Source organism: Camarhynchus parvulus, chromosome 3, assembly GCF_901933205.1.
Source record: "Camarhynchus parvulus chromosome 3, STF_HiC, whole genome shotgun sequence".
NCBI lineage: Eukaryota > Metazoa > Chordata > Aves > Passeriformes > Thraupidae > Camarhynchus > Camarhynchus parvulus.
Window position 1 is genome coordinate 27457973 of NC_044573.1, and position 288358 is coordinate 27746330.

At 39.3% G+C, this 288358-nt stretch overlaps 3 protein-coding genes across 5 annotated transcripts; 1 reads left to right on the plus strand and 2 right to left on the minus strand.

Moving 5' to 3' along the window:
- Positions 1 to 696: 696 nt before the first annotated feature.
- BABAM2 (BRISC and BRCA1 A complex member 2) lies at positions 697 to 162426 on the minus strand. Of its 3 annotated transcripts, none has more exons than XM_030945386.1 (12): positions 162251 to 162426; positions 158294 to 158453; positions 141024 to 141100; positions 128361 to 128455; positions 111747 to 111941; positions 107924 to 107998; positions 73995 to 74104; positions 38416 to 38515; positions 36400 to 36470; positions 34863 to 34945; positions 20271 to 20424; positions 697 to 1976 (listed from the first exon to the last, which is right to left on the minus strand). In XM_030945386.1, exons 2-12 carry the CDS (start codon positions 158419 to 158421, stop codon positions 1913 to 1915), a joined length of 1152 nt encoding a protein of 383 aa, XP_030801246.1. In that variant the 5' UTR covers positions 158422 to 158453; positions 162251 to 162426; the 3' UTR covers positions 697 to 1912. The 3 variants fall into 3 exon arrangements, with proteins under 3 accessions (XP_030801246.1, XP_030801245.1, XP_030801243.1); XM_030945385.1 differs by having other exon boundaries at positions 162235 to 162426; XM_030945383.1 differs by lacking the exon at positions 162251 to 162426 and adding an exon at positions 161786 to 161889.
- Positions 162046 to 235018, plus strand: RBKS (ribokinase). The gene is made up of 8 exons (XM_030945387.1): positions 162046 to 162242; positions 181653 to 181785; positions 187039 to 187102; positions 189903 to 189965; positions 197169 to 197333; positions 202984 to 203075; positions 213180 to 213368; positions 233798 to 235018. The coding sequence occupies exons 1-8, from the start codon at positions 162193 to 162195 to the stop codon at positions 233969 to 233971; spliced, it is 930 nt and encodes a 309-aa protein (XP_030801247.1). The 5' UTR covers positions 162046 to 162192; the 3' UTR covers positions 233972 to 235018.
- MRPL33 (mitochondrial ribosomal protein L33) lies at positions 234935 to 241009 on the minus strand. The gene is made up of 4 exons (XM_030945388.1): positions 240959 to 241009; positions 240005 to 240023; positions 237337 to 237443; positions 234935 to 235249 (listed from the first exon to the last, which is right to left on the minus strand). The coding sequence occupies exons 1-4, from the start codon at positions 240978 to 240980 to the stop codon at positions 235200 to 235202; spliced, it is 198 nt and encodes a 65-aa protein (XP_030801248.1). The 5' UTR covers positions 240981 to 241009; the 3' UTR covers positions 234935 to 235199.
- Between the last annotated feature and the right edge of the window lie 47349 nt (positions 241010 to 288358).

Here is a 288358-nt window from a genome sequence, read left to right on the forward strand (position 1 = left end):
ACTTTTAAAATAAGTTACAATATTAAGTTCTTAATCTGCTTAAGATGTGAACTAATAACATCTTCCCACTGTCATAACCATGTAATGGAACTAATGCTAAAAAATAAAACAACTCAAACCGCATTCTAACAATGCCATCCTATTTGTAATTTGTACATAGCCCCCAACCAGTGATAACCTCCCACATCTGCTCTAAGCACGCAAAAGCCTCATGCAGTGTCACCACAGAGGGAATTCAGGCTCAGACCTTTGAAACTGTTGACAGTGCTCAGATAATGCACGGAGAATCACAAAGGGGTGGGTCACAGGACAGAATATGCCTTCTCTGAAGACTTACAATAAAACTTCTTATTCTTTTATTTATTCTTACAATACAGATTTTATTTGCAGCCTAATTTTCAGCCAAGAACTTCAGTATTAAACATAAATTAAATTTTGCTCACAAACTAGCTAAAAATACTTGTAGTTTCTAGAGGCAAATTATTTGCATAATCCTTAATTATTAAGCTTCACAACGCAAACCCCATCTGTATTTCCTAGGTGAATATAAACCCTGAAAAGCACTACTTTTCATGCCAAATAACAAGTTGTAGGAAGGGTAGGAGAATACTGCCAATCAAGCAGCTTGACGAGACCTCCTTGCATGTGATGCTATAGTGTATAATTTAAAATAAAATGTTTTCCAGTTCCACTGTATCATCTGCATACTATTCATTTAGTTCCTTGTATTTAGCAGAAGTAGGGCACATTTTCCAGATACCATTTATAAGCCAACATACTCTGTTAATTTTATTCCTTACTGGAAAGTACCTTGGTCTATTCACAAATTAATTGGGGAAGTGACACTGTGACCATTAGTCCCAACTGGTGTGCCTGACACAAGCAGGAAAGAAAGGATGAATAGGCAGGATTTTCCACTTGGTATGTCAGAATTAGGGGAGGTAATGTTTCCACTTATATACACTTAAAAATATTTTCTGAGAAGATATGCTGAACTTAAGCATTAAGCTAAATACCTATAGCCCTACATTATTTCATCAGCTATCTTCCAAGACATCATTCATTCCTTTGTTGAAAGTTTGCCTCTTAACAGTATTTATCTTATTTGGAAAAATTACAGGTCTATGAAAGAGCTTTATTTTGTTATACTGGTTTATATAACTAGTTACTTGCATGTTGGTACTAAAGAAATAGAACTTTTTTGTAGTGGCAAGGGGCACTCATTAGGAAAACACCAAAATTGTACAACTGGAAATGAAAAGAAAGCATAAAAACCTAACATTTCACATAAAATGAGCTTTCAACAGAAGTATTAGAAAAACCACCAAACCTCAAACACCTTGCCATATTAACTTCAGACCAACTGTAAAGGCACTGAGAATTGAAGTGTGCAACTCATATCCATACCTGTGAGAGTAACAACCACAGTGAGACTCAAACCTCTGAGGCAGAATATGGCACTGTACAGTCCATTAGGCATTCCTGGTACATACGGCAGTTCTGTATTTCCTTAGGATGAGCTGAAAATGTTAACTAAATGTACACATTACAGCATATTTCCATGGGGAAGAGCAGTCCAATTTAGACCATCTGAAGATGAGGAAACAAGGCATAACATACAGGACACTGTTGGCACAAGAAAGTGTTATCAATACAAACCTTTTTAAATTTAATCCAGTAGGTATATAAAGGAATGGTGGTGGCAGAGGCAAAGGGGCAGGACTAATATCAAATATTCAGTTCTAAGCATGCTAGTGAGGTCTTTGTTTCAAAAACTGAAGCTACCAAAACCAGTTCAGAGGCAAGAAAGCACTTATCAAGACAGTCCAACCCATTTCCAGGCATCCTTCTTCTGGGCTGACATGTGCAGACTGAAGGATCTGTCCAGTGTAGTTTCCAAGCCCAAAGCTGTCTAAAGCTTCCCATTAGCAAATGCTGCCTCCTGGAACTGAGGGACAAATGTCTTGAAATATGTCCTAGTGGAAAGAACAGAAAATATATGATTAGGAAGTAGTGATCTTAAAAGCATGAATTGCAGCACTTGATGTTTCCCATGTTTTCTATTTCCCCTGTGTGGAGAAGGCTTCACATATGGTACAAAAGGTCCAAAGACAGACAAGGCAATGGAGCAGGAAAATAGTGAGAAGTCAGAATACATGTAGGAGATAAGCTCTTTATCTGTCTCAGAAACCTTGACACAATACTGTCACTGCTGATGGCAGCAGTTTACATGAAATGCATCAAACAAATACTAACAACATTATATGAATGGTAAGTCCTTTTATTAAACTTCAACATTTATAGGATAATGCTCTTTTTTAAAGTGTGCTTTGTATATTTTGGGTCTTAGTCTATCTGCTTTGCAAAGGATCAAGTGACTCATAAATCCATAAAATGAGCTAATCCTACATATCCAAAATTGAGTTAGAACTGTAGCTTTGAGATTTTTTTTGCTGAGATACTCAACCGTGTAATAATGGTGTTTTACACGTCCCAGGGATGCCCTTTACTTGCCACTTATATTAGAAGTTGCTTTATCATTCTGCCTTTGATTTTGCACCAAACTTTCCATTTCTCTATTTTTTTAAATTTTGTTTTCTATTTCTATCACTGGTCTCTATAAATTTCTCTCCTGTTAGAAGAAATCTAAAGTGAGACTAGCTGCAATGTCATTTATTAGATTCCTGATCTCTCAGCTGGTTTACCTCCTGAAGCAAACACACATTCATCAGCTTCACAATCATAATGTGTTTCATAACTGCAGTAGAAGCTTTGGCAACCACTGGACAGCAACCATACTTCCTCACACCTAAAAACGTTGCAAGACCATGAAGGGAATGCTCCTCTCTCTTTGTGAAGTTGTGCCTGGCAAATTAATGAACAGATAGCTGCAGTCAGCTTTTGTGCACAAGATATAAATACATATGAGATGCTGTCCAAAGGTTAAAAGAGCAATGGAAAGTAAAAGCATTTCTGGACTGAGGAGCTGATCCCAGAAATGGAAACAACCATAATAAAGAGGACAACCAGCACACACATTTTATAGCATATACAGATTGTGCTGTGTATTTACAGAAGACACTTTGGTTTATTGAAGCAAAGTTCAGAAAACAACCCTCATAATCATGCCTGCAAAAGTGATTGTTCATGCTGGCACACACACGAACATAAACCAGCTGAGAAGGTCTGCCTGTCTCCTGATCTCAACAGCTGAGTGACATTTCTGTATCTGCTTTTTCTACCATACCTTTGAAATTGTAGCTTTTTAAAGTCCTGTTTAATTCTATGTGTTTTGCTAGCTCATGGAGTACCTCCTGCATGTTGTCAAAGTCAGGACCTATCCCTTTTACTTGTCCTTGCTTTATCTGTCCTAACATTTAATTATGCTGCTCTGCTTGCTTATTTTAAACAGCTTCCTCCTTCCCCTTTGATACCTTCTCTGCAGACTCTCTTCCATGCACGTGATCTTAATTGACTTGATAAATGTTACTTAAAACTTCCCTCTTCCAAAACTGTAGAAATTCTTAACCATTAAATAGGATACAATCAGAATTATTTTCCTACATTTTATTTCTTTTTCTTTATAGCATTTCTGTGCTTTGTATTAAACCTACACTTAGTGCATTATATGCAGTAATTATATATGCCTTTTCTGTTAGGTAAATTCCAGAATGAATGCTTATGATACCACAAACATCCTCCCACACTAACTTTATCTACACTTGCATCCTTTCTTTTCACTGATTCCTGCAGGAGAGCTTGTATCCATTCCTGCAAAACCAAGTTTAACACCTCCCTATATTCTGATCAGATGCACTGTTTCAAAGAAGATGTTATTTCACTGGTAGTTCATATGAACCTCTTGGCAATGTTCCATACACTACAAAAATTCCTTTAGTACATCATCATTTTAAATGGCTGCTTTTTTTCTTTTTATACCTTAAAGTACATGCTTAAAGTTGCCCTTATAATTTTGGTCTTCTCCAGACTGAAGCAAATGCAGTACCACAAGTGTACTCAGGTTATGTTCCTCCATTTCTGTCCCTCTCCCACACACCTTAAATATCTCAGATGAAACAAAATCAGAAATAATTATGGTTCATCACACCTACCACAAAAAACAATTAATTAACACTGCTCCCTTAACCCCCCCAAACCAAACCAAACCAAACCAAACCAAACCAAACCAAACCAAACCAAACCAAACCAAACCAAACCAAACCAAACCAAACCAAACCAAACCAAACCAAACCAAACCAAACCAAACCAAACCAGGCCCTGCTAAGAGATCCAAAAGCCCAGTGTGCCTGATAGGACTGTCTCAGCTACAGCACATTTAGGAGATTGAGAAGGAAAGATAGGGAAATAGGAGAAGGTAAGTGAAACTCCTTAATGAACACTGGAAACTTTTTTCTAAACAACTTCTTTTTGTTCAAAGTTTGGGACAAAATTATGTATTAAAATACCCGAATTTCCTGTGGAATGGAAATGACAAGATTTTAATTACAACAATCTCTGCAGAGGTCACCAGCAAGGAGGAAAAGAAGCAGCAATCACCTTCTGAGTAAGTTTAATCTATTGACCATCTGGCATTGAAGTCAAAGTTCACATGTTTCTGCCCAAATAGGACCATGACACAAAATATTATGTCACAAAAGATAACATGAAACAATTTTAAGAGAAATTGAAAAATTTTTGAAGGACAATACTCTGCTATGGACTGCATGGTAAAGGCATCTTTCACATGCAATGCTATTCCCTATAAGAAGACTTTAAATCAAGAGACGACACCCATGGTCAAGCATCCTGTACATACAGGCATAGAGAAACAGTGAATATAAACATGAACTTTGGAAAAAGATACATTCCTCATACTCTATTCATATTAACACACTGACATGAATTTACACCCTCAATAACTATGATCTGTGCTATACCATAGGGATTCATATAAAAGTATCTGAAAGTTGTTGTTTTTCTTTTTCAGAAACTTTGCCGCATTATATTCTTAAGTTATCTCCAAACTATTTTGAAATTATTACTTTTATATACACTAGATATGTTTTTCAGCTCTGGAGAACTGTTATTAAAAAAAATACAACAACAGTAATTTAGGTAGCTGTTGAATAACACTGAAGATGAAGAAAGGTAATTTGACCTATGGTGTCTCAGGGCTCTGTCAAATGGCAGAAATCGGCTTTTGATCAATGGCTTTTCTCCTTTCTGGGAAAGATGGAGATCCTTCTTTCTCCAGCTTTCATCTACCACGTTCTTGGTGGGTCTGTATCACACTGACCTTATAGCAATCTCAGAAGACCTGCATAAATTCTCCTCTAAGTACAGGGAAACTCATTTGTACAAAGTTACAAATGAGTGATATTCTCACATGAGTGTTGAGTACAATCAACACTCACGTTAACACACGTTGAGTGTTGCATCCTTGTCACAATGGTTTTGATTCCAGCTTAAACAGTGTTTCAAAAGTTGCTTTCTTTTCAGCCTAGAGTGGGTGCCAATCTTCATACACTTATGGGCACATGTCTAACACTTTGTTGAGCTTCTTATAAGACTCCATTGTTTTTTGTCTATTCATTTTTATTCCCTCAAATGGTCATTTTCCAAGTTCAAGGTAGTAAGTTATGAGGTTTCTATGGAAATTTTTCTTCATCACTCCAGAAAACAACACATTTTGCTGTAGTTAACCACTATATATACTTGACACAGTACAATGAATTCCAGGTGCTACGCTCAAGGACATCTGTTGAGAGTAAAGCACTTCTCTTTCCTTCACTTTATTATCCAGTGGAAAGAAAGTCTTGCTATAATTGCAAGTGGTAAGTATCTAAAAGAAGGCAGAATTGGTTCACCTGCTGTTTACATATTTCCCAGTGATATGAAACCTGAGTGTGGTACAAGGTCTCCAGAAGCCCGTACATGTCTAAATCCCAGGGTGTGGGTTTCCTGTGCTTAAAACATACTTGACTCAGAATTCACATGATTTTGTGAAATTTCATTCTAATTGTACTGTTCCCAGGGTAATTTAGTGCTGGGTTTTTTAAATGCAGTTGGTAGAAAATCTGCACTGACCACTTGATAATACCTTTTGCTTTCACATATCTATGCTGAAAATCTGCAAAGATTTTAAATTATGTAGCTGCAATCTCCCATCAAACAACGCTTCCCATATATTTATGGTGATAGCATTCTAACACCAACACACTGATTTCTGCTGTTGCTTTTGCTGGACTGGTACTATAGCCAGCTATACAGTTGTGTTCTAGTTACTGCTGCTGGTGTAATAAAGTTAAAAGGGTTGCTTAGGTGTTTCTATTTCTCTTAAAATCTTCATGCGGTAAATTCAGAGCAGAAGATCAAGACTCAAACTCCATGAGGAAAAAAGCATACAATGTGTTGTATCAATGAGATTTCTGCTTTTTATGTCTGGGACAACGGCAATCATCATAGGGTGATGAATCATCTTCCCAAGTCATTCACAAAATATATTCCCCTTAAACTCCTCAGTTTGTAACTTCCAAGATTTCCAGCACGCTGATCTCAAATTCACCCATGCTAGCCTTATTTGCACTCATGTTTTATTTGTTTCAGCTCAAGATGTGGGACTTTCAAGTGCTTTTTCCATCAAGAGATGATTTGAGGAAAATAAAGGGGATGAAATCATCATGATGATCCACATCAAGAACAGACTTAGCAGTACAGCAACACTTCTACTACCAGCACATTGTCCTTACTGGCAAGTTAAAGCCCTTGAGCAACAATCTTCATCTTTTCACAAAGACATAGAGACCTTCTCTCACTGCATCAGGCACACGTGCTGTGCTCCTTCTCCTCTGAAGGCAGACTCACATTTGGATTTTTCTACTACTGGCTTTGAGAGCAAACTTTGTCCTTAAATACTACCCATTATTTCAATATTTTAGTTAATTCCTGTAAAATATTTTAGTAAGTACTGCAACAGATATTTAATTCTGTAAATATCTGGCTCTAATTATAGACCCTTAGTGTATTCAAAATCATAGTACCCAGTGTATTTGACAAATACATCAATTTTCTCCTACTCTAGCCAAGGCATACATAAAATGTATGAATTATTTTCTAAAATTTTTCAAGTTAATAGATCTGACTTGGGCAGGCACTCCTGTAGTCATGGTGATCTCTGAATAGTTCTACTTAATCCTTCCAAGTCTTCTGGACTAAGGTCTGTATTTAGTACCCCATTCTCCTCAGTAGTTCTCTATTGTCTGAACTGTCCAGCAGGTAAACTGAGTTTGTTTGAATAATCCTGGGACTGAGGTAAGGACTGAATTTTATCCTGTCCAGCTGCATGAGATACAACCAAGAATCCCAGGCAGCTGTCCCAACAGTTGTCCACTTCTTTTAAAGGAATTGTACCTCTAGGATTTACATCATTTTGTATCCCGTATTTCTTTCCTGCTGTACCTTAGAAGAACTGGTTCAAGACATCTACAAGTTTCTTCAAATCCACTGAATCCTGACAGAACAACTTCAACTCTATAGATGACTGATCTTCATAAATTAGCTAGAACAGCAATGTTCTCCCCTCTTTCAATCAAATTTGGTGAAAACAGGAATTAAGAAGGGTATAGGTCAGAGTGAAGGACAGACTGAGGCTTCTTGAGTTTTTTGACCTATTCCTTCCAGTCTAGTATTATTATGCTGACACTTTGCAATAAAATCTTGTTATATAAACTATTTCAACACTATAGACATATTAGAATTATAAAAGAGTTTCTTCAGGCTTTATCAACATCACCTGATTACTCACTTTCTGAAGTACCAAGTATTTTTGCATGGATCATACATACATATGTAGTGTGCCTTTGTATTTTTGTGTTCCTGTCGAAACTTGTTTTGACACAGTGAAAACTTGTTTTGAAAATACTGAACACCTATAACAATACCTTCTGGATGCCAGATGAGAGGATTTGTCCTCCCATGACCACACAGGCACATCCAGCTGATTTGGTTCATGTAACCCCTAAAAATTCATCTCCTGTACAGAAGGTATTTACCATAATTACCAAAACTTTCTCAGATTTCCTGATTGTTTCTGGCAGAACAAAATCAAAGATGCCAACCAGTCTTTTTTTACAGATGTAAGTTTTCTTTCTAAATTCCTTTTGTCAGGAGCTACCTAATTCAATATGATTACCACTAATTAACAAAAGGAACTTCAATTAATAAATTGGTGCATTAATTCCAACAGTGGGTATGTATTTAGGTCATATTCCATACGACTGCTCATTATGTCCTTAACCCCTGCTCATGCCCTCCTCCAGCATCTTGCACTGAGCGAGGGCTCAACACAAAAGTGTGGACATCTACTGAGAGCCCATTCTTTTCACAGGCCTCATGCCAATGTTTGAGGGGTAGCTTTTAAACACAGACACAAGACATGTAAACCTTTTTGCTATTTTCATCATATATAATGCATTAAAAACATATTTCCATTGGGTGAACCATGTTGTCTATTTATTCATAGGCACTTCCACAGCATTCCTCACCAGGCTAAAGATACATGAGCACTCATAGCAAAGCTGAATCAGCCCAACTCCTGCTTTGGGATAACTATGGGGTAACAGGACAGTAACTCTACCGCAGACACTCTGTGACACCTCTGTTAGGAGAAAATGATCACTGTATCATTGTCTCCACATCTAAGATGTTACAAAAACTGAAGTGAGAAACAGTTCTCAGCACTGTAACTTTGGATTGCCCAGCTGGAACTGGGCTGTAGCAGGCAGGCCCACAACAGGGCCAGGTGCCAAGTGGCAAAGGCTCAGGAGCTAATGAAAATCAGGACTATTATGGAATGCACAAGGCACTCAGGAGACAGCAGCATTTCTAAATCACCATTCAAATCTGAACATCACAAAAACTTATCCAAGCACAGCAGGAGAACAAAATAGGTACCTTCCAGGATTTCTTTCTCACTTCAAATATACACAACGATACTTGGCATGTATTCATGTTTCTAAACTAAGCTTCTTGATGGTATGCTCTTTGGGATGTGGTTTAGAATTTCCTTACTAGGCAGCTTTATCTATAGCAAATATTTTGCTTTTATGTGAAACACAATGTCTACACAGTTCTCCATTTTATACATCTCCAGAACTGGTGATGCCAAGCAAACATCTGAAGTGTTTATACAACAGTAAGACAATAGTTCTTACATTACTGCTACTGTAACTGGCTAAACACACAAATGTACAAAGGAGTAAGTGCACAACGCCATTAAGCTGCTAGCAATTTTTTTCCTGTGCGCCAAGAAAAAAAGAAGCATCACAATCCCTCTTCCTCTTCTAATATTTCTCTCTGTCTACCTCCTTTTATTGTGAATTACCCACAAGGAGATTAGTAAACTTTTTTGCCTGTTTCTACCTGCCAGTCCATGCAAGGCACTGACTGTGCAGCCAGGCTCATGGACAGACGGAACAGTGATCAAGCAACCAACAGATCTGGAGATCTGCAGTGGGCAGCCACTAAAATGCAAATTTTTAAGAAACACAGCCGTTTTCAGCTCAGTTTATTATACTGCACAACAGAAACCTGTCTCCAAAATTACAAACAAACCAAAACTGTAACAGGAAATAGAAGTGGCAGAACTAGTGAAACCAAGTACATATCAGAAGTTTCAACATTAATATTCACTCACGTCCAAAAGCTGTTTTCTGAATTTTACTAACAATATCTTTTTCCTCCAGAAGTTCTTTGTGCAGATACTGCCATTTCTGATTCAAGTCACACAGAAAGGTACAAAAAATTGTTATATTTAGACATGTTTTTCAACAGTTTGCTGATTGCAGAATTGACAGGTACCTTTAATCCATATGAAGCAAAGAGAAATAAAAATTATATTTTCATTTCATTTCCAAAAACCTATGGTATCAACTGATTTTATAAATAAAGTGAAGAATTCAACATTGGTGTGCTGTAAAAATTAAGATGACTTTGCTGCCCAACTTACCATAAAGGAAAACGAATTTTGACAATCTGTTCAAAGCACGAAACAACCATAAATATAACAACCCGACTAAAAGCAAAATATAAAGGAAGGGAGTTCTAGGGAACTGCTGTGGAGCCAAGATTGCAGATCATCATGTAGGCTGGCAATTAATGTTTATTTTAAAGCAGCAGCATAAGTAGGGTTATCACTTTGTAAAAGATGCTAATTTTGATTCCAAGAATATATGTCCTCCAAATGCATGGACCTTTACTGACAATAACAGATAAAAATTACAGCTACTGGACATAATCAGTTCATACAGACCAAGACCAGTAACTATGAAAGCAACTTTTTAAAACCACCTGGAACTCAAGACTCTGGTATTTAATGTCTCACAGATTTCTGATATAGATATTTAAAAATTTACAAAGGTGTATTGCACAGACACAGCGAATCTAAGTATTCCAAAGCACACACAGAAAAATGAACTTCTCATTTTCAAACAGTTTAATCAATGCCTTCTGCTTGACAGTCAGTTGAAGAGATAAAACACTTCACTTCCTTCACCTTCTCCACAACGTACATAAACAGACGTACTTCAGCCAGATGAAGGTTTGTGGTCTTAGATCATAGCAAATTTTGCTTCTGCTTTCTTAACTTCCATTTTCCCCACAGGGTAGTAGGTGTCTGTGAAGGGTGCACTGGAATATCTCGGTCACAGCATGGTCACCCTCTTTCCTTATCAGTGGATCATGTGAATGATATTCCAAGGCCATCATGGAAAAACTCAATCTTCATAGAGTCTTTTAAAATATATTGTTAACTTGCAGGAAATTTCCAGTCCTATGAGCTACAGCATGACAAGTCTGCTCTATTTTTCCTAGTTGCTGAAGTGCCATAGCCATATTTTCCCACTCCAGGTAAAGGTTAATTTCTTAAAGAGATAGTGTTTATCCAAGGAACATATTATTTCCTCTTATCTAGGCTGTGTAAATGCACAATGAGCTCTGCTGTTGAAGAGCAATTATTTAACAAACTTTTTATTAGATTTGAAGGAGAGAGTCAATATGAGATGAGATGCAACTAGGAACCTCTTCAAAGCCTAAAAGACAGGGTAAAGAATGTGTGAAAGTAGTGATAAGTAGCAAGAGAAAGCAGAAAAGACTGGGCAAGAATACGTTCAGGATTCACTTGTAAGGAAAGACAAGTGTAGAGATTCAAGAAGAGAGGAGCTCACAGTAGTAATAATAGAATTTGAATGAATTTTAAGAGATTATTGAATCCCTTAATTGTAGTTCAGAGGCAGAAATGAAGAGTTACACCACAGACGCATCCATAACGACTCTGACAATCAGCATCCCTGAAAACAAAGTTTGCTTGCAGGTGAAAGGACTGATTTCATCATGCCATCCGCTTTGCTTTGCCAGATTGCTTATCAACAGGGGCCGAAGGCAACATACCAAACCATAAAAGAAACCTCCTTGGATATTCATTAGGACAAACCAGTCAGAAGGAAACAGATGAGACGCCACACATCTGTGATTATATAAAACATATGAAAGCACTTGTTTCTTTTTGCTATTCAAAGGATATATACTTGCTATTAGAAGTAAAAGTAAATGCTCAAAAGATTGGAGATCCATCCAAAGGGGAAAACCAGACAGAAATAAACCTTTATCCTAACAGGTAAAAGCAGAATATAACAAATAGAAAATTAATTTGAGGAACAAATTAGCTGCGACCCTCGAAATAAACACTTGTCAAACAATGCAAAATGTAGTCAAAAGTAAAAATACTCAGAAGAAATAAAGTCACAAAGAATAAATGAAATGGAGGTGCTTACAGATGTTGCCATACCAGAATCTGGCCCTCCAAGAGATGTACCAAGAGATTCAACTCATGCATATATGTCAGCCAAAAAGGAAATGAACAAATGAACAAAACGCAACCAAATCAGCAGCCCCAGATTACATTCACACCCAAGTTCCAAAGAAACTCAAGTGTGAGAAAGTTAAACTCTTAAATAGCTTGTAGCCTCCTGCTTAAAACAGCTTGGTACCAGAGAAGTGTGATGTCAATTAAAAAAAGGTCTGGAGGTCTGGGAGGATAGAAGGAGCTATGACTCAATGAATCTCATGTCCATACATTACAAATTGGTAGAGACTGCTAATAGAAATTATTATAAAAATTCATAAATGAAGTCCAAAATTAGTGGACTTCAGTAAATATGATATACTGGGTAGGTGCCAAACTTGTGCTTCTCAAGTCTCCTATTTTCTTAAGATATCAAAACCACATGGACAAGAAAAATTCAAGTGACACACACTGCTCAACTTACCTACAGGTATTTGGGAAGGTTTTTCAAAGACATAAAAACCCCTGAATTACCACAGAAGGAGAAAAGATCCATGAGTAGATAAACAGCAGGCCAAGATACAAAGAAAAGGACAGGAACAAATGATGAATACCATTAGGGGGAAGTCACCTGAGAAATGCACAGAAATGGGTGTTCTGACCTGTGTTGTTCATATTCCTACATGATATGAAGAAGTGAGCAATGGAAGATGGAAAGGTCTGTTAGTGTTAACAATGTAGTCAGGGAAGGAAAAATAAGGCACAATTATGAGGAACTGCAGATAGTTCTTACAGTACTAGGAGACTGGGAGATAACATACCAGGTGGAATAACTGGGAGATAACATACCAGGTTTGTCAGTGTTGACAAACATGAAAGGAGAAATATGTGAGGAAAAAGACATAATTTTACTGCCACAAAAAACACAGGCTATGAAAAACAGATAGAAAGGAGATGTTGGTGCTAAAATGACACTGTAACTAGCCTTCATCTGTATGCAAAAAACAAAATCAGATGCTGTTAGAAGCAGAATAAAGAGTAAATCAGACAATACCACTTCACCACCACATAAATGCATGGTGAGTAACAGAAAAGGAAACAGAAGGAAAATCACAGAAACAGTAAACGGAGAAAGAAGCAGGACAAGGGTGACCAGAAAGATGGAGAGGTTCTAGAGAAGGAAGGAGTGAGCAGAGCAAGAGAAAAGGAGGACCATAAAACAAAAGTTATGGAGGGGATCAGTAGATTAACTATTTGCTGCCTCTCTTTATACAAGAGGTAGAGCTAGGAGGAGGCAGGAATGCAAAAAGCCAACAGAGTTTGTTATTCACACCACACCTGTGTGAGCCCTTGCCACAGAATTTCATGATGTTATGCTGTTGGTTCAAAAAGCAAGTGAATAGAAGGAAAGCCAGGTAAGATTACTTAACAGAAATGCACCAGTACTGGATAAAGAAATCCTTGAGGATGGTACAACATACAATGGAAATATGACTACATGCTCTGCATGCTTTCTAAAGGCATCCACTACTACCTATTGAAACAGACATGACAGTGGGCTAAATGAATGCAGAGTTTTACCTAGCTTAATGGAACAATTATGAGTATTACTGAAAAGACAAGACTATGGACCTCACTTCCTATTTTTATTTAGTTGTTTATTTTGTAACTGATCAAGCAACAGTATTTATCTGAGTTATTAAATCTCAGCTCCTTCCAAAATCATGCATTTCTCTCTACCCTTTTCTTTCGAGAAAGGGAGGACATTTTTTGCGTAAGTTCCTAACTGTAATTTCATGTTCTAATATAGAACTAGCAGCTTTCATAAATGTATAATGGAGTTCTCTAATAAAGCCAAATCAGACAGTGACTGTGTTTCACAGTATTTCTAGAACGCCACTTAATCCCAGTTATCCAAGAACCACCTACATTAAATTCTAACCTTTCATTCCTACAAAGCAGTTGTCTTCCAGCAAAGTGCTATTATACTCCACTTATACCATGCCAACTTCTCCAATCTCTTCTGTGCATTTCTCTTGTCAATATCCGAGAATACTTTTTTGCAGAAAGAATATTTACTATGTATCAAATTGCACATATGTACAGTTCACACATATGCAGAGTATCTATACAAAATCACAGAAAAACTAATTGCCTAACAGATTTTATTTCTATGCACTTCCTATAGCACCTATACTCCTCATCTTTAAATAGTTGTTTTTCTTTCCTACAGTCAAAGCTTTAATGAGAAGTGACCAGAAACAAATACCCAGGCCCTTCTGTCTTGGCTGAAATCCACATAATGCATGACAGCACTGAAGATCCCTGGCAGGCACCTGTCAGAAACTAACATACCATAACTTAAGAGTCAGACTTAATTATCCAGGGAGACATTTAAAGAAAACTACATGAAAAATAAGACTCAAGAAGTGCAACTATCATGATATGTACTGTATTCTGTACTGTATGGAGAAGAACTATGTAAAAATAAAGGAATGTACTGGGAAAATTCTAATTAAAAGCCCTATCTAGTTCACCTGTTATCTCTTACAATCAAAGTAATTTTGTTATTAAGTTTTGCTGGTAAATCAACTGCAGAATACACTACAAGGACAAGTGCAATCACAAAGTATTTTAACAAAACGTAGCTTTTTCCATTTTCCTTTCTATTGTTCCCATATAATTCTGATCAGCTGACACTCCCACAGAAAATCAGTTTTGATTTAATGGTGTATAAAATTAAATTAACTTCTTGGTAAGCTTCACACGCCTGGGTCGCCACATCTCCTCTCGTTCTGGCTGTCACAGTGTATTGGCCCTTTCCTGCTCTGAGGAGCGGCCCACCAGCGGCAACAAAACGTCAGCTTTACTCCATTTCAGGCTAGGAAATCATTTCTGTTCAGTTTCTGATGCAAAACTATCAAAAACCAGAGCTAAACAAGCGAGCCAGCTCACCACCTCAGCCTTTAGCTGTACCTATGGTGGCGTTCTTCCTCAGAAAGAATCCTCTGAGCCTTGCAAATGTCTGAACACATGCACACACACCTAGAGAAGAATGATGTCCCTGGCTTTTATACTTCTGTTCCTTACTCTCATTTTTATGAATTTCATTGTAAGTTTAAGATAACATGCAACAGAGACAAAGACAGTGATGCAAAAAGCTTTGTAAGGTGAATATATGTCATGCCAATAAGTTAGTTTTTGGAAAACTGCTCTTTAAAGATGACTAATGTGCATGAAAAATCACATAATACGGGCAAAGACAACTTGATAGTTCTACAAATAAGCAAAAAAAAAAGTTAAATACAACCCAAAGAAAAAAAAAATATTACCTTAATTACACCTATCAAGTAGAGAAGATATACAAAGGCTGCAACATTTACATGTAAATTTTATAGTGAGATTCATGGGAGCATAGCTGGAACTCAGAAGTTTCATGAAAATTGTGAAACATGCTATTTTTTAAGAATTTGAAATACAGTTATAAATATTCTGCCTAAAATGTGAAAGAAATCTGAATAATAAAAAAAATGGATGAGTTGAAACTGGTTAATGTCAAAATACTAAAAAAAATCATTAGGGCACACAAATTTACTGAATAGAACAGCAAGCCTTTGACATACTACAACTGATATGTCTAAACAGCAACACAACAACTGTCCCTTTTTCTTTTCAAATATCCTTTTATTAGACTAAGAAATGCAATATTTTACTCTGTAAATGTAATAATAGAATCACAGAACTGTTAAGGTTGGAAAAGACCTTCAGGTTCATCAAGTCCAGCCATTAACCCATCACTGCCAAGCCCAGCACTAAACCATGTCCTAAGTGCCACATCCACACATCTTTGAAATACCTGTAGGGGTGGTGACTTCATTATCTCCTGGGCAGCCTGGCTTGACAATTCTTTTGGGGAATAAATTTTTCTAAATATCCAAACCAGACCTCTCCAGGCGCAACTTGCAGCCATTTGCTCTTGTCCTATCACCCGTTATCTGGGAGAAGAGGCCAATCCCCACCTGGCTACACTGCTCTTCAGGCAGCTGTGGAGAGTGACAGTGTCACACCTGAGACACCTTTTCTCCAGCCTAAGCACCCGCAGCTCCCTCAGCCATGCCTCATAGCACTTGTGCTCCAGACCCTTCACCACTCCATTGCCCTTCTCTGGACATGCTCCAGCACCTCAAGGTCTTCCTTCTAGTGGGGGCCTCAATCATACACACGACAGACATCATCAATTTGCTGATACTGAGGGAGAAGCTGTGGCTGAGGCTGAAAACGCTATGGCTCAGTTCACCAGCCTGACACTTCTAACCATGGCACTCTTGTGCTGAGCACAAACAGAAGCTGCAGCTGTGGCTTGCACAAGATGCACCTGCACATAATCTGAAGATGCACTTGACCTCATGGTAGAGCAACAGCCAATATAAAGTTGAGAGCACTTGAGCTCTTTGATGCTTTCACCCTCTGAATGCCCTAAGGGATATATAAAATTTACACCGCATTCGGCAAACACCAATGAATGGTCAGGGATAACATTGTCATTCAGAAACCTGTTTTGTCAGCCACCTTGGAAAAAAAAGGGAATATGAGCCCTTGGAACAACTTCTTATTGTGATACCAGTGTTCCATGCTCCTGCTATTTTTAATGATGAGTAGGTGGATTTATGTAGGATAAAAGAATAAACTGAGTTTTAACTTACTCTCTTCTGAAGTATAATCTAAGTCGACAGAGCAGCACTGGGTCAGACGGAATTTGGGCCAGAGTGCATCTAAGAACTGAATTTCATTTGTATAAACAAACAAGCTTTATTTACAGTATTCCTTCATAAAATCCCAGGCTTCAAGTCAGCACGTTCTTTAAAGACTCCATTTATGTACACTTGAATGCCTATTTAAGCAAAAAGACAAGAAAGCTTTCCCATGGAAACTGCACAGAGATGTTTTACTTCACACGTACACCACAAACAAGGCTGCTAACTTTCCATAATTTACTGTATTTTCTTAGGCTTGCCATTGTATTTTAGGACCAAAACTTTTGGAGAAGCTGCTTACGCAGGAGGCCACAGACATATAAATAAATGACCTACAAGACGCAAAGCCTGAGATACCAACTGAGAGGAAATGGCATCTCAGCAGCTTGTAAGAAAATTCTTGTTATCGGTTTCCCTGTTTCTAGCTGGAGGAACAGGTTAAAATTTTGTGTTAGCTGAGAAACAAGCAATCTGGAGGCAATTGAAATCACATTATTACATCAGGACTTGATTCATCCTTCAAAATTAAATAAGGCCAGAGGGCAACCCCTGGGCTAAGACAATAGCAAACTTCAGTTACCAGATGCTATCTGTCACTGAGGAATCTAAATCAGTGGGCTGCAATGGAGCCCAGTGATTTTAAAATCTGCCTAAGAGGACACAGAAAAGAGGTTTGACTTCATTAACTTTATGACACAGATATAAATTGGTCCAATAACTTCAGCAAGAACATGGGCAGTTTTTCACTCTGAATAAAAAAGATCCAGCTAAAGTGATACTCTGATATGAGAATTTGCCTTTTAGATTTAGGTGATATGTCTTTAGGTGTGAATGCATACAAGCTACTTTTATATGTATGCATTTTAGGGAACTAATTTTGCTCCTGCCTATAGTTACTACTGATTGTCTCAGGCTACAGCAAAGGGTTAAGTCCTAACTTCAAAAGAGATGCCTACTTCTGCTGGGGGCCACAGAGATAAGCAAGGATACCAAGACTTTCAAGTTTAGTCCCTGCACCGAAGGAACTAGATGGGCTCATCTGGTTGGGGAAAAAAAAAATCAACAACCCACACCAAAACAACCTTGGGAGAAGGCTGGGCACAGAATCAAAGTCCCTTTGGAATGAACTTATGACAGCTCTGCCCATGAATAAACAGGCTGTGTTGAGTTGCTGAAAACAGAGACAGGGCTTGCCAAAATTGAGGATGAGGAAAGCTGTGACTGATGCCATTTCAAACTTGATGATGCTCCTACAGTTGGTGCAAGAGCAAGCAAAAGCTATCCCCGATGGTGTCTTTAGCCCCAGTGAGGAAGACAGAGTACATTGATTCCTGAAGTCTGAGAAGAAGGGTGGAGAACTTGGTCAAATACTGGAATATCAAGTGGGAGATCCTGCAGCCCTAGAGCAATGGTCAGGAAGATAAACAGAGATGTTTTGTCTCAAAGAATGCTGAGCACTTGGGAGACAATTTTGCTAAGAGGGAAAAAGACTATATATAAGCAAACCCTAATTGACAGTATTTAGAAACACAAACAAGTTGTCTGTGATTTAACTAGGGCTAAATTTACTTCAGCAGAGTAGAATGACATTGTTTCTAGAGGGTAAATAATGTGTTCTTTTTTTTCCTGTTTTTATTTGGGAAGTTTTTATGTGTTGTTTGAACTAATACGTCTCATTAGAATGCTTTCCCACATATCAACATATATTCCCATATACTTGGTCCATAACAAGTCTGTGGTAAAAAATAAGTAGAATAAGAAGTTATTTGGTTATGTTAAAACACACTAACCTATTCTAAGAAGCCCTAGCAAATATTTTAAACACTGTTTACATAAGATGCTCAATTGTGTTCAAAATCTTTCTTAAAATATGCTCACATGTATCATAACATCATATTTTCCTTGATGCAGATTTATTTATGGTACCTACTGAGGAATCACTAGCTGTTCCTGCAAGCGAAGCGCTTTTAAGTGGAGCAGTTTGTGTCTCTGAGCAGCTCAGTGATTGCTATTTCAGACATCTCAGCACACTGCCTTCCCCCGCTTCTCATCATCCCTCTCCCATTACGCAGCTAGGGTAAAGCTTCAGTGCAGAGCCTCCAACGTAAGAGTGAATAACCTCACCAAACGTACATGTGATAGTAAGTGTACACATTTAGTGCTTTTAAAGAGAACTGTTGTCATACCTCTAAATTTCAAGTGCAGGGCAGTGTATTGTATACACCCACTCATAAGCGAATGTACTTAGCAGACAGCACATAGGTACTTGTAAGCTTTCAGCTACAAAAGAAATGCATTTTGTAGTATGGTCATAAAAAAAAGCCAAGCCACAGTAATGCTTCCAGTTATTGTTCTTCTTGCTTTTTTTTTTTAAGTAAACAAAATACTCATCCTGCTAAAGAAAAGAAGAAAGTCCATACACACAAAAAATCATAGTTGATTAAGAAATGGTGCTCCTATAAACAGTATGGTGGCAAAACCAAATACCACCAAAAAATTTTTATTACAATGCATATTAAAATTCCAAATCAAATCTTACTTGATGTTTTCCATAGAATTTAAATTAGTATAAAATCTACAAATGCATCAGTCAATTGCTGTTTGCTTCCATTATTTCCAAATTACAGTCTCTGACCATGCCACTCATTTGATTTACTCAGCTTGAACTATTTTTGTTTCAACTCTTCTTTCTGCATATTTGCTGATTTAATTTAATCTTCTGACTGTCATTCAAAATGTTCATCCCAATACGCCTTGTGATTTATGCAGTTTGATGCTTTTACATGCTGAACAACTGATAATCAGCCTGCTTAAATCTCTTGCTGTTCTAACATTTTTACACTTTGCAAAATTAAAACACTGCAGCAAGCCTGCTGCCTTAACCTCCCCATTCAGGTAAAATCTGTTCTGCTTCATGAGAAGACAGGGACAACATCTAGCTTTGGGGGCACCACTGCCTATGGCAGCTTGCCCTTGTAACAGAACCTCTCTGTGAGACTGCCCTGTCATCGTTAACTAAAGGGGTACACAGATTGAAGTGATCTCTCCTCAGCCCAAAATGAGAGCTAGCAGAAAAAAATGCAGAGGAAGAAGACAGCAATTCTCTGTTTCCATCCAACAAAAAAGCAATAAAGCAAGAGATATTCAGTTTTTCAGATAACTTTCTCAAGATCTGATAGGGCTGCCTCCTATGCTGGAATGGTGGTTTGCACTACCTCCTCTTGTTCTTCCATGCCTTTTCATTACAGCCTAATTCCAGATCTTTCAGGTTTTTCTTCCTTGCTCTCTCCATCTCACATGCTTCCCTTCAGGGTCCCCCAACACCCACACAATCCCAGGGAGTTACCTTGACTGACTGCTACCATGCAGGTTACTCCTGCTGGGGGCTATCTCATCTACTTAGGCTGGAAGCTCTCTGGAGCAGAGACTGTCACCATTCCATGCCATACAAAGCCTGGCAGAAAGAGCCTTCTTTTGTTCAGTCCTCTGGCACTAATGCAAGAAGCATGATTAGTATCTGTCTACACTCATCTACGGGAACACCAGGACTGTATGAGAACAAGAACAGGTTCAGCTTTTGTAACCCTGAAAATGCACAGTTACATCCATGAAATTTCTACCCACCAAAGACCATGAAACAAATGGAATGCTTAGTAGGAAACAGCAATCTGACTTACTTTGCTCTCTTGGCCATTTCATTGCCATCCCATCTGGGGCTGTATGGGTAATTCTTCTGGGCTTGGGAGTACAGCTGGCCACTGTTAGTGAAGTGGTAGACAGACTGAAATGTTAGGGTTGGTTGGTCTCGAGGAAAGTAGAGGGGTAGGTCAACTGCAATTCAAAAGGAAAAAAAGAGTTATAAAAATATGCTAATGTATTTTTTCCTTTTTGCTTAGTGGGAATATATCAGACCATTCTATTAGTTTAAAGGCGTCAGAAAAGGAGAAACTGATGGTTAGTTCTAGAACATCCTTCTGCATTTCTTATAAGTAATGATTCCAACCTATTGCAGTATGGGACACTTTGCTTTACCAAGGCACTTTTGTAAAGTACATGATTTTAAAAAAGTTTAGCTAGTGTATTGCTATGTTAATCATAAAATTTTCACCAGGGTTATTTAGTTATTCTAAAAAAAGTTACTTTTATAGAGAAATCTTCCCTTTCAAAAATTCACAAAATACATTCTGTTTTGCTTTTCATTAAAAAACCAAATTCATCTTTATCTGCTTTAACCAATATATTTTAGTGTCCTCATGGACATCAAAAGCATTATCATCCTCATTTTACAGCTGTCCGTCCTAAAGCATCCAAATGAGTTGATATAGAATATAGAAAGATTCAGTCATATGAGCTGGAAAAGATTTCAGCTTGCTGTCATTTGCTAGACAAGAAAACACCCACAAAACTAAAAACACACCACAAAGTCATTATGACCCAAAATATCCCACTAAAAATAAAAATCAGAACCTCTTAGTTCCCTTTGCTTATCACTGTCTCATGATCAGCTACGTCTGGTGAAAAATAAAATAGTCTACAACAGTTAGAAACTGTGTATGTTTTCATGGTCAGAACTAGTTTTTAACTTAACTTTTTCATTGTTAGAATTATAGTTTGTATTTTCTTGGTCTACTTCTTATTTCAGGAGGCTTCAGAAATCTGTAGCTAAACTGAGTTATGACAACAGACTTGAATTAGTAATATTAAATGTCTAATCTAACACCCAAATTAACAGAAGAATGATAATTTCTTTTAAAGGGGTAGGCTTCCTTTATAAAGCACCTAAACCCATACTTTTTGATATTTTCCAAATGACATTTTAAAAATTCTGTACAGTGAAAGAACACTGCAATGGAATTGTATTTTAAATATTTCCAGAGATTCCAGCACCTCCTGTGAAATCTCTGCTAAAACACTGAGGAATCAGTGTAACACACGTTTTATTTTCCAAATTCCATGCTATCATCCTGCTAGTTCCTTCATTTTTCAGTTTATCTAATCACACCTAAATACTCAGATGTGCATCAGCTACGCCCTATCTCTTTGCTCTAAAGGACCCTCCGAGCTCTAGGAGTAGAAGCATTTACAGCCATGAAGAACACTAAATCAAATGTACTATAGCAGCCACAGTCCCAAAATACAACAAATGCTCCTGTGGAGGACAGTGCTGGCTCAGTTCATGACCCAGTGTCTGAGCCACACGTGACAACTCCCGGAGCCCGGGTGACTCAGCCCACACAGCAGCTCCCAGCAGATATTTAAGCAGTAATGACATGGGCAGAGTTCTGCTAATTTGAGGGCAGATCATTGCTTTAACAAAGGTTAGATGCAAAGATTGCTCTGTCGAATTCCTCTTTATAACGTGATTACTAAATAACAACCCTGAAAACCACTGGTGTGACCTGGCCATTTATCAGCAAGCACGCTGTCTCCTCCCCTCACAAATGATGTGTGCACCTTGGTCTCTGAAGGACTCCACCATGGAAAAGCATAAAGAATCAAGAAGATTGATTCTCTATTTTAATCTTATAAATATAATACTTCAGCTCTGAGTGCTTAAACTGTTTCTCTAGTGTATCTTTTTCATTCTTAAGTACCAACTCCTTAAGAGAAACCAAGTTTGTATACTTTTATATTTTATCACTTATTTTATTTGTGTGAGAGGAATAACAAACTTTAGCAAAGCATTCAAATAATAATTTAGTCCTTATACTCGACTTTCTAGCTGAGAATTTCTACCTTCCATTAACTTCCCCTTTAAAATTGCCATCTACATAACACACACAATCAGCAATAGTTTTTTTCCCCTGTAACTACAACTAAAGGTGGGCTCTCAGGGCAAAGTACCTAGTGCTAGAAATGCTGTTTAAAATGGATAATCAAGGCAGTGCTCTCACTACAGGGACACCTGCATTTGTTATGACAAGGTACCACCAAAATATATTCTATTAACCAAAATCTGTATAGGAATTTCAGGAATTACATTATAAACTGATCACATAAATCAGATAATCAAACTAGATTCAAAACTGTGCATCCCACATCTGGACAGCAGCAGCATTACCCTGAACTGCAAGTAGAGTTTTGAAAAATTTAAACTGCTTTTGATTTATAATAATACCCTTCATGTGAAATTGCCAAACTTCCAGTTTTCTAACCCAAGTGTTTCCTTAATACAAGGTGTGGATGAGTCCAGACCAAGTAAAAAAACCTGTCCCTAATTCTGGAACACAACCACACCTAAAAGGCCAGTAAACAGGAAATAGCCTTGAGTTTAAAGTGTTATACATATCTCAAGGTAGCCAGCTATTATTTCAGCAATAGGAAAGGAAGGCAAGAACTTGCTTCCGTCCCAGTGGAGGCCTGTGCATTGACACTGTTAGTGCACGGAATGAAAAAAATAAGCAAATACCACTGGCAATTAATGCTGGCAAAGTGTGTTGGACATGAAAGGTCAAATTCTGCTCATAATCACATATGGCTTGCTAAAGAAAATATTTCTTTTTACCTGGTTGTGTGTAGGCAGTCTGACTCTCAATCTGTACTTAATACAAAATGAGGTCTGCCTTCATGCAATATCTAATGACAAAGATGTTACTGTAATTACATGCAAGACAACCATTCACACTTTGCCATGAAAAATGCATCACAGTTAAGAACAACACATCAGTTTATAAACAACACATCAGTTTTGTAAATTAACACCTGAACTAGGCAAACTGTAAAAGCCTGTGCTGGTTTGGCATGCTAGTTACCTAAGAACTACAAAAACGTATTCATGTTGAATACAAGTACTATTCCCAAATAACAGCTGACTCACAAAGTACCCTGGTGATATGTCTGCAGAAAATAAGCAGATGACTCATGTCTGTAAATTCCTGAAAGTACCAATAGACCCCTTGCTTAGTCATCTTTTGCTTGGATGCTGGGTTCACGAGCTCTGTAAACTATAATGAGAGATCTAGCTCTTAGTAGGACTCTCTCTCCCTTTTTTCCTCCCTTCTAAACAGTGCAAATTATCTCCCTAAAAATAACTTCATCTGCGTAAGTGAGTCATTTCAACTAGCAAGCTTATACAAGTCATGCAGTTAAGCAGTAATATTTGGTTATGAAGGTAAAAATGCTGCTGTCAAACTCAAGATCTAAAATGAAAATTATGTCAGAGGAAGTCCCATTTATCCCTTCTCTCGCAGAAATAGAAACATTTCCTTTGGAAAATTTAAACAATTAGCTCACTCAGGAAAGTAAAGCTTTCTAATTTAGTTCCATGCTCAAAGTAATTTAAATCTGATGATTTCTTACTTTGGCTCTCCTAAGCATCATACTGTTAATGTAAGAGGAACTTAAAGAAGCAGACTGGAGAAGGAATCCAGTAAAACATTGCTTTCTCCTACATTACAATTTACAGATCATTCTTTAAAAGTCAAATTTTAGACAGCCATAGAGTGGGGAAAATAATCTCTTTATGCAAGCACTACATGAGCAGAACTTGGAGGGCTGTTTATGGGTAATTAAGCATTGAGTAAATTCTTCACTGATTGAACCCTAATTTTCCCACACAGTTCATAAGAAAGCAAAAGAAAAAGGACTTGCTTGTTGAGAATGAGTCACGTTGTAAAGAAACTTAATTACAGTTTATAAATAGTTGAAGTTGCTCTCTTTTTCAAACATAAGAAACTATCTAGAAGTAACACACAAATTTGCTTCTTTTGACTTAGTATTTAATGCGTCGATATATTAAAAACATAGCCACCTTAAAGCCAAAATCTTGGTTTATTAATAACTAACAAACTGGGCAATGCATCTGTATGGTTGAATTGTTTTCTTTAAAAACAGCAATCTGAAGCCTGGAACAGGTTACCTAGTTTGTTAAGCTTATGTCAACAACTACAGAGTTGATTCTGACTATCCTGTAACTTTAAAATAGTATCTTCAGCATCTAATTTTATGACTTGTTCAACAGGATATGAAATATGGAAGGAATGTCTCAGAAAAAGCATGTACCAGTGCTGCTACAGGTTTTCTGAAGGAAAAATCCTCAGAAGAAAAGGGCAGCTTTACCAAAGTGCCCTCTTTTCCACCTTTAAGCACTGAAGAAAAGAGATGGGAAAACAAAACAATGCTTGAAACGCTTGGTGACCATTAATATATTTCAAAGCACTCAGTAACATTTAAAAAAATTTCCATATACTGTTCCCCCGTTCTAGGGAAAAGGTTTATCTATCCTTCATGTGGCACTGGATAAATCCAGATAATTGTTTTCACAAAAGCCAACATTTACTCACTGGATACATCACTTAAATCCTTGGATGCTGCCATACTGGTTATCTTACTAACCTTTGGGATGCTTGATTCTGCAGCAGTTTATTGCATCTGAAATTTGTTTTGCACTCACGAACACTGAGTGATCTGGATATTTTATTGTTGAGATTTCTACTTTGACAAGATTTTATGGCCTGCACAACCTTAGTTCAATCCGTACTTGCTTTATGGAGCTGCCTTCAAACAGAAGATAACACATTGTGGTTTCCAGTTCTAAACAGTTCTAGGCTGCACCGAGCCGGCCAAAGGAGACACTGTTCTGGCTTCCCCCCTCTGCATTTATTTACTGCACAACACTGAAATCTTGCTCCAATTATATGTGTTCATTTCTGCATGAGCTTTTCAATGTGATGGTTCTAATCATCATAAGAATGATGTTAAATATTTAAAAAACAGTTTCACAGCACATTCATGAATTGAGAGGTTCTTTAGGGATTCCAGATCAGGAATGAAGGAACAAGGAAAGAACAGTCAACCTGCCTGCTGATGCTAAGTACCAGCCTGTGGGATGCAATTCTTCTGAGACTTACTAGTAGAAAATACTTTATACAGCCAAACACAAGTCCTTCCAATGCTGACTGCCATAGTACATACTTCAGAATCCACAATTACTGGACATGTGAGAGGTTTTGTTACAATTATTTCACCAGAAAACCAAGAAGGATATGCCAAACTCAAATCTCCAGAGAACACTGAAGATTCTTAGCCTGACACTAGCTGTTCTCTTCCCAAACTTCCCTGACTCACTCCTTACTTATCATCCAGCTTTGGCAAGAGACTGCCTCTACACTCAAGTACTTCTGATGAAGTAAGTAATGGAAACAGGAAACACATATTCCAAGCTCCAGAACTGCATTTCTGTCTCTTATTAGTACATATTCATCATCTTTCTGCCTGTTCTTTTTTTGGTTCACTGAATTTCACATTCTCTCTGCCTTACTTGCAATTGAGCTCACACTGCCGGGAAAAACAGTGGATTTGAATGCATGGCCTCAAACTGAAAAGCTCCTTGAACTCAGAGTTCTGCAGTTTTCCTGTGATGATGCGGATGAGAGACACATGTGAATTTTCAGTGCAACTCCATGGCAATACATATACCATATCACTTACACATCTCTCAAGCCCTGTTTTAAAAGAAAATTTGTACTATATTTTTTGACATGACCTCCCCTATGAGACAGGTGATTCAGACAGCCCATACAATGGGTGAAAAATCTTTACCTAACTTCAAGGAAAAAGAGCTTTCTTCAGTTTTTAGATAAAAATTGCAGTGCAGAAGGCCTTTCAGGATTCATATTGATCATAGTTCCTATGGAGAAGGTCTAAATAGATTTAGCCACAAGCATTCTGGGGGCTGTAGTGTCTAGCACAAAGCTCCTCAGGGCAGATTTCAGGCTGCTTTCCCTAGTGAATCTTTCCTGGACTCGCGTGTGCTGAAGGTCTTTGGCCTACATTCTACTGGCAAAAAATGAACGGGGAAACTTGGCTTAAAATACACAAAAATTACTGAATGCCACAGCTATCCTGCTTTGGTGTGTGATGATTTATTCTTGCAGGAATGAGAAAGCAAGGATGACAAATAACATATCAATGGCATTAGTGTGGGACTTTAGGTTAACAGAGCGCAGTCACAGGAATTTGAATTTGTTAAATATTATTAGGGCTGACATCTCTTCTGGAGAAAATGAGTTTTTTTTGCAGGAAGATGCTATTTTGAAATCAACATTTCAAAATTTCAAATCTGAAAGGGAAAGCTGTTTACGGAATTTTAGCTGAGACACTTATGGCATTCTGGGTGTGCTGGTAATCACAGCTGGTTTTGAAATAATTAGGTCTGCCCTTGCTACGGGAAATATCCACTCCATTGGCAAAGTCAACACTTGTATAGTTAATGAGTAAGATGACTTATGTACGAAATACTTTCAAATAAATACTACAGAAATACAAGTAAATACTCCAAAAAAAGAGGAACAACTTTTTTATTAACAGAATATAAAATACTAAACAATAAAAGACAAACCACTGTAGGCAAAATGGAAACAATGAATTGTGATGGATTAAACTATTCTGACACATTGCAGAGTAGATCTGTTTAATTAGCTTTCTTTGTTTTGGTTTGTTAGTTGGTTTTGTCTGTTTGGGTCTCTTTAAATAAAATGTAACTCATTTTTATTTATGGAGGAGGACTGCACGACATTTCTGTATTCACCTTGGGGTTCTCCTTCCACTGATAGTGGGAACTATAATACAATCTAGGCACCAGTGGCAACTAGATTTACGATTACAATTGTTTTGATTTTCTTTCAACACAGGCATATTATATGCCTTTATTATAACCTGCAACTTTTTTTAAGTACTCCATCCTTCATATAAACCAGCATTTTCAAAAAAAGTGATAAAAATATTTTGTATGACTGAAGTTACAGTCACGTGCTGCACACAGAGTATCTAACTATTGGTTTAATTTTACAGAGGAACTAAGTAACAGATCAAATCAAGATATTCTTCAAGCAGTTTCCAGCTATGTGGTCCAAGACCATGCTATAGAGCTATAACATAATCTGAAAACAGCTTCATAACATCTTCTTGCTTTTTGAGTGTCATTGCCCACCCCACCTATGTCATACTTTTATTGGATTTCTCTTACTGGAAAGCAAGACTGGACTACCTCCTGTGGAATACCTCACAATCCTATATTGATCCAAAAGAAATGGCATAATGGCCTTACAGGTCTTTTCCTTCTCTAATTTCTGTAATCATATCTATCTTAATTAAGAAAAAGGCTTCTTATTACCAGTTTCAGCTACTTACTTGTACTTCGTTTTATTTTTACTTCAAATTCTCAAAGATCTTCATTCCCTCCTCCTTCCGTTTTTATTTCCTTTTATTGTTTCTGCTGTTACAGTTTCTATAGTAACTTCTGGAAGTGCTGATGAGATTGGTGTGACTAAAAGCTGTCTCTTCTCCATCTGAATTGTTTGAAGCTTGAAACTTAAATACAGTTGCAGTTGTTATGGGTGTAAAAAGCAAGACATGCCCTTCCTTGGCACAGGCAGGATCACTGCAAAAAATACTCCTCTGCTTTCTGAGCAGAAATACACTGATAGATGCTGAGAAGTTTTATGTTACTTTCCAACTGGACAGGAAGACTTCTAAACCATGTTTTCACCTGAAAAGCAGATGTGCAAAACCATTGTCTTCTCTCACCAATATTTTATTAAAATTACAAGGCTTGCAAATAAATTGGGTTTTTTTCTGTTTTAAATGCTTCCTGGGATTTGAAAGAAAATTCTTTTACTTCACTCTCATCTGTAGTCAGTGTGACATTATCCTGCAGGTCAAGAGGACCCTGTGCTGCCACACCTGCTATCCTGTTCTTCTAACCTTTGCTGCTTGCAGGCTGGCAGCTTTCAAAACCCGAGCCAGTGTAATCCCATCTGGCCCACACAGCCAACTAAGCCACTCCAGGTATTTTTAACTGCAGTACAGGCCCACTGCATCTTCCCACTCCTGAACATCACAATTACCACTTTTACTCTTCAGGCCACCTTACACAGTACTAAAAGCTTATCCCTCTATTGCTTTTTGACCTGAACAGCTGCTTTTTGGAACACACTTTTATGACATGCTTTTTAGATCACCAGCCATTTCTGGTGCATTTTGTGAATCATCATTTGAGGATGATGCAAGACAAACATCAGGATCACACCCCTAAGCTTCAGGGAGCAGACTTCAGGCTGTTCAGGGATCTTGCTCCTCCCATGGAAGACTCCTATGGGATAATGGTCCTGGTGAGAAGATGGGTCCATGATTACATTCTCCAAGCTCAAGAACAGAGCAGAAAGGCAAACACTACCAGCAGGAGGCCTACATGGATGAGCAAGGAACTGATAAAACTCAAGCATAGAAAGGAATCACAGGAGATGTGGACACTCCCTGAGCATGCAGAGACAGGACTGGGAACGTCAGAGCTGACCTAGAATTGAATCTGGCAATGTGAGTTAAGGACAGCAAGATGGGCTGCTACAGGAACAGCAAAGTCTGAGTAGGGAAAAGATAGGACTGCTGCTGAATGAGGCAGGGGGAGTGCTGACAAAGAAGACAGAAAAGCAGCTTAAGCACTCCCTCCTCCCATTTTGAAATTTATGCATCTTTGTGACCAGTTTCATCTCTAAACTAAGGTGTATTCCTTATTATTCCAAAATGAATTATATTTCTATTTCATAAAAGGTATTCAGCACTTGCCTCTGTGTGCTATTGCTGTCACATATAGATTCTTAGAAAAAATTTATTTTGGTGACAAAGTGATTGTCATTACATAGAAGGAGGAAAGAGAGGGAAGAGTGATTTAGAAAATGTTTCTTATCTTGATGCAGCTCTTATTTCTAGAAATTTCATATCTCTAATAATCCTGTGGTGCTGTGCATCATCCTGTTTCTTTTCTGAAAGCATTACCTGGTATTGAACCCAGGACTCATCCACGAAACCCCTGCTCATCAACTCTTTCTGGACTAAAAACAAGATATTTGCTTCCTACTTGCTATTATGAGCAATTTTGTACTTGATGTATTTCACACCTTTAAAGCAGTTCTCATCTTAGAGAAAAACTATCTGTGAGTTACCAAAGCATGCAGACACAAACCAGACACGGACTAAGAAGAATAAGCACCACAACCTGTACTCAAGTCCTGCCCCAGTCAATTACTTTTTGTGACCTAATTATTTCTTTTCAAAAACTGAGTGGATAAAATAGGATTATATCCTTTTTCCATGGCGGATACCTTTCGTGAGAATTTTAGTTATCGGTCATATACTTCGGGCACATAGTAGTCATACTCTAGATATATATATATATATAAATTAAAAAGAACCAACAGTTCACTTTTCTGAAAAGTGCAATTTTGTAAGAAGTTATTACAAAACCTTTCAGTCCATTTGTTAAAGTGCTTGTAGTTGCTGGAAGACCGTCAATTAATGTCTGCAGCAATACACTACAGTTTTAAAAGTGTGGCAAACACACATGTTTCTCAGAAATTAAAAAAGTAATATCCACAGCAAAATGACATTTTAAAATACCTTGCCAGTCCACCCACATCAGGCCATCTATAAGATTCCTATAAAGCCTAATTAGTATCGCAACTGTTGCTTCCTGTTTGTTGCTGTCCATACCAAGTTTTATGAGCTTTCTGCTGTCCATTCTCCCTTTTTCTGTAATTACAAATAGGAACCTACAACTAGCTTATTCTGAGTGACATGAAAACAAAATGAACCCAGAGAAACAGAAAAAAAGGAAAAGAAAACCACTTTTCAGATTCACTTGCATCCATTATGAATACCTATATAAAAAAAAGTCTCATTTGGCTCACATACAAGTAAATAGCCAAGGTGGAATCAAAGGAACAAAATGTTTAAAGCACTCTTAATGTCAAAAATAAAATTACCAGCTTTCAATAAAAATTTCAAACTAAATCTACTTGGCAGTATCACTTAGAAAAAAAGGAAAAAAATACACCATGGAGAAAAATGATCAGCAAAGCACTCATTAATTTTCCAAATGCTACAATTGAATCCTGTGATTAGCCCCTGCCTAAGCCCATGCCTAGTTTAGTGCAGAACCGTGTGCCTGTGACTCAGGCTACTTTTCCATCACACTGCCTGTCCACAGCTCTGCAGCGTACCTGCAGTTTTCACTGACTTCAGTAAGCAAGAGACACCTCACTACACAGGAAATGGCCCAGAGAATGCTTTGCTCTGAGGGACTGGAACAATGTACAAAGTTTTGAAGAAACCTGGTCATTTCAGGGTATATTTTGCTGTAGGCAGAACATGCTTTCAGAAACTCTCAAGACAAAATTCAAAGAAATACATGGAACCAACTACAATACTGAGTCAGAGGAGAAGACCATCAAAAAGAAAGACACTTCTTCCCAAGCATAAGGTCCAAGATTTTCTCTAGCCACTTTTACATCACTGGGGCTTTGTTAATCTACAGTTTCTCATTTAAGAATGAAATGACAGTCTTATACAATATTTACAGATTGTTTTGATAAGCATTGAACTTCTCATTCTAGACTCCTGAAACATTTATTTTGTTACGCTTGGCATTTCTGCTGAACTATCCTGCTTTCCTGACAGGACCAGATATCACCTTGTTATTCACGCAGTCATGTTCTCTTTTTACCTTCTTCAGTTTTCAGAGTCATAAATTCCCATTTTCATTTAAGGAACAATGAGAAGAATAAAATAACAGCACTATATAAGAAAGTTAAAACACCTCATTAGATAAAAACTCATAGAAACAATCTAATGCAAATATTCCACTTAATACTTGGCCTATTTTTTTAGGACACGGTTCAGGCAGACAAGGGTTTTTTTCTCATAAGTTTTCTTGAAAAGACTGACAAACGTGTGCAGACAGCAATATTCAAACAAGAATGCATCAGAAGCTGGTCTTGGTAACATCCACCAAAAACCCCTGAATCCAGAAGCAGGTGCCTACCCAAAGCCTGACACTCATAAGGTATAGTCTCCCTTTAGCAAACTAATGCTTTAGGTCCCTTGCTTGCTTGCTTCTCTCTTGTTTCAAAACTTTCTTCTTGCTGGGATGCTGTCTGTTTCTGATCTATCCTCTACCAGAGACAACCACCTAACTGCACAGACAAGTTAAAGGGTAGACAAAAAGCTACTTATGTTGGCATTCCCATAGCAAGAAAAATCACCATTTAAACTCAATCTTTTACATGCCCAGCACTTTGGAAATCCTGGGTCAGTGGCATTATCCACACAGAAACTGAAATTCCTTACAGTTAGCCAAGGTCATTTACAGCAAATGTTCCTAACCAACTTCACTTTGACTGAGATCCCAAACAAACTGGAAATATAAATGCTTTCAGCCTTCAACATTCTCTACCCCCTAAAATATTGTTCAGTGAAACAAACCCTTTTTAGTTTAATGTTTGTCCTTTTCAAGACATCTTAAACAGCCACTAACACAAGCAGTGTTTCATTTGCTACTGCATATTGGTCCAGCTTCTGTCCTGCTCTTTAGTGCTGATAAGCTAAAGATATTGCAAGATAAAAATTAATCTTTGAAAAGCCCAAATACAGGTTGCTTCAGAGTTCTACTTTTGTGTTTATAACAATAATGCTACTTAAATTCTTAATTATGCACAGATAATGTAACTTGTGTTTTCATCTAATATTGATGGTTATTGCATCAATGGTCAGACTTGATCTTAAAGATCTTTTCCAACACAAATGACACTATAATTTATATATGGTATAAGTACATAAACTGTATACAAGAACAAGAATACAAGGAAATATCTGTCTCCAAAAACTAATCATAGCTGATTTATAAACAAGAAGAGAAAGTCTATTGAAAAGTGAGCAGTCTACTGAAGTTTACTTACAAAGATTCATACTGGGACTTACTCATAAACATTATCAGTATCAAAAGCAGTAAGCCTGATTAACGATTTCCTTTCCCATGTGGATGCATGAACTTCTCCAAATGTTTATTTCTTCTGTCTTATATTTGAAAGCACTTGATTAATTCTGAAAACTAAACCACTAAAGAAACAGTTCCTTTGACTAGTCTTTGATCTAATATAATAACTCCAGCAGCTTCATTAGTCTAATGATTAAGTTTGCAGCTAGGTAGCTCCTTGGTAGAATGTGTAGACTGTGGTCTTCATTCTATAACTACAGCACCAGTCATTCTTTTTTTAGCATATGAAGTTGTTCTAAGATTATTTGACTTCAGCAATTCAGAACTATTTTTTTGTTTCTCTCCTCTTTAACCCACTTTACTCAATAAAACTATTCTGAATAATTTCAACTTACTTCTAATGTTTTTTGCTTCCTAGTGTCCAAACAAGTTTGTAACTCTCAATGCAAACAGTTGCAAAACAATGCCAAAGTTATTTTGGAAACCTCTGAATCCATCTTCTAAAAGAAATATGACTCATGTTAGTGTTTATAAATCTCACCTAAATTGCAATCTCAACCCCAAAATTTTAATGAAAATTTAGATGCCAATAAAATGTACAGTGGTGCCTTTCATTTGAAATGCCACAGTGCTTGCTGTATACTGACCTATTTACTCTCCTCTGAATACTTTATCTACATACTATAGTAAATATATAAAGTAGAACAGTTTTCAACTTATTGCTATCTCTCCCAGACATTTTATTAGACGCTTGCTAAATATTCAAGCCTAATATACATAGTTATGTCAGTGGTTAGGAGATGAAAGCCTACATTACTTCACTCAGGAAATGAAGCGCAGGTTTCGGTCCTTTCATTGCAATATCCTTCAGCGCACGGACCAGAAATGCTTTTGCACTGAATTGTTCAACAAGTGAGTGATGCAATGGCTTACACAGCTAAGCCACTGTATGATTTCTAAGGCCACAGGGTTAACACATAGAGATAAACTATTCAGTTATAATTGTAGCTTTCAGGCCAGTTTAATTGAATACCATGAATACTACACAGTTAAAGCTCGCTCTGTTATTTAGCAGAAATTTGAATTTTGATTCCTCTGAAATCTAAGTGATTCAACATGTATTAAGGTATATTATCTCACAGCACAAATCAAATCCACAGGAATTTTAACATTGATTAAATTAACCCAGATATGCTGGGGAATAAGAAAGGTGGGAAATCTTCAGGAAGGCTGTACATAAAGAAGTGTCGTCTCATAGAAGACAATTGTTCAGTGACCAGGTCTCCATTGTAGTTGAAATGTAAGTAAAGATTTAATGAGGATAATTTTCCCAAAGATATTACTTCAATTCTGTTTTCCCCCCAAAATAAATTATAATAACATGATGGAAGAGCTTTAATTTCAGGTTTGAGCTTTCTAAGATCATCAACGATTCTTAAGATCATTAGTGTGTGGTAAGGTAATCTTAGGGCATAGAGGGAAAGGGATTAATGAGACCATTTTTTATGATCTGCAATACAACACAGGGTGAAGGACTTCTCTGCACAATGGCAATCCTGACTTCCTGCATTAAAAACTCTGGGACAAATTTCTATGACATCATCAAGACAGCATGAGTCTTCCACATGAAAAGCAAGTCCACAATAAAAAATTATGTAATATGAAAGACTCCAGTGCTAGAATGCTATCAAACACCAGCGCTTGCAGCTGCCCATATTGCAGTGTAATAATTTTAAACATAAATAAGAACCATAAACAATCAAATCTAAAGAATTACATGACTGAATTTCACCAGATCAAAGTATCTTTGATACCTGTGAATTTTACCTTACCACAAGGAAAAAGAGAAATTGAAACTTAAGGTAATATGTAAAAGCCAGTATCAAAGCCACATTTACTAATTTCCACATGGAGTGATTCCTATATATTTAAATTAAAAATGTATTTTTGATAGTAATACAATCTTCATTTAAAAATTTTAAACAACAGCAAACCTAGCTATGTTGTTAGGACAGTTTTGCCTACACAGTATCAGTCTAGGAGTAAGTTTTGGATCCTAATGATAATATGCTGTTATTTCTTATGTGATATATTTTTTCTACATAAAGTGTCTTTACTTTACAGTTGTTATCAATGCATTAATTCCTGACAGTTACAGATGATTTTAGGTATTCCTGGGTTGAGTCCTCATCATTAACACTTTTGAAAAGCTAAGTTACAACAGTGAAATCAATCTTATCAGTGAGTCAAATTATCAAAAAACCTTCCCAAGACCCTTTTGGCATTCTGCAAAGCCAAGATTTCACTATTGGTGTGCATCCTCTCCCCTTCTCTAGATACAATTGAGATTTTGTGTTTTCTAAGTCACATCAAAAATAGATTAAGCACTGGATAAAAATAGCTAAAACTTTTAAATTGTTTCCTGTAATTGTACATTTTCCCTTTTGAACTTGTATCTTCAGAGGATAGACATATATGCCTGAGGCAAAGTGTTACTCACTGTGAACAAGGAAGCAAAAATCTTTCCACATCAGCAACAGAGTAAGCTTTGTGAATCCTTCTGCATCATATTCCACCACACCACTATCAACAAAAACACAGCAAAAAAATGAGTACAGTTTTTACCTTCAAATACTAGATGATGAATATGTGAATTTTGCAATAGGGAGATTGTTATTTTTGTTTGTTTGTTCAGAATCTTCCAGGATTTGCTTTTTTTTATTAACAGATACAATTTTCTAGCTAATTGTAAATTAGATTAAACTTTTAATCTCAGTAATTGTCTTAATTATGCTGAGGTATTGGAGGTTGTTACCCAAAGAAAGCCCATTTTCAGTTTAAAATACACTTTTGAACGAAAGAAAACCTGCTACCACATCTGCAGTCCTAAACTGATAAAAACTGTAGACACACAAATTCCCTGTACCTTACTCAAATTAAGATTATTTATCATTTCTGTAGTGAGTGAGATGGTAAAACTGAAAATAAGCAGGCTGAGAAGAGTTTAAATTTGAAAATTTGGAAGAGTATATATAAAAAATACAAAACACGAGATCATAACAAAAAATTCCATATAGAATACTTGTTTGATAGATGGATTAAAAGTTTCAACCATCAGAAGCTGGTATTCTCTGTCTGAAGCAGTATCAGAAGTCATGAACCACAAGGCGGATGTCATATAGTCATAGGAACATGTGGCCACTTCTATAATAGAGTTTTCTCAGAAGAAAATAAAATGTCTTGATAAAGATTGAACTTGCACTGACTGTTTACTCATATGTTCAGCTGAAGTTATTGCTATCTATTTATCATGGTATTAAATTTGGGTGCATGCTAGAAGCCACCTGCTTTCCTAACCTCACTTGAGAGACCTGAGATTTGAAGGGCTCCCTTCTCCCTTGGAAGCAGAAACCCCTCATCACAATTAGCTAAAGGTTTGACTCCAGCTCAGTATAGGCAGGAAACCCAAGTGCCAACCCTTCACAGTGCCACAGTAGTCCTGACAAATTGATTTGTGAAGTTAATGTGCCATCATGCCTGGCCATGCACCTTTCATCTGCAGGAAGGAAACATGACCCAAGAGCCTCTTCTCTTGAGACACAAAATACTGGTTGTTGGTGGGAACAGCTGGTCTCCCAGCCCTGCCTTTACACTGAGCAGGGGTTTCTGGCTCTTGCAAGGCTTGGAACCACACCTGCTTCCCCATTTTCCCACCTCACTCACTGCCTGTTAATGTAAAACCCCTTAAGTAATTGATTCAGAAATGAACATACTTCTTCTGCACAAGGAAAATCCCTACTGTCTCTTTCCCATCATCATCTATTTTCTAGAAAAATCAGATTGGCTACTGGCACAGAAGCGAAATAATACTGAAGTACATTCCAGTATTGCTACAGAAAAACAATCTGAACACATCATTCTGTGAAAAATGATGTGATTTCATCTCATCCAGTGGACAGCAGCCACACAACCACAGACCATATGCAGAAAATGAGTTTCCCCCACTACAGAGAAACATACGTCGGAAGAAAACTTACGTTCCAAAGTGACTCAGGAAAGCTGCAATGTACTCTCTTCTCTTATGGTATCCCTGAATAACATATTGTACCTTAAAAAAGAAAGAAAATAAATCCAGAGCTATAAAAAGATTAAAAAACCAAAGCCCAGTTTGTCATACATTTCTTGTTAAGGAAGATTTATGTTTGACATGGTAGAATTTCTGAATCCTACACTTAGCATGATTTCCCTACAGAATCCTAAAGTGCCTTTAAAAAAAATTCTGGATCTTGCATACAGAATATCTTGTAAAGAAATCTCTTCAATCATGTCTAAGTGAAACTTAAGTCTTTCACAATAGACTGAAGCACTGTTTAACTGCATGAGACAAACACTGAAAGAAAGAAATGTTCATCCTCGCCTTACTGATGTTTGAGTAGAAATCTGTGATAGGCAAATCAGTTATCTGAACTGACAGTAAGCTAAGTGTCAAAATAACATTCTGGTTATAAAAGAGAAGAAAAAATTAAATTTCTTGCACAACTGATCTTGGGTGTTTTCTGAAGACTGCACCTCCAACAAAATCTTCTGAACACTAAGTTCTTTCACTGGTTTCATGCTGACTCAGGGAGCCACCTACTCAACTGTGAGCATCAGTTTCTGAGGCACTCTGGGTTTTGAAAGACTTTCATCCTGGCACAGACAAAATCCAACAATGCTAAATTTCGAGACTTAAGGCAAAATTCTCCTCACACCGTGTATGTTTTCTTGTTGATTTGGATGGCATCACTTAAGAGAACAGTGTGAGCAGGGTTTGACCCATAACAAAACCAATGCACGTGTCACCAGGCTGCAAGGACATCTGGTTTACAACTGGTGGCTTGGAAGTATTATGGTATGGTTCTATATGTGATTCCCTGTGTAACTTCCTTTGCTTTCCAGAACAAAAACTAGCATTTTAAGAACCTTTTCTCCCTCAGTGAAAAGAACAGGAAGAATATTTTCTTGGCTGTGGCAATACTAGAATTCCTTGGCTGGCAAATGCTTTCCTAAAATTACTGAAAAAGTCTTGATACAACCATTGCTGAGAGCTGTCTTGTATAACTTAAATTCTATTTATAAACTCAAACATTGTATTTTATAAAACACTAAGATTATTTTGAAGGCTTTGTGTAGGATCTGAAATGTTATTCTGGGAAGACGAAAATATGCGATAAGTTTGCTTAAGTGACTTAGTTTAAGAAAGGATAAAAACAGCCCAGTGTGCCTGCAGATTTTAAAAACAGAAAGTAATTTTAACACAAAACCACAACAAAAACAACTCTAATGATAGATTCCAACATAATTATGGAAACACATTCTGAAGAAACTTTTTCTAAAAGATAAAATTATTCTTTTCATTTAGACAATTGAAGGTAAATATAATATCCAAATAGGAAGTCTGTAATAGGTCAATTTCTAAATGTTGACCTCCTAAGCCTTCTTTTGAAAATTATACCTAAATAATGGAGAAACTTTCAAAATACTATAATTGTTCTTTTTTGTTTAAACAGTAAGCTAACTGGAACACAACCTCTTCAGCAACCTTAAGTAGCTCTTACTGTATAAACATCCAAAGAAACTGCTGATTCAGTTCATCTGGAGGAAACATCTGAGAAGAAAAATCACGGAAAGTACTCAAAACCTACAATAATGACTGGGGTATGAGAACTTGCAACTAGAACAATAATATGCAAACTACACATCTGTATTTACTAAAACCAGTATACTGCAATGCAGTATTGTACAATACAGTAACATTTTATCCTAAATCATAACATGTCGCAGTAAGAAAAAAAACTGCTCCAGGATCTGATCCTAAACTCACTTGTTTACCTAAAGGAGTCATTCTGTTCAATGTCATGCTTAGGTACTCAGCTCTTACCAAGAAGGTATTCCCTGTGTAGTTCAGCCTAAGTATGCCTTGCTTTGCATACCTGGCAGAAGAATAATGATGTCTGTGGAAATGCAGTACTGTGCATCAAGGAAAGGAAAACTGATTGTCTGCAGCAGCTTACCTTGTTTGTTAGCAGCTGGCATACTTGGGGTACATAGTCAATGAGACAACCTCCACCAGGAAAGGCTGGGATGTGAAGGGCAGATGATCCTCCAAGCGCACTAGAAAAATAATTTAAGAATACATTACATGTACAGCCTCTGAAATTTGAAAATTATTTCTGCACGGTCCTCTCTCCCTATTCTTGAAGTCAGACGGCCAAGAGGAAGTATATTTTATGCTGTGGTGATAATAAAAAGTATTGAGTGATACCATCTATAAAAACAGGTTACACCATGACCCACTGTAAATTAACCACTGAAATCAAGAGTATCACTAATGCAAAACATTCTCTCAGGAAATATCTTTTTCATTGTGAACAGTTCTGTTTCTTAGCCCTCATCAGTAAGATGCGGAGAACTGTAGTTCAGATATCTTGTTAGTAGAGGAGGAGAGGACCTGAAGGCCTTAGCTATTCCAAAACTCACCTTCACTTAATCCAGGTAAGAATAATCAAAATAATTGGGACTGAGAAGTCATAGATGGCCAGATGCAAATATCAATCACATCACTGACTCCAGTTTTGGACTTCCCAATAGAACACTGATGTTAACCTACTAAATCAAGGGGGCAGTGAGCCAGAAAGATTATCAGGTACATCATGATGTAAGGAGGATGCTGAAAGAAATGGGTTTGTTCAATCTTCAGAGAACACTGCAGAGGGGGGATACTGAGGAGGGAAGCTGAAGGCATATTGATGCCTTCAATTATCTAATGGAAAATAACAGAGATGGTGGAGTCAGAGGCTTCTCTGAAGTGGGGCTCAGTGGTGTTACATCCTCAGAGGTGCTCAAAGCTCAGCTGAACAACAGGGGCCATGAGCTGGCCCTGCTCTGAGGAGTGGCTTGCCCAGATAAGCTCCCTCTTGCTCATCTACGTTGGTTTATGATTATAGTCTATGATTCTACAATTTTGTTCATGCCCAGTAGGAAATGACAAAAACAAGGATATTAATTCTGTCCATGCACATACTGGACATCTGAAGGGTAGGAATTCACAGAAATAAGGTAACTTCAGAGATGTATTTAGGCAGCTTAACCATTTGCCTCTATCAAAGGACAGACGACTGAAGCACACCTGCTATTACTCAGGATAATGGCTTCTTTGGTGTGGAAAGATCTAACACTTATTTAAATCAGGCTGTATAAGACAACAACTAGGTAAAGTCCATGCTACTTCCTTCTAGCAGCACTGACCTAAATCTTTCTTTATAGTCCCTTACCAAATCAAAATTTGCATTACACACTGTGGATTACATCATTCACTAACCATCCAGAAGCAACTTGGACACCATAAAAATGCTTCAAAATCTAAGTTACTTTGGGTGGCCTCCTGTTTACATGCTGTTTCCATGACAAATTACACTGGCTAGAAAGAAAATTTCTTCTCTGCAAAACAAGTCTCTTACTCTCCAACAGGATCTGGCCTCTTGTTTTCCTCAGTACTTGATAAGAAACCACTTTGGTAGGTATAAAGGTCTACAGTCATGCATCCCTTTGAAGGAACAGAGCCTACATAAATCAAAAAAATCCCAAACTCATAATGAGGTATATGGAAATCTGCTACTCAGGCAAAACAGTCTGGATTTAGCAGACTGTTCACCGCATGGAACAGTTCTGCAGGTCTGGATTTTGCATATGCAACGATGAAAAAAAAAGCCCTGAGTACACCACAGCTACATAAAAAAACAAACAAACTTTTCCAGCAGAAGTAAGACTTGAATGGGATTCTTTTTTTAAACAGAATTCAGTTTCCCTGCTGCTACCCCCTTACTAAAATTATTCACACAAGAATATAATTTTGCAACTTGTGGATGGTTTAAAGCATTGAAGTATGACTAAGATGTTTAGAAAGTTAGAACATTTCTGAAACAATATGTTCTTACAAAATTGCAAGTATAGCGGGTCCACCGATCTGTAACATTGGAGAATGGAAAACTTCATCTCCTGGTATGTTAGAAGTGGGTTGTGAACCTCACTTTAGGACACTGACTTCCAGTTTATTAAACTCCTTACATATTATGTAAATATATCCATAAAAGCCTCCAATCTCATACACAGAGCAACTGGTACTGTCCACTTTGCATCCTGCCTTGCCTCATTTGACACCGAGTCTATGCTCCCTTGCAGCATGGACATAGCACTGAAGATGCATAGACGACTACAACAGGAATTACTGGCTTCTCTCCCAGTTACAATAGCAGGTATGAAACTAGAAGTCATCTCTAACAGACTACACATGCAACAAAAAAATTTTCACTCCTATATCATCAGCTTACAATACATCTTCCAGACTGAATTATTATGATTTGTGAGTAAGGGTTTCCCATTTTACCTGTATCCATCTCTTGAAAGTAGCCATCCCATAAAAACGTGTTGACATAAATGGAAATGTAGCCCTTCTCAAATGAAAAACAGACTGCTAAAAGGTGTGGTTTCTGAGAAAGAGGTCCCTCCACAGAAAGAAGCTGGAGTTTCTAGTATAATTATCCTCTGAAAACAGAATAAAGCTGTACCATATGTAATTTATTCTGCAGAAATAATTATGGGTAGGGAAAATTAAGAGTGGACAGGTGTCTTTGTTCCCTCTATTGGGTCAGAGAATCTGCTTATTAAATATTTTAATAAAATACTGCATTTGCACAGGACCGTGCCTCTGACCATCTCAAAACTGTCTATAAACATTTAGCAATTAAGATTGATCTGCCTCATTAAACTGATACTTACCTTTTATTTTTAATCACATAAAGAAGCTATTGCTCAAAGTTTGATTTGACTGTGCTGTACTACAATGTCTGTCATATTTGCTGAGACCAGGCAAGAGGATGTAATAATTCATTTGACTTATAATAAACCTGCAACTAAAGAAAGAAGTGAATTCCACAATGCCAAAGAAGGACCTGTAAAGGATGCAAAATGGAGATAATTGGGCAAGAGAACATCACCATACAGCTCAATATCCAAAGGTTGCTTTTTGAGGTACCTCACAGTTCAATCAAAAGAAAAAGTGCCAAACAAAGTGCTATAAGAAGCCTTTTATAGTGAAGGACATTCCATTTGGCAAAGTATTTCACCAGCACAAGCTACAGATTGCTGCATGTCAAATCTGCTTTCCATATAGTCGGGCCTCTTGGAGCATAGATCTTAAACACTCCTCTGTGCAATCAAGCTTTCCTTCTCAGTATCAGTGCTATACACCCCTTACAAAAAAGTCCCATGCTCATTTTATCACAACAACAAAAAATGTTAAACAAAAAGCATCAAGAGATATGATGAGGAAGCACAGACAATTGCTTCCCTACAGCTGCCAGAGTAAGGCTAGTTTCAGTACAATCAATTGAATTGTGTTTGATTTTTACACTGCTTTTTCCAATAAACTGCTACTTTTTAAAGACTAGAATTCTAACAGTCTGGTGTTTTCTGTAATTTTAACAATTCATGAAGCAACAGTCTTAGGAGATGCTATTTCATTTGGATTAGTACCAGAGGAAGATAAAATATATGGTAGATCTACCTGTCTCAGAGATAAGGTTGTACAAACATGCTGGAACAAAGATCTGCTGGCCTCAGAATTTTATTTGCTTGCTCTCACTCTAAGCCTACTCAGCTCTGCAAACCAACTTCATACACCTCATTTTAGGACAGAGCAGAGACTCCTTGCAGCAAGGTCCTGCCCTCCTGGACTTCCAGAGTCAGTCACAATGTGGTGGATCCATGGTCTGTGAATTAAATTTGCATTTTGTGAGGAACTCACTAATGAATTCAACAAGCACAACAGTCAGCCTGCATTAATAGAAGTTTTGTTCTGTGACATGCTGAAATACAAGTTCAGAAAGCATAGCTGGAGTATGTTTACATTTCTGCTGTTGACTGGTGCATTCCAAGCGACTTGCTCTGTCTGTCTCTCAATGGACCTATTTATTCAGGCCAACATACAAAATGCAAAATTCTTCCACATTTTTTGATAACTTATAATTAATTAAAATGTCTTTCTCAAGAAATCATCCTCAATAAATGGCTTAGCATTAATTCACAAATTTAGAGAAGTGACTGGTTTTGTTCTTGAGTATTTACTGGTAAAGAACCAGTCATTTGCCCATCACTTCATTAGGGAAGAAGGGTACTTGCAAGTTTCAACCTCAGCAGACTGAGTGCTTTAGCAAGGCACACTTACAGGCATGTAGAGAGATGCTCTCACTCCTATCCCTACAGCTCTTGGGCCTGCCTAGCTCCCCTAAACTCCCTCATTAGCACCACCTCTTCCCTGCAATTCATTTTGCTTCCCTCTTTCTCCAAAGAGAAAAAAATTCAGGTTTCTCTAGATTGCTGGGAAACTTTTGAGCTAAGTCTGAAAAATGAGGATTATTTCAGACCACCCTCTACATCACAGCTTGCAGAGTTAAGTGCTAACACAGGTTATGCTTCTACAGCTAAGCACTTGTGCACACATAATACAGTTTATATTTTGTGCTCCCCCCTTACCTACTCCCATTCCCAAATTTCAAAAATTGCATAAGCTTTTCTGTGAAACAAATATCACAAAGAAAAGAACGTAAACAGAAAAGTTTTACTCTTAAAAGTATACCTTACTTGATAAGAGGTTTTTTTTTAGGGAGAGTAGAAAATGTGTATTTGGGTGAGGAGGTTCAGAACTGTAAGAATCATATTTACCCTGAATACAATGTGATATAGCATTAAACAGCTTTATACCAAAAGAAAGTGGTACATAATATTGACTGCACTCAACATTTCTAACTCCAATATATTCTTTCTGCAAAACACACAGAAAACAGGGAAAAGACAAGTTCAGTGATTGTGAATGATGGAGTTAGAGATTTGCCTAACTTTGAAAATGTAAACAAATTAAAAACTTGCCTCTGAGTGGAAAGACCTTTCATATGGGTTTAAAGTAATTAGGAGCTTTTCTGTCAGTGTGGCCAGTGTTAAAGCACTGTCAAATCTATGTACCAGGGATGGAAAGTAGACGTTAGACTTTTTAGACTACAGCCCTTTATTTTACCAAGACTGGTAAAATTACCTTTCTAACTCTCTGTAATACCTGCTGTATTTTGAAACTGAAGCACACTGCAGACAGACATGAGCATTTAAAGGGTTTATTACTCATGATGGCTATACCCAAGAGTAGCCTCAAGCATGTGGAAAGAAATTCCCTTCTTTTTGCTTTTTTTTCCTATTTTGAGAGGCATGTTCAGGGCTTTGATCTCCTTCCCTGTTCTCTTTGTCTTTTGTTGCTGAAGTAAATAGTTGACTTTTTTTCTTTTGCAGTTTCATCACTTTAGTACATTACACCATTTGGCACAAGAGACACAAGGAACCACATCAAATAAAAGCACGTGACCACAAAAGCTGCCTTAGCAACCATGATCCCAGATTTGCTGTCAGTTTACCATTTTTCAGACTTGCCTGACTGTAACCAAATCCCTCCTATCACACAAACAACGTGGTGCTTGGCAGAAGCCTTGGGATAGTGCTTCCATCAGCAGCACAAAGCTTAGCAGTAAAATAACAGAACATTTGTACTGAAAAATTGGACAGTCTAGGTTTGAGACAGCATTTTCTTTCCTTTCCTGTAATAGTCCATTTGAAGCAAACATAATTAACATATTGCTTGTCCACTCAAATCTATCACAAAGGGAAGCATGTAAAAAAAAATTTCCATTCTATTTTTAAAGAAACAATTTTTACTTTGAATTCTTCTACTATAATACTGGTAAAACAGAAATGTATGATTTCAGCTAAGAGATCTAATCTGAGGCATCTATATTATTGAATGTTCTGGAAAAAGAAATACAATCACAAATAGACCTAGAGGGAAAACTATGCCAAATCTGCTTATCTGAAGAAAGAATCCTGGTCAAACTCAGACTCAGCATCTGGCCATTAGAGCTGAAAGGATGATACCATCATTTTTTCCTTGACCTACTAGTGGTTCAGAGTAAATACCTCTGAGCTTGTCCTGACTAGTGACTGGAAAAATATATTAAATAATCAGTGTAAAGAGCAAATACCAAAACCAGAATGTATTCTAGTTTCACAGAATGTGCAGAAAACTGCAGACTTACTGAGCTTTATTTCAGCTCTTCTGCTGACTCTGTATGTTCCAGCACATTATTTCAGCCATTCTGCTTCTCTGCTTGCCCACCTATAATGCTCAGATGCCTACACTGAGGTACATGGAAGTTTAATAACATTCATAGACTAGCACAAAAGCTGTGGGATGAAGTAATCTTTAAGTGCTAATAAATACATGTTTGGGTTAGTCCAACTTCTCTATTCTGCTGCAGGTAAAATTGTAAGAAAGAAGCAGTTGTCTATAATGCATTAGCCATTTCAGACAAAGTGGTCATACCAAGGAGACTTACATTAAGTGTACGGATTCTAGGTTACAGCACATTTTAACCTACCAGACAAAATGCAAACCATACCTAGAGTGATTCAATACTGAAGGATTTGTGCTCTGTCCCCAGGATTCTATTCCTTCTCAAAGAAAATAACTCAAGTAGCATGACATTAATAGATAGCTAACCCTATAATTATATTAGAATTTGTTTCTTTTCATCCCTTCACTGAGTAGTGAAAGCTAGAGGCAGAAAGAACAGATACTCCTGCAGTATCAAGTTTTTCTTACTGCTGTATGATAGCATAAAAGTCTGAAAATATTAGTATTTCCTCTGTATTTGATAAACCAGGACTGAAAGGATTTTTCCTTTGCTTAATCTTTACACACAGAAATATTCTGCATAAAGGGGACTGCCAGATTTCTACTGGTGTGCTAAATGAGTAAAAACCTGGGCTGCTAGTGCTGGAAAAGGAAGCACTGCACCATCCTCACATCTCACATTCTCTGAAGAAACACAACCACAAGAGGATAATTATTACCTGGCTGATGGGACACTTGATGTCACAAGTGGTACCACAGGGCACACAAGCACTCTGCCTACAACAGGCACCACATTGCATTCTTCTCTGGGTGACAGAGCCCCTTTTATAAACTGACCTGTGGCTCACAGCAGACAGCTGGGCAGGGAGGCAGCCCAGCACCACTGATTGTCCTCTGGTACCTCCATCAGACCTCAAGGTACAAACTCGTGGAAAAGTCCAAGCAACAGAAATTATCAGTGAGGCTTTGAAGTGTACAGGATAACTTATCTGGTGTCAACAATATCACTCCATAAAATGGTACCAAAATTATGGTCTCTTATTCATTCTGACAACATAAAAGTGAAAAGTATAAAGCAATATTTTTCAAACTGTTTCAAAGAATTAATATAGAACTATTTTTCATAATACACTCCTAATAGGTTCAAAAAGAAAATATGAAAAGTTCTGCAGGTAATAAAAAGAGTTTTAGCCTTCTCTTTAAGGCTAAAAATTTCTGACAAATGTTGCTTTTGTGTTGCAACTTACTGAACTGATGTCCCCTTAGTTTTTCTGCAAAAAAATCACCAATAGCAATGTGTATTGCAAATGTACTATTCTCAGTCAACTGGGACAGATAATAATGAGAATCCATAACAAATCACAGAAGAGCTGAATTTAGAGACACTTCTTTTGATATCAGAAATAGAACTTTGGTTAATCCTTCCCCTTCCCTTCAAAAAGGTACTACTTACTAGTATTCATTCCAATTAATAATATTAAATATTAAATATTTTTACTAAATAATAATTCATTAAATAATATTTATAGGAAACAGCTATAAGTAGCCCTGAATCAGTTGCTAGATGCCTCACAGTTTAAAGAGGAAGGCATGGTTCCTGCCCCAAAGAACTTTCACAGTCTACTATTTCAAGCTGCACTGCAGAGAGAGGAATTGAATGAGAGGGCAGGAAATATATACATTGCAGAAAGGAGACTTAAACCTTTATCACTTACAATGTAGATAAATAATTTCCAAAGCATTTTACTTATTTCTTAAAGGTTGGCAACAAATTAAGAGAAACCTAAGTGAGAAGTGAAGAAAGGTCAGAGGAGATTTTCACAGAGAATTCAATGCAATAAGGAAATAACAGCAAATAAAACCACCAGGAAAAGTTTTAAGAAAGAAATCCAGACAAACAGAGCAGCAGCAAATATCACTGAACAGAAAAGGTAGATAAGATAAGCAACATGGGCAGATAAGTAAATAAAGAAAGCACTGTGCAGTCCTGTTTTCCTGTTTTGTTTTCATTTCCACAGAAGCTCAAAAACGTACAAGAAAAGACCATGTAGCCTAACCTCCTTCAATTTTCTTCTGCATGGATCTCAGAAAGAAAAGCAAATGTGAAAGAGGCTGGAGACTCATCACAACTACGACAAAACAAGATTTTGTGTGAAGAAAAAGTCAACTGTAACTGAATTGTTAAACTTTTCCACCTTGCACTGATTTGAGATACCAACACAAACCCAGGAATTTGTTTAAAACAATGCACTCTCCCCATTTTTCCTTCTTATGAACTATGAAAGAGGAAAGTTGAGTCTGTTATTCTTCAAATTCCTGTTCTTCAGAAAGGTACCTTTAATGGCATTACCAGTTTTGCTGATATATTTATAACCACCTAAACTGTGAATATATTAAGAGCCTTCTAATTAGCAAGTAAAATAATACTGGGCATTGGCTCTTCTACTTCAAGGGAAAAATGTAATGACTTGGAAGAGCTGTGTCAAAGGAACTAAAAATGGTGTAGGCATGAAGACAGGAGTTAGGAATTACAAACTTTTGCAAAAAGAAGAAAAAGAAAGAGAATACTGGACTGCTGGTATGCTGTGAGCAGTATGCTCCTCTGAAACAATAGCACCCAATAAATAAACAAAAGAATCCAGGATTTATTTATTGTAAGGATCCCTGGAAATTCCTCACTACACTGAAGCCTGGGTGGTATGTTACACAGTGCTTCACAGCATTTAAGATACTGATCTACTCTTTTATAATCCACTCTGCTTTAGTGATGAAGATCTCCCAAGCAATTCAGTTGAACAGAATATTTATCACAAATCCATGTACATCTTCTCTTATTATCCATCAATAAAGTGGATAACATAAATTAATAACTGCTCTAAGACAGTATCAGTGATACATACAAACATATGCTGTATCTATCTGTAATTTCTGATGACTCTTACAGCAGGCATTCAGTAACATCCAGTTTACTACACTGTGACTATACACATGGCAGGTAATTTTCCAGTACTTGTACTAAACCCAGCTAACCAGCAGTGTCTATCACAAAGCAGAAAAATGACTCTCAAAACCTTATGACTCTGTTGCCTTCCCTGCCTACTGTTCTTGCCTTTTTCTGAAGAACAACAGTCATTTCCTTGCACAACTTGTAGCCCTTTATGTTTTGTGATTGCACTTGCTCATATTGTTCCTTATTTTATTTATGTTCCCTAATCTACTTGCCAAATTACAGTAATTATCTCTTATTGTTAATCTTTTCCTATATTGCTTAATGCCTAACACTTCCAGTGACATAGTCATTTTGTATAGCACTTATTTTTTGCCTCTGTGCTAAAACACTGCTGTGTTGTAAACTTTTCTCATGTAGTTTTTTTTTTCATTCTCCTTAGGCCATACAGTAATCCTCATTTGTGAATCTCATCTATCTGGAGAAACATTTTGTACGAAACATCCTGTCCTCTGCTTCATCAGCATCACGTTTAATTAGCTTACACTGAGAGGGCAAGAAAACTTGCAGAAAAATTTCAGAAATTAAATGAGAGCAACATGCTGGAAAACTTCTGGATATGAAGTTGAGAATTTGGGTCATCGATAAGAATGCCCGAGGGAGACAGAAAGTTAAAGGAGAAAAATGTTTTTCTTTCATACATCTGGCTTCTGACACTGATTTCCATGTGTATGCAGCATGATTAAAAGGCATTCTTGCTCAGATCTTGAAATTGGCTTTATCTTGTGTTCACAAATGATGTGGAATGCTACAAGTCTGGTCTGGTGCTCCTGCTAAATGCTCCAGGAGGCCGAGTGTGCTCTGGTTTTATGTAAGCCAAATACACATGTGGACACAAGGCAAGAGAACATCAGTTTTTCATGTAAACACAGCCACTGTGGCTTGACAAGCTAATATGAACCATGTTAAACTCCTACTCATTTAACAAGGTGATATCAATCTGCTCAGACAGTTTTTACAGTCCCTTTCAGAGTCTTTACCACAGGAATTTGTGTAAGTCTGTTTTGTTCCCATGAACACAAATAATTCAAAATTCATCCTAACATGTTCTCTTCAAAACAGAGGGAAGCAGAGCTATGGATCACATTGCACAAGGGCAGCCTTTGGTAGGTGGAAAGACTGAGAAAAATTCTCAGAAGAAAACACTGGCACTTTGAAACTCTGGTCTTGCACCAGAAGTAACAAAGGTTCCTTCTGTACAAAGGCAGACATAGGTCTGCTTTTAAAACAGAAAAGGCAGAAAATAAACCCAAAGGTCTTCATTGTGTTAAAACTGAAGCAGGGACCCCATATATACAAAAGAAACTGGAAATCTCATAATTTGTAACTTAACAGCAGCGCTTAAGTTGGTCAGAAAGTAAATACAGGTATTCCTGTACTTTGATTATACTGATATGCCTGGATTTTGGTCATGGAGCACATTCATTATAGCATGTTCTGCAAGGCAAAGACTGGAACAAAAAATCCTTTTCACAAGGATTTCCCTTATCCCAGAAGAGATAATGAACATTCATAATGCACATACAGATATCAGTCAGGTCATTAGTCAAACATAGACACTTCTACTCCCAAAACTGTCTTTAAAGCTGCCCCTCTTTCCCTTAGAAGCTGCAAACACTTACATGGCCATTGAAAGATGAAAATTCCACCTTTACATTAGTATACCTTACCACTTTTTAAGGTTTGATTAATATTACTTAATGTTTAAGATGTTGAGTGGTAAGATATTAGGATGGCCTAAATGGCATCTGTAAGTAGATGTATTTATGGGATGCTTTGATAAACCAGGCTCTTTAGTTGAAGAATGACATTTTCAGAAAGATTGTCTGCTTTTAAATAATTTCTGTTCTGTCATTTAGTAAGACTGAAATATTAAGATTCTACATCTTGAATTGCTTCCTAAACAAAGTATTCACTTTTTGAAAATTATATTAAGGCTCTTGAGTCATATAGATATGTAAAAAAGATCAGATGATTACCAAAAATAAAAGCGTTGAAGCAGTACTACGTGTCTTATTAAAATACCTTTTACCCTAAAAATACAAAGTGTTTTAAGAAGACATAATACAATTTGTGTGTAGTGCTTTTACAGATTGCTTCAAATACATTAATAGACAATCCTTGATACAATTTCTGTCAGGGAATGAATATTACTGTATGTGACTAAAAGCCGAGCAGAAGTCAAAACTACTTCAGAAGTGAAGTATAACCAGAATTTCCAAGGCAGGTCCTCAGCATCTTTCAAGGCAAAGTTTACTGTTGACCCATTTCAGTTTATCCCAAGTTCTGCCTTCCATCAACTAATAGCATCAAAGGGTCACCAAAATCCCTTGGATACTATCCACTCAGGCAGGTTAACTGTTTTCTCATTCTACAACATTTAAAGAAGGTGCTGCACACTGTCTGTGCTATCGATCTGCAACCACAGAAGTACATGATTTCAGACTGAGAGAACTCCACAAGCTTTTTTAATTGTGAAGATCTGTCACTCATGAAAATTTATTTTAAAATTGACTAAAGAATGTAAAAAATGAAACCTTTCATATTACTTAAATCAATGAATAGTGTTTTAGAATTCTAGTTTACCTGGGCAGAAATAGCTGATTTGGGGTTCCTACCAGCTTAGGTTACTATTTTGTTGTGAAGACAGAAATTCTCAGAAATCATATGCTCTTTGCTTTTTCTACTATTTCCTGTCTTCAACATACAGGCCACTATTGGATGTTTTTAAGTGAATTATAATGAATGTGCTAGCTTATGAAGATTTTAGGTGAGCTGAAGTTGGAGTAAAAAAGAAAAAAACATGATTCTACAAAACCAAAAAAAATACAGCTGTGAATTTAAATCTAAACTTCCCTGTATATAGCTTGTGTTCACTGGGCTTCCTTCTTGCAAATGACTGAAGGCTTTTCCTTTAGTAACTACTTCTGTAGTTTGTGTTTCTTTGGATACTGATTGTTTTTAATTTCTTTAAAAATCACAGGGGTTACCCTGACAGCAAAGAAATTGTCTCACGCTTTCAGATTTTTTACCTTTCACTAAGAGCTCAGGGTAATGATGCAATGCCAGGATGCTATATATGCCCAATTAAACTCCAGATTAAGAATCAGGCATAGGGTTTAACAGTTGTTTTGTGATACAAAGGAGGGAATGAGATTTGATCCTCTTTTACTGAGGTAAATTCTTATCCACCTTGGTTTAAGATAACAATATACGTAGATTAGAATTTGGATCTACTGTACCTAATGTATTGTTCTCAAGCTACAAAAAAGCAATAGTGAGATGAGAGTCTTTAATATCATTAATCTACTTCTGACTTCACAAATGACAGCCAATCCAATAACTCCTTGTATTTTATCCTTTCTCTTGTTTGCTGGTTCAAACTTGGCATTTGTATAATACAATACGCCATTTATTTATTTATTAATTTATTTCAGTTATTACAGCCTTGGACACATAAATCCTTATCTGAACGTCTCCTTGATAAAATGAGGTGTTGCCTTTTTACTCCTATAACCACCTGCACCTCATACATAAACTCAGATACAAAATCTGTAATATTTAGTCAACACTTTTCCCCCCCAAGCCCCCAAAAAAATCACAATTTCAAAGTTTTGGTTCACACATCTGCAGTAATTTGATCCTCCTCTGCACACGTGCTATAACAACACAAGGTTACCAACGTTAATGTCATCCCAATATATGGACATGACCTAATAAAGGTTGATGGATTACCTCTTTATGAGTTTCATGTATGTAAACATCAGCTATATTATTCCACAAATGTAATCTCTGTATTTCTGTTATTCCTGACTACCTGCCAGTCAATGTTTACCCCTCTTTATTTGCAGAATCAGGACTATTCACAGGAGAAGCAAGAAGGAAGTTGGTGAGTAGCACAGTAACAAAGTCTGGTTTCCAGTGGACTTGTACAATATGTCAGACTGACTTTTTACACTGGCTGTGTTGAAGCCACAGCACAGCAGGAGTTCAGTCCTTACAAACATCAGAGAAACCACACTGGGAAGATGTCCTAAATGCCTTTGCCAAACTAAAAGTTTCAAATGCTGTTTACGCCTTGCAAGATACCAGAGCATGCATTCAGGAGAGGAATCTTGACTGAAGAGAGGCTTTTTCCACCTGATGTTTAATAAGGCATGAATTCTAATTGAAGCACTTCCTAAGATTACAATATTCATAATTTCTTTCTCCCATATTGACTCTCTGCTCAGTGAATACTGAAGTGAGCTTCAGCACTCAACACAGAGGGGCTTCAGCCTTTCCTTCAGGTGTCAGTAACAGTACCTTCCTCTTCTTAGTGGTTATATTAATGGGAATATAAAAACAATGTGAATTTCTCATATTTGAGACTTCTACCTTTCTGCAATTTTTTTTTCTTTCAAATTGACCAGCACACTCAAAAATGTTAGCAGGACAAAAATGACAGATACCTGTACATAGAGATAACATGATCATATTCATTTTACAGCAAACAAAATCAATTTTCTTAGAAGCCAGATTAAAAAATAACCCAAATTTCCCATCACACAAGATATCTAGGGTGGAACTGAAGTCCTTGGCAAGGGTAACCATCAGGAAAACAGCCAAAACCTCAAGCTCTGCCTATGCAGAAAATGATAGCAATTCCAAGAAACCCACCACGAAACCCACCCCATTGATTAATCTGAAAGCTTAAACAAAAAACTGAAAATCAACTGATTAAACTCACATTGCACATGCAATTCAGAGAGAGAACAGTGTTCCTCAGACACTTCCTGAATCAGAGCAAGCATAGGAAAATTCATCCAATTAGGTAAATCATTTGCCAAAACCACTGTTCCAAGAGCTTCTACAAATGCCTTCTTAACCACAACCCCAGGAGTGTCAATACAACACTAGCAATCCCCTTTCTTTACCATTAGTGCACACAGGTGCATACTCAAGAGAAAAAGTTCATAAAAAGTTCTGTAAACCTGAGGTGTCAAAGGAAGGTATAACTTAACACTGTCACAGAAAAAAATACTGATGCCTCTTGATGGAAACTGAATCAGTAAGGCAAACATGTTAGCCCTAAGGAAGCTTCAAAACAGGACTCGTTTGAAACAGCTATCTCATATGGAAAACCTCAGCCTCCAACTGAAAATTTTTTAAATACAAGAAACAAAAGAAAAATATTTATAATGGAAAACATGAGGCAATTTCCACTTGCAGCAAATTTCAAAGGTTGTTCGCTCTCCCAGCTCCCAGATTTACTGGAAAGCAGGAGTTGCCTAATACCACTGAAAACATCTGACAAAGGCCTTTTAGTCTAAGTTTAGAGATATGACCTTTTTTTGCTCAATAATCCAGAGCAGGAATCTATTAATCTTTATAGTTTTGGACATGTGTATTTATGACTCTCTTCTTGGGCAGTACCCACAGGGCACAAATTTTAAAAGATTCCCCCAGCCAGTTGGCTTATACTCCTTTTTTTTTTTTTTTAAGCTGGGAATTTGTGTTAGAGAAAAGGCTCTAGAATTTCTGGTAGTTTCACAGTAAGTTTACTAATCTTGCTTAATGGGTAGGAAAAGAAGGTGAATGAATCAACACAAGGAAAATAACGGTCAAAATACCAGAAGGTGATGGAAACTTGCCTATATTCACTAGGTACAGCAGAAAATATGGATGTTTTACTGCCACTTCTTAAGTTAGAAATTATTTTTGTACTCTGCCCATCTCCTCTAGTTAGAATTTTAAAATCTAATGCAAAATGCACGTGTCAGGAAAGGTCCTGTAATTCCAGAAACCAGTTCTTCTATTACCCAACCCCAATGCCATATAAAAAACATTGTATAAAGAAAGACATATTGGTACATGTCCTTGTTGCTCTTGTTTTTTCCACTGCTTGACTCTTCAGAAAACTCTGAGCAGATTTTTCTGCTCTTATATGTTGAAAAGGAAAAAAAAATCGACCAGGAACTTGTTTTCAGTGGGTTCTGTTTACCAAGATTTTCTAGCAAAAGCTACTCACCATTGGATTTGCTACTGATTTACTGTAAAACAATTGTCTGTTACGCAAGGGAGTTTGCTCTTGCAGGACAAAAGCCCTGCAGCACAAGTCACTGCAGGTTAAACTGTTTTCATTTGGTGAGTGCAGAGGATACTCCTAAATGTAGTTATACATACTCTTCTCTAAACTTTCCTTTAGTTTCTCATAAGGCTGCCCAAAGACTGATCATCCCTTGCTGGAGTCAATGAAGGTCATCTCAAGCTCTCTGTAGTCCTGATCATGGACATCACAAGGGAGAATTCAGTGACCATTTAACATGAGCAAACAGTAGCCCAAGAGCCATCTGTACCTGCAGAATCATCACTACTGGTTTTAAGCAGAGCAAAACGAAGGTTTTTCACTCAGATAAATCCAAGTCAAGGGAGGTGGCAGTGGAAATGACAAAGACATGATGAAAGCTGTTTTTTGTTCCTGTGAGGGCTTCCCTAAGTTTTAGTCAAAGGGGTTCATTTCAGAGGCTCCCTCCCAGCATGTTTGTGCACAGGCACTGTGTAAAAACTGCACTGATTCCTTTGCAGTTAGGGGTAGCCCTGTCTCTCACATCTACAGCAGCTCTTAGAAAGAGTCACTAAGAAGCCTAAGTAAATAATTAGCTCTAACAGCGGGGTTAAGTCAGCAGGACAGTTCACTAGTGACTTGTCCTGTTCAAAATGTTTGTAAATGACCTGACAAACCTGTGAGCTGCCAGGTGGCAGTTCAGGGATGACAGGTTATTGAGGGTAGTCAAAATAAACTCCAACCATGAAGAGTAATGAACAGGCTTTGAAGCAGAGGAACTGGATGACAGTAAGAAAGAGACTTAACACAGATGAGTATGAAGTGATACACACAGAAAAAGCAACCCTAACCAAAAAATGTAAAATGGGCACCAAAGCATTCAGCTGCTCTTGGGGTTATGATCAAAGTTCAGTCAACTCAGCACAAAATAAAAAGTCAAAACAAAAAGAAGCATGGGATCATGAGGAAAGAAGTAGAAATTCATCTGCAGCACAACTCAGTCTGGAAACCAGAAAATGAGGACAGAAGACTGATTACCATAACATGATGAGTGATGTTGAAAATGTGAATAAGCACTGACTAGTTGCTGTCTCTTCCAATACAAGTATAGTGGCCAGCTTTAAACCAAGCCAACAGGAAGAGCTAGTTTCAAAACGAAAAGGAGGGACATCTTCACGCAAGATGTAGTGGAGCTATGAAATTCCCTGTTGCAATATGCATGCAAAGGGTAGGCTGGACAAGTACACAAAAGAAAAACTCATTCAGGATTACATATGAATCAGATTTCCTCAGCCACCAATGGCTTAGGGCTGGAGAATTAGGGCAAAATATCACATGTGCTAGCCCTGTTTCTATGGACTTTGTTATCATTTCGCACATCCATGTGATTTTCCAGTGGGGTGGCATATTTAGACGATACTGCAAGGCAATTTAAAGTGCAAAATTTTAATCACAAACATGTATCTCTCTATTTACATAAAAAAATTAAAAGGATTGTCACAGTATTATGTGATTAAATTAGATACAAATCATTTAAATGATGGTGCTTGCTTAAAATTGCAGTAAAAGTAGTTGTTAGAGTAACCTGAACTAATGGGGAGAAAAAGGCAGAACTTTAGAATGGCTACATTTTCTTTTCCCTCAGAGAAAGTTTTAAAGCAACTAATTTTGTGATCAGTAAAATGTAGTACACCTTCAAAGAGTTTTAGATTTAATGAAACGAATGAAACATCCAAATAAATAAAGATCCTCTTTTGAGAACTTCAATAGCTCTGCAGCAATGACCTGACTTGTCTGACATGAACTCAGGCTGGGTGGAACATCTGGAAAAACATCCCCTCTGAAGATGTAGGACCCTGCCCTCTTCTGCAAGTACAAGTGATATGCCAGGGATCACGATGATTTTAAAAATGCACAGCTCTGCAAAACATACCATGCTACCTTCCCCACCCCAGCTTAACATACAATCCCTCTGACAATATCAACAGTTGCCTAACATGACATTTCACATACCACCACGATGGCATGTGCTTGAAAGAGAACTTGAAACACTAACACTTAGTGTGATGAGGTTTAGGAGAAGATTGAAGGAAGTAAACTGAGAATTAAGATTACAAAATGGCCCTTTCATTCCTCTGTGGGGATGAAACAGTATGAACAAAACAACCAAGCCCCAAATGCTATTTACTTTGGGAAACAGGGTATGTCAAACTTCTCAGAGTAGGTGGAGTCATGTAAGGACACAATTAGCCTAAAGCCACCACCAGCAAATTGCTGCACACAGTGATATCCCTGTGTACAGGTATGGGCTACCTGCAAGAATCCAAGGGAGGAGCACAAGCTGTCCCTGGAAAGGAGTGTGGGTGGGAGGCACCACTACAAAAGCAAACCCCATCCCCTAAATATGGCCATGATTTAGGGATGCACTTACACACTAGTGAAGATCCACTTACAGGCTGTGCTGGAGTTTTGATTTAAGGCCTCTTACCTTTGTTACTGAACAAATTTTGTAATTAGCTAATGCTGCTGCTTGATTCTATTTGTGTGCTCTTTGTTTTCCAGCCGCTGCAGTATAGAGCAAAGATGTGGGTGATGAGATACAGCTACCTCTGTTTAATCTTTTTTTTTGACAGGCTTGGGGAGAGAAAGGGAAGACAAAGACAAGCATTGACTTGATACAATGTTCTTCTCCTTTGTTTGGTGTTCGGGAGAGTTATAATGCAGACTTGATACTTGAGGTCATTTCACTAAAGGGAATGAGGTAAAAGTATTAGCAAGCGTAACTAGATGGTCCAATTTACTTCATGTAGCACATCTCAGTACTGAAATCCAGAGTGCATGAAACAGCATTACATAAGACAGCAGCAACAGAACAATCTCATATGAGCCCTCCAAAATTAAGAGAAAAGCCCACAGAAAGTCCATCTAAGTATTGGAGATAAATTCAGTAGCTACGGTCAAATCAGTCCTTGGCTATTTCACTGGGATCAAATAAAACAAGATTTGTCAGAATTACAGCACAGGAGAGGTTATCAATCCAAAGGTCTGTTGATGAGGAATTAAAAGACAGCCAACCTATTTCCAAACTATCATTCAATTTCTTAGCTACATCCAAATCAGATAAAAAACAACCATTAACAGATTCCCCAGCCTTCCCTTTCTTACTAACTTGTCACCCCATAGCACCGTAGAAGGTCGTTGAACTGATGCAAAGATACTGACAATATCCCAGCAGTAAGTTACCAGAAATTTCCTACTGTGAAAGAATACAGGTTGTATTTTTTAAGCACAAACAAGTTTAGGAAAACAAAGAATACCAAAGGGGTAAAAAGAAGACACTTCAAGTTTACACTAAAGGAAGATCTGAAAGGTGGATACTATTTGAGAATCATGTGAGCTAGAAGCAAGGGGGGGGGGGGTGTGTCACTATCTGAGACACTTCAGATTTGTAATTACTTTGCAATCCTATGCTGAAAGGTGGAAGTGGTCAAGAAGAATGGAACTATTTCATCCTTTTATGAGAAGCAGATTTCCGGAAAAACTGTGTTGCTTGTTTTTAGCACCTGAGCTACACAAAGACACACTTCTCAAACATTAAGGAATGATTTGCATCTCTGCTCTGACTGACCTGACTACCTGAGAGTAGCTTTTTGTTAGAAATTAGCAATTGCAGTAGTATCACTGAAGAGGCTGGAGGTCATGGTTATATACATCACAAACTTTTCAAGTACTGCATACTAATATCTATATTGTTCCTTGTAACTAAGTCACCACTTTCTATTCTTCAAGACTGCCAAACCTGTGATATGCAACTGTTACCAACAGATTTAGTACATCCATAAGTTTCTAATACGATTGGCATTGTACATAATTTCAGAGCATGAAAGACAAAATTGGCTGGGAAACATCTAATTTTCATCTTTCAACATGACAATACATGAAAAATAGCATCTGAAATGCGCGAATTTATTGCCTAAGTAAGTGACTTCAAAATCCATGTATTAGTTGGGAAAAAAGAAAGACAGTCAGGTCTTTACATGTCAAACTTACACTCCTATAGATTTTGTAACACCTGCTCCAAATTGCTTTCTCTTTGGAGATCTACTTTGGAAAGTGACCTATCTACAGCTGTTGCCAGTACTTGGAAAAGGCCATCTAGCTTTCAAGGAACCATGTATTTATTCAGTATCTAATTAGTTCAGAACCTGAAGAGCATTGATGCAAACCTGGCCAGGACTAAAAGTAACTAATTGTAGCTCTTTGAACCAAATGCTGGGAAAGGTTGAAACTTATGTCCGTGGTCTGATTTCCTAACTCTGCAAGAAGAGATAAAAATGCAGTACATGTAAAAGCAAGGGATGCCTGGAGAACAGCTGACTATACATTATTATTCATCAAGTCTCAGGGTACATGTTTCATAATCCCAAAGATACAAAAATTATTTTAATTTAAAATTTCGTACTTTGCCTTGAAAAGCCAGCACTCTTACTATCAGTCTACCAGGAAACCCCCAGAATTGCTCAATTCTAATGAATAATCTGGACCTGGTATTTTCATCTTTCCCTCAATGTAAATATACATTAAAGGGGAGATGAAACACAGACAACTCCAAAAGACCTGGAGAATAAAAGAGCAAAAGCTCCCACTCGGGGAAAAAATACTTTCAAAAAAGTATTTCTATTAGGTAACAGAACAAGATACAGTTTATGTTTTGTTTTTAAAAAATTTCTAATTTTATTTATTCTTGTTGAAAAAAAGCCCCCAAGCCCAAAACTCCCCCTTCCTTGTGTCACTTTGTATACTGTTTTCCCTTTTCCATATGTCACTAAAGCTAGACAAAGGAAAGAGATATTTCTTCCCCAACAGTTAATTCTACCAGATCATTTGCATATTTCTACATAAAACAGTTTTAAATGTCATTGTGACTGGTAGCCTAATCAAGGTGCATGTCTCCTCAGCAGGTGCTGCATCAAGACTGCCCAGACACTGCAGTAACTTCAAAGGACCAAATTAATTCCCAAAAGATACTTGTCTTTTTCCTTCCTAAGGATTTAGACTTCACATTGCACATACAAAATTATAAACTGAACTTATCAAGGCCTACTGCAGCATTCTGAGGAGAACTGAATGCATGTCATGTTGCAAGTGTAAGAAATGACAAATAAGGCATATCACAGGATCATAACACAGGCTGGCAGGGACTTTAAAGATCACCTAGTTCCAACTCCTCTGCCATGGACAGCCAGGGACACCTTCTACTAGACCAGGCTGCTCAGAGCCCCATCCAGCCTGGCCTCGAACACTTCCAGGGATGGGGCATCCTCAACTTCCCTGGGCAACCTGTTCTACACCCTCACTGTAAAGTGAGTTCCAAACTCCTTGAACATCATCACCTGAATTTCAGAACTACTTTCCCAAAAGCTCCCTATAAGTTCCTCTAAGACAGCTTTACCTTCCCCAGTCTTAGCTATTTTTGTCACTTTAAGACAACTACAAATGCACAGAAAAGCAGATTTTAAGTCACAGATTTTTCACATGCATTCAATTTCAAGGTACAATCCAAAATATAGATCCTACTACTCATTAAATACTACATGAGCTTTTTGAGAAGTTAAGATAAAGGAAAAATTTGAAGTCACTCACCTAGCAACACATAACAAAACCCATGACTTTCCCTGTAGAGCACTGATTTTATGATTAAATAAATTTATCCAAAATCCATTTTATTGTAATAGCCAAGTGATAAGCAAAATAATTCTACTTCCTCCTCCATTCCAGGTGTGAATGAACACATTGACTGGAAAACTTATACTTCCTCAAAGTAATTATTTCTTATTTCCAAACAAAGGCATTTAGAGAGCCTGAAAATGCCACACAATCAAAAATGATAGAGCATTTAAAAAGAAATCCCCCATAGTCAATATACTGGAAGTCATCTCTGAGTCATCACTGCCCTTCAGGCTTCCACATACCCTCTTTCACCTCCTTCAGCAGAATTTGGATCTGCCAAACTTGAAACAATTCTCCTTTTGTTCTTTAGGATTGAAGAGCTATCCACTGATCTATTTGCTGGTATAATAAAACCAAAATCTGGGTTGAGAAACCACAAGATCAACTGTAAAATATTACTATGGTGGCTAACAACAGTTTCTATGTTATTAATCCAATCAGACAGGTCTATGCCTGTCATCTTTGCCCAGATTTGAACTCCTGTTGCCCAAGAGAATAGAAATTGGTGATGCAGGAAGAAATGCTTAACTGTACAGTATTATTTGCTTGTGGCTCAGCAAGCACTTAACAACATATATGAAGCTTTGCCAAGATGTCCTCCTACCACAAAAGAACTTAAGGAAAAAAAAAAAAAAAAAAGGGAACACAAACACAATCAGTAGTTGGCAGATTTTGGGTGGAACACTATTTACCTACTACTTGTTCTTAAAATAGAACCAGTATTTTTAACAGGTTTTAAGGACTGAATTAAATTAAAAGATCTTTTCTGCCTTCCTCAAGATACAATTTTAATCAGCTTGCCAACTGCATTATCAATTTATTACTAGGTTACTGAAATACACTGGTGCAGTCGAAGTTCAAAAACATACCAAATTATTAAAAAGATCTTTTTCATAGTGGGAAAAAAAAGTACTTCTACTGAATTTTTAAGTTTCCATTTCTTTAGAGGACATAGCAGAAATAACGCCAGTTGAGATACTAGAGGAATCTGTATCAGTGCATCTAAGTGTGGATAGCTTCAAGACAGCCTATAAAGTTAAGGCAGGGCTTTAACTGAGGAGGGTAACTGAGAAGACATTTTGCATTAAAAAAATTGACTATAAAAGAAAGAAGACATTTCTAAGTCTAGCAACATTTATCTGGTACAGATTGAGATTCTCTGAGGGAGTCTCTATTTGTTTCTAGTTTCCCAAACATGAAGTCTTTCTGACACACATGGATACATTCACACATCCTGACAGCATTTGGTACTATTTTATCCCAGAAGGGTACCAAGAAGATAAGCACATTAAAGTTTGCAAAAACATATATTCTAATTAAAAGACAGTAAACCATTTTATCAGTAGAATAGTGCTAAGGAAATTGTGTATACTGTATTCCTTGCATATTTTCAAATCAAGCCTGGATAAAACTCCTAAACATTTAACAAAAAAATCCTTTCTGGTACTGTGGTAATTGAGACATGCAAGGGATGGCTTGTTGTCAAAAATAAGAAAAATAAAATTCATTTTAGACATGAACCACCGTTGTCAATTTGACCATGTCAAAAATGTGACTTCTCCTTTAGTCCCCAAAAGAATGGTGAGAGAATGATGCAGAAGACTTTCCCACAAATTTTGTCAGTTTCCTTCTGTGGCTTAAGAAAATAACTTCATGGCACCATGTATTAAAGGCAGTACAAACATAACCTGCCCAAAAAAACTGCAGAAGAATAAAAGAATATGCACACACATAAAAATGAAAAAAGCCATCCCAAACCACGTCCTTTAACAGGTCACTTGTACAAAAGACACTGCTGCTAGCACAGTGTGCTTATAAACCCTCTACACCCCTACATTCTTGACTTTAAAGGGAGTCAGATGTAGGACCTTGTTAGATATTAATTAACAAAAACAGGGAGTTGCCTTGGTGAAAAGTAAACAACATTCCAGTTGCAGAGTCTGATGTAACATGGGTGGTTGCATATAGACTCTACCATTAAACTATTAAACAAAATATGCTGAACAGATTGGTGGATGAACAAAAATAGAATGCTAGACTTTCACACCATTAGTATAACAAACAAAATCAGGATAAATCTATCCTTTTTCTAACATTTTAAGTGTACTCAGTTGTATGCGTAAAGTACTCAGTAATGCCAGTTGCATTGCCAGGATCATTCACTGCTAATGACTAGTGCTCTATTTCAGAGTATTTGTTTACTTTTTTAAAAATTCTGCTATAGTATATGAAATTAGGGAAGGAAAATACAAATTAGCATCTGTGTATTGAAAAGCCAAATTTAAGCTTTCAGTACATAGAGCCAAAACAATCAAGTAAAATATATTTCCCAGTATTATGTGCCTTGCTGTTGCATGGCATAACACCACCCATAATACTGACCCAAATTATTCAATATTTGGTCCCATGCACTGCTCTAATTTATGTCATGCACCAGTTAGTCCAAAAGGACTATGCATTTGTGATACTTGTCAGAATGCAGAAAACTCATGCCCTTGTTCCTCATGCTATCCCTTCACTGTGACAGCAGCAAGAGAACAACGTAATTTGACTTTCTACCAGCTCATCATGATCTCCATCCAGAACAAATCTTAGATAGCAATATGTCCTTGAGAAGTCACCCATCCCTGTTGCTGGAGAAGCAGGATGAGACTCACCAAAAAAGCCTCTGCTTCCACACTGCAGTACATGGCATACAGCTAATGACTGTGCAATACTGCTATGGCCAACTGCACAGCTTCGGTCTGAAGGGACATTCATGTTCCAAGGACTGGGACAACTGAGGCCTTCTCAGACTGGACTTTGAGAAGAGGTCCTCTCCTAAGGAGGGCGGCAGAGCAGCAGACTGGTTCCTCAGGGAGCCTGTAGTATCTCCACTGGAAAGTGCTCAAGACATGGACAGACTCTGCAACACAAAACCTGAGCTAGTGCTGGTGCCAGTCCCATGCCAAGCAGGAAGCTGGCCCAGATGATTCAGAGTTCCTTTGCAACAAAGAGCTCTATAACTCTGGTGTGAGAACTACCCCTTACTTGCTGCAAAATAATTTTCTACAAAACCACTTGAGCTGTCCTGGGTTAAGGCACTTTATGTATTTAACGAATTGATGTGACCTCCAAAATTTTAATGCCATACTATGAAAAGACAGTACAGAAATTCATAGTAATGAGAAATATCATCTTTTTCATGCTGAGATATGTAGTATAAATAGAATACTGTCACAGAGGGGAAAAAAGGTTTTTTCAATTATATGTAGATAAATACAATATAATGAAATGTTTTTGCTTTCACAATTGCATAAAAATCCTGAAGGTTTCCCTCCTTTTATAAATGGAAACAATTAATTCTGAAGAGAAATAATGTTAAAAAATGTAAAATAAACAGAGTTAAAAAAACTAATGTTAAAATACTTTAAAATTAAGAACAACAAAGGCATTGGAATTGCAGACAACACTAAATGATTGTTCTGCACATGCACTGATTCTCTGTATCACACAATTAAAAGGGCTGCTAGGTTTTTATAGATCAAATGTTACCTAAACTTTGAACAAGATTTGCTTTCTCACGATGTACATTCATCATTCAACTCTCCTTGCAGTTTCTATGTCAACTGCAGGAAAAACTGTTACCTGGCATGCAAAAAACAGAGCCTCACTTCTTGAAAACAAAACAAATTTTCAGAGATGTGTCCAGAGCTGAAAACTAACAGCCAAAAGAGAAACCAGGAAGTAGAGATGGAATGTAAAGAAAGAAAAACCCAATGGAAGGCAGTATGAGAAACCTAAGTGATAGGTAAGTGAACAAAAACAAGAGTACCAATTTAAAACAACAGGATTTGAGGAGGTAGAAAGCGAGTTACACATTCATTACAGGCAAAAAAGAAACACAATGTTTGAGCCATGGAACAAATTAGGAGGATCACTACATAATTGCACATACATGTCATCTAATCATCTTCCCATTACAGAGCAAAAGAAAAAAAGAAAATCTGGGAAGTCGACCAAAAACATGACCTGAAGGAACTACCTTCACAGAATGTCCCAGAAAGCCCTGCCTGCGTGGAGAGGTCCAGGGAAGAGCAGCGGGCACACACAATCTCCCAGGACAGACAGAGGATGCACAACTGTTTGGGTTAAAATCAAAGGCAACCTCGAAGAAAGGAAAAGGAAAGGAAAGCAAGCAGCAGCCCCACTGAAGAGCAGAACTGCTTCGCACGCAGTACTTAACATATGGAATAAACAGTACTGAGGCAACACAAGGGAACAATTAGTCTGAACGGTTTTGTAAATATCTTGGATAAATACCAGAAGAGAAGAATACTGAGGAAGACACTGACTAACTCAGGGGAGGGAAGGGGCCTCGATGGCTTTTCTGGCCTCTCTCTGTCCTTACGTGCCCTGTATTTATATTTGAACACTTGCATTACCCAGCATATAGGCTATTTAAGGTCAGGAAAGCATTGCAGTAGCACAGCTGCCTCCAGCAAGTAGTGCTTGACATCACTAAACCACACAGAAGAGCACAGCTCTTTCATTGGCTTCAACAGCAAATATCTGCAAGCAGAATTGTTTCGCTCTATTTGTACAGGTTTTTCCACTGCACTGTGGTGTCTGCAACTTCAGTACCAACAGAGTTTTGCCCACTGAAATTGTTAAACGGATGAAGTTTCTTCTCCATTTATTTTTAGTGGCCCCTGACCAGAAACCAGCTCAAAGAATTTAGTTTTAAAATCCAACCAAAAAGAATCTACACTTTCATCATCTTAATTTTCAGTTCTTGCCAAATTTAACTTGTCTTCCTCCATGGGTTGTTTGACACGTACTGCATGCACATTCTAAATATCACACACAAGATCTCTCATTTAAATTCAGTAATATTCTTTGTTGACACACAAGTGTGTTTTTCCAAACTATACATAAAAAGAGTCCCATTCATTAACACGATAGCCACGTGATTTGTTGCCTATAGTCTGCATGTTCCTTTAAACATAGCTGAAGTTTAGTATTGTTAGAGGATGCCTGTGCCAGGTTCAAAATTCAACAAATTCTTTTGGTTTTTTAAGGGGACTCTTCAGAGTAAAGCTCCTAGCAAAGATGCACAATATTCCTGAAGGGGAATCTGTTATCTAAGAAAAGACTGTTCAATAAAAAAGTCTCACCCTTGATAATGTATTTTATACATTTTCTCCAGGTAGGTCCAGTCACAATCAGCCAAGCAGCTTGTAGCAGTTAAGTAGCTGGACAGAATGTGACTGTTTCATATGCCTTAAATAAAATAAGCAATACAATGAACCACATTCTTGACAATAATTAGGGAAAAGGAAACCCACAGAAATTCTGTAGTCACATTTTAAAAATCAGCCATGATATATTTTGGGAAATGGCATCTTCCTACAATGGATAGTTAAGGAGGTATTAATGTTCCTTTCAAGAAGGCATCAAGTTTAAAATGCCACTGATTATTTGCAGGAAAGATGGGGACAGAAAGCAAAGGAAATTGAGAGGTGATATCCAGTAGTACTGTGGGGTCAAGAAGTGTATGGGAAATAGGCAAGTTGGCAGGGAAACCAGCCCTTCTGGTAATGTCAGAGACTGCACTACAATCTTTTATCACACAAACAGAGTGTGAGACCCCTCCCTTTATGTTCTTTCTCCTGCCCATCAGATTCCCCACACTCCTTAGTTCCTCTGCCATACTCCTCAATCCATGCTCCCTGTACTGCCACATTCCCTCCTGGAACATCAGTAACAGGAATGTGGTTCCTAGCAGGTACTACCAGCTCTCCTCAATGGGGGGATGGGGGGCAGAGGAGAAGACAACAGAGACAATCAAAACTGAGGTCTTTCACATACAACGTAAGTCTGTGTTCACACTTGTCACGGGCTGCATCTGAAAATCCTTAACTTTTCACTTTCCAGTGGTCAGAGATTTGTACCAATTGAATATGGCCATTTGGAAGCCAGCATTAAACAGTAGTTGAAGTTTTGTTAATTGTTTTAAATAACAAAACAGAAAAAGTCTGAAGACAGAACACTAATATGCAGATCACAATCAGAAAGTAGTTCTCTGAAAACAAATGGCTTAATCACCATATTCAGAAAGCAAACCCCATATCCCAAATATGCAAAAATCAACTTCAAGAAAGCACACTTTGTTAAGATACCACGTTCTGTAGTGGTGGGTTTGCATTTACATCAAGAACTGGGAAAAATACCCACGCAGCAACAAAAGTGGGTTCAAAGTGTACTCTAGGAAATCTGAGTTTTCATAACTGTTGAATAAATGTGCCTTTCCATACCCACTGCATTTTCTGCCAAGATTCTAATGAAGTCATTTAACTACTGCTTGACAGTTTTGGTAATTATTACCCAGTTAGAATGAATACAGTAGAAGAACTAAATCTCAGCTCTGATCTGAAAGAAAAGCCTTCCATGACCTGCTCGTGCCACTTTCCATCCGTTGCCAGCAGTCCTGGAGAACCAAGGAGGTCCCAGTTGACCAGATATCATCAAATGTAATGACCATCTATAAGAAGGATCAGAAGGAGGCCTGTTAGGCCTTGTGCTGGGGAAGGTCATGGAGCAGATTATCTTGAGTGTCACCACATGGCATGTGCAGGACAATCAGGGGATCAGGCACAACCACCATGGGTTTATGAAAGATGGTCTCCTTGGTCTCCTTCTGTGACAGGGTGACCCTGTGGATGAGGAAAAGGCTGCAGATGTTGTCATTGACAAACCTTTAACATCACTTCCTACCAAATTCTCCTGGAGGTGCTAGCAGCCCATGGCTTGCAAAAGTGCCGTCTTCACTGGGTAAAAAACTGGCTGGATGTCCAGGCCCAGAGAATGGTGGTGAATGGAGTTAATCCAGGGGGCAGCTGGCCACTAGTGGGGCTCCCCAGGGCTCAGAACTGGGGCCAGTCCAGTTTAAAAATCTTTACTGATGATCTGGACGAGGGGATCAAGTGCCCCTGTTTGAATTTTCAGATGACACGAAGTTGGGTGGGAGTGCTGATCTGCTGGAGCGCAGGAAGGCTCTGCAGGGGGAACTGGCCAGATCGATGGGCTGAGGCCAGCATGAGGGTCAATAAGGTGAAGTGCTGGATCCTGCATTTGGTCACAACAACCTCTTGCAACACTAGAGACTTGGAGAACTGGATCTGAAAAGCTGTCCAGTGGAAAAGGACCTGGGGGTGCTGGTCATTAGCAGCTGAACACGACTCACTGTGTGTCCAGGTGACTGTCCTGGGTTGACTCTCTCTCTCTCTCTCCCAAAATTTTGCTCTAAACCAAGACAGTGACAAAGAAAGCCAATGACATCCTGGTCTATATCAGAAACAGTGTGGCCAGCAGGACCAGGGGCAGTGATTGTCCCTCTGTACTAAGCACTGGGGAGGCCTCACCTCGAGCGCTGTGGCCAGTTTTGGGTCACTCACTACAAGAAGAACATTGAGGTGCTGGAGCAAGTCCAGAGAAGAGCAAAGGAGCTGCTGAAGGGTCTGGAGCACAGGTCCTGTGAAGAGCAGCTGAGGGAACTGAAGTGGTTTAGCTTAGAGAGAAGGAGGCTCAGGAGGGACCTTATCTTGCTCTCCCACTACCTGAAAGCAGGATGCAGCCAGGTGGGAGTCAGCCTCTTCTCACAAACAACAAGTGATAGAAGAAGAGGAAATGGCCTCAAGTTGCGCCAGGGGAAGTTTAGATATTAGGGAAATTTTCTTCACCTAAAGGATTGCCCAGCACTGGAACAGGCTGCCCAGAAAAGTGGTGTAGTCAGCACCTCTGGAGGTATTTAAGAGATGCGCAGATGTGGTACTTAGGGACATGGCGGACTTGGCAGTGTTGAGTTTACATTTGAACACAATGATCTCAAAGATACTTTTCAACCTAAATGATTCTATGATTAGATTTACTGATCAATTACTAGAAGCCTCAAACTTGTCAGGTAATTTTAAAATTTGATGCTGTCAGTAACTTTGAAGCACTTTTCCTCTGCAAGAGCAATTTAACTCCAAAGAGGCAGTCTTTGGAATTAAGTCTGTTTAATAACAGAGAAACTGCTGGTTCAGTTGTGATTTCCAGCAATCTAACTTTGTATCTAACTGTCGCCCTTTTTTTAAAATGCAGAATTTAACACCAGGATGTTATCAGTGAAAGGAAAAATAAATTGGCCCCAGAAAAACTCCAAATTCCCCTATATATGAATTTTACCTGAACCAGATTTATCCACTGCATTTTGAAGAAACACCTAGTCAGTAATTGTTAAGGTTAACATTTAACCACAGTTACCAGACCCTATTACAGCCATACCAAAAGACACACAATAAAAAGATGAAACCTACAAATTTCTTTCGTCAGCATAATTAATGTTGCAGAAAACATTTCAAGGAGTTCAAACTGTCCATACCACTGGTCCAGAGTTCTTCAGGACCTTTTGCTCCTGAAATGAATTTCAATGTCACAATAAACACAATCTAAGAAAGTAATTTAAAAAGTAACCCCTACTGCAGATAGAGAGGAAGATTTCAAAAATACTAAGTACTGACCTAGCTAGTAATGAAGATGACAGCAACTAATTTTGACTAATTAAAAGTGCTTTTAACAATCTCACTGTACAAAAATACAAGTCTAAACATATGGGCAACAGTAAAGAATCAGGAACACCTTAATGAATAATGTCTGATGTCCCCTCAAAAAATTACTTTGTTCTGGTTTTTCTTCATTATCACTCTTTGTAGGTGGATAAACATGCCTAGAGGCAGTGATATCACAATAAAATCCCAAGGAAGATATTTTAGTTGAGTACAGCTTTATAATGACACTTAGAAATTCCTGTGTTGAAACACAGATTATTACAATGAAAGGTGGCATACTCATAGCACATGACAACTAACATGATACAGAATTGGATGTTTAATTAGGGTAGCCTGAAATAAATTACATGTGCACAAGTGAAAAAGGGCAACAAATTAATGGAGAGATTCAATCTAAAGGAATCAAATTGATTTAAAATTTGTGAAATTTCTGTAGACCATTCTACCCTAGTCAGAAGTATGCAGAGGGAGTTGAAGAGGGCTGTATTGAATCACGTTTTCTTTTCTTTTGTGATCTTTTACTAATGAATTTTTCTATATGTGTATTTCAACCATACAAGAAAATACTTTAAGTGATAAAGTGCTTGATATATCATGTAAAAATACTCCCTCCATCATCACATTACAGAACCTTAAACATACAGGGTGACTCTCAGAGCCTGACAAAACCTCTGGAAGACACAAACCCTTCCCAATACTCAGCTCTAAGTTTTGCTCTGAGACTCGAGGAAACACTGAGCTCTGGATTGCCACAAAAGGGACATCAGACCAAAAACTGTCCCTATCTCCTATAAAGGGAAACTAGTACCTCATTACCTAGCAACAGAAGTGGTCCCACTGAACTTCCTCAAGTATTTTATACCTCGACAAATAGGTCTAATTGCTTAGTCTCTTAAATGACTTTAAAATCTCACTAACTGAGCCATTTAAAGACAGCATTAACATATCCAGCATTAAAGCACCATTTAGATGATGGACACATAATCTTAGCTCTCCTACAACTATTTTCACTAATTGCTCTATAGCAGTTTCAGAGGGAAGAAAAAAAAAAGAACAATCAGTACAGTTGAACACCTGGAATAGAAGTACAAATCAATCTGCTTTGACTGCCAGTCCCAGTCTGTCCTGATCTCTTCTGAAGCTGTCAACATGCCATCAAAAGTTGTTAGCAGCAAAACAGATTATTTTGTGGACACAAGAAGAGTGCAAAGCAGCGCTAGGCTGGCAATCAGGTTATGGTACTGGCTATAGTTTCTGAAGCCTTGGCTGATGAGGGCATGGCACACACAGCAGGCAGTAAATATGTCTGATGCACTGGCCAGGCACTGACCAAACAAAGCCTAATGGAACAGGAAACTGTGCAAAACAACTGCCATTCCTTCTGCTTCCCATGTCTGCAAAGGGATTTGAAGAAGCCATGGACTGCCACGGATGACTACTAACAATTCTACTGAAATCATAAATTCACAAGAATAATCACATTTTAGTATGCCAAATTGAAGATCTTCTGACTTCTACAAAGCAGACATATAAAAAAGGCCTAAGCACAACCACTCATTTAGTGACTGTGTATTCATAATCTGTCTGAAACAGCAGGCTTCTACTGGAGGCAGCATGGCATGCCAACTTCAAAGGTGAAGCCCTTAACAGCTCCCCTGTGTCTCAAACATAGCAAGAGGCAGTACTCAGCAGTAAATGGGCAATATTCTATGGTTTTCCTCCTCCAACTCCCAGCAGAAAGCACAGGTAACAGACAGGAAACACCTCAAAGCAAACACATTTCATTTTCTCTTCAATTTTTTCTTCAATCAGTGAAAAACATACAGGACCGTTCAAAGCCAAAGAGTTCAGATCAGGTTCTTGTTATTCTCCCCTGCCTGTATGGGAAGGTTAAACGCAGTCACCGAACTCTGCATACCACCCTCAGTCACGAAGAACCCTCTGGCACAGCTCCCAGACCAGTAAAAAACGACCATTTCAGTCCCCAAAGCATGGAGCCTGATCCATTTAAGCAAAACAACTTCTACTGACAGCTGGTTTTCTTAGCATATTCACGTCTGTATTTATCAGAGAAAAGCCCTCCAGGACAACAGTGTTTATTGCAGGATTATTTCTGTGAACACAGGGAACACAGCATTCACTGAGCAACAGCGTTTCTACCCTAATATAGTTTTTTCTTAAAATGTGAACCAAGATGAACCCATTTCTATGTTCCTTAGCATGGATGACTCATGAAAGAAAAAAATTACATACATTGAATTTTTTCTGTTAAGAAAAAAGCCCAAAAACTTCTGATCCACATTAATGTGTAGTATGCTGACACAAATTTTTAAGCATTAATTTAGAAATCAGCTGTTCAATCCTGCACTGATTCTTTGGATTTAGAGTCTAATGACTTCTAATAAATGAGAAACAAAGATACGATGGGCAGTTCTATTATAAATTTCCATCCCATATGAGTATCTAGTATACATTCACTAGAAAGGCAATTTTGAACAACAAGATGCTTTCTACCAACAGGTTTAGAGCCACTATAAATCACTCATGGAAATGCATCACAGACATAAAGAGTAAATATCCCAGCAGGTCCTTACCATGCCCTACAGCATGGCTGTGCCTACCTAGCTCAGCTGTAAGACCCTCTTCCCAAAGCACAGCAGCTCACAGCAGAGGATGGAGAGCATCCTGAGACAAGTCCCCTGCCCTGAGGTGGGAGGAAGGGAAGGATGAGCTGGGAACACACTCATGGATGCTGACAAGCACCAATCTCTCAAGTTGTGTGGTCAGTCTGTGTGGTTTCTCAGCTTACCACTTCCTACAGAAGTGTGTAGAAACTGTTTTCTATGACACTACAGTAAAGATGGTAGTTTTTAAAAACAAATACATCTCATAAATATCCCATGTTTTATTTTATCTTGGTCTAATTTTGAAATAATTGAAAGTAACTGTTATTGGCATCTGTTTATTGATGTAATGCAAAAAAAGGAAGAATTATTAAAACTATAGAATGTAAGCTTTTTAAGTGACTGATTTCAAATAAAGGAAACATTAAAAGTTGCTGATAATGTGTTTTGAACAAATAGTAGTGAAATGAACTTTTCAAATTAGCATGTTTTAATGAAAGAATTAAACCAGGCATTGTTATGAATAGTTATTGATGAGATTTTTAGAAATTAATACAAGTAATTCCCATTCCTACATGTGGGTTTGGTTGGTTGATTGTAAGAACTGCACTTGACACTCTTGCAGCCAGACATCACACCACACAAGTCAATAAAGCACCAGTAGTGACTGGTGCTTTGAATGCGCCATAACTCCACTGCATTTCTACCTGCTGCTTCAATATATGAACCTTTTCAAGCCAACCAGTGTACTAACGTCTTCACCCCAAACCTAAAAGGTGGACATTTCCCTGATTTTGGAAATCTCTCTTACAGAGTCTTTGACAAAATGCAGTCAAAGTCTTAGTATTATTATGCCTCCTATCAATTAAAAAAATAGAGCAAATGTATTTTACAAAAACCCTTCAAAGCAAAAAACCTATATTCACATTCCTAGGACTCAAATTTGCTGACAAGATCTGTGGGTAAGTATCATTTTTACAAAGGGCAATGTGGGAATATGTGTTTATATGGCAGAGCACAAGAGCAATGAAACCTCCTGGGAAAGAAGGAGATAACTCACTTTACACAAACAGGCCCTTTTCCTCTTACTGCTCTACTAACCTGAAATGTTATTTCATATGTCAGGAAAATGCTATTCCTGTTTATTCATTCTTCCTAATGTGAACACACATTTTAGTGTTAGCAAAATAATTGTGGGAATTTGGTATTTTTCACATTTTGTTGAGTTCTTGGGAATGTTATGTTGGGAACTATCAATTATTACTTGGAACACCTCAAAATCTGCTGCACAGAAAAAATACACTGGTAATTTGCTTACATGGCTTTTGTACATCCAATTACTGTGAGCAGCAGGAAAGATCTTTATAAGCAGAACACAATTCAAATGTAACATGCCACAGCCTCAAGTCATTAAACTAATCCTGAGGGCTTCTTGAGGCTTTTTCTACTTTTGGCAAAAATTATAAAGAAGTACACATTGTTGCTTCAGTTCCCAAACACTGGGAAGCTAAATATCTAGACTGTCAGCCCCTGCTAAACACAGCAGAGATTGGTTTTGGGAAAGAACAAGACAGAACTGTATATTTGCTATTAAAAGACAATTTTACAAACACTGAAAACATACCCATACATTTTTTCATGGCACATAAGAAGTAGCCAGTAGCATAAAGGGAAGTGCAACAGCTCACAAGCAACCTCAGTAATTATGCATTATCAGTACCTAGATACTGTGATGAAAATGTTACAAATGCAGAAAGACAGATTGACTCTGATGAGATAAGTATCTCAATCTCAAAACACAGATAATGTGACAAGGTGTGGCACAGAACTCCAGGGTTTACTGGCATGATTTTAACATGACTGCATCAGCTAAAAATGACAAAAGCCATAAATACACCAGAATGTCAGCTACATACCAATACCACTCAAGTATCATTCTGCTGTATCGCTCTACATCACACAACTAAAATCAGATGCTCTTTAGGGCACTGAGAGAAAATGCAGTACTTTTAGGGAGACAAAGACTTCCGTTGTATTGCTATTCTGCTAGGTATCAAGAGGTTAACATCTTTCTAAAGATACTGCTGAAAGTGGGAAAATATGCAACATATTCATTAGCTCGTGGATGATTTAGACAGATATACCTGGGTGGCCTGAAACATACTTAACCATCAACATGTGACTACAGCCGGAAATACAATGGAAACTAACAGTAGCCCATTTGCTTTTAAGAGTTCAGAAAAAGAATCCTTTGGAACATAGAAGGATAATTACATATTTGACTACAATTATTCCCTCAATTGATGCTGACAAAATGGAATGAATTGATGAAAAATATGAAAATATGAAAGCTACTAACACATTATCTGTGTGTTTGCACACGCAACCTACATTTTATTAAAGTATCTTGGAAGTCATGTCTTTATCTAAGTCAAATTCTGGCTTTTATTTTCTAAATTGCATTCAAGAGTTTATCCAGAACAATACTCTGTTATCTGTCAAGATACCATGTTTCTTCACTCACACAAACTTTATCCCCAAGTTATTATAAAACTGTGGTAGTCAGTATTTCCCATCTTTCCTCTGCACAGAAGAGTCATCACCAGTTCAGAGGAAAGTCAACTGCCCTATTAGCTAAAACACATCACTGAAACAATGCTACACCAGTTTGAATGTGGTATACCCGAAAAGTCTAATATAGTTATTTTTTTAAGCATTACAAGACTGAAATACTGAAGACAAAGAAAAGCATTAAAACATTTTCAATTTCAGAAAAGGAAGAAATTTAATGAAAAGAGATTGATTTTTAGTCTCCAGTCTTCCATTTTGGGAGTAAAAATCTATTTCTCAGCAAATGTGCTACCTGGTAAACAGATCACTAAGGTTCAATGCTCTTAAAATGAAATATTCAGATATTCTCCTGAAAAAAGTAATTTACTAAAGCTGCAAATTCCAAAAGTTAACCAAGTTCTATAGCTTCTACAATAATAATTGATTCAAATACATTATGTTTATATAGAGAACTTACCTTCTCATAAGAAAAAAAATTAAAGATTCCCCCCCCACAAAAGCTATCACTGTGTTGTACCATAGAAGGCATACAAAATATACTGCCACAAGAAAAGACAAACATGGTTTTCAGAGATTGTGATGCTACAAGAATATCACATACAAACAGAACTAGCTGAGAGAGGATCTATCATTTCCTCCACACACACACACACTCAAAGCAACCACTATAACTTTAAGCAATTTAAAGCAATAGTATGTTATCATCTAGTATGTTATCACACATATCAGGAAAAGATTGAAAAGTGCTGAGATGAAGTAGAATAAATATTCTAGAAAAAACCTCTCACTCACTGTTCAATACGCGGGGAGAGGTACAGTTTAGGAAAAACCTGAGTAGCTTCTGCGTCCTCAAAACTAACGGAGAGGAGCGCAACATCTTCTCCAGGGTCTTCATTCACATCCTGTACACAGAAAAGCAATATAAAATGGTAAATAACAAATCAAATTATTTAAAAGCTTACAGATAAGAACTAGTAGGTCAAATATGAATTTGTTTAGGAGATGCTTAAGTGAGGAATCTAAACTAACCATTGCAAAACAGGTTGCAAATATAGTCTTTCTTACTATATTGGCACTTTAAATAAATATTTTAATCTGCTTAATTTCCTTTAATGTATCAGAATAAAATTACTGAGTTATGAAGTATACATTACTATATTTCTTCAATTCGGTGAACTACAAATTTCAGCAAAGATACAGATTTCATTTTTAGGAATTCCTGGCTTGACATCAGAGGCAAATGCCAAAAGATTTTTTTAAATGTTGTAATATCACTGAGTTATGACCACAAATTCTGTATTTGTTATTTTTCAAAGTAGTTTATGATTCAAACTTTCTAGTGTATTGTATTCAACTCCTGTTGTGGATGAAAAACATTTTTGCAATTAGAAATTTATATCTAGAAGTCACTGCCTCCCAGTTTCCTGCAAATTAAACCTATGCATTACTTTCAGCAAAGACTGCAGACTCCAGGAAAGTACTGTAGGAAAAAAAAAGCATGCTAAATACAACTTAATGTATTCACAGTTGAGGCTTTCTTTAATCAGAACAATCAGTTACAGCTTTGGGATCATCTAGAACAAATTGTTTCTGGGTAGGACCTGATGTCCCTCCAATTCATAAATCACATGCAGTACCAGCAAGTGTATTTCTGTCATGTACAACTTCATTTAAGCTCTTGACCTCTAGTTAGAAAGTAATCAGCAGCACAGTCACCTTCACTGACAGCAAATAATATGGTGCCACTTTCTGCTCACAAAGAAATCTTCCAACATGTTTGTTCATACGTACATAGCAACTTGCCAAGATGCCTTTGTTCTTATCTGTTTTGGAAAAATAGGAGAGGAAATAAGATATGTACTCAAAGCATGATCAACATGGTGCAGAGTGCCCTGGTATGCTCTGTCCTACAGGCAGCTGTGAGGAAGGAACAGGCAAACCACTTAAATATTCTTAGGAGACCCTGCCCTGTGTAGGGAGAGCAGAAAACTAAGTGACTGCTGAGTGGTTTCAGGAAGGCAATCTCGCACCATTTGAAGCTCTGGCAGGAGCAGAGCTGTTAATGTCCAGAGAGACGAGCTGTGTACCAGCTATTATGTGCAGAACACTACATGCCAAGAAACTTAGTGATAAGCTGCAGGGAAGAATGGGTCTTAAAAAAGCCTAATTGTCTTAGATGAAAAATGAGACAGAGCTGACAGTGTTTTCTTAAATTCTGCTTTGGTTTGCAGCTCACTTGTGACAGATGAAAGAAAACTGTGCTCTTAGAACTGCCTGTAAAATGGTCATGAGCACACTGTGGCTGGAAATCAGAGCATGGTTTTAACACTAAGTTGCAGGACCACACTCCATATGAGTGGTGAGCACAAACAATAGCTGTTGTCCTGCTGTGATCAGTTTATGGATGGCATTATGGGATGTGATTGCTTGTAACAGCAATGGATAGGATCTCGTGACCCAGAATGTTCCCTTAAGTGTTACATTTTTAAGTGGCACTATCATCTGGACTAGAGAAAATAGAACAGATTACAAAACCTTTATCAACAAGACAAATAACAACAAAATATACCCAAGAGTACAATCTACCCTGACCTTTTCCCCAGTATCGAATGTATTTCCATTATTAAGGAAAAAAATTAAATAAGGAACAGCTTTCGATTGTAAAGCTGACTATAGCATTAACTGGCTTTTCCCCATTAATTTGCTAATTGTCAATCAAATGAAAAGAACTATTAAGAGAGATGGAACAGCAACCCTTTTAATGCTAATAACAATTAAAAAGATTTTATTTTAATGGGCATTCTTCACGAGATGACAGGTACATAAAATGGTTAGGTTGATGAGGAGCTCAATGCAATCCTGTGATGTGCACTTGCAGCTCAGAAAGCCAACTGGATCCTGGGCTGGATCTCAGGCAGTGCTGCCAGCGAGATGAGGGAGGGGATTCTTCCTTCCTACTCTGCTCTGCTGAGACCCCACCTGTACTGATGCATCCAGCTGTGCCATGAACAGTAAATCCCCTCTTTAGTCTGGCATTTATGATTAGTGCTAAAGGTAGATGTGCACACACAGCCTGACACCACGTGTAAGACCAATTTCTGGAATACTATCAGGTGCTTACTGATTGAACAAAGTCAAAACAAGAAAACAGAACAACCCAACTCCAAAGCAGATTAGGTGAATGCCACTACAGCATCCATTAACACATACAGTAATATTACATTATATTTTCTGTGCTCACTAGTGAACTTCATATGAAGACTTTTCAGGGGGAAAAAAACCTACACAACCACATAAATAATCTCTGTATCTTTTAATGTTAAGTTGCAGTAAAATGAAATGTGAAGTAAGAGCAATAAATTGAGACATATTTTTCCATTTACAAAAATACACACAACAAACATGACTGCAACTCCTGCTGCCAGCAGAGCACTGTTATGTTCATACAGCTACTGTCCAATGCAAATCCAAGTAAAGAAATTGGCATTCTTCTGTAACTACCACTTTTCAAATGGATGTATATTTTCAGCCCTGAGAAATGAATACTGTTACTTAAAAAAGACCCCAAACCAGCATTCCTGTAGGTTTTAAAAGACACAGAGCAGTAACATCATGAAGCTGCTCAACCTTATTGTTCAGGTGGCCACAGATTTACAATGAACTCCCTTCTATCTGACACCATACCATTTATTCCTTTCAGCCTCTATTACTTTTATTTATGGAAGAAGCTGCTTGCTAGAACTGCATTTGACACTGGTGTATCTGTTAGAGCTGCCGTTTATAAAACCAAACCAAAACCACATGTCTTACAGATAAACTGTGGAAAACTTTTCAGCTAATAAACTTTTTTGATGTTGTCTGTGCCAGTTAGAGACAACTTAACCCTTTCAGTGATCTCTGTCCCAGTCATCTATAGAAACCTGTAAGTGATCAGGTGAGAAGATGGAACCTTCTAATACCAGGCCCATGCCACGTGCCCAGAACAGGGGCTGAGATCTTTTCATTACACCACAGTGTCCAAAGGCAAATGCTGTTTTAATGCTTCTTATCAAACCCTGCACAGACAGCATCTTCCCTTTTCCCACTTCTGCACATGTATTTCTATCAAAGAACAGACCAGATCTGAATAGAGCAGCAAAGTAAGTCACCTCTATTCTTGTTTTTCAGCTGGCTTCAAAAGACAGAGTGACATCAAACTGCTTTGGCAATATTATACCCTTTTAGGAAAAAAAAAAAAAAAAAAAAAGAGGCTGCTGAACTAAATTCACATCTCATGTTTTAGTATTTAAGCATCCATACCTTTTCTTCTTATAATTTGTATGTAACTTACAACACAATAGATGCCTTTATTAAACAAATTAATTTTATATTCAAGAAAACCAGATTTTGTAAGAATGCAGAATGCAAATTTTCTATAAATATTAAATATTAAGATTAGAACTGCCATAATAAAAGTGCCATTTTATACTGACAGAAATTTTTCTACACAAGACTCTACAGAAGGCATTATTAAAATGAACTTCTACCTGAACAGAGAACTCATCCTGGGCCACAGGAATTTTGAGGTTTAAAAATGGAATGGAAAAATGCTTGAGATCATTAGTTAAATATGTGATAATGCACACCTATTAATTTTTCCACAACAGCCTCACGCCTGATAGTAAAAAAAACGAGCCTCTGAAACATTGCAATGTAAAAGATCCGACACAGATTTTCATGGTGCCTTTCTGCCACCTTGCTACTATGTCTTTTTTTTAAAAACAGTATTTCTCTCATTTCTGAAAATGCCCATTGAAATCAAACATTAAAAATTGGATATACCCCTTAAAACTGAAAATAGTTTTCTTTCTCAAGAACTGCAAGGGATTTCCTATGTTTACAGAATACTTTGCACAATGGAACCTCATCCTTGTCAAAACCTCCAAAGCAACATGGTGAGAAAAGAACAACAAAAAAAACTAGACATTTTCAACCCATATGCTTTTTTTTCCTATTACAGAAACCTAGCAACAATTTACAAAAATAAATACAACTTTTCATAAACAGAAAACTCATGGTATTTGATTTTAATTCACTGTTTTTCTATGTAGCCAGTGCAGAGGAAAGGTTCCTTAAGTATGCATTTTTAAAAGTATGCATTTTCTCAAGAACAAGAGACCATGTGAAAATATAAATGAAGAACAGAAGAGATGAAAATGGAAGTCTGAAGGCATTTAGAAATTTTTCTCCCATATACCTCATGAAAGGACTTTCAGTATCACAAAACTCCAAAGAAAAACTTAAAATTCTATTTCCAATTGCATCAGCACTGTGTTAACAGCCATTTGTTGGTTTTCATTTCTATTAATCTCAATTTACATTCAAATGCATGTTTCAATGTTTACAGCTGCTGCCTTTCCAAGATCCTTAATCTTTTTACAAAGTTAGTAGGAGTTGTTTATGAAAATTACCATCAAAACCACTTTAAATACACTATCCAAACGGCATTGTTTTCTCATATCCTACCTACTGTAATTGAAAACTGGGAATTTACTGGAACTGACAATTTATTATGAGTCAGATGGTTGATAGCCAGGCCAACCAAAACATCTGCTCTGCACAGTCACAACTGCTATAACCCATTTCCTCTTATGCCTGGAGTCCTACCAAGTTGTACATTAGAGTTCCTTTTCCTTAAAGATGCAGAGTATGGAAAATCAGTTATTACCTTTTCTTCATTATCAAAAAAAAAAAAAAAAAAAGAATTGCCTTGCAGCCTCTGATTAAAGTATACTTTTGAGAGGAGGTAGTTTTGTATTTGGCACACAAGTGCAATTCCCTGCTCCAAACAGTAATGCTTAAAGTGGTGACTCCAGTCTTGTCCTGGGCAGTAGCAGGACCTGCCTTTCCATGAAAGGTTCAGGATGGAGGGGGCATGAGACTGGGAGGAGAGCATGAAATATGGTAATGCACAGATCAAAGATGTGGCATTGAGAGCCTGGTTTAGTGTGACTAACAAAAATGAGAGGAAAACAAGCTTTGAATTTGATAGAAAGTATGGGAAAGTATGTGCAGGAAGAGTATTGGCATGGTTTGAGGAGGACAAGCAGCTTCTGACCCTGGGGACAGCAGGAAATGAGGGAGCTGAACTTCTGGTAAGGCTGTTAAGTGTGTACTGGATATACACAGCAACTGGTGTGGGGATAAAAATGAGGGAAGAAAGAGAACACAAACTGTTAAACCTACTGGATGTTCCTTTGAGAAATGAGATGCCTTGCAGATGATTGCTATTGTAGATGCCTCCCAACAATATGGTGAGGCCAAATCTGCTTCAAGAGGGAGGTTCCCAGTCCCAGCTGATTGCTCCTACCTCTTGCTGGAGCCTTCACAACTCTTCAATAATTGTTTTTGTGGTATGACTAATTGAAGGAATGGAAAACTCAAACAAATGGGGAAGGGATTGCTTAAAAGAAACAAAGGATAAACTTACATGATATGGTGGAGGTTGTTGGGGAAGGTGGAATAGAAAGGCAGAATACAGATGAGAACAGAATGGAGTGAGGAGACCTCGATCTTAGCATCTGCAGCCAGCTTACACTAAGTGGGTCTTTCAGCAGACACCTACTTGCCTGTGGTACCTCTCAGCCCTACCAAGTCAGTCAGCTTCACTGAAGCTGAGTGAGAAATTTATATTTCAGGATCCTTTCTGAAAAAAGAAAGATCTTCAGAAGAGAAATGCATGAGAGGAACACGCATTCAGAAATTTAATTTCTTAGGGTCAAATAATGAAATTCTGCATGATACATACTTGTACCATAATTATTAACAACTGATCAGAGAAGAATTTGGTTTTGAAGCTGAAATGTGAATTACAACAGAGAATACACAACACTGTTTGCTTCCTTAGTATTAACAGGCCTCTTGCTTCACAAGAGTTAGCAATTTTGGCTTTTTCCCACCAAATGGCAGTGTGCAATAAGATGAAAATAAAGCACAAGCAACTTGTACCCTCATTGTGAGCGGTTGCACTAGATTTGATACGAGCAGCTACAAGTTCTCCCTATCTTTTTCTTTAGTGTTTTTTTGGTAGGTGCTTTTTGGTTTTTGTTGTTGTTGGTTTTTTTTTTTTCTTGTTTTATTTGGTTGGGGTTTTTCTGTTTGTTTTTTAAATAATAAAACACACTAGGTGAAAGCAGGCTAAGGAATGTGGAGTGGCAAATGAGACTGAGAAATCTGCTTCACTCTAGGGAGATATTTAATCACTCCAGGAAATTCTTCTGTCTTCCAGGAAACCCACCAGGTCTAATCAAGGAGTGTTGATTCTTTAAATAGGAACTTTAGCGAAAACAAAGGCAGTTACCTTGAGTGCACTGCTCATCAAAGCTTTTCCCAAGGTAACACAGCAGCAAGCACTCTGGGCAAAGCACGGTTGAGCTCAGTGCTGTTCCCATTTTAAAAATTACATGGAAATTGTAGGCTGGGAACAACTTGGTAAAATCTGAAAAGCAAGCTTCTAGGACAACATACTGGGTTTTCTTCATTAAACAAAATAAATCAAATATCAACTGAGCATTAAAACTATCAGCAAGACCTCCAAGCATACCACTGGGCATCAATAGCTGAACACAAAAACAACGGATGTTACACAAACAGTGTGGCATCCCAGGGGTTCTTTTCATTGTCATTGTTCAGGGTCTTCTTGTTCAACATTTATATATTAATCTGTTTTGTCTATACCCCTTTCTTTTGTTATGGTCGTGGTAATTTACTGCTACTTTCACAATATGATTGTTAAGAGTTAGGTAAAGAATGCTGTTAGGAAAAGCATAAGAAAATACAAATGGGCAGGAGGAAAGAGTAACATTCTTGTCCATGAAAATACATGCTAGATTCAAAACCTTCAAGATTAATGAAATTTGAGACAATAAAAATTAATTAATTTTGACAGCAGAAAAAGTTGTGGTGACACAGCACAACAATACTGTTTGCTTAGGTCTGAAAAACAATCTCAGAAAACAAGGCAGATTTCTTCAATGGTTAAAAACATGTTTTGGCAAGTTTGAGACTCAAATCTGAAATACATAATCCAGGCGTGGCACAGTATAAAAATAATATGCGCTACAGTATAAAATTAATATTTTTAATTCATGTCAAGCAATCTAAAATGCTTTCAACACATTCATTTTCACATACAAGAGATAGAAAACATATTTGCAAACAAGGATCATTCTATCATATTGACTGAATCGAAGTCTTCACTTTTTAAGTATGTTTTGATGACACTACAGTAGAGAATATCTGATATTTTTAGAAGAGACTGATATGAAAGGTGCTGACGATATGAAATTTCAATTCATTCAATGACACTTCAGTATGAGCACATCTGCTTTCCCTACTCCAATATCAGGTATCACATTCAGGTTAAAATAAAATTTAAAACCAGCATTTACAGAATTTGGAATACATCTGGTAATAAATTATTTTTTTTTAATAAAAGAAACACAGAAAAGGAATAAATATTAGAAATTGAGATTGCTGGGTAGTAATCTTACACTTAGCTTTTCCATGCATTCATAAAAAAGTAGCTTTCCTTCCTAGAAAATTTAGGACGCCAGTTTATCAAACACTACACAGGAGTGCTGCTTAATTTTTGCTTCATTTCCTTCTAACCTAACTTCTAAGCAGACCACATAAATCATTAAGTTATTATAAAACACTACAGTTTTGCCTTTAATTAAATTACCCTGAGAGACACCCCGTGCCCCGTTACTCTGACGAAGTTTTGTAGGCAAGGAAGAGATTCCAATACCACCACGTCTTTCCTAGAACCTCAAGAAAGGCACCTTGATGTTGACAGGAGCACCTGCCTCTGCCATCACCAGCTGATAATGAGGTGAACAAAGTGTTCAGGGACTGCAAAGCTTAGTTTAGCTATTCTGAAACAGCAAGCAGTTGTTGCACACACACAAACCAAGCAAATGATGCCATGTCTTGACAAACAGCTACTTCTTCAACCTGTAGTTATGACACTTTTTTCAATGTAAGCCCTGTTTTAAACTTGTTTTCCTGACAAAGATTTTGGGATACATAAAACCTGGAATTCAAATCCTTCATTAGAATTTCACCAAGACTCAAAACTCTCCAGCCATCTCTTCCCTCGACTGGACTGCAACTTATTTAGAAAGCAATATTTGCATTCCTTTCCCCCATTTTACTGATTTCTCATCTCTTTAAAAATAGCAATGTCACTGCAGAGGCCAAAGAACAGTCATCTTGTGTCCAGTGGAAAACAAAGTCTCCTAATAAATACCCAAGTACTTAACTACACAACAAAGAAATCATTAATACTAATCTAAATAAAATAATTTTTTTGCTAAGCCAACCTTCTAATTGCAAGTATGGCTGTTCTATACATGCATATTTATATGTGTAGATTGACAAAACAAGCATAACATTAGTATACTAGGGCTCATGGATGAAAGATTCAGAGGTAACAATTATATTTGGGAAGAACATAATATATTTGTGCAAGCAAGGATTCTAGGTACAGAGATGACTCTTAGAACTACAGCATGACACTAACAAGAGTATTGTTTTAAAGACAATGAAATAGTTCATTGATACAATTAATAGATCTCACCAACAAAAAGGAGAGCAAAAGTTAAAATACTGTGAAAGAGACATCAAGCATAAGTGTTTCTGTAACTGTGTTGTGGTTGCAAGTCAGCAAAACATTTTTTTTTTTTTAAATCAATCCAACTTTTTAATAAAAGCTTTTTCCCCTGCTCTCCACATATTCTTCCATGTTCCTGGTTCAGTGAACATCTCTGCAAAATCAGAAATACTATAGATTACATGGGTCACAACAAGAACACCAGAGTAAAGCCATATCCTGAGCCATGTCTTCAGTGAACCAGGAAGTACCAGCATGATTTCACAGATGAAAAAGTGAATAATCAGAGTGTAAGGTAAAAAACAAGCAAAGTTAAACTTGTTCAGTGGTCTTTCACCACTGCAGCTTAGCACTGCTGACCTGATTTAAAAATACAAAACATTTTATTTTAAAAGGAAGCGTCAATATTAAAACTATTAACTGCCATGAGTTGTTTTGTCAATTGCTATTTCCTGAAAATAACAGGAATGTCACCTATTAAAGTTCACAGGACCTTTGATTCACAAACTGCTGTTCTGCATTCCCATCTCAAGGATATATTTATATTTCTTTTCCAGAGAATTTTATTATCCCCTAGTTTCACAAGCTGTTATTACGCATTCCCATTTCAAGAGTATAATATTTTTATTTCTTTTCCAAAGAATTCTATTATCCCCTTGTCTCATTATTCCATTTATATCAAATGGATCTTAAGAACAGGAGCGCGTGCCTGTGTGGGGCATTCTCTGCTTTGGACAAAGAACATGGAAGTCAGAGCATCCTGCCCCCTTGAACCCTATTTACAAACATTCAGCTTTCCAACAAACAACATATTGGTCTGCACACAAGTGTAAATGTACACAGATGTCACAAAGAGTAGTAACTCTAATAAAAATAAAATCCTTGCCACAAGAAGAGAAACACAGCTTTTCTCTTGTATTTCTGTGAAGGTGGACTCTGACAGAGATGAGAAGCGGGACACTGAATGAGGGATAAAAGCTGTATTTGAAAAAAATGGTTGTGACATTGGTATTTCAGAGTTCACATCTGTACTGCTATGTAAATCAGGCACATAATGTGAGAAAAATTCACAGGGGTAGTAGTCTCCTTCTATATATAATAAAAAAGTAACACTTGGTGATATGCTGTGTCCAGAGAGGCCTTTGGAACTCCCAGTGTGAGACAGTAACTCCTGTACTTGGGCACACATCTCAGGTGAAGGCTTAATTATCAGGTGTTGTTTACCTTGCCCAAGACAGAGCCTGAAACACGGGGTGTCCAGCTCAAATGTGGTCCCACTAAATTAAAGAGGTAGTTGCTAGCAAAATATATCATGTATTTCCAGATGGAAGACTGACTCCATCACTGACATTTCCCTGATTACTGACTCAGAAAAGATCACCACATCTTTTGTCTGTTCCATCAGTGCATCCATCACCAAGTTAGGATGAAGAATTTGGAGAAGTATAGTTAAACTCTTTTATGGTGTCTGGAGCTGTATTTCAATAAAAAATATTAAGAGTTCAAAGGCTACTAATATTGATATCACCCTTGAATTTTTAAAGTCTTTCCTGACACTTTCTCTCATATCACCTGTTCCAAAGTTCAGAGGATCATTTTCTTTAAACGCAACTTTTAATGCTGTCATAAGGCTCAAAGTCACCTTCATAAGCTCAACTGTTTCAGCACAGCACCCCAGCATGCACAAATTAACAGAGAGGAATATCCTCTGTTCTAGGTCTGATATAAAGCTTTCTGACCATAAAACTGAGTAGTACATTTTTTGTCAGGGAGGGAGATCTGATTACATACAAGCAAAAGTTGGATCACAACAAGAAAGTTCCAACTGGAAGCTTCTTACACTGTCATATAGGAGAGAGCGCATTTGATTGGTTTACTTTTAAATTTTCTTTTTCTTTGAAGCAGTAAATTAAATACTACATTATTTCCAGAAGTTTTATGAAATAATGCAAATTTGATGTTCAAGCCTCACAACTGATGGGATTTGCTGGATGATTACTGATTTGGCTCCACCTTGCAGTTATGAACAGTCATAGAGCTCATGGGGACACACAGACAATGGTAATTCCTCTACTTCCCCCTTCTTCATGAACCTCAGCTTTCCTACAGGGAACAATTTCAAAACAATACAGTCCTTTAGTTGTCTTGCATGTACACCTCTAGTGGGGCTCACTACGATACTTTTTTGCAGACAATATTAAACATTTTTTTAAAAGCTTAGGAGAAGTGCAGAATTGGATGTTCTTTTAAAATAGCATGTGAAAATCAAAGTAAATGCCAGCTAAAAACCAGAGAAGCCAATACTTAAGATGTCATTGTAAAATAGAACAGATTAAACATAAGATGTAAATAATAATATTTAAATTCCTATGTATATTACCAAACTCTAAGTCTGAAACCATTGAGCCTTTTCTACTAAGAAGCCACTTAGAAAACAGTTATGTCTTATCAGTGACAAAATTGCAGTCAACACCATTTTAAGGATCAAGGGAGAAGGAAGATTCAAGTCACATGCATTCTGGAAACTCTCTGAAATTGCCAAATTCAGCTCAATTTTTCTAATTAATCTTCCCACTCAGCAACCTGATTTTTGCAAATCTATGTAAAATTCTACCATCTTGATATCTGACATGCAAGATTCCTCATTTTTTTTCCTTACAGCAGTGAGGTCTCATGAAGTGTCTCATCTTTTATTTCTAGGGTTCAGACACAATGCTAGAAGCTTATCCTTTCTTGTTATTTTCTAAATATTAAGAACAGATGAGATGTTGGCCCACCATTTCCACTTTGTATGCAGCACCTTCTAACAGGCACAGAAGAAAACCATCTACATACACATTCTGCCCCAACCCTCACAACTACCCAATACATCAATTTTCACATCCTTGGGAATAAGAAAATATACTATGGAATATAGGAATCTACTTGAAGCTAGATATCACCTCTAGCTTCAAATAAACATGTTGAGAAACACTGCTTTAACTATAAATATAGTGTAAATTTTAGCCATCAGAGAAAAATCTACAAGTCTGCTCTAATTAAGACTGAATACACTAAACAAAACCACTAACTGTTTGCAGCATGTTCGTTTTAAGGTCTACAAGTCAGAGTCTCCTGTTAGAGTCATAACTGGAATAGCATACAGTCAAACAACAGCACACAGGGAATCCAGTTGTAGATACAGACATATACATAGACTCACTTCAACATCACACAGAATGAGTTCTAATGTCTTGTAAATTTAGGGATCAAGACTTAGAACTGTGAATGTAGTAATAGAAATACACTGTGTATTTCAACAAACAAAAATAATTAGGAGCTATCCATGGAGCATGTAAATATTTTTTCTGTCCTCACAATAAAAAGAATCGCTAGTCATCAATACTGAAATTCAACACCACCTCAGTTTTATTTTATAGCTATGCAAAGAATGGATCTTCTTTTATATTAACTTCCCACTCCTGCAGCCTAAGTAGCCATGAGATGAATCTGAAAATTCTGCTAGCGAAGCTATAGCCATATGTTTCTGTTGTGTGCAGTTCATTAGCAATATAACAACTCACGTTTAAGTGAAAATTTTAATAGACTTGACTTCTTCAAATAAATCAATTGCATTTTCATTTTTATTTGTAAAAGCAAGGACAAAAAAAATTCATTATTTACTTCAAAAACTGTCCTCAACTTATGGTTACATTCAATACTTACCTATGCTTTAAACACAATAAATGTCACTGTAATCCTAGCATCACTGAAAACAGTAAATCCAGGAAAGCAAATCAGCCTCTCCAGAAATACAAGCTCAACTCACACCATTAATTCTACAATCTAAATAAAGCTTCACAGAGCTACACTGGGAATAGACCCTCATTTTTAGTTCTGCTGGGTACCCTCTTTCAAATGTGTATGTTTGCTACAATAAAGTTTATAGCATTCTGCTTCTATTGGTTTCAAACAATGCAAGAAGTAAAACTGACTGCAACCCATGGTAAAGTGTCCTACAGCTGAGTACGTTCAAAGACAGCATTTTGAGAGAAGATTTGACAATTTATTTCTGTTCACATTCCTTTGCACAATGCCATCATTGCAATGCTAAAACTCTTGAGACATAGCCATGGCATATACAGGTGCACCTACCCATATGTACATATACAGGTTCTTTTCATAGAAGTTATGCTCTAGTTACCAGATGGGCACTGCAATAATTAGCTCAAATGAAACAGAAGTGAAGATCCTTCCATTCTCTCACTCTTTTGCTGCTTCATTTGGGATTCACACTACAGTCTTGTCAAGTTCTGACCTTTCAGCCCAGACAGTTACTCACATCATGAACACAAACGTCCCCCTAACTATGAAGCTCAAGACCTCTCCCTCTCCATGCAGCATTGTTAACTGTTTGGTCTGCAACAAAAGCTACTCTGATTTATACTTGGCCCCACAGCAATCTCCAAGAAAGTTCTGTCTAGACCAAGCCTTCACTTCTTTTGATTGGTCCCCAGACTACTTGAGTAGTATGAAACAGAAATTGTTAATATTCTTTGGAAATAACTGTTGCCCTGGCTCCACACAGGCTTTTTAGCCCCTACAGTCTGTGACAGTCAAGATAAAAACTTCCACAGCCTTCACAGATTGCCAGCAGGTCTGCTTCTGAAAGTGCTTTGAATCTGGGCTTTAGCACTCTCCCAATGTTATCAATGGCAATATTTACACATACATGAAAAGAAACTTTCTATATTTTCCTTCTCCTCCCTAAAAAATTATGCCATTCCCTTTTGTCTTCCTCCATATTCAATTCCTCAATATCCTTAACTAACTGAAAGGCTTCTTAAAAGTTTTTGTTTGGTTTGGGTGCTGCTTTTTAAAATACATTATTTTATTTCCACGGCATACAGAAACAGATGCTACAACCCCTTGAGCTCCTTCAGCCTGAAATACGAACTGGCTACTTAACCACATCCATCTTGGTTTTCCCTCAGACCAACTGCACTTACTTGACTCTAGCTTGTCTTAAGGCTGTGTCCAAACAGATGTGCTTATGACAAGTGGTTATTTGTTTGCATTTAATAAATATAGAAAATATATCCTTTTCCACTAGGATTAGTAAACACCTACAGATTTCTATCTCTTTTCTTCCTCCAAAACTTTTATTTTCTTCATTCTGAGAGGAGCTTAAACCCCACTGCATTAATCAAGCATAGAGTGTTCCCACATTAAGAAATACTCTCTGCAGGTATTTTTGTATCTATGAAATTGAAGATGCTTTACATTAAAACTTTAATCTTCACAAGATTACTATAATTATTAGTTGCACTATAATAACTGGTTTTGTGGCAACCACATGTTTGATGCTCTATTGTTAAAAGAAGAGCAGTCCCTTTCATAAGACTTTACTATCTGGAAGGCAGATGTATAAAGATACCAGGAAAGTCCAGAGACAAAATTAAACAACCCAGGTTTTTTCCTAATGTTTGTTTGCTTTGTATTGTAATTGACTCATTTTTTATAGCTCTCACAACAAATTACCTTAGAACAAGAAAAGGAACTAACTGAAGGGCATTCTTTGCTGTAGCCAGTTTCACTGTGGAACACACTGAAACATGAGGTACAGTTATTCAAAAAATGGGGAGAAGATAACAGACACACTCTGTCACTGATGCCACATTTCCTCAGGAAACTGAGCCAAAACTACAGCTAAATGAATATCTTGGTTTATCTGAAATATGGCAGGGAAACCCTTGACATAAAAACGTATAAAGAATGCCTTCATGGAAATGTGTTCAAAGGATATCAGCAGTTCTTCATTCCTTCTAGAGTTTATAATTTCCTATTGAAAAGCCATTCTTGAAAAGGAGAAATGGAAATTGCTGTTGTTGTACGGGTAGATAGATGTAAGAGATGACTGTGATGAGTATTTGCAGCAAGTCCATTATATGCTGTATTTAAGGTTCAATAAACCTGGAAAGTGGAGGCTCAAGATTGATGGTGAAAGGACAATTGTTTATAAAGCTCCTCAGAAAAAGTAATCCATTCATTTTCTCAGAAAACAGTTTAAGACAAAATGTTGATTGCCTTGATTAATAGGGAGGTGAAAAAACAGAACAGGGGCTAAGTATGAGCTATAAAAGTTCAAAAAAAGTTCTATTAAAACTCCTTATGTGAGGAATATAATAATTTAGATTACTCTTGATTTAAATTAACTTTGAAAACAGAAAAACTGGATGTCTATTAGGTGAAATAAAAATGTAGAGGGTGCATACACACTTCTGATGCTCTTTAGTCTATAATGTATTCCTTGAACAAAGCAGATGAGGTCTTATCTTACTGCTTCTCAAAGAAAACTAAGATAACACTATTGAAAACTTTATTTCCTACCTACTTACATTGGTGAAGAAACACTCACTACCAGACTGTAGCAAAGGTGCTACACCTTATATAGTATCTCAGAGTCAACAACTGTCTCCTTGTGTCAGTTCAAATAAAAAACTTTGGCCCACTGTTCATTAACACGATTAATATAATTCAAAGTGTTTCTAATCTGAGAAACACTGTTTCACTATGCTTACATGAAGAGACTTTTCTCTAAAGCCCCATACTTTGTGACCTGGTAACTTAATTATATACAAACTGCTGGTGGACTAATTGCCAAAAACATAGAAACATGTGTTTCCTTTGAAGATGAGAGATACTGAATCAGACTAGATTTTGAAATAGGCAAAATAAGAGGCACTATTCTGCCGAGTCTTCATGATACAAAAGTTCATTTCTAGTTAGAGTCTATGATTTTTCCACCAATTCATATGAAATATGAGGTGATGCCACTCTTCTTCTATCATATTTTCAATGGGAAAATGTATTATCCAGAACAAAGAATGGAACCACAATTTAACTGTCATGACATTGTAGACAAGTCACAATGCACTGACTCCTCAAAAATTCTTCAACATTTCAATATATCAACTATTTTTCACATATTCTGTGATGCTTGTGTTCAACTATGTCAGTTAAAAAAAGGCTTATTCTTAGCAGAATATGAACATTCCCAGTGACTTAAACACTGTTCTTTAATCTAACATAGTGAAATTATTCTTAATGCCAAGTCCAATAGGAGATCCTTCTTCTTGGCTGCAATTCTGCAGGGACCTTAGGTAATGCAATCAAAATCTTGAGCATTATACAAGTACTGGCACAAACCTAGCTGCAGTAACCAGAGCAACCTCAAGCAATGTTGTAGTTACCTGGTGTCTGCTCAATAGACGATCTTTTTTTGAGCCTCAGGCAGTTGGTGAATATATATCTTTGCATTAATTCCCAGTTAAAGCTAATTTTAATTAAATAAACTTAGGACATTCTAGTCCTCACCACAAATGATGTGCAGTATTATTCTAACAAAGAAGTTTAGTAGATATTTGCCAACTTTGAGAAAATCCTCTTTAGTGGATATTGCAAATGAAGTAAATACTGATCTTCAATTTTACTTGTATTATAAATTATGTCAGTGTATGTATTTTGAATTGGTGAAAAACTTCTGTCTGTGTTCATATTTTATCAAGGCCTAGCTTTATTCTTCTATTTACACAAGGGAAGTTAAGTATCTTCCACATTTCAGCACCTGAAAAAGTAATGAAATGTGGTCTGAGGGTACCCAGCTCTGATACTGAGTCACCTTCATTAATTATAAAAGCTCAAAAAGAAAGGTAACAAACTTCTGACACTACTACCAACAGTAAGTTAGGCATGCTAAGACTGATCTGCTTTGGGACCTACAGCGTTGTTCTGTCTGAAAGACAGCACTGAGTCTATAATCAGAAAATAAACAGGTCTTAGGTAACATACATCTTCTACAGGCACATAGAAATTCCAAGGACTTTGCAAAGAATACTCCAGGTATGATTAAAATACCTTCCAATACTGCTTCTCAAAGTCAACACACCTTATTTATTATGCTTTTCACTTGATTAAATAAACAAACCTTATTAATTAAATAAAATCCATATAAGGAGGGTTTTGTTCCCATTGACATACTGTGGGCCTAGCAGGCTCCATCACAGTCCAGAGCATGCAAAAAAAAAAAAAAAAAAAAAAAAAGAAAGCCACTCTCTTCAGAAGAGCATGAAATACTGCGGCACTAATCAATCAGACTTCTGGAGCTAGGGTTTGAGCTCTGTGTTGAGAAAACTTGGCTAATACAGAGATGACAATGCCAGGTTCTACATTCTTGTCTGAACTGATGCTGAAGCCATCAGCAATCCTGACTCTCGTAACAGCCACCTCAGCACTGGGAATAGCAATGGTTGTGAAATGAATAGTTGGTATCATAATAAAATCTCATAAATGAGTTTCTTTAATAACGTGCTGGATTTTTCATAGGGTAGCCAGAGGAGGCATGAGACCATTCCTGAACTCAATTTTGGTTTCATCAACCTGACACCGCAACAGCTTGAGCTGCCATTTATACCTAAAAATCTGAATGCTCACATATCAATGTCAGCAGGAAGAGAATGACACCTAAGTCTCACCACTGAAAGCTTACTTCATGCTAAATTAATTTGATGCCATTGCTCACGTGGATAGACTTGAATATAATTTCCACTGTCTTCTACTTCATTTTGACATATTGAACTGACACTAAATAATTTAAATAAAGCAGCACAAAAGCATTTGGAAGGTACTTATCATTCAAAATATCTCTGTCTTGAATTTATACATACATGCACTTTAAGCTAACAGTAGCAATTGAAACTATTACTTAGAAAGGAGTAAAACAGTATTTAAAAGATAACCTATGACTAAAGCAAAAAAATGTTTAAAACAGTAATTAAAAACTATTTCAGCTTGTTTGAAATGAATAAAATTGCTCATTTCCTCTCTACCTCCAACGCTGCTGTATCAAAGGACATTATCTGAAGAATTAAAAACATGTACTGAATGACAGCTCCTTAAATTGCATAAAGTTCAACCATGATAAACAAATACTCAAATGGACAAAGGTTAGCACACAGAATAGCTTGTACTCACCTATTAATAAATACCATATTAAATTTAGGTTGACAGCCACAGCTAAATTAGCAGATGAAGTAATTATTGTATTTGATACTCCATGGCTTAAAAATCACAACTACTGGAATCTATTTTTGGTCTGTCACTACCTTACTCTAGCAAAAGTTCATAGACCACTTTCCCAATTTAAAAATGTGGAGATTAATACATCTTATCAGTGATGTTACAGGGCTTAAGTCAGTATTTCAAAACCTTTTGATTCTGACTGCAAAGTCCCCCATCAATGCTGCAGAAAGGAAATTTATTAATCTCAATGCCTTTAACTGCCACCAACTGCCTTGTGAACAAGGAAAAAAATTCAAGTTGCAGGAGCATTTCCAGTATCAGACAACTATCACTGGCAACATAAAATTCTTTTAATAGAAAAAGAATGAAAGAGTAATATTTCAGCCTGATGCTTTTATAGGAATAATAAATCTCTAAAACCAGGATTCATAATATTGATGCAGAAATACTGAGACAAACTCAAAACTATTAATGGTGTAAAAGACACCACTTCAAATGCTTTTACCTGTCTGAACCAGTTTTGCTGCTTTGACACACCTACAATTCTTGTATATATTTATCCCTCAGAAACACAGAACAAGCACATAACACAAAGAGGCCTTTATATATAATGCCATATAATTACCCTTTACATTTCAGATGGTTTGAAAATTTGTGTTTATGAATATAGTTCTGTGATCATGATCCTGTTGACTTCAATGAGGGCAGAGTCCACCTCATGGAATAAAAAACACAGTTGTCTCTTGACTGGTCTGAACTGCACCAATTGGGCCAATTAGACCAGCCTTTCTATAAAGGTATCCGAAATATTTGCTTTTAAAAAATTGCACGCAACTAGTTTCATAACAGGAGACATAACACTTGTTGCCTTGATCATTTTCCAGCATCATAAACCTCTTTTTTTTCTAACACAAACACAGGGAAGTGAAACTACCAGCTAGTCCTTTCCCATAACATGAAATATAATGAAAATTTCTTTGAAAAACAGGGAAGAAAAGCCACCATGAGGTATACACCTGCTCTTCACTATAGCCAAAACTCTGGTTTAAAGCTAGAAATCAACTCTTTTTTATGCCAGTTGGAAATGTCAGTGATTTGCTTCTAAATGCAAGTGACTTTTTCTCATTAGTGAATAATCAGTTATTCTGTGTAACTGTACTACTGTTTTCAGTATTTGTGTAAGAAAAACCAAGAATCTACATCTAGCAAAGACCCACCATCCTTCCAAAAAGTAATATGGCAATTTGCATTCCATACTGTGCAATTATCTATAAATATATTGTTTTGTAGGCTTTATTGATCAAAATCTATGTTTTACACCTCGTATTTGCACCATATCTAACTTTCTATAAAACACACTGCAGGAAGAATACAGTAGAAAGAAGTAAAACACATTAAGCATAAGTTAATTTATTGAAAAGTTGTCTATCTGCTTTTCAGCATGTAAATGCCTCCAAACCACTGAATAGCTGTGCAACCAAAAATCTGTTGTAGAAAGAAATTTAACACTGCAATAAGCATCAATTTGGAACTGTATGCCACTAATAAGTTTTAAATATTTGCCCCTTGTTTTATATAGAAAAACCAAGGAAATTGTGACTTGCCCTCTCAGCATCAAAAGGAATCTCTCTAAGAACCTCAGTAGAAACAAAAATATAAAAACTGTTCTTCCTGATCCTTCTTCATGTTGATAATCTCACAGCGACACAAGGAAAGAGAAGACACTGATGCTCACTTTGAGGCTTTAAATATATTTCATAATATATCAAAATATGTATACATGGTATACCAATCTGTGCATCCCCCATGGACACACAGAGATGCAAAGAGCACATACTGTCCTCTTTTTGTGCTCAACAGTTGTGGTTACTTAAAGGTGAGTTTGAGAATTCTGGTATTACTGCTAGACTTGAAAGAAAATATATTGTTAAAAATGGAATACAAATTGAAAAATAGCACCTATTCACTTTTGAACTTATTCCATGATTTGACAGTCTTAAAATAAAATGTATCATTTTCCCACCATAGACATCAACTCCCAGTAATTTGTCATCATTCTCAAAAGAAACATAAAACATATTGAAAAACAATAAATAAACATTTTGCTAACGAATATGTTTGTACACAACCAGGTCAGAACTGCACTGAAAAACTCTTATCTTCATATGCAAATTCCTGGAACACACATATAATCAAGTTCTTTTACTTTTTCTTCATTTTACAGGCAAGCTTCTAAACAAATGCAATTGATAACAGTCTCTAACTATGGTGGGAAAAAAGATAAAACAAATCAGGCCTAGTATCCAGAAAAGGATTTACAGAAATAGAAGAAAAAATAAGTAGCTGTCTAAAAATTAACTTCTAATGTTTCTGATGGTATAAAACTTTGAGTTTTAAATCCAACAGTCATTTAAAGCTAAAACATTTATCAGCAACATTTATCAGACTACTTCTTCCCCTGCCAACAAAATTTTTTTTCCAGACACAGTATTCCTTCATGTGCTATTTGGAGGGAAATACTTCTCTGCAATAAAAATTCCTTCTGTATTTTTTTTCACTCCCTTCCAACTTATACCAAACAAGAAAGCATAACAGACATCCTTTTATGGTTAAAAAGATCCTGACCGAGGTTCTTAATGTTCTTGGACAAGCAATGCCCACATTACCACAACACTTCCTTGACTTAACACAGTTTGAAGATGAGGATGATGTTTTACATGCTCCAGGCTGAACAGATTTGTTAGGAAGACATGTCCTGACAGATATGCTTAAGAGAATAAGGCCATTGATTAATCAAGAAAGGAGTCCATTAAAATAATGGAATTAATATATTTGTAGATGGTTACTCAACAGGACACTGTCAAGGTATTTTTGTCAATTTTTGAATATTCCCTTCTCAATCAGCATTAATACATGCTTGGCTCCATATCTGCCTAGCTTTCAGTGTGTTAGAAGCTGGATTGCAAGTAACGGCTGCATTAAAAAAAAAAAAAAGAAACAGTCCTGAACTAATAATTTAGATGAAGCAATACATTGAGCATTTGCAAATACTTTCTTTTCTGTGTAATAGTTTTGCAAAGATCTGAATACCCTCATGCACAAGAGAAACAAATATATATCTGGAAACAATACTGTAAAGGTTTCAAAATAGTGTTTTCAAAAGTTTACATACAGTAAGCTTCCAAAATACTAATCTCAAGAAGAATCTTTTTCGTTTTATTTTTCAAAGAATACAAAATTAGAACACAAAGGTAAAGAGATAAGACTTGTTTCCAGTCTTTCTCTGTGATTGAAAAAACACTAATGTTTTGTACAGCTGTAAATATCTTAATTGAAAGTACGTTCCAAAATTGCCTTAATATGGTAATGCAGAGATTATTCATCTTTCTCTACAAATTCAGAATCTTGTTTTTTCTGTCCAACCCCAAAACAGCTTCTGCATATTCAATGAGCCGTTAGCAGTCTTCATACTGAAAACTTACTATTGATTCTTTTAGCTTACATTTAAGGAGAGATTTCTTTCACAGTAACAGTGATGATCGACTCAGTAGAAGAAGAAAATCAGCCGCACCATGATCTACCACAAATGTTCCCAAATGGATCACCTGACTAAAGATTTAAACTGTATAATCTCTTAGATGGCCATTCCCAAATTGATTTAAACTACACTGATAGATTATTAAGCTGCAGGAAGGAGTTTACAAACAAATTTAACTGAATGCCTGCATGCTAAGCAAATATAAATATTCTACTTGTGCATTCATCCCGCTTGAGCCAAGTTGTCCTAAAACTTTTCAGATGATGAAAAAATTTTGAATATCATCAAGTTTTTCATTCTAGTGTAGACATACTGTAATAATTTTTCTTCCTTTTAATTTAGTTTCAGATTCAGTGCATGTGTAACCACTCTTTTCAGATGCCTCCCCACTCTCTTCACTCCTTTCCCTGACCTGTTTGTAGTCTCAAAAGATAATTAAGTTCATAGAAGCTCTTATGAAGATCAGCAGTCAGGTAGAGGAGAGACACAACTGGTTATTCCACCAAATACTGGCATAGATCAATTCTGTTTGGTATGAAAGGCAGCAAAAGGAGGGCCAAATAGAGAAAGCACTTCTCATCTTTTCACTTGATAAATCCTACACAGGACATTAAACCTGCATGAAATGAAGCTTCACTACTTCTACTATTTCTACTGCTCACAAATGTGGTGATTTCACTTAAAACCTACATCTGTATGTGCCAAAGAACTGCTCTAGAAGAGGTATCCTGGTAAGCACACTCACTTTCTGTCTTGATGAAGAGCATTGCAAAATAAATTAAATTTCTTTTTTCAAATCCCACTCATACAGATCACTATTACAATTTCCCAAGTTTCCTGGGAATGCATCCTTCCAAACCTATGAGACTGCAATTTTTTCAATCTTTCATGGATCTCCACTTCTTAATTGGCTTTGAATGACTCTCAGTTCTTTTCTATTAAATTATCTCTTTGTGCTATATCTTCTTTTATATTTAGTCTTGAAGGACTATATTAACATAATTCTTATTCATACACAGTTACTCACCTTCTTGTAACAGTGATAACATTTCTGTATCAGTGGCATATAACTTTCTATACCATTTTTCCAGGAGGGATAAGTTTATTCAGCTATATTCACAAAATCCATAAATAAAGAAGCCAAGGGAAAGTAATTCTGCATGCTGCAATGCTGCCTCACATGAGTCAGAGAAATAATATATGCCTCCAAGTTGCTTTAATAGGTATAGTCTCCTAAATGTGATACTATCATTGCCTGAAGGCCTGTAAACGGGCCTGCAGTTTGATCACACATCTTTTCAAGAAGGAATTGGCAACATGTGGTAAACAACAACAACAAAAAAGAAACAAAGAGAATATTTTTGCTATTAAGTTGCTGCCATACAGTAAAACTGATGCTGCAAGAACACAGTCGTAAATGCCAGTCTTGTTTATTACAAATTCAGTTTCACAGCTTCTTATGAAACATTTGCTATTGCATCAAGAGAATCTCTCTGGTAATTTCATTCCAACATTTCTTTTGTTTTAGGAGAGCTCATAAAGCACTCAGTCCTAAAGCACTGTATTATTAACACCTCAGTCTTCTATTTCTACCAAACAAGTAATACCCACCTATAATTTACACATCTTGAAATAAAGTTCCAACAATTTCTGATTTTATATTAAAAAAACCCCAAAACTTGAAAAGGGAGTTTGAGTCGCCATGTAAAAAAGAATATTAATACAAGAGAAACTGCTCTTTTGTTCAGTAGCTCTAGTGCAGTCAATGTTAAACAATGTTACACAAAACAAAGCCCAGAAATTACTGCCATTTTAACAGCCTTTTATTGACATTGTCAAAATAAATGATATGCATAAAATGAAATGGATACACAAAGAACTACATTCTACCTAGAAAGGTAAGTGTTCCATTTGTAAACAAAGATTAAACACAGCCTTAAGAATATAAAATTAAAATTGTATTTTAGTTTAAATATTTCTTATACAGACTGCAAGTCAGACTGCATGAACTTTGGTCTCTGTTCTGCCATTTATTTGCTTTTCAATATTTTTTTTAATAAGTGAAACAGTTGCAGTGCTTTTCTTTCATGCAGAACACAGCTCAATTCTGTGAACTTTAGAAAGAAGGAATAATTGAAGTTCTAAGTCTCTTCAGAGATACAGTTATTGTACAAATGTGAAGAGGTGTCCAAAATCACCTTAAGACACTCAAGAATACAAAGGAATGTTATAGTGGCACAACAGTAAGAACCCATAATAGTGGAACAATGGCCTAGGAGAAAAATCTCCAGCAACTCTGAAATCACACAACTCTTTCTGTTGACAGGCATGGCTTGTTTTTCCTCGAAGAAAAGTGTGTCAACATGAACCAAACTTAAATGTCTGCTAATTTTAACTGTGATGAGTCGTGAAGGTTATAGAAAGAGAGGGGAGAGGAAGAACACTGCTCTGGTTAAAGCCTTGGACAAGTCCTCTACTCACAGCTCAGAATTCCACTCTGAATTTGTATATACCTAGATCATGTTTCAAGTCCTGTCTGAAACACAGACTTTTTTATCATATGTCACAACTCCTGTGAACAATATATTAAAGTAGAACTTGTGAGATGATCAGTTACTAATTTCATCTAATCTATGTAGGGAGAAAAAGCAACAATACCTACATGTATGTCAAAATAGGAACGTGGGTATAACTTGACCTATATTTCAAGAGCTTATCTAATCACTTAACAATAGTAAAATGAAAATTAAATAAGATTTATTACTTAGAAAAAGTAATGAGTCTAGGTGAAATGAGATAGAATTAATGATTTTATCTAGGACACACATTATAAATGCTAAACAATGAGAATAATAATTTGGAATGAGCGTGTTTATTCTTTGTTAACCAACACATTGTCCTCAGGGTTTTGCAAATGAATCACTGATTATTTACATACCATCAGTCAGTCATCAGTTTCAGTCAAGACATCAGTCATATTTGTCTAACATTTTTCTACACAGGAAAAGATGTTACAGTAAAACAGAGAATATCTGATATCTCCAAATATATAAACACATTCTGATATATTAAAAGCATATAGATTTCAGTAGTGTATTACTTAAGACAGCTACAAAAGCAAGTCATTAAAATGACAAAATATGGCAGGAGATGGAACAGCATTATCAGTTTAACTCTATTTCCCTATTTTCCTTCACCAGAAGGACTTCCTATGGTATTATATGGGTATACTAAAGTGCTATATGTGCACTCCAGACAGTTGATTATGCAACTCAAAACCAACATTTAATTCATGGACATCTTTTTGCCCAAATTTTGATGCACTGGTAACCTGCTAAGGCCTAAGGAGTGCACCTAATTGCTCCCAATGAGACCATTTAATGCTCCTCCCTGCTGCCCCTTCTCTCCCATGGATGTGCTGCTTGCAAAGATTACAGGTCCCAGCACATGAAAGACAATCAAGTTCTAGCACGAACACCTGAACTGTTAAAACAGCAACAGAGAGTCAAGAAGTCAAAGTTTTACTTGCTGTTCTTTCACTGTCTCACTGAGATGCTGCTGGACAAGGCAGACTATCCTTTAGCCTTCTCATTTAAAGTCTCCTCCTAAAACAGAAAATGCCTACATAGACCTTCTGTAAACAAGCAACTACCTTCCTAAACAGAAGTTACTAAAGAAATTAAAAGCTTTAAATGGCACATTATTAGCTAGCAACTGGTAGACAAAATGCTGTGCATTTTTTTTTGTAATATAGAAGAAAAAGAGTAGAACATATTTTTTTTTTTGTTTTTACTTTATGTTTTATGGTACAATGATTAATGACATTGCCACTATCAATTAGACAAAAATAAAAGTGACGGATCAGTCAACCTCAGTATGTTTACTGCTGAGAGTAACTGTTTCAATGCTAAAGCTTTTATTTTTTTATTTTTGTCTTAAACCTCTAAACCCATGAAACAAAGTAAAAGTGAGTAGTATTAAGCATGCCACTACATGATTATTTTACAGACATATATTTTTAAAAAACCCAAACATATGAAACCTTCTTTTAAGACTGCAGTCATGAAAGGATTTTTTTATATTTAACAAAAGTTACCAATGCAAATCACAGCATTCAAACCAAGCATCACTAAGAATCATATGAAATCACCATACAGATGCACATTCATGTTAATACTATTCTCTCTTAAGAAGACATAGTCTACTAAGCTGAAAGCTAGAACAAAAGAACCCCAGAACATTAAACCAACTCAGTCCTTGTAACAGCAACTGGCACTTTTATAAACAAAATTTACATTAAAATCTCAATATATGAGGTGCTGTAGGATTTAAGCCCTGATCTGAAGCCTTAGAAAGAGCCCCAGTACTAGGGGTACTAACAGGGGCTGTGGGCTCAGCATGGAAACATCCTTCAGAAAATCCTACCAAAGTGCTTTATGCACCTATGTATATGCAAATACAGATTTGTTGGTTCATGAGTTTTACAGATTTGCTACCTTCAAATTATATGTTCAACAACTTCTCAGTATTTTTTTCTTCAAGAAACAGCAGTGTAGAACAAATGCAAGAGTTTTAAAAATATCTATTTCCAAGATCCACTTCCCACTTTAAGACCACTGTACATTGCTTGTTCTACATAGTATGGGCGGACCACGACAGATAAAACAAGCACCATCATTATGTAATAACTGCAATTATTTTTATGGCTATTGAATTCCATTCTTCCTATGCAATACATAAAATGCAAATGTAAAGAAATAGTACAAATTACAAGCCCTAACAAGGCAGTAAATCTGAACCAAGTCACGCAACATAACATGTCTATAAACTTTCCCACCAGATGCAAAAAGGCTTTCAAAAGCTGCTCTTTTTAACTTATTTTTCTTAATTTTTTAAAGAAAATTAATGAAAATCCCCCTATCTCTAGTCATATCTAAATAGCAAATTAGAAGTTCTACCAAATTTGAGGGGAATTCACAGAAATTGAGATTAATATTGTAAGATTTATCAGTAGATGTGGTGGTTCTTTCCTTTACTATTGCATTATAAAAATAAAATGTTTAAAAATAAAAGAACTGTCATCAGAAATACAGTTGATTGGAGACTATGATTCATATTAAGATCATAACCTATAAAAATCATCAGCTGTGCAGAATGAGCTGTTCCAGTTGACAGATCTTATTAGCAAAATCTTCCAATAAATTACAGAAAATGCTGATTTTAAAAAATTGCTTTTGGCTTTCAGCATACGGAGCTTAAGGTGCTCCTGACACTAACATATTTTATGTGGTTTTAGTCACTAGATGCTACAAACAACTCATCTTGTTCTGGAAAAGCTGTACTAATAAATTTAGTGAGAACGAAGGGATTTTTTTCCCCACAATTCAAATGTAACACAATTTGATCATGAAGTACACTTTTTTACACATTTGCTCCCCTTGGTTTGTGGGCAAAAGACATTAAGAACAAAATCATGAAAGGATGACTAATTAAATCATAGTGATTGTAAGTATTTCTGCAGCTTCACTGAACTAAAGCAGTTATCACTTTACTCTTAGCTCTCCAATACCAGAATCAGTAGATTCTGTGACAAAACAAGAGGTGACCTATTCTGAGGTCAATAATACGACTACAATGGTATGACCAGCCAAGAAGCACAATACAGTGGAATATGAAAGATCTTACACACTTTCACCTACAGTGACAAGTGAAGCATCTTGCAAATTAAAAAAAAAACCAAAACAAAATCCCCGAACATTTGCAGCTGACAGATCTTATGTTTTTTAAGCTTTAATGAAAAACTAGACACTTAAAATATTTCAGCACCAAAAAAAATTTTCTGATTTCACAATTTCATGACATGAAGACATTTTTTTTTCCCCTCCTCATGTTATTTTTGGCCTCAGTGAACAAGTAAGGCCCAGCAGCTCGAGTTTGCCTGCTTCTGGCACTGGGCTGCTACTCTGACAATGGCCAACACATCGAGCTAAAGGAGCACTCCCTCACTGGTACTTTGTTGTTTGTTTCAATGGAAAACATGGACAGCAAAAATAAACTGCAGATTACTGGGCCAGGCTAAAATGAAAGACTCTATAAGAGACAAGCATCAATGACACCTACACCGATAAATGTCTTCTGCAAACACAGCTTACATTTATTTTCCCAGCCTCCAGATCATGCAATTTACTGTCTTCAGAAAAGAAGCTACAAATCCTACTGTTTCAAATACTGCCAGTACTAACTTGCAGAGACCCATTTCTAATCTAAAATCTCAGTGGCTCATTATAATTGCATGTTATAAAGTTTGCCTTTACTAACAGAAGAAGCCCAGACAATCTTTGATGATCCATTATTCTGTTTAAATAAGTTAATGCTGGTATAGTAATCAATCTACTGAATATCATACTGTCAACTACTTTTAAAACAAACTATTTGCTCCAAATGCTTGCATACATCTCAAGATAAGGAATACTTTATGGAATGAAATTCAGGAAGTTAACTTTGTGCCTTTGTCACAAAGTCTTAAGTAGTATAATATTAGGAGCAATCTAAATTAGTCCAAAAGATCTCTATGTAAAGCATGATCAGATTATTGTGAATTATGAGGACTACATTTTATTTCAGGATTATCTGTCAGTCTTATAAACTTCCAGTTTTTCTATTGGTAAAACAGGTAAAATGACACCAGGCACCACAGACCTGACCAGCTTCATATGGCATGCATTGCATTCTATCCAATGCAACATAAATATGCTTTGGAAGGTAGTCAAATAGAATATGCTGCATAACATTCTACACTGTTTTGAGAGGTAGCTGCCTGGCACAGACTAAAACAGTCTAGTGCAAAAAGATCAAGTCAGATCTGAGCTCCACATCATTCTTGTCACTGTTGTGATCTCAACACACTACACATCAGGTTTTAGTCAGCTACAAACAAAATCAATGAAGCTTAAAAGCAAAATAAAATATTCTTTTTCAGAATATTTAGCTCAGGTTTTTGAAACAGCATTAGAACTTCACACAAGTGCATTTGTGTTTTGGTATTTGCAGCAATTTAACACAAACCTTAAATGCTGTCAAAGAAATCAAACTGCTAAAGCACAACAGAAAAGAAATTGGCCTGGAAAAAATCTCATTTGACCCTGCATATTACATTTTTGTTTGTTCTGTACTACAGTTAATTACTCAAACATAGACAAGTATTGCAGCCTTTTCACAGTACCTGGAATTTGGTCTACATTGTAAACAAAAGTTGCAGTGAAGTCTTTTAAGAGACTTCCAAATGATGAAATCAGACTAAGGAAAGAAACACAAATATGTTCTTATCTTTCAATTTGAACTTGAGGATAAACCTCTTCCATTGACAGTCTTACACACAACTGTTTGGCCCCTGGCAATGTGTCTAGACAACGTCTGTTATTTATTTCAGTTCTAAAAGATCAGCACAAAATACAATGGTCATCACAAAAAAAAAAAGCATGTAAAGAAACAGGTCTGTGTTGCCAATACTGACAAATTATTGGAAGGCTGCTGGTCACAGCATCATAGCTAAATTAGTCCTGATATTAGCTATTCACTAGACTACAACAAGCAGGTACATACACATAGGAAATGAGTACCTTAAAAGATACATACAAGAAGGTGGTGTAATCAGGGAACATCTTACGTAATCGAAACATTAAAAACCCCCACGGAAATAAGAAGAGAAATACCTAAATGTCTTGTTTTTAACAGCATCACTGGCAACACACTCTGAAACCCACTGATACTGTGCAAGCATCCTACAGTCACATAAACAAGTACCATTTGTAAATGACTGAGCTGGAAGTTTTTAATGATTTGTCATTATGATTACATATGTGCCACTAGCTGACGAAAACCACCAAGAAAGAAACAAAACTACACAGAATGAATGCACCTAGGTAGCCAAGAAGGTCCATAGCATCCTGCCTTGTATCAGCAATAGTGTGGCCAAGGCAGTGACCATGCCCTTGTACTGAGCACTGGTGAGGCCACACCTCAGGTGCTGTGTCCAGCTCTGGACCTCCCACTACAAGAAGGACATTGAGGTGTTGGAACGTGCCCAGAGAAGACCAATGGACCACAAGGCTTGTGATGATGGACAAGTCATCTGGGGTTGTTTAGGCTGGACAATTAGAGGCTCAAGGAGGGCCCTTATCTCTCTCTACAAACACCTGAAAGGAGGTTGTAATGAGGTGGGGCCCAGCCTCTTTTCCCAGGTAAAAGTAACAGGAGAAGGAGGAAATGGCCTCAAGTTGCACCAGTGGAGGTTTAGATTTGATATCAGGAAAAATTTCTTCACAGAAAGAGTGATCAGGCACTGGAACTGGCTGCCCAGAGAAGTGGTGGAGTCACCACCTCTGGAAATGTTCATTTGATGTGTAGATGGGGCACTTAGGGATGGGCATCGGGTTATCGTGGACTTGGCAGTGCTGGGTTAACAGTTCGACTTCATGATCTTAAAAGTCTTTTCTAACCTAAAAAAATTCTATGAAAATTTGAAAGAGGTATTTTAGATGTTGAGCCTATTACCTATTTTATTACTGTGGCATACACAGTATCTGTAATGAGGTAAAAATGCAAACTAGAGTCTGACTCCCAAAGCGAGTATATACGGTGAATACCTCCCTTTATAAAATATTGTGGAGAAAATGAAAAATACTACAACTAACAAAAATAATTTAATTCAAAACGAACATGCTGATTAAAAATCCAACTGCAAAAAAAAGCAAAGGAAAAGTATACAAGGATTTTCTTGAGCCAAAGCCTCATTCTTTTCAAATAAGAGAACCTTAATGAAATATTTATCACAATAAACTTTGCAGTAGTTTGAGCCATCAGCTTGATTCTGCGGCTGTTTCAACACAAAGTTTTCACTTATATCAACTGGATTTGCATAAGAAAACCATTTGAAAGTGGATACAAAGGTCCACATTCAATTAAAACCTTTGCATTAAAGTATAGCTTTCTAAAAGAAAAAATAATGAATGTGCTTTTTAAGTGTAAGCCAACATTTCGTTTAGAACAGCTCTTTAGCATAGAAAATACACAATGATGCTTTTTCTTTCAAATGTAAAGGAATATGGCAAGAGAAGTTATGAAGAGAGATTTATCTGCTGCAGGCATTATAACAGGTATTATGTTTCCAACTAAATAAAATCTGAAGAAATTTTACTAGAATAACTGAACAAATTTTGCTACAATTTTAGAATTCAAAGGAAGAAACAGTGTACTCTGCATTGCCCTTTAAACTATCCTCAGTCTTTCAAATATATATTTTACTTTAAATGTACACACATTGGAACCCAATTTTAAATTTAGTGCCACAAATACTTTTGAAATAACCTGGCAAATTTGCCTCTCCAGTCTGTAACAATCCAACTTATGCTATACCTCCAAACTTTTATTCTTTATAGGAAAAGTACTCTCACTACAATCAGTATGAAGTTGACAGAGTAACATCTTATGATTCCAGAGTGTATTCTCAACAACCCCAAAGATTTTGTAACACTGCATACTGATCTCACAGCTTACATCATCAAACCTGAGTACTGGCTTATGATACAAAGTTTTACTGTCATGCCTGTAGTGTGATTACCTACTGACATCCATAAAAACTTCAGAAGAGCATTAGAAATCACTGGGATACTAGGAGTGATTGATTAGGCAAAAATAATGGTCTTTAATATTTCACCAGATTTTAACACAAGTAAAACATAAAAAAACCAAGTTAACACATGTTAAACATAAAAAAAAAAGTCAGAGAAAGCACAACAGGTTTGAACTTTGCAAATCATGACAGAGAAGCTACTGCACACTATACAATTGCCTACAGATTAGAACATATTTCGAACACATTAAATTCTGCAGTAAAACATTAAGCTGTTAATACACTAACAGCCTTCAATTGCTGATTGCTCTTCCACCTTTCAGGGTAATATATTAACAATTATTTCCACTGCATCAATAAAAGCTCGATCAATCATGTACCATAATCCAGCAGGCAGCAGGTAGCATTGAAACCAGCATAACTGGCAGCCATGATGAAAATAAACTATTTTATTGCAATATATTGGAGGTCTATTTATGTCAAAAATCTCATCCAAAAAAAAAAAAGACATGGACAGCTTAAAAAAAATCTCTTTTTTGTTTAATAGCTCCTTTACTAATTTGGAGTAGTCAGAGTGCAATTATTTATATCATAACAGAGTAGTCCTGATTCTACCTCCTTTCATGTTGTCTATTTTGCTGTCACAAGAGATGACATTCATCTAGCTCAGAGTACATACAGGAAGCTAAAGGCAGCACGGGGTATATAAGATCCTGCCTGCTACAAAGCACACTCTGTCATAACCTATGCTGGAGCCTAAATCAAACCATTTTTCTACTGTCAATAAATACTTCTGGAATAAAACAGTATTTCTTCTCCTGTGGCTACTCAGCCAGACTACATGTCACTTTCCTACTACAGATAGTTAACTTGCCAGCTTGCACTGTAGAAGCCTGATCGAGAAAACGATGGACTTCACAAGTACATTGCCCATCAAGAAGGATCCGCTGCTGTAAAAATCCAGGCTATAACATACAAAACCACATTAATTTTAAAACCCCAAAGCTAAGACATTAAGACTTCTGAAATATCAAAATAAAGGCAGACTGGGAAACTTTGATTCTGCTACCTGCTCTGTGTGTCTCTTCACCTCACATTACATATGCATGCAAAATAAACACATGCTTTCCTTCAGACTAATGAATCACTCAGTACTCAGGATGAACAAAGCTCCAGGAGGAGACTTGTGGAGCACTAATGATTTATCCACAGTATATGAACCTTGTCTAGAGAAGATATTTAGTGAACGTGATTGGGAATTACAGTAAGGAGGAATATGCTGTCATGCATTAAAACATTACTCTTCAGAAACAACTGCAGGTTCTATCATGGTGTTCCTACATGATGACAGGTACATAAGTCATATGCCACCTTCCAGCCTGCAAGGCTTCCCAGAAACTGAACACAAAGGTGCAAGACAGCCCTGCAACTGAAGCTATTCAACATATTCCTGCACTTGTCCTGAAATTGTCTTGACTTATTTAAAATTGATGCTGAGAAATACAGCACTTGTGAGTTCTGGCAGGAGCAGACAGCACAGTTCACATTATACGTTCTCAGTCTTCTTTTTTCCAGAGTCTTTCCGAAGCAAATCACACCTAGCTTGCAGTCTAGGTGAACTGTTGCTGTGTCCTACTTAACACCAACCTTCCAGAAAAGGCTGTAGCCAACCCTCTTACATCTGATCAGAAACATTCCCATCAAGTGAGAAGAAAAGCCCAACTGAAGACAGCAGCTGGGAGAAGAACTGCTACTGAAAGTATCTGCATGCTCTCAAGAAGCAGCTCCTTACTCAAACATAAAAACTACAGAAGCTAGAAAGATCATAGGGTTCCAATCTCAAACTGCAACCAAAAATTTCAGTCAAGATTACAGTTGTGCCTGCCTTTACTTTCATGGTTTGTAGCTTGAGGCATCTTGGTGAAACACTGAAGACTCACACTTGCAACTGTGATTTAACAATAGTTGAAGACAGTTCTAACAATAAGACGAAGAGGAGGTAATGGAATCCACACTGACAATTTCCTCTCAACACATTAGTTTTTAAAGATTAAGTAGCTATTCCTATTTCCAAATATTTAAAAGAAGGCAGACACACAGTTTAAAGGAAAGATGAGTGGTGGCAACATCAACTGACTCAAACCTTGTCTGCAGTGGAAGTTCTGACACTTCATTCTGACAGTCATGATAGACAGAAAAACCAGCTCTCACTGCATTCTCTAAATATAGTAACATTGACCTTATGATGGGCTTCCACAGTAGCTGCTCCAAAGAGAGACTGTCCCCGTGCTGTAAAAACACTCATTTCAAATTCTTCCATGGTGGCAGTTTGTCACAAATTGCTTTTCCTGGTTTTATTTCTCCTCTTAGCAAAGAAATAAATGCTTTTTCATCCCAATTTGCAAAAATACTCTACAGTATGACTTTCAAAAGTATCAGGTTAAATTTCTGTTCATTGTGAACAATGAAGTAATCACTGAAGCTTTCAGTTCAAGTAACCAGAATTTGCTTTCATTCCCTGTTAAGAAATGGTATATTTAGTTTGCTTTTCTGCTTCTACTATCAAGACTATTGGTACAATTGAGACTGTTCATTAAAAATTCCAACACTGACATGTCATGAAATTCCACAGACTCATATAAAAGATGCCACTAAAGTAGCACACAAAACAACAGCATGTCCAACATCACCTTCCAACAATGTGATTCAATTAGATTTAGAAATGGTGAACTTTCAAATTCTTGGAGAGCAGGAAGGCAGGAAAGTCAAAATAATTACTAAGGAGATTGGAATAATTCATACTCTCTCACAAATACTGTCAACTTAGACAGTTATTTTACCTTAAGAAGGTATGTAGGAATATTGCTGAAATCAACAGGCAACTTCAAGAGGAAGCGAGCCGAGAATTCTCCGGTCTGTGGAAAAAAGGTAACACTAATGAGACCTGGTAGCTAAAAGAGAACCACAAACATTCTGAAGATTAAGTGCTATCCAGAAAAACGTGTAAGAGCTCATACCAAAGAGAAGGGTTGAGATTTAAAACAAAATTGCTGAATAGAAGTACTGGAGACGAAAAAAAAAATTACAGATTTCACAGGTGTCATATGAAAAAACACCTCAAAAAACATTAACCCTCATTGCCAGTAAGTCAACAGCAAAAAGTAGATTAAAACAATGTGCATGACAAAAAATCAGACTATATTTTGTTACACCCTAAATATAGATGTATCTTGGCTGTACTCATTTCCGGACAAAGGTCTGGCAAGACCTGCAAAGAGTCTGAAAGCAAAGCTAAAAACATGACAAATTGATAAGAACGTATAGATAAAACAGAGGCATCTTTACAAAAAACTGCAGATATATGTAAAAGAATTTGTGTTTTGAAAGGTGAGCACATATCAAAAGTGTCATCTGAATAAAGTAAGAGGAAAAGAGTTCAAGTAGAAGATTTTAAATAATTTGTCTTCAGAATTATGTAACTCTAAACACCTAGACAACCGTTTACTGAAAATTTGCCAAGCGTCCCATACACATTGCTCTTTTTTACGTATAAAGGGTATGTGAAGGAAATGGAAAGGATTTCCTCCCTGTTTCATACACTTCCTTAAAACCAGACTTTGTCCACCTGGTTATAAAGCAATGAAGTTAGCTGTTTTTTAAAAACAAATGCTTGCCTGATTTCCTCCATGTTAATTTTTTGTTATCTCTATTTTTTTAGTTCAGTATAGTAGCCACACAGCAGCTATATTTGTTAGGTATATTGAATTAGCAGTAAGTAAAGTGCTAAACATTGATTTTAGGCAATTAATTACAAAAACTGGGATAATTTGAGACAAGCTAACCAATTTGTCAGTGCCAATCTGGTTCTGAGTAATCTACCAAGCATGAACTACAGATACCTCATTCTACCTTTAAGTCACTAAACAAGAAAAAAGAAGATCTGGAATGGAACTGAAATGTTCCTAATGGCACCTTTCCAGTTGTATCATTTGCCAAAAGGATTTGTGTGACACTGGACTGTAATTCACCCTTATGCCAGCTAGCTAAGAATTGCCCTTAAAATTTGTCACTGGTAGTCACACAAAATAGGCAAAGTAATTACTCACAGAAACACTATGCAACAAAAAGTGAGCGTACACTAAAGTCCAGCTGTGAAACCTTTCCTGATTACACCTCTTGTGAGGAGAGGTACCAACTTCCTGATGCTGTATTACTGATGTATGCAGAAAAACCAAGAACTTCATGCACACATTTAACATAAAGACTGCTGTGATGATGGTCAGGGTCCTCACTTCTTATCCAGAGTGAAATAGATATTACAGATAATGTTTCTCCTCTGGACTTTCAAAAAATGCCATACAACATTTGCCATAAAATCCAGAAAATTATTTTTGGTGTAATACCAAGTCTGATGAACTGGGGTGGCCACTGAGCATATGAATGACCTCTGATCAATGCTGCTCTGATCATCAGTTACTCAAAAAAGTCTAGATCTTTCCTATCATTCCATCAAGATTATTTTGCAAACTAATACTTCCAAAGATGTTCTGGCTGGACAGGGAGCAGCCCCTGTCCATGGTGCTCATCTCCCCTGCCCAAACCAGCTGGATACAGGCATCAAGTGAAGACAGATGAATTTCTGGCCCCAGCCCTGAGGGATTGGGTATTTAATGGGCTCCTGCATCTGCTGGTATTCTTCCAACAAGAAGCTACTAAGCTAGATAATAGTTTGTTGATTTGTAACATATCTTGGAAACTTGCACTGGAGGTAGTGGAACAAATGTATAAGAGCAAATTTCTGTTCCATTCTGGGTCAGCGTGTTGAATTCAGGCATTCTCTTCAAAGTATTTTTAATTCATGCACCTAAGATGATTGCTTTCATAACACTGTGCAAGGCTCATACTTGATTATTTCAGAAATCTGCTGAACTACTATTGTTTCCTGAGAGAGAGCAGCAACATGAATTTCAATGACTTGAGAAGATAAAAGGCCATTTACCTCCTGCTTTCTGGAAAAACAGTCCTATTTAGCTGATCCTTGAGGCTAACAAAACAAGAAGTTGCAAAGGACAGTAAAGAGAACTACATAAGGTAGTTTCACAGTTTTGTGTTAGGACACTAGTAAACAAGCCTCTGTCACATATACCAAGCTCGCAGAATCTTCAAAACTCTCAAGAGTCTTCTTGACAGAGAATAAAGACTTGGAAAAAAGCACATGCTATAGAAAAATCTATAGCTCTGCTATATGAAATGGATTTGACTCAAGATGTATTTAACATTTATTTTATTGGAATGTTTTTAATTTAAAAAGCATTTAAAGAAAAGAAAGTTCTTTATTCAGTTACCAAAGACAGAGAAAAGGCTCGATAAAATTTCAGTACAGTTCAGAAAGTCTTCTGCACTTCAATAAACCAGTCTATGAAATTTAGAGCTATAGCAAGTTGTTTGGGATGCAAGCTATGGACAATAACATCTGTGACTAAGTTTATTTCAATCAAATATTGTGATCTATAAACACTAAAGAGGTCTGAATTTCTTTGATGAAGAAAATTAAATCTGGGTTCAAATAAAAACAGCCTAAATGACTTGCCTAAAGAAAAAAAACCAAACAGATGAATGCGTGAGCTGTAAACATCCTTGAATCACCTGTAACTTAAAGATGATTGAAGTGATAAAAAGTTGAAGTCTAGCCTTGATAATAGGAGTACTGAATTTTCATCAATTTTCAGACTGCACCGGTTTCAGAAGATACAGCTTCTGAAGGCCAGTTTATCTTAAAAGTATGCTATTTCTGAAAGCAAGGGGGAAACAAGTCCTTCATAAACACCATTAGATATTCCTGACATCTCTTACTCCAAACTTACCAAGAAAAATATATTACCAGCAGAAAAAACCTGATTTTTGCAGCGCTTACTCTGTGGCAGAGATCAATTTTCAAAAAATGTCAATTCACACAGTAACCAAAATGCCTTCATTGCCAATGGCCACATCTTAGAGATCTATACACAGAGTGCTTCCATGCAGAATGGTACATCTCCCATGTGGGAACATGGGATATAACTTCAGGAAGCAGATAAGCCAGTTTAATGTCTGACTGTCCTATGAAAGCATGGCCCTACAAAGTCACTGCTCTAGCCCATCTTGCCTCCTCTTGCAGAAAATTAGTTGGGTTAGTTTTTCCTCTCCTCTCCCGCAACATCTCAGCTCAGACAAGTGCAAGAGAGATACTGGCAGCTGCAGCTACCAATTGAAGCAACTCAACCATAATGTGGAAACACACCCTAATACTTCCTACCCCATAGCAGGCTGTCATACCAACACTGTTATTCTGCCTCTCAAATCTTCAAAGCGAACTCAAACTTCCACACTGATGTTGTACTGTGCCCTCTAAACACAGCACAGGCTTTTCAACAGTTTCAACGTTTTCACTTATAACCCAGACAAATGAACATCAGGTTCAAAGCCAGTTCTCACCTGGAAATCTGGTTCAACCAACGTAATGGAATACAGCAACATCCCAAACAAGGAATATAGAAAATGAGCTGAAGTCAAATAGTTTTCTCCATCAGAAACAGCAAGCATGGAGACCCACAGAAAGAACTTACGTTTTCCCAAGCAAGAGTTGTATTTGTTAAAAGCATCTTAGATGTAATAAGAGCTTACCCAGTTGTTTTTTTTGCCAGCATAGATTTCCATGTTTTCTCCATACTGGGGCTCTTCAAGTAAAGTCTGATACTCAAACATGAGACGAGAACTCTCCCGTAATCGGCTGCACTGAAATTGATGATACTGCTGCACAAGCTCTTTCACAACAAGCAGCAGGCATTCTGGATTTGAAGGATTCCAGGAAGCTAAATTCTGTTGATTAGAAAAGAACAAAACCCAAAATTGTTGACACCAATAAAAGACAAGCAATCCCCCTTCCATACTGATACCAGAGGCACGTATGCATGTGGAACCTTTATGACAAAGTTAACTACAATAATCAAATACAAAGACTCTACCATGCTTTGGAAGACAGCCAGGTAGAACAGCAGAAGCTTATTGACAAATAGGAGACCTACCATAAAACTGATAAAAGGGTTAGTACCAGGCTTATGTGGGTCCAAATGACCATTCTATTCTTTCCTAAAATTGTACCATTGCATCTGAGAACTGGAAAAGTTTGAATTAAATTAAAACTGATATGCAACACACAAGTACAACCTTGCACAGTAATGGATTCCAAAGGCAGTCAACCAAGTGAATAGGGCAAATTAACACCAACCACAGAAACTGCTCTGCTTCATTATCTCAAACAGTGGCTACATTACCAGTGGTAGAGCAAATGGGTTCTCTTCTCTTGCCTCAACCTTGTGATTTATTTCTCCTTAACTGCCTCTTCACTTGAATTACCTTGACTCATCCCCTTGACACAAATGTCATCCATATACAGAAGTCTCTTTAATATGCTGGCAGAAATTTTTATTACAGGTTCACTGTATTTCAACAAATAGCTAACAGAAATAAAAATGATAATACAGTTAAGATAACTGTCAGTAGCACAGTAGTGATGTTACCACTCCTATAATTGGCTTAGATCAGTCTTCTATGCACAGTTAAGTTTTATTCAGGAAGTATTTGGTGTTACAAACCATACCTAATGTGACCAATGTTACATGCCTACATCTAGCTGACCAAAAAAGGACCTATGTGAAAGGCAAAGGGGGACTCTCACCCTGTATTCCATGCTGTTAGGACATGAAAGAGCACTGATTGAAAGTACTTAGGTACTCATATGCTTTGCACTTGGATCTTCAAGCAGTTTTATTGATACCACCTCAGAGCATGTTAACACAATCATGTGGCTTTTGGTGAGCTTTGAGTATAAGTAAAATCAATCTGCATTTCATAGAATCATGGAATGGTTTGGGGAGGGCTCTTAAAGATCATGTAGTTCAGGGGAGGGACACCTCCCACTAGACCAGGGTGCTCAAAGCACCTTCTAACCTGGCCTTTGATACTTCCAAGGATGGGGTATCAACAGCTTCTCTGTGCAACCTGTTCCAATGCCTCACCACCCTCAGTAAATAATTTCTTCTTTATATCTAATTTTAATTTGCCCTATTTCAATTTAAAGCCATTACCCTTTCTCCCACCACTCCATGCTCTTATAAAAGCTCCCCTTTCAGCTCTCTTGAGGGCCCATTTAGGTACAAGAAGGCTGTATATCACACAGACATTTGACAATTAACTAGCTGCAACAGAATTTTAAATTGCATGAATTGTACAGTTGACATTAAGAAACTCAGAACTAGCACAGGTATCTATATTTTACAACTAAGTGATGTAGTAATACAGTCGCTTCATAAAATTACTTATCCATATTTGTATTCAGTATAGTTAGATGCCATGTTACTTCTTCTTTTAAGTTGCAGATATTTCATAAACAAATTCATATTTTGTGTAACACCAAAAGTAATAAATACAAGTAATAAACACAAGTGAATGAGTTCCACAGAGAAGTTTTTGAGTCTCTGTCCTTAGAGATACTCAAAACCTGATTGGACAAGGACCTGGACAGCCTCATCTGTCTGATCCTGCCCAGGCAGAGCAGCTGGGCTAATGATCTCTATCTAAAGGCTCCTTCCAACCTCAGCTAGTTTTAGCTTTATTAAGAGGTTCACAAAAAGCTCAAGGATCTCAGCAAGGATCTTAGCAAGGTGAGACTCCAGAGCTCTGGCCTGAAAAGAAACAAATGAGTTTGTGTATAAATTTTATCTTCTGATACCCCTGATACCCTGCAAAGGCAGATAGAAAGTTTAATCAGTTACTCATCAGGCACCACGCTTCAGCTCTACAATGAAATTTACTTGTAGCCTGATCTCTAACTAAGATGGCTATTTCCATTAAAAAGGCTTATAACTTTTATTATTTCTGATTACTTTGGATATGTCCCTATGGAATAGTTTTATAAAGACTTCAGTATATGTGTATGATGGCTCAATATTTCAAGTGTTTCTCTTTCCACAATTTTATACTTTTTTCCCACTTAAGTAATATATTTTAAGGTCTTACCAAAATGAATTTGTCATTTTCAGCATCATCACTTGAAATATACAAGTCAAATTTGTCAGTGAAAGCAACAGGAAGTATGTATTGCTGTGTTTTACACACATGAACAGCTACAGGATTGAACTGTATTCCTATTTTCCTGCTCACTCTGATTCTGGTCAAAAGGGCTGCTCTGCATTCTTGAACCTCTGCCTTTAAAAGTTACTCCAGTGTCACAGATTTCACATTTGATCACGGCTTGATGTAAAAGTACCGTTTTCTCCTCCTTCTAGACAGTAGGAACACTTACAAAATGGTAATATTATCATAGTAAAACCTTAAAACGTAAACTCTATTCCAGAAGAATTGGTCAATTGGTGATACTCTAATGCAATTCATATAAGTTCCTCAAATACTACAGAGCGACTGAAAACCTTGTTCTACCTTGTCTGCTACCTACAGCTGGTAAAAATTTGTTTGCAACTTGAATCTATTTAAGCGTATCCAATTCTACAAAATACTAGAGAAAATCTGTCAGGTAGACAGCATCTTCTAGGAAACACATTTTCTACCATGCAGCCTGAAACCAGACTGCCTATAACCTTAAATTTCCTGTTCCCAAGCTGCTGCTCAAATAAAACATTTCCAGAAAGCCAGAGGATGTAATATGCCAGTATGTATTGATATCAGCCAGACAAGTGGGAATAACCTTTCCTCCTAATGACATTGGTACAACACAATAGAAATGTTCTGTCAAAGGAAATGACCAACAGTATTTTAATAACTGACCTAAATGCAACTGAACCTTTTGTTTTTTAAATAACATTACACTACAGAACAAAAAAAGAGCAAGAGGAAATCCATTGTCATTTGTGCAGCACAGAGCTAAAGGAGTGCTCTTTTCAAAGAATTCAAGAACATTGCATCAAAATAGTGTTTATTCTGTATTGTCTTAAAGTTACAGGAATTAAAATTAATGATTTGACTGTAGGATCCTTACTAAATACCTCTTATTAAGCAACTCAAATTTCAGAGTACAAACTGGTTATAAAAACAAACCACCTGAAGAACTACTCACTACTCACATACATGAATTGTAATGGATTCTCACTGATGAAAGAAGAAACATACAAGGGCTACACAAATTTTCTGATACACAAGTTCTGATTTAAATAAAACGTTTTTAGCCTTAGAATTACATTAATGTAGTGCATGTTATTTGGCATTTGGCCACTACATTTCCATCCATTTTGTTAACTTTGCAGAAGGGCTGTACTTTCCACAAGATCTAAACTCATAAATTTTAACACAAACCCTACCAAATATAATGCCATATTTATGTACGAAATTTCTTTTTACATATCTTAGTGTAACTTACTTGCCCTAAGCACTAGGTTCATTCACCTGAAAATACTTTTAAACAACTTTAATCCAATTTCAACAGGACGTCAAAATATGTGCTATATTGTTCTCAGTTTCAAACAGCACCTTCTTTAATCTTCCTTCTGTTTTTGAAATCAAAGATAAATTAAGTAACTACCTGTAAAATACATTGTTAAAATCTAAGGCAGAATTTGATTTGTCAAGTTTATCCCTTTCAGAGTGTCTACATTGCTACAATTTCAGCATCACGCAAAGTCTTCTGAGGACACACCATTTGTCACTTTAGTTGATGAGAGTAGTGTCCCTGCAACAGTAAGTTAACCTTTTTCTTTAGAGGGAAAGGACCTTCTAAATAAGATTTTATTTAGTGATGCAGTATTGTTATCACTATTAGACTTTGGAAATCATCAAAATCTTAAACTTGGAGCAAAGACAGTAGTAACCTGTATGCCTCATTGTCTGACTGTTTGCCTGAAGGCTGCGTCCCAGCTGAACGAATCCAGCTTTTTAAGAGATTGTAGTTAAGAAGATTTAAAACACTAGAAGGCCAGAGCTCCTGGTGTTTGTGTTTCATGGCTTCAAGTTCTGCTTGAAAACTCAGATCTTGTATAAGTATTAAAATCTGATGCAACTTCAAGTTTATGAGGTTTAGTTGTTGCAACTTTAAAAAAATCCTGGGAATAAGAACACAGATCACTGAAGCCAAGAAGAATACAGAAATAACAAGACAATTATATAGAAAAAGACTTGTTGCTTTCTGTGGCTTATATCAAAATCTTCTGCCTTGCTCACAAATCTGTACATTATCATTTTACCAAAATCACATGCATGCTGAGAAGATGGGGTTTTTCTCTCCTGAATTTCCTATAAAATTGTGAATAAAATGGATTTTGTAGAGAAAAATTATCACAGTGACTGGGGTATTGACAGACTGAGTTACCTATTTCACTCAATAAATCCTGTCTAATTTGAAATAAGATTTCTGCAGGCTTTCCAGAGAGTTAATAAAATTTAACAGAACAATCATTAATGCATTTAAAATAAAGAAATCCAGACTTGGATACAATCCCTTGTCTTGTTTGCCAATAGATATCTTTACATGAACTCTGCAGTGCAAACTCCCTAAGTTACTCAATAGTTAGCCAGTTAGACTGAAAGTGGCCCACTATAGGACAATATACCAGGATGAATCAACCCAAACTGCATCTGCAACTAGCTCTGCATTCATGCTGATCTCACATGATGGCCTACACGCACAACTCACATTGGTTAGGACCATCATTAATGTTATCGTTTTTTCAGTGTATCATTGAAGGACTTACCTGTCATTTCTGAGCACACAGATGGAGGCTCAAATAAACAATTCTCTTCTGTCTAGACAAAGCTTGCATGTGTCTAGACATGATCTCCACTAACACTATGAGCAACTTCATGCATCAGATTTTAATTTAAACCTTTCAAGTTTTAAATTTCAGTGCTTTTTTTTTTTTTGGTTTTGCCATATTGCAACTTGTGCAACTTCCATCTTCTAAAAAGATCAATTATTGCCTCATCTTAAGAAGTACAGAAGATTTAGTAGGAGGTTTAGTAGCATCCAAAGATGACTGTATATTCTTGTGGACATGAAAGTCTGCTAATGTCATCTGTGACAACCGGGTAAACCCCATTTTTCCAGTTAGGCAATGAATGAAAAATCATCTGCAGGAATAAATTCAAAATGGCCTGCAGAAAAAGTAATGGAATGAGAACTTCCATCTGATAGAGACTAGACTCCAGAAGCATCATTGCCCACACAGTTGTAGCTACTGTCATACAGAAGATGGCCAATAATATTTACCTATCCATAAGTAAGCAATTCAACATAAGTTAAATGCTCCTTCAATGCAGAAGTTTTCCTGGCTGACTTTCTGCATTATAGAACAAAGTTTCAGGACAAGGTCTTTCAGAAAACAGTTATCTAGACCTTTGATTAACCAATAGCATGTATATTCACCAAATCTCTAGCTCACGTTGTATGGCAACAGGAATGGGAAAATATTATTCAATTATTATAGAGATTAACAGACCATAGGCATCCATTAAACTGTGTCTACACTGGAGAAATCCAAGTGATTCAGGAGATCTCTTCTGACAATCTGCCAGATATTAAGTTAAACAATCTCACCAAGGAGCATTGATTTTCACTAAGAAGCATAACCCCAGAGATTCTGTCGGGCTGCACATTCAATTTGTGAATTCCCTGGCTCCTGATCCTGTCTGCTGACAGAAGTTGGCTGCATAGTAAGCGAACAGTTTGATAGGGAAAGGTTTTCTTGACATTCAGACATGACCAGAGTTGAGAAAATGAATTCACTTGAAGTTGGTATAAAAGGCAGAGTAGAGCTGTTATAAGGCCACCCACAGAGTGCAATTTAAGCCATTTCAACAGTAACTCATTTAAATGAGTAGCAACGACACCAACTGGATTTCCAAACGAGACAAGGAAAATTTGCAGCCTGACACTATCAGTTCCAGTGAGATCTTACAGGTGAGGTAAGTGAAAAACCCCCAACAAAGTAACTTCTCAGCCCTATTAGCAAAGACATGCAGAGTTTAGCTTTCCAAAGATTCCATACTATTCAACTTCTGGCAAAGAAACCACATTTAAATTTTGTTCTGGAACACTCTGTGCTTTGTAGTCTCTCCTTTATCCTTCCAAAAAAGCTAATCAAGAACCTATGCAAAGTACTCAGTGGCCATGATTACCTATTCCCCATTTTTTTTCACAGTACAATGGGCCTCATGTTCGATAAAGCTGCTAATTCATAGCCTCCTTGACAGGTTATTGCTTATTTCATAACTGCAACCAATGTCTGCAGCAAACCATAATTCTATGCTATCAGAAATGAAATACGGTAACAATTTCTAATTGATTTGAAGTTGTTTTTCTTTGAAATGTGTTTAAATACCCAGGTTGCCAGAATATCTTCCAGGAATGTGATTTTAAAGAAGACAGATTGCAACTGTTTTTCCTGGCTATACTACAGGAAATAACAGCAAGATCTTATTTTAAGTTAGTGTACTTCTATATTTCTAAGCAAGAAATTAACTTTCATGAGAAAATGTCAGTAAACAAAACCTCCCAAGTCCGTAACAGTGGTAATGCATTTCTATAGCATCTTTCATCCAGAATTATCATAAAGAATAATGTTAAGTACAGATTTGCATTTTGTTTATATCTCTGCACACCACATGCACACAACTTGCATCCTACAGTGGCTTAAAATCAGTACCAATATAACTTTTTACCCAAAATGAGAAAGATCACAGTGTCATATCAGCACTTATCCTCCACACAAATACAGAGGAGATACTGGTCCAGTGGTTACAGCATTAGCCTAGAAAATGGCATATCTGGTTTCAGTCTTTGCTCTACTCTGCATAGGCCACCACAGGGAAATTGCTCACAGAAAAAGGCACAGGATAATTATCTACCATATGCTCACATCTTTCTATCAACAGATATTTTTCACAGTATTTGCAGGGCTGGAGTGTTATAACAACTTCAAAGGCTTCAGTATCTTAGCAGCCAGCACTTAAACATCCTACAGGCTGCAGCTTCAAATCAATCACTGTAAACCTACATGCCATCTACTTGTCATCTTGTTTTCACAGGTTCTTCATATCCCTCTCCCCAAAGCACCACTGGAACAACTTTCTGGAGTGATCTTCTTGAAATGATCATTTTTGGGCCCAAGCAAACATCAAAACTTAACATTTCATAAAAACAGTTCAACTCTGGAGCAATTCTGTCATTGCAAATACAACCAAAGAATTTAAAGACCTTGTGTGCTCTGCTGCCGTGAATATCAGATAAAAACGTTTGGACAAAGCAAAGCTTGGGATTGTCAGTATTTATTTTAATTTTTATTTTTGGCAAGAGGCTGTGAAAACTGGGTACAGGAATTAGAATAGCTCATAAACACTTAGTTGAAATCCCATATACCTGAGAGCCTTGAATTAGCAAGAAAATACAGAGCAGGAAAACAACATAATAAGAAATTAATTCTGATTTCAGAAGAGCATCTTGTATCATGCATGAAATTATTTTCCCTTTTTTCTTCCACTGGCTGCACAGTGTGCTTCTTGATAAATGATGCAATACTCAAAGCAGTTCTATAACAGATCCCAGCAAATCTGACACATGGAGAACACTCTTCTGCATTCACCTGGAATAAGTGCAAAACTGACGCTCAAGTACCATTCACTCAAAAAAGAAGTAAACTCAGCTTCCTAAGGTTACTACAATTTTTTTCTATTTCCTGCTGAAGGAGAAGTGGAGACAGCTGATCTTGGTAAGTTAAGAGTATTCAGGAAATCCAGAATCTGTGAAGCTGAGCCCAGGAGAACATTTTTATGTTGTGCACTGTTCCTAAAAGAGTCTGCTTGTTTCTCCCACAGACCTCTCTTAGAAGATAATCAGATCCTTAAAATCTACAACTGCCTACTATCTGATTAATCTCCTAAAGACTTGACATGCATAAGCATTTCTTGTCCTGCTTTGCTAAGGAATTAGAGCAAGTTTTGTTTCTTTACAGATCTCTCAGCATACCTCTCTCAAAGCAGATGATACCTTTACCTGATCCAAGAAGGAATTTCTTAATTCTGGGTTAGTGAATCCAATGCACTAATTATTAGCTTCTCCACGTGAGTACACTGCACTTTTTTTCCCCTGGGAGTTGTCTACCAGGTATACATATTTAACTAGACATGGCAAGTAAAAGGAACAAAGCCTGAAGACAAGAAAAATTCCCCCACAAGATATAGGCACATGCATCTTTTCCCTAAAGACTCACTTACCATGCCCTGATGGCAGTGTGAACAGACCTCAACTCCTCAGACCCTCAGTGGAGCAGAGAACAGACCACTGTCAATGCTTCACCTCAAGAGTCCCTTTCAAATAGCAAGTCTTTCACTCTTATCAGCTCTTGTGGCTTTTTCCTTTCCTGTCAACACAAGTAATTTTAGCTACAGCAAAAAGGCAGAACCTTTACAGCTAATGTTTTGGATAGCATCCACTAACATCCCTTGAGCATTTATCTGCACATGCAGAACTGTTTTCTTGTAACCATTCTCCCCCTTCCAAAATCCTACAAATTAAAATCAATGTATCACAAGGTGGATCTCACTGCTGTGAGAGCAGTATTGCCATCTTTATTTTCACATCTGTACTGTAGGACCTTTAAAATACAGTCCCTAAAGAAAACACAAAATACCATTGTGTAAATTGTAAGATATTAGAAATCAAAATTATTTCTTTACCATACCAGAAAAAATTATTGCACATTAGTTCTCTCTTCTCAAAAAAAAGCATGAGAACACTCATTTGGTTCCTTTATGAAAACAAAAACTGCATCTCTGGAAAGATGGGTATACAGCAGAGTTCATGTAAAACTGTATGAACACTTACACTGCAAACAAAAGACTCAAGATGCTGACTAAATTTGAATTATATTTCTGTAGTTATCACTAAAAAAAAGCAGATATGCCTGAGGAACTGAAGTAGAAGATAGCAAGGGAACACAGATGTAAAATAATGTAAAGAATGAGTAAAACAGAGAGGTTTTGAAACAAATATAGGCTGAAACTTAAACTGACAAAAAGGAAAGAAAATGTATCTTCAGCCCTCCTCCATTTGGGGAAATGAATAGATCTTTTGAAAATCACCTGAGTGCAAAGACATTTATTTCTTTGCCCCAACAATCTCTTCTGGAGAAAAGAACCTTCAGGGTACCAAACTTAAACTAATTTCATTGGAGAAAAGTGCAATTATCAATTATAATGCAATTCACAAGCCAGAATTAAATCAAATACAAAACTGCATTATTAGACAGAAAGACCATTTCTAACTGTCCTTCTGTAATCAGTTAATTTAAAAGTTTTTTCTACTTGAACATCCATAAGCAATGACCAACTTCCTCTACAGAAAAATTAATTATAATAGCACATCAATGTGAATTCAATGGGCATACTACACAGAATTTAAATGTATTCTCAATTCAGAAAGACTGTCCTAGAGTCAGACTTTTCTTTCAAAAAAACCCCCACCCCTAACCAAACCCCTTGTAAATGTGTTTCTACCAAGCTAACAAGCTGTAGCCTTCAAGACATGCCATTTCTTTACTGTTTCTAGAGTTCTTGTAAGAAAGCAGTGTATTGTGACAGTAACACCAGACATAAGGGCCAGAATCCTTCCATTTTTCACTAGTTTTTCTGATAATACTTTTCTCAGTATTTTTAAAAAAATACTGCTCAAGTAAAGAATGATTATACATTAATAAACTGAATCAAAAATAGAAGTACATTACCACTTTGCTTGTCTACATTAAAGAATTATAAATGCCAACAAATTATCATTGTACTCCCAAACTTCCACCTAAAAGATGTTCTGTTTTCATATGTCTGGCTTGGGATATCCAGCTTTATATATCTGGTATGAGTTATTGGCTCAAAAGTGAATGATTTGCAGGAATTCATTATACAAACTTTACCACTAGCAAGGACTGTATTTCCTGCAAAGGAAAGACATGCAAGCCTAAACATCTTTTTCAACATTTTACATTAAGATTCAAGCATCCTGTTATTCTGGTCCAAGCTTCTGGCCCATCTAAATCTATGACCATGAAAAATATGGTCAAACTCAAATTACAAATAAATATTTTTTCCTAAAACAATGCTCTGAATGGAAAACCATAAATGTTTTCTCCCCCTATTTTACTAGTGCACAATGATTAAGTCCTTCATTGCATGCACTTTATTTAGTATGGCAGAAAAACATTTTCTCCCACTTTTCCATCCTTCAGTCAAATGTCCATGCACATTCCTAATGCTCTCCAAAAACCAGTCTCTCCTGGACTGAAATACTATATTTTAAAAGCTAATATTCTCTATTTTTTCATATTCTAGGGAGAAATTGCATTATCAGAGAAGCTTGTGCCGAAAAATGAAAGCCAATGTTTCCCCCTGGAGCCCTTTACAAAACAAATGGAATTCATTTTGCCTTCTACACTAGCAAGATTTAAGCAAGAAAGGCAAAACTACCTAGCTTAACAGATATTTTGCTCCCTTGAAATTAAAGAAGTATTATCAAATTATAGATTTTTCTTTCTTTTAATTTCTGGATTCTAGGTGAAAAGTTGAGCCAAAATGCTGCAATTAAGTAAAGCACAACTTTTAACCTCAGCATATTCTCTTCTGCTTATGCTTTGAGATAGAAAGCCATGTTGTATAAACTGTGGTAAGAAATGCTGAAGTTTGGCAAAAAGAAAGTGAGGTAAATATATGCAATGACTACACATGAATATGTGTCTAACCATCTCTCAGCCCTAAAACAATAACAACTCTAGACAAAAGGGACAAAAACGAAAGGCTGCAAGAGAAATTAAGAAGGCTAAAACAAGGAGAAAAATGAATAATCTCCCGGCGTAGAAAGGTTTTGATGGACTCAAAGATGGAAAGTTGAGAGGAAAACCTTTCCTGTCATCCCCTTGAACTCCTTCTACTGGACTGCATTTTTTGCCACATGTCTGCACAGATAATCCTAACACTTGCTCTCAGCACCGTGTGACTTCTCAGAAGGACCTCCTGAATGCTGGCCTCACACATGCTGCAGTCAAGCTGGCCAGGCTACACCAGGAGAGGATTCCCAGCCAGAATCCTCTTTTGGGGATTTCTCATTTTAAATCCAGTATCTACTCAACTTGGCAGAGGGGCTGAATCAGATCATCACCAGACGGACCTTCCAATCTTAAGTATTCTGTGATTTTGTGACTCCCTGAAGAACAGTGTGGAGCTCAGACATCAAAACCAGATCAAAATACATTCAAAATTATATTTTTTCAGATCTGGCTTTAAAAGGAATGCTGCAGTGCTATATTTCTATTGTTCAAAAACATGAACAAAATGTATACCCTAACTGCCAACAAGTCAAAAAGTCCTTGGGAATGTTCCTGAATAAATTACTTCTCTGATGGTATAATATGTGATTTTTTTTCCATTGCCTATCAATACCAGACAAACTTCAGCAAGGCTGCAGTGACTATATGCATATATATATTTACACACATATACACGTGTGCACGCAAACCTGCATTCCCCATATATACAAATAGGTAGGATCAATAGAGAGGGACAGGAATAAAAAGTTTGCAGAATTAATGTTTGTTTCAGAAAATTAAATGTTAAATAACATGGGATTATAAATAATCAAAACATACATTAACATATAAAGTCAAGACATGGTTGAAAAATGAACACAATAAATGGGAATATAAAGTCGTTCAAAATAAGGAATTCTAATAAGTTGAAGGATCCAATTCTGCATTCCGTTTCACTTAAATTCCCCAAGTTCAACTGAAGTTGAAGTAATTTAAGGCTTTCATTACAAGAGCAGCAGGTTAGGGGGTCCAAGAATGAAATCTGCTGCTGCCATTTGAAATAGAGCACACAAAAGAGCTAAACAGGTTGAACTCACCCCTGCATTTCTCAGACAAGCAGAACCCACTGCTGTGACTTTATATTTTAAAATCACACTCCAAAACCAGCAAACTCATTACCCTTATGGGGAGCTCTCACACTAGAACACATAACAGCTGAATCCTTGCTAACAACACAACTGAGAGACTTTTTAGAACAAAATAGTTCAAACAGCATTAGTTAATATAAGGGGTGTTTGAGCTTTTTTGGAGCTACTGTGAGCAGGGGGACAACTGACACTGTTAAACATGTGTCTCATGCACCTGACTAAATAAATAAAAATCAAGGCAAGAGCAGGATATTTAAAGGATTTCTTCACTACACATTAAAAGCTAACTCAGCAACCAACAGAAATAATGATTTAAGACTTTGAACAGACACAGAAAAAATACAACCTTCATGGTAGTCCTCATATAGCCAAATGAGTCTAATAAGCACAAATACAAGAACTTAAAAACAAACATTGGTCTACACAAGATATAGAGTGTGACAGCCAATACACTTGAGTAGCACAATGAGCTGAATTAACTCCATAGTGACTGAAATCTGTACTCTATATCAACAATTACACAAGGGAAAACAATCCTCCCAATGCTAGGTATGGGCATGAGAACTGCAGCACCCTATTCTCTGAAGGTCTGTGATGACAGCATCTTTCTCTCATGCAAACGCAGCACTAAGTATTCCCACAAGGAATATGCCATATACTAGCCCACAAGGACATATTCAGCACTTAGTAGGCTTCAGGAAATGCTCATGTTCTCTTGCCTCCATTCCCACTAAGGCTACTGAAGCCTTTTTGATACCAATGGGTGGCCAGAATAATTCTGGCAAGACTAGCTGCAGACCTGAAGTATAATATTAAGATACCCATTTCCTTGAACTGACAGTTACCTTGCTTATACTTCTATTGCATCCTCTTGGCCAAACAGAATATAATTCAAAATCATTGGAAAAATGGGGTTAACATTTTGAATAAGCACTTCAGCTATTAACTGGCTCACATTAACAATCAACTAGGCTAACATAACAAACAATTCTTGTTACTCAAACTGGCGTCATGGTAATGAGCTCCAAATTAATCTCATCCGTACACAATCACTAATCTTGTTGTGTGCCAACTGAATTTTTAATCAGAACGGAGTGAATCATAGGTTGTTTTTAAAATACATTTCTAATACTTGTCATCCAAAATGAATAAACACTAGAGCAGGAAAGAACTTTTCTATTTACATTCTAAGAAGCTGATTTTATTTATGCATACTATACATACAAGTATCAAATGCATTTGATAGGAAAACATTCTTAATGACAACAAAATGTAAAAATGTTTCTTTCTAATAACTCTTTGAGCATGAACAGCACCACCAACCTAAAGAATTTAGTCCCTTGACTGTAATTAAAACTGTACAACGAACCAAAAGGACCACTTGCCCCTTGTTGAAGTGCTCTGCAATGCTGACATCATTGGCAAGATCAGCATGCACACAATTAGACCCCGCGACCAGCAGAGTGACCACTGCTGGTAAGACATGCAACCAAGCACATACTTTGCAGTGCTAACTTGAGACTCAAGCTGAGTTTCAAATCCAAGTGACTTTAATGTTTGTGCAAGACATAAAAGCAAAGCTAAATTTCAATGAGCATTTTCAACTTGATTCTGCAATTGCAGTATCCATTCAAGAAAGCATTAGCCCTGCTTATAAAACAAGAGTGCCCAGCCCTACTGCTGAAATATTGGTCTAATAATTCAGGAATTCTCTGGGGAAAATAAATAAATAAATAAAACCCCCAAAATATGAACTACTCCTTGACAGCATTCACTTTTTAGAATGCAGTATTTCTGGAATCTTGCTTTAGCTGTCTGGCTAACAGCTGCTTAACTGAACACCTATTACCACGCTCAGATGAAAACCTAACTGGAGGCTCTGCCCATGGCCATGGAAACTGAAACAATCTGCAACATAGCCATTCAAATGTCTTTGGGGATGCCTACTGACAGCCTCCATTAGAGCCACACGAGCCCGAGGAATCTGGAGTACCTGGTTCTCCTTTCATGCTAAGCATAATGCCTGACTCAAGCCATCTAACAACATGTGATGACTTCTTAAAAAACAAGACACTCAGACAGATGAGACCAGTGCATGCAGGCTCAATGTCAGAATTCCCACAGCTTCCATGGCACATATTACTTACTTTGAGACTGTGCTCCTCATTGAATAACATCTACATGCTTTTGTGCATGGTAGATTCTGTTTGGATTGCCAGGAACTGTTGCATCAGAAGTATCTGAAGACTGCTCAAGATTAAAAGCACTGAATTATGGTCAATGTGCTAATCTGTATTTGACTTCTAGTCAGCAGACAGCTATGTTAACATATTTAAGAATTCTGCTAATATCTTAGAATTCAGTTAAAATTAGCTTCATTAAACAGCTCTCACATTTCTGGAAAAAAGGGAGCCATTCAAAGACTTCGCATAACAAGCAAGTTATTGTTGATGCAACATTCTGAAGAAAAAATCTACAAACCATATGGAACTTTAAACAGTGAATGCAAAAGTAAAGGAATACTATGTAGACCACAGCTGCAAGGTGGGAATAACATCGTCCAATACCATCAGGACAAACTGAAGGTTACATTTACATAGTGAATGCTTCAGCAAGGCATAATGAGCAAAGGAACACTGTTGGCTTGCAGATTTCTTCTTTGGTTTGTTCTAATTACTTTCTAATAGGCCAGTTAATAACTCATTGTGTATCAAGAGCAAATGGCTCTTTCAAGTTGCTTTCCAACAAAAAAGACAAGAAGTTTTTTCTGTGCTTAGGCAGAAGAAAAGCAACACTCCGGAAAAAAGCATCATTAATGAACAATGTAAGAAAGAAAGAAAAATAAGGATGTTTTTATCTTTGCAGGTTTTCCTGCAGATCACAACTGTTAGTGACTTCTTTTCACATGAGAAATATGGCACTGTACCGCTCTCAGCAAGCTTCTCCATCTAAACAGCATTTCTGCAAGATGCCCCAAATTATTTTCTGTTTCATTTGCTATTTGTTATTAATTTCTGTTTTCCAGTACATTAAAAGGTGCTTCTCTTCTTTGAATATCAACTATAAAAAGTAGTTGCTAATGTGAACACTTCTCAGGAGGTTGTATGATTGTGAAGGTTGTGAAACAAATGAGAAAAAGAGGAAGATAGAATTGGTAAAGGAGTGTGAAAACAATTCTAGAACTGCCAAAGAAAGAAAAACCTTTTCTAAAAAGTAGCATAATGAAATAGCTGTTCATCAGCACCATGCCTCCTACCCAAAGGAGTTTGTGAGCTTAACAGCAAAGTGACCAGGAGAAGAAAAGAAATATGGCAATTGCCTTTTTAAAGTTCTGTTAGTTACACTAAAAAGAATTATTAAAACTAATTCTTCTGATTCTTGTATATAACTTACTATGAAGTGAAAGGTAAAACCAAAACCCAGCACTTGTCATGTCACACATCAAGGACATGTTCAACCTCCATCATGACACCCGTACCACAGCACGACAGCCACTGACTTCCTTTGGGCACCTCTGGGGATGTGCTCATAAAGCACAAGAGGAGCTGCAGGTGAGGGCTCTGCACTACCTCATTAGCAAGTTTTGAGAGGGACAAGTATTGTAAAAGCATAAACACTGATAGCTTCTTCAAACAAGGCTTTACTACTTGAGGCTAACTGTGACTAGTGAACAAAATGCCTGGTTTCAGGTTGTGGTGTTTCTCCTTCAGTAGTAACAAGGCTGTATAAAAGTATTTTCTCATTAATTTCTGTTCCTCCCATCTTTTAGAAATTAATTTCTTTGTCTAGATAACCCTAACACACATGAGCATATAGCTTTCTTTAATGCAGTGGTTCTAATAACATATTAACTCTACACATCCTTCCTCAACAGAAAACAATGTGACACCATATTACACAAATTTATTTTACAGATAAAGGCTTTTAAAGACAATTTATGAACTATTTTTCTGAGACAGGTCATTTAAGATGGTCATATATTAAATAGACATATTTTTACAGATAGTCTAAGTAACTAAAGTTAAAGTAAATGGTAATATTGTCTTGATTAAAATGTTTTAAACTTTGCACCGCCTCCTCCTTTCCCCCATTTTAACTTTAAATTCAACTTTAGAAAGCAACAAATTCAACTTTAAATCACTTTAGAAAGCAATGTGTTTACACTCAAAATACCAGTGCGATAAGAGGCGTATTTATTTTTTATTTTGGATTGTTATAAAATTCCTGTTCCTGAAGCTATGCTACAAAAGCAAAGTATCTCTACAAGGTGTAAGGTTCTCAAATAGTAAAGTACTTACATGCAAGGCAGAAGGATCTGGCAAAAACTCAGCATCCTCTCCAAAGATAAAATCTGGTGGTAGGTCAGGATAGTGAGCATTAAAAATTATATCCCCTGAAAAGCAACAAATGGAAACATGGTTTGCACTTTTATATATGTGCTTATAAATAAAAAATAATCACATACAACACACATTTTTAAACACAGAATTTGACAGCTACATTACATATATTTCATGTATATATCCATATAATTTTTACAAAAATTCACATGCAAAATAAGCATCAGATGTTTTGGGAGATGAAGTCAAATTCCTGAGGCGCAGCTGCTTCCTCCTCTGCAAGCAATGAAACATAAAATACATTATTGCTTTGTATCTCAAATTGCAATTTGAATACTATTGAGGAGTGCCTCAAAACACTGAGTTAGAAAAGTGATCTTGTTTTAATAAAAAGTACCATATTTAGATGGCTGTGTTCTATTAAAAGTCAATTGCAAACTACTAAAGTTCACAACTTTCAAAATACCAGAGCTTTTAAAAATTAGTAGCACTTACTCCCTCTCTTCTCCTCACCACTGCCAACTCTTAGAAGGAAGAATACACAGTTCAATAGGAACCATTCCAACTACCCAAATTCCGGCCAAGAGAAATGCAGTATTGCACATTTAAATGGAGAGATGAAAATTAACTGAAAATACAAGACTTCATCACAGCTTGGCACTGAGCTTTCATCTTGCCAGTGTCACAAGATATGCAATTAAAGGAAATTTGGGTTCTAGTATTTCACTAGTACACATACTTCAGAGTTCATATAGATCAAGAGGTGGTCATATGCATCTGAGCTTTCAAAAAAATCCACCCACTGTTCAAGAAAAAAAAATTAAAAATGAAAATAAGTGTTTCTAGCCTTACTTGTCTACCTCCCCATCATTCCTTATGACAGTATGAAAGAATAACTGAGCTTTTGCATAAAACAGATTTATGAGGTAGGAGACATTAGAAAAAAACTGTCTACTATGTGTTACGACTCATTTAAAACCCACACAGCAAAGTAAAACCAGTATAGTAATCCTTATAAACAATTCTGTTCAGAGAAAGTTATACCACTTTTTATTTCTTAAAAAACTGTGAATGCAGAACTGGAGAAAAGCATTAGATGAACAAATCTTGCAAAGCCACATTGCTTGGCTCAGTGGCGTCACCATCTCAAGGCATTTAACATGACAGTTTTAATTGCGGATATTCTGTAAACTTGGCCTTAGTTGGAAGCAAGGATGCCATGAAGATTAATTGCAGGGGATGAAGGCTCATGAGCAAGAAGCCACTGGCCAGTCTGGAGTAAGTATTCTCTACAGTATGGCTCCAAATCACAAAGTCACTGATCATGCGACGAGTAGAGCACAGTGTGGGTTTCTCCTGTCCACACTCCCACCCTCCTTTCACAGCTGTCAGGAGCACGTGTAAGTATGGGATGCAGAAAATAGCAGAGGTCTGCCAGTTAAAATTCCCAACACACTCAAAATAAAAATAAAACCTTTCATTTAATTTCAATTTCATTTAAAAGAATGAAATGTGCACCAGTCCCGGAGGAAAAGGCATAAAATTGCAACAGGAAATGCATCTATATTAAGTAAGAAAAAATAATTGCTAGATTAGCCTAAACTGTAATACAGCACTGATGAATTCAAAAAAGTTGATGTTTACTAGGTTGGGTAGTTCCTACACCACCATGACACAACACTACAACACTTTTCTTGATATTTACTGCAATTAAAATGTCATGCATGGCTCCTTTCAACAACCTCATCAATTCCTACATAAAGAGCAGTGAACTTCAGGTTATGTACTGAAGGAGATTCACCTTAATACATTATTTTCCTGAGTTTTGAAAGGGGCATGAATATGAGTTATGAGTAACTCAGAAAACAGCCCAATGATAACGGCTGGCTCATGACTTAGACAGTCCAATGCTACTCCAAAGGAAAGGACTGTCTGTACCTGCGCTGGTGCCATGCTCCTACATGATGCTAAGTAACTCATTTAGCACACACTTTTCATAGTGCAGGTGCTGGCTGCATGCTTTTCATTCTCTGCATTCCTCCTTTAACAGAGCTGGTGAAACAGAGTAGATAAGATGTATCTACTGCTCAGCTCACTTAAGAGCTGCACTCCAACTACACACATACTAAAAAAAGCTGCTTAGACTAAAAGAAGGATCAAAATAACAGCGTATTTTTGATGTTACACCTCCATACTTGAGAAGTGAAAAACTATTACAGAACCCTACATCACGAGGCAGCTTCAACACTCTGCTTGAGTAGTGAGATTGGCAATAAACCATATCCACCTCTACGAGCTGCACAGTAAGGGGTGAACCTCAGCAGAGCTGTGGCAGTAGGTGCCACTTGGAGGTACAAGTAGGCACAAACTCTTTCCTTTCACAGAGTGAACTCACAACAGCTCCTAGAACACCATTATATGCAGTGCTCAATATAACAGTAAATTAAAGCTGGCATCATGAGTTTAACACGCTAGGTGGTAAACTTTAACAATTTGGAGTTCAGGTCAGTTGCACATTCCAGGCAATGATTCGTGCTGGGGGATCAGGGACATTTGGACACGGGATCCTCTTCTGACCACTCAGCTGCAACGTGTGGTCACACCAAGGTCAGGTACATCAAGTTGCAGCTGGACAAACCAATCTATTACCTATCTCACATGCTCATATTTGTTCTTTAGGCCTTCTGTCAGACACCTTCTTCCACTAAATATCAGTGACATTATGAGTCCTTATCCACAATGAATGACCAACTATACAGATGTTTGCATTTTGGAAGTGTTCATTTGCGACGGTGGTTGCACGGGTTTTTGGGGTGATGGAAGAGATGTAGATCTGACTCCATCATAAGAAGGCTTGATTTATTATTTTATGATATATACATATAGTATACTAGACTAAAAAGAAAGGAGATTTTCCAGAAGCTGCTAAGCTACCTAAGAATAGAAAGGAAAGAATGGTAACACATGAGCTGGCCTTGACAAACTCTGAAAGCTAGCTCTACTGTGACTGGTCACTGAACCAAAACATCCACACCAGATGAATCACAGATCCACCTGTTGCATTCCACAGCAGCAGACAATCTATTGTTTACATCTTGTTGCTGAACTGCTCAACTTCAGCAGGAAAAATCCTAAAGAAAGGATTTTAGTGAAAAGGATGTCTGCGACATTCATGACCTACTGATACCAACAACCTATTCAGGTAGAATGGAGAGAATCCAGAGTAAAAATTAACATTGTGATATTTGATTTTCTGTTACTCATAATTATTTGTAATTGCTAAAATTGTTTCTACTTGTCCAGGGTAAACATGACTCAAATCCAAATTCCCAAGTCCTTTCAATTAAAGTCACTTTGAGACCAAATGTACCAATATTAATGCCAATATGTATATCAAGATTAGCTATATAAAATGTGGCCTTCTGGAAATTGAATACACTATAGGAAAAATAGATAGGTTCTCCAGGCTTCAGAATAAATAAAACTAGTAGTTCAATGCCTGTTAATTATACATTCACAAAACCAACTATTGCTGAGACCATACTCAAAATATTCTACAACCCTACAGAAATGAAAAATGATGCCATTGCTCTTACATTCTAACTGAACAGAAATGTATCCTTTAGGCCCTCCTTCCTACAGTACCATAAGCTCTTAGCCAAATATAAACCTTAATTTATTCTGCTACAATCTAACCTCACACAGGCCAGCTGACAATTTAATAGAGACAAAGAAGTACAGAACAAAATGTTGTTTCCACTTCAATATTAACAGTTAGAAAAGAGCAGTGATTTTCTATCATCAGTGGCTTTCATTCTGGAAGTTAAAAACAACATCTTACTATTAAAGATTTGACCTTAGAATAAATTTTTAACATATTTAAAAATGAAAAAAAACCATTCCCTCTGTCAAATCTTATTCTATTAAGTCTCACTTCTGCCATGAATCCAAAGATGTTCAACTATTTCCTAAAACAAAAGAAAAAATAACCTTTTTTTTAACCATATCAGACATCCATACACATCACCCCCAGTCTCTCCAACTTTTCTGTTCTGTGCTTTCCCGTTCCATACAGTATCACTTATGTCTTGCTTAATTTACATACTAGAACAGAAAAGGTAACACCTGTGACCCTAAAAGGCTTAGGCACCAACGAAGGTGTTTACCCCATTCGCAACTATGAGCATGAGCTATTTTCCTAAATTACAGCAGCAAATCACACAGTAATAAATCAGTCTACAGATTAAGAGGATCCTAAAGCTGAGTTTTGTTCTTGTTAAATATCAAAACCCAGAGAAACTAAAACTGCAGTTATCAGTTTGCTTGGCAGGGCTGTGACGTGTAACTAAAACATGCTTCATTACACTCCAATAAAAGGTATTTAAACAATCACAACAGCCAACGCAAATCTGGTTTTACTTCACACAAATATTAACACTAGCCTCTGCAGTAAGCTTACAAAATATAAGGTGCTAAATGTTTTGAATCACAAGTTAACAGTTTGTCTTGACCTACTAGAAATAGCCATTTTTATAACAAGTACTATATTTAATGCTTTCATGATATTATCTGTGGCTTACCCTCTTCAAATATAACTGAGGTAAATAAAAGTAACACTTTTAACCAATAAAGTAATTTGCAAAATTACCGTGCTTAAGAGTTTGTGAACATTTACCATTCTAACCTTAGAGGAAAAAAAAATGAAAAATCAATAGAGTCCTGCAGTTTCTGCTCTTCTCACCCAGATGACACAAATACCCTTTTCCTTGCATTTCCAGCACAAGTTTCTAGTTTTGCATATGTTTCAACTCTGTTTGTCCTTTTCCCCTTGATGGAAGGCCAGCTGTGTGGTGCTCCACAGTACTACTGACCATGACTATTCCAGTGTAAGAGCAAGGCAAGCAAAACCTTCACACTCCTCATTGTTGTAGATATACCAGCCAATAATTACTTTGATGGAATTACATTTCCAGTTATCCAAAAATATCACTTTCTCTCCCTTTCTTTATCCTCAGGCAAGCAGCATTAAATGCTGAAATGTTTTACTTCACAGAACTTCAAAAGAAAAGTTAATTTGCTCCCCACAGACAAAAAGACAGAAATATTACTACTTAAATCTATAATTTCTTCTAAAATTCACATGGTCTGCTCTTTTCTCATCTATCAAAATGCATAAGCAAATCTAACAGAGGAATAAGAATTGACTACAAGTAAGACAGGTGTATCTCAGCAAGAAAAGGAGAAATTTCTAAAATCCCTACAATCTCTTTCCACTGGCCTATCCAGTTCTTCCTCTCCTGGTAACTTCATTTTGGGGTATTTTTATTCTTTTTTATACTATAAATTTGTAGTACTGAAAAATGTTATGCTACGAGTGCCGCAGCATTAACATCCCTGTTTAACCAACAGCAGCAAAATTAGGAAGCAGTCCACCAGTTAACTTCCCAAACTCTACTTCTGAAAACATATCTATATGCTTCAGTTTCTTTTGACACCAAGAATTTCTAAATCAGCACTAAGTATGTAGAATAAACATGTGTGGCCACTGCAACCCAGAATAAGACCAATTTGAATGGAATTTGCTATGAAAGAGATCAACCCATTTGGTTTTTAAAAAATGCAAATGCAACTTGATCACAAAACGCATTCACAGATAATAAGGCAACTGCTGAAGCAAGAGCCCAAACTATGTGCAGAATGAGTTCTGGGAAAATACACCAAGTGCTCCTGTTGAGTATTAAAAAGGAAAAACCAGTAGAATTATATTATTCATCAATTCAAAATTCAACCTGTCTCTTCTAGTAGCCATGCAAACTGTAGACAAAAACTACTGATCAGTCTCTTCTATAAACAAATTCTTACCTAAACCAGCCAGCTTTGATTGTCTTTACAAATACAAAAGTAATCAGTCACTCACTACAACCTGCAACCAAGACACTAAGTCAGTAGTATGAAAGGATTTAAATTAACTAAATGCAGACCTACCTGGAACCCTTGTCAGTGAATTCCATGCTAAAGAATTTGTTCTGCAGGCTTTCAGTCAAAAACAGTAATATAATACCTATAGAAGCCCTTTCTAATTGGTTGGCAAGAAAGATTAGTTCCTGAAATTACAATAAAACTTGTTACATACAAACCTACTACTACTATTGAATAAAGATACATGAGTAATTCTACTTTGCTGTGGTACTGCTGCTGACAGGCTATTCTGCTCCCAAATAAAGGCTGTTTTTGAGCTTAATTTCTGATGTGATGTGCAAATCAAGATATCAGAAAAGGAAAGGCAGAAAAGTCAGCTTAAAGACTCAAAACCATCTCATAATAGAAGGACAATTTGAAAAAAAAAATTATTTGATTGCATTAGAAAAAAACAAACCAACTTCTCAGCACCTCTGTGACACTCCAGAAGAAATTCTAGCTACTCCACTGCACACAAGGACGTGGAAGACCAACTCTCCATGAACTAGGTGCAGCTCATTAAACCAAGTTGTTTAGTCTCATTTGAGATGCCTCAGGGCACATTTACAGCAGCTATAGTACATGGTTTTCAGAGAGATCAGTGCCCTGTGGGTCAGAAGCTGAAAAGGCCAAGCAAGGCATTCTTGGGAACCTCAGTGTTAAGACGCCTCTAGTTAGGTTCGTGAATCAAGTCCCACTTTTCCAACAGAAGAAAGAAATATATAGGATGAATTTGCAGGGTGTTATTTTCATTCTTTGACAAAGAGGTGCAGGTATGGGTCATTTTTTTCTTTAACGTCCACTGACAAATGTTGCTGTAGGAGGAAAAAAAAAGAGCTGTAAGACTACAGGAAGTCTGTATTTTTGTGAAGTGGGAAAAACTGTAAAAATGAAGTATAATTAAGTAAACTGGATCCCAAGCTGAGCAAGAAGACATCAAGACAATCTCAGTAACTTGCAGTTCTGTAGCTGGGCAACTGCTTTCTCAGAAATCTTAGTACTAGAATTGAAGTGGACAAAGATGAGAACAACAGATAATTCATGATAGGTTAAGATATTGGTAGAAATTAAAGCCAGGCAACACTGAAGAAATTAAAACAGAAACACCGCGTAGGTGAGAAAAGGAAAGATGAAGGCAAAGGATAAATAGATTCAAGCAAATGGACCTGAGACCACCACCAGTATGTGCAGCCCAAACAGGTGAAAAAAGGAGGAAAGAGCAAGGTAGCAAGGTATTATAGGAATACCACTGTGGAGGACTAACATAAAATCTTTTAAGCCTCTCTAAGTCCACACTTGTACATAGATAATTCTAAGGTCACTTCTCTTGATGAAGAAATACACTAGGACTTACAACTGCAAAATCTTCTGTAATTTACTTGCTCAAGAGAAGTCTAGAACATAAGAAAAAGTGAACAAAGAACCCAAGTAAGAGGAAAGTGATTATTTTAAAGGGGGAAATACTGTTGTAATCTTTGTATTCAAAGAACAAATAAGATTAGACTCTCTTGACACTCTCATTAGGTACTGTCATTAGTTAACAAACAGGTTACTGAGAGAAAAAGATTTATTACTCCTGCCACGTAAAGCAAGACTCAGCCAAACTTCAGAAAACACATTGCCTGGAAAAATCTTTGGTAAATTGCATGACCCTAAAAAAAGACATTTATCACACAGGTAAGGATAACACCTAAGTATAATCTGAATTAGAGCAACCAGGAAGTCCTTCTTGTAAGAGCCTCCACCTAAATACAGCCTGTGTAAAATAACCTAACGGTGCAAAAAACACACATGCACTGCAGCAACATACTTATGAGAGTCTTAGATCTTACAGTAATTTCAAAAATCATTTTTACAATTGTTTATTGGCACAATAAACAAGTGTTTAGCAACTTACTTGGCAAAGCGGCCTTTAAAGGGACAATAAGGAGGTCGGGCTGTTCTCTACATTTATCTTTTTGTTTCTTCTTAATTACTTCCTTAAAATAGAAATCCACAAGAAGACTGGATGAAATTACTGAAAGAGTTCCATCACAGGAGTAAAAACAGATGAAATTTTGTACCATGTATTATGGGCTATATTTTTAGACTGGTTAGGCATCAAGACTGATTTCCTCCTTTAAGGCCCATAACCAAAAAGAGTAATAATCCAACAAACAAAAATCAGAAGCAAAAAATTAAAAACTAAGCTTCAAATGAGACAAAAGAAATGTTCTTCAGGATCAAGGAAACCAAAATGGTGGCAGTAGAACCCAGAGACATAATCCACTCACATAAAAACAGCGAAAATCAGACAGAAGATGAAAATACTAGAGTTCAAGAGGCCGCAGAGAACAGTAGCATTGCAAGGGCAACTCATTGTTTAATCACTGTGAAATTCCAGATGACAGCCCTCAAGGTCAGAGAGGGAAGGAGGCATCAGTGCCTGAAAAAGAAAATGTGAAGAGCAAAAGCAAAAAAAAAAAAAAAAGGTCAGATTCCCTAGCAAGCAGCAATGAAAGCTTGAGTGGAAAAGAAAAGCCAAACCCAAGATATTCCAAGGATTTCTGGAAAAAATTTGCAATTTTATTCTAAATGGCATGTTTTAATTATAAAGACTATTGCAGCTTATAACTCTGCTTATTCTGACAACTTCTGCTAATATCTGCATTGATGTTTTATCAACTAAGACTGAAATATCTGCAAGAGTTACAGAACACTTCACTTCAAAATACACAAATACTTCATCCTAAAGGATACTGAACTTTTCTAAGCAAATACTGTGGTCCAGTTAGCAATAAAGTATACCTCTGCATACTGCACAAAGTAAGTTTTGTTCTAGAAATACAGATTCAATCTCTTACAGGATATTCCAGACAGTCTTCCTGAAATGAAAACTCCAATTAAGAACTCTGAAAAACTCAAATACAGAGAAAACATGGAGTTTCATGCAACAACACTGAGTACTGGATGAACTAATAAAAAGAATATGGCCATCTCACATTTCAACTGACAGTCAAGGAAGACTAGGCTCAAGTTTTCTAAATATTCCCACCATGAAAATAAGCAAAAACAACTTATTTCCCTTACAGAAGAAAATAAAATAAAAGTGTCTCCCTGAAAGCATGACTTGAAGAGCGATGGAAGACAATCTAGTATGACAATTAGTTTATCTTGAACACTGGCATAGTATTTTCTCCAGTATAAAACTGTGGGTATCTCCAAAGTCCCTGGCTGGAGCTGAGTAACTCTTCAGTCATTCATTACTCTTCAGTAACATTCCAGCATCTCTTCATACATGCAAAAGTAAGGTGAACGTGACATCCTAAAAAAAGCCCATTACACAGCCAACAAGCCACTGTGAAGTCACAACATGTTTGCTCCTACCAAAGTTTAAAAAACAATTATTTTACACTACAGATAGTTAGACTTGCCTGCAAGTACACTTCCTCCTTTTTTGAGAAGCTGTGAACTTTCTGGTCTTTTGGAAAACAGGATTGCACTTACACTTCCCTAAAGCTGCACACCAACAGTTTCCAACACACTGGCATTGCTACAAGGGTGCCCGTGCAGTGGCAGCGGTTATGATTGATGATATGCAAAGACCTAATCTGTTGCAAAGAGGATGCAAGTCAAACCACAAAGGAACTACACACTTCAGCCTCTATTTGGTACCACATCTGAACCCATACACTAGAGATCCTGAATGCGTTCAGCCAATCTTTTTATTCTGGCACATTTCGCAATTTTCCTTTGCAGAAATATTCTGCCCTTGAAAGATAACATATCTAGCAACAGCCTACAATAAAATATCTAAACATCTCTGTTTGCACACTATGTCTGTCTTCCCCTGCCATCATTACAGATCTAAACACAAAATTATTAAAGCTTTCTTGAATCTGCTCACATCACTATTTATTCCACATGCTGTGACACTTAATGATTCACAGCATTTTCAAATATGTAACACTGAAATGTGGAGGATTATTATTACTTGAATTCACAGCTATTATTAGACACCTCTGAAAAAGATAAACTTGTTTACAGCATTTTCAGTTGTCTTTGTTAAAATACATAACATGCTCTGTAGGTTTTTTCCCTTTAATTGTGTATATGATATAAAAAATATAAGAACACTGGAGAAAAAAACCCCAGATTTCTTGATACTGAAATTTAATTTAATGCATATTCCATAATCATATTTCTAGGTGCTTTAACTGGACTACAGTCATTTAATATATGAATATAGTTTTTATGGCTGTGCACTTGCATATGGGCATTTTAGTCTATCCATTTTCTTTTATGAATCAGGAACAGCTTCAGCCTCTACCTGAAATAAAACTTACATCTCTCAGAATGTACAAACGCAGCCCTGCATAAGATAAGACAATTCCATAGAACTTGATACCACTCTATAAAGCATGCCATTCAATGAAACATATTTTGACTTGCTCATGGTCATCAAACAAGACTCAAGTGGAATCCACTACACATCAAGACTCAACAGGTTAAGTTTACTACACATTTTAACAATATTTAAAATAAAAGGTCTACCTGGGAGGGCAGTTTGTTTCATACAATACAGATACTACTCACAAGACTTCTGAACAAATGCAGAACCACTTCTTTTGTCTTAAAATAATTACTAGCTAGGACTTAAATATCCGAATTTTATTCTATGAGAAAAAATAATTGGTAATCCTCTTGAGCCATAATTTCATATATTTAGAAAAGTCAAAATAGCTATAGTAGGCCGATACATGAGCATGGCTTCTCTCTTAAACACCTAAGTAAGCTTCTAGATCAACTTATGAGAAAGACAACTTTCCTTACAGGTGCCAAAAGGAAGCTTTAATGTACTTCTAGAACATAAGGAGCTTAATTGTGTTGGTTTCTGTTCATAAAGGATAAGGACTTCCAGTGCATGACATAGTGTAAAAAAACAACAACCAAAGAAAAAAACTGCAGAAGGAATACAATCAAATTCTTAATACACAAAATGTCTTGGAAAGCTACAGCATGTGTATGGTGCAGTCTAGATGGATACTATCAAAGCAGCGTTTTAAATGCTTACCATTTCTGTTCACACCAAGCACCTGCTCCTCCAGACAGCACACTTTCATAGACTCACAGGATAGCTGGGGCTGGACAGCACCACTGGAGACTGCCTAGTCTAATCCCTCAGCTCAGGGCAAACAGGGGAGATTATTCAGGGTCGCGCCCAGCTGGGTTCTGAACAGCCCCAAAGATGGAGATACACAAACTAGACAAGCTCTGAGCACAATCTGTTCTACTTTTTAACCACCCTTGCAAAAGAGTTTTTATTGCGTTTTAATGGAATTTTCTACATTTCAATTTGTGACCATTTCCCTTCAGTGACCACCACTGAGAAGAGCCAGGCTTCTTAATTTATCCCCATCAGGTATTTATAAACATTGGTGAGATTTGCCCTGAGCCTTCTTTTCTTAAGAAGCCCCAGCTATTTTGGCCTCTCCTCATACAACAAATCCTCCAGTTCTTGGTCATCATTGTAATCTTTTGCTGTACTCATTGCAGTGTGTCTGTTGTCATCTTATTGCAGGGGTTCCATACTGTTGTCTCCTTATCACAAAAGCTTCATACCTTCTTGATGTTTCTTGTGAGCAGCTCCTCAGAGCACTGACCCTTTCTTCTCCACAAAGCAGCCAACTGACTCCAGTTCCCTTCTCAACCAGCCACCCCACTCTTTTATAGCACTCTTCTTCTCATTGGTTACAGCTGCGGCCTGTTAAAGTCAGGCCTATACCTAATCTTTGATAATTGACCCAGCTGCAACTCCTTAGGGGTAAGATTACTTTCTGAACTACATTTTCTTATATTCTATCTCCCTACATATGTCCATGTTGCTCTGGTAACAGACAGAGCAGAACTGGACACAGTACTCTAGGCATGGCTTTACCAGAGTTGTCCTAAAACCAGAAATGCCAAGCCTTTAATTTTACTTTATCTGAAATTCTTCATCCTCTCTCATTTTTTAGTTGTTAGAGATAAAAACAACACAATCATTTTTCAGCAGTTCAAGTTTAGAAAATGTTACCTTCTAAAAATATACAAAAGTAAATTTTATTTTAAACCTGTGGAAAAAAACCCACAAACTAAAACAAACAGAACACACACTAAGAGTGGGCAAATGAATTAGTTGTCTACAGGTTCTCTAAGCATAAAGATGATTTAACAATACCACTAAATCAGAGAAATCAAATTCACATTTCTCTGATCTGGTCAATTATACCAGTCATTGTTTAAAGATACCTAATAAAATAGCAGACTAACATCTTTTATTGGAGCTTAATAAAGAATTATTCCTAAAAGAGACACAAAGAAACAACACAAAACATATACAACTTACAAATGAATCTAAAAATGGTCATGAGATTATCTTAGTCATAACATTTTATTAGAAATATCAGGTTGTAACTTTTAGAACACATTCTTCAAAACAGTAGTCTCACAGAAGCCTTTAAATTTATCTTAAATATTACACGTTCCTGATGGTTGCGTGTTCTTGGAACTGAAGCTTTAAGAGAAAACAATAAAGACATGTATCTCAAAACTCACAAAGTTAGACAGACACACTGGAAAGTTAGTGGGACATGGAACACTGAAAGAAAAGCCAAGATGCAGCTGCAAGATTTTTTAACTTACATTTGAGTGTTTCTCCTGCATAAGGGATATGTAGTTTAAAACGATCACAGCTGGGTCCAGGGGTCAAGGATGTGCAGCTAAAAATGAAGATAAGAGAAGAAAGAATGTGCTAAGCAGTTACAGATGGTAGCAAACACTAACATTATTCTACAGGATAAAAATGACTAATAGCAAAGATACTGTGACTACTAGAAATACTCATCCTTATGATTCTGAGAAAGAAGAAAAAGAGGAAAGATGCAGGAGGCCCATTCTCTTTTGATCAGCAGTTCTCACAATAGCATAAGAAATGTTAGGATTTGTGCCAACTTTCTCCCATTTTAAAAAGAAAACATACATGCAAAATGCTCTGGTTTGAATGTGTAATCAGAATGCTCTCAATTAGTCAGTCAAAGCCATCACGTTCCCCACTTTGTATACAATTTTTCAAGTCACAACTCTGTATGTCACAGTAACGTGGTTACCTGCTCTCTATCCCTACCACCCATATAACTGGGATCAATCTTAATTTTAAGTCACTAACATTTATTATTTTTTTACCTATCATAACATTAAAGTTTTCACTTGAGGAAAAGTCTCACAGTAGCCTTCAAGCAGGCAAGTTTCAGAATCAGCTACCTGAGGCTGTAACAACTGAGCATGTTATGTTTTTGGTCTGTGACTCTCCTGTTTATCAGGAGCACCGGAACAGCAGCCAGACTTCATGGTGGTGAGTACTTCATGAATAGAAAAGTCACTGGAAAACTGTTTAGTGCTTGGGCCAGACATGATCAACTTTTTCATAGCCTTTAAGTCATAGATCAAAATTCACAAATAAAAAAATCTCAAAATCTCAGCTGCAAAACAAGAAACAGGGACATTTATTGTTTCACTGGCAGGAATGGTCTCTCTGCTGTGGGCTGCTGGGCATATGATGATTACCAGGACAGAAACACTGGAAGCCCTTAGAAGTTCATTGCTTTATGGTTTTAGGGATCTTGATAGCCCTGAATCTTCTTGCCAGCCTAACATTACTGAGAACTGTTCATAGCCCCAGGACAACTGTTGCAAGCCACCTAAAAATCAAAGCCATACTGATCAAATCTAGGAAAAACAGTGAGTGATAAGAAAGGTAGACAAAGGTAAAATAACTTGACTAAACTCAGATCACTGGTAGAGCTCTAATACACACCACTGACAACATATTGAAAGAAAACCCACATTTACTGGGCTATACACACAGCCAAAAGCAGTAAGGTGGGTAGGCCAGAAAATTGTCCAAAATTCTGATCCTACCTTATCAGAAAAAACATCATAACTCCTGCAACTCTATCTCTCCCACTGCACAAGAAGCATCAGGGCAAATGGAACAATCTTAATTCTCGTTCACATACTCAAAATAGTTCAGAGAGCCATTTATCTCAGGTCCTGGCTCTACAGTCTCTTTTCCTCTTTCGCTTGCAAGTTACGGAAACCATATGCACTAACTTCAGACTGTTTCTATTCAGTGAGCTATACTTACTACAGTCAAATTCGTGCCTGCATGTAGCTTCCTCAAAAAGAAGCACCCATGAAACTACAGATCAATGAACTTAAATGGAGTTTCCACAAAAATACTAGAAAACATAAGCAAACCACTTATTTGCAGCTAGAATCTAAGGCAGATACAATTAAGAGCCACATGCAGTTAACAGCCTACACTGATTCAGCAAGAATACACCATATTTTTTCTCAATCACTATAGAAATTAGATAACTGTCCTTTCAAATCAAAAGGAAGAAACACATCTATCTTGTCCTGTCTTTGCCTTAGAAAGGTTTTTGCAACATCTTGTGAGAGTATCACGAGAAGCAATCTAGAAAGACATAATTTAGATATAAATTATCTACTATCAGGTAAGCACAGACTTGAATGGAAAGCAAGTTTCAAAAAAGGATTAGTTTACATCTTGCTTCATCCAGGAAGAATGACCTGACTCGGTTTTCTTCTGCTGGAATAATACTTCACATTTTATTGAAAGACTGATGATGGAAGAGAAATGATGCTTTGTGAAACCTGCTGATGATGCAAACGTGAAAGGGAATACAGCATGTTAGACATAAAGACCAAAGCTGAAATATGTTTTGATTTAATGGTTGCACACTATTTATCTTTAAATTTCATCTGGGTAGGGCCAATAAAAAAAAGTGAGCATCACCAGCCTCACTGGGAGTAAATCAACTTAAAAATACAAAATATTGGATCACTAGTACAACAGAAACAAGAGAATATAATTATTTTTCAAGATGCACTTTTTTAATAGGTGAGAACAGCAAAATGGGAGTGCCCACTGTTAGGGCATTTTAATGGCTGTGGATGAATTTAAGAGCTATACAGACATTATCAGCTACTTCCAAATAATTTCTATGGCTTACAACAGGTATTAGGCCAATTCTAGGCAAACAAAAAAAAAAAAAGTGCACCATAAAAAACCCTTTTCAAGTTCTAAAATATCTCTGCAACATCATTTAATATTTAATGAAAATTTCTTTCAAAGTATCACAGGTCACAGTCTGAGACATTTCTCAAATACCATCAAAATTACACTGTTGTTAGCTTTTCAACAGACACAAAAATTTCTGATCCTGCAAATACCCTACAATCTATTCTTTTAGCACAATGGGCCATTTGGAAATACTTACGGAAAGTATAATATTCTTTAACATTAAAATAAAAGCTTTATTTAATGGTAAATGTCCCTAAAAGCAATACTAAGTGCTTCTCCTATATTATTATACTGTACTAGAGATGTTTTTAATTTTATTGGTCTAGAAATGATAGAAAGTGACAGTATTAACATTTTTTTCCCCCCAGATTGCTCTGGCTGGGCTGCACAAGAGACTTCAATAACTGCAATAGGCTGAGCAACCAAGCAGAAATATTATATACATCCATTTGAAAGGAGGCAGTTTCTTTTTAGTATAAACAGCGAAAGAACAAAACTCCTAAGGCAAACCAAAACTTTGGTACATGTAGGAGTCTATGTGTGACCTCATTTCAACAGAAAGCCCCAAGTAATGGCCTGACTATGGACATTATCTCCTGCTTGAATTTCCTTAACACACAGAACCTCATAAAATTAGATACATGTCTGACCCTGACACATGACTTCTGTCTTCTACAAAATTTAAGACTTTTGGTTTTTGGAAGTGTGATCCTTTCCTTAATGTGGTGTACATAAAAATAACACTTAATAATGACTTATAACTAAGTCTTTTAAAGATTATTTGTTGTCCTTTCTTTAGAGGGAATGGACATACAGAACAATAATACCTCATGTTGAAAATTAATGTCCTAAGCTGGCTCTATCTTATGATATATAGGTGTGCTGTCTCCCTCTTTATTCATGGAAAAATCTTATACTTGTTTGCATTTATTTATCTAAGTAACATCAATATTTTACATAAGAAAGCCACTGAAGCAGGAATGAATGCTCTGATGCTCAGAGCAGCGATACATCTTAGTCTTCATAAGATGATTAATGCTATATCACAAGATCTCCCACAATGGTTTCCCTACTAAAATATCAAGGAATCATCAACTTGAAAAGTTTCTGGAACCAAGGAATATTAAGCGTATTGCCTAAAATCATATTGCCTTATTCAAAGGTTTGTCCTGAGACTTATGGAAATTGGTAGATGGAACTGAGTATGCAGCAACTATAGCTGAATACAGCTTGTTCCCTTTCACAGCAAATTTTAGCTAAATTCCTTGAGCAGATACAGCAGATTAAACTCAAACTGAGATACATTATATCCTAATGAAGTAATTATTCCAAGTAGGAGACAAATAGAACATTCCTTCATTGAGTGTTTGATGCACCTTACAGATTGTCTATGACTATGGGGACAAGGTTTCTTTCACAGTTGATACAACACATAAACTAAACCCGTTCTTATTCAAAATCACCATCAGCACCAGAGGCTTAGGTATAAGTGTTCCGAATTCTTTACCAGTCACAGAAGGAAATAAAAAAGATTATCCAAACAAAACAACAACAATAATAACAATACAAACCAGGAAAATCACTGTTTTGCTGCTCGGAATAAGGTCTCAGTCTATAACAACAGCTACAGTTCAATGTATTTTTCTGCTAAATGGACCAGAGTATCCTAAAAGCCTTTAAGAACGCAGTTCCGCTTAACAGCAAGGTTTCCTCTTATAACAGTATATTTGTGATTGACTATTTTGTTGAATTGACACAACTTCTGTTTTGTTTAAGCTAAACCCCTCCCCCCCCCATTTTGATATTTTACACGATTGAAGCCACTCTTGATAACCCTAGATTTCAAAACCATCTTCCCATCAACTAGTTTTCTAAAACCATCACTTGAAAGCACTCCCAAGAGAAGCAGTTTTAAATTATTTGGACTCTGGTAAGTTCTTATCCAAAATTATGTTCTGTGACAACTGAAGGGATTGCAATAAAACAAAAGCACAAGTATTTATCACCTTAATTATGAAAGTCAGGAGATGGATGGTTATTCTATCCAAAGACTTTAAAAAAAACCCACAAAAACCCAAACCTATCAAGACCTCTCTCCAAACCACCAATTTCTATCCCAAAATTCCAGTCAGAGGCTTGTTTTTTTATGCCACTCCTAAAATCTCCTGCTTAGAACCATATAAAATGATAGGAAACATTCAGAACTGCCAACAGAAGTCCAATAGCTCTACAGGAAAATGAGTAATCTTCTTTTTATTTTTTCCTTTTTTAATTTGTGGTATAGGTGTAAGCCCAAATAGTCACGTAAGATTTATCTGATGACTATATTTTTTACTGATTAAAAAGTATGCAATGCACTTAGTCATTCTTCCTTCATAGATCACACAGCTTTACTGCCTTTACTATCAGAAGACAAATCATCAGTGAATTTTACTGTACAATAGAAAAGTCAAACTAGACTAAGAATTTTAGCCTCCATAATTTCAGGAACTTAATATGGCCACTGCCTAACCTGAATAGTCAGAGATGCAAAAGCTTCCTTAATCTCATGATGCTTAGGCTGCTACACTCGCTGTTCTTCAAGATCAGTACTTCATTGGTAAACAGGCAACTGGTTTTTGTTCACCAAACTCTTGGTGTAAAAGCCAAAGGCTTCACATTTTGTTAGAGACACCTCAGTGGAGAATACAGCTAAAAGCCAACACACACACACAAATAATAAGCAACACCACAAAGTCAGTTCTGACCACTGACTGTATTCCCAACCCCTCCCACCATACCTACGATATGATTCCAACTGCTCCTACATGTGTTGTATAAAGATACTGTTATGGGAAAAGGAGGTCAAGTTACTTTCATAATACAAGAGGCTAAGAATGAATATTATTTTAGGAATGACGAGACACAGTTCAATCAGAGTTCCAGAGGCTGAATGTTTTGCCAGCAAGAGTCAAATGCAGTTCAGAGGCAAAGACAAGTTGTTTGTTTGTTACCAATAAGAGGCAGCAAACTCAAAATTCCACCCAAAACACTTCCGTGGCATTTGCTAAGAAAAGCACCTCATTGTTCAAATCTAGTAGAACAGCCTTTGTCGATGCCTTCAGATTTTTATTTCCTCCAATTTTCGTAGATGGAAATCTGCTCCAGTGTTCCTTGAAGACACAGTATTCAATCCCATTTAATTAAGACTTAATTGCAGAACTCACAACAGATGGGTATGCCATGTACAGAGGCATTAAGAATAATTAAAGTGTGTGGAGGATGGAGGTGAATAAAAGGAAGGCCAGCAGGTGACAGGTTTTCTGCAAGATCAGGAAACAGCAAAATGGTGAAAACCACATCTTAGAGCATTGACACTGATGCCCAAACCCTGTATCAGGCAGTAGCTCCCTGCAGCATTGCACAAAGCTTTACAGGCTCCTACACAGTATTTAGAGTATTAATCAGCTGCTCCTGAACACAAACAGATCCAACTAAAATTATGTCAACCAGGCAAAATTTGAAATGGGAGAGATGGGCTAGTCAACCAACATCCACCTTCAGTTTCCCTTCATATATAGACATATGCATTAGGCATGCTAGAGAGAGAGGGACTTGCTCTTAAAAGACTCACAGCATTACTTTTGGGAAATTAAAACACAGTAACATTAAATCACTACTTAAATGCATCTCTTAATTAAAATATTAACATCTGAAAATCAACTGTTAATTATTCAAAAAACTTCCCAGTAGATAAACCCACTGTTTTCAGAAAACTCATTTGTACCCTATCCAGTTTCTTCAAACTTAGTATAAAATTAAACTATAGACAAAGACTACTTCTGCCATTGCAATAAAGATTATGATGTTGTTTTTGAATCCTGATAGAATAGGTGATATTCTGTAATTGCAACAGCATTTCAAGCCACAGTTATCATTTGGGAAATTCCAAAGTGTCTCCAGATATGCCAATGATACCCTCAATAAAACCTTCATCTACAGCAAATGCTGATTTTCCTTTACATACATTTACATTTTCTTGTACAAGTTCATTGCACTAACTGTAACTTTTAGAGAGCAGTGGGATGTGAGGCAGAACATATATACCAGAAAAACAACCCCTCACTTCCCTTCTGCCCCTATAGGAAGATTTGTATTTTTAAAAGGTAAGTTCAAATAACTAAAATCAATTCAGCTGCCATCTTTCACTAGAAACATTATATAAAAGGTTCTTATGCCTATCTTAGTAAAACAAATACAGCACTTGTATATTAACAGAAAATATAGATTTTCTTAATATGAGTGAGGGTTTGCTAAAGCAGATGTTGCAGGTGGGGAGAGCTCTGGGACTTCTAGAACTACAAATCTCCTTCAGAGCTGCCTGAATCTTGTGGCAGCAGTTCTGCAGTCACCAAAACATGGCTGCCTCTGCTGGAGGGAGATGTCCAGCCCAGCCTCCCTGAGGGAAACAGAGGAAACACACCTATATATATATATATATATGTATATATATATGTGTATATATATATTTTTTTGAAATCCTCTCAGAGAACTTCTATATTAATTAAAACACACACAAACTTCTCATGATTCTGGGATTTTTTTAGTACCAAACTCCCTGTTTATTTAGCCTAGTAAAGCTGGGTTTAGAACAGCTCTTTTCCAGCCACCATAGCAGGACAGGTTAGAAGGTGCTATCACAAAAAAGAAATGTGGAGTACCACGTCTACTGTACTTGCAAGAGCACTTGAAAGAAAAGCTTTTAAACTATCTCAGAACTTTCCATTCATAAAATCTCTGTAGTTTAGGGTGGGAGATCATTACTACTGGGTCTCCGGGAGCTAATGATGATATTAATTATGAAAAATAATTAAGCATTGACAAAGTTTTCAACAAAACATATTTTACAAACATGCTTTAGAAACGTTGATAATCAAACTGATTTCCTTTGTAAGCAAGATCTTTTATACTCTGGTAATTGCATGTAATTCTTTTTAAAGACTACACATGGCACACACACGTCTCAAAAGAATGAAATAGAAACAGAAAATGGAAATTTTAATGAGAGAATGATCAAAAATTGAAGAGAAATAAAGACAATTGCGACTGGACAACACTAATAACATACACTCTTGTATAGTATGTTTAGGTAAATAAACTAGTGACTGATTAGTATCATAAACTGTCACATGTTCACACAAGGAAAAGGAACTCTTTCATTATACTGGAAGACCAGCTGTACCCCAAATTCTTGGAACTCATAAGCAAATTTTTAGTGAAGAGTATGAGGGAGTGGCAGATGCATCCTTTGGATTTACTTCATCTCCCTCCGCTCCTGACAGATTCAAACCATGTTTCAGATTTTCACAGCTGCCATTCAATTATCTATTATTTTGCAATGAGCTACAACCTAATAACGTGTCACATGTTTTATTTCTACTAAATTGAACTCCATTTCTGGAGAAAGAAAAATAGAATTAGACAGGGAAAATTTTTACTTTTAGCTTGCTCTAAAAGAGAACCATTCTTCACCGAGCATGAAATTACAGTCAACCACCTGGAGTTTCATATCCTTTCAGTGTTCACAGAAAAAGCATACTCATACAGCACATCACAAAAGCTGAGCTATTATAAACATCAGCTTTAATAAGCTACATAGCATTTTTCACAATATTGGCTGTAGTTGCCATAAAGACTCCCTATTAATTTTCTAAGTAATTTATTTCATTCTATTGGAAAATGCAATGAATTGGTATCAGGAAAAAATCCCAAGAACTAAAATCATAGCCCATGTTTAGATATTTTCCCCCTTTAACAAACTCAATAAACAGTAAATGGGATGGACAGGGATCTTCAAGGTCCCTTCCAACCCAAACCGTTCTATGATTCTATAGATATTAGGTGGGATCCAGTGATCCTATGTCTTCTCCATTTCCCTTTCAAAGTTTTCTTCTAATTGCAGAGTTTTAGAACTTTTTTTGGTCACAGATGCCTATATTAATTGATTTCCTAATTTATAGACTCTCAGGAGAAATTTATGTTAATACAATAATGAATCCAGTTCTTTGAATATGAAAGTTAGGTCAAGCAAGGATCACCACATTTAGAACATAAATCCATAGTTTGCAGTCGCACACATATTCAAAAGGGCAACTTCAGATTAAGTATACGTATATAAAATATTACAAGACTAGAGACACAGCACAAAGCCTATGAAAAGGTAACACCTGAATAAAAATATCAATAGTTCTCCTATTCTAGCATTATTGTAGATCAATTACAACAATAAAGATATATAGTAGACTAAAAAGATCAAAAGGCAAAGGAAATCCACAGGTAAAATTACAATAGACCACCCTGTGGAACTGCACCTGCAGAAAGCAAGCCCCACATCACTGCATGTTACATTTTCTCTAGAAGTCTCACTCTAGAACCCCGCAGCTAAGCTTTTCTTTCTCCAACTTCTCATTCTCACATTAATTCTCACAGTTCATCGCCACCTCAGCAGTGCTAATACTATTTTCAAGATGACAACATAAAGCATAAGATTAAGCATCACTCTCCCCATGGTCCCATCTAACTATACCTAAAGAACGGAGTTCCATGAACATTTCTCTTGATGACAGTCAAAAAAATCCTCTTCTTCCCTGCAAATGCTTGTCCTTGCCCTCACTGTCCAGCTCCTGTTTTCTTCCAGCATCACAGCAGGAGCTAGGCTTGGCTTATCTCTTATCAGCCTCACAGGCACAGAAAACCATGTAGGACCTCCAGCAATGACAAGACTATTTATAAGCACTTTAGATCCCAGTGAAAAGAAGGTCCAGTCTACCCTAAGTTCTTGTAAGTCTGAGTCCCCAGCCCACCAGGGATGCCTTGATCTGTCTTTATACCACTTCTAGCACCTCTCCTACATCTGTAAGTTCTCCCTCTTTCTGCATCTATCTAATAAAACTGAATTTTGCCTATGCGCAACAGCTCAAAACTAAAACAATGGAAGTCATGTACATGGAAGACACTACACCACTAGAAATCTCTGAGGAAATTATTTCTTCTAAATGTCTTCATTGCCTGTTTGCAGTTGGCCTGAAACCATATCACTCTCATAGGGTTTAAGTTAAGGCTTATGACTAACACTTAGGGCAGCCTGGAAAACAGGACAGATAACCACCATCTCTTAGTTAAAAAAAATTCTCAGTACAGAAGAATTCTTAACAAAGAACATGAAGCAATGTATTACTCACGACCACCACCCCCCCCACCGCCAAAAAAAAAATCCATGGCTGAAATGCATGAAAACCCTACCAACTTATACTGAAGAGACTGAAACCAACATTCCAGAGGAAGGAGTAGAAGAGAGAGAAAAAAATAATTAAACTGGGGGACATTTTGAAAGGTTACTGGTAGCCCTAACTATAAACAAGGCCAATCTAATCAGGTTTTTCTAGTGAAAAAAGAACTGACCATCCAAAACAGAACAGCCATTACCATGTCATATTTTTGGTCTAGAGATATTATTTCAGTGATTCGTACAGTGATGCACAGGAATCTGGGGTTGGGTTTTTTAGGCAATATAAGTTTAGAGGGCTTTATATTTGGCTTTTTTTTTTTTTTTTGTCTTTCCCATAATGAAATTCTGCATTTCCTCCTAATTAACTCAGTTTTATCATTTCGATTCTTTAACTGTACAATAATAAAAATATTCAGTCCTAGCGATCTAATTTTATTCTTTCAGTCATATACCACAGATTACAGAGAAAAGAACCTATGGCCTACACTGTGGAGTGGTTTGCCTCAGACACAAATTCCCTTCTCTCAGGAAAGACAAAATAAGCATGTTCCCTTTTATTGACTTTTACTTTTTTACGGATTAGTTAGGAGGCGTACCTCACAGACTGAACTGAGTATCTTCAATAAAGACATCAAACTGAGCAAACTGAACTCTGTTAGTTTACAAATACAGCTCTAAGTATTCTTTTGAAATGTTCATTTTCAGTTAGAGAATAGCTGCTTCAAAGAATGTCTACACTGGGCAGTGAAAGGCCAGGTAAATGCCTAAGATTGTATATCAAGAAACAGATTAAAAATAATTATTACATTTCATGATTCATTCTTATTTCGCACACTGCTAGAGATTGATCTTCAACACTGTTGCATACTGCTGTCTCAGGATAAAGCCTCTGATCACCTCCTATGTGTTTAAAGCCCTTAATCTCATCAGAAAATGTTTGCAACAAGAAGGCTAAAGCAAAAATTCTTAATATTGTCCTTCATATTCATCCCAAGTATACATTAGCTTTTTAATGCTATGCCATGTATACATGCATGCATATGAGAGAATAAGGCATACAAGAAATAACTGCATATGTAAGACTGGAGGAATGTACTGACCACCTATCCAGAAAAGTATTCTTCTCTACTAATCAGAAGAGAAAAAAAAAGTGAGCTGTTCTCAGCTTCTGGTGAAATGCAATATGCATCCAAGACATATGGCATGCTGGAGATCTGTTCAGTTCACATAAAACAAATGCAAGGATTTGGAAGTGAAGAAATTGGACTGGATACCAATTATTAGATTTTAGCTGTCTTTATAACAAAAAATAAAGTCTTAGGAATTTTTTCTCCTGTAGTGATGCACAATGCAAGGATATAAGAGACATCTGTTACAACAGAAAGACCTGGGCATGGGCCTACACTAACACAAGCCCCATTTTCAAGAAACATTGAATGAATTCCCAACATACAGAGAGCAAAGCCACATTTAAACACCTTGTTAAGGTACATCTTTCCAACAGCATTTGGCACACTATTGGTACTACATCATGTGATGATCTCTTTACACAGAAAACAAACAGTTGTATCAAATAGTTTCTTCTCATTTTTATTAAATGAAAATAGTGATAAACACCGCATTTACCTTCTTCAAGGCCAAATAAGAGGAAGCTACTCACTGTCCCCATCTAAAAATACCAGCAAAGACATATTGTGCAGTATTTACACTGAAAAAATCTCAGAAAAATGTATGTAGGCTTTTAAATGAGAGCCCAAGTTACTGCAATTATCTAGTGCTACCTTTACTTTTTGAAATCCTTTCTTTCCTCATAGCACTTGAAACTGACAAACACAAACTTTTTCATTCTGAACAACTTCAAGCACCTAGTTTAAAACTGGTGTAAAAAGAATGCCAAACATTGCGGAGATTATTTATAAAGCCATTGCCAAACGTATGCCCAACACTTTGACCTTTTACCAGACAGACATTTTATTTTGCCTTTGTTTTTTCATCATTTAGAAACAAATGCAGGAGAATGAAACCTTGGAGACAGTCAAGTCTTTTCTTTTTTAACCAGCACAGAAAAACTGCTGTTCCAAGTGTTGCTCCACAGCACCAACTCTATGAAACTGTCCCATCAGAGCTTCAGCCTTTTACATTTTACTTGAGAGATAAACTTCTAATAGTAAGAGTCTTTGCAGTGAAGAACCATATTTGTCATCAGAAACTGGAATAAAACAACTTACTTTGTATACAGCAGTAAAGGACTCATAAAACCACCCCTCCTAGAAACTGCCACATCCTTTCAAGTACACATTTTACACAAAACATAGCTATTTTTTAAAGCAGGTTTTCATAGTACTTGTGTTCAGAAAAATCAGAATCATTAAACTTCATACATAAACATGTTTAAAAATTACCTACAGACACCAATGTGAATGAAGGATATGAACCTTACCTCACTAAAGTAGAATCTTTCATTTTAAATTAAAAACAATCAAATGCAAAAGACCAAGGCAAAGCTTTAAATAACTGCTACAGTACTCTAAAGTATTTCACAGCTAAAATCAACATTATTTCACAAAATATGCACATAAAAATGCATATTTACTTTAAAAGGGGAAATGCTGAAAAGAAAGGGAAATACCAAAGCATATTGCAGTCTACTTGATAACAGAAAAAAAGTAAATCATTGCTGCTTCCTAGGAAGCAGGGCAATAAAGTTATAAATATCTTATTGCAGCTTGATAATAAATTTTATGCTGAAATTTACTCCAGAAAGAATTACATTCTTTTGACCACTCTTCATCTAGGTTTCTTTCAAGAACATAACAACTTGCACACACAGCTCAATATCAAGCAGAGAAGCAGAAATCAATAGTAAGACAAGTGAAAAGAACAAAATACTAACATGGTTTACTACAAACCACTTACATAAAAATTCCACAGTTAATCTTCTCATAAATATGGAATAAATATAACCATGAAAGTATGAAATTTAAAATTTTGTTATGAGTGGATATCTAAAAAAATAGAATCTTAATATATGCAGCTTTAAATCACTGTATTCATTTTGAAATTTTGCCTGGTGGAACACATCAAAGTAATTTAAAAAAACAAAATCAAGTTTGTTGAGTAAGAAGAATAGGCTTGCAGCATAATTTGAAGCTCAAGCATGGGCCCTGATGAACAGCTGTAGGGGAAAAAAAGAGTTCTCAAAGGCAATGACCACCACAACTATGTCTTTCACTCTTGTAACGCACCATAGGAAAAGCAGCAGTCTCTTAAATAACTGGATTCTACATTATACAACAATTAAACACCCTTCACATAGGAAAATATCCTCTATTTCTAAATCTACATAATAATCACTTTTCCCTATTCAACATCTTTCCCATGATTATATGTGTAAATGCTAAGAAAAATGCCACAGCCACAATTCAGTTGGTTATGAGTAGATTTTAATATCTAATTAAGATGGGTCAGTATTTCAAAGAGACACTAGTGGAGATTAACTGAATGATACAATAAATGGCATTGACTCAAGTGGCGGCAGTATTTTCTTTGGGTCTAGAACAAAGTAATATCCTATGCAAGAGTTAAATATGCTTTCATCCCCTCTGTCATCTTGAAGAATGTCTTTTATTAATGCAACACAGACGCCTGCCAGGATTTTCTTATCACCAGAATCAATGCTGCTTAAGGTGCTATATTTCAGACATGACCTTACACCCCAGTTCTACTTTTGTTCACTGTGGGGCCCTATTTATAAGAAAACTTGGCCACCTACCCTTTTATTAGTATTTCCGTTGCAGAGCCTCTTTCTTTTCTGTCATGCCATTTCACTGAGCTCCATTCAGGGGTCTGCATCAGCAGGGGCCAAATAAATTCTATAAATAGTACTTGGTTCTGAATATCCTAATCATAGATGTAAATATATGTGTCTTATGAGACTGGTACTCTCTAATAAGTTTGTAAAACACACAGACATTATGAAACTGCAACATATTATTATAAAACATTTACATACTCAAAGACTGCAAAACAATAGGATTTCCTTACTATGACATATTTCCCTCCCACACTTGAAAGCAAAGCAAATTAACATATCATCATACTTCATACATCTAACATCAGCTCTTTAATACAGTTTATAAAACACAACAAAAGTTGTCAATCTCAGCAATAAGTCAGAAAAAGTGCAAAACAAGTTCCTTACTAAGACTATCTGACATATGGACTGACTTTTCAAATAATTAAAGGCTTAATATGCTTGATTTACAAATCAAAATCAACTGATGTGACAGGCCAAAATCTGGTACTTGATCTTCTACTGGTGAAACAGAAAGGAAATACTTTCCACTTCTGAGAATGTCAAAACCAAGGCTCTGACTGGGCAAGCCTTAGAAGTACTACTTTATTCAGTATGTTACCATCATTCCTTGTTAACCACAGCTCCTGTTTCTAAAACCTAAGAAATGAGAATGGATGGATCTTCAGTTTGAACATTTTATTTTGTTATACATTGTAAAGCACTGGCTCATTAGGGAAGGGGAGTAACAACAGTAACTCCTAATTTTCTCTAAGAGTAACAGTATGGTATGGGACAGTGGAGCAACCATATGGCTCCTCCCCAGAAGCTTAGAGATGCTTCTGTTGTCAAAATTAATAGCTATTGAGGTGATTACCTTAAATATTATAAGATTTTAAATGTTACAGTAAAATTGTATTTATTATTAAAAATCTTATAAATCACATAACACACCAGGTAAAGCAGAAAATATTTGCATGTTCTGTAATATATTCAAGTTAGGCTAGGGTTTTAACTAGCTAGGCCTAGACTAGTGTGTGTACAACCCCTGTCACGTGTGAATAAATGTACAATCACTACTCAAAAGCAAAGTTTCTGAACTGACAGTACTCCCAAGTGGTCATACTCACTTGTGAACAAGAACTGCTCTTTATCTAACTTCAAACATTTAATATAGCACATTTAATCTAAACCTGCCTGGTTCCACTTTCTAAGTTTAAAGCCTGATTTCAACCCATTGAAACGGAAAGGAGTTTTGTAATTGATATCCTGAACTTCATCCCCATTTCTCTAAAAATAGTTTTCATTTTTTTACCATTTATGTCCAACTTCAATGGTCCCACAGTTCTCTTTCTTCATGTTGATACCACCTACATTTGCCTCTTCTGATTATTTTGGCTGCATTATTTTGTTTCCTTTTAAAAAGTGTAATGAAAGTGAAAGTATACAGGCATTTGCATCATCTCGTGATGTGAGGACAGGGGAAGAGAGTAGGCCAATGGCCTTCAATTCATTTTTGAACTCTCAAAGCCCTACAAAGTTTTCCTCTACAGTCAGTATGAAGCAATAAATTTAGACCTACTAATAAGGCTGTGGGTTAGGGATTTTGCTATTTATCAGCTGACACAGCACTCTGAGAAACAGTCTGTGGAGTGTCAAAGAACTCCTGTATCAAGGCTAAAGACTACTGAACTAGATCCTGAGTTATGGAAGAGACATCTCTGTAATACTGTGATTCATCCATAGTATGGTAGGTAATTCTGCACCATTCACCAGTTCAGCGACAGCATAAAGCACTAAATCATGAGAATTTTGTATTTCCATACTGACATGAATTCAAAATTTTCTGTTACAAATAACTAACAATTTATTTGTAACAAACAAAATTCTTTCCTAAAAACACATGCATGAAATTTACATTTCAAAGACATTTCCAGCAATTGTTAATTAATTCTGTCTACAGCAATGGTTTTAAGAAACTAGTTGTACCAAAGAAAGAAAATCTTCAAAATAATTCTGAAATAAATGAAGAATCTTGATTATCCTGACTCCATCTCCTAACAATCTCAAGCTAAAACAAAGACTCAAAATAAAGAATGAGGTTTATGTTCCAGAACAAGGAAAAAATTATTTCTAACATGTGCATTTAGGTGGGCCAGTATCTTTAAACAAGCTATGAGACAACCTCTGTCAGGTGCTGTACTTGTGTGTAAACTCCACATTAACAGAGTTATTATACAATTTGAACCGCTGGGTTTGAGTGACAGGTGCAGCTGCTGACAGCTTTTAGTTTTTTAAAGAATAAACTCCTGGAAAACATTCAGGTTTTAACAAAGCAAATACGAGATCTTCTTGGCAAGATCAGTGGCCAAAAACTTTAGACACCTATCAAAAATATCTGTGAAAAGAGTCAGCTAGAAAATACCACCTTTTATTATTTTAGTCTCCTACTTTAAACAGGCAGCATAAGCATTCAGTGGGTAGAGAGCAAACCCCTTAGGTACCTCCCAACAAACAGTTGTGTTTTCTCTCTACTTTTCTTTGTATTCCTTTCTCTTAGACTTAAACTGGAAAAATATAAGAGCCCCCATCACAGCTTTCCTAGAAGACTAGTTCAAGGGAAAGCAAGATCTAGCATGAAATGACAGCAGCAGATGCAGAACTGCTCAGCCTGTCTTATGTAATTTGCAAGCCTAAATGTCAAACCAGTCAACACTAATAACAAAGTCATGGCTTCTTAGACCTCCGTGTAAATCTGTACTCTGTCCCAGCACCTCACAGGGAGGGAATGGTTCCTTTCAAACTAACCCCAGAATGCAAACCTCCTTCCTGAAAGGGCATTGTTACAAGCAGAAAAGCACCTCCGAAGCTTTTCATGAAACCATAGTAAAACAGCCTTCAGAAGCACATTAAACAAAGTCTTCAGCAGAACAGCATTTAAACAACGGTGATTTGTGGTGGTTATGAACACCGTTTGTTATTTTTATTATGCTATCATTCAAAATGATATACAAAGCAGTAGTTTGTACAAACAAGATGATTTGTATATCTAAACCAAAACCTCTGAGCTCCTGCAGCAAAAAAAAAAAAAAAAAAACCTGTATCAAAAAGATGCTGTTAGATGCCCAACTCTATAAGAATAAAGCAATTTCTGACATGTGTCATCTAAACATTTCACTCTCCTCATGCATTATTCACAGAGGTTATACACCAAAGTCTGTTTGTATATGCAAATCCCAAAATTCTATTACTACCTGAAACCGAATCTGAACGCTTCCAGAATTAAAAATAAAAGGAGAAGCTTAGCTTATTTCAAACACTTGGCCCTACAGCCACTTGATGTACTGAACTTGAGGGAGGCCACATAAAGCAGAAGTTACTCTTTCTTCTGGTTTGGCATATTCGTGACTACAGGTAAGGTCACACAAATTTGTCTTTCAATTTTTGGTATACAGAGAAGATTGAGTAGCAAGCGATCAACAGCAAAAACTGTTTGTAACTATCTCACTGCTGAAAACCAGCACTATCAAGTGGCAGCAATGCAAGTGTCTTAACAAGATTATTATTGCCAAAAATATGACAAATTTAGTCTCCCAAATGACAAAATGGTAGTAAGACAAGAAATAATGTAGCTAGTATGTCAGCTCCAGCTGTGTTCAAAATGCTTAAACACATGCACCTAATAAAACTCAGCTCTGAAAAGACAGCTGTCAGGGGTTGGGTGTTCTTTTTGGATGAGAACTCACCCAGACTTCAAGTCTGTAATCCGTAAACAATTCGTAGCATCTAGTCCTACTTTTCCATTCCTGACCACACTGGAAATGAAGGGCGAAAGTGCTGGAGAAATTCTGTTCAAGGCCACTTCAGGTGACATTTTATTATGTTCCTCCTTCCTCTTCTCTTGAGCTGCAAAGGGAGAAAATAAAATTTTAAAAATTATCTACTTATTTGATGTAGATTCACATGTACTTTGCAGACATCAACAGAAAAAAAGCTAAGCATGCAAAAGCTAAGCATGCAAAAGATCAGGAGTGTAGAGTAACAGAACTGTGCACAGGTTTACAGAGAAAAAAAGAACACAAGTGGGTTTTTTCCTCCCACTTCTGCAACATTCAATGAAGCCTGTTTATTCAGTATCAACATAAAGCCAGAATTATGTCCTAGGTGCCTTTAATTAAGGCCCTATCCCTCTGAGAATGAGAAATAAAATTGAGGGCCACTCTGACACTTCCCAGCCTAGTCCTTCTTATGGGCATCCCCAGTCTGTAATTGACAAGTCACACTTGTTCCACTTCTCCTGAAATCAGTGGAACTTACATTAACTGCAATGGGCCCAGGGGGGTTTGATACCTCTCGGTATTCTCACCTGCAATTTCCAAGAGCGCTAGTGTGCTCACGAATAATCAGTATTACTTTTATACCACTTCATTAGGTGGCAATTTACAGGACTTCATGATGCCTTTTAAAAGCTAACACTACTTCTCTTTCAGTGGTATCACCACACTCTTTGAAAGGCATCTTAATCTTCCTTCATGTAACAGATCAGGAAGCTGATGTTAACACATTTTAAGCACAGCTTGTTCAGAAGTGCTTACAATTGCATGACCTTATGCTAAATCAATTAGGCCATTAATTTAGCGCACTTTGGGAACCTGTTGCTTTCTAGGTGAAAAGCAGAAACTGAGCATACGCACATTTTACGTCATTGCAGCATGAAAAGACCACAGTATGTGGACAACAACAGACTGTGGTAAGAGAAGTGGGAGAAAAGAAGGGTAACCAATCTATCAAAATGCTGATGCATTTGATCACATTCTAAGGCACAGCGTCATGTGAAAGTTAACTGAACTTAGTAGCTGTAGAAAACAAGGCTGTAAATGACTGAAGGTAACATGAACTTGCCACTGACAAGTGGGACAGAAAAGCTCATACAGAAACCCTCAGCATTAATTTTTTTTTAAAAATAGCATTTAATTGAAAAACACTAATACACATTGCATTCACTTTCTTAAAACTGCATATGGACTGCTGTATTAGTAAGTGTTCTATAACAAGAGTGTGAACAACTCATGGCAATAATTGCAATTTTCTGTTGTTTCTCACACTCAGTTTACAAGCATTAATTAGTAACTAATGGATATTCTGCAGAATCTACTAAATCTCTGTAACTGGAAGCAACATTAAATTTCACATTCTGTTCTCATGAAAGCCATTCACACTGGAGTAGCAGGAAGCAACGCTCAAGACTGTTTGTCCTAGATATTTAGAAAGTATCTTAATACAGCAAAGGCCAGGCACTTTAAGGCAAACTGAAAGACTAATAAAGTAATACTTCCTAAAAACAGTAATTATCTTTAATACACTGGCTCCTACATTTTATGGCAGTGAAGAAGCTGAAGACTATGTAACCATGCCCTGACACATAATGTGTTCTCATACATGATTTGTTTAATTGACAATGGAACAACTTAAGTTTGTTTAGCAAACACCTACAGCAATTTAAGATACTACCTCTGGTTTGCTACTTTTCTACTAAAAAATTTCTGCCTACTCACCTTTATTCTTCCCCAGAGGGACTGAGAAAACACAAGCCCATTCTTGACATATTTCAATGCAAAGTCCAATGGCTTAGATTGAACTGCTCATAAAATTAGTTTAAGCTAAAATACTTTGCACAAGAGTGGTTACAACAGGGCACATGCTTCAGTCTGCCAGCCCTGCCGTAGGGAAGAGTAATTTTAAGCAGGGAGCAGCTGGACTGATGAAGTTGAGAACTTCTTAAGCCATGAGAACATGCTGAAAAATATTCTATCCTTCTAGCAATCCTGAAGTTATACATGAAGATCACAGAATTGGCTCTGATAATGACATGTTTTAGGGGACTGTAAGTGTTATGAGGGTGAAATTGAGAGACATGATACACCTGGTGATCACAGCTGACCAGAAGCACCTTCCAAAATGAACTTTGAAATGAGATTCCTTATCTATTAATAAAATTTGCAGATATTGTCAAAACAAGATTTAAATGACTGTTAGGCATTATTCCGTATTTTATTGCATCATTTTTTAAAATCACAGTAACTTCTATTTAACAAGCCAGATACACAATACTTAAAGGGTTGCTATCAAACTCACTGATTTATTTTGTAAACAAAGGGCTTTACAAACTAGAACACAATTTGTACCAGTTTCCTAAGTTTCAGTTGTCATATACATTGTTTTTCTTCAGCACAAGTTTCCCACAGTACTGGAAACTGAACACAAACAAACTCAGGGGAATAAAGAAAAACAAAATTCACTGGACTGTTTCCCTCCCAAAACAAAACCTTTGAAAGAAGCAAACAAACTAAGAGTTGAATCTTCAGATTCAGCTGGCTATCACTGTGACTTCGGGCTAATGTTACACAGGCTGCACAGTAACCATGAAGTCCCGGGCTCTGCTTTGGGCACCGGAGAGAGTGGGGATGCAAGACACTCTGTCCTTCCATCCCTGGCCATACCATAATGAGCATTATGGGAACATTTAAAAAGTTAAAGGTGAATATTGTGATGGAAACCTGGAGGCGTGACAGGAGCCCTCCAGTCTAACCCTCTTGGCGTGGCCGTCGGCAGGTTGCGTGGTGCTCACTTTGAGGGCGGGGGGCAGGAGCTTGTGCCTGGCTGGGAGTGGGGAAAGGAGGGGACGCACGACCGCCGCCTCCTGCAGCCGTGCCCGAACCCATCCATGGAATGCGATCAGCAATGGGGATCTGCACATCCACATTGGCTGAAACAACCAAGTTACCTAAGCCCTGGCACAGAATCCCAGAATAATGGGTAAGGCTGGAAAGGACCACAGCGGGTCACCTGAAGCACATGGCACAGAATTGAGTCCAGGCAGCTCTTGAGTACCTCCAGTGATGGAGACTCCGCACCCTCCCTGGACAACCTGCTCCAGCGCTCACCCTCAAAGGAGAGAAGCTCGTCCCCACACTCAGGGGAAACTTTCCGTCCACCCACTGCCGTTCCGGGCTGACCCTGGCCAAGCCCCGCTCCCTCCCCAGCTGGTGCCGCCACCCGCGGCGCTGCGCCCGCCCCGCCCCGCCCCAGCGGCGGTGCTAACGCCGGCCTCCTCCGGCTCCGGGCCAGAGCCTCCCGGCGCCGCGTCCCCTTCCGCCCGCCGCTGGCCCGGGAAGGGCCGTGGCGTTGCTCGCTCCCTCCCGCTCGCCCCATCCCGCCCGTCCCGGCCCCGCCATTACCTACGGCGGCCGAAACTCGCCGCTTGGCAACGGCGTGCGCGCCCCCGCGCCCGCCGTGCGCGCCCCGCCCGCCGCACACCGTGCGCGCCTCCCGCTTCCCCGCGCCGCCGCCGCCGCCGCTCCCACCCGGGCCGGAGGGGTCTTCACCGGCCCAACATTGGTGTCCGCCGCAAGCGCCTGTGCGGGCCGCGCCGCCGCGCAGGCCGTGGGGCGGCGGTTGGGCCGCGGCCCGAGCGGCGCGGGGCAGAAGGGAAGGGACAGGGGGCCGTCGTGGCAGCAGGCGTTCGGCAGGGACAGCCCAGCCGGGCGAAGGTCCCCGCGGGCAGCCCGTCGCCCATGGCAACCCGGGAAGCCGCGACGGGGCCCGGGGCGGGTCAGGGTCAGGGTCCAAGGGCCGCCCCGGCGCCATGGCCGCGGAGGTGGTGGTGGTGGGATCCTGTATGACCGACCTGGTCAGGTTAGTACCGGGTGGGAGTTTTCTGCCCGCACTGGGCGGAGCGACCCTGAGGTCATGGAAGCGCAGGGCGTCCCGGTGCCCGGGGAACAGCGCCGGCACGCCGGGCCTCCCCGGGCTAGGCCGGGCCGGAGCAGGAGGGTGTCACGTGTCTCCCCAGGCCGGGAGGGCAGGAGCGGGGTCGGCGGCAGACGCGGCGGGCGGAGCGCTCGGCCCCGGGCAGAGGAAAGGACTGAGCACAGGCACAGATTGCTCAGAGGGGTTGTGGAGTCTCCATCGCTGGAGACGTTCAGGAACGGTCTGGATGCGCTCCTGTGCCCTGGGATGACCCTGCTCGAGCAGTGGGGCCGGACCAGGTGACCCGCTGTGGTCGCTTCCAGCCTTATCCATTCTGGGATTCTGAGACTCTGCAAAGGGCTGGGGGGGCGGCTCACCCGGGTGATGTCAGCTGCAAATAGTGCTTTGAAATAAGAGAGAGGTTTGAACGTGTTGCGTGCCGGAGCTTTGATCAGCTGTCTGTGGCTCGGGAGAGACTTAAGTTTGTGTTTTCAGCTGTGCCGGGTGGGTCGGTGTTGGCCTTGGCCAGGGAAGCAGCGTTCCGTAGGCACCTGCACGGGAAACCTGGAACTCTGACACTCGTTATCAGCACAGGAGTCTGAAAGGATTTGATGAAAGTAAATCAAGCTGGTCAACCATAACACGTTGTCACTTCAAAACACACTTGTCTCCGCTGGAAAAGTGAGAAAGTAAGGTTAATATTGCAAAGAAACCAAAGTTAGCTGCATGAATCACTAGGTTGTAAGTTGATTACTTGCATACAACATTTTGTGTCACACTTTCAAATGAGATAGAGGGAAAGAGGGAGGCCCTCCCAAGGTATTTATATCCAAGAAGTGCATATAGGAAGCCCTCAAAAATTTAGCAGCTCTGAACCCCAAAGCTATTTTTTAATTATTTAAAAAGTTTTTTAAAATTAATATCTTAATTTAAAATAAATCTTTATTTGTTTTCTGAGCATTTTGTTTTTCAAATTAAATACTTGGGTCTCATTGTCTTTTTTTTCTCCTTTTTCTTTTTTGTGCATAGGTAAGGTTTGGGAACTTTTTGAAAATTGGAAGTACAGAAGTTCATGAAAGCTCTTGGTTCCAGTAGCCCTGGCTTTGTAGTCAGTACTAAATAACAGGAGAATTCAAGCAAAATTGCAAAAATTCACAATGCAAATTCTAACCTGAACTGGCTGGCCTTGTCAGTCCCAGTAAAGTTGGAAATCAGTCTTTGATTTGTACTATTTTAAACACATCTCCATACTCTACATGCAGACTTGGTTAAAATAGAATTTAAAATGTTTGTATCTGGACTGCATCAGCTTGTCCTGCTCAGAATTCTGCAATTAAAAAAATGTCCTTTATCAACAGGCAATTATACCAAAGCCTGTGGGTCAAGAAAGGGCAGAACGTGTGATTAGAGGAACATGCTGAGGAGTGAGTACTGCTTAGGCACAGACTTGTGTTGCAGAAATGATGAAGCTCCTTAAATAATCATAGAACCTGTGTCAGAAAGATTTAATGCTCTGTGTAATTTGCAGAACATACTGGCAGCTTTCCAAGGAGAATAGTTGTCTAGTAAGTCAGAGTAAGAACTGTGGAACTGATCTTGATATTATGTGTGAATGAGCTCTCAGATGCTTATGATGTCGCACTGAAATGTCAAACTTGGTGCTCTAACCTCAAGACATTCCTTTTCCTGTCTGTCTAAAATGTGGGGGGAAAAGTAGTAATAAAATTGCCAGTTTAAGCGCTGCTGATAACTGCAGCTTTGGGATTTTCTTGACACTTAAGCAAAGCAAACAAGAAAACTTCTTACATTTTTTTTTTTTTGGCTGCATGTTTGATATGATAGAAATGCAGTCATTTATTTGAAGGCATATTAGTTAACCATACTGTAACCAGAAATTACACCATGGGCTGGAGTGACAGATGCTGTTTCACTGAGATTAAGTGGCTGAAGAAAAGCCATTTCACTTTTCAATCAGCTGCGAGGGTTTGACACCATTATTAGCCTCTGCTCTAAGTAGCATTGAAAGGGCTTTTTATAAGTGATAAGCTAATCAGCTTCGGTGGAAAAAGAAGGGATGGCTTCATTCTTTCTGTTACTAGCACAGAACTTCAGGCACTTAATAAAATAAGAAGAACAGTATGTTTAAATCAACTGGCAAGAGTTTAATCTGACCAAAATTTCCATGTGGTACCTTTAGACATTGTTTAAATGTATCCTGGGTTAGGAAAATCTGGGTAAAATTACCGGAAAGTGCTAAGTAGTAGGCTTGATTGTGCCTAGGTGGAACAGGAAACTATAAACAAGCTGTATGAAATATAAAAATTGTCACATTAGGGTTAGGATTAGATTCCAGGAGCATAACTCTTGACTGTCTTTGTATATGAGATTTAGAGGGGGCTGCATATTCTGGATTTAAAGCTAGGGTTCATTTCAGCTGGAATGAAGGAGCATTGGGGTTTTGTGAGTTTGTAATTTGTGCTGATGTTTCAGTTTATAAAGGACATGGGCAAGAGTGATCATTTTAAATGCCTATCACCCATTTGGAGGAGCCTGGATAAATTTGTGAGAGTTACACAGAGGAAGCTAGACACATCTTTGTATATGTTGTGTTTAATGGGCGTATTCACCACTCAACACTAAAGCCTATCTTTCTTGGAAGGTAATAATATTGATTGAGACTCTGCCAGAGCTAGACAATGCTGTGTTACAACTTAAACTGGTAAAATACCCTGTTGGCCCTTTAGGACACAACCGTGGCCCTCTGACTGGAGAGCTAGAAGCTCAGGGTCAGACTTGAAATGGTAGTGGCAGACTTTAAATGTTAAACATTCCCAGGTCTGTAGAGGCAAGGTACTGAAAAGCTTCAAGCCACCACTGGACATGTGGTCACCAGATTCACCATGAAAAAAGATAGCATATAAAGGTTTTACTCAGTACAGTAAACTAATGATTTAAAGGAGTGCAACCTCTGTGTGAAATGGAAATGTACAGTTTGAAATGTGCTGAATCTTACATAATGACCAAGACAGAAAAGGACAGGGACCTTTAGTTGAAGACAGATACTCAGATGTAATTCTGAGAAATAATCTAATTCAGAAGAAAGGGTAGTGTGTCTTAAAATTCTTCTAAAAGGAAGGGCCCCAGTGGTTTGCTTTTAAAACACTGTTCTCATTAGAAATTCTTTTCTCATTGTCCTGTAGCGCTGCAGTGGCAGAATGCGGGTTTTCTAAAGCGAACTTCATATGATCAAAACAACCTCACGTACATACATGCAGTAAACCACACTCTTTTGGCTTAATAGGACCGGGAGCAAAACATATTTGTGGTCACAATCACAATCAACGCTTCATTGGCAATAGCAGGCAATAGTAGTAGAAAACAAAAACAGCATTATTCTGTATGATCTAGATATCAAACCAGACGGGTACCATCCACAGTATTATTTAAATAGTTTCTCTTCTGACTCATATTTGCAGACTGGTCGTGGCATTGGCATTTTAATTCATATTAAATCAGGACAAGACTAAACATATAAGCCAATGAGAGTCAGACACACTAAAACAATTAGAATAAACAGGGGAAACTTTGGCATGGCAATTGAAAACAGCAGAAGCATAGAACAAAATGTAAGATGGAAAAACAGTCTTTGGATAGTCACAACAACAACAGTCTTTCAGTTTAACTCAAGAGAATGACACCACAGTCCAAATAGTGGAAAACTGCATTTTTTAGAATTTTCAGGATTTCAAGCTTTTAGTTTTCTGTGGACCTCTTTCCTCTCATCACATTTCTTCACTCCCTTTAGAGAGTAGAACTAAAAGTTCTGCTTCCAGCCCCTGCTGTAACAACCACTGTTAATAATCACTGCAAGTACTAAACTGACTGTAAGCATTCCGCAAGGCAGAAAGGCAAGGCAGAGAAAGCACTGAGCTCCATACAGAGTAGTGTGTTGCTGATCTGCAGTGACAAAGGTGACAAATGCACATTGGTATGAACATCCCAAACACATCAAATCCTCTTTGCTAATGGAGCACAACCTCTGCTTGGGCCCAATGGCAAAGGTACCTCGTTAGTGAGAGTGTGTGTCTTCCTTTTTAAGTCTCTAGTGGTGATTATTGTCTGCTGAAGTGCTGAAGTAAATGGCTCATTGGCACATTGGAAATGTCCACAATCCAAAACTATGTCTGTATTTTCTTTTTCAGAAGTGCAGTATTTGGAACAATAATTGCAACTTTTTTTGGTGGGAATGTGAAAAAGGAATTTTCTTGCATTTCTTTGGAGTGATCAGAGGAAATCTCGCATGTGACTTCATTTTCTTCTTTGCTTTGTTTCCAGATCTCACACATGTTCTCCTTTCCATCATTTCTCTTGTTTGTCACCAACTTTTAATGGTTTTGCCTTGTTTTGATTTTTTTTTTTGCTCTTCAGTTTCTCCTAGCAGTGAAGTGTTCTAAAATCCTTCAGATCCATTTCATTTGTGTTTTTGTTTTTATCTGTAATGCTTCCCCTGCAGCAGCCACTCCTCATTCTAGTCAATCTGCCATTGCCAGCAGCATGGGAAAGCACAACTGTGAAGGAATACAAGCTTAGTCCAGTTGAGGAAATTAATCTTTGGATCCAATGAAAGACATCAAGGCATGAGAGAATGTGTCATCTGTGAATTGTTTCGTTTATGTAATAGTGAAAAATCTGGGCTTGATTTCAGACCCAGTGCTGTCTGCCCCTTGTCTTCTTCTCTGACCTAGCAAAATTTGGGTGCATTTTAAATGCCGGATGCACAGGCTTAGCATTTTGTTTTTCTGCTCTGATTTTAGAGAACCTAACTGTTCAGAAAAACTCATGTTTGCCTTCTTTTGTGTGACAAGAAGAAAGCTGTGTCTTGGGGGCCCAAAAAAAAAGGGGAGGATAAAATCAAGTTGATGAAATCTTCAGTAATGGCATTCGGTAAGAAAATTGTCATCTGTGCATATACTGCTTTTGAGTATCTCTACTGGCCCAAACACTGGGGATATAGGGCCTGATCCAAGGTCATTCATATCAAAAGAAACTTTTCTCTGCTGCAAATTGAAATTAAATTGTCATCCTTCAGCAAAATCTGAGTGATAGTTCATTTTAGGGTGAGACAATTTAATACTCTAGCACGTTAAAGGCATTCGGTGTTATACCCCAGACTTGAAAAGTTTCCAACAAAGTTCCTCTAGCAAAAAATGACAAAATATTGAAGAGGGAAAAAGGAGGGAAAATGTCTGCTTGGGTGCTTCTTAAATTAACACAAAATAACTAGGGCAAGGCCACCAGGGGCTTTTTTAAACTCATTACAAGGGCTGCATTTGCAACTAAGGTTATGAACCCCAAGCAAGAGACAGTGCGCCATTGATCCCAGCTGGCACCTTCTGAAAGAAACTGTTGTTTGTGCCACAGAGGATGCTGTGGGCCCTCTCTGAGAAGGACTGGTGGTGCTAGAACACCTGCTCTGCCCTTGTCTTTGGCTCTTATCCACGAAAACACGTTTTTTCCTCCCCTTCCTAAATGGAAATGTGTACGTTTTAGAAGTCTTGGGAAATATGAATGTGAAAGTGGTCACACAATGTCTTTTAAGTTAAGCACAACAAAAGTGTTGCTTTCTGGATTCTATTTAATTGAATGTCCCTGCCCTTTCATTTGGTATCTTTGTTTTGTCTCCTATGCTACTCTGTACTGTAATTAGGCACTGTTTTTACTCCCAGAGGCAACTCCATTTCAGCAATAACTGATATGCCTCTTGTTTTTTAGATTTGTTTATCTTGAGTTTTAATAGTATGTATTTAGTAGTGCTTTTGAGCTAAAAAATGATGCCCCGTGTGGTACTACAGTCAAGCCTGTACTACATGAATCCCAGTCACCAAGAACAGCACTATTTGCCCTACTGTGCATTGGGAAAACATTTTGCAATTTGAGGACAGAAAGAAGGGCAGTTTGCTTTGTAAAAAGATAGGAATAAGTAAAGAGAATTGGAGTAAAGTATTAAAAGGGGCAAAATTTATAGGAATGACCAAAGTTTTTACTGCAGGAAGTGTAAAGAGTCTACCTAAAGAGTTGAAATTGAGATAAAAAGCAGGGAAACTACAGTCCTAACAGTGACATGTCCCCAGTTGTCCAAAGGCCCCTTGCTTTTCTGCATCTCTTTCTGTCAGCTCTATCTGCTTGCTTTCTGCAATTTTCTCGCATAGCTGCATGGCAAAATTCAGGGAAAAGCTCTGTTCTAGTCCTGCTGTCTTCTCCCAGCAGCAGTATTTTGGAAGATACGGTGCCGAGAGGGTCCTCTGTTACCTCCTCCTTCCCATGAATGAGTTCCCAGCTGTCTGCTTCTTTTCCTACCAGCTGCAGTGTCTGGTCTGCTTAAGTTTGTAAATTGCTTTGAGATCCTTCAAGATAAAAGGTTCTTCTTAAGTGAGATCATTATCGCCTTGTACATTTCTCCACTCCCTTTTCTCAGTTCAAGCTTCTTTTCTCGACTTGGGGTCCAGCACAGTACTCGACCTTCCTAACTCATGGCAAAACAAAGCTTACACACAAATTTCATCTTCCAATCCTTGAGTTGTTTGACTCCTCTTAGAGTACTTCAGAGCTGAAGGTTAAATATATGTATTTTCCTGAGCTGATGCCAAGATGCTTAGCACTTGCCACACTGAGATCGTAGTTCTGCATTTGCGTCTGACTTCATGTTATTTTGTGTGCTTCAAGAGACTGTGGAGTTCTCTTCCTCCCACTTCTGAAGTACTTACTCATTCTAGGAAGCATTCCAGCTCTCGTTGCTCTGAGATCCTACACTGGGTTCTCATAGCCATACTTTGTTCATGTTCTTGTGGTTAAACTGTATGCCTGTCAGGGCAGGGATTTGACTCCTCTGTGGTGTGGTGAACTTACAAGGGGGAACCCTGACAGGAGTTCAGAGGGCCCTCTGTTCAAAGGTTGATAGGTGGTAACACAGTGTTTGGCCAGGAGAACCTTATTGTCTCCATCTTCTATAGTTTAACTGGCTAGTAAGAGTTTTTCACTGTATGGTATCTGTGTGTTTATTCCCAATGTCATTCATATTCTAGTGAAATTTCCCTCTTTCCAATGAAAGTGAGGTAATCTTAAACCTGTGTTTATGATATTGCTGTCATTTCCATGGCAGTAGACTATGATATCATCAGTGGAGGATTATGCCTTTCCTATGTGTGTTAGCAATTAAAAATTATGGTTTGTGAGATAAAACTACTATTTACCAAGCTTTTAGCTTTAGTCCATATGAGACTGGGAAACTATTGCTTAATCCTCTAGAGAGTTCACTTGGGTAATGGAGTAAATGAATCTAGAAACATTTTGATCCCAGCAGGTGATACATTTTTGGGGTATATTTTCCTAATGAAAGAAGAAAATCAGCTACTCCATCTTGTGTTCTCTTGCCTGGCCAGGAACACTTGTCTAAAACCCAGTGACACTCCTTACAGTTTTGTTATTCAGAGCTACTCAATTGTTTGACTTAAAGATTCACAATTTTCTGCTTTCACTAGAATGTCATTTTTCACCTTTGGAGGTCAGTAAGCTATTAGACACTACCCACAAAAGTAAAACAATGTGATCATCAGTCTTTTCATCTTTTTAGTGGGTGCCCTATTTGCCAGCTGTCAGTAGCTGAATGTCTTTGTTGAACCTTCCTGAGAGTGTACATGCTTTCTCATGGACTGGTGACAGGAGAGGCCAGTTTCAACACCATCATGGCAAAAGAAAATTCATCCATTTAAAACGCAGAGTCCAGTGTTAGAACAGTTGCTAACGTTGCAAGATGAGAGTGGTGGACTCAAAATATTATTTATTTCATCCCTTCAAATACTTAAGAATTTTTAAGCCAAGGAAGTAGACTTTCCTAAAAAAGAGTGTGAAAAGAAAGGGAAAAGACATTAGATGAACGCTTGTAGAGAATGGACATCATCAGTCTGGGTATTGCAACATGAGACAAAATTAATAGTAATTTTTTGGTGATGTAGTTTCATTTCAGAAACACACTGCTTCTCTGCGTATTTCAGCCTATTTTCCCACCTAACACAAGTGAACTCTCATAAAATATCTCTTTCAGTGATCTGGGTATGACCATTTGGAAAAAAAATGCCAAAATGGTGTGCCCTAAGTAAATACAAACTTGTTCAGTCACACAGAAGGTCTAGGATGTGAAAGGATTCTTCCTGAAATTGTTACCATATGAGTGACTACAGCAGAAAGAAATTCCTTGTCCCGTTGTTGTTCACTGAAATGGAACCAGGCTGGAATAAAAAGATAGACAAAATTATTGTATGTATTTTTTGGAGGCTAAAATTACTAATGCCATAACAGACCTGGCTCTTATTTGCCGCCTATAGAGTCAGATGATGTTACAGCAACCTCCTGGCCATGCATCTTCCCCATCATTCTGCATTCCTTCTGAGGCTTCATCTGTCTGTGGAAAACCCAGAGTTGATACCTCTGTTGGAAGAAAGTGAAATGTCAGGAAGTAAAATGATTGTGATTGGTGAAGAGAATGTTGGGATGAAAGCTTATTTACCAATTGTCCAATATCACGGCAAGAAGGGGTTTTTGTTAATTTGTGCTACAAAAAGAGGTAATTTTATCTCAGTAATGCTCTGTAACATATGGCTGTTGCTTCACATCATAACATCTCACGTTACAGAGAGCACAACTATTGCCTTTTGCTCTCTGTAGGGCTGTTAGCAGCTGAGCAGTTCCAAGTAAATAGCATGCAGAGCATCAGTACACTGGGCACTAGCAGTGTCAGTACTGCAGGGTATTCCTTGGGCTTCTGCTATATCCCATGATACGCATTGAATATTATGTTGTGTTATGAAAGTATCTATAATTTCTAGCCCCAATGAATACTTTTTCCATATAGTTCCACAGATTTTTAATGGTTTTGTTATTGTCCTACTATTACTGGAACATGGTTTTGACCATTTAAATAAAATGTTTCTTGCCTTTTCAGTCTGGAGGTGCCTGACATGCAAGATTCACAGCAGTCAAATGGGAAGATGTCTAAAGGAACTCCTTTGAAAATATTTGTCACAATAGGCAGGTGTTTGGCACTAGATTTTAACACCCAACACCAAGAATATTATATTTTCTCCCCCTTTGTGAAACACAGAATGGTGTGATTAATATTTCATTCTGTCTTGTTAATGAATTACTTGCTGGCTGTGCTGTTAAAGGAAATAACCATTTTCCTAGATGCATTTCTAGATTTAAGTATCTTTGGGTGAATTTTAGTACTCCTGACAGTAAAGAGCTGCTGGCACAAATCAAAACCTGCAGTAAAAATCATACAGAGTCGATGGTAACAAATTTGTGTAAAAACACTCTGGGCAGGCATATATATTATGTTGCCTCTAGGAGCTGTCTGAGCTGTTCTTTCCATAGGAACTTACCAGTAAGGTTTTGTTTGCTTGTTTTATATGGCTCCAGTCGTTAGCTCCTATATCAAGCTGCAGTAAGTTATTTGATGCTGACATCCAGGTTCCCTTGAGGATCCTTGTATCATATACTTCGAACCAGAAGAAAATACAAAATTACTTTTCGCTAGTATGTTGCCGAAGTGGGTGCAGCTTTGTAGAACACGTTGATCTTTGTGACAACTAATTATAAAATAAGAAGGTGGTAATGTTCCCAAATATATCGATGTGCTCTCTTCTGTATTTTATTCTTTCTTCTTTCCATTTCTGAATTTAGTCCTTTTTCCTCCTTTTTCTCCTGTGTGACATCAATAGCATGTCATTGTTGAACCATGAAATTTCCCCTAATTTGTTTTCACCTCTTCTTGATGTCCTTGTACATCGTGTTCTCACAGTGCACTTCTCTTCTGTATTGCTCTTTCCCTCTCATCTTTCAAAAATAACTTTTACGTCCAAAGTATCATAACTCTCTTTCGTCAATTTATTCCATCCATCACTTGCTATATTTCCTGTGTTCTTTCAGATCTCTATTTATACAAAATGTATAAACCTTGATAGTATAAACAGCAGAAAGAAAAAACATTGGTCAGAGCTGAAAATAAAGGATAAGCAGATCAAGTTCAGGACTTGTGGGAAAACTGGCATTTTTTATATTCTCAGCAGCAATGAGATTGAATATTCATTCCTTCTTCTAATTGTCTGATCCTGTTAGTATTATTCAATAATTTTTAAAATTAATTTTCATTTTCCTTTTTCCCAGAAAGGACCAAGTGAAAAATGCCCATTTGGAAAAAAAAGTAGCTGGTGATTTTGCTGGAACTCATACTACTCCATACAGAGACAGCAAAAATGTGCAGATTTTTCTTCAGTTTTTTTTCCCTGTTGCTCATTAAATTCTGTGCTTAAATGGAGACACAGGAGTTGACTGTTGGTAGGCATTAGAAGCTAGGGTTATACAGAATTACACTTTTCCTTCTGATATTTAGGGATCTACCTCTCCCAAAAGAGCTTAAATTGTGAAAATGGCAAAGGGACTTATCTGGAGGGGATTCCTACCTGTCACAGCAGAGTTAACCTTGGCCAGTGAAGCCCACGCACACTCCCCCCACACCCTGCACATTCTCATCTTTGCCCCACAAGCCTTAATGTTACTGTAATCCCAGATTTTAGTTGGTGCCTTATAATTAGATGGAACTTCAGAGAACACTTTCTTTTATCAGTGAATCAACAGTAAGATAGTTTCAAAGTAAAAACTTGACTAAAAATTTGTCCTGAAGTGGCTGGACAGTTAAACTTGATGATGGTTGTAGGTCCCTTCCAACTGAACTATTCTATTCTATTCTATTCTATTCTATTCTATTCTATTCTATTCTATTCTATTCTATTCTATTCCCATATAATAAATATACATGTATTTAAATCTATTTATTGCTTTCATTATTTATAATACATTGAATAAATGTATGTAAACAATGTCTCGGTTTGGTTATACTTTTCATTCATGACCCATATGGATTCAGCATGAAGCACTGCACATACAAACTTGATAAAAAATATCATGTTTCTCAAAATTACTGTCCTGGCTATAAGCTTTTAGAACATCTTATTGAAGAAAATTATTAGTACTTGGACCACACTGTACTTTGTCTTGATGACTCTGTACTCTGAAAACACATCTATGATGTTGCTTGTAATATTATAGTTTATAAAACACAATATGCTCGTGTGCAAAATGCTAATACTTAATGGCGTGTGGGGGTTATTTTTATTTTTTACCTGAAAAAGACTGACAGCAAGATTTTGTATGGCAGGTGCCCAGTTTCTGTATGTATAGTAAAGTATAAGTACCATGCTTTATCAGTATCAGATATCAGTAAATATCAGAATAAAAAAATAGTACCAATTTCTTTGTTGTTTTACCAGTATATAGAAAATCATGATGACAAGAACAAGGACCATGTGGCCTGTCCAACCAACCATGTTATTTCCACTTTGTTCACTGTTGTCTGATACATCCTTTTTTTAAGAGGTATAGAAAAAAGGTTAATGTTCATATGTCTTGTTTATCTTAATTTGTCTTTGGGCACGTAAAGATCACTCTTTGCTTGGGTTGCAGTTGTTTTGTTTTGTATTGTTTTTTTCTGCTTCAGCACTGGTATTTCATCATGATACAATGTTCTGTTCAGCACAGGAACTGTAGGCAGCCTGCTTCAGTTCTGCGTGAGCACAGCCTGTTTCAGAGACAGTCTATTCTAACATTACTGTCAGATTGCATTGAAAATAATTATGTAACTGCCATTCCAAAAATAATGTAATCGAGAGACATCAATGAAGAACAACGTGGGAGGCAAATAAAGCTAGAGAGTAGCAATTCTGAAAATTTCCACAATCTTTCTTAAATACAAAACAGATGTTTGGTAAGAATGATGGAATGTTTGCTGGGACTTAAATATCTGGAGATAGATTTATTTGAGTTTTAAGTCTCTTTAGAGCTTCAGTTTCAGAATTAAACATTCCAAACATTATGAACTCATCAATGTTGTTCCACCTTTTCCTTAGATTTAAATGCTAGTATTGTGAGGAAACATTACAGGTTTGTTGTTCCATGAGAAAGCTTTTTGGTAATTAGTAAAAAAAATAATTTATTTGTGTTGAAGTTTTCATATTCATAACATAATTTAGGAAATTGATGTCTTAGTAATACCATCATTTCACTGAAATGCAGTACAGTGTACTACCATAAATGCTTCAGGGTGTTCATCTGGATGCCTTTCTATTTGCTTCAGCTTTTAATATCTAGGAGGGTAGAATCTGATTCTGCACAAAGGGTCAACAAAATTATTCATTGAAGCTCTTGAAGAACTGTGGACAGCTGTTCTCATTCTATTTGTTACAAGTTTTGGTCTTTTTCAATTGAAGCTGTGATTGTACATATAAGAAGATACAACTCTTGTGGCCCTCCTACGTGTAGTCATAGCCATTCATTTAATTTTCTCCCTTGCTAGAGATTTTCTACAGTTGTGCCACTTCAGCTGTTTACCCACTCAGTAATGAGATCTATAAACCAGTTTGTCTATTTATATATATCTATATATCTATTAATGTGCTTATATAAACAGTTTGTATATTTATCTGTTGTTTATATATATTTCTGTTTCATGAAATACGTATTTTCCCTGATGGCAAAACTCATTGAAAAGATTCCTGCGGCTTTGCACCAGTTTATCATTCACTTGTTTGTGTTGTGGTGATAAATGTTTTTTGATGTAAAATCAAACAGATTTAAAAAAAAACGTTCTGAATGGATGATGGTGTAAAGCTTTTGCATCTCACTGTGCTGCAGGGGGACTCCTCTGTAAGTGTCAATTATTGTGCCTGAGACCAGCTTGGGTAGTGCTTCTATAGTGCTCATCACTGTGGGCTACAGAGAGAACTCAGACCATCAAACATCCAAGCAATAGGCAAGTGTTTGAATTGTCTGAAAAGTTTTGAGTTTTTTGAAAAAGAAAATCTTGTCATGTTCAGGAACATAGAAGGAAAAAAATACAGATTTGCTATGATTTTTAGGGTTTTGTCAGTCATTAAAGGGCTGAAGGAAGTCTACAAACCTAGAACCAGATTGCCTCATGCTTAAACCAAGGTCTAGTTAACTAAATTCCTGAGGTAATCTCTTTAGAAATCTTGGAAGTTTTTTACCTCCCAATAAGATATTTTAATGGATGATTAAAAAGGGTGAAAACATAGATGAGTCAAGAATATCAGATTTTGAAAAGAGTGTGGTCTTTTTGTCTCCATGTTATGGATACTTTCCCACAGCACATGTTCAGATCTTCAAAATGAAGCTAGACAAAACAGACCAAGGCTAGACCAAAATGTTAAGCCAGATCCAAAAGAGGTCTGAGACTTTTTCACCACAATGTTGTGTTATATTAGAGGCAAGAACTGTTCTCTCCTTTGTATTTGTTCAGTTGTGAGGATCATGAAAGGCCAGTAAATTGTATGTACTAGACAGTGGCTAGTTACACCTACTCTAATCTCACTGGGATTTTCCCCAATCTAGGGAATTCCCAGGTGTGGAGAAAGCAAGTTTTGTTCAGTGATTCAAAGAGAACAGAATCAAAGCTAAATTCTAGAGCCTTACATTATATTGCTTTTTATTAAGTCAGTTTTAAATTCAGTATTTCTCCTGCTATTTTCCTACCCCTGATCATCTTCACCTCTCTTCAGGAATTAAAGAAATCTGAATGTTTCTTTTGATACTATTTAAATAACAGTCATTTTAAGCATTTTTGGTGATATTTAATCTAATGTAGAAATTCTCTTCCCCTCTGAGTTGCCCAATGAGAATATTGTTGGGACTTTTTTAGAGAAAAATATTCACATGCTTTGCTATTTTCCTTTCTCATGCATGCCATTCTCTGCAAAGTACTGATACTCTCTGCTTTTCCATATATCTAATGAGCTAAGTATACTGTACTACTTAAGCAAACCTTAGCAACAGAGCACTAAGTGTTTTCAATGCAAAGTAGTTTCAAGTGGAAGTCCCAGCTTTGGCTCAGGGCAGTCTGGCTGTACTGCTGCCAGCAGAGGCTCTCCTGCTCCTCCCTTCACAGGCCCACCTTGGCTGCTGGATAATGAGATGGATGAATGCACTGATCCAAATGAAAATGACCCTTTGAACAAAAATGTTTTGAATTAGGAAGCTCTGTAAATAAAAGCAATAAAAGCAGTGCTAGAGAAATAGAGGGTAAATGCTGTGAGAAGAGGGCATGGTTTCACATCAGTTTAAGCTGACAGTAATAATACATCTTTTTAGTTTTCATGTGTTGAAAACAATGAACAAACAGTGGTTAGGTGTGAAGAATCAGAAGCAAACCATGATTCATTTCAGGATTAATTTATGCAAATTCTGCATAATATGATCTCTCCCTTTCCCCTTTTTCATACTTTCTATCTCTGTATGTGATTTAGTTATATGCTTAGAGGGGAACTTTTTGAGAAAACCCAGAATATCGGGAAAGGTGCCCTCATGACTCAATACATTGTGCTTTCACCTCTGATTCGGTGCTTCAACACTGTAGTAAAGAGTTCTGTTCTGGTTTTAATGTCATCCCTCAAAGGGATGTCTGTACTTAAATACAAATGCTAATCAGCACTAGCCTCTATGGGAACCTGTGGGACATGCTGGAAGAGAGGGTTGAAGTTACTGCAGATGTAGAATACTTATGTCTGTGCCTTTATTCATCCCAAACCTCTGAAACATAAGTGTATGTAAGATTCTTCATTTGTCACAAACAAATGTGGGCAGCATTCATTCCTGTGTGCTTTACATTTAAATATTGTTTTGTAAAAACTTGGTTGAAATTATGAGTGAGGATATTCCTTGCTTGTAATGTCCAAAGTAATTCAAGATGTTTCAGTCTGAACTTTCCTCTATAAACGTGATTCAGTTGTACCATGCACAATTTGCAAAACATGCAGTGATTTTATTTTACTTAGAATGTATTATGAGTTTTCAAGTTCAGTTTATGATTGTTCATAAGACATAAGAGCTCAGTATCCTTTGCACCATTTATCCTCTCAAAGATGAGCAGAATTTGTCATGTAAGCAAGGAGGAGTCTGTTGAATAGTAACTTAGTTTTTCAGGTCAGTGTTTTCCAATTACGTCAGAAGTTGTAAATGGCTTTGCAAAACATTTTATGTAACAATTCTGAATGCTCATGTGACTTTTTTCTAATTCACTTATTTAGCCTAGTTTTGGAGTAACATTAGCTGTTTCATCACTTTTAGGCTATTTTGGGTATTCTTTGTGACACCATGAATAAGCCAAGAATTTATAGGGTTTCTTAATCATACAGATTAGTCATCACTGCCTGCTCATAAAAGAAGCCTGAAATGCTCATTAAAATTGTCTGATGTGAATCAAAAGTTAGTATAGTTGCAGAATTAAATGATGAGAGAATACCATTATATTAGCAAAGAAACCTGTTTCAGGAATACTGGTTTCAGTGAAAGTTAAAGCTGCCTATATAGATCAGTATAGATGTCAGATCAGATCATATATATAGATTAGTATATATACACATTTGTTTCATATGGAAAATAAGAATGGGCTTCTGGAATGGAGAATTGGTCTGGAATGATTGGCAATCATGCCTAAAATGGAATATGATGGTTTGTTTGTAGAGAACTACAGGAAGTTGCTGTGTGTTCTTTCTTGGTCTGTTTTAGCTTATTTTAAAAATCGAGCGGTTATAAATCACACTTGCACTTGATCCTTTGCCCTTTGTCTTGTACCTTTCCATCAAAGCAATATAAAAGGTCATTTCCCTGTCTTCCACAAGCTGTTTGAACCCCACAGGCAGTTGTTATGCCATGCTACTTGAAACACTGAGACCGAAATTCTCATCTCACCAAGCCTGTTTTTTCACCAGTGAAATTATGATGCTTCCACTGGAGTTGCATGTTGATGCCAACATAAAAGAGAGAAGAATCATGTCATAGTGTGGCCACTGTTAAAACAACAATATTTATGGTTGAACATACTTGAATATGAACTCTGAGCAGTGCTATTAGGAGATGTGTGCTGGAATCACGAAAATTTATAATCTTTGCTTTAAAATATATTGACTTTTTATGGAAGCAAATTCTATTTAGAATAAGCTAGAATCTCTTAAAAAAAACCAGCCTAAGGAAGAAATATGAATTGAGAATTGATGCCATTTTCATACTGCAGAATTTAAATGAGAAGACAGTGGGAGCTGGTGGATTAAGCTGATCTCTCTTTTTGGTTTTGCCCCTGGCTTCTTGACTGATCCAAGGCATGAAAAGGCAAAATGCATTGACTAAGTTCTATACCTGCAAAACAGGAATAATTATGTTGTTCTGCTTTCTAAGGTGTAGTGAGATGTGTGGATGAAAAGAACTATACAAGAGCTGCTATTTGTTCTTATTACCAAGACTGGGTGATAATCCTTCCTTACTGAATGGTGCCTAATTTTAGAGGTGTATGTACCCTGGCAGTATCTGAAGAGGAGCTTCCTCAGCTGAGTCTTGTGGCCTTCATTCTGTGGTTCACAACTGTCTCTACTTTGCCTTCCAGTGGTGAAAATGGTGAGAAATTACAGATGTTACCATTAAGAAATATTATTTATGTATTACTATTAATCAATACTCTTTATTGTTGCACCTTTGTCCCTGAGAATGTAGAGTTACTCATTGTTGGAAACAATTTCCTGGATGCTGCTGTGGGCAGTTTTTAACTTCACTGTATTAGGAGCTTAGCTATCCTTTCCAGATATACACATATATATATATATATATATGTACAAGGTAATAAGTGTATTTTTAAAAAGCTTTTGTGTTTTTATTGAAAATGGTTTAATTGAAAAAGGTATAATTGAAAGTGGTTTAAACATTTCGCAACAAAATGTTCCTGGCTCTGAATCTCTGGAAATGAGTGCTGTGAGCTGTATGTGTGACTCTTCGGGGGTTTATCTGTGGCCACCCACACAAAAGAAACCTGGTGACTGTGTATGCTATCCTCAAATCTGGCATGCTGTGTTAGTGAGTGTCTCTGTTAGTGCGGCTGCATCCCTACCTGCATCTCTCTGGAAACTATAACTACTGATGAAACACAGACCTGTAACAACTTCTTCAAAGCCAAAATCTTAATTTCTGTGAGTCTGGGACTTGTTTGACTTTGCTAGTTTCATTTTAGGTTTTCTTGACTTTCTACTGATCCTAAACCTTTGGGCTGAAGAAATTGAAAGTTAGAGGGAGAAAAAAAAATGTTTGCTTTTTCCCGAGAATTTTTAGTAAATTAGACTGTGCTCTGTCATTAGTTCTGTAAGATTCTGCAGACACCCATATGCCCCAGAAGGTGCAGCATAAGCTCAAAAAGTAATATATACATTCTTCATATCCTTTCAAAAAACAATCTGTAGTGATTGCCTAATGCAGAAGCATAGAATCATAGAACATTCAGGGTTGAAAGGAACTTTAAAGATCATCCAGTCACAACCTCTTCTGCCATATTCAGGCACACTTCCTATTAGACCTGGGCCTTATCCAACCTGGCTTTGGACACTGTCAGGGCTGGGTCATCCACAACCTCCCTGGGCAACTTGTTCCAGTGTCTCACCACCCCCACAGTGAATAATTTCTTGTAATATCTAACTTTTTATTCTGAATTGGAAGGCTGGCAATTTTCAGAAAGTCACAGAATAGTTGAAGTTAGAAGGGACTACAGTGGATCATCTGTTCCAAGCTCCCTGCTCAAGCAGAGCCATCCTAGAGCATGTGGCACATTGCATCCAAGCAGTTCTTGAATATCTCCAGTAAGGGAGACCTTCTGGGCTCAGTCACCCACGCAGTAAAGAAGTTCTTCCTCATGTTCAGGTGGGAACTTTCTGGGCATCAGTTTCTGCCCATCACCTCCTGTCCTATTGCTCAGCAGCACTGAGCAGAGCCTGGCTCCATCCTCCTGGCACCCCCCTTCAGATACTGACAGACTTTGAAGAGGTTCACTCTCTGTCATCTCCTCTCACGGCTGACCAGGCCCAGCTCCCTCAGCCTTTCCTCATACGTGAGATGCTCCAGTCCCTTGATCACCTTTGTTACCCTCGGCTGGACCCGCTCCAGGGGCTCCATGTCCCTCTAGTCCTGAGGAGCCCAGAATTCAGGTTTTGAATTTTGAAGCTGCTGTGAGATTTATTGATAAAATGGTGTTATGAATTGACAAACAGAGCTGAAGTTAATCTCTTCATCATTAGGGTGGATTCTTCTGCATCCTTTCAGACTCCATTCCCCATGCTTCCTTTCTATCCTGCAGGCTTTGGAAACTGTCTGAGGTAACTGTTGTTGACTGAGCAGGTTTTTAGTACATCATAAAATGCTTTCCCTTTTCACATGTTGTGGATTAGTTTGTAGCATAAGAGATTTTAAAATTACATTTTTAGGCCTGGTATCTGGAATGCATGCCTTGAGAAGGCAGAAATTTTGGTTGTCTGAGTGTTGAAAATGCATCCTTGGGTTACGTATTTTAATAGAAATTACAAAAGTCTGGTAGTCTTTGCATTCTGAGAAATTCTACCCCACAGTCTCAGTGGCATCTTTTACTCTTTTCAACTTTTGTTTGAGATAGCAAAGCATCTGGTAGGGTTAACAAAACTGCAGTTTTGTTTTGTTTTTTTCCAAAATGGAAATGAAACCAGAATACACTCCTGATGGCTTTCGGCTTGTATTAGTGCATCTGGTTCTGGGCACCCATCCGCAGAAGGATGTAAATGTGATTGGACTGCATTCAAGGAAAAAACAAAATGCTGAGAAGTTGTAAAGAGAAAAACTTAAAAAAGAAAAATGTTAAATATGTACAACGTGCCTGCATGACAGCAGAGGAGAGGCAGGTTTTGGTAATGATTACAATTCTTAGGGGTGTGAACACCAACAGAGTGAAAAATTACTTAAGGATAGTTTAAGAAGGTATAATTACATGTAATGGAATTAAATGAACTATATGTAAACTTGAGCCTAATGTTGCAGTAAAAAACCCCATGAACAGTGAGATCTATAGATTTATGGTTTATCTGTATTAAGTTAGCAGTGGAGAATCCCAGTCAGAGGTAAGGTACAACTTCTGTAGAAACATGAAAGATGAGCAAAAGAAATGCAGTCCCTCTCTTGAGGGGACAAGAAACTTGACTGTGTGGCACATAAGGAATAAACTTAAGCTAGTGGGATGTGGAGTAGAACCCTAAAAGGTCTTTTGAGGTTTTTTCAGTCTTACTGGCTGACTGTTGAGCCATTTAGATTATAACAATATAACTCTTATATTGAAGATGCTTGTTACCTTTAGTCACTAATGTATATAACTATTGCTTTAAATTGGAATAGCCTTACTACGCGATTGCCAAAAGCTGGAGAAACTATCCTTGGACAGAAGTTTTTTGTTGGTTTTGGTGGGAAAGGAGCCAACCAGTGTGTCCAGTCTGCTCGACTTGGGGCCAAGACCTCGCTGATCTGCAAGGTAAGTACTGACTTGTTATTCAATTACAGCTGAACTGAATGTTCATGCAAATTCCAGTAAACCTTTTGGTCACTTACCAAAAAGCTTTTGGTATGTTTTTAGCTTTTTAAAATCTCTCTCTAATTCTCTTTTCTTATTTCAGCTATAAATTTAAGCATGGTAGGAGGCTGTTTAAGAGCATTGCCAGAACCAAAGACTAGTTGGCTACATATCTGACAGAAATTGCACATAGAGAAGTATTGCAAAACTTAGGGTGATATGCCATGGAAAAGAGAATTGGGAAGAGTTAGAGATGTTCAAAATTTAAGATATCTTGGTTAGGCCTTCCTCTTTTATGTTCCCCACTGTTACAGCTATCAGCACTTCATTGATGGCATTCAGGTGCTAGAAGCTATGGTCACTCTGAAATGTACTTTGTAGATGATTAAAAATCAGACACTCACAAGCCAGTGACAAATTTTAGAAGGAATGTAAAAGTGCTTTGAGGGTTTGAATCATTATCTCATTACTTGAGGTTAAGATAAGGTGATAGTATCCAAATTCTAGCACTTTTGTGTGCTATGGGATATTTTTGCCTACTTTTCTGAAACATCTGATGTAATACAGCTCTAAAGACTTGCTCACAGACCATTGGGCTGATTCAACTTGGCAGATGCTATATTCTTACAATGCTTTTCTTTGATTTTTGTCATTAAACATTATAACTTTTGAGTGATCATTACTACGGTTACGATCAAATTTTTTCTCTCTGTAGTCTTTATTGTCTATCCTGTGCTAACTGTAGATGAAACTTCAAATTGACTGGACATACTTTGTTTTTTGCCATAGCTGGGGAGGATGCTAAATTTGTTGGATCATTGTCTGTCAAGGATTTTTTGAGAAGTACTGCAAATATCTCAAGGAAGCCTTCCTCACTGTTCTTTCAATTCAACATTTAGACTAAACAATGTTGGCTATAAATTTAAATTACACCTGAAAGCATTTCTGTGAGTTATTATCACTAGTTGTTCTACAGTGTGGGGTCGGCTTTTTTTGGCAGTGTTTGTGTGTCTGTCATATTGTGTATATTTGATCATCTTTGCATTCAAGAACGATCAGATTCAAGTACAAGATGAACTGGCAGTGAATTCCCTTCTAACATTTCCTGCTAAATGTTAAAGGGTTTTTTTCCATTGCAAGTGTGAATTTTGCTTTATTTTTTTTAATGATCTAGCCCATAGCTCAGTGCAATGGAAACGTACACATTCATAATAAAATTTAGTAGCTACTATATTTTTAAGTACTTTTCAAAAACATATTTCTGTTATTTCAGTAAAACCCATTCTTCTTTCTGTCTTTCTATCTTCCCATCTTTCTTTCTTTCTGTCTGTCTGTCTCTTTCTCTTGTTTTCTCTTTCTTTCTGTTGTGTATTTGTTGGAGAAAACGTTAGCATTTTCTATTTTTTTAATTTTGAAAGTTGTTACTTTGTTTTTAAAAATTGCACTTTATAGCCTCACAAAATACTATCTCATCTCATAAAAGTCTCATATACAGTCTTATATCCACACAGGTTAATGAGATATAAAATTTGTTGCTTAATAAATTAAGAAGAATTTGGCAATAATGAGCTTCTACAATTACATTATTTTTACTACAACAACTAATCTGAAGAATTTGGTGGTTCTTTAAGCTGGATTGCCCCTCACACACATACTCTGTGCTCAGTTACATGCTTCTGTTTTGGTCATATTTCCTGATATTTTTCATCTAGTGTGGATGCAAAAATTACTTCTACAATCTGAAGTTAAGAAAATGGAATCAGTATTAATACTAAAGGGACATTCCATTGGCATGTGGTATCCTCTTAATAGCAGTGTAATTTAGAGGATGTCCTCAACAAGACTGGAGATCGAGGTCTCAGATCAAGTGACAAAGAATTCTTCATACCTCAGAGCTTTAAAACACGAGTCAGTGTTTGGTGAGGGTTTGAGAGAGAAAATTATAATGACTTACTGTTATGACTAGAGATGCCACAGAGTGCTGTGGAATTTAATGTAAAAATTGTAAAAAATGTTAAAAAATTGAGTTTCAGTAGTGGAAATGCAAACAGTGTTCTGTTTCCTGCCAGGATGTCTCTGCAAGTGGCCGCTCTTACTCTGAGTTATCAATGTGTGTCACAGTAGCAGTCAATTTGCTCTGTCCTGTAAAACAATGTACTGATGGAATAGTTACAGAGAAATGTAAAGCATTCCTTTCAGGGTAGTAAAGGATCTAAGCAAATAAATTAAGTGCTCGGGTTCATACAAGAACACTGTGGCAGTACTGAAAAAATAACAGTGTTCTAGAGAGATTTCAAACTCCTCTAACTATTTTCTTTCTTTTTGTCATGACCAATGCCAAAAAATCTGTTTGGCATGCTAGATTAAGATGGTGGAGGGACATTGGTCTGAAAGACATTGTATGTGCTGAAAAATGTCCTGCTCTACTCCTGACAAGCAATTTGGAATGATCTTCACTGGACGTTGCTGATATTGCATATACTGAACTCTGTTTAAGCCATGGCTGCATTTGTTTCCTACCTAGAAACAGAAAGTGTTGTATTACCATGTTGTGTAGTCTTTTTAGATGATCCATAAGCCAAATTTAAGTTAAAGTGCTAGAGGCTGAATTCTCACTTCATTATATGAATATAGCTGTATCTCAGATGCAGGGCAGAGTATGATGGCTATCTTCAATTGTTTTTTTTCCTTTTGTATTATTGTCTTATGCTTGTCTTTAGTACCTGTTTAATTCCCTAATGACAAAAAAGAGTAAACACTTGAAATAAAAAACAACATATAAAATAAATAAAAATTATCAAGAGGTACATGCTTTTTGTTGTAAGTGATTTTCAGGTACAGATGAGTTTGGTTCTTAAGCTGCTAGAATTCTGGTTGCTATGATGCCAGCTAGCTCTCTAGCTCCATGTGGAAAACATGATCATAAGCAGGGAAAACCCAGACTGAAAAATACTGATATAATTCCACTTATTCTGATATGTAAACTGTGTGACAATAATGCTTGTACAAATGGCTTTTGTTGTTAAGAATTCAAGAAAGAAGAAATGCTATTTCAGCTCTTAAGAGTGTTCTGTGGTCTGGAGACTGAGACATCTATTTTTCTTGTTTATCCAGTACTCCATCTAGGAGAGTCTGTGCAAAAGCAGAAAATATTTAAAACAATGTTATATAATTTGACATGGTCAGTAAATATGCCTTTAATCTAAACTGAGTCTAATGCCCAATACTCTCGTCTTCCTTGGGGGTAAAGCCCGAATGGAAAAATAAAGTCCTTCAAATGCACTAGGATTAACTGGGTTGGATACTGATGAACTAAAATGGAAAAAAGTCTCCAGAGGAAAGTGACCTCCATGGACACCCCTTGGAGGGCTTCCCTCCAGCACTGAGATGTCTTACTGTGAGCAAAAGTACCATGGCTGATCTCAGCTGCTTTGACAGTTGAAAAGTAAGGGATGTCTGTCTGTCAGTCATGCAGGATCCACAGCTGAAGGAAGGAAGTTTCAGTTGAGCTTCTGGAAGGGGGTTATGAAATATTTTGTTGCTGAATTAACAGAGCAGATTGTGAGATTTGTTGTAGAAGAATCATAGTAGCAAGGGAGGGAGAAGGTGATACCATCAGAGCACAGTTGTTAGGGTGCAGAGGTGAGCACAGCTCAGGTTTAAATTGCAGATGGCTGCAGTCATCCAGCCTAAAGCAGTCAGAAGAGGCAGCTTCTGACAACCCGCCCTGTCTGGCAAACTGGGAGTAGTCAGAAGTACAACTATACTCTAATATGAAAACAATGACTAACACAGTGACCCAGGAAAATGTTGGGCTGTTTGGGTTTTTTTTCCATGTACTAGACCAATGTTCCATCTGGTTAGACTATTCTGACCTTAATTGCTGTCCTCCTTTGCTGAAAGAGTGGGACTATCCTTAATAATGCTTCAGAAAAAACCCTTATAGATGTTGTAGGAAATGGACATTTCAAATCATGATTATGCAATCAAATATGTGAGGAGAAGGATCATGCATCAGTGACACTTTAAATTTCAGAATTCTGAATCAAAGTGTTTGATTCTTGTGATCACTAGCTGGTACTCAGGCCTTCTCAGCTTTCTGAAGGACTGAACTCATAAATAGACAAATTTTAACAAGAGCCAGTAGAGGCAGCTGCTTTGTGCTTTTAGTAACTGAAGTACACCATTAGCTATGTAGTGCTGTTTTATGAGAAGATGGATAATTGGTTAGGATTCCTCTAGACCCACAACCAGGATCTTGATTTGGCTTCTAATCTGAAAGATACTTCTTTTTACCTCTTGCTACTTTCTGTAGCTTTGGTTAGTCTTTGACACTGCTCAGATACACAACTCACTCTTGGGAACACATGCTATGCATGCTGAAGACAGGCTAAGAGTGGTGACTCAAAAGCTTTGTTGGCTTTATAAATATATTTTAAATGGTGTTAAGCAAATGAAACTGTTTTTTTCTCCGTGTACCTCATCTCCTTTGTTCAGCTTGTGTAATGTAACAAAAAGAAATTAATATAGTTTGAATAAACAGCTAGCAGAATTGTTTTCAGCTAAAAAGATTAATGGAACTGAAATTACAAGCTTTTTAAGTTGCTATTAAAAAACAATAGACCATAGCTTGACTCCCTAACTCAACTTGATCTGCTGTTGCTGGATAATGCAAACAAAAAATGTTGAATTTCTAAACAGTACGCTTAGTACTGAGAATTGCAGAAATTAGTAATGCTGCATTTATCATCGCTTTCTGTCCCGTAGAGACAGTTTGATATTTTTCCACCAAGGAAACTTGAGGTAAAAAATTCAAAATACAAACTGCAGTTAAGAAGGACACCAGAATTAATGTCAATGATTTCAATTCAAAGGTGAAAAATTCAGTACATGTCCAGATTTAAAAATCCCCAGAAGTTTCAGTGTCAGAGAAGCACAGGGTTTGTACAAGGATGAAACTTGAATATTGCAACATGGGTATTTGTAATAGAGAAGGAGAAAACTGCAGAACACTTTTCTTATTGTTTGCTAATACTATTAATACATTTTTACCATTATTTCTTACTTTATTTTTTGTTGATTAATAATGCAAAGGGCTTCTAAAGAATAAAAGTGCTGTATTTAAATTACAATAGAGCATTTGGTTGTCTAAGGATGGTCTATTTATCCTCTCACCTTTCTGTAAGAAAACCCATTATTTTATCTTTTGTACAGGTTGGGAGTGATTCCTTTGGCAATGATTATGTTGCTAATTTGAAGAAGAATGGTATTTCTACAGGTAAAATTTTACTTTAAATATTTTGTATTATTTTTGAACTTCAAAAACTGGTGGTGAAGATTTATAATTGTTTTACCTTATTGATATATTTTACCTTATTAGATATGTTTTACCATTTAGAACTATGAATAACTGTTTTGATCTAGCTGGCAGGAATGAATGAATAGGAGAGAGAATATGGGGACTCCTGAAATCAGCTGTACCACTAAAAATAAAATGTAGTGTCATTGCCTCTAAATCTCAGATGATTGCATCATTGCAAGTCACCTGAAGATAACTTGCTGTTATGCAATTGTTTAGTCTGGCATTATAATAATGCCTAGTGAGAAATTTAAAAATTCATTCTGATTACTCATTCTCAACTTCACATTGTCAGAGGAGGGGCAGACCAGAAATTCAATGGTAAATGCAGTACATTTCACCTTTGCTTTGTGAACCGACCCATGCAGTCACTTGAGAGACTGCAGCTGATGTTAGCACACATACGCACAAAAATCAATGTTAAAAGGTTTTCAGAAAAAGGGAAAATGAGGCATCCACAATATTCTATTATCTTTTACCTTTGTAAAACCAATTCCCTCTCTACTGTGCATTGCTTAACTGTATGACTGCTTTTTTGTCTACACCACCCTTGTCTCCTTTGGGGTGGACAAGGATGGACAGATGTAATCACTAAGTGGCAATTCAATATTCTGTTTATCTCTTCTGTTTAATGCACAGCCACAAGCTTAATCTAATGCATTGTTCAAGTCCTGCCATAAAGACAAAACTATCAGTATTTTGTGGGCTTTTTTAATATGCTTATCAGTGTAGCATCTAAATATTTCACAAATGTGTATATACGTTTATTCATTGTGTGTCTTTCAAATTAGGCAAGAAACCAAGCAAGGATGCCATGAAAACAGTGTCTGTTAGTGTACAGTTCTGAATGTCTCCAAAGCATGCCTACCTCGTGTCTTTGATGGTGTAAATGAAGCAATTATAATGCATAGCACTTAATGAAAATGCATATGCCACAAAGAACTCTAATGTTTTCTGATTTAAATTATTGATCTTGCAATCTTAACATAAATTTTTAAATAATCTTTCTGGCAACAGAAGAAACGTGTAGGGAAAATATTCAGAAATTCCATCGTATTGCAGTTCATTGATACCTAAGTAGATCAGTTGAAGGGCTGGAATGTTTAGGTCCAAGGTCCCAATTTCTGCTGATTGAGTTAAAAATATCTCAGAATTGTGTTTGATTGCCACCTCCTGCATTGATCAGCCCTGGAGAAAAATAAGATATACTGCTGGTGAGGTTGATCCAGGATCCTAACTCTCAGCACACTGAGTCACCCTTGCCTCCAGTTCTCCACAAGATCTGGAGGCAAAGGTGATTCACTGTGCTGAGAGGTTTTTGCTCAAGATGGTCTTATTTCAGTCATGGGCTTTTTGTCCTGGTTTAATCATTTTCTAGCATATCCCTGTTGTTGTACATGAGGATACTGGGTACTGGATGAAAATCCTTGGGGTAATGCCAGTTCTGCCAGCTCTCATAACTTGGGTCCTTGTTGTATGTCTTCATGTTGCTCTTCTGTTTCGTAGCATATCAGCACACCCCTTTTCTTTCCAATTCCAATCTGTTTTGTAATTTTCCCCTTCCCCTGTGTTTTTCTCTTCCACAACAAACCAGCTGCCAGTGCTGCTCAGACCACTTAGATCTTTATTGATCTGTTGTTCCTTTTCCCACATTTGAACTGGGCAACTTGCTGCTCACGCTGCAAGAGCATTGAGAGCACAGAAGACACACATTCTCTGCTTTCAGCTCCAGTGTGCAGACAGAATTCATGGTGAAAAGAAGCTGTAATTGCAAGGGAAGTCCTGCTCTGACCCTGGTAACTGAGCTAGACAAGGGTACCTCCAGGGCAAGTACCTGCAAGACTTCAGCAAAACCAGATGAGCATGATGTAAGGTGTTTTTTCTGCCCTCTTCAAATTGGAGCAGATTGTTAAACTGGCCACAAAGGCACATCTTGAGAAAGAAGACCACTTTTGCCCAGCATTAAATCAATGTTCTACAATATTAGAACACCAGAACTCCTTAAATAAAAGGTCACCATAATTTGTCTCAAATGGAATAGTAGATTTTTCTCAAATACAGTTTTTGGAGAAGAAAAAAGAAACCCTCAATTTTTTGGTCAGTTTTCTGCTACAGTGCTACTGGTTTCTACTATCAATTTCCTGTCATTGGTTGGTATTTGACAAATTTGCTGTCAGCTGAAAACAGGTTCTTATAGTAGGAAACATGGAACAATCTTTCTAACAGACAGTGCTGCCAGCATCATGTTAATTTCTCTGAATATAATGCAAAGAGGATACATATAACCCCACCACTGCCTTCATAGCATTAGTTAATATTGCTGCTGAAATGCAAATCGACACAGAATGAGATGCTGGGTTGTTTTAGTATTTTTGTTTTTCTTTAGCCTTGACTCTATTGTTTCATTGGATAAAAGAAATATTTTCAAGTAGGAGTAGAGTGCTTGAGAAGGCTGTATAAATAACATGCTTTCTCTAATGCAGAGATGTAGCCAAATTAAAGAATGTTGGACTTGGATTTCGTTTTGTGGGTGTAAATTAACACTTTTTGTTGTTGTTAGCTTCTCTGGCATTGTTGCACATGAAAGAGTAATTAGCATTTTTAAATTGCTGGAGGTTATGGGTTCATTTTAGATTTAATTCAATTAAACTGCGTCACATGCTATTGGTTGAAAGTAATGTATTGAACTAGTGCATGCTGTAACTTTTCCCTTTCTTAGCATTTGTAGGTCAAACTACAGATGCTGCTACTGGAACTGCTTCAATAATTGTCAACAGTGAAGGTACATATTTCTGCTCTGAATTGTCCTCTTTGTTCTGCCTTTTCAGCCATAAAAGAAACCTTTGACTTGTCACTGTTAATTGTGGATTTTTTTTCCCTACATTTTTCTTTTTTTTCCAAGATTTTATTCACACTTTATTGCACTTCTGTTTATTGCAGGCAGAGTAGAATTTGGTGCCTAAAAGCAGCAGAATCAGATGCTTAAATTAGCAGCGTGATAGCCATATTTCAACCAGCCAACTGAGCTATCTAGTTTTACATTTCTGAACATGCAGTGTATTAGAAGGTTAAAGCTCTCCTTTTCCACTACAAATTACCCAGCACTTTTACTATAGAATTTAGGTTGAAAAAGACCTTTAAGATTATGGAGTCCAATCATTAACCCAGCAGTGCCAAGTCTACCACTAAACCTAAGTGCCACATCTACGTGTCTTTTCAATACCTCTAGGGTTGGTAGCTCAGCTGCTTCCCTGTGCATGTTATTCCAGTGCTTGACAACCCTTTTAGTGAAGAAATTTTTCCTAATGCTCAATCTGAGTCCCCCCTGGTATAACTTGAGGCCATTTCCTCTGGTCCTGTGACGGAAAGGTTTGCCTCCTCAGGACACCAAGTGAGTCATTATGCTCTTAATCAGGAAAAGGACTTGTCCTCAGTATAAGAAGTATTTCTGTTGGTCATGTAATTTTACCACAAATCTTGATTTCAAGTTGCATCTGCAGTGATGAGTACACAGTGAAATGGCATTTTTTTTCCATGTTAGTTTTCCTTAGCCTATGCCTTTGCTCTTATTTTGCAGGGGAAGAAATAAAGATTTGGCTTGTTTTCATATTTTTTATTAAGACTGCTAAACTATCCTCAGAAAACTTTATATATCTTTTCCTCAAGCATAATTTAATCAGCCAGCTGATCAACCTAGTTGTATATTGTCCTGAACACACAGTATATTAGAAGGTTAAAGTTCTCCTTTCCTACTATGACTTACCCATCACTTTTACTATAAAATCAAGGTTGAAAAAGACCTTTAAGATCACTGTGTCCAACCATTAACCCAGCAGTGCCAAGTCCCCCACTAAACCATCTACCTAAGTGCCACATCTACATGTCTTTTCAAGCTATTTCCTCAAGCAATTGACAGCCCTTAAAAAAAGTGTGTCTGGATCAAAATATAGAGCTTAGGACTGATAATGTTTATGCAAACATAACAAATTAAGTGTGATTGGATTAGTTCACTTCTGGAGTTGCTAAGAGGCTTCATTTGAACAGTTACCACAGTTTAGCTGACACATCAACTTGCCAAGCTTCTACGTAACCTGATGGTTGTACATTGGGCTACAGCTCAAAATGGGAAAGGAAACATAACTATTTACTCATGCAGCAAAACTGGGAAGGAACTGTGACTAAAGGCAAGCCTACACAGGAGTATTCAGGAAAATTAGGCAAATTAGTTGGAGATGTGAGTTTAATTTTCCCTAAGTAAGATTAATCCAAGCCTTGCATGACAGCTCTAACTCAGAAATAAGGTAAATAACACTAATACATTGGATAACCTGGATACCTGCCTGTTAACTTCCACCTCATTTTCTGGGTTTGGACCAGCAGGCAGCAAGATCAGCAACTCTTGACACTTCTTATGCTGCCTACAGTCACTGTGGCCATTGTAAACAGGAGGGACAGTGGGAATCCAGTAGTGTTCCTGGGCCTCACTGTTTTGTTCATGTCTTGCACTAGGCTTGCTGTCCAGACTAGTAGAAAAAGAAACAGTCTTATAATTTCCCAATTCATGTGCATGGCCAGCTAAGATAAAAACAGTCTAAACTTGAATGAACAGAGGATGACCTGTTAAAATTTTACCACCAAGAATTTTTCTGAAGGATAAGGAACAAAACAATCTTGTGGATGTAAAACCTTTATTAGCACCAGGAAAGGGAAATGGATGATTGGGGCCATGAGGTTCACAGTGGGCTATCTTACATGTTAGTGTCAGTGTGAAGGGTATATGACAGTCTTGTGATCACATAGTGACATGAATAATGCATAAAGTCATGTAGTTTGTGCCTCTGAGTAACTGAAAAATCATATGCTAAGTTAGTACTGGCCTCAAATTTAATTTAAAATCTAGTAGAAGAGCAAACCTGGTCAGAACTATGCTCTAAAGCAAACAGATGCACAGAATTGGTAATGGTTCTCGTTGTTACTTCTCTCAAAAACCATCTGGCGCCTGAATTGAGTAAATTGCAGTAAAATAGCAGTACTTATGTGCTTTGCTGTTGCAAGAGACATTTTTTTTTTTTTTTTTTCTGTAGAAACCTGGCTGATTTGACCTAAGTAGGCTTTACAGCAGTTTTCAAAGGGCTTGTCTACACATGCATGTTTTACTGCAGTGGCTGTGCTGGCATAGCTGAAACACCACAGCACTCAATGGACTGATGTAAAGTAGTTTCTGCTAGTTCAAACTGTACCTGAAAAGGAAGCATTTGAAATTGGGGTTGGTGATGCTGTTTTGTGTTAAGATGAGGGACAAATAAAAACCATAGTTATCATCTCTTTAAATTGACAAGTTTTCATTGCTGTATTGTTACACACCTAACCTACCCTTCTTACCAATTCTTTCTTTACATGTACTGATACTTGGGAAAAATATCAACCCAAACCAGCCGAGAAAAATCGCAGGGAGAAGTAGGACATATAAAAGTAGAGGGTATATGATGCTGTGATGGCAGAGCAAAGAAAAGTGTGAGTGAAATGGATGTTTGGGGCCATGAGGTTCACAGTGGGCTATCTTACATGTTAGTGTCAGTATGAAGAGTGTGAGTGAAGACAGAGCAAAGAAAAGCTGTAGAGATCAGAGTCAGATGAGGCTCTGAAGTAAATCTTCCTCTGTCTGTCTAACTGGCACTGCAGAATTTCTTGGAAGTTTTTGACTGGTTACTGAATTGCACAGGTATAACTCACCCACTATTGTAATTGGCAAAGTGCTAAAACTTGGAAAATATCAGGCACATTTGATACTCTTAAAGTTGATTATATTCCGGGACAATACAGTATAGTTTCAATAAAAGATAGAGAGGTTCAATCTCTGTTTTAATGTAGAATTGTAGAGAGGTGTTTAGGGAGTTTATAGAGATGCACTGAAAAATATGCAGCCCAGAGATGCTGCAAAGACCTCTGGGCTGGTCTCAGAAAGCTGTGCAAAAATATTTCTGGGATCTTGTGTTCCTTTCAGTTGTTTTCTTCTATGCTGCGGCCTTTTCAGAAAGTGTTGATTTGAGTAAACACAAGTGTACCAGGATCCTGTATATCCAAATCTGTACTTTCTCTCTTAAGGATAAAAGCTGGTACATCCAGCTGCTTTTCTTAACACATTTTCTTTGAGGTGCATCACAAACCCAAGGTTTTGTTTCCCCTTTCAGCCTGCCTTCTTGCCACTAGCTCTGTCACTTTGCACACCTTCTGCTAGCAATGTGATATTGGATGGTAAGAGCTCCATAAAGCGATGATGTGTTGTACTTTTACAGACACATGTAGTGAGAGAAAAACCCTCTTTGTGGATAATTTTTTACATGATTACCTCTGAAGGTTATTGCAGCTTTGTCCGTATCTGGTAGTGACTGCTGATGGTGCCATTATCTAGAGGACTAGAGGTTTGAACAAATCTGACAACATTCTTATTCATATTCCTAGCAAAAATTCAGTGGAGGCACAACAGAGTTTGGCAAGTCATGATTAAAATTCTCTTGATTATTGCAAGTTAGGACTTGGAGCTCACCTACACAGAACACTGCATGATAACCCTCACTTGAGACAGGCATTGTGCTGACTTCATGATAAAGTTATTAATCATTCATGAACAGTGAATAGACATTATTTTGTAAGTTGAGTGTACCTTCAGTACCATAGCACTACTAGTAAAAAAAGCATTCAAAATATATATTTAGGTAAGGCTAAGTAAATAAGGCAAACTTAGAATACATATGCCAACTTGTTTTTATTATAATTTCCACTGAGGAAAATCTTTGGTTTGTACCTTCAGGTTTATGAAGAAATGTCACCTGAATTTTAAAGACTTTCTACATATTGACTTTCTTTATTAACTTGAATGTTTTATGTGCAAGACTCTTCAATATTTCTATCAAGTGGTTGCCTAGAAATTATGATACCGTAACACACCCGAAACCCACCCTCATATTCATGAACTATGTGATTTGGCAGCACATGTTTTTCTTGTAACATTCTTTTCTGATCACAAATATAATTTTCTTCTCTGTGAATTATTAAGCACAAGCTCTGCAGCTATTACAATCACACTGTTTGATCTGTTTGATATTTTGATTCATTCTAAGCACTACTGATGGTTTTTAGGCTTGTCATCCAGTTTTAAAGATATTTATTGCACTGTGGTGTTTACTGATTTGACATTTGATTTTTCCACTGGCACTTCTCATCTGATGTCATCTATAAGATGACCCATGTAAAAAAAGTTATCCATCTTGAGTTATCCATCTTTCTAAGAACTGGCATTAGCAATTTTAGAAGCCCAACTTAGAACAATTTTTATGTATGTGGCATTTATCCTGACTGGACCCAGTCCCCATCTGGTGTAAGCCTGTGCAAGCTTATTGGTTTCATTTAGCTGTTACAGCTTATAGCAAGTGTGAAAGTGGCCCTTAATATTCTAGCTGATGTCTGCAAAACTCAAAGTTATATAGATGTTCCCATCAAAACTGATATTTTTAGTCTAAGAAAAGAGATTTTAGAAATAACAGTAATGCAGTAAATACATTATTCTCATTCTTGGTGTGGGTAATGTTTTACCTCACTGGAGTAGTTTTTAGAAGTTTGGTCTACAGTTTAAGGCTTCACCCAGGGTTCACAGAGATACGTAGACTTTTCTGGACAATAGTTTTATCTCCTCCTCAAACAGATATCTAAGATATATAAGACTAAAAAAACCTCTGAAAATATTTGTCTCTTCTCCTTGTTGAAGGAACATAGAAAAACAATTTTTCAAAATTAGTTTCCTTAGAGTTTTCTAGTGTGTAGGATTTTCTTTTAACTTAAAAAATTATTTTATGTTGGACAAGATGAATCTCACCCCTCTTTGCCATCTGTCTTTAACTCTGTTGTCCCTGATGCTGAATTCCCATCTGATTTCCCTGGCAAGAAATAATTTCTTTCAACAAAATGGTTGCTGTTAATACAAAATTTTGTATTAGTTGTGAGTTCATGGGTCCAGATTCTGCCTTCATGCACCCCAGTGCAAGTTTGTGGTGATTGCTATCATTCAGTGAGTCTGGTATACATAGCTAAGAACAGAATGGGGTGAGGGGGGTTTTCCTCCAGCTTGGGTTTAATCTGTCTGGACTGTTGCACCACAGTAGGTACTGCATCTCCCTGGCAGGTTTGAAAGCAGACTCTAAGTCTCTGACCTTTTGTAGTTAGGAAGAAAATATTCAGACTGTGATCCAGTGTAGCACAGTCTACCTTGAATTTGTACATACGGGTTTAAGCAAACAGCCCCCCTTACTGCCTTGGGCCATTAGCTCCAAAGTCTGATAATAATATACATGTCAGTACAGCTAAATAGTTCAGCAAGATAATGCAGCAAGACATGTGAATAGAGTCTGAGACTCTAGGAAGCACAGAGGCCAGGCAGAAATGAAAGAGATTCTTGTTCCACTGATTCCCTGTCTTTTACTGCTTGCACTGCTGCACCCTAAAGCTATCAAAATATACGCTTGGCAAAATAGGCACAATTTGCCTTTGAATATTTCCCCAACAGGATTCAGATATCTTTGGTAACATTTACGTGTTGCAGAAGGTTTTTTGTTTTGTTTGCTTTTGTTTTTTATCCAAGATGCCCATCATTGTCTGCTGAAAAGCAGGGCGTTGGCTTTTAAGTGCTGAGGTTTTGCTTTTCATATGCAGCTGTTCTGTACCAAACCATTGACAGCAGAATTGCTTTGGAAAGCTTGGGTCCCTCCCTCTGAGATCACTATATTATTCTTTCCATTGTTCTGCTTTCTTTTTGGAATGTATTTAGGGAGAGAAGCTTTGCACGTTCTTAGTCAAAGGACTTTGAAGTCACATTCAACAAAAATAATGTATTTAAAAACATAAATATTTATTTGCAGAGTAATTCAGTTCATTACAGAATTGGTAGCCTTTAATGATTGGCAGTCCTTAAAGGAATCTTCAGCGGGGGCGGGCTGAGCCTGTAAATCAAGGAACAACTGACTTATTGAAGTTAATACCTGAGTGATTAATAATAAATTTTAATTTGAAGGCACCCATGCCTGAAGGTCTCTAAGTGTTGTAATAGAGATTAAAAAAAGAAAGAAATTGCAATAAAAGAAGGTGATTTGTGTGTCTGAAGAAAAACAAAAGAATATTTGGAACCTACGTAAATGAACCTCACCTAACTGTAAAACAAACTACGAGAATAAAAAGGATCTTAGATGTGCTTTGAGACACTGCCATGCTTCCACACGCACAGCTTTGTTTAGACCATTCTTCTGGCCACCTCTAAGAGCAGAAGAATCTGTTGCCCACCTTCTTTATTCACTTCTGATAAAACTTTCCTAAGACACAGGCATCACCTTTCTGGGCTTTGGTGACAAGCTGGTTCTGATTTTCATGATGATTAGGAGCACTAACTTGAAATATTTCAGGTAAATGGTGCAAGCCTACTTCTCTGAAATCTAAAGAACATGCATAATTTTCTTAGCTGTGTGAAATACTTTTTGTTCCCAGCTGATGGGAAAATTAAAATTTTTATGCCATTTTTGGCATATGAATTCAGTAATCACATTGATGCTTTTCTCTTCCAAATGCTACTGGAATATTTTAGGAAGATGCAAATATCACCCTCAACGTGTATCCACCATCTCCACTGTGACTAGTGCAGTGCTTCTTTAGAGTTCACAGAAGACACCAAAATAAGACTGGGGAATGCCCATATATGATCTTTCCCAAAGGAATATATATTGTGTTTGTTGTGCAGTGTTAGTTCATTAGTACATCAGTCTTTTTGATTATCTGAAATATTTGTGTATTTGAAAATGTCAGCAATGCATACAATTCTAATGGGTTTTTTTGGGAAGTAAATTGAAATACTCATCTGAAATGTATTGTAAAAAGTGAAAGGAATTGTTTTACATACTTTATTGTCAAAGTTAAAGTAAAAAACACAATATCTTCTCTTTAGGACAGAATGTTATTGTCATAGTCCCAGGAGCCAACCTGCTTTTAAATTTTGAAGACCTGAAGAGGGCTTCTGATGTCATCTGTAAAGCCAAAGTGGTTGTTTGCCAGCTAGAAATAACCCCTGCCGTTTCTCTTGAAGCTCTGAAAATGGCACGTGCCAGTGGAGGTAATTTAACATTAGCCATTCTTTCTCCTTCATTTGTGCTACATGAAAAATCCTCTTTATCATGCTTTCTAAATAAAGATCCTGTTGTCTGTTCTGGTTTCTGTCACATTAGTTTTATTTAGAAGTGAAACAATAGCCAACAAATTAATGCTATGCTAATGAGAACTGAATTTGCTTAAAAAATTTTGCAGTGTTAACCTTGGATAGCAAATCAACTCCTACCCTTATAATCTCCCTGTATATGTCTGGTGCTGCCTTTCCTCCTGTTTTCATGCTGTGACTAAATGCAGTGTAATGTTGGTAGGTCAGGCACTGTGGGCCTGACTCTGCTATGATTCCAGAGCAAAACAGGATAATGAATGCAAGTTAGTATAAGTTCCCCACACAGGAAAATGAATGAAATGACTTCAAAACCAGACTTATGCCCTTGTTCTCCCAGCATAGCAGTAGGTATGGCCGTGGTTGTTTTGTATAGTAGTTGACATCCTTAAAATAATAAAAAAATAAGCTTTTGTTTCCTAACCAAAGCTCTTGTGTGACTGGGCATGATGCCATTGCATAGACACAGTCATGGTCTGTGAAATTATTAGAAAATTGTTACTGTACTATACTTTTAAATGTAGGGCATTGTTCCTTCAGTGTAGCATATACGTAGATGAAAGCTGATATTTTGCTTGAACAGGATGGAGTTTCATTACCAACATAATGTTTTTGTTGTTTAAGTGCCTGTAATGCTTTCAGTTACTCAAGCACAATTACCACAGTATTTGAACACTAAGTAAATAATTATGCAAGAGAGGCATCTGTATGAGATTTAAAAAATGTTTTTCCCTTCTATCCAGAAGATCAGGTTGGGAGAAGACAGCTCATAGCATAGTCAGTCATGCAGCAGATCAGGGATGCAACTGGGATCAGACTGCAACTGGGATTACTATTTTCTTGAAGCTGAGCCCAGGACAGCTCCAGCAGGTCATGGCATACTGGAATTGTAGGCTCTCCAGTTCACCTTCTGCATCATGACCTGTTGTGCACCTGTTGCACTATATTTTTGCCATTACCTTTTATGAAAATGGCTAACAGCATTTTTAATCTAATGGTTAATGGACTCTAGTTGATTCATTAATCAATATCCATGACTTATCTTGCCCATTTCTAACTCTATGAACAGTTTTGGCAAGATGCTTCACACTTTTGTCACCCTGCTATGGCAAGGTGCCAGCCTGTGACAGAAGAAAAGACAAGACTTTTTAAAAGCAATTGAGAAAAATTCAAACCTGATACGCAGAACAGACATGCAATCACTTAGCAACTGTAGACAGCACAATATATCAAAAAAAGATAGTAGTTAACTGTGGGCCAGCTGTAGTTCTGTGCTGTCAGTGTGTTATCATTGTGCAGCTCTTCTGTCAGGGAAGTTTGGTTGCTTCTGCTTTAAAACAATAGGCTACACATGTTCAAATGTCATGTACCATCAAATCTAAGTAAACAGCTGAGTTTGTAGCACTGTAAAAACCTATCTGTAGCCAACAGTAAATCGTTAATGCAATTTCTCTTCTTTTAGCTTGCAATACCCTCATGTATTATGTAGCACTTCATGTTAGAATGTTCACTTGACTATTTTTGTGTAAAACAGATGCATACCCAGATGCCTCAAACCTCTGTTTCAACGAGGGGTTTTTTGCTTGTTTTTCTTCATTCTTACTGAAAGAAATAAACAAAAGAGAGAAAGAATATGGAGATACAGGCAAGAACTCTTTGCTTCTCTTCACTGAAGGTCATCTGGATTTGTGAGCTGGAGAGGGACATACCATGTCATGTACATGTCATGACATCCTCTCATTGTGGCACTGATTGTTCATTATTCTTGTAACAAGGAAGGAAGGAAAGGAAGGAAAGGAAAGGAGGGAAGGGAAGGGAAGGGAAGGGAAGGGAAGGGAAGGGAAGGGAAGGGAAGGGAAGGGAAGGGAAGGGAAGGGAAGGGAAGGGAAGGGAAGGGAAGGGAAGGGAAGGGAAGGGAAGGGAAGGGAAGGGAAGGCAAGGGAAGGCAAGGGAAGGGAAGGCAAGGGAAGGAAGGGAAGGGAAGGGAAGGCAAGGGAAGGCAAAGGGAAGGGAAGGGAAGGGAAGGGAAGGGAAGGGAAGGGAAGGGAAGGGAAGGGAAGGGAAGGGAAGGCAAGGGAAGGCAAGGGAAGGCAAGGGAAGGCAAGGGAAGGCAAGGGAAGGCAAGGGAAGGCAAGGGAAGGCAAGGCAAGGGAAGGGAAGGCAAGGCAAGGGAAGGGAAGAAGGAAGGGAGGAAGGAAGGGAGGAAGGAAGGGTTGTGAATAACTATATGAAGTGGGTATAAATTGTGGTGGAAATCTGACTGGACAAATAAAGGTTTTTAGTGGTCAATGGTGAGAAACTGCTGCTGCTTCCAAAAGTCTGGTTTTGGACTTCTCTAATGACAGACTCCATAAAAGATGGCTGATAATGCCCAGCATATTAATATTGTAGTGAAAAATGATCTGGAAGCACCCTCAGTTAAAGGTTCCATGTCACTTGCAAGAAACAGATCTATTTTTTGGATGCTTCAAGCTTTTAATCTTGGGCTACAATTTTTCATAACAGCTGTTTGTCTGTGGTTAAACTCTTCGTGATTTCTGCCAAAGCACTGTGGTTGCAGAAACCAGGCAATGGAAAATGCCTCCCACCCTACCCTAGCTTTTGAATTATGAATACCAGCTACCTTAAAATTTACTTTAGACTTTATAGCAAGGCAGCTTTCTTTTAAAGATAAGCCTTCATAACGGTACAGAAACCTGCCTGATTTTAATTGTATTATCAACCTTTGGAAAATAAGTACCTTTCACACAGACATCAGAAAATTGTTAAGAGCTTCACAGCTAACTTCCCCTGAGCATCTGTCCGTACAGGCACTTGTCCTTTCGGGCAGCATTACAGCATTACATTCCAGTGTAATTCCTGAATCTGGTTTTAGGCAACTTCTTTTATACTGTTAAAGATCTTTTGTAGGCCCAGGAAACATAGAGCAGCAGCTTCCTCAATTTCAATACAGAAGAGACAAAGCTAGATGGGAATGCTGGTGATGGAGAGTTGATTTCAAGCAAAGGAAATGTAGCAGAGATTTACTTGATTTTTGGGGGTGGCAGAGGAAGAAAGAAAGGAGAAGCTGAAAGAGGAACAAAATTGGAAAGAGATTAGGATTTGTTGAATAGAGATTGGAAAATGGAGATTGGTCAGGGAGCAGGCTGTGGGCACTGGAAGTGGGAACAGGAATTGTGGGCCATAAAGAGATAAGATGTGATGAAAGTTGAGTGAAAAAGGTTATAATTACATAGTACCTATGCAAGGAGGCATAAAGAATAAAAACTCATTGAGGAGAATGGATCTTGGCAAAGGGAGAGAAGTGACAAGCTCGAGGAGTAGTCCTATGGGAATCTCATAAACACAAAACCAAGTACAAGGTGTTGCACCTGGATGGAGCAACCCTGGTATCAACAAAGGCTGGGGGATGATCAGGAGCAGCCCTGGGGAGGACAGCTTGGTGCTGCTGCTGGGTGAGTGGCTGGAAATGTGCACTCCCAGCCCAGAAAGCCAAACATGTCCTGAGCTGAAGCCAAAGCAGCGTGGGCAGCAGGGCCAGGGAGGGGATTCTGCCCCTCTGATCTGCTCTGCTGAGTTCCCCCTGGAACCCTGCATCCAGCTCTGGGGGCCCAGCACAGGAGAGACATGGACCTGTTGGAGAGAGTCCAGAGGACGTCACCAAGATGATGAGAAGGATGGAGCACCTCTCCTGTGAGGAAAGGCTGTTTGTTCAGCCTGGAAAAGTCTTAGTGGTGACCTAATTGCAGCCTTCCAGTAGGTGAAGGGAGCCTACAGGAAAGATGGAGACAAACATTTTACAAAGCATCTAATGACAGGACAAGGGGCAATGGTCATCCAACCCAGGTCATTCTATGATTCTGTGATTCTGTGAAAGAATTTCAGCAGAAAATAAGTTCCTCAGGAGGATCAAACAGATTATCCTGTTCAAAAGCCATGCTCTTCTTCACAACCTGAAAGAGGATCTTAGGGTTTCTCTATCTCCCCCCATGCTCAGCAGACAGTAAATATGGGAGAAAACTAATAGTAGTGTATTACATTGTGCTCATGATCTGTTTTATTTAAAACCCAAGTTGGAACACTTCCAGTGCTGCTCCTGACCCATGCACATGTCAGTATGATACGACATGACAGTTTGTTTTCCAGTAGGTGCTGGTGTTTGTTTTACCTGGGAAAGTATATCTTAAAGTTTTATGTTTAAGAAAACCTCATTAGTGTTGCAGTTAAGAAAATAGGAAATGCAAGAGTTAAGGTTGCCTGTGAAACCTTAATTTGTCTCCTTTCGGCATATGTATTATGTTGCAGTCTTTAATTATGTGATCACATGCTGTTTTTCAGTGGTATGTGATCATATAATTAAAGAGTTTATTATAATACATACTGTATTGTAATAATTTAGGGGAGCCACATTAAGATTTCATTGGAATTCCTAATCCTGGCATTTTCTGACTTCTGAGTAAAAGTCTTTGTCACTTTAATACTGCTTTTAATGAGGCAGGTAGAGAGGCATGATAAAGTTGTACAGTCAAAGGCTAAAATTTTCTAAGTGTCAATCACCTAAACTTCTTGGTACTCAGATTTCAGAAGTCTCTGTGCATCTTTGTCTCTTAGGGCATTAACTGGGATTCAGACATGTACAGAGTGTCTGACTATTACATGCTATAGCTTACAGTCTAAATATGTATTTAGGACTGAACATTTAGGCATCCAGATTGGAAGATTTGATCACTGACTATAAGGAATATTTCTGAACTAAGAGTGTGCTTTATTTAAAAATGATGGCCTTGTGGTTAAAACTCAAGTATTAATCATGGAATTGGCAGAGTGAAAAACCAAGGCTGCAGACTTGCTATGTTAATAATGAGTAAGTCACTTACTCTGTCCTCATGACAAGCCTTTGCTGCTGCTGCTCAGGGCCTTAGGCTACTACAGTTTAAAGTTAGGGTAACTAACATATTCTACCACATGTTAAGTTTAGGTCTAGCTCTGCCAGATAGCATACTAAAAATACGCAGTGCCTTGTCTACGCTACAGTTTTATAATGTGGCCTTTTGAACAAGTTAGGTAGCACATTCAGAAGCATATTTAACTCCTTGTCTGGACATGCCCTTCATTACTCCGTAACTCATGATTATTCATGTACAGAACTCAGATAACAGCACTGAAAAATTCTAGAACTAAATCAGGTCTTGTAAAACTTATTAATATCATGGAAGAAGCATCATCAGTTAAACAAATTGCATTAATGTCTAAGCATTTAATAGTTTTCTCTTTTGTTTTAAATTTAATAATTTCTTGGGGTTTTTTTCCTGTAACTTTTCTGTCATGTTCCCATCATGACAGGTGCCTGCACATGAATTAGAATGGAACTTTAATATAATAAACAAAACTTTTAGCATTTGCATAAGAGGAGAATGCAGAAGCTGAGAGTAATTTTTGTGTTAATAGTAAATATTGGGGTCTGTGATTGAAACACAATGGTCTTTCAAGTGACGCTTTATGAATCTAAAGCACTCCAGATTTAGATTTTCTTTTTCTTTTTTTTTTCCAGTAAAGACTTTGTTTAATCCAGCTCCAGCCCTTGCTGACCTCGATCCACAGTTTTATACCTATTCTGATATCTTCTGCTGCAATGAAACTGAGGTAATGGTCATGTGTCATGTTAAAGAAGGAGTCTTAAGCAGGATCATTTCAGGATAGTCTTCTCAAATACAGCATAGGGAACAGGAAAATTGAGCCATACTCCTCTTACCTGATCTAAGTAGCAAAGAGGAGTATTCTAGAATTACTTGATCTTGCACTTGAAATTAAATTAGCTGTTTGCAGCAGGAAAGTTGGGTCCAGCCTTCCTTCCAAGCCGATCAGCAAAACGCATCCATAAAAGGACACTTGTTAAATGTTATCACTGAGTGGTAAATATTAAAATAGTTCCTTGTCCTTGGTCTGTGGTCCCTTGATATGATTAGCAGGAATGCATTAGCCATAGTGTTCTGACAGTTTTAAACTCTGTTGCCAGGAGGTGATGCACGCTTGCTGCACTTGATGGTAAATAGTAGCTTCATATGCCTCTTCCTGTCAGATCTCTTTTCAGTGAATCTTCTCTGGCCTTCAACTGTATATTTTGCTTTTTTCATTTTTTCCTCCCTCCTTTTCCTCTCTTTTCTAATTCAAGTGTTATTTCTCCCAAAGGAAATTGGTTTTGTCACAAGAGACAAATTAACCTCATCTCATAAGACCTTTGTTTAAATTTGCTACCTATTAGCATTAAGCATGCTGTGTTCCTTCCCCTCACCCTGTCTTTATATAAACAGCAATGTGGGAGAAGTAACCTATTGGATAGGAGCCATGCCTTGATCAGAATTAAAGTTATCTCTGAGAAACATGAATTCTGCAATGAACATGATCCCTTTGGGTGGGGAGGAGGGGGAAGAGCTAAGAGAGAGCATGGCCCTGCTTACTTGTAGTGTTTTCTGTCTGATGATGTCTGTCAGTGTAAATTTTTGAAGACTTGCGCCGGCTAGCTATATACAGGCACGAACAGGACGGGACCACTGATGGATGCGTCGGGAACTGTTTATTTAGAATCTGTATAATACATAGTTTTGTCTATGCAAAGATCTTGACAGTTCGCATCCAGGCGGCAAGCTAAAGAAACTCACTTGTTACAAGTCACCAAATACTCATCTTAGCCAATTACACAGAGAGAAAGCATATTGACAGTGATTCTATCCAATCAACATAAGCACACGTAGCTGGAGTTAAAACAATCCTTGCTTGTTCATTTATAAGAAAACAAAGCATAAAACCCTACAAAGACTCAGTTACCCTCTTTTGAAATTTCTGTTAAACCCCATCACAACCTATATCAGAAGTTCTCAGTCCATGAGTCTTCCAGCATTTAAGGGTGAGCCTAAGTAACCCAAAAAGACGTCTAAATTTTATTCTGGGATGTTTCCTTATGGGTCTGCCAAGTTCACATACTCCAGAGAATTCAAGAATTAGCAAAATAGCAAGGTGGGAGATGCTATGGCTCTTCAGGTCTCTGGAAGCCAAAGTTTCCAGAATAACTGGCAGTGATACAAGTTGTGGCTCAGACACTGTACAACAGATATCAGAATTCAATTCTGTGTGATGAGAATGCTAAGGCAAAGTATTTATTCTTGTTCAGGGGACTTGCAGAACAGCAGTATCATGTTTTTTTAATGCTATCAGAAAGCTCTTATGCCTGGACTATGCCTCTGGATTGGCTAAATGGTGCAATGGCTCACATTTTGGGCTGAGAACACCCATACTCTCCCACTATTTAGTAAATATCATTTGTTGTTTGCCTTTTTCATAATGCCACTTGCTAATATTTTTTCCCCGGCAAAAACTTCTTCCCCATATGTTAGAAACAAAGCTTTGTTTTTCTTTACTTGTCTATTCTTGACTTTTCTCTCTTTGCATCACACATGTTAGAGTTTTCCTTTTGTTGTATTTTATTGCTAGGGGACAGTCTTGAAAGAGGCGTTCTTTAGAAGTGTAGCTTGCTGGATCCAGGGGTATTATTATTACCACCATATGGAGAAAAGAAAATTACTTCTATTTAGACAACAAGAAATACAGGTGTATAATTATAATAGATCCCTGCTCACTCATCTACCTTTTCCTGCAGAGCTGGGGGTACAGTTTGCATTCTTTTCTGCTGTTTTGTTTTTAAAAGTAATTACCATGTGAAGATAGCTTGGATCACTGGATGCAAGGTCAGGCACAGAAATATGCTCTCTGCTGTTGAGGAGGCTCATCTCTTCTGAATTTATGGAAATGCTAGACATATGGGAGTTCCTGCCAGCCATATCAAGGAAGCATAAATCCAAGTGTACAGCATATTCTGAGAACAACAATGGCTCATAAATACCTTTGGTTTTAGAAACAACCTTTTGAAACTTTGCAATGAAATCGATTATGTTAGCACAAATGTAATATTCAATTTTGTTTGATTTCATTCTCTCTGTGTGTCTGATTTGTATTGAATTGATTTTTAGGGATGAACTATTGCCATTGTTCCTTTCTTGCTGCTGAGAAAAAAAGGAAAAATCAAGCATTTGTTTTTCTTATGTCACAAGTTTGAAAGTAGTTTTTTTAGTAATTGTTGTATGTTCATATACCATCTGTTTTCTGTTATCTTTCATGACTTTCTTTAATTTCAGAGCTCTATAATGAGTACACTTGAGAAGTTTGATATACAGACAAATGTTTACATACCAAATAAAGGTTAGCAGTCACATCTCTGCATGGCACTTAAAATCAACAAGTTAATTCTACAAATCTTAAAGATAAATCTAATTTTTTTAAACTTTATACATTCAACTGACTACATATGCATTTCCATCATCATCTTAAATAAGGGAGTACCTAAGACTTTGGTGATCCTGAACATATACTGGGAAAAGATATTTTTATCCTATTTTTTTTTTAATTCCCTTAGTATTTAGTGGCAATTGCAGTTAGAAAATAGCAGTTGGATAATATGGACCTTTTCTCTAAGCCAATATGGTCATTCTCTTGGATTTTAAAAAATTATTATTCTCTATGACCAAATGTATTGAATGTCCTGCTTACAACTGCCTTCCTGAGGTGTTCTGTTCCAGCTCCATTGCCTCTCCTACTTGGTATTTCTAAGTCTCTGTCTTCCTTATAGCCAAAATCCTATTCCAGCTTTACCCTTTCTGGAATCTTTTTTTTTTTTTTTGTTATCTGGTATTTTTAGCTACTTCAAGGGGAAAAAAAGTGTATTTCTGCTTTATCTTTACAAGTTTTTAAAATAGTTAATAAACCACCTTGGGTTTGAAGGTGAATTCTTTAGAGCTGCCCAGTTCAACTGCTTCTAAAACATTCTTTTAAACACAGATGCGTGCTCTCAGACAAGATTAAATTGACACAGATTCTTTTGTTTTATTGCCTTGTTTACCTTTCTTAGTAATTTATATTTGCAAGTATTTGTCACAATTTCATCACAGTATCCCTCTCTTCCTTGTTCACCAAGAAAACTTTTAAATTATAAAGTCCTGTGGTTTGCAGATAATACGTGAACAGTATGTTTGTAACAGAAAATTATATTGGCTGTCAAACAGAACACCAGCCATATAGTTTAAGACATCTTCATAGACTCTGTGGAGTGTTTGTATTATCAAAGATGAGAAAAGGGGATGGTCCTTGTGTTTAGCTGAATTATTACTGAGTCAGAAGTTTCTGTTATTTCACAGAATCACAGAATTTCTACGTTGGAAGAGACCTTTAAGATCATCGAGTCCAACCCATGTTCTAACACCTCAACTAGATCATGGCACCAAGTGCCAGATCCAGTCTTTTTTTAAACACATTAAGGGATGGTGACTCCACCACCTCCCTGGGTATATGATTCCAGTATTTGACCACTCTTTCTGTGAAAAACTTCCTCTTTAATTCTAGTCTGTATCTCCCTTGGCGCAGTTTGAGGCTGTGTCCTCTTGTTATTTACAGCTCTAAAGATCAGGGTCTTGATCTGCAATGCCTTTGTCACAGAGCAGAAGTTTAAAGATGTCAGCTCTAGTGTCAGCCATGGGATGCTGGCTCTCAAACATGCAAATATCAAATACAACATCAACACTTTATATTCCATTCTTTATTAAATGCTTTAGGATTTAATGAAACCACATGCAGTATCTGGTATAACAGCACAGCTTGTTCTTATGGATTTACGTGCTAGAGAGAAGCAAACAAAATTACACTATCAGTGAATTATCTACCATTAGTTTGTCTAGAAGGCTCTTCACAAGCTGTTCTTTTCACTCTTGCTTGTTGCAATAACAGGGGTTTTTATGTCTGACATTACTTTCTTTTTATGTGGTTCATGAACAAAAATGTCAGAACAAATCTTGCAAGGTTATCAGTTCTTTCACTGCTTAGCCTGTAGTTCAGTTTTATCTTTTCCCAGAAAGATCAAACTTGTTGAGACTAGTTTGTTAATTCCCAGATGTAGCACAGGCTAATCCCTGAGGTTTGTGCAGGAATGTGCTAGTTCTCCATTCCCTTAATTCTTCTAATGAAAAATAAATGTACCCAGTGTCATCCTGGTGAAAACTAATGGTTGTTCTTTTCAGTCATCTATAAATGTTGAAAAAGAGACAACCCTATACCAGACAAGGAATACTTGCCATTTTTTTCCCACGTATTTGTGTGATTCCTTGCTGCAGATGGCTCTAGGCATAACCACAATGTCAATACAGTTCATGTGTTGTTTTTCTTTCTTAGCGTGTGCATGCAGTTACATAGCCCTGCAGGTTAGGAACCAAAATATATTGCACATCAGCAATTTCAATTTGATCCTAAACGTTTTGAAGAACAGCTGCTCCTCTGTTCAAAGACTACTGAGGAGCCCTTCAGGAGAAGAAAAACTCCTGAATGGTTACAGCAAAGGATTAAGTTTGACAAGCTATTTTTAATGCAAAATGGGGAACTACTTTTTCCCTCATGTAAAATGGGTATCAGACTTCTGATCTAAAGAAGGCCTTGCAAAGATTTAATTAACTACTAGCATTGGAGCTTCAATAGTAGAAAGCAGTACAAGTTAATTGCGGATTTTGTTAAAGCTGTAAGATGTATAAAAATAACGCAGAAAAACAGATACATTTCTACTGTTTCCTTTTAAGTGTTACTGTCTATTAACAGAGTATTGATAATTTTTAAAATAAATATTTGTTAGTATGTCCAGAATCAAGAGACATTATTGCCTTTTGCAAGATTCAGAGAATATGAAGTTTATAAAACTTTATCTGTAGTCTGGGATAAGGACATTTAATATATGGCTTGTTAATATAGAGAGATTAATAGAAAGAATAATCTTCCTTAAGAAAATATAATTGATCTCTTTAGGAGTCAAAACAAAAACAGGTCCTTTAGAAATTCCTTTAGAAATAAAATATTTCAGAACATCTCTTGAATTTGCCTCTTGTGATGGAAAGCTACTATTCTTCCATTACATAGAAGTTGCCAGCAAGTCACAGTATATTTTATTTCCATCTTTGTTCTAAACCCCTTTTTATCAGTTGCTGGAAAGTATGAGTTTTCCCATATTTAGTCTAAAATGAAAGATGTTACTTTTGGGAGGGAAATTATAGCTTCAGGCCAATTCATTTCAATCAGTTTTTAATTATTCTAGCACGATAAGTATTTCTGCCTGCCTGTATGTAAAAATTTTTTAATTTGAAACAACTGGAACTAGCTTGGCTTGTGGCCTGACCTTGCAATTTCTTATACACTAAATCTGTTGTACTACTTCTTGGGGACTGCTCACATGTGTTAGAATTAATGAGATTGAGTTCTTGTTCTGTCATTCTCAAAAGAAATCTTCTAAGGTACAGGCCAAGTTTGAAGCTAACTGACTTACTGTGTTATAATATTTGAAATGAAAAGTATTTTAAATTATCATATGTAGTTTTAGATCCATTAGCCTTAAAACTGAGACAGTTTCCCTTTTATTGTTTATTATTTCTCTTCCAGTAGTACCTGGGAACATTTGCTAAGTTGTTATTGTGCTAGGTGCACAAAACCCAGTCCAAATGATGGACTGCTCCCCTAGGAATTAACACTTGTTATTTCACCAGTTTATATTTGCTGAGGATCAGAGGATTGTGGAAGTTAGGAACAGGCGTCTGGATGTTCAACTAGTCCAACACCCTGGTGAAGCCTGTCCAGCCTAGGATGGATTGCTCAGGGCTTTGTCCAGTCAAGTTCTGAATCTCCCAAGGCTGGAGCCTGCATGACCTCTGGGCACGTGTTCCACTGCTTCATCACCCTTGTGGTGAAAAAGCTTGTCCTAATATTGGAATTTCCCATGTTCTAGTTTGTGCTTGTTGTCTCTAGCCCTATCCCTGTGCGCCTTCAAGAAGACTCTGGCTTCATCTTCTCTATACCCACCTACTAAATTGCCCTAGACAGCAATTAGATTTTCCCCTTAGCTAGGAGTTCTTAAGGTTGAACCAGCCTGCTTCTCCCAGCCTCCTCTTGTATGTCCTGGGCTCTGGCCCTGACTGTCTGGATGGCTTTCCACTGCAGTGTGCTGTGCTAGCTCGGTGTCTTACTTGTGCCAGAGTTCCCAAAACTAGATACGATGCTGCAGGTTTGGTTGTGCAAATGCCAAGCAGAGGATCCAGAACATCTCCCTGGAAGTGGCTGCCCCAAATGCACCATAGCTTGGAACAACTGGCAAATGCTCCTATGCTGGGAACATTCTCAGTTGTAGCCAGTGTAAATTACTGTTGCTGTTGAAAGAAGTTAATTGTTTTGGGTTGACTTTTGCGGGTAATGTGGGACTCGGGGTGGTGTTAGTTTTAAGACAGATTTGCCTTACAATCTCAGTTTCTTTCCAGGCCACACAAATGGCTGTTCTGGCACATGAGAGTGGGCCATTTGGACAGGAGTGGCAAGGAAAAAGTAGAACCATTTTCTTTTATGTAGCACTTCTGGTTTGTGTCAGCTTACCACGACTAGACTCCACGGTCTAAAGAGAGACAGAGACTTAACTAAGATTGGTAAAGACTATGGCCAAGAACCTTCCTATCTATGAAATTAAAAGCTTTAGTTAAATTTTTCTACCAGTCTTGCAAACAACATTTTGAAAATAGCATGTAGATTAATTATACTATATCCATCATAGGTTTATTCTGACAGCAGTTGTGTGGAATGCCATCTTGCTTTAATAAGTCCATTTAACTGAGTAGTTTTATGAGACTAGCTGCAGAAAAATAAAATTCTTCATTTGCTGCTCTTTTTTACAGTATGATGGCAAATGTCCACATTGGGCTTTTAGTATTGTTATTTAATTTTTTCTTTACATAACCATTAGTTATTTCCCTCAATTGTACCACAGTTTGTTTTTTAAATAAGATTCTACTGAAGGGAGGGACTTCAAAACTCACCACAGTATTTAACATCAGTTGACATTTACTGCAATTTCTAATCATTGGCACAGAATCTGTCTGGCTTCTGCTGCTTTTATGGTTCTTCCAGCTTGTTCCAGTGTTTTTTAGTTGTACCATCCTGCTGTAGATGAGTTAGATGATAATGGTTTGAAGCAGCCAAACATCTACTTTTATACAGACACTGTCTGTTCAAAATAATTTTGTTTATTGGTATAAGCAGTGTAACGATGAAAAGAAAGATTTCTACAAATATCTGTCCCAAAACAACTCTTTCACTACTCAAACAAAAAATCCTGTTGATTTGGGACATGGGAAGCACAGACATGAGTACTGTCATAATGCTAAGCATACAGGTTGTGCATTTCATTAGGAAGAATTATTATATTTAAATACTTCATTTACCTTGCTCATGAGCTTACAGAAGTATAAATATCAGGTAAATAAACCAATATTAGATTTACTGTTACTCTACCAAAACCAAATCCACTTTCCTTCTGGAGACTTTGCCATGGAGGTAGAATGTTTGGAATTATTGCCCCTCATAAAGTACTCTGAAAATTCAGTTTGCCTGTTTCATTTAAGGATTTGTGTTAAATTATTTTTATTCTTGTAGCACGGGGCACCAGGTGTTCTGAATACAGGAATACATAATTCCTGCTCCAGAGATATTAAAATTCACGAAGAGACTCGGACTCTTCAGACACTTGAATAGAGTGTACATATATTTTTTAATATAATATGTCGTCTATCCGTAGTTACTCCAAAACCATTATTAGTGAATTGATTTCCTGGAAACCTTGTAAGAAGATACATTCAAAAGATTTTGTGAGATACTTTTTGAAAAAAAATTCTTACTTGAAAATACTTTTATAACCTTTTAAAGACTGAAATATGTTTAATACGCTTGAATAGTTTATAGTGCAAGAGAAGTTCCAGCAGCATGGCAGCATGTCAAAGAGAAAATTGGACAGATTTAGTTGCCTTCTTACAATTTAGAACTTACTATATTCTTGTCTGGGATCAGTGTGGTTAAAAAAAGTAATTTTAAGTTGCATGTACACGTTGACCACACACAAGTTTAACAACCGAGTCCTGCCACACCAGGCTCTGCCTCGTAGTGACCAAATCAACAGCGCTTGAAATAATTTGTGCATTTGCCTGAGTAGAGACTGCAGCACTTAGTCATGTGCGTTTAAAAATTAAAGCGATTAAGTGCTCTGCGAGTGATACTATGAACGCTAGGGAGTGTGTTGGCACGGTGTGGCCCTCCGGAGCCCAGGGGTGGCTGCTCTCGCCGGGGCCGGGCTGCAGCTCAGGAAATGACAGTGGCGAGCAGCAGCAGTGACTCACGGCTGGGGCGGCGCGCTCGGCGCTGGCTGCTGCAGTTCCTGTCCCGGCTGCCGCCCGCTCCTCGCTGCGCGCCCCCAGACACTTGTTCGGTCGCTGCAGTTTGTTACATCGAGAACTGCGAGCGCTGAATTCAAGCTTCAGCCATGCAGAGGAAGGTAGTTTGAAATATTTCAGCAGCTGTTTGCCAAGAAGCTGAGCTGCCCATGCAGCAAAGGTCAGGAGAGTGGCTGCTGAATAGGTTCCAAAGAAAGTTTTCCACTGAAAATAAACCCTAGGAGTGTGGAAGTTATGCTCGGCTATGAAGCAGGTATCTGAAAATGCTTCAGGCTGCGTTCTTCAAGATGCAGCAGCAGCCTTGTAATGCGAGCTACAGCAAGGCTTCCTTTTTCATGGGCAAGCAGGACAAAATTTAGTGAAGACAGCAAAATGCAATGTGTCTGTTTACTTACAGTTGAAGGCATACAGTATTATGCAGAACTGCCTGGTAGGCTGTTTCAGAGAAAAGACAATTTCTCTTCCTTTTCTTCCTGTTTCATTCTTGTTCTTTTCCCTTCCAAAAAGAAGAGAAAAGCACATTACATTTGACAATACAATGCCATCAAGAAAATGTGTGAAGTGGTGAAAATGTTGTTTGATTCTGAAGTCTGCATTGCAGATTTTGGTGAAGTGTTGCTCTTAGTTGTGTGGAACTAGAAGAGATTAATTTTAAGACCCAGCTGGGAGAAGTTTACTTGAGCTCACCATCAGTTAGAAGAAGAGTTTAACTACGTTTGTACAGAGCCAGCACAGTTGACAGAGACATATGGACATGGCTCTAACACAAATATATAATAATTTTTAATGGGCCTTTGTCCAAAGGTGGCTTCAGATAAATTTTAGGTATTCTCATCTAAAAATATATATGTTAAACTGAACAGAGTGGTCAAAGTTGAGCAATTTTTTTTTCCCAAAAGAGATTTTCCCTTGTGATGTCCCTTCAGCTAGCTGAACACTGAGAATTTTAAAAAGTATTTTAAAAGTTCCTCACTTAGTGATAAATATTCCTCAAGAATAGTGACCAAGTTGATTTGCAGCATTTTTTCACATTAAACCACAAAATGCTTTTGCCAAGACTGTGTCACTGTGTCTATTTCACGGATAAATAAACAGAGGCATGTGGGAGAAATGTGATTTTACTAAGGGTTGTATAGCAGGTAAGTTGTAGAAGCTGGAACAGAACCCACACCTCCTGTGTCTCTCTGCCTAGGCTGCTCTGTGTTAGTCTGCTGTGCCTGAAGTACACACTGATTTCAAGCAAGGAGCAAGACACAGCTGAAGATCAGCGTAGGAAGTGGTTTCATGATCATCCTACAATACACATTTTTAAAAGATACTAAATACTGTTTTCAAATGCAACAGTTGTCCAAAAATGAATGCTGTCAGATTATGATTTTCATTTGCGTGGGTTGTTTTCCAGGCAGAAATTTTAACGGGCATCCCAGTTGGCAACCTTGAAGATGCTGAAAAGGTGGGACGCATGCTGTTAGGAAGAGGGTGTAAGCTCGTAATTGTTACTCTTGGAGCAGAAGGCTGCATGATGATATCAGGAGACGAAGGCATTCCAAAGCACGTTCCTGCTGGGAAGGTCAGGGCTGTGGACACTACGGTACGTTTTTGTGGTTTAACTGTCTTGCTTTGGAAAAGACTGCTTAAGCACTAGGGGAAAGCAGTGAGTAATCAGCCAAATCTTTGGGCACTAGCACAAAGGCTAATTTATGATGTGGAATTAGTGTCTTGCTTCCAGTGTCTCATATATTAAATATCAGTTCACCTGAGTTTTACAGTATGTATTGTAGATGAGCTAGAACTGTTATACATACTAAAGGTGTCCTCATGTTCCTCCTTTACTGAAGTACCTGTCTCTGACTGTAGTTTGTGATACCACTGGATTGAGCTGCAGTCTTGTTTTTCACCTTTGCCCTTTCATTTAATTCATCTTGTCTAGAACTCAAACACTCTGAGAGAATGGGGATACTACTCATAATCTGAAATGAAATGTTTGATTCTCCGGACAAAGCATGAATTACTTACCAAATCTAGCATAAGGTGATTAAAGACATAATTTTTACAGAATATAGTGGAAAAACCCAAAAGTTCTTGCTGTTTCATGATGACTGTTTTATGATGCTAGATAAGGGATACTTGGTCAGGTGCATTTTAATCTTTGACATTAGGATACTTCTTTGCTTCCTGCTCAGAACTAATTGCAGAAAACATGCTCTGTTGAAACCACAAAATACAATACCCCCAGCAAAAGAGAGAAACAGGACAGGCAATAGTTAAGATATCATTGCTATGAAAACCTTACCACATTGCACATATGGGGCTATTTTGTGTTCCTAGTATTATCTGACATAAATCCAAAATAATTCCAGTGGAGTTACTGAGAGCAGAGCAGGTCACGTTATATGTCCTGACTATACATTTAAATGCCTGTTATAATAACGTCATATTACATATGTTCTGTTACAATAGTTCATTAAAATCCTGGAGATTTTACCATCTGGTATGTTCTATATCTGAATTGCATTAATAACAACTAGTTCTTGTAGCATGTTTTTCATCCATGGACCTCATACTGATTCACAAAGAGGAAAGGCAACTGCTTAAAGGATGAGGAAACAGAGGCAGAGGGAGCCGAGATTACCTAGGTCAGTAACATGCAGTAGCAGAGCTAAGAGTAAAGTCACTTCATCTCAATCAGAAGATCGCTTATAGGCTTGGACTGTGATATTCTGGTACTGTGGAAAGCATTGTTTCATTGGTCAATGTAATCTTTTTCTGCATAACTCTGAAATAGAGATACTTTGGTTTTATTTTCCCCTCTTGCCGCTTTGTCATTTAGAAGTTTGGGTTTGTACTGGTTTTGGAATATCTTGAATTTCTAGTTAGGGAAAGGAGACATCACTGAGGTTCTTGGTTCGTGCATAAGGTTCTAGGTAGGGCGCTGCAGATGCCAAACTGCCTCTGCTTGCTTTTAGCCCAGAATTAGAAGTGCCAAGGTAGTGAAAGGCAGAGCCCCCAAAGCTGTCCAGAAGCAGGGTTTATTAGCTTGGGAGCAACACCTTGTGAACCTGGCAGTATAGCTTCTTGCTCTGAGTTGGTAAATCCACTGCTGCTATCAAAGCTTACTGTTAGAGCTTCTTCTCCATCACACAGAAGTGATGTTGAAGAAATACGTGTGATCTGCTTCTTCAAAAGAAGAAAATTGCTTCCAGATCAGCTATTGTTTGATATCTTAAAGAATTGCTGCTCTTGGAATAAAACAGCAATACTGAAACCACACACTGTGGATGAAAAATGCTTTTTATCTTGCCTAGCAGTTCAGAGTTTCATGTCTGAACGAATGTAATGTGCCTCCTTTTAAAAAAAGAATCATTTTATTTTAAATAAAAACAGTTCCTTTTAATTTACTAAATCATTGCCCTGCCTCCTTGTGGCCAACAGGTTATTGGCTTGCACATAGCAGAGGATTTTCACAGTTAATTTTGTTAATCTATTTAAATACCAGTGGGTTGTTTTCAGTAAAACAGCTGTGCTTGGTTTATTCTTGCAGCCTGAATGAAAAAATATGTGTTGGCCTTCCATTATAAAAGTCTTACAGTGCTTAGCCTGATTATCACTTCGCCTGAAAGCAAGTGGTTTTAAAGCAACCCTCACAAACACGAAGCAAAATAATGCCATCCTCAACTAACCTGGATTTCTCTGTTATTAAAATAAGCATTAAACATTCCAGTAGGACATGTTACTTTCTTCAAGGCATGTCCACAGTAGATCCTTCCCCAGGGAAAGGATCAAATATATAAGGTGGCTTACCAAGTAGCCACCTACCAACAGGGTATTGAGTTGTTCATGTGTATGCTCTTAGCCTGCCATTTGATACTAAAAAAAAGTTGCTACTTTAAACTGCTCTGATTTCAGCATCTCGAGGGACTGGGTGCAATCACATTGGGTTTTGTGCCTGTATTTGTATTGATACTGTTTAGATCTGCAGAAGGTGAAGTGACTGCCAGACGAAGAGTTAAATGACATGTGTACCCTATCACAGAATTTGCAAGAGGCTACAGAGACCTCATTAAAAAACAGAGTTTGCCATTTAGGAGATACACATGCAAGATACAAAATTAGCTTCAAAGTCCCCTTTCACTGTAGAAATTTTCCATGGCTGCTACCACTGCTCAGAGTCCTCTCTGCAGCACTGCAACTTCAGTACTGACCCCTTGTAATTTCTGTTCTGCACAGCAATTTTAGGAATTTTTGAACAGCAAAATACTTGGGTAGGTACAGCCACATGATTAAGAATTTGAGTTCCTTGTCCCAGTTTATGTGCTCCCCATTCTCCATGTGCACAGGTTCATCAGAAACATTAAGGGTTGGTAGGCTGTAGAGCCTGGCTCTCCCGCCGTACCCTTGAGGTGGTTAATCTGAGTGTTTATTGGCAGAACACTGGGAAAAGCTGGCTCCATCTCCCACTCTGTGGTGGAACATGAATCTTCAAGATTGAAAATCTGGCGTTTTTCACCCACACTAAATCAATACTATAAAGAGGGAAAAAAGGCTTGTTGATTCTTTTTTTTAGCACTAATTATCTTAGTGTGGGCTTTAGTAATGTATGCAATGCTTCTCATGACTGTTAGCAGAGCTCTCCATACACAGTCCAAAACATGTAGAGCACGAATAGTCGTTCAGAGGGAAGTTTTGCAAGACAGGGCATTGTAAAGCTAAAACATCTGTTTCTCCTGTTATAGCTAAATAGTGCAATAAGCTTTTGTTAAGAAAATTAACTTTCCCTTCAATTTACTAGTTCCTGCTATCTACTTTCTGTATGAAAATTTTGAGTAAACAGAAAAATAAGTGAATTATTGAAAAATCATCCTCGAATTTTCTCTGTGACAGAAAGATCTGATTAAGCCCACCAGCTATATCAATTTGTAATTGAAACAGTTGACGTACCTGAGACATTTGACACATAATAAAGTACTAATATAGCTATACATTATATTCTATTTTCATTACTTTAAATAGTTGCTTTTAAATTTACTTGACTATATTAAGTTGAATATATGCATTTACTTTATTTTTGGAAGAAGCTATTTCCACTCTAGGTGAAACTAGTACATGAAGCTACATTAAAATAGCTGTGAAGGATAATTATATAATTCCATTTAAATGACACTTCTTCTGTTGATATCAGAAGGTTTCACAAATCATTCACAAATCTGATAAGCATTCCACAGAAAACAACAATATCATACACACACATTTTGCAGTTGTGAGTGTGTGAAGCAGTTTGCCTGCTGCTGAAGCAGGAGCACAGCTGAGGTGGAGCACGGCAGCTGCTCCCAAACAGCTGTGGGACATGACCAAACTCCATCATGACAGAACTGTACTTGAGGTGAAGGGGATGATCTGTGTGATGAACCACACGATGATCATGGATTCTGACATCTGCTGCTGCAGGAGCCCTGAACAAGCCATCTTGGCAGAGACATCGTGGTCTGTTGAGATAGAAGGCTTCAACATCATCCATACTGGAGAATGAAGCTCTGCTCTTTTTGCCCCTTCACCCTTGCTCTCCCCCTCTGCTTCTGACAATCACACAAAGTGCAATTTACAGCACTATTTACATCTATTTACATTTACTAATTATATTCTATTGAAACTGCCAAGGAAAATTTGTCAGGAGAATGTAATTACTCAAAGCTGGAATATGGCCAACAGCGAGATTAGTTCCCTTCCATTTTGAACTAAGCACTATGGGATAGTATGGAGCTGAGCACTTCAAGTGACAGCTGGGAATCAAGTCAAGTCCTTGAGGTACTGCCAGAGGCCTGCCTGAGGCTCAGTATGTGCAGGTGGACTTCAGAGGGGCATTCAGGCTGTCTGGAGCTCCAGGTTACTCAGGATCTGGGCTTCAGAGCCATGCCAGGCTTCCTCTGGAGGCGAGGTACTCTGGTGGTCAGTGGCAATGGCAGGCTGGAATGTGTCTTCTCGTTCTGGGCTTTGTTCTGTGGTTCTGTGGTTGCTCCTTGCAGTTGGAGGTGCGGTGTCCTGTCCAGGGTCCAGGACTTGAATTGGAGAGCTGGCACTGGCAGAATCTCTCCCGTGCAGCGGCATTAGTGGAAAATGGGGGATGGTCTCTGAGTAAGCTGGGGCTGCCCCTCTGTTGGCCCCCCATTTCCAGGTTACAGCAGGAAGATCACTTTGGGGAGGAGGTCATCTAGAGTTAGTTTTTAGAACCTCCAGTTTGCACCAGAGCCCAGCTTAGATCAGGATGACAAATACATACTTGCACCAGTTAGGATGACTTTCTAATTTTTGACTCATCTGGTCTTCTAAATGCATAATATGGTTGCTCTGTTTAAGATCTCTTCATCAGTTGACCTCTAGGTTTACACATACCACTGTTGTGTGCTAAAAGTCCTGCATTAGCACGCTCTCAGCCAGGAGATCAGGCATCTGCGTCTCTGGCTGAGGCATAGATGTATTTTCTTGAAAGGCAAATGGATGCACTTGAGCACACACTACATTTAAATGAAAATTTGGAATCACTTTCACAACAGTGCTCCTAGTAATCACAGCAAATCAACAGTCCCTCTTTTAAATATAATGGAGAACCTAGAATGTTTAACTTTGCAGTATTTCTAAGCACAACCATTACATTTACCATGTAATTTCTTATATTACCAGCATTTTCCCTATCTGGTTGTGCTTTTTGGATGCAGAGATTGCACAACCTACAAAGAAAGGCTCACAGGTTGAAGTGCCATGCTTGTAAACATGAAAGTCATTTAGGGGAAAGGATAAAATTCAACATTCAATCTACTCTGACTGAAATTTGACATGAGCATATGATTTATTTTATACAGTCCTTTTCTGTGCAATATTCTCAGAGATATGATACATACTATTTGTCATAATCAAAAATGTTACCATTATTTTTTCATGTCAGTTCTGCAAAAGAAATGCTCATTGCTACAATATGAATTGTCATCAGATGTTTTGTGTTCAAATCCTGTTGTTTCCCTCAGATTTCTTAATACAATTTATTAGATCTGTCTCTTCTGTTAGGAGAGAGAATTATGAAGGCTGTCTTCAAACAGTAAATTGCTCGCTGGGCAGCTTTGTATTGAACTCTGAAGATGTTACACAACCTTTATTTTAATAAAGCCTCATATAAGTGTATAGCTGTATAATTTTAGATATGTCACAGTATTCAGGCCTGTGCAGCAATTGTGGTCTAAAGAAGGCAGTGTGGTTTAACAATTTTAACAAAGGACTGATTTAAGAGTTCCAGGGCTCTGCAAAAGACTTGCTGTAAATGCTTGGAAGAGTTACGTGTCTTCTTTGTATCCCAATTTATCTGTCCATAAATTGGAGCTGCTATTAATGTGTTGCATATAAGTCATGAGAAGTCTGTTAGAGATCAGAACAGAACCTGGGAGGCCTTTTTCCCAGGCTTTTCATATAACCTCAGGCCAGTTGTGCTTCTTTGGGGGCTTTGCAAACTCATTGAAGTGCTTCTGCTTGAAGTTGAGAGGTCTTGTCTGTAAAAATATGGTTTACACTAAAATTCTTTGACTTAGCTGTATCTTCTGGTTTGGAGGAAGCCTGAGCCAGAGGAGTGAAGTGGACACTGAAATAAAGCCTTAGAATATAAATAAATCCAAAACAGTCCTCCTAATAACAGCAATTCTTTGTCTCCTGACTTTGTGGCCTAACGTCTGAAGCTCAAGGGGATATAAATACAACACTCTGTGCAATGACTAATTACTCAAAATTCTGTGCATCAGCAGAAGTGGGACTTGTGGTTTACTCTAATATTATCAAATGCCTTTGCTATTTAATAATCTTGTAGCCGTGCATTATTTAGCATGCCGTTTGCACAAAGAACAGTGATTTTATTTCAGTTATCTCTCAACAAAGTAAAAATGCAGCTGGTAGTAAATGAAGCATTTGGCAGACAATGTGTCTGATGTACAGTTCTCTAACTTGCTAAGAAAAGAAAAATGTTGACTGTTTAACCTTTTCCTACCCAAGGATGTAGCAAGGAGTAAATCTTTGTGGTTTTCTATTTTCTTTTTTTCTTAACCCTAAAATGTATCTTTTTTCTTCTTTTTCTTTTTCTTTTTCTTTTTCTTTTTCTTTTTCTTTTTCTTTTTCTTTTTCTTTTTCTTTTTCTTTTTCTTTTTTCTTTTTCTTTTTCTTTTTCTTTTTCTTTTTCTTTTTCTTTTTCTTTTCTTCTTTTCTTTTTTTTCTTCTTTTTTGTTTTCTTTTCTCTTTTTTTTCTCTTTTTTCGCTTTTTTCATTTTCAGTTCTTAGGTTTTTTTTCCTTTTTCCTAACCTCCCTCTCATTTTCAAGGAAAGAGAAGTTGCTGCTCGGCAAACATCTTATTTATCAGTGGAGTTTATTCAGACACATCAACACAGTGTAATTATGCTCAGAGTTCCCATTAACATCCCACAAAACGAGAGCATAATAGCTTCCTTTCTTTAACATGCAACCCAAATAGGTTATTAAATAAGTTCAGTTCCAGTCATAGCCCACTTTCTGACTTAGCCTTCTGCATTGCCTTTTTACAAATATGGAATCCATTGAATCTTGGAACAGAAAAACCATGAGGAATAAGTTAATCTGCCAGGCACTCCAATCAGTGATCAGCACTGTAAGCCTAAATAAAGCTGCATCTATTATGTTTGAAGTTCAGCTGAACTGTGAAAGGGCACATGACTAAAATGACTGCATGTGAGTTGACTCACAGTAAATTCTAGATGGGACTTGCTTAGTTCCTCACGAGTTTCTACTTCTGATTCAGGCCTTCTAAAGACACTTCAGTCTGTTAAGGCTTGGTCAGTGGCTTAAGGGTATTCAGGTATCAAGTGACAAGAGGGATTGCAAGAGTGGCATCCCTCTGCATTGGCAGTCAACTGAGAAAATGTGGAGCAAGCTGGATGCACCCTCTTTCCCCTTGGAGAACAGAAAGCTATATTATCGCCCTTGTACAAATTGGAAAAGTGGAACAAAAATGTTGGTGACTGGGTGCACTGAAGCACAGGCTAAAATTGTTCTGCTCCAAGTTATATACGGTGTTGGAGTGGTGCAGCCAAAAATGAAGCACAGGCATATATTGTCCCATGCTGCTCTCTTAACTTCTGGACAACATTGTCGTGGAAGGAAACACTGTTTATCTGCCTAGTAACTGTCTATTTTAATCTGTAAGAACAAACAATGTAAACAAAACGAGCAAACAGAAGCAGGCTTGTACAGAACAATTTGCAGTCTTGTTTTCCAGTGGAAGATTCCATGGACCACCCAGGCTTTGCTCTAGTCCTTTTCTCAACCACGGAGCATCTAATTAAATCCCTTTCCATTCCTGACTGTAAGTGGAAGAGAGCCTACAGTCCTGTACAGTTTCTTTCCAGATGGAAATGCATAATTTAACAGAGATACAGCTGACAGGGAGAAGTGGGCCCAAAGCAGTATTAGCATTTGCCACAAATTGCATTAAATTACAAGGGGTACTTAATGAAGACATATTATAAAAAGAAGATTAAAGCCAATATTTAGTTTTTAAGCCCCTTCTAAGATTGTAGTGTGCCAGGCAACAAAAAACTCAGTAAAACTACTTTAGTGATACCAGGAGTTGTTTGGTTTTGCTACACATGATCATTAACAAGTCATGGCATTGTGTCCCATTGTGTCCTACAGCTTTATTCCATATACACATATACATACACAAAAAGTTGCTAAGCACCTTACATTGTTTACAACATAAGGAAAGTACTATTCAGAATGCTGTTTTGTAGACAGGGAACAAAATATGCAGACACTGGCTCTTCAGTGGCAAGTGAACCTGTTTCCCTTGTTTAACCATGACTTGTTCTCTATGCTCATCCTAAAAAAAATAGGAGTGGGGGAAAATTTTTGTCAGGCTGTCAGCTGTCTCATTTTTAGAACTGGACATCATTGTAAATATCCACAAAAAGAACATAGCAATGCAGAGTTGCTTTGCATTGGATGCTTCTTGAAGAGGCTATAGGGAGTTTATGGAAGTATGCTGTGAGAGCAGGTGCTGTGGCTCCGCTACTGGCATACTGAGAAACATTCCAGTTTGGAAATTAACCCAGTTGATTATTGTTCTGGACATAGAAATGTAGGGATGCTGGCAGTGTATGTTTAGCAATTTGAGTGTTTTCTCTGTGGAAGAACATGGGAATGATACCACATCCAGCATCTGCACCTGAGAATACATTCAGATGAGGTCTAGCGAGGTCTAGCGAGGCTGAGTTCAGAAATATCTTTGTGCCATCTCACTTCTGGGATGCTATAGTAAATGAAAGAATTTATGCAGGTGGAGAGCAGAGCAGGAAACTACTTTTATTGCTTCTCTTGGGCTAACCATGGAATGCAACACAAGTCAAAATCATTACAGGAAAACATGCTGCATCCCTTTTTTGATTTGCTCTCCTCCTCCTGACTTTATGATGAGTCCAGCTCAGGGTCTCCTCCAAGAACATGTTCAGTCCTGTTACGTAGCTCACCCTGTGCTGGAGCAGATCCTGGGCTGCCAGTGCACACGAGGAGTGCCAGTTGTAATGGTAGCTAGCACTCTGGGATATCTGAGTTGCAGAAAGGATGAAGAGGAAGGAAGACCAACTGTGTGCAGTCATCCTTTCTAATGCAATTCCTGCAGTTAAAAATAGCTAGTGGAAGCTGGCACTTCTGGCACATCCAGAGCGTCACCTTCCCAAGTATCTTTTTCTGGCCTGAGCTGTAGGAAGTTGCAAATGCAATCCGCTGTGTAATAGTGCAGCATATTCTTGGCCAAACCCCTCATCATTTTTTTCCTCTTCATGGTTAGCTAACAAATGTTATATGCCTCCCTTCCTTCTTTAAAACTGTTCTCTGCAGAACCAAGTATCATCCAGGCTATTGTGGAACATAACTTACTCTTCTCAATTTCTTCACATCAGTTCTGGCTGTGGTGAGAGGGAAGGCAAACCTGGCTCTGGAACCCCTTGCCAACCTGGTTGCCCTGAAATGCCAATCACAGTAATGATGATATTGAACAGTATCAGGTTTCATGATTTCACCCAACAGAGTTTTCAATGCCAAGTAATTTTTGTCACTATGAAACCAGAAAGGTTTGAGTTAGATTGGTGATATTGCATAATTGGGTTTTCAAAAGAACAAGAACAGAGAAATGAGAATAGTGGGGAAATCAGGCTTCTTGCTTTTGCAAATTGTAACCGCAGAAAATGCCAGAAGTTGTATTTCTTATCAAGAATAAAAGAGTTAATCTTTAATAGCCTGTCCCACAGACAGAATATATTTTACAAGTTTCATTAGGAAACTAAAACTGTAAGTTTTGGTGATTTATAGCAGTAACCTATAGGAATGTCTTTAATAACAAGTTTACAGTCGAGTGCACTGATTTTGCCACTTTTCTCAGGGTTTTTTTTAATGTCTGTATGTTTAAAGGTAGACATACGAGGTAGACATAAACCCAGCTATTGTAGAGAAAATAATCTGTAGAAAAGCAGATTCCCAAATTCTAGCTCCAATATTGGTCTGCTGCCCAAATGTCAGTGAGGAGTATTTGTTTTATTCATTTCAAAGCACAAAGAGATACAGAAATACGGGGAAAAGGTGAGGAAATTCTCTGGAAGCTTGTGCCTCATTGCTGGTACCTGTGATTTTGTTACTGAAATCATTAAGCAGGCAGTGGGTTGCTTGGAAAGATCTATTTTACAGGGAATCTGTCTTTCTGTCAGAAGCAGTACCTTGGTGGTCACCTACTGCTGAAGACCGTGAGTGAGGTGTGGGAGCCCTGTTTTCTGCACTCCTGCCCCACGGGTTAAGGACAAGAGAAGGGTAGCAGAGAGCAATACTGTTGAGCAGAACAGCAGTTCTGGCTTGTAAGTTCATCTAACTGAAATTCAGGAGAGGAGATACAGCTTGGGTAGTCATCGAAACGATTACACAAACTGAGTTGGAAAAAGAATGCAGGGAGCTGGCAAGGGGACAAAGCTGGGGAGAGCTCAGACAAAAAACCTCCTGAAGTTTGGTGGTTTTTCTTCCCTTCCAGGATGTGTAGTTCAGAGGTAGGCAGAAGCAGTGGCCAGCCAACAAAAGCTAGATGCTGTGGTTTTGAAAGAGGCACTCGAGCATATGGAGCTTTCGTGCAAAAAAAAAGAATGTTTTTTGATCAATTCCAGGCAAGATGGCAGTTGTGTCATTCCGAGTGCTTCTCATCAGATTAGATGGGATCACTAATAGTCCTTTGTCATTTTCAGGCTGAGAGAAAAAACCCACATGTGGCTAGTAAAATTGTCCAGTACAGATATTCCCTTTTTCTTACTTAACTGTTAGATTATGGGGTCCTGAAGCCATATCAGCCTCATATGTGACACTGGGTGGCACAGTCAGTGACAATTTGGACAGTTGCCTCCTGGTTGGGGAGGGAAACCCACTGCCAGAATTTCCAGTGAACTATCAAAATACTGTGGTGTATTTTGGGCAGAGCTTTGGCTGTAGTTTCATTTCATCATTAAATGATATTTGTGAATTAAACAGAGGCATGAGCTTTGTTGGGACGAAAGCACAATTTGGCACAAGTGTGACATGAATAATGAAAGGAGTGAAGTACTGCTCAAGGAAATGAGATAAGTGAAGCTTTTGATTAGAGTAGGAGAGTACCTGCATGTTGTCGAGGCTTGATAAACCAGTTTGAGAAGTACAAATCAACCTTCTGAGGAGCTGCTATATTTAGCACCCGGTTTCAACCACGACTCTTGATTCTGTGCAAGTTCAAATTTTGGGAAAGGCGGATACAGTTCCTGTAGCATGTGCAACTGAAAGTCCATCTTCTGTCTATTAGTGGTGATGTCTGCGTGCTTCCCTGTTGTTGACCCCTTGTGGTTTATAACTTCACAAGAGTGCCACTGGAGAGTTTTGTGTTCAGATGAAATGTAATGAGAATTTTCCAGTACTGCATTTTGTATATCATACATTTTTTTATATGCACTGCAGAGAGGGGAAAAAATGTGTGGAGGGTTTCTTCTGCTGTTTCTGAGTTTCTATGTGAGTTATGAATTTCCAGATCAAATGAAAAGAGGTCACAGATCAAAGCTCAAGTGTAGAACCAGGGAAGAAACAGATAATGAAGGCAAAAGATAGTGAATTCAATCTTAAACAGAAAATTTACACAGAAGTGTATCCCAAATTGAAAAATTCTATGACAAAATATCTACTGCCCTGGTAGTGTAGGAATCAGAGTAGTGGTGAATTGTTTGGTAGACAGGAATCTCACAGGTTCAGGAACATGGATCCCTTGTTTTCAGAGTGGCATATGGAGTTCCTGGTTCCATGCTCTTACTCCATTGCGTAGGAAAGAAATGAATTTGTCACTTCTCATAAATGCTATCTGGAGTTGAAAGCAGTTAATATGAGCATCATCACACTGCATTGTTTCAATGATTCAGAAAACAGAGTGCTCCCTGTGGGTGAACACTTTGTTGGCTTTCTGGGGTTAGACTAACAGTCTACAACACAGAATAACTTTGTTCCCCAGTGCTGAGCAGCATACTGGAATATTGTTATCCAGGAGAATGTAGCTCTCCTGTGATCTTTCCCAGACTTCAGTGTGCACTAAGAGAAAGCCATCACCTCACAGACACCTTGCAGTATTTTTCTCATAAACAGTGAGATGGGTGCTCCTCTGTTCTGATCCCGATTGAGAGTCCAGCGGAGCTGTGGAGGTCCACTTAATTACATTGCATATCTCAGTTTTAGGGTTCCCAAGCTGTGCCTCACTTCCAAAGGATGGGTAGCTCATGTGATTCCTGTTAGCCCATGAAATATCTGGAGCTTTGGATTCAGCCCACAGATATCTCAAAGTGGGTGTTCTTAACATCCTTGATCTTAAGTTGGGTTAATTTCCCATCATGTGAAATGAGAGCACTATTACCTGCCTTCAAAGTTGATGCTGTATATGGGCTTTGAAATGTAAAGCAGACACTTTCATCTGTGCTTTTTAGATGACATACAAATTAAAAATTGCAGAGTTGTGAACATTGTATGTTTTATTTCCAACATTCACCACAAACCAAACATTTCAGGGGAATTCATGCATCTGTAATGCTTGTCACTGATCTTTTTAGAAACAGTGCATAACTTAATGTAGTAGGATGTTTCAGAAAGGAAAGAAATTGCTTGCAGGAGGCCTTGTATTGAGATTAATCTCTCAGGAATGCAGGGGGTTAACGGTCAGGCTGATTAATCACTGTTAATGACCCATCAGGAAATCTGTCAGGAAGTGGGTAAAAATTCCTGATGGCTGATGTGAAGCATTGTGTGGTATGCTTTGGTTTTGATGTTTCCCAACTGATAGTCTACACTGGGTGTGGTTTTGTTACCTTTTAAGTTCTCAGGACATGTGAAAGACCAGATGATATGATGGCCTGTTCAACTTGAGTAAGTGAGCAAGAAACTTTCCCCGTTCAAGGCTGTGCAAGTACCTCACAACATAAATGCAAGAAAATCAGGGATTGCTCCTTCCCACAGCTTCCCACAACAGAGTCTGGTAAAGATGCAGAAAGGAAGCGTGATCATTCCCTATTCCTCCAGCCCCAGCCCACAGGGTATGGGGTGAAGAGTGGAACAGGCAGCTTTCCCTGTGTGAACAAGGAGCCAGAGTACTAAGGCTTGGATACACAACTGAGTTAATGAATTGCCTGGTGTTGACTGAGGGTGAGGTTTCACAGTTGGCTCAAGCTGATCCAAGATCATGCTGAAAGGAGTGTTTCTAACCTCTTTTCTCGTTTGCTATGGACTAGCTATCATGTGGTAATACAGCAACTTGCTGATCTGGGTGGAAACTATTGTTTCTTGCTCAGTGTTGGCCGGCCCAGTCGTCAGAAGGATCACAGAACTGATCTGCCTCACTGCTTGGCCACACAAGTGCTAAATCTGATGTAGGGGAGGGCGTGGGAACATGAGACAAGGATAAAAACATGAGTGGGGACTGAGCCTTTCAGCAGTAGCATAACCATGGATTGGCTTAAGCCTATTATGAAACTACAGTCTGAATCACTGGAATTAAGAGTGCACTGTCAACCTACAGGGAATGCAAATTAAAATGTGTTAGCTTACACCTCCTGCCGTTGTTAAACACTGGCTGAGCTCAGCCATTCTGCACATGGCTGGGAGGAAGGAGCTGCGGTGGGGCAGCATCTTAGCAGTTCCCCATGACTTTGCCTGGAGTGTGCAAACCACATCAGACAGCACTGGGGGGTTTTGTGGGGAAGGAAGAGGGGAAGAAGAAAGGAAGAGACAAGCACCACTACCATGATTCTCTCTATATATTTCCCTTTGGCTTAGGGTAACATCTACTCTTTCTTTTTGACAAGACTGCAGAAACACTCAGTTACTAGAGATTAAGTAATAGAGTTGGAGATCCAGACCCTAAAGCTCTGGGGCACAGTGTGCTTTTCCTAGTTCTTCTCCTTTATTTTCAACCCAAGTAGCTTTGCAGTGCTATCTAGTCAGTACCAAAAGCCTAACTTAGACCTATCCAGGCAAGCCCTGCTATTTGATCCAAGTTCATTTGGTTCTTATTGCTAAATTTGGTAGTTCCCAGTTAAGGACTTCCTCCCCCTTTGTTCTGGCTCAAAATTCCTTGCAAAAATACAGGAATAAGTGTAATTTTGTAATTTTCCAATATTTCATGATTTAGGGGTTTGTGACAATAGGTCTCCTCCTTTAAGTGAAGCTGTGCAGAGGCACACCAGTATCTGCAGGGTGCTCTACAAAGACAGCAATGGTTCCACACAGGATTAGCAACCCCAGACACTGTGGGAGTAATCATTCTTGTTAGGCCTTGATTTTAGGAAGCAGTTTGAAGATAGTCAAATCAGTTTAATTTCAGGACAGTTTCAAGATAGTGGAGTTAGTTTAAAATAAAGATTATCTTGATTTAAACTGCCAAAATATCTTTCTAGTGAAACATGAGGAAATATGTGGGGAGGAAAACATGAACCTCATAGAAAATAATTTTAAAAGTATTCCCCAGGCAAATAAATGCAGAAGTAAAACAAACAAACAAACAAACAAACAAACAAACAAGCCAGGAACATTTCCAGAAATAAATCATTCTCCATCACATAGAGGATAAACATGAGTTCTTTCAGGAAGAAGGAAATCATAAAAATCCAAAAGCTGCATAACTGATCCAGCCACTGTGAGTGGGGTTTTCATGGCAAGGTTTTGGTAGTGGGGACTACAAAAATGGCTTCTCTGGAAAGCTGCTGGAAACTTCCCCCATGTCTGACACAGCCAATGCTCCAAGAGGGACCCAGCACTGGCCCAGGCTGAGCCCTTCAGTGAAGGTGGTAGTGCCTCTGGGATAATGTAGTTTTACCCCTTTAGAGGGGGTAAAAATAGTGCTGTGCAACAACAGCTGGAGACAGGAGAGGAGATGTGACAGAAGCAATGGTGCAGACACCAGGGTCAGTGCAAGAAGGAGGGGCAGGAGGTGCTCCAGGCTCTGGAGCTGAGATTCCCCTGCAGCCCCTGGTGGGGACCATGGTGGAGCAGCTGTGCCCCTGCAGCCCATGGAGGTACCTGGGGATGCAGAGATCCACCTGCAGCCTGTGGAGGAGCCTGAGAGGAGAGCAGGCGGATGCCTGAGAGGAGGCTGTGACCCCATGGGAGGCCTGTGCTGGAGCAGGGTCCTGGCAGGACCTGTGGAGAGAGGAGGCCGTGCTATAACAGATTTGCTGACAGGACCTGTGAGCCCATGAGGGACCCACACTGCAGCAGCCTGTTCCCAAAGGACTGAGCCATGTGGAAGGGACCCACTCTGGAGCAGTTTGTGTAGCCTGTGGGAAGGATTCATATTCCATGGAGAATCCCATGGAGGACTGTCTCCTATGGCAGGGACCCCATGCAGGAGCAGGAGAAGAGTGTGAGGAATCTTCCCCCTGAGGAGGAAGGAGCAGCAGAGAAAACGTGGTGAACTGGCCACAATCCCCATCCTCTCTCACCCTGTGCTGCTGTGTGAGGCAGAGGTAGAGAAAATGGAAGTGAAATTAAACTTGGGAAGAATAGAGGAGGGGGGAAGGTGTCTTAAGATTTGCTTGTATTTCTCATTATTCTACTCTGCTCTGACTGGTAATAAGGTAATTTCCCTAAGTCAGGTCTCTTTTGCCTGTGATGGTGATTGCTGCCTGCCCTTGTTCCAATCCACAAGCCTTTTGTTCTATTTTCTGTCCATTGTTCAACTGAACAGGGGAGTGGCAGAGTAGCTTTGGTGGGCACCTGATATCCATCCAGGGTCACCCACCACACACTGTCATCAAAGAATATTTTATTCCCTGAGCATTTCAGCTGAAATTATCCCTTAGATGAGACATAAACCCAAATGGCACAAGACTGTCTGGATATATCCAAAGGCTGTAGATGTTTCTCCAGTTCCACTAGTAACCTTTCACCAAAGCACAGCCCAGGGATTCTTGTAGGGAGACATAGGCTTTTCCCACTTGTGAGCAATGGATAATGGATAGTGAATGCCTTTGCTGACAGCTATTTTTTTGTTACACAGGGCTAATTTGCAGTTTGGGTACAGAGTAGGCAGAGGTACAGCAGGGAATGTTGAGCAGATGTGACAGAGCGATAACATCCTCAGCATAATCCAGCATCACACAGTTGTGGAGCGCTATAAATACAACAGGAATTCTCCAAGGCCCAGTTCCTTCGACAGAGTTGGGCATCTCTGCATTGCCATGGATGTGGGCTGCACTAAATCAGCATAATCCTCAGGCTTCATTATTTGTGCACTTCTGTGAATGCTCCTTGGAGGCTGTAAGCATCATTGTGAGCAATGTTACTGGTTCTACATCATGAGGCACTTTTTGACAGCTTTTGGATTGATGTTTTGATTTATTCACTACGTGAAGAATTCATCATTACAGGAAAAACATTTCTCTTGTACTGCTGTACAACATCCTTTTCAGACATCTCTTTGGGCCTTGGTAACATGGTCTTAAAATGTATTTAATGGAATAAATCCATGTTAATAGCCAGACTGCACAAGGACTGTAACTTCTTAAAAATTACCTCAGAAAAGTTTTCTTCACTAACAACGGTTCACTAACAATGTCAGGTTTCAGGAGCCAGAGCCCTCTCATGTTCTTCCATAGCTGCTGTTGCTCTTGCCCAGGAGGACAGGCTGGGAGGGCAAAGGCTGAGCAAAAGATTTCCCTGGAACAAGGCAGTGCGACTGTGGCCTCTCTGTGAACTGCAGCTTTTGGCCTCTTGGCCTCCAAATTTTTTTGGTGAGCAAGTCATCTTATTGTATAAGTGAAATGCATCCTAATAGTCTGTGCAAGATGGATTAGAAAAGGCTTTACATGCTGGAAAGGCTGTTGAACAATATAGTTTCCACTTACAAAGCAGTTTCCTTAAAAAGCTTCTTGGGGCAGCATCGTATAAAAATAGTTATACTAAAGTTGTGAACCAGCTTCTGACAAATCAGGACTAACAAAAGCTAAGGTATAAATAGAAGTGTTTTCATGGGTTTTCTCTTCTCTAGAGGCACACAATCTCAATCAGTGCTGGATTGTAAGAAACAAAAATGCCCTTTTCCAGACACACAGGAAAACAAGGACCTTACAGACTAGTGGCACAGAATATAAATAGGTTTTCAAAACTGCTTCAAACCCATAAAAATTAGTCAAAACCATGACATTTGTATTTAAGAATGAGCCACAGCATATCAGACAATTTTAAAATCCAATTCTTTATTTTATTTCAAACAAACTAGCATCTCCTGCTTTAAAGAAAGGTTAAATACATTATACTTTCATAATTATGGAATGAATTGTCTCCAGGCACTCAAGGATATGAGGATTATCTCAAAGTCTGCAGTGTATTAGAATTCCCGGAAGACAAATGCTGAAGAATGTAAAATATTACATACTCTGTATTTATATTTTGTCAGTGGGCACTCTCAATGCACCTTACTGGTCATTTTCAAATTAATTTTTTTGGGGGAAGTAGGTTAGAATTATTTTTCTTAGAGCAGGTTTTGAAACAGCTAAATATAAGTCTACTATTTATTATTCCAGTGTTTGTGTAATCTTGATTTTACTCTGAGCCTGTTCCTTCTAGTGCTCTGTGCAAACCATTTGAGAATCTACCAAACCCAATGTAGTTTAATCCACAATACCAAAGAAGGAAGGTCTGTTTCTGTAAGCCAAAAATAGTTCTTACTGCAGTTAACCTTGCTGGTGAACCAGTTGTGCTGTTGCTCTTTTAGTCATGTTTGACCAGTCACATCTGCACAGTCCAGAAGCAAGGCTGAGCAGGGGATCTACATAATCAGTGTGATGCATGACGCTGTTGTCAGTGCAGCAGCTCCTCTGCTGAAAACACCCCCCTCACAAAACATTCACTTACCAACCACTGCATTTATGATACCCTTTGGGTCTGTGATAGCTGGGCTTTGCAGATACTGACTGCTTCAGTCTATGCATGGGAAGTGAGGATTTCACAAAAAGTTTACTGGCATCAAATCCTTCTGTATATTCTCCCATCACCTGGTAATCTTTTCTCTTGCAAAAAAAAAAATGCTAGGGGGGCTTTTTTCTATTCTGGATGGGAGTCTGTTCTTCTCTCCTTTTTCTGCTTTCAGAGCCATTTATCATTGTTCAACTAGACTAAAAGGGAGATCCCCAGCCATCTTACAACCTCAGAGCATCACCCATGAGCAGAGAGCCACAGTAACATTGCAGGGAGAACTTACACTCCATCTCACTGGCACACAGACTAAGACCTGGGTGACATGTGGTTAGTGTGTTTTTGTTCCTGCAGCCAATAGTGCAGCAATTATTTAAAAAAAAAAAAAAAACAAAACCAAAACGACACTATTCTGCTCCATGCTGCTGCCAGGTAACAGTTTATGCCGTTTGACACCAGATATTCTGACTATTACTCATTAAAATATTTGGCTACTTCCATTTCCCAATGATCACTGTAAAAAAAATGTTCTTCCTGCTAGAGCTACAGCAGTACAGATCTGCATGCTGAAATCCTACTCCTGTCTGTAACAACAGCACCAAAATAGCTTTAATAATTAATCATGCAGTGATTAGATTACAAACTCTGAGGTGGGATGGAGATTTTTGTATTATGCATCAGACAAAAGACACTGGCAATGCTTAACTAGCAGTCACCTGCTCCTGCTCCACCTGCCATTGTGGGAACACTCCGGAAACCAGAAGGGAGACAAAGGCCCAACAGAAATTGATAAAAACCTTCTCCTGCCCCTGGTATGTTCAGGAATACAGAACTGTTGAAACAGGTGCTGCTACAGCTGCATGCAGGGGTACAGCTTTGCTTATTAACCTGTCATTTGCCAGGCTATGCTCTCCATTGTATCCTGACAGAAGACAGCATTCAAACTCCAGGCCAAGCAGGAATTAAGCAGGGAGTTTTCTGTCTGGAAACACCAATGCAAACAGCCACTGTGGCAGGGTTGGGCAAGGAGAGGCCAGGCCTGGGGTAGGGCCCCTGTCCTGTGCTCATCTCCTGTTAGGGTCCCTTGCAGTGCCCACGCTGCTCTGCCCTGTCAGCTGCTTGCAACATTAGAAACAAATTTCTGTGGAAGTGGCATTGTTTTGCTGGAATGATTTTCTATGCAGCTGATTTCAAGGCAAGTAAGAGTATAAGACTGAGAAACACTAGTATCCAAAATTGGAACATTACTTCCTAGTCTTAACTTCCATTAGAAATTTTGCTGAGCTGTTTTGACAGTTTTTCCAGGCCCTTTGCGCTTGTCACATGACTCTTGAGGCTCATTTATTACAACTCCAGAGGCAAAATCCCTCATCCATATGCTGGATCTGGAATGAAATAAGATAATACTAGTGTGTCTAGTTTATTGCCTTCACTGGTATGAAAGTATGATTTAAAGAAAGGGACCTTAGGACCAGTTTTATGGTACCAACAAGAACGGGTATCAGTCTGGCCTTAGAATCAAGACAGTTTTAGGGGAGGAGAGAGAAAGAACACTGTGGACTGAACTGAGCAAACCAAGTTAAACATGACCATCAATCAAGTTAAATTTTGCCAGTTGTGGGGGGGACACTTGGTAGCACTGAAGAGCTAAACAACAGTTATTGTTAGGAAGTGCTTGGGAGGCAAACAGCTGTCACTGCCTGCTGACCAGAGCACAGCCAGCAGTATCTGGGCAAAAGGGTCAGGGCAAGCTGGGGTGTGGCTGGTGCCCATGTGGGACAGATGTACTCCATGCCTCCCCAGGACTCCCACGGGGCACGCAGGCCATGGCTTGGGAATGATGGGTAGCTCAAGAGGGCCATGGCTCCCAGAGCTCCCAGTGAATGTCACTGTCCTCATCCTCCATGGTCAAACTCAGCACAGGTGGCAAAGCTTGCCCCAGGAATAAAAGTGATTTTTGTGATAGATACAATGCTAGTTTTTAATGACAGTGGGATCTTTTTAATAAACAACAGCTAAGTTCTGTAAGTGTCAAAACATATCCCTCTGCAACTAGGAATTTACACAAACCACATGGCTTATTTTTTCCTCCCCCTTTTCACTGCCCCTTTTACCACTGACCTTTATGAAAAACAGAAGTTAAATAAGAGAAAAATAGCTTTAATGAAACATCAAGGTTGAGAAATCAAAATCAGACACTCCAGCAACAGGAAGTTTCAAAAGCAGTGTTCATAACAACATCTTGCTGAACTGTGGCACACTTGCTTTGCTTTTTCTTTAAGTTTTAAGCCATATTATAGTGTGCACCTTGACTCAGCAGCTGGGCACAAGGATAGTATTGTGGCATTAGTTTAACTTTGCAAAATTTCCTAGGCATAGAAAAGTGTATTGAACTCAACCCCTGAACAATTTCCTGACCCCTGCAATCAGTGCTACAGCTTGTGTCTTTCCGGTAAAGGCATCTGAATTGTTTCCCTGTGCAAATACACCTCAGCTTGTTTGTTGTTTTATTCTAGGGCGCTGGAGACAGTTTTGTGGGAGCACTGGCCTTCTACCTGGCCTACTATCCCAAGTTATCCATGGAGGAAATGATCAGGAAGTCTAACTGCGTCGCATCAGTGAGCGTCCAGGCACCGGGGACACAATCTTCATATCCTTACAGGAAGGACTTGCCTCAGGACCTTTTCTAATTGATTGTCTAGCTCACTGTACTGATTTTATCTCATACCAGACAGCATTATTCTCCTGACTGCACTGGGGTTCTCCTCTGCTGACTGGAAAGGCCAGCAGAGTCTCTTTGCTTCTGATTTCAGGAATTCTGTGTGTTCCTGATGTACAGCAGTAGATGGGGTGTGGGTGGTGGGTCTCTCAAACACAGCACAGCAGGTCTCTCTGGCCCCACACAGCCCTGTGCCTTACTGAACTACATGAAGTTTACAGCAAACACCTGCAGGGTTTTGGGCTCCTGACAGTATTTGCACTTGATTCTATGAGAAGTGCCTATGTGAAATGGCAGCACATGAAGCAGAGCATTAGCTTTGAGACTGCAACTTCAGTGCTCAAACTCCAGGGCCAGTGTTTGGCTCACAACAAAGCCCTGTACATGGAGCCTAGGTGTGCCTGTGCCCACGTGCCTCAGGTGTGGCACTGCACTCTGTGCTCCCCCACACTCAGCAAGGTCCCTCCAACTGCAAACAGGACACCACTGCTGCTGAGGTAGACTGAAAAATGTCTCTAGCCACATTGCTCTGAGCACAGGCAAGCTAATCAAGGAAAAAGGGCTTACAAAAACATCACGGAACTACCTTGTCTGTTTTCTTAATGTTTGATGAAAACCCAAGAATGAAAAATCTGTCCTACTAACCTGGCTGAAAATAATACAGGCCTTTAACCATGTTAATAGCTTATCCAAGAACTCATCTAGGTTCCCATTCCTTCTTTCCTCAGAAGGAGCTGGTGCAACATTACCCCTCCAAGTAATGACACCAGCCCCGTGGTCACTACTGTCGCATCTGTGGCTGGTAGGTTAGAAAAACTTGCAATCCTGCCATTGAATTCCTGCTGTGGAAAATGTTAATTTTTATTGCTTTATAAAACAATAGTTCCTTTGAAGATTACAGCCTCTTTCACAATAGAAAACACAGACAATGGGATTTGCTATTTAATTTTTTTTAATTGAGCACTGTAAAAATAACTCAAAAGATAAATAAATGTTACTGTGATGATCTATGTCCAGACATTAAGAATTTTCTCTCTCTACATTGTTTTATTCACAATGGCCTTCAAATCACAGGAGACGGTGATCCCAGTTCATTTCCTCTCTTTTCAGCCCATGTTGCTGGATTTCTGAATCAGTGTTCACCCCATCCTCCCCCCAGACCATCCTCGTCTCATGTATAAATCAAGTCCAGTCATTGTTCACACAGAACGGATTTTTCTCTTCTCTGTGAAGAGGACACGTTGTTTTGCTACAGGGAAAAAAAAAAGAAAAAAGGAATCCGTTAAGAAGCCTGAAGTGTTAAAATTCAATTCAACCAGCCCACGTTCCTTTTCTCCTGGCTGCCTTCACTGCTTAAATGAGTGTGGAGCAACTGACTGGCACAGCACTGTTGTTAACCAACTCTTGAAGGAGTTGCATGGTGCTTTCACTTTACCACATGTAATTTTTAGTTCCTAAGATGTCCACTTTACCTCTGTGAGAATAACTGTCAGAATGCAAGTGACTGAAAACACTCAACAGCTGCTCTGTGTGACTAGCTGTTCAATGTAGGGACAAAAATAGGTTCTTTCTGCTTTCTACTACTCTTCAACTCCAGAGCCCAAACAACTACAGATGATGAGTTGGATCCAGTTGGCCTCACAGACTGACTGAGAACTTAACCAGTTGTCCTGTGGATCTCAGCAAGGCACAAACTGGCTGGGACCATAATGCCTGATGCAGGTGTTTGCAAAAAAAACCTGCAGGGGCAGGTTAAGCATAGTCAACACATTAATAAAAACCAAAAATTACAAAATAAAGCAGAGCAAAGCTTTAAAATGCCATCTGAAAATCAACAGTTTGGTTAGTTTCATTATATGAATTCCTTTGAAAGCGACGCAAGAGCAATCCACACAACAAAATCTCTTCTTCCACAAAAAAGTTTCGTTTTAAGAAATCCTGCAGATAGTACAGATTCTGTTGCTGCAGTTGGGAGGTAGTGAAACTTGGGCAATCCTGCCACTACTTCACTAAAATGCTTCATTCTGTGGATGTCCCAGGTTTCTAAGAAGTATAAAACATAAGGTGAAAACACATGCCAAGTGAAAATGCTTCCAAACATATTCCTGATGTGAGTTGTTATCTAGACTCAAATTTACTTCCCTTCACACATGCAACACTTTCTCACATCAATTTCTCACTTGTGTTCTACTACAGGCTACAAAGATCAAACCTTTCTTCAGCAACCTACTACATGTTCTGAGTTCTTCTCTTTCTTCACTTCCCTACAAGTTGCAAAGCCTCTGGAGGATCACTCTGCACAGTGTTTCAGTGCCATAATTACTTTTTTTATTCAATAATATAATCCCAGAGATCTCTGATTGCCCTTCTGTGTGGAATTCAAAAGGAAAGCCACAATCTCTGTCACCTTTGAAAACTGCATATTGCTTCCCTGGTGGTGTCTCTCACCTCTCAAAGCTCCTGTACTGTTAGCTCTGAGAATGAAAAGGTAGTCCTCTAACAAGAAAATTTTAAGAAAAAATAAATTTGAATCACATGCATTATCACAGCATTGAACTGGCCATGCATTCTCTACTTAGAGCTGCTTAATAAATTTCTTACATTCTACAACTTTAAATAAACCTTTTTTGCATTAGCTACACCATGTTATTTCTAATATGGTTTGGTTTAAGCTTTTTAACACTAAATTCAGCTTTTCAGTGCTAACAACAGAAACTTGAACCCTTAGTCACATTTCAAAAAGCTGGGTGAGCAAAAGACTGTGGCAGGTGCTACAACCTGTCCAACAGATCAGATTCTGAAACTGAGAATATCTGCAAGGACCAGGGGAACAAAGAAGAATCCACTAACTGCCATCTGGAGAATGGTATCATTTCTGGAATAGGAAAAATCTGTGCCTATTTCTTTAGAAGAAAAAGTCCATTTTGTAAGAGGTGGTTAAAATTTCTCATCTAGAGCTCCCATGGCAGCTTAACAGAACACTTCTGTTGATGCATACTTTGTGCCTGCTTGTTGGAGGTAGCAGTGTAGCAAACCACACAAAGAAACAGAATGAAAGAACTCCTGTGTCACTTGACTTCGCCAGTGACATGTGGCATGGCTGTCATCAAAGTCTCTGATGTGTCAGGCAAGTCATTACTTTGTTTCACTGCCACAATCTGTAAAATGAGGGTAACATTTACTTCCCACTGGAATGTCATGAAGAACAGCAACTGTACAGTCATTTGAGTATGAAACATGTTATGACATATTCTGCTTAGATGGGAAAAATCCTGTTGCATTCAAATCTTGTCTCCCACAGAGTCAGAGAAGCTCACACGAAGCACGAGCCCTTACCGATGGGATCGTATCTCAGCAGGACCAGTTTTTCCTGCAGCCGCAGTCTCCTGATGTTGAAGCAGTAGCCTGTCTCTGCAGCACTCTTCATCCTCACCAGAATGTATCTACAGTCACAAGGGATGGCTCTGTGTCAGTGCACAGGCACTCAGTGAGGGCCCATCAATCTGCCAGGGCACGGGCCATGGACAAGCTTTCAGCACACAGTCTGGCACAGTCACATAAGACACTTCATTTCAACTTCAGGGATGGGAGTATCAAAACTATGCATGCTTAACTTTTAACACAGACAAACACTAAACCATAAGCTCCAGCATCAAGTTTAAGTAAGTAATTCCTTAGGGATATTAAGGATATATCCTTAATATACAAGGATACAAGCCTAGAGAGAAGTAGCTCCTCCAAAAAACAGTGAGGTGGGAGGAATAGAAACAGGAGAAACAAAAAGAACTAGGAAAATCAGCATGCAGTTGAGTCACTAAGGCTTAAAAGCTAAGGGCAAGAGAGGAAGAATGATGGTAGTTAAAGATGTTCAGGCTGTAGATAACACTGTATCACAGACTATCACTTCCTCATGCAGAGAGGAAGCTAAGCAGATAGGCTGGCACAAGAGGCATGCGAAAGGAGAAGCAGAACCCGTTGGCACCATCCTGCTAGAGATACAGAACTTGTTATTAACCCAGCCACGGGAACCCCCTTCCCCACTGGAGGGCTCCTGGTTTGCGGGGCAGGCTGGCAGCAACTGCGGTGTCCCGGGAGCACGAGACTGAGGAAGCTGCTCCACACTTCCAGTCTGGAAGTATGCCAAGACCCAAGCAACTTCCTAGTTTCAAAATAAATGTAAAACCCTCTAACCAGTCTCCTTCCCTTCCATTTCAATGAAGAGATGGATACATCTCAGTTAATTTTCCATTTTCCTGTATTTTCCTGTTTCTAACACAAAATGGTCTGTCAAAATGAACCTGTTCTTTGTCACTTGTACAGCTCTGACCAGTTACTTCCTTAAGCTCCTTTTCAGCTTTACAATCTAATTTACCATTGAGTTCAAAATAAAGACACTGGATTCCTGCAGACAACTAACTGAACATACTATTGGGATTATCCCTGGTTGTTGTCCTCTCCTGTACACTACTGCAGGTGTGCTGTGAAGCTTCAGTAACCACAAAGACTCCTTTCCCTATATCTCACTCACTTCCTCAAAGCCTCTGGGCAGTTTCCCCTTTCTGGGGGAATCAGTGGCATCAGTGTGGCCAGGCCTTCAAATTCTTGTGCACCACACATTTGAGGCCAAGCCCATTCCAAACAATACACCTTGCTCAAAAAAATTACACCTGTGTGAAGGAACGTAACAAGGAGCAGAGGTAGAAAACACTAGAAAGCTGTCAGGGCACAGGAAGAAATCCAAGGGGAGTGGAGAAGGATAAATAATATAAGAACATATTCCTGGAGTGCATATGGGACTGTAAAAGAACAGAAAGAAACATTGGGATAAAAAAATAAAAGGGAGTGTGTGGTAGAAATCCCTACATGAACAACAGTAACACCATTTTAAAAAGCTACTTTTTCACCTTGCAGAAACCTCCTGGTTTGCTGTGTTTGTTTTTTGAACAGATAACAGTAGAACAATGAGATGTCAAACAGCTCTCTGTCAGGCACATACTTGGGAAGTGCTTTCTTAATTTAAAAGCCTGACAATTGTGCAGAAATTCTGTAACAGAAGAATCTGCTCAAATGTGGCAAGTGGCTGGTACTGGCTCTGCTGGGGGCAGATTCTTAAAAAAACCAAAATACAGAAAATGTACCAAAGGCCATAGATCCCAGGCTGTGTGGTATCAAGTATAATACACTCACACAGAATGCAGCTTCTGGGAAGGGAAAATAGGAATATGTCCACATAAATGTACCAGTTTAGGCTCTTGGATTTGTCTAGCTAATTTTCTTACAAAGAGCATTTTGGATCCAAGTCAGTTTCTCCACATAATCTTGTTTCCTTGTGCCCACATTGTAAGAGCACTGGTGTGCTCAAAGCACATATTCCTTTCTTTCCAATCCTTAACACAGGTCAGAGGACTGTGACTAATTTCCTTCCAGAGCCCACTAACATCTCTGCTGAGCTGGACTAGAGAGCAAACTGAGATGCCCAGAGCACTGACTGCCCCCATCCATTCCTCACACCCAAACTCAGGAATATGCTCAGCCTAGGAAGTGTTCTGCACTCTGGCTATGGCAAAGCTTCACAGCACCTGCCCAAAGTCCACACCACAGACAACAAAGACCCATGCTGTACCTTGGTTTACTCTCCTCAGCTAAAAAGGTATGACAGCTGAACAACAGGAAAAATAGTTGGATAATTTACAACCTCTCTAATCACCAAGCACAGAGGTGTGCTCCCCATGTGCAGGGCACTTTGGAGATTACTGCTGAGCCCAATCCAACAGCTCATAGGACAAAACCTGCCTTTGCTGCAAGTTCAGAACCCATGGGAGAGTTTCACACCATTCTGTACTTACCTGTGAGAAGACACACATCCAGAATGGCTGAGAGGATGCAGCCAGATTCAAGGACTGGAATTCTCTCAGGTATATTAAAAAAATCTATAGAAACTTAACATTTTGTAAAGATACAACATTACAGTAATCAAAAACTGGTGAGGAAAAACATCACTTACTTAGATTTGCTCTTGGCCACTGATTTGGTTTTTTTTCAGCATGAAGAAGAGAAAAACAGAAGAAACAGTTACCATTTTATCTTGTTTGCTTTATATGCAACATACTAAGATTAAGTGTGTTCCATGGCCTGACTTTGCTAAAGCCCCAGAGAGACAGTGCAAAGAGGTTCACTGTCATGATAAAGCACCACTCATTCTTCCACGTGCTGCCAGCTCCCTGCTCTTTCTGCATCATGTCACCTTTGTGTCTGTGCAAACGCAGTGCCCAGCACGACAGGCTGCACTTGCTGCACCCTCCAGATGTTCTCAGTAAGTTTTCAGCGTCAGAGCCGAGTATGAATTCTCGGGGTGAATGTGAAGTTAAGGCAGGTGCGAGGAGCGCTGCTGGTGGAAACTGCAGTCCCAGTCTCCCGGTTTGTTTCCACCACCCCGGCTTTTGTTCCCGCTGTGGTGCCAGCACAAGGGCTGGCATGGCCACAGGTGCGGAGCAGGGAGCCCTTCTCAGCTGGGCCCGACCTTCCACGGGCCTGCTTGGGGGCCCGCTCATCGAACCCATAGCACGGCACGAAACAGGCTGAACTGTTTCTCTGTCACCTCACTGAATTTAATCATGAATCTGCAGCGCAAGTTCAAATCCCCACTAAAATTAGAAAACAAAAAAAAAAAAAAAAAAAAAAAACAAACAAAAAAAAACCAAAAAAAAGTTATGTATATTATGTCTGTGCTGTGTAAGTCTGGTTTAGGTCACACTGCGGTTCCTCCGGGGCACGCTGGGAGGCCCCGCGGCCAAAGGAGGGGAAGGGCGGGGAAGGGCCGGGAGCGGTCGGGAAGGTCGCGCCGCCGGGGCCGCCCGCCCGCCCCCACAGCCGCCCCCGCGGCCGCGGTCACTGCCACTGCCACGGTCACTGCCACCGCCGCCGCCCGGCCCGGCCCCGCCGCGCCCGCGCCACTCACGGGCCGCCGCCGTCAGGAACATCGCGCCGGGCCCGCCGCCGCCGCTGCCCCGCCCCTTCCCTTCCGCCCGCCACAACCGCGTCCGGGGCGCGGGGCCGGGCCGGCCGGGCCGCACCGCCCGGGGGCGGAGCCGCGGCCGGCGGCGCTCCCGTGCCCGTGTCTGTGTGTCTGTGTGTCTGTGCCCGTGCCCGTGCGTGTCCGTGTCCGTGTCCGCATCCAGCACAAGCTGTGGCCAGCAGGTCGAGGAGGTGATCCTGCCCCTCTGCTCAGCCCTGGTGAGGCCGCACCTGGAATGCTGTGTCCAGTTCTGGGCTCCTCAGTACAAGAGCTGCTCGACAGTATCTGGTGGAGGGCAGCAGAGATGATTGAGGGACTGGAGCATCTCTCTCATGAATAATGGCTGTGGGAGCTAGGCCTGTTTCATCTAGAGAAGGGAAAAGTGAGAGAGGATCTCACTAGTGTACATAAATATCTTAAAGGTGGGTGCCAAGAGGATGGTGCCCAGTGACAGGACAAGGTGCAGTGGCATAAAATAAAACAAAAGAAGTTCTACCTCAACATGAGGAAAATTTCTTTGCATTGAGTGTCAGAGGACTGGAACAGGCTGCCCAGGGATGTTGTGGAGTCTCCCTGCCTGGAGACATTCAAAATCCGCCTGGACATGGGATGGTTTCCTTCCTGAGTGATCTGCTCTAGGTGACCCTGCCTTGGCAGGGGGTTGGACTAAATGGTCTCCAGAGGTCCCTGCAAACCCTGACAATTCTGTGATCTCCCCATGCAGGCCTGTCCGGGCATGTGCCGGCAGCCTGTCTGTGTGTCTGTCCGGCAGTGGCTGACGGCAGCAGGGCTAATGCAGAGGGGGACATGCCCAGCCATGATGTCCCCACAGTCTGTGCTCTCTGGCTGGCAGCACATCGGGGTTCTGTCCCACTGCATGGAATCGCACAGTGGTTTGGCTCAGAAAGGACCTTAAAGATCATCTCATCCCAACTCCCTACTGTGCGCAGGGACACTTCCCGCTAGACCAGGTTGCTTTGAGCCCCAACCAGCCTGCACATGGCTGTGCCACGTTGCACTTCTCATCAACTAAGACCCCCAAGTCCTTCTCCTCAGGGCTGCTCTCAGTCTATTCTCTCATCCTTCAGTGCATTTTAGGCATTGGAATAGGTTGTCCAGGGAGATGATGGAGTCACCATCCCTGGAGGTGTTTAAGAGGTGTCTGGATGTGGTGTGGATGATTTAGTGATTTAGGGGTTACAGTGATAGTGCTGGGTTGATGGGATAGGCTTAAAGGTCTCTTCCAACCCCAATGATGCTATGATCTGCTAACCTCTGCCTGCCTTTGTTCTCTTTTTTATTAAAAAGGGTGTGCTGCTATGCTGTCAAAGTCCCCAAATCATTAGGCAACTAAATCTGTCAGTGTTCGTGAGATACTGTACAAAAGCCATGGGCAGGGAGGGTCAAGGCAGGCACCAAAGCAAGTCTTCATATTCTTCTGACCCATTAGATAATGAACTGTAATATATTACCCTCTGAAAAATTCACAGGTCTGTGGCTTACTCTGCTTCCATCAGTTAGGTAAACTGTTATTGATGAAATTCAAGCCCTTGAATATTTAGCAATTACTAAGGCAAAAAAAATGTCAGCTTGACATATTTAGATGAAAAACAAGACTTAGAATGTATAATAACATGCAGTTAATTATATATTCTATGGCATGAAAACAAGAGGCTGACCCTATAAAAGACTGGAGCAAAACGACATCTCCAGGAAAACATTGCTGCTTGTGTCAAGTGTTTACTTGATATGTTGTTCCTTTATTCAGTTATTTCCAAATACCTCCTCTTAATGATACAACATTTCAGTCTTTACTATGTGGCCTTCAGAAGTATAAATCTAGTAGTTACATAATCTGCCCATGAATATCAGAGTGAGAACTTGAAAACATTCGAGATGATAAAATGTGAGTGCTGTAAGACTCCTTCTCTTTGATCTGCGTTATTGCCTCAGTCAGAGCACAGACTGAAAAGGAATGGGATTGCCAACCTCCTGACTTCACTGCCAGGAATATAAATCAACATTAAAGATGATTTCTAAATGAAATAGCAAGTTAAACATTTGTAGAAACACATCATCAAATAGAGGTTACTGTCTCTTTTTAAACCTCTTGCCTGTTGGCAGAAAGAAAACTGTTCCAGTGACATTTTCTCTGCTCTGCTGTGACACGGGCTGCACAAATATAGACACTGTGGATTAGAATAGACTTCGACAGTCTTCAACTTTCTTTTTAGCAGCCTCTTCTGTAGACTGTTCTCAATAGCTATGGGTAAAACCCAGGGAGTCTGAAACTGGTATGTGTGGCAAGGTGCTGACAAGTGTCACATGCCCCCGATGGCAACAGTCATAGCTGACCTTGAGGGAAAGTTATCCTGGCTGGAGGAAAGGAGAGAGAGTGAGAATTTTTGACCCTGGCTCTGATTCAGATTTGGCATGTGGGCTAGGATAAGTCATGTTCTTTGAGATCTTCGATGGCATGTGCAGTGCAAATGCAGATTTTTCCTTCAACTTTGCCTAAAGAAAGCAAGGAGTATGATGAACTGTAATGCCAGCCTAGATAATTCTGGTACTTGCTTAAAGAGTAGTCACTCCTGACTCCAGCAGAGAAGTTGCTTGTGCCAAACTGATCAATGTCACTCAGAATCAAACACAGGGTAGGTTTTTACCTCCCTAGAAAAACAACAATTTGTCATGGTATAATCTAACTGCTTCTTTCCCATTTTATGCTTTATATTCTAGGCTGAGCCCTCCTTCACCTTCAGGAAGTGAGGAGATGGCTGCTCCCTGCCAAGAAAGTGCAGCCAGGTTTCTGGCACGCACTGAGCAGGCAGAGGGCTGGTGTCTGAGGTTGGCAAGGGTGAGGCTTCTTCAAGTGCAGCGCAGCGCCTCTAGTCAGTCATGGCTCGAGAAAGCCACAGAAGGGGAGAGGGGGGCAGCAGCTGAAATGTTTGCAAGGTAAATATCCTCTTGGCACTAGATTTCCTACGTGAGTTGCTGTAATTAACGCATACAAAATCCAGGGCTGGAAACAAGAGAATAACACTAAAGCCTGGGAAAAGCTCCACGTGTCCTTCCTGGTTTCCCACAAAAAACAGGCAAACAGCTAACTAAGCCAAAAAAATGCAGACAGATTGGTGGACATAGCTTTTAAACAGCCAGGCTACTTTCTCCTCCCTTCTTTCCCTTTCCCAGCATGTTTCCACTTAGCAGTGTCCTGCTGTCCGCAGTGTTAAACAAACGCTCATGGGCACCATTGTGCAAATCACTCATCCCAGATAACAGATGGATTTTTACATTCTTTCTGCATATTTGAATCCATTATCCCAACAGGGCCAGAAGAAAGTGGGCATTAGCTTAATGCAGTTCTGAAAGAGGAACTGTTCAGGTCAGGAGAGCGGGAATTACAGAAAGAGCCATCTGAAGTGCTAAATCACTTTGAGCCAGTGACTAAATCCATTTCAGCTGCTGGTGTGTTTGAAGTGGCCTTTAGCCTAGTTTGTAGGTGTGATAATCTTGTTAGAAGAGGTGGAAAAGCAATGGGCTTGGATGCTTCCCTTCTTACCTCCAGAACTTAGTCCCCTTAGATCAGATGTGGGGCACTCTGGTGTGATTAGGGCACAGCTCTGTTTTCAGGGATTTACCTGCACCCTGCTTATTCCTTCCAGAGCATTGGTCTCTGGATCTGTTCTGGAGCTCCTTTCCCCTGCACTGACGTCATTCATATGTAAGGGGGGAAGAACAAAGACAGCACTCGCCTGTTTCTTGTGTGATTTTTCAATACCCATTTCCCAATCCCGGCATCCACAGTAACAACATCCTTTCAAACCACCCCCTCTTGAAATGCCACTGTAGTCCAACAGCTGCAAATCAAAACACCTTGTAAACAAGTGACTGAAATCCCGTGGGATGCCCGAGGGCTTGGGCACGTCTCAGAGTGATTATAGTTCCTGCTATACAAATTGGAGTCCATGCAGCACAGTTTGTGCCAGCTACGAGCTCTTGCTTTTTATTTTTAGCCCTGTTTGTTGAGGGGTTCTCATAATAAAAAGAATGACGTTCGGTATCAGTGACACACAGATAAAATTAGATAGTAGCCAGAAGTGATCCTACAACTAATCCTCCCCATTTTCCCCACAAACTTTGGGATCCTGTGGGCCTCAAGGACAGCTTTTCTCTGTGTGAATTTCACTTCCTATCAGCAGGCAGCTGAAAAATTGGGCTTGCATAGGACTTGTGTGCAAAAGGAATGAATGTCATTGTCAGTGCTTATGCCAACAGCTGGGACCATCTGGACACCAAAGACAACAGTGTCTAGATGTGTACAGCTGATCAGAGGTTGTTTTTAGCAAGCCTTGAAACCTTCTTCCCTTTTTGGGGCAACAGAACAATGTTTTTGTCTTCCATGTGTGGAGTTTTGTGCACAGAGCAGCTTAAGTCATCAGGGCTCAGTCCTGGAAGTGATTAGTCCCCCAGACATAAGACACCCGCGCTGATGCTGAAGATATTATTCCTTTCTTTGGAAGAAGCTGCCTAGGGGAAAGACAGGAGAGGAGATGCATTAGCTTACATCTCTAAAGTAAACAGTCTCTCAGGACAGCAGGATCAATTCTCATTTGTTTTGGCGCTTTTTTTCCCCTTCTAAATTTTGGATTGTTTGCTTTTGTTTTTACTTCACTGTAAAAGAAGAAAATACAAGAGGTTAACTGGTCAGCAGATTATTGCTTAGAAACACTGAATTCAATCAGGCAGTGTACCTAGTGCACCTTCAAAGGAAGGTGCAATTTTTTGCTGTGTAACACAAAGGATTTAGCTGTGGTATTAGGGAAAGGAAAGACTATATCAAAATCAAAGCTGTGAACCTGCAAGGCCAAGAACTTTTAAGCAGGGTAGGTAAAGGCAAAGAGAGAAGATAGTTATGTAATGTGAACATGGTGGGACACAGACAGGGAATGACTTTTTTCCTCCTGTAGCTTACTGGAGGAGGATGGATCAAGTGCCTGGACTTGTTTCATTTTTTGTCAAAAACCTACTCTGGAATGAATTGATGTATCACTCACATGGCTCCTTGGCAAGAGGATATCTTTAGTTTCAAGCCAGAGTTAACAGCTGTAAAGGAAAACAGGTGGTTCAAGGGGACAAGTGGATCTAGAGAACCAGAAGAAGGATACAGCTTTCTGCATCCCGTGGCCTCCCTAAAGACTTTCTCACTTGAAGGAAGGTCACAGGGTTCAAAGCTGTTTCTCAAGTGTAGCTATGTAGCATTGCCTTGATGTCATGCAGTATTATAAACAACTTATTATTTCATTCAGTGTTTTGGGAAATGATGGGACTGGAACAATACACCCACAGCAGTTCCCTCCCCTATCCCAGCAGACTCTTTAGTGAATTACTTATGAGCTATACCTCACTAACTGATGCCTGTCTGTCTGTCTGTGTGTCTATGTCTGGTAATAGTGTGTCTCTGAGGAACTTCAAGTAGGAATATTGTGGATTTTCTGAAGGGCAGAGAACTGGGAAGGAGGAGAGGGACATAAATTTGCAGTGTCTTGTGGTTTGATAGATGTTTGATTTATGAACATTGGGCTGAGAAGGCCCCAGGGCTTCATAGCTGCAAGCATTGAATGCATCATCGCTCCTTTTTCCACGCATTTGTGCTTCTGAAGCCAGTCACTCGTTTACACCTGATGGGATAGCAGAAAAACAGAGTTAAGCAGGGCAGTGTTCCATTCATTTCTGTCTGCTGAGTTCAGGTTCAAGCTAGACCGGGGATGAATACTTAAAAACATAGGAATCATCATATAGTAGCAAGTTCTAGAAATGAGGTTCAGCAGGAATGTATGTAGAAATCTGAAGTCTTGGGCTCTTGCATAACTGTCTGTGGCTAGTTCCCTAAACCCTTTTCTTCTGCTGTACTCTCCCTAGATCCATTTTACTTAAAAACATACAAGCAATTTTAAAGCCCTAATGACGCACAATGTGTGTTCCTTGACCTTTGCACAGTCTCTGCAAAAAGACTGTCTTTCCTCTTTCTATTTCATAAGTACTGACCATTTGGCCTTGCCCTGTCATCCCCAAATATAAAGAAATAGTCTCTCTTCTATAGAGGGGAGGCAGCCCACTAGGCTAAGAAGATACAAACTGTAACAATATTCATAGGTGGTCTGTTGCAAGAGTTTTGACCAGTAAAGATATATCTACACTGCAGTCACTTTTTAGCCCATATTATATTCTCTGGTGATGCCAAACTATTAGATCAAATAATGTAAATGTAGCTCAACTTACCTTTCTGGAAATACTCCTTATCTGAAAAAGAACAAGTTATTTCCCCACATCATTATATAGAGCAAGATATTCTTGAACTGCCCACAAAACAAAGCTAAACTGAATTACAAATTTTCCCCAAAATTCCTAACCTGATTCCTAACCAAAGGAATCGGAAAAACTATTTACCTTCCTTTTTTGCCCAGCTGTCACAACATGGACTCCAACCTTACCATTACAGGAAAAACTGCTGTTCCCAACTGTGTAGACCAGTAAGAGACTAGGTGTTGCTCCCTAAATGTAACTGGTCCCATCACTCTAGTCCATATCTTAAAGGTTGCCTTGCTACCTAGTCTAACTCAGTATGTGTCCAAGGGACATAGTTGCCTAAAAATCAGATCTGTAAATATGCTGAAGACATGGCCCATAGCATGTGACCTTAGATAAACTCCTGTCCAAACATTCTGCCTGCTCATACGATGACCCAGTCCATACTGGGATATGACTGGTGGACTGATATTCCCAGCCCTGTCCTGCATTAGGTTCTGATGACCTAGTTCTGGGTAACTGAAGATCTCACCTCTTCCTCAGCACAAAAATACTCTTGCATCATTTTGAAATCCTGTTGCTGGCATTGAAGAGTTCACATAAACCAGTACTGTCTGTAGTGACCTCGTTCGTGCTTGTATGTAAAATCACGGTCAGGGCATTTCATGCTAGCAGTAACCAGAAGAATTTACTGGAATGGGATTAAATTTGTTTTCAGCATGTCTGCAGAGCCAAATCAATTCCAAGAGTTTTCTGAGCTGCTGAACAACCAGAGGCAATCATTGCACTTTTCTGCTGCCTTTTACCTCTTCTAGGCAGGAACTGTCTTTACTCTGCATTTGTACAATTGCCAGTGTTGTGGGGTGGCACCTCATTGAACCCTCTGCATCAATGGGATGGCTTTGGTGAGCCTCCACCTGCAGGACAGCCAGCAGGACACCCCTCCAGCTGCCCTCCTGCCTGCAGTACCTGTGGGTAAAATACAGGCAAATGCACTTGAGTTAGACGTGCATCTGACGCCAACTGCATCTGGCAACTGCTCTGGCACTGCAGAGGACTGCCCAGGATTTCTAGTTATTTTTAATTCAGCATCAGATTGGACCCAGTTGCTCCTGGTTAGAGATCTTTTTGCAGTAACAAGCTAAGATTACATGAAGAGCTTAAAAAAGAATTTCAGCCCCCCAGGGCTAAATTACTTCCACTTATATACAACTGTCATATCTTTAAAGGGCAAACCCAGAAAGCTAACACTGAAAAATATAACTCTACAACCACGATTATCTGCCTGCCTTCTCTAGGCAATCGTGTGTCATATCTAGAAGGTCTTTCATAGCAAAACCCAAAATTCAAGCTAAGTAGATGGAAGATTTATGTACAGAGTAGGAAACAACAGCTTGGGAGGAGGTGTATTTGATTGCTGGAGCCAGTTACAAAGAGAAACCTCAAACACCATACGACTGCTTTTCCATAGCATCTCACTCACGTCTGGTAAAACCACTCCATGCTCAGCCAGACTTTGCAAACTCCTGCTCACCAGCTGAGAAAGGCATGGTGACGTGCATGTTATGGAAGCATCTGACACTGGCAAACACCTCCCTTCTATATTTAGCTCAGCATCCATTTCAGACATTTTATAACTATTTTTCATGAAGTAATAATTCAAAAGTGGGAAGAATGAAAGCCCTCTGTACCAACTTACCTGTCCCACAGGAGGCCTCCTGCTGTTCAACTCACATTTAGGGAATTTAATTAGGAGCCAAGTTATACAGGAACATGAAGAGACCACACCTTCCCTACACTTTCTGTGAATATTCCCACTTGTATGATGAGAGAGCAGTCATGCTTCACATAGTGGCTGTATTCAGCCCTGATTATATACCTGGATTAATAATTGAAGCATTTAACCCCAGGGGCAAATGGATTTCCCTGAAGAACACAGAAATTATGGAGTGGTGAGCGCAACATGTCAAATGTCCAGAAGTAGAAGTGCTCATAGTCCTTTGTTCAAAAACTTTCCCTTGAAGAACATTTAACTCTCCAGAATTATTGTGTCTTTTCTTCTCAACTTCTTTTCAATAGTGGCATGGAGAAAAGTGGAAGAGGAGAAAGGAAAGATGAGAAAAAGAGTAAACATTTTTCATTGGGTTGGGGTTTTTTAACATTAAAAAATCACTTAATTTACATAGAAAAGTCTGCAGATTTCAGACTTCCATCCAAAAAAAGGATTATTTCCATTTTTTGTTTCTAGTTCTGCCTATATAAAATATTCCCTCTAGATTTTTGGTGTTTTCTTTTTCATTCTTTTTATGTGAGGTTAGAAGACAGCACTGCATTGTCTTCAGAGAGCAGCACATTGAGACCAGTGACTAACTGGTACCTTGACAAGAGTCCTCGCCTATTCTTCAGCCACAGTTGTATCTCACATCTCCCAGGCTGTAAATGCTTGGGTGTAAACTTAGAAGCTTTGGGGCATTTGTGTCTCCCTATACCCTCATTCACATGCAGCTATACCCCTTCCAATGAAATCCCAAGATTTAGAGAGACTGAATTGCTTTAGGCCTCACGGGTTCATTCAGTCAGATGCAATTTATCATTTAACCCTTTCAGGAGATCTACCCGTTGCCAATCTTGACTTCATTTTCTCATCCTTAGAACTGCTGAGCAGAAAGGACAAACAGTGTGAAATACAGCAAGGAGCAAAGGCCATTTATTTGAACCTGACTTTTTTTCTCAAGAGAGGGAGCAACTTGCAATTGGCAGTGTGGTCCAGGATGCTCAGGGTTTGTAACCTTCCATAACTCTGCTGCAGTCTCTGGTTGAAAGGGAGGATGGAGGAGCTGCCTGCCCTGCTGTGTTCATTGACATTGCTTCCTGTGAGGTTGTCTGTGTTCCAGAAGGAGCCTGTAACTCGTTGACTGATCAAGAGAAATTGGGTTGGAGTGGCTGGGGTTCTCCAGAAAACATTAATAATTTTCCAGTATGACTATGGCTATCCAGAAATCCAAGACAGTGGGACAGCACACACACAGAGACCATCTTCAACTGCACTTGCACCCAGGATCCAGCCCCTTTGGAAACGTGTGTGATTGCCCCATGTGCATGGCTCAGAGTTGTCACTGGGGAAATGCTGCCCCTCCCCAGCCTCTGACTCTCCTCCATGACATGGCATCCATTCCCAGTCAGAAGAAATGAAATAGTCCTGGCATTCGTTTGGTACCAGCAGCTGAACTCTTTCAGAAATCTAGACTAAAACTCCCGAAAGAAAGCCATAACCACCAAGGCCTGGATCTGCAGCCACATGGCTTTCTGCTGAGCTCGCTGGCATCCTTGAGGGGTTTCCCACTGATTTCAGTGGGTTCCATGGAGGAAGTTTTAGCTAAAGCAAAGTATAATGAGGTTGGGCTGAGGTCTTAACCTGATACCATCCAACCGTAGATATTTCAAGTCCCACCCACTGCTGTAGTCAGCTAGGGTAATGTGCCACTCAAGAGAGCAGGTAAAATATCCTTCCATTAGCTGTAGGCCGGCGTGAAAACTGAGGTTTAGATCTTCCAGTTCAGTGCCTTACATCAGGCAGTCCTCCTGTGTGGTCTCACACAGTTAATTTTCTGTGCCACTCTTGGCATCTCAGAGGTAAAACCAGTTAAATTTCCCTGTTTGTACCTTTTGGCAGCTCTGAGATAAGGACATTTTTATCTTCTCAAGTTTGCAAAGGAGAGAAGTGATTATACTTCAGCAAAGCAACCCCCCTGTCAAAGGAAAGCACACAGATGGACTTCTGTCTCTTCAGCATCTCTTCTCTTCCAGTACAACCACATTACCACAGTACTGACTGACTTGAGTGTCCTAACCATTGTTCATTCATGTTTATTTCAGCTCCAAGTAGTGTTTAGTCTAGAGGCTAAGAGCTCTCTGCAAGATGGGCTTCAAGTAGACACACAAAGAAAGGCAGCTGAGCAGTGGGCCTGTTTCCCTTCTAGCAGCTTTTGTTATGATTTTAGATGTGAAATCCACTGACAGTGTGGAGACTGAACTGACATGCTGAACTGCCTTGTTCACTGATTTAAAAATCTTCTCTCTTAAAATGAGTTAGACCAAACCCTTATGACATTACCCCATGATCCAAAGAGTGACTTCACATTTGGTCACAAGAAGAGCAGCATTTTTGTATTTTTTTTAGCTGCATGGAACTGGGAATGTTTATACAACGAATGGTACACAGTCATCACTGAAGGAACTTTGTATCTCCCTGTGAATTACCAGATCAAGCAGCTTTTTCTAATCCTTGTTCTAGCCTTTAAAGTCATGACACTTTAGTTTTTGGTTTTTTTTTAATTCTCTGCCAAAATCTATTTTTGAAGCTATTATTGCAGTAGTTGCCAGATACAAGAAGGCAAGTGCCTGCCCCCATTTGTCTAAGAGAATAAGTGAGTGGAATAGACTGAATCTCCCAGATGAGACTCCTGAAGCACTGTGCGCTCATTAGTGAGTTAAACCTCACGAATCCCGCCTGAGTTAGTGCTAAGTCCCTTTCACTGGTGGAAGGCAGAGAAAGACAGGTGTGGCAAAGGGCAAAAGATATCTGCAAAGAGGATTTTTCTCCTTGAAGAACAAAGGGAGTGAAGGTGTGTCTTGTAGATAGTGCTTAGGTTGATGTTGTCACTAGGAATCTTTCCATTGATCTCCTCAGTCATTGCAAACATCATAATTAGAGCCTGCTGAATAACATTGACAAATGGTGTATCTGTCTGTTCAGCAGCTTACCTCCTTTGAGGTCTCTTCCAACCTAAATCATGCAATGAGTCTACACACAATTCTGCTGTCAGTTTTGAGTAACTTGCTCATTGGTTTAGGGATTGCAAAGTAGGAAAGGGTCAGTGGTATCATTAGTCTGAGCTCCTGCATACCATAAGCTGCAGTATCATACTGAATTGCTTTTTCTTGGAAATACAGAGTAACTTTCAGGGGAATTGTTTGTTTTTTAAATATTGCTAATGAATGGAGACATCTACCAGAAGCTTTATGTAAACTGATTCATTACTCTCATTTCTAAAATATCAAGGTTTTTTTCTTGTCAGAATTCATTCCATTTCATTTCAGTTATCAAACCTGGTTTTATGTCAGCATTGAGAGATTGTGATCAAGTCAACCCTTCACATGATCTCCCTTTGAGCAGACAGAGCTCCTGGAGTCATTCATGCTAAGGCATGCTTTCTAGTTTCTTAATCAGCCCAGTATCACTTCTCTGTATGTTTTCCAATGCGTTATCATCCTTCTGGAATTATTCACAAATAACCTTTTCATTAGTCAAGCTGCTCTTCAGATGGTTGAATAATATTTGCCTGATGAATTTACATTAACCTTCCTATTGGTTGGTTGTGTTATTTGTGAGTTGTTAACGTGGACAGCTGCAGAGGTCTCTTTCCCTACAGCTCCCCTGGCCATGGAAGGCGTTCTCATGCATTGTTAGTCCTTCTCTGGACATGCCCCTGTGCCATCTGCCATTGATCCCAGCTGTGCCACAGGGAGACACCAGCATGCTAACTTGTAAAAATGTTCCCATGTCTCAGGATGGAAAGGGACATAAAAACCAGCTCCTCTTGGGTTAGCTCAGCTCTTTTACTTTTTTCCAGCACATTGGCAGAATCTTTTCATATGCAAGAAATTCTGAGAGAGGCATTATTATAATGTACTCCTGAACTGTGGACCTCCTGAAAGGAGGGGATGTGTATCATCCCAAGAAGTTCAAATGTCTGCTTCAACTGATGCTAGTTACTGTATCTAGTGCTTTCTAACCTCTCAGTCCCAGGGATCTGGCTTAATTACCAGGCTCTGTGGCTAGTGATTGACATGCTGGTTTATTTGTGAACAAGCAGAAGGCTGGTGTGACTTCTGGGCAAAGTTTCAACACTGTAGAAGGATGTCCTCTCTTCAGAGTGTCCTCAGCAATTCTCATCCACATTTGAAAAAGGTAGATGCCCACAAGAAAACTGGATCTATGTAACAAACACACAAATTTTAGCTCAGCAGAATATCAAGCCGCTCTTGATTTCAAATTAACCTGATTCCCTTCTCCTTGGCTTGCCATTATTTGCTGCAGTGATGCAGACTGTGGAATCTCCCCTTTAGCTTTTCATTAGAAAGCCACTTGTTCATTTTCATGTTCTAGGCTTCAGCTGAACTCTCCTTTCTTGCCAGTGCATGTTTCCACTGAACACACAGCTGGTGAAGAAATAGCCCCTTCCCTATCCTGCAGCCTGCTTCAAACAGATAGGGAACTGTGGTTGTGTTTGCTCTTAGTCTCCCTGAGGCCATTGAGTACTGCAGCCTCAACTCTCTTTCCTGCTACATGACACTCAAATACCACTAACCTTGTCCCCTCCAAATGAAAATCAGGTGATGGGAAAGCTCACATCCTTGTGTCTCTCTTCCTGAAGTTTTGGACTTTTGCAGGCAGCTCTCAGTGCCGTCAGTACTGCAAGAAAAAAACCTCTGCTACTTTCAGCTAAAAGATCAGAAAGCCACAGCCACCTTCAGGCTTTGATCTTTAGCCAAAGCCAACCTCCTTTGCTCCCCAGACCTTTCAGTTTTGCTTTGGTAGACCTAAGTGCTCTTCTGTGTTCTTTCCTTCTCTCTCTTCCCTGTTTTCACCCTCCTCACTCTCCAGACCTTGGCTGGAACCTTTTCATCCCTGTAGGAAAAGGTGTGCATGAACTTCTGCTTCATAGGTGACCAAGAGAAGGCTGGACCAAGGGAGCCTAGATGATTTGTCCCCAGATATTAAGCCAATAGGCTTTCCTGTCAATGTTTTCCACCACAGGAGGTGATGCACACTGTCCTGGTGACTGAAAATGCCCAAGAGGGAAAGGGAAGGGCCATAGCAGATGTCTGCATCCAAAGCAGCAGCAATTTGATATCCAAGTGTAGCCACAAATGAAGCTTGGAACAAGGGAATGGCAAATAGCAAACAATTTCCAGATGATCAAAGTCCATCCATTCCAACATGCCACCTACTGGAACTGAGCTTGGAGCCTTGGGAGAGATGGGGCAGATGACACTGAAGAAACAGGGAAGATGAGCTTCCACACTCCACAAGGATTTCTTGTAAAAGATGGTCTGTCCCTCACCTCTTCTGGTGTCTGGACTTTATGATCAGTGTCCTCAACTCTGCTCTGCCAAAAGCTGAAGAGACCAAGGCAGAGGGCCTGCGGAATTTCCCGTGAAGCTCTGTGAGAACAGTCTTTCTTGTTTTGCTTTGTAGAAGGAAAATACATCAAAGCAGCAAAAGTACAGGCTTTTTAATGTGGAAATCTTGAGTCTCTCCTCCTCTACCAGAGCCTCCTTCATGTGATGCTGAGCAAGTAGGGCACATGCTTAGATGTACCCCCTAGTACGGGATGCTCCAGCTTCAAATGTAGTGGCCTGTGGTTAAGAGGTGCTGAGCAACCTTCAGAGTTTCAAAGTATTGGATGGTCAGCACTTCTGTAGTTCTTCATGTGTCAGCTTCTTGACCTCTGTGGAAACCTTAAGAGTGATGACAGAGAGGATGGTGAGCCATTTGCCCTGAATAGGGGTGGTGGAGAAGTCCATGACTCATGACCTTCCTGTACATCTCAAGGTAGTGCAAGTCACTGCTAGTGAGCTGCAAGTAAGCTGTAAGCCCTGAGGAACTTTGTGTCCTCCAGATCTGATGGAACTGAAGAAGGTAGAATTGAGGGGCACATCTGAAGTACTGCCATAAATCTCACTGTGTTTCAGAGCTTTTTCAGTCTGCTCACTTGAAAAATAGGCAAATGAAATAAAAGGAAAAGAGAAACTTACCTAATACCATGGCAGGTAAATATTCTTTCATACTTCTTAAGTGCCACTGAGGGCAAAGTTTTATCATTGCAAAAACAGCTGCTATTTGCCTAATCCTTCCCTAACATTTATGGTAGATAACATTTACATTCCAGTTCTTCCCTAAAGCTTTGTCACAGGGATTTAGGCAGGAGTTCAAGTACCTGGCAGCTGGAACTATGCCTCTACTAAGCCACCTAAAGACTGACATTCCAGGCCTCCCCTCATGGAGAAGAGCCTTGCTCCCCTAACTGAGCTTCAGCATCCTGAGTACAAAGCCTGTCAGATTTCATTGTTAACGAGTGAAGAAATAAATTGGCTCTAATTATTCTATGAAGAGCTTAGATGGAATTTTACAGGAAAGAAGCTTTGTTTAGAGATTATAAGAGGAGACTCTGAGCCAGGATTCCCAGATTTTATTTCTGGTTCTGCCCCTCATTCACTGAGTAGCCCTGAATGAATATCTTGTTTTCCCCCCATCTGTAAAAAGGGGTGGTGATATCAAACTTCCTGGCATAAGTGTTTCTAGGCTTAATTAATTAACAGCAGTGAAGCAATCTGAGTTTTCTGTTGGAAGATGCTATAGTAATAATCTAAGAAATATTTCTAGCTGCTTTGGTATTTGGCATTCTCATTCTTTTTCCTATATAGAAGACAGCCCTCAAAGAGAAAACAGAGTTTTCAATCTCCTAACTGGTTACTGGGCATTAAGAAAACTGGTGTTTTACTGGGTCTGAAATTGCATTTCTTCTCAGGCTGTGAAAAACAGACAGACAGACTTTTGCTCAACTACTTGTTGGTCTAAAATTTTCAGTCAAATGTTTTATGCAAACAAAGCTTTTTGCAAATTCTATGACTTTTGTTTGAGTAGTTTGCAAATTAGCTGTGGCTTTTGTTTGAGTAGTTTCTGCTTGCAGACTGATTGGCCAATCAGCTCACATAGTATTGTGTCTGCTCCTTAAGTGGATAATGCTTAGACTCCCAAATACCTTACAAAACCTTACAAATACTCAGGTTCCTCTGGTTGGAAGGGACTTTGGGAGGTCTTCAGATTAACCTCTGGTTCAAAGAAGGAGAAGATCAAATAAAGGATGAGGAAAGGTTGCTCAGGGCTTATGACAGTTGGGTACTGAAAGCCTACAAGGATGGTGTCTGCACAACCTCTTTGGGCAGTATTTGGCTATTCTCATGGTGAAAATGCCTTTCCTTAAAGCCAGACTAAACATCTTCCATATTAGTTGGGGTCCATTGTCTCTCATCCTCCCACCACACCCTGTGGTGAAAAGCCTGGCTCCATCTTCTTGATAATTCCCTTGGAGAAGCTGTTCAAGCTGCTGGTTGTCTCCTACAAAGCCATCTCTTCTAAGGCCAAACAAGCACAGTTCCCTCAACCTCTCCTCAAAAGGCTCTTGCCCTCAAAACTCTTGGTGGTGACTGCTGCACTGGCTCCAGTGTGTCCATGTTTTTCTTGCATTGGAGATCCAAAAGTGGGTCTGGTGCTCCAGCGCCATCCGAGTTCCTAGGGAAGCTGGATGAACACATCTGTCACCCTCCTGGCTGTTCAGCCTTTGGCTTCTTTTGCTGCCAAGGCACACTCCTGGCTCAGGCCTAGCCTGCTCTCTGCCTGGATACCCAGATCCTTTTCTGGAGAGCTGCTCCTCTCCCTGTCAGTCCTAGCCTGTACTGCTGCAGGGGCTCTTCCTTCCCAAGTGCAGGATTTTGCATTTATCCTTGTTGAATTTCATAAGGTCCCTCTCAGCCCATTCCTCCAGCCTGTCCAGGGCCCTCTGAATGGCAGCTCTGCACTCAGCATATCAACTGCCCTCTAATACTTTGGTGTTGTCTCCAAGTTTGATGAGCAAGCACTCCATGGTCTCATCTAGATCACTGCCAAGGATCTTTAAACAGGACAGGCACCACAAGAGACCTACAGTACCCAGCTTGTTACCAGCCTCCAAATAGGGCATGACATCTATCTGCTCTTCTCCAAGTCTGACCATCTAAACCAGTTTTTTTACTGTCTGTTAGTCCACTCATCCAGACCATAACATCCAATTTGAATACAAGAATGTTGTGGTAGACAGCCTAAAGCCTTGCTAAATTCATGGTAAGATGCCTGCCAAGAAATCACGTATGAATAAGAGCTGCATCTATTATTTTACCTATATGTGTGTGCATGTGCAGTCCCTTTTTGAAAACAGACTTGTAAACTACTGTGTAGTCACAGTTTAAGAGTTAGTCAGCATGGTAGTGAATTGAATTTGTGTCTTAGAATTCAACTTCTTAAACATGTGCTCTGTTGTTTTCCACTTTATGGTTTTCTGTTTTACCTTTCACTGGGAATTTTTAAAGCAACCATCCTTGTCCTTACATCCAACTCCAGCTATGAGTCAAATGGGTCTCTGCATTTGAATGATGAGCTACTTCTAACCGTAAGTCATTCCCTAAAGTTTTTCCTTCCTGTAACTCCAAAAGGAGTTCCAATCTTTTTAACCTCTGCATTCCCCAGTAATGTCAAACACATGGTCTGCAGAAGATATGGACTACCAATAAAACCATGGGAAGCTCATGGACTGAGAGAATGGATGCAAGCGAGACACTCTGTGAGAATAGGATTGACTCCATGTAGTCTGTGTAATCCAAGCCTGTGTAGGCTTGTCAACCTAAGCAGCAAGGATCTCAGGCACTGTTCACTTTGTGTATATCTAGGCTTTAAACCAGATCTTCAGCTTCAATCATCACATCCTTGCTGCTGATGTTCAGCTCTGTCCTGTGTCCATCATCTCATCTCCTGTTGTTTGGAGTTGTAGCACAGGAAGTTTTCCCCCACAGCTGAGAAATGGAAGCTGTGTGTGCTCATCATCATCTCTTCTTCCTAGAAATATGTTTTTCTTGAAGTTAAGAATATGCTCTGAGAGCTTCTAGGTGCAAAGTGAGGCCATGCATTGAGGGAGATGTGGTTACTTTTTGACTGGGTTGGGGACTTCAGTCCCTGTGAAAATCTTGAGCTATTGAAGGAGGATACTGCCTAAATGAGCTGCTCAGATGCAAAATTGGAGCCATCCTCTGCAGTCCTTCAGTGGGTGCTGCTGAACTCAAGTGCAGCCACACTCAAGACCCTTGTTCATAATGGACAGAGCAATGTTACTTATGCCATGTACTTATGCCATGTACTGACCTTTCCCTAGCTGGAGAGGAGACTTTCTGAACCTCTGGTTCCTCTGTTGGAGATTTCCCATCCAGGTACTGAGTAGCTAAAAAAGTTATACGCAAAGGCTGGTGGCAGAGCAGCCAGGACTGGTGCCAAAAGGCAGGCCTCATCTCTCTGCACAGTAGACAAATTTCCAAAATCCTATGTTTGGGCAATATTTTAGCTTCCCCCTCCTTGGACAATGCTAGGTATGTAATGGAACCTTAGCCCAAATAACTTACAGGGACTTGTTTTTCAGACTGGCCTGTCAGCTCATGCCATGTTGGACAGTATGGTGGAGATGCACAGGTCCACGAGTCAGGCAGCACTAGAGCAATGAAATAAAGCAGGGAAAACTAGCATATGTGAAAAATGCAGGGGCTGCTGTTTGTGTCTGACACAGCCAGTGCAGCTTGGGTGAGCGTATGGCTGGATGTTTTTTCTGGATGATCTCCCACCCAAAGTGCATTGATGACCTTTGTTTGGGAGCTACCTCCTTCCAACAATACTCATGTGAATCTTGTGGTAATCATTATTTCCATTTGCCAAGAGGTGCAATAACTAGCCAACTAGCCTAACTGTGGTAAAGCCCAATCCAGTGACTCCTAGTCCCCTGGATTTTTGGTGCAATTCCTTTATCAGCTCTATAACCCAGCCTTGGTAACAATCAGGCAGTTGCCAGAGTGGTGTAATGATCCCTCTAAAGCCCTCAATGGAATGGCTGAATTTACTCTTAGACTTTTGCACCTTGTTTTCTGGCCCACAGAAAATCCATTCCCTTGTAATGATCTTTACTGTGAACGTAGGTGCCACAGCCTGTTTTTTTATGCCAGGGTTATTTACCAAAATTGAGAAATTGAGTACTGTTGGAGTAGGAAGGGAGGCAATCTCTTTGTGCAGCCTTTCTACCCATGCAATAATGTACTTGTGTGATGTAATCACTGTCTTGAACCAGCTAAACCTCCTTCCCTTCTAGGATGGCATCTGCACCTCTAGGTCAGAGACATTGTTTTGCCAACAGCTGAGGATGTTTCCCTGCATGTGGGGAAAGGTCCTGCTCTTTATATGGTGAGGCCTGCAAATGCTGCCCTTGCAACTGCTGTGAAGCACCTCTTAGACCTGGAGTACTGACAGGCTGGAACTCCTGAGAAGCCACAGAGGCTCTGACATGCTGTGGACACCAGCAGGCTTGGCCTGAGATGCGTCCCACACCAGGAATGAGAAGAGCCCCTTTTGCCCCGGCTGTCAGCAGAGTGTCTGCAACACACTGCCCACCCAGGACCCATGAATTCTGATCACTTCAATGAAAATAATCTGGTGCACTCAGTGGAGAAGGGAGGTTTGCAGCTACCACAGCCACCTGCACAGACACACGTGCTCCTGCAACCATCTTCTTTGTGCCATGGTTTCAGTGAGCGAGCAGACAAGCCTGCTTGTAAGACACAGTGGCGTGTCAGCCAGCGGGGACGGCTACAAATGTGGCTTTCTCTAGCTCTGCTCAGCAAGACCTCCTCCTGCTGCTTGGAACAATATGTGGTTACCACAACATGACATCTAGTTAAGAAAACAAAGCCAAGCACAATCCACCCAAACTTCAAAACTTCCCCCTTTCCTTCAACAACAGATTTTTCTTGTCAGGTTCAAATTATTTGCCAATGAGTGCTGGAAAAAGCCGTTGCTCTGGTTTGGCCTGTATTTATTTGCTGCACCAAACCAACAGAAGGTGTTTCTGGGAAATGAACATAAGAAGGTGCAAGAAAATTACATTGGCCTGGCTCAATTTACTAACTAAGGCTAGCTTCTTCAAGTGTTGGGCCATGGTGATGGCTATTTTGTACTACTCCATTGCATTCCTCTTCCTGAGCTGATGTGTTTGTTCAGGCTGCATGCTATAATTTCTGGTTTTGGTGAATGGAGAGCAAAATCCCCAAAACCCACAGGCAGCATCACCCAGCCTTGGTGGGCAGCTGGCTGGGTCACCTCTCTGCATCCCAGCCCACAGGTGAGGTGTGCTGGGAGAGCAGAGACACAGACACTTGGTGCTCGTGCTTGCTCTCACTGTTGTTTTTGAGGAAGTCTGCTACACGTTTGCAATGGAGCCAGGTAGTGGATGGATGTTGTACAGAACTTCAGTCTCCCAGTCTGTCAAGCTTGAAAGTTTTTCCAGCTTTCAATTTTGTCTAGAGTTTCCTTCTTAAGACTCCCCCCTTCTTCAAACAGAGCCTCAACTCTGGCTGGGTCCCAGAGATAGATACCAAATGGTGCTTTTTTCCCTTTCTTTTGCTCTTTCTTCCTTCTCATGAAGCTGGCAGACTCTCCAAACACACATCCAACCAACGCACAGTGCATTCGAAAACAGGCCATCTGGCTGAGCACTCCTTGAGAATGAGAAGACAAGAAAAACAACCCTCTTGGAGCTGGCAGCCGAAAGGCAGGCAGCCCGTACGTGGACTTGATCTCGTGGTGCAATCCAAGAGCTGTCCAATCCAAGGGCATTGCAAAAAAGCTCTTTCCTAATGAGCAGAATACGGCTGTCTCCAGAAGCAGCTCCAAGTCAACAATTTGAGTGGGATGCTGTAACTCTCCTCGCTGCACATGTGCTCATTAATTAAAGCCACTTTGGAAGATGCCCCGGACACCCCCGCCAGGGCTGCCAGCCTACCCTCCCTGAAATCCTGCTTGCTGCTTTGCAGCCCCCTGCTGGGCCCGGAACTGCAGAGCCCCAGGAGAAGGACGGGGCCATCAGCATCCAGCTCAGAACCGCAAAGGGGACCTGTTGCGTCACCGGTGAACAGCTGCGGGGGAGCACAGCCCCGGGAGGAAGTTGCACTCCGTTTGCTTTGCCATCATTTTTCTCCCCTGAGTTTGGTAATAGCCAGAGTGCCCCAGGCACAAAACCACTCTGTGCAGGTCAGCAAGTACCAGGGACTGAAGTGAGCTGAGCAACCAGTATTGCAATGCTTCCCCATTTTTTCTGGTGGCTAAGGACTGGATTCATTAAATCAGGGTGGCTGAGATGAATGCAGAGCCATTAGTAGCCAAATCCATCAACAGCAGAACAGGGAGCACTCAATGAAACCAGTAGGAGATGAGTTTAAAACAATTTAAAGAAATTACATCACATTAATGGTAGATAACTTCTGGAAGTTCCTGGCCCAGAAGGCTGCAGAGGCAGACAGCATCAGTGGGCTCAAAATGGGATTAGACAAATTTGCAGGCAACAGGCCCATAAAACGACACTAAAAGGAACAGGCAAATGTGTAATGGAACATCTCAATCCAACAAAGGTGAATGCTGAGGAAACAGATGGGAGAGGAAAATGTCCAGGTGTGTGTGTGCTCCCTGGACCTTGCCCTAGTTGGGAGCAGAGTGCTGGGTGGGGGGAACCATTGCTCTGCCTCAAAGGCTATTCTTCAGTTTTTACTGTAGGATTCAGTCACTGTACCAGCCCGATCTGAAGGTCATATGAACAGATTGTTGCCTCTTTAAGTTACCAGAAGGAAGCTAGAATCCAGTCTTTCTCTGAAAGCAGAATTTGTGGAACATGTTTCTGTGAATGTTAACAGTCGTGAGCCCTGGCTTAATCTGTTTGCTCTCCCAGTCAGTGCATTTCACACAGTGACAGGGTGATTCATTTGACTCTTTATCTTCTTACTTGGGATCTCCTTGTTTCTGCATCTGCCCCTGCAGTACTGATGGGAGCAAGGACAGCTCATAACTACATCTCAGCTCTGTGTGTATGGCTTTCCAAAGGCTACTTACAGCTCTGCAGCTTCAGATGGCACTTCCTCAGGATTCTGCCACGGCTTCTTGCATGCAGTTGTGTTTCCAAGGCCAGGGGTTAAAACTCTTTATCTTTTGACTTTATTTATTCAAGAGTAAGGTTCTTTAAGTGAAAAGTTATCTTGAAAAATTATGACAAAGCATATGCAGCACCAATGCAGTTCCTCTGTATTTCTTGCCACTAATTTATTAGAGACATTCAGTACCTGTTCCTTTTATCAATATGCAATTTTAGTTGTTCTCAACCAACAAAGGTGAGGTCTAAAACAGATTTTGCATCATTATCTTTCTAAACCCACTGTTTTATGAGCTTTAACAATTACAATGAAATATTCCTAAACTGAAAAGAATAAAAACCAGGGATTTGATGAAGTCAAATATGCCCCTTTTTTGGTGCTGACTGAATTCAAACACAGGTGTGGTTAGTTCAGAAAAACCTGGGAGTGACAGGAGACAGGGAGCTGTATTAAATCAGAATGAAGTGCAGCAGTGCAATTCCTAAATCATACCAGAGAGAATGTAAATAGTAACTGAAAAGCTTCAGCATGGAAAATAATGGGGTAAGGGTCATGACAAATTAAAAGGATTGTTTGTGTGACTGAATCTATTCCTTTGCTGTCATGATATCCCACAACTGATAAAAATCTGTCTTCAAACAGTTGAGCTTTTTATTCCTATTGCTTTTCTTTGGAGGTTATTCTGAACTTCACTCTGCTGTTTGTTTGGAAGGTTTCTGCAAGTCTGCAGCCTCAATTTATTTATGACCAGTGTGTGCCCATTTTAAGATCTTTCCTTTTATAAACTCTAACCTGCTATTAGCCACATTTAGTGAAGGTTTTAGGGCATAATTCATCTCCTCCAAATATGTGTGTTCTGTTATGCTAGCATTGTCCCTTTTTTATTTTTAGCTTACAGGAAAGCAGAATAATATGCAAAACCAAGATGAAACATGTTTCAGGTCTACATTACAATTTAAACAAAAATGTAAGTCAGCTGAAGACATCAGAACAAAACACTTTGTAAGTGTTCTGTGCTATCAGTTACTCAAGGGATTGTTCCAGGTAACACACATTTCATGCATAATGCTTCCTTTGCAGCCTTTGATGTGACCTTGTGAAAGGTAGGTTCCCTTCAGGAATGTGCCCTGAGGTCTGAGGCAAGTCAGCTGGAGCTCTGGGAGCGGGGTGTTTCCAGAGACCAGGTTCCAAACTTGCTTGAGATGTTCGTGTGAACAGCACTCTTTAAAAAGAAAGAATATTATGGTATAGTGTCATGATACTGAGAATACAAATTCTCAGTATCAATTGTGCTGTGGGAGTGTCATTTGTGCCTTATATTCCAATAAAATGAATTAAATTTTCTTCAGGTCCTTCCAAAATTAGATCTAGAGAGTGTCCAAACCATCACCAGTGAAAATGATGCCAGTTGGAACACTTCTAGTGAAAAATTTGGTTTTAAGAGAAGAGATATTTTCAAAAGAAGTGTTCACTGACCTCCAAATATGCCTCCCTTGCAGAAACCCAAAAGCCTTTAAAGCAAAAGAGATTTGATTGTTGGCAGTTTGGGGATTATTCCTCTCCCTTTCCCCCAGCGTTTTCCAATGGAAAATATTCAGGGTTTGGTTTTTCAGCCCTTTGCTGAAATGTCAACATTTTCCAAAGGGTGAAGGAGGGGAAAAGAGAAGAGAAGAAAAGAAAAACATGTTCTGACCAGCTCCAATCAGAGCCAAATGGCTCAGTCCTGGATTTGGTCAGGGAATTATGCTGAAGGGGAGAAAACAGGAGTGTCTTGGTTCCACACACAGCCTGGCTGGGCTGAAGGCTCGTATCAGATCCATTCCTGTGAGTCATTACGGTCTCCATTTCCCCAGGACACTGTGTGGGACAGCTTTTAAGCACTCCAGGGCAATGTGTCACTTGCAAGCAGTGCCCTGTTTCTTGCCAGGGCCACTTGGGCTCTCTGTGCACATGTGGGATGCACACAGGTACGCTCTGCTCAAGTCCTCCAATATTTCCATGACGTCTTTAGCTCCCAGAGACAGCAATAACACCTGGCGCTCATCCAGACCTGGGAATTCAGCTCTCCTCTATTCATGAAAGAGGAGAGAGGAGAAGAATGGCATGTGCCTGTAACCATACATGATTGTCTGTGTCCTCTGCCCAGGTGATACTGTCTTGTGCTGTGCAATGCCTGGAATTTAGCCTTTGAAAGCCCAGGCCACCTATGGACCAGCTGGCTCTAGGTAGGGAGAAATGCTGGAAGAGCCAACATAAAGGCTGCTGGCCTACTCAGGCACATTCATGTGCCATCATGCTTCTGGGGGAAAGGAGTGGCTCCATTTCCATAAAGCACTGCTGGTCCCCACCTGCATGCTTAGCCTCCGGAAAACTGTTCCTGCAATTGGGCACTTTCAAACCTGATAAGGACCAGGGCCATCTCTGCAGCTGCCCCTCCAAGGTGTCTCCCACAGCTGCAGCTGGGGGAAGTGGTACATGAATGCATACCCTGGCTAGGTCTTTGTCCCCCTCTAGTGACTCAACTGCAATTCCAAGTCCTACTCCCTCTGAGCAAGATGGTAATTTAGGCCAGGATGTTTCCTTTCTGAAGGCCAGTAGGATATCTAAGCACCACTGTCAGGTCATGTATTTATACACACTCAGACATTATCCACTGCAAGTGTAAACAGTAATTTAGGAGCCTGACTTTCTGTTCTAATAGGCCACGTGTGCCTGCTTTCCTCCCATGAAGATGGCAGCCACAGGCTTCACTGGATAGTCCATGCCTAATCCTCCCAGGAGGAGATCCAGCTAGGACCACTGTTCCCAGTGCAAAAGCACATGCTCCCAGTCTCTTGTAACCAAACACTTGCTGAGTCACAGCCCAGTCACCCGTACGCTTAGCGAGTCGCGTCAGCCATCTGTCACCAGCACATCCTCCTCACCGTGCTCTGACTCCATGGGGAAAACAACAGGAGGCAGATTATGTTTGACTAAGGAGCCAGGCTCTCGTGCATTTTGGCTCTGAGTAACCCCTGGATTGCCTTTTAACCAGTGCTGAGGGCTTTGGCTCCTCTTAATTTGGCCCTTTGTCAGGGAAGAAAGTGACATTCAGGTTGAAACACTGGAAGCTTTGCCTGACTAATAGTGACTCCAAGCAAAGATGACTCAGAGAGGACATGGATGGCATTGTACAAAATGTCCCTCCTACGGACAGATCATCTACACGGGTTTCCACACTGGTGTTTTCCTCCAACCAGTGTATAAAAAACAGCACTGAAATATAGGGTGCCCTGTTTCCTAAGGCCTTGTCCCACCCACTGTGTCAGCTAAAGGCTGCAAGAGCAGCTGTGCCATGTCCCTTGTCCTAATGAACACCTGTGTTTCCCTGCATTCAGCCACATGCCAGAGGTGCAGTCCTGCCAGGCACAGCCCAGAAAAGCAGGATCACTTCCTGTCATGTGCCTGTGTTACCCACCAGATGAGGCACTGCCCAGGTGTGGGAGCCAGACTGGGGGAGTGTAGGCAGCTCAGAGTAGGGATTCACAGGGGATTTCACAAAGCCAGGTCCTGCTCTGCTTGCCACAAGCTCCCCAGGCAAGGCTCCCCAGCCTCCTCTTGTGCCTGAAAGTCTCGTGGCCATCAGCTCTGTGAGGGACAAATCACCCACGCTAGCAATCTGACCATCCTACTTTTTCCTGAGGCAATGAAAGAGTACAGAGTAGATGTGGCCTTTTTGTTGTGGAGGAAAAAAAAGTGAACTCAATGCCAGGCACAGATCCCAGGCTGTGGAGTTCAAATCACGCTCAGAGAGCATAATTCCCGTTTGTGTTTGTGTGCACGCAGGGCAAGGGTGGGAGCTGGAGGGGGTGTGTGTGTGTGAATATAAGAATGTAATTGTCATAATTTAATCCAAAACTACTTCTTGGAAGAAAAAAAAAATCAGGCTGACACAAAACAGCATGTTCAGTTATAAACACCACATGAAAGGGCCGTATTATGTTCTGCTTGGTAAATGACATGGAGCACTAACATTCTCAGCTGCCCACTACTGGGCAAAGGCCTTTCCAACTCTCCCCCCCACCCCCAAAACAACCCCTCCCAGCCAAACTGCAGAGCAGATACCAATTTCTGAGGCTGCAGAGAAATTCCACATAGAAAGTTCATTATGGGCAGAGCAGGCTGGCTGGCAGGCAGAGTGGTGTGGAGCACAGAGATGGCCATCTGGGACTGGGAGCGCTCCCAGCTGTGCACGCACATCTGCAAGGCCACAGTGAAATTGGCACACACTGTGGGAGCTTCAGAGGGGCTTGTCCCCTCAGATTTCCCGTCACCGGACTGTGTATTCCTGGAGCAACATGCCTTGCTGGCACCAAGGCTGCTCCTCCCCAGCCAGCTCAGGGGTCTGCAGGCTCGAAGCAGTAGCAGCCATCAGCAATGGTCTCAGGGCTCCCTGCGCCCTTCCCTTCTCCTCCTAGGCCTTCAGCTGGAGTGACTCATTCCATGTAAAGAAAGCACAGTCATTCAGGCTTAGATCCTCAGGGGTGCTTACCTACTTAACTCCGGATGGCACTGAGCCCCTCAAAAAGCACCCAGGAACACCGGAGATCTGGTAATTCACTCAGTATTCTGTAATTCACCAGGCAGAATCACCCTTCCTGCTTGTGGGGCCGGGAGATAATGTGAAAATGCCCTTCCAATCCTTGCTGTCCCCTGTGGTGGGGCTGGTTGGGGTTTTGTCCTAACTAGAGGCTCCACAAATCATTGACTGGAGAGTTGTTGCAAACAGGATATCACAAAATAAATGCCTTCTGCTTGAAGAATATGTTTTTTAGCTTGACGCTAACCTTTATTTTTCGTGGGGCTGGGTGACATTATTAGCACCCGTGCTTACTGCTGAAGTGAAGCATCTTTGTTGCAGCGTGGGTGGGAGATGGGTTATCGTCAATATGGAGCAGATCTAGAGAATGACTTCTGTTATTTACTTCTTTTCTGTTCTTGTAGGACATGTGACACAATTTAACAAAGATCTGCTTAGCAGAAAAATCCAATTAAAACCTGAATTGTCCTTCGGCTGCGCCCGGCACGATGCCATTCCAGCAGTCCAGTGCAGTGGGAATAAAGTGGAAGAAAACGAAACGTGTGGTGACACTTCGGGACAGCGTGGTGAGCGCTGCTTTTTCCCCTGAGGATGGTCGGGCTCGGCACTGCCAGCACAAAAGGGATGGGCCGGGTGAATCACGGCCCGGCCGCCCCGCCCGAAAGGTGGAATTGAACCACTCTGTCGCTAGACAGCTACAGGTTTGAAGCCTGCACCCCAGACCACTGAGGGTCATCCGGGCAATTTGAAGCAGCTATGAGACACTCTATATGAATGCCCCTAATCCTTTCACCCCAAGGTGACGGCGAGCGGTGTTTCCTGCAGGCATGGTCCCTCAGCCTTTTCCCCACGCCAGCGCGGCCCTCACGGAGCACAGGGCGCGGCGGGGGACGCGAGGGGCGGCCGCGGCGGCCCCCGCCGCTATCCCAGCGGCCCGCGGGCGCCGATGCAAATAGGCGGGCGGTGATTGGCTGTTCCGCAGGGGGCGGGCCCGGCCGGCGGGTGAGTCACGGCGCTTCCCAGAAGGAGCGGAGCTGGCCCGGCCTTTCCCGCACCTCCGGGACCCTTACAACATCGGACAGGGCAGCTTGTGCAACAGCGGGGGCGGCCCGGGCCCCGAGGTGTGCTGCGAGGAGACCAGGGCACGGGCTCCGTTCTTTTTTTTTTCTTTCCTTTTTTTTTTTTTCCCCTTCCAGTGGCTAATGCCAGATACTCTGGAGGATGTGAATCTCCCATGAGATACATCTCAGAACAATAATATCCTCTGGGAGGAAATTCCTCCCTGGCCCCCAGCTGAGGATCAGCTTATGCCCCGAAGTATGAGGATTGAAAACACTTGTAATTTTATCCCAGCGAGTGTAACTATACAGGCTATTTTCATAAACCCTTGAAGAATTACCCACTTATTTGCCTCGAGAGATTCCTCTGAAGCAGAGCCATTTCTGCAAATGCATGTGGTTTCCAATGATTTTTAATTAGATAATTCTTTTTGGTGTAAGCAACAAAAAACCCCGTAGGCCCTTTCCCCCTCTTGCTTGCCCTGGGGAAGCTTAGACTCAAAACTGGGACAGCAGCATCCCAGTAAAAGTGGTAGAGAACAGAACCAGAGCCACAGCCCAAAGCTGGGAGCACTTTTGTGGATGTCAGCAAAAGAAAGCAGAAAGTATATGGTGGGGCAGCACCATTCCCACTTGCACGCAGGAATGCTGCTGGGCACAGCTTTGCTTGCAGTCCAGGGCTCCAAGCCATGGCTTACCCTCTTGGAGCTGAACCAGCTCAGGTATGCCCTGGCCCGCTGACTCCCCTGACACACACGAGCATATCTGAGGCCTTACTGTTTATAGTGAGCAACTTCTTCAACAACTTAAATGTGTTCTTCTAAGAAGCAGGGCTCTTATCAGAAGGAGATGGTTTGAGAGCTGCTTCTGTGCCTGCCAGTGCAGGGCAGAATTTTTTCTTTGTTCCCTTGGTTTGTAGGAATCACGTTCCTCAGTACATTCCTATCTCTTTACCTGGTACTTATTCCAATAGCAGGTGGCGCAATTTAACAAGTGTCTTTTGTGCATAAAAATGCACGGGGTGAGGATCTGGGGGTGTGCAGGGGAGGAGGTGGAGGGAAATTAGTCATGGGGAGGAAGAGAGGAAGAGGTTAGCACGGGGGCTGAGGAAATCAGGTGTCCGCAGCTATCCCTCAGGCTTCCAGCCAAGCCCATCCTGACGTGTGCCGGAAGAGGCACGTCAGCCCAGAGATATGCTCCTGTCAGCCCGTCGGCATGTGACCCTGCTGACCCATCCAGGCCACGCAAGAAGGGCTGCCAGGGGTCGGAGCAGACATTCCTAGTTCTGTGCTTCGTGCTCGAGCCTCGGCTTTGACACCACTTTCACTTTCTCTTTGCTTTCCTCTCTAGCATCAGCCTTTTCTGGATCTCTTTCCACCAGCATTTCATGGGAAGGCTTCTTAGTGTGAGAATGCTGCTCTCATCTTCTCTCTCTTGCAGCCTCCAGCATTTTTAAGCAGGGATGTCTTTCTCTCATGTCTTATGATCTGTCTCCCTGTACTTTCCAGAAAAAGAGTATGCCAAACACTCAAGTCCATATTAAAAAGAATAGCCAGCCAAAATAACTCCAACCGAGTAACCAGAAGATCCATCAGAAATGCCAGCTCCTAAAACTTCCCTGCAGTAAAGGGAGATGCAGAGATTATGAAGGCAGCAATTGCTAAAGCTCAGCAGTGGAGGAAGGTGCCTGAGAGGGTCAGCAGCAGCATAGGAAATGAGAGTTGTTGGGGAAGCAGTAACAAAGCAGTTGTGAGCATTTTCTCCATCTCAGCCAGGATGTTGGTCTGTCTAGGTTCAGCTCTGCCTCTGGAGCGGAAGCTGTGCTAGCCATCGACTTCCCCAGCAGGGGTTGAAAATAACATCTCCAGCACCTCTGTGTGTCTGGTTTTTAGAGGCCTTTGTCACCCCTGCCCAGAAGGGACTGTGCATGGCTTGCTGTGCCTGGCAGAGGTGCCATTCTCCCTCTGTGAGGGATGGGGGGCATCGGGGGCAGGTGCCTGTAGGCAATAATTGGTGCAGTTACGGCAGCTGCTGCTCACTGTGCCTGCAAGGGCCCGCCCTGACCAGCAACTGGTGAACAGACCTGGCTGCTGGCTGCAGGTAATGCTCATCTCAAAGCTTCTCATTAGATTATAAGCCTACAAGAGGCCAATTGGTAGCTCCTAGGATTTCTGAAAGTGTATAAATAAGTGTAGAGAATTGTTGATTTGAAAGGCTTCTCAGCATCTGATTTGCCTTCAAACATTTCTTGGAAATCTGTAAGCATTCAGCTTCATCTTTAGACCAAGTGTCTTTGAAAATCTGACCCTTTGCTATTAAAAGTATAGAACAAACTCAGTTTATCAGCTTAATGATGGAAAAGCTTGCTCTCCTCAATAATGCTCCTAATTAAAGCATTTCTGAGTGTCTTTGGACTTGATTCTCTACCTTATGCAGAGAGCTACACTGTGCCAAATGGGTGCAGAGCACTGCCAATTTAGGTTTGATTCAATGCCCATTGAAGTTAATAGAAATCCTCCCACAGAAATCGATGGGATTTGGTTCAGGCCCCAAAGTCAATGGGAAATTCTGATTTGGCAGTACTTCATGCTCGCACTGCACCAGGATAAGCAAATATTCAAGGTACAAAGCCTTGGAGAATTTGGAAGGGGTATTGTAAGGGGCTGACCATAGCCTAGGCTATTTAAGCAATTCACAATGCCTAGATCTGTCTAACAAAGAAGCTTTAAAACAAATCACTCTGAACTTTTCCTGTTCATTTTTTATAGCACTCCTACAACTTAGCAATACACTTTTTATTTTTGTGGTTTTTTTTTTCCTGTCCTAGGCTGACAGAACATAAAAGCATCTGCAATGCTTTGCTCTTACTACTTCTTTTAACCACCAGAGCCTGATTTGTGTCAGAAATGATAAGCTTAGATCCCTACAGTATTAAAATAATTATTTGGTGTAAGGTGGAGGATGAAGAGGGCTGTTATTCTTAGCAGCAGCAGTGAAATTTCAGCAGCTGATGACGTCAGTGCTAAAATGTCAGTGTGAAACAGGCTGGAACAAATTAAGAGTGTGGTGTCGTCACTGTGAGAGCCACGCTGCCCTCCAGAGGGACTGTTGTTGGATGCTGCAGATGCAGTTCAGGAGATGGGGGGACAGGGGCTTGTGGGAGCTTCTCAGAAACTTACAAAAAAAGCAACAACAAGCATCTCAGTACCAGAAAGGTCAAAGAAGATGCTATTTGAACATTTCTGCCCACCTCAAAGCGTGAGCTCACAGCGAAGGAAGGGCCACTTTGACAAGCCAGATTCCAGGAATTAGAACAGGAAAAAAAAGACAAAAGCCAAAATAAAATTGTCCATCTACTCACTTAGCAAACTGAGCTAACTCCGGCCCTGATGACACTCCTGTGACTCAAACTGAAAAGAAATTCGGCCTGAGATGACTTTTGCCATGATGTGCTGCATAAAAGAGGGCAGTGTGCTTGGAGTAGAGGTGATCCTGAGGCATTTTATTACTTAACTGTGCTATTGCATTTGAGGAATGCCTTCAGGCTATCCAAAAATGCTGAACTCAAGGTGCAGAGAGCTTTAATCAAAATGGGGGAAAATTCCAAATGCATTCATGCTTGTCCTTAAAGAGCCCAGTCTTGCACATTTCTTGGCTGGTCTCAGGTGGTGGTGTTAGACCTGACCCTGTCAGCTCAGGGCATGGATACTTGTTTAGAGATGGTATCTCAGGGGGCCTGATAACTTGGGGTCTTGAGGCCTGCATCTTCTTGGTCCAGCACTTGAACTGCCTTGTCTGCAGGGGTTGTTGGGCTGTGGGATGTCCTGCTTTGGGGGTCTGATGGGGAGGGTTGGAACCATCCTGGCTCCCTTCATGGAGACCTGCAGTATTTTGTAGGAAATACGGGAAAAGTCAATATTCCCTGGATTAGTGTTTGTAGAAAACTAGTCCTGGTAACAAAACTGTGGTGTGTTGCTTCGCCCCTTTTTAGAGCTGCCTGTCTCGTAGTCGCAGGGATGGATGTGGTTAGAGCAGGCAGAGCCGTCAAGACATGTGCTTATCTATCAATCATACCAGCTGTTTCTGGCATGCAGCAACTGACTGACCACAGTAAGGAAACCAGGATGTAATCAGTTAGCAGAGCTCTCCTTTCTCAGCAAGGACGATAAGGATTGTTGGCAAACCCACAGAGAGTTACAGGAATAGAGGAATTGGTGGGCTGAAGTCACTTCCTATCACTTGGGAGTCCCTGTGTGCAGAGCATTGTGTTTGCTTTCCTAGTATGGGTTTTGTTGGTTGTCTGCATTAGTTCAGACATAGAAGTGCACTCAGCCTGTCCCAGCACACAGAATCCCCCTTGGGGAGATTGCCAATGCAGTCTTTTATCTATTTTTGTGGGAAGGATTCAGACTGGATGTGAGCAAACAGAGCGATTCTTTACATATCTTTACACCAGTGAAACACCTTGCTGGAGAGATTTTTGCAAAAACAGGCATGACTTAATCAATTCTGGGAAGAGGCATATGCCAACAGAAACACTCTTTTGCCAACACAAACTGTGCTGCCACCAGAGGAGTGTCAGCAATCCCACTCTTGCCAGTGTGGGGACTCCGCTTCGCTGATTAGGTGTGGTACAGGTGGACAGTGCAGGAGGTTCCCAGCCGGTGAGGTCAGTGCTGAGGTGAGCCCCTGCTCCCTCATCTCAAGAGGGAGTGGTGGCCATTTCACTGCACCTGTGTCAACAGAGAATTTCTAGAAACTGGAGGTGAGCTCTGGGATGTGCAGCTGGTTGGTGTTGCAGTCTGTAGATGAAAAAGTTGCCCCTGTGCTGTATCTGTGGTCAGCACAGGTCTGGTGATACCTTGGGTGTTTCTGGTGTCTTCTCTGAGGTCATGACAGCCAGCTCAGAGAGGGCTCCCACTGCAACCCTGTGTGCAACTAGTGCCTGTCACTGAGGTTAAGAGAATGCCATTAGATCAAAGCTCCCTTACCAGGGATGCTGGAAAGCCTGGACAGGCAGATACAATGCCAAAGAGCATTGGGTCACAACAGTGCCAAAATTTCAGGTCTAAAAATGTCACTGGCAAAAGCAGGGGAAGCAAAAGGTTGAGTGCTACCTGCACTGCATCCTGTTAAGCCCAGATTTGCTAGAGCTTTGGGGATATAGGAATTAAATGTCTACAGAAGGAAAAAAAAGACTTATACTTTTCCTAGATTTATTGGGTGGGATGTGTATGTGAAATTGAGCTTTACTACAAATCCCCTGTAGACAGTATTTGAGACAGAATGACTTTGTTCTGGATGTGTTTGTAAATATCTGTCTATGTTTTTAAGACTTACCACTGTAAGAGACCCAAGATGATCTGTGATTTCTGCAATCTCATCAGAGAGCAAGTGAGTGATTCCATGCGGTGGAGACATACAGCCCCATGACTCACAGCCCTGAGTCACAGCATTGGGACACTTCAGCTTTCAGAAACACTAGTAGTGACAGAAATCAGGATGATGAGCAAGCAGCTGTTACTCATTCTCAGCTGGACACTGTAAGCATGTTTGTACCAGTCAGTGTGGCTCTGGCTCTTCTTTGCTTCCTCCTGCAGACCTGCAGTCATCTGGATAGCATAGTGACATGGCTCACTTAACATTTGCCTCTGGGCAAGGGATGATCAAGTCTAGTCTCTGGCTCCCAAAGTGTCCTGCTTGACTCTATTAGGCTCAGCACAGAGTTATCATTTTCACTTTAGATTACTTTTTTCATCTCTGGAGATCAGCTCACGTTACAAACACAAACACATTGATAATCACACAGAGTTAAAAAGTCTACCCCTCTTTTGAGCTAGGGGGGGCTGAGGCACTGAGTAGGTAGGCAGCTTGCTCTTAGTGACAAAGGAGGTTTGTAGGAGAAGCAGGACAAAACCGCAAGAGCCTTAAACTACCTCCTAATCTCTGACAACTGAACCATATGCTCCATTGCATTCATCACTTCCTCATGAGGTGGCAGTTTGGATGAGAACAAGTGCCCAGGAAGTCACCCTGTTTATCCTCTCTTGGCCTCTTAATGCCTGTGGAACTTTTTTATTGAATTCTTTTAATGGCCATCAGCTTTGGTGTGGGAAATGATTCCAAGAGACAAAGACTCGGTTGTGTGTGTGCACGTGCGTGTGTGGCTGGGAGAGGGGAAGAATAAAAAATCCATTTCCAGATGGTTGAAAGGATGCATAGCACTTTGCTATTGGCAAAAACAACCTCTTTCATTTTCAGGATGTGTAAGTCGCAGGATTGCAGCTGGAAAAAAATTAGTAGAGAGGGAGGCAGTGGGGTAAAAATAAGAATGCTTAATGAAAAATAACCTAGCCCATATATGAAAATCCAAGTGCTTCATTTTTATAGAATTGGGCGTGGTGGGGGGGGGATGTACTTGCTTAGGAGGATCTGTGTAAAGCAGGTCCAAATATGTATCATCTCATTTTCTTCTTAGCTTCTTTGCTTTGCATTCCCAACTGTAGCCTCACAGGAAATTCAGTCCCTGGCAAGCTTCAGTTCCAGACAGGAAACATTCTGAGGAATTTCTTCCATGCAGGTACTATATTTGCTTGGAGGGATAACATGGTGGAGGATATTTACCATGGCTGGATTTAACTAGCAGGATATTATTCATGTTGATGGAGTTGCTGGGAGTGATCTGTGTCTGCAGCCACCAGCATGCCATGTTTAAACAAATCGTGCTGCTCTGCTTGCCTGTGGGAAGATTTGCATTAGATTTGGGCCAGATTCTCCTTCCTCCAACAGCAGCATGGCTCAGCTTATGTCAAAGATATTTGCTAATGTCAGGGAATATCAGGATCAGGCCCGTGCAGCAGGTTTTTATCACACTACAGACTTGGTCTTAAGCTATTTGCACGTACAGATACTTGCAAGCAGGCATTTGGATAGTAGCAACTGGAGGCTTGTGTGTGTGTGGAGATGAAGGAAGGCCTTTGCTCTTGCCTTTGCTCTCTGAGGGGACCAGACACTGAGAAAAGGGAAAGGCACATGGCCTTTCAGATGAGTGGGAGGTGCTGAATGTGGCCAGCTGAGACACAAGCCTCCTGCACCCCTTGGGATGCTTTCCTACTTTTCACTGCAAGTTCCATGCAGGCCTCTGCATTGCTTATTAGTCCAGAGGAGTCTAAAAAACAAGTGTGATACATCCTGCAGCCACTCATCAGTGAACAGTGATGTGGTGGGTTGAACAGCTCTTGAAGCACCCGAGAACAACATCCCTTTCTTATCAAAAAACATGAGTGCTTTCAAGTCTTTAATGCAGTTCTCAGGATACAAAGTGTGAAGAGAAGAGTGATCAGTCTGAATCACTGTCTCCCAAGAGAAACGTGAGGGTTTGAAGTACGTGGCTGGGAACAATCCTGTGCTGGCAAGGAAATGGACTGCATGACCCATCTCAGAGATCTATGATTCACTGCAAATGCAGAGAACGAGCACGAAAATGTGTAGTAACATGTAGTGGTACCTTGCCTGCTATTACAGCGCAGCCTCCAGCCAGAGGCAACCCAAACAAGTTCACAGGTGTTCTCTGGGAACAGCCTTTTTCTGTGGGGAGCCATGAAAGACAGCAGGAATGCCTTCAAATCCTTAAAGGTTTCTGTGCCACCATGCCAAGCAGTGGAAATGTAACTGTGTGTGCACTGCTGAAGCATGGATTTTTTTAAGATTGTTTTTTTGGTTTCTGAGGCAGGAAGCACAAGTGCATGTCCTCCCTTTTAATGCTATGGGGAGAAGAAAAGATTCAGACTCCCCTGCAGTGTTGGTGAAAATGCAGCTTTGGCCTTTAGTGCCCTTTGTTACATAAATACAAGTAGAGTAGACATATTAATCACCCTGCCATTGAAGGAGGAACAGAGCAGCAACCTCAAATGCCACCCACTCCCCATTCTAGCTCCCATTTGATGTTGCTATTTTAAGCCACACATTATTTCCTGCTGTGATTTTATTTTTTTTACCCAGCTTCTAATTCTGGCTCTGAGGTAAGCTGTGACATACATACCCCTCCTCTCCCCCTCCCCGCCTTCCTCCTCCCCCTGCACCCACGTCCTCTTTATTGCTGTCTTTCAGAAATTTTCTCTCTCGTAAGCAGCTGGGTCCCAAAGGTTAGTTATTGACTGCCTACAAAAAAATATGAAGAGGATGGTCTTCTTCCTGCCTTTGGATTTAAGTACAAACAATATTGAGGTCATGATTTCCAGGGCAGACTGCTTTAAGAGTGCTATTCCCCTGCTCCCTCCTTCTCAGGGAGATCAGTGTTGTTGAGAGGATACCTGGCTGGGAAGGAAGGCTGCTGCCCAGCAGCTGATGACGGGCCACAGCCAGCGTAGCCATCTGGTGAAGGGCTGTACACCAGTGGCACGTGCTCTGTGGAATAGAGCAGAGATGGGACAGAGCTCAACTACTCAACAAGGGCTCTGCCACCTGAGCCTGCTTCTGTGTAAAGGCAATCAGCAGATTTCTAACCCCTGAGCAGTTTCCCCCACTGGCAACTGCCTCATGTTGCCTGTGCCAGAGCGCCGCTTCTTTCTGTCTGGATATGCTGCATCCACATGTCTGCTGTGGCTTTCAGCTGCCACCACCTCAGCCCTGAGGAAGACTGTAACTGCATCAGTCTAGGGCAGAGGAAGAATGGAGCATGCAGTCCCAGGAAGGGCTTGGTGTACCAGGCAGCAGTGGCTCTTCCCCGTGTGTGAGCATGGCTGAGCACAGATAAGAGCTCTGCCAAGGTAAGTTTGAGCCCTAGGAGGAAATCTGAGGTTGCTTCTGTACCGCAGTTGCGAAACATTACAGGTTTATCCTCTTCTATACCCACTCACCCCTTCCCTCCCTGCCAAGCAACCCATCCTGAAAATCTCCTCTGACTGGATGTTTGCTGCTGCAGACGAATCCTGCTAGCATAAGACAGGCTGGGTGGCAGCAGGCTGCTGGCAAAACCCCAGGCCTTGCTTCTACTTCCAGGGAAGCAGAGGTCTGGGCTGCCCTCAGCCAGTACTGATGTATACATTTCACACAAACAATCTCACGCCTTTCCCTTCCTGTGAGCTGCTTTTGGAGCTGCTGCACGTGGCCCTTGTCTGCCTGGTGTGAGCAGTAGCTGTAGGAAATCCCAGGCTGGGTATCTACATGTTCTTTGTCCTCCCCTTTCCCAGACAGGGATTCCAGTTATGCCCTTCCTGAGGTTCCTGGAGAGTAGGAAAGGCAGAGAGTGAGAAGTGCTTTGCCAAGTGGTTTAATATTAGTCATGGCTGCTGAAAGTCTTTGCCATGCTCTCACCAGAACTGTTAGTTTTATTTTCACAGTTGTGTTTCCATGTGGGTCCTCAGAAAGGGCTGGGGAGTCACATCCCTTCCCAAGAGCAGGCCACACTCTGGCTTTGCATGTTTTCCCACTGGTTTAAAGCAGTGAGGAGCACTGGGCACCTGTCCTATCACAGGCCACACTGCAGCCCTCTTGTCCTTGTTGCAAAGAGCTTGCAACTGAATTGAGCAAGCTAATTTCCAGTGGATGGGAGGGTGGGAAGGAGGCAAAAAGCCAGGCTCGAGAACTGAAGTGATCACACCAGAATTAAATGACTGTTTTTCCAGCATACTATGTCCCCATGGGCAACTGTTTAAAAAGTTCTGGCAGAGTAACTTCTCCCACAACAGCACTGCTGAGAGTTTCCCCCCCGAGATGGGGAGAAGAAGGACCTCAAAAAGGACTGGAATAAATTGGCTTTACAGAAAATGACCCTGCTCTCGAGTGTCACACCCAGCACTGTGCAGCAGGAGCCAGCCAGCAGCTGACAGGCGTCTGGTGTCCTGTGCTGGATGAGGACAGCTCTCCAAGGACCGATGTCCACATGGCAGCCAGTACTGCCATCCTTGCTGGCACAGACTTGCAGCATCTTGCTGGGGGTCTGTGTTGTGCAGGGAAGAGCTGACTGGGCACAGGGGCTCACAGAGGGAGAAGAATTCAGTTTACACTGGGTGTTGCCTGCTGGCTGGGACCATCTGCCAGAGGCCAGTGCTGGTATAGACCCTGCTGGTCACTTGAACAATAGGAATACTGGGAAGGAGCTTGTGGTTTACAGATAAAATGGCTGTGGGGTAGGGGCAGCTTGGGGGCACTGGTGCAATAGGCCATATGTGTTATGGCATTTGAAGTATGTGATAAATAACCCATTTTTGAGTTTGGTCAGGCTGAGAGTTGCATAAACAACAACACCACCAGCACAGAAATCAAAAAGCCTGAACAATCCTCAATACCCACAATCTGGCGTCTGGGAATGGCACAAGATGGCAGAGATTTCATGCCTTATGGACTAGCTGTTACCCCAAAATCTTCCTTTCCTTGCAAAGCTGGTCTTTATGATCAGCATTGCTGTATGCTTCCTGGCATGGTAGCAACCTGAGAGGCCCAGCTCACAGAAGATGCATTTGGCAGGTGCTCTGACTGCTTAGAGAGCCTTCTCACTACTGCCATTTTCCCCTGTCCTTGCAGCTCAGAAAGAGCTGGGTGAAGAACTTTCTTCTAAGTGAAGAAAGGTGGCTCTGGAAGACATTCCGTGCAAGCTCTGATGAGATCTGCCCCTCCCAGGGCCATTCAGCCGGGCTTGCTCCTTTTTCTCATTCCACACACGGTTTAAAAGACTGTTTGTAAACACCAGTCTCTGCCTCTGCCTCTGCCTCTGCCTCTGGGGCTCTGGGCAGAAGGCCAGGGAGGGATCTAAGAGGCAGCAGACAGTTTTAAGAGGCAGTGGCGTCCGATTGCTGGGGTGGAGAGGATACGCCTTGTGTTAATAGCCGTGGTGGCAAGAGTCACCTACAGTACCAGCAGGTCTCAACACTATTTCATGGCTCCCTGAGGCTGAGCTCGGGTTTTACTGAAATGACCCCTTCACATGCCAAGGTAAATTCTGCATCTCTCAAGCCAGCTCTGCTAGAATCAGTGGGGAGTTAAGCTGTGTTTCCTCAAGTGTACATATGAGATCAGGGCCCTGTGATGACACACACCACAGTGGACATGTGTTTGCATTTGGCACAGCACAGGTTAAATATTTACTCTGTTCAACCTCTCCTTCCCTTAGATTGCTCCAGAGAGCTTGGCCACATACATGAACTGGGGCACTCCCATCTAATTGGGCAGTCAAGGGCTTGCTGCAGCATAGCACCTGCTCACTGAACACAAGACAGTGACCTACAGTCTGAGATGCTGGCAGGGGGTCTGCCCAAGCCTCCCTGTCTCCCTTGGCTCTAGTCCTTTTGAAAGTTGGTTAACAAGTGCCATTGTTTGTCATTGTGACATTGTGGAGCAGTGACAAAGCTCTGCTGTTGAAGGGAGGCTAGAGCTGGTGAGAGTTAGGGCTGGTGAGAGTTCAAGCTGTGCTCACCTCTCTCTGTCCTCTGCAGCACTTGGTGGGCAAGGGAGACAATGAGAGGTCTTCACCCAAGTACAAGTCTGAGCCTGTTTGTATGTCCAGAATTGCTTCTGTCCACACACTTTACCAGCAGGCATGCTTATGCACAGATTTAGATGGAGCTGCAAAGCTCCTGAAAAGGTGAGAGCCAGTTCTGGGCAGAGTGGGTAGCACTAGGAGTCTGAGTACACACAGACATAGAAAACAGAACTACAGCTGGGAAGCAGCTAGTGGTCCAGACAGGGTGAGCACTGACCATAGGGTTGTTCTGTCTATACCCGAGCTCACACCTCACTGTACAGATGAAGCCTCTGTGCCCTGCATTCTGAAGGCCTGGAGCTGGGATGGCTCATTTTCCCCATGCAGGTACCTCTGCACTGGGCTCCCAAGGCTTCACACTGTGTGTGACAGCTTCTACCTGGGTCATGTGTTAGACCTGTGCAAGGCACTCCTCTGGGAACAATGTGGGAGGTCAGGCCTGGCCGGTGGGGCTGAGGGAGGAAGAGAAGAGCTGGTGGCTCCTTTAAGGGAGGAAGCCAACAGGGCTGCAGAGAAGGCGCTCTGGAAGCTGTTTTTTTTCTCACAGCGCCTCAGGGGCTGGTTACTAAATTTGGTTACTGGGCTTAAATAATGCAGCGTGGCAGAGCCCAGTGGGTTTGAACATTGTCATATCCACATAATCCTCTCCTAGGTGGCAGAGATCTCTTGTTCTCTGCCACTGCTATCTGCACAGGAGCTTGAATGTGATGTGAAACATCATCTTAAATAATTATAACTTGCAGAGAAGAGCCAAAGCTGCAAAGTCCCATCTATTTCCACTGTGCTTTGTCTATCTATGTAATTTCTAAGGTGCCAATCACCAAAGCATCCAAGCACTGTCTAATCTGGATCTGAATTCCCTTGGTGCTCATGGACGCTTGAATCTTAGCATTTTGTGTGAGCCCATCTCTAGCAAGCATAAGGACAGAGCTGCATACTATGAACAAAAAAGCCTCCTATAGTTTCATGATTTACTGACCAGAATCCCATTTGGGTTGGAGGAGTCAGGACTTCATGGTCACCCCTGGCCCAGGGAGCGTTAAATCCTCTCTGTTATTTCAGCAGAAGGCAGAGCAGGTTCACCAAGGGAGGGCAGGGAGCCATGGTGTATTGCCTATCTTCCATGTCACACAGTGTGGAAGCAGGAGCAGATCTGTACAGCCTGCACACTGTACACCAAGGCTGCATCCAGCCTGGGGGCAAGAATGTCCTCTGCCACCCCTCTCTGCAGATCCAAGCCTCCCCATGCAGGGACAAGGGATAAGCACAAGACAGGAGCCAGTGACCTGCTTTGCAACATGTAGGAGGAGGGGGAAAAAAATGATGCACCCAGTTGCTCTCTCATCTGACCTACTGCCTCACATTTCCTACAGGCTTTGTGAAATAGATTAAAACCTGCCAGAAGACCACTCATGACTAACACAGGAGTGCTAACAGTGGCAAAGGGACTCACTGTACTGAACATAACTCACCTGGAGTGAAATGAGATTAAACCTTTCCTTCATTACCAGGGAAAGGATATTTGTTCTTAGTGAGAACCAGTCAAGTGCAGGCAATGCCAGAGCAGTGCAATTACTTTCCATCCACTGGGCTACTCTTAGGAAAAAGATCTCTCTCAGTCTCTGCCTATAGTCTCCTTGATTTGACATGACACTTGACAGCAGGTTTTCATGGCAAAGGATACTTAGCAGTTACTGGGAGAGAGTCTTTCTGCTTGTAAGCATCACATTTCAGCCTCTACAAATGTGCAGGTCCTCTCCACCCTCCCCCATTGATCAGCCCTATCCTCCTTACCCCACATCTGCTGGAGTATTGTTAGTGACATTGAATAAATACATGTTAAATCGTTTTCCATTAGTCAGACATGCCAGAAATTAAAATGGCATTAGCTGTAATGCCTGCAGCAAATCTGCCTTCATCTGGGCCACTTGCCCATGGTTGCCCAAGAGGCCAGGAACAACAGTACCAGCTTTCCTTTTCCTTCAATCCATTCATATTCTCTGCACACCCTTCTTCCTCCAGAAATATTAATGGCACCATCTCCTGCTGTTGCACTAACAAACTATCCTTGAGTCTCCCAGACATTAGGTGTAGGAGAAGTCTCCAGGTTACAACGTTTCATCCTCTCCAGTCACCTTAGACATGTCCTCTCCAGACATGTATCTGAGATTTCTCAAGCCCCATTTTTTCTCAAGCCGATTTTTTTCCCTTGCTAAGGCCACTGTCTAGCAACTCCAGAACTGCTTCCATAGCTAGGACTTGGCTGGCAGGAGTCTAAGTGTATCAATAACTCAATTTTCCATTCATAGCCACAACTGCCTTTGTCCACATGATCTCCACTCTTCCATATACACTGGCTCCTCAGCTAGACTTCACATTTGACTCTAGGCCATGCCCATTCTGCCAGTCATCCCACTCTTTAATTTCAAGCCTTGTTTCTTCCTAGATATCCTGACTTTCTTGCTTCTGCCTTCCCCTGCCTTGTTTCCCTGTGTCCTTCTCCTGACTACCCATCCTATCCCCTTCCTTCCCTACTTGCTTTTTCAGCCTCCCCTGCCTCCCCATCCAATGCATCTTCCTCAGTCAGAGCTGGACATCTCTGCACTGCCTGGTGGTTCAGGCAAATGGTTTGCATCTTCTCTGAGTTGCCCAAGGCAGGAACTTGCTCTCCTTTGCTGCCACTCCTTCAGATATGTGGTATGGATCAGCTTGAAATCCAGAGCATGAGGAAGGTCTACACAGAGCTCACAGCATGTGTAGCTCAACGGGAGGACATCAGCTCCAAACCTCTGCTACAAAGGACCAACAAATAATGGTTGAGGGGGAGCTCGAGTTGAAAGATGCTGAAATGCTACAGCTATCAAACAAGCCAAAATATTTATAGCTGTGATTTGCAGGGTGGCTGATTGTGCAGGGCAGGGAAAAGCCTACCATTGCCTGCCATTAAGGAAGAGGAAAATTGCAAAACAAACATCCCCTTTGGATATTTAGTAGCACGCCCAGAAGATTAACATTGATTATATCTCCCTATTAAGAGGCAAGATACTACCCTGCTTTAATTAACAAGGTGGGTTCTCAATCCTCAATTGCCTCTTTGCAAGTATCAGGTGAAACATCAGGGCTGGTGTTCCCAGTGGCATGAAGCTAGACTCTTCTGGTTAGCAGGCTAATCCTGAGGCCCTGCTCTTCAAAGGTATTTAGGTTTCAGGCTGCTGATGTTATTTAGATGCTTAAATCATTTAAGGCTCCGGGCCTTGGGAGCTAGGAGGATGGCTACAAACTCCAGATTGCCTGGTTCAAGTCAAGTCTATGTAAGTCCTGATTGATAAATGTTACTGGTAGGTATCTGCATGATGTCGAATTTCTCCCTGAGGCTGGGTCATTCTGCAGTTGCCTGATGTAGCCTCTGTGTGCTTTTTTTTCCTCTGAACAAGGGGGTGATAGCCAGCATCAGTCCTCATAATGGCTTTGATGGACCTGTGTAGAGCTCAGGTTGTTCTACAGCTATTAATTCATTCAGACAAGCAAGCCTGCTGCTTGATGGGTGCTTTGTTTCACTCGGGGGGTGGGGGAGAGAGCACAGGGAGAATTGGTGCCTTTCCCAGACTTGCACAATAGCAGGGCTGGAAATGGGCCCTGTGCAAATTCAATTACTCTGAGTTGCCAGCATTAACTGCTGGGCTGCCCACTTTATTGTAGCTAGGGAAGGAGGTGCAGAGAGCAAACTGGCTGCTGTGCTTTGGATGTGATGGAAATGCTGTCAGATTTTAGCAATTCAGTGACCTTTTCTTAACAGTTCCTGAAGTCACAGCTTTCCCAACACTTGGCAATAGCTAAGGGTTGTGCACAGGTAAAAAACTTTTGTTTCATGGTGCAAGATGTCTGTGGAGACATGAGCAAGAGAGAGAGATGGAAGAGATTGCTTCCTCCACCAGCCTTCTGCTTAATTACTGCCTGAGGAATGACATTGAACTCAGATCCTTACTTCAGGTCAAAGGTTTCCCAGAGGGAACACAGATATCTTAATGATGGAGTATACTCCTTCCCCAGACTTGCAACCAGCTCTTTGTTAATGGTAAGATCCTTCCCTCCCTCCCATTTCAGCACCTTTAATCTCTCTAGAGTCAAACTAAGCTCCTCAGATCTAGGAAAGCAAAGGGACCAGTTTTTCCTAGTGAATCTTTGAGCCACGAGAAATAACAGCTGTGATTCTCAGGCTTTTCCCATCATTTTACACCAAAGGCACTCTGCCATCAACCTGGTGAGCTTCTGGGAGAAACCAGCCTGTGTTCTTTCTGCCTCGTGCATCTCATTAAAGAATAGTGGGCAGTTTGGCTGGAGATTCTTCAAGCAGGATGGGGTCAGATCACACTCCTGCTACCTGGAGGCATCAAAAAGCCTGAAGTGCTATCAGCTTTTCTCGTGTTTTCTGGGTTGCTCTGCTTCTCCCAACCATTCAGGTGTGGAGTCCAGGGGCTCCCACTAGTCCAGCTCTCCATAGCTCACAAATACAGTGAAGAAAAGCAAAGCTGCAGGGCCTGTACTTAAATTGTGAGGTCTCAGACAAGGAGGAGTCTTGAGGTTCCAGAAGTGCATGGAAGATGCCAAAACTGGAGCAGAATTGACTTAGGGGTGATGAGTGGGGCTGTGAGGATGACTTCTGGTAGAAAGGTTTTAGGCAAAGGTAGGGGCTTTGAATCCACCTATGTTGTGTGTGCTGTGCTACAGGGATGCAGAGGACTCTGAATTGCAGAGAAAGAACTGAATGTTTTAAGAGCCATTAAAAAACCATGTCAGGGTATTCCCATGTGTGTATCTTTGCTGCAGTTAGAGACAGAAGGGAGATTTCCTAATTGCCTTTCCAGTTTGCTCCACTACAGGTACTGTGTGCAGACCTGGCTCCTGGAGAGCTCTTTTGTGAGGATACAGTGCAGCTGGCCAGCATCACTTAATGGTTCTCATGTGTTGGGTCAGTGGGGGGAAAGAGGCTGCCTGAGATGTGACTAAACACTGTGACTTTTGTTCTCAGAATGGCCAAAACCAGAGAAATCTCGGTAGGTCTAGTGGGGCAGGCAATGGTAGGGGAAGGTGTGAGTGGTGGATGTTGTCTCTCACTGCTGTTGTGGACAGGGAAAACGCAGCCCTTGCCTTAAGGGTTCAGGTAAGGCTGCTGGGGAAAGCCATCCTGGGGGAAGATGCCAGCTCAATAAAGGGAGCTGGCATGAACAGAAATGCCTAAAGCTTCCTTATTATATACAAAAACCACCCAATGCCTTGCTCCCTGGGGAAGAGCTCCAAGATAGTTGTCAGTCTGGCTTGCCCCTGCCCTTTAATCTGAACATGCCCAAATGGGCCAGGGGCTTTATTTTTGTATTATTGCATTGTCTTCCTCCCACTCACTTGTGCTTTCCTCTCAGATGCCTGTGGCTGCTTTTGATACTTCTCTTCCCTGTTTTGGCCTCTCTGTTGGGCAAACTTTGTGGTTTGCCACCTTTTCTTGCCCCTTTTTCTACACCTTTGATGGTACAAGAAAGCTTCTGGTTGTTTCTCTGTTTGCATTTCGCTCTCCATAAGGTTGTGTCTGATGTGCTAAGACAAAAACATGAGTGAGTCCTTCTGAGTTCTATCTAGCATGGAATGCTCAGCAAGAGACTGAAAAGCACAATGTGAAAAGCTTGTTCATTCCTTATATTTCTCAGCATCATAAAGACAAAAATATTTCCTACTTTCTTCACGATAAAAGCTCCTGACCCTATTTACTTTGTTCTTATGTGACATGCTTTATCTGGCAATTTCCAAGAACCTTGACAGTGTTATTTATATAAATAAATAAATCTCATGTTGCTTCTGTGCAATATGCATTTTCTCCATTTTGCAGTTTGGGGAGCAGTTAAAAACTAATTGGCTTATGCAGAAGTACAGAATAATCTGTCCTTAAGAAAGAGAATAAGGACTTCACAGTCCTGCCTTCCGTGCCTTCATTAATGGAATGTTCTCCACCTCTAGTTAATAGGCAGTCTGGTTTTCCTTCAGGTCATGATCATAAAAAGATCCAATTGTCACTTTAAACATGTAATTAAAGTGCTTGCCTTTATAATGACCTTCACCAGAATGCACCAGCCACTGTGCAGGTGGGTAAAATGGTGCTATAGTGAAAACTATGAGGCTCAGAGAGATTTGGGAAATGAAAACTCACCCTGTAATACAGAAATTTTGATTCTTACTGTTCTGAGTCCTAGAGAATATTGTCTCCCCAGTTTTTTTTGGGGGGTGTTTTTTTTTGTTTGTTTGTTTTTTTTTTTAATTTTGTGTAGAGTTTTTATTTTGCTTTGTTTGTTTGGTGCTGTTGCATCCTGTTGTGTGCGTTCCCCAAATTTCCCAAAGTTTGTGGCGAGGAGGAGACACTGTCTAGGCAATCTACACACCTGCTGGCTGTCACCATGAAGTGACAGAATTAGTGACTGGAGTGGGGTTTATATGGACTGGGTTGGCCGGTTCGGCTGTGTCCTGGAGCTTAAAGAATACAGATCCACCAAACTTTATTTGTTTAATTTATTTATTTACTGCCTTTCTAGTAACTCGTGCTGTCGAAATAGGTTACTACCCCTTTTCAGGAGTGGAAAAGAAGACATTTCAAATGGCAAAGAAGTCGGGAATGGCTGTGATTGTGTTATGTGCCTTTCCTGGAAAAATCCCTTTATGCGATAGGCGGCCTGAAGACACTGGTACATTTGGACTGCAGCTTTTCCAGTAACCCAGCAGGATTTGGTGGGTGGAGGAAGGGGAAGGAACTCAGCGAGCTGCGACAATGGGAAAATCTTGGCAGGGACCGCACACGCATCTTGCAATCGGCCTCAATGTCCCAACTGTTACCAGCAGGGATTGCGTCGGGATGAGGAAAGCTCAGAACAGGGTGTGTGAAGGCAGCCACAAACCCGAGCTCTGCATCCGTGCGCTGGGCAGAGGAGGCGGCCGAGGCCACGCTCCCCGGGGCTCGGTGCCAGGGCCCGGCTGCGGCCACAGGGGCCTGGGCTCGTCCTTCCCGCGGGCCCAGGGGCCCTGCCTGCCCCTCGCTCCTTCCCGCAGGCCCAGGGGCCCTGCCTGCCCCTCGCTCCTTCCCGGCTGTGGCCACAGGGCCCTCCCTGCCGCTCGGTCCTTCCCGCGGGCCGCGCGGCGCGGCTGCCCCCTGGCGGGCGGCCATGGGCACGGCTCAGCTCGGCTCGGCTCAGCACGGCGCCCGGCCCGGCCCGGCCTGCCCGCCTGCCGCTCTGCCCTGCGGCACTTCCTGCAGGGACACCTCGCCTGGGTCATTTCCTTCTGACTCAGCGGCATCAGTCACGGAGCGTATTGCTTCGGCTTTTGGCTCAGGTCTGCAGCTGTGAGGATGTGCTCTCCCGCTCGCACTGTGGGCTGTGGGAGACAAAGCCCCGGGCTTTGCTTCCGCGGGTCCCTCAGAGCCGCCAAGTGCGGCTGGAGGGGTGCTGTTCCCCAGCCTGACCACTACATAGCCCCGTGTACCTGCTATACATCCCCATGTACCTGCTGGTATGGTCATATATCCATTATATATGTGCTGTTGAAGGGCATTGGCGTGGCTGGTGGTCCTGTCAGGTCATCTCCAGGGTCCTGCTGAGCAGGCTTTCCAAGCTCAGGCTGCCATGCCAGCGTGACAGATCCACTGCACAGCCTTCTCCGAGTGCCCCAGCATTGCACACCGTGGGCAGTCAGGTCTTAAGGCTGTGAGTTTTAGCTCATGCTGATTCAGACACTTCTGGCACAGTGAAACATAGCCTACATCTGGATATTGTCCAAACCTTTCAGAGGCTGTGCTCTGCACCTAACATGTGTACAGTACATCGTTTTATATGAACAAGCACATGATTAAATTTAATGGACAAGTTGACATGAATGAAAGATTTTCTTTTAAGCAGAATGGGCTTTTGACTATGCAGCTGAAGCTTTTTCCTGTAAAAGTCAAGACTGGCTACTGCTTATGTTGCACTGCTGAAGCAAAATCACTGCATGGACAGAGGATGCCATCCTCTGTACAGATGAATGGTTTAAAGCTAAGCCTGTAAATAAATACCCAATGCCTGCACATGACTTGGCTGGACTAGTTTTAGGGAAAACTAGTTATTGATGCCATGGGAAATCAAAGTGTACTTTGTAATTTGGGACACACTGAAGGACCTATATGTGCAACAGGAATGGTCCCATGATTGCTGTGCCAATCTCATCATCCCTGGATGTCCCAGTTGTCTCTGCAAAAGGACACCGTGTGCCTGACGTCAGGCAGACAGGACAGAGCAAGGGCTTTCAGGCTCTGAAGAGCTGCAGGGTTGTTTACCACGAGGAGCAGGTAGAGCTGGTGGTTCAGGTTCCTGTCTGTCAAGGTGGACATAAGGTGCTCAGTCACAGCAGAGTCCTGGGCCTTACACTGGGAATTGCCAAGTTATGTACAAGATAGACATGAAACAATGTTAGAGATTCACAGCCTCAGAAGCCTCAAAAAGTGATGGTAATCTCCAGGCAAACACCTCTAAGCATGGACAAATAGACACTAGTTGTGAAAATCAGTGTGAAAATCAGTGTGAAAATTTCCCCCCAAGGTTTCCAATTATTCACAATAAAATTGCAGTGTCTGACAAGCTAGAAATTTCCATTATCTGGAAGGGACACTTGGAATGGAGACTCTTGAAGACTGGTCAACCAGCAACATAAACACCTATCTGTCACACTTTTGCCAAGAAATGCTTCCTATGCAGACCAAACTTGATACCTGTAAGCATACTATATGAATGCAAAATATTCTACATAAATGTATATTATATAGACAGTATATAAGCATATATAGATAATACATGTCCACACAATAGGATTTTAGGGCTATGTCTGTATCAGTAAATCTGGGGCAGTACGACTCCATCGTCTAGAAATTAATAGCTGATTCCATTTAATTTATTCTTGCCATGGTTTTGGCCTGTGCCAGTTAACACTTTTCCAGACAATTCCCAGGCACAACTGAGGGAGCTACTGTGGGCCAGGGGCCGTTCCCAACAACCACTTGGATCCAAATGCCTTGCTTGAAG

Bases quoted from the DNA above. Each gene is read 5' to 3' on its own strand.
- BABAM2 (XM_030945386.1), bottom strand. From the start codon at position 158,421: ATGTCACCTGAAGTGGCCTTGAACAGAATTTCTCCAGCACTTTCGCCC. The intron at 34,946-36,399 runs GTAAGTTTTCTT...TTTTGTTGATAG, and splicing joins TTCCTGAGTCACTTTGGAAC to TGGTGTGGTGGAATATGATG. The intron at 20,425-34,862 runs GTGAGTAACACT...TTTGAATTGCAG, and splicing joins TTTTTGCTTCCTTGTTCACA to TTGACCTACCCCTCTACTTT.
- RBKS (XM_030945387.1), top strand. From the start codon at position 162,193: ATGGCCGCGGAGGTGGTGGTGGTGGGATCCTGTATGACCGACCTGGTC. The intron at 197,334-202,983 runs GTAATTTAACAT...TTTTTTTTCCAG, and splicing joins AATGGCACGTGCCAGTGGAG to TAAAGACTTTGTTTAATCCA. The intron at 213,369-233,797 runs GTACGTTTTTGT...GTTTTATTCTAG, and splicing joins TCAGGGCTGTGGACACTACG to GGCGCTGGAGACAGTTTTGT.
- MRPL33 (XM_030945388.1), bottom strand. From the start codon at position 240,980: ATGTTCCTGACGGCGGCGGCCC. The intron at 235,250-237,336 runs GTAAGGGCTCGT...TTTTCCCTGTAG, and splicing joins GCTGAGATACGATCCCATCG to CAAAACAACGTGTCCTCTTC.